The sequence below is a fragment of the Sciurus carolinensis genome, chromosome 3, assembly GCF_902686445.1.
Source record: "Sciurus carolinensis chromosome 3, mSciCar1.2, whole genome shotgun sequence".
NCBI classification, from domain to species: Eukaryota; Metazoa; Chordata; class Mammalia; order Rodentia; family Sciuridae; genus Sciurus; species Sciurus carolinensis.
This window is the reverse complement of record NC_062215.1, coordinates 22,206,908-22,486,287: the sequence shown is the minus strand read 5'-3', so window position 1 is coordinate 22,486,287 and position 279,380 is coordinate 22,206,908. Positions and strand designations below refer to the sequence as shown.

General features: G+C 46.2%; 12 protein-coding genes, 1 long non-coding RNA gene and 1 other non-coding gene across 29 annotated transcripts; 10 read left to right on the top strand and 4 right to left on the bottom strand.

The window, feature by feature from the left end:
* Positions 1-7,067: 7,067 nt before the first annotated feature.
* Ormdl3 (ORMDL sphingolipid biosynthesis regulator 3) lies at positions 7,068-20,702 on the bottom strand. Of its 3 annotated transcripts, none has more exons than XM_047547831.1 (5): positions 20,533-20,702; positions 13,548-13,810; positions 9,958-10,151; positions 9,075-9,226; positions 7,068-8,687 (listed from the first exon to the last, which is right to left on the bottom strand). In XM_047547831.1, the coding sequence occupies exons 3-5, from the start codon at positions 10,129-10,131 to the stop codon at positions 8,552-8,554; spliced, it is 462 nt and encodes a 153-aa protein (XP_047403787.1). In that variant the 5' UTR covers positions 10,132-10,151; positions 13,548-13,810; positions 20,533-20,702; the 3' UTR covers positions 7,068-8,551. The 3 variants fall into 3 exon arrangements, with proteins under 3 accessions (XP_047403787.1, XP_047403786.1, XP_047403788.1); XM_047547830.1 differs by having other exon boundaries at positions 9,958-10,156; positions 20,533-20,701; XM_047547832.1 differs by lacking the exons at positions 13,548-13,810; positions 20,533-20,702 and adding an exon at positions 13,040-13,173 and having other exon boundaries at positions 9,958-10,156.
* Lrrc3c (leucine rich repeat containing 3C) lies at positions 11,500-27,144 on the top strand. Its single transcript, XM_047543791.1, has 4 exons — positions 11,500-11,545; positions 13,499-13,725; positions 23,577-23,599; positions 26,343-27,144. The coding sequence occupies exons 1-4, from the start codon at positions 11,500-11,502 to the stop codon at positions 27,142-27,144; spliced, it is 1,098 nt and encodes a 365-aa protein (XP_047399747.1).
* Positions 27,145-40,368: 13,224 nt separating this feature from the next.
* On the top strand, positions 40,369-51,499 carry Gsdma (gasdermin A). Its single transcript, XM_047545806.1, has 12 exons — positions 40,369-40,465; positions 41,819-42,037; positions 42,240-42,420; positions 45,067-45,232; positions 46,083-46,179; positions 46,651-46,698; positions 47,059-47,085; positions 47,612-47,632; positions 48,269-48,423; positions 49,020-49,134; positions 50,249-50,322; positions 50,893-51,499. The coding sequence occupies exons 2-12, from the start codon at positions 41,824-41,826 to the stop codon at positions 51,133-51,135; spliced, it is 1,341 nt and encodes a 446-aa protein (XP_047401762.1). The 5' UTR covers positions 40,369-40,465; positions 41,819-41,823; the 3' UTR covers positions 51,136-51,499.
* A 2,909-nt stretch (positions 51,500-54,408) lies between these two features.
* Positions 54,409-70,775, top strand: Psmd3 (proteasome 26S subunit, non-ATPase 3). Its single transcript, XM_047547131.1, has 12 exons — positions 54,409-54,799; positions 57,648-57,838; positions 59,708-59,845; positions 61,490-61,626; positions 62,881-63,071; positions 63,204-63,307; positions 67,969-68,083; positions 68,188-68,307; positions 68,398-68,501; positions 68,771-68,926; positions 70,085-70,135; positions 70,304-70,775. The coding sequence occupies exons 1-12, from the start codon at positions 54,580-54,582 to the stop codon at positions 70,379-70,381; spliced, it is 1,605 nt and encodes a 534-aa protein (XP_047403087.1). The 5' UTR covers positions 54,409-54,579; the 3' UTR covers positions 70,382-70,775.
* A 7,734-nt stretch (positions 70,776-78,509) lies between these two features.
* Positions 78,510-80,908, top strand: Csf3 (colony stimulating factor 3). Its single transcript, XM_047546525.1, has 5 exons — positions 78,510-78,569; positions 78,735-78,895; positions 79,318-79,425; positions 79,554-79,700; positions 80,029-80,908. Exons 1-5 carry the CDS (start codon positions 78,530-78,532, stop codon positions 80,191-80,193), a joined length of 621 nt encoding a protein of 206 aa, XP_047402481.1. The 5' UTR covers positions 78,510-78,529; the 3' UTR covers positions 80,194-80,908.
* A 1,286-nt stretch (positions 80,909-82,194) lies between these two features.
* On the bottom strand, positions 82,195-118,609 carry Med24 (mediator complex subunit 24). Of its 7 annotated transcripts, XM_047547802.1 has the most exons (28): positions 118,484-118,591; positions 112,016-112,187; positions 108,167-108,374; positions 108,000-108,082; positions 96,793-96,831; positions 96,401-96,474; positions 95,822-96,054; positions 95,629-95,685; positions 94,195-94,306; positions 93,906-94,056; positions 93,505-93,618; positions 92,809-92,856; positions 92,295-92,377; positions 91,926-92,012; positions 91,246-91,357; positions 90,451-90,593; positions 89,978-90,015; positions 89,373-89,455; positions 88,508-88,686; positions 88,290-88,389; positions 87,821-87,996; positions 85,510-85,774; positions 85,059-85,240; positions 84,763-84,853; positions 84,353-84,452; positions 83,324-83,404; positions 82,828-82,976; positions 82,195-82,675 (listed from the first exon to the last, which is right to left on the bottom strand). In XM_047547802.1, the coding sequence occupies exons 2-28, from the start codon at positions 112,091-112,093 to the stop codon at positions 82,559-82,561; spliced, it is 3,183 nt and encodes a 1,060-aa protein (XP_047403758.1). In that variant the 5' UTR covers positions 112,094-112,187; positions 118,484-118,591; the 3' UTR covers positions 82,195-82,558. The 7 variants fall into 7 exon arrangements, with proteins under 7 accessions (XP_047403758.1, XP_047403761.1, XP_047403759.1 ...); XM_047547805.1 differs by lacking the exon at positions 112,016-112,187 and having other exon boundaries at positions 118,484-118,609; XM_047547803.1 differs by lacking the exon at positions 95,629-95,685 and having other exon boundaries at positions 118,484-118,589.
* On the bottom strand, positions 89,646-89,749 carry LOC124981585 (small nucleolar RNA SNORD124). The gene has a single exon (XR_007108087.1). It is a non-coding gene; the product is annotated as a small nucleolar RNA SNORD124 (small nucleolar RNA).
* Thra (thyroid hormone receptor alpha) lies at positions 118,085-139,332 on the top strand. Its single transcript, XM_047547811.1, has 9 exons — positions 118,085-118,301; positions 129,414-129,766; positions 132,149-132,216; positions 132,970-133,070; positions 135,040-135,187; positions 135,795-136,000; positions 136,987-137,133; positions 137,590-137,848; positions 138,598-139,332. The coding sequence occupies exons 2-9, from the start codon at positions 129,714-129,716 to the stop codon at positions 138,846-138,848; spliced, it is 1,233 nt and encodes a 410-aa protein (XP_047403767.1). The 5' UTR covers positions 118,085-118,301; positions 129,414-129,713; the 3' UTR covers positions 138,849-139,332.
* Positions 139,333-142,278: 2,946 nt separating this feature from the next.
* On the bottom strand, positions 142,279-149,579 carry Nr1d1 (nuclear receptor subfamily 1 group D member 1). The gene is made up of 8 exons (XM_047547810.1): positions 148,962-149,579; positions 145,924-146,259; positions 145,549-145,637; positions 145,300-145,444; positions 144,332-144,972; positions 143,859-144,044; positions 143,237-143,447; positions 142,279-142,609 (listed from the first exon to the last, which is right to left on the bottom strand). Exons 1-8 carry the CDS (start codon positions 148,990-148,992, stop codon positions 142,410-142,412), a joined length of 1,839 nt encoding a protein of 612 aa, XP_047403766.1. The 5' UTR covers positions 148,993-149,579; the 3' UTR covers positions 142,279-142,409.
* Positions 149,580-150,112: 533 nt separating this feature from the next.
* On the top strand, positions 150,113-167,938 carry LOC124980229 (uncharacterized). Of its 2 annotated transcripts, none has more exons than XR_007107758.1 (4): positions 150,113-150,216; positions 152,926-152,983; positions 166,749-166,879; positions 167,189-167,938. It is a non-coding gene; the product is annotated as an uncharacterized LOC124980229 (long non-coding RNA). The 2 variants fall into 2 exon arrangements; XR_007107759.1 differs by having other exon boundaries at positions 166,749-167,085.
* Positions 167,939-167,981: 43 nt separating this feature from the next.
* On the top strand, positions 167,982-178,822 carry Msl1 (MSL complex subunit 1). Of its 3 annotated transcripts, XM_047543260.1 has the most exons (10): positions 168,343-168,476; positions 169,001-169,096; positions 171,824-172,047; positions 173,495-173,877; positions 175,796-175,843; positions 176,303-176,367; positions 177,312-177,379; positions 177,793-177,917; positions 178,079-178,151; positions 178,546-178,822. In XM_047543260.1, exons 3-10 carry the CDS (start codon positions 171,845-171,847, stop codon positions 178,634-178,636), a joined length of 1,056 nt encoding a protein of 351 aa, XP_047399216.1. In that variant the 5' UTR covers positions 168,343-168,476; positions 169,001-169,096; positions 171,824-171,844; the 3' UTR covers positions 178,637-178,822. The 3 variants fall into 3 exon arrangements, with proteins under 3 accessions (XP_047399214.1, XP_047399215.1, XP_047399216.1); XM_047543258.1 differs by having other exon boundaries at positions 167,982-169,096; XM_047543259.1 differs by lacking the exon at positions 175,796-175,843 and having other exon boundaries at positions 167,982-169,096.
* A 4,128-nt stretch (positions 178,823-182,950) lies between these two features.
* Positions 182,951-204,923, top strand: Casc3 (CASC3 exon junction complex subunit). The gene is made up of 14 exons (XM_047543257.1): positions 182,951-183,234; positions 183,610-183,637; positions 184,030-184,067; positions 195,763-195,921; positions 196,008-196,159; positions 196,669-196,845; positions 197,007-197,692; positions 200,289-200,353; positions 200,663-200,777; positions 200,998-201,096; positions 201,333-201,547; positions 202,320-202,442; positions 202,586-202,650; positions 203,202-204,923. The coding sequence occupies exons 1-13, from the start codon at positions 183,004-183,006 to the stop codon at positions 202,607-202,609; spliced, it is 2,112 nt and encodes a 703-aa protein (XP_047399213.1). The 5' UTR covers positions 182,951-183,003; the 3' UTR covers positions 202,610-202,650; positions 203,202-204,923.
* Positions 204,924-207,869: 2,946 nt separating this feature from the next.
* On the top strand, positions 207,870-221,421 carry Rapgefl1 (Rap guanine nucleotide exchange factor like 1). The gene is made up of 15 exons (XM_047547150.1): positions 207,870-208,753; positions 211,468-211,546; positions 212,405-212,540; positions 212,772-212,869; positions 214,899-215,011; positions 215,229-215,396; positions 216,212-216,309; positions 216,413-216,535; positions 217,057-217,235; positions 217,331-217,421; positions 217,941-217,991; positions 218,318-218,405; positions 218,604-218,668; positions 219,032-219,086; positions 219,312-221,421. The coding sequence occupies exons 1-15, from the start codon at positions 208,234-208,236 to the stop codon at positions 219,434-219,436; spliced, it is 1,989 nt and encodes a 662-aa protein (XP_047403106.1). The 5' UTR covers positions 207,870-208,233; the 3' UTR covers positions 219,437-221,421.
* A 10,220-nt stretch (positions 221,422-231,641) lies between these two features.
* Positions 231,642-278,135, top strand: Wipf2 (WAS/WASL interacting protein family member 2). Of its 5 annotated transcripts, XM_047545940.1 has the most exons (10): positions 231,642-231,819; positions 239,776-239,858; positions 240,376-240,473; positions 255,776-255,907; positions 263,736-263,868; positions 264,557-264,673; positions 265,635-266,291; positions 274,058-274,267; positions 275,820-275,921; positions 276,270-278,135. In XM_047545940.1, exons 4-10 carry the CDS (start codon positions 255,845-255,847, stop codon positions 276,308-276,310), a joined length of 1,323 nt encoding a protein of 440 aa, XP_047401896.1. In that variant the 5' UTR covers positions 231,642-231,819; positions 239,776-239,858; positions 240,376-240,473; positions 255,776-255,844; the 3' UTR covers positions 276,311-278,135. The 5 variants fall into 5 exon arrangements, with proteins under 5 accessions (XP_047401896.1, XP_047401897.1, XP_047401895.1 ...); XM_047545941.1 differs by lacking the exon at positions 239,776-239,858; XM_047545939.1 differs by lacking the exons at positions 239,776-239,858; positions 240,376-240,473.
* Positions 278,136-279,380: the final 1,245 nt, after the last annotated feature.

The window sequence follows — 279,380 nt, the reverse complement described above, 5'->3', positions numbered from 1 at the left end:
GTCTTCAAAAAAAATCCTGTGAGGTAGACATTTTTGTCACCATTTTACATATGAGAGGACTGAGGCTCTGAGAGACAAGTATGTGAGCCAGTGTCATGGCTAAAAAGAGTGGCAGAGGCTGAAGTTGACCCTGCATTTAACACCAAACTTATGCTGTTTCTTCTGTCCATTCAACAAATGCTTTGTTCTGGGGACTGTGGCTCTTGCCCTCCTGCCTCCTGGAAAGGAAGAAAGACAAGGAGCAAGAAACAAAACACCTGTGTAATTAAGAACTGTGGAGAATGCTATGGAAAAAGAAAAGAGGCCATCTCTAGTGAGGAGAGAGTATTTGACCCCTTTCTTGAGGCAAGAAGGTCAAAGAGCACCTAGAATGCTCAGGGAGATCTGAAGCAAGAACTGAGAACCAGCGTCCCCTTGACCTGCAGTGGGTGGGCCACAGCTGGCTCTTTCACCCCCTCTTCCAGGACCCTAGCCTTGTTTTCATAGCTGAAAAAGAATTTCCAGAGCTGACTCCAAATGTTATACAGCTGTTCTTCTTTGAAGGTTTCCCTTCTCTTCCGTCTCGAGTTCCTGTCTTCAGAAATGCGTCTTTTCTGTTAATTTTTTGGAACAAGAGACATAGTTTCTCCTTCAGCTTCCTGGAGGGAGTAGTGGGGAGAGCTCGTGATCTCAGGCCCCACCTCCCACTGACACCTCTCCCCAACCATCAGCTACTTCCTATTTGAGAGGAGGTGCTTCTGAAGCTGGAAAACTGGAACATAGATAGCTGGCTTAGCCACTGGGAGTGGGGAGTGGGAATGCAAAGTGGGAAGAGAACACACTAGTGTTGACAGTGGGTGTGGCACATCACTGAAGGTGAGAAATTCCAGGAAGCACATTTAACCCTCACTACACCCCTATGGTGTGGGCAGAATCACATGCATTTTTCATATGAAGAAACTGAGGCTTAGTGACAGGTTATGGATTGTTCAGGGTCACACACAGTAAGTGTAGAGCTGGGATTCAAACCCAGGTCTTTGTGAGTTCAAAGCACATGCCTTTCCCATGACACTGAGATGGGTGTCTGGTAAGTCTGGCACCCCCTTCTCTGAGAAGGGCTTCCAGCTCCTTCCATTGGTGCTGGAGCCCACTGGTTGCACTGGCTGTCCTTGGGCTGGTGAGGCATCTGTGATTTCATAAGGAAATTCACACGGTGACTTAAAATAGCCTGATGGAGCTTCTGTTATTTGCAACCAAAAGACCCTCAAAGGAAGCCATGCATTGCTGCCTCTGAACACCCCTATCTACTGTCCCCATGTATAAAGACCACACACCCTCACCCTAAAAACAACAGATATTCCAGAAAAAAAAAACTGAGCTCCCTTAGAAAAACCCTGGAGCCTGCTCCCAGCATTGTTATGGTAAGCAGGGGGAGTTCAATGGACCAATAAAAACCTCACTGAGATTCCTAAAAAAAAAAGGCAGAAAAGCACCTACTTGCTCAGGGAGAGCTATCCTAGAGAACTGTGGGGCTCCTTCCCCTGAGTTACTCCTCTACCTTTAGCAATTCCAGCGGGGAAAGAAAAGACCAACACCAGCAGCAGGGGCGAAGCTGGTGATGTCCCCTTAAGTTAGAAATATATGCCCTTCAGATAGCAGAACCTCCAGGGCATTTGACTGGTGCCACCTAGTGGGTAGGGTGGTGGTACTTTCTGTGCAAGAAATGTTCTGCAAGGGGTGTTTCAATTTCACTATCTGCTTCACTTTGGCTCCTTTGTTGAGCACCTACTGTGTGCTGGGGGTCAACACCAAGAGGTGAGTAAAGTCAGTCCTTTGTCCTGAGTTGCTCCCGGTGCAGTGGGGAAGAAGGACATGGAACCATGGGCTTGCTCAAAAGACAGAGCAAATCAAGCACACAATGCTGGCTCTGCCACTCAGTACAAGAGAGCAAGGAGTGACCTCTTGATATCAGCTGGTGTGTCGGAGCCAGAGGAATTTATCACCCCTGAGGGTAGCAGAGATGGGAGAGAATTGGGGGCGCCAGAAAAAGATTGCCTAGAGATTGCTACTGGAGAAATGAGCAGAGAGGAGGAAGTGGGTTTGAGTGAGGAGTGGGTTGATAAGTGCTAGGATGGGGTGTGACAGGCTGCATCAGGCAGGGTACTACCATGGTTGCCCGTGATGCCTAGGCTGGGCTTCTCCCTTTTCCCTCCCCATTGCTGTCCAACTCCAGCCTCACTTGTTCTCAAGAGACTCCAGTGATTTCTGGTGTATACACTTCTTCACCATCTTGGTTTTCTGATTGTGAGGCCCCCAGAAGCCACCTGCAATTATTTCTTCTTTGGATAATTTCACTGTCAACTTCAAGTCCTTGTTGTCCATTATTTGTAACTCAACCTTTTGACCTGGAAAGACAAGGGCAAAGGTCATACTGAAGCTGATCCCAAAAAAACTTTCTCTAAAACACCCTCACACAGTGCCGGATTTGGCCCAACTTCTTACCAAATGATCTTGAGTAAATTACCTGACCTTTTCAAATTTGCTTCCTCATCTATAGATGAATATTAACAGTACATACTTCCTCTGCTTGGGGAAATTAAATAATGCAGATAGCCCTTAACAAAGTGGCTGGCACACATTCCAGTGCTCAATAAGTGGGAACTTGTCTTATTTGAGAGGCTAAAATGAGACAAGGAAAAGTAGAGCTAAAGCAGTAGGAGCCCCTACCAATTGGAAAACAAAAATTAAGCAGAATTAAATTCCAGGTGCTTCTATGAACCATGCAGATGGAAAGTGAAGCAACTCTGGAAAGTTGCCCACCTGCATTGATTCCGCCCCAACTGATCAGTGCTAATCAGGGCCCTAAGCTGAGTCAGCAGCCCTGTCAGGGTTAGTGAAGGAGCCAAAGGCCATTTTCTCAGGCCTCCCAAGTACAAACCTGCATAGGAGGAAGAGCCCTAGCTGATGCGATTGGAGGAAAGGGCTAGATTTCCAGAAGAAAATGCATTTGGAACTGGGGAAAACACACAGAAACAGTGCCTGAAATCAACCCTACACATGTGACACAATAATGTCTCAGGGCCCATTTGTTTCTTGAATGATATAAAAATTTGCATGTACTTTGTCAGAGAAAAAAAGTAATAAAATTTTATGTGCCCAAAGAATACAGTATGGAGAAGTGGAGCAGGGAAGAGTAAAAACCTGACCAACACTACTTCTGCCAGGGAATCAAGGTCAACATTAACATTGATAAGGCCTGTTGATACTGTGTACCCTTGATATAATGTGATAAAAACAGTACTTTACCACGGTCTTCCTCCTCAAACCCATACCTACAGTCGAACATGAAGAAAAAATGAGAAAAATTCCAGTAAAGGGACACCCTACAATACATCCAACCAGTACTACTCAAAACTACTACCAGTACTACTCAAAACAAGGAAAATTTGAGAAACTGTCAGAGTCAAGAGGAGTCAAAGTGCTGCTCACAAAGTGCACACCTGTAAATCCCAGTGACAGACTGAGGTAGGAGGATGGCAAGTTCAAGACCAGTCTTGGCAACCTTTTTTTTTTTTTTTTTTTATTGTATACAAATGGGATACATGTTGTTTCTCTATTTGTACATGGAGTCAAGGCATACCATTTGTGTAATCATAAATTTACATAGGGCGATGATGTTTGATTCATTATTTTTTCCCTTCCCCCCACCCCTCCCACCCCTCTTTTCCCTCTATACAGTCCTTCTTCTTTCCTCCATTCTTACCACCCTCCTTATCCCTAACCCTAAACCTAACCCTAACCCTAACACTAACCCCTCCCACCCACCCCCCATTATGTGTCATCATCCGTTTATCAGCGAGATCATTCGTCCTTTGGTTTTTTGAGATTGGCTTATCTCACTTAGCATGATATTCTCCAATTTCATCCATTTGCCTGCAAATGCCATAATTTTATCATTCTTCATTGTGGAGTAATATTCCATTGTATATATATGCCACAGTTTCAGTCTTGGCAACTTATTGAAGGCCCTAAGTAACTGAGCAAGATCCTGCCTCAAAATTTTTTTAAAAATATAAAAATCTTTTTGAAAAGAGAGCAAACCAAGTTGCTGGAAATAAATTCATATTACCAATTCACTTCATTGCAAGGATTTTTTCGGTTTGGTTTCACCTCTGCCCCTGAATTTTGTATGCAAACAGATAGGCTTTTCCTTTTTTTGTTCTTATTTTGTTTTTTGTTTTTGTTTTGTTTTCAGAGACCAAAGATTTATTTAGGAGAGCAGAGATATTCAAGGGAGAATGCAAGCCATCTCCAGAGAAAGCACACCAAATAGACTCAGTCTCAAAATAAAAAGAGATGGAATGTAGTTCAGTGGTAATGTGCATCTGGGTTCCATCCCAGTACCAAAACAAAACAAAAAGCATGAGGAGAGCTCAGCTAATTTAAAAGAAATCTCTACTTCCCCTTCTCCCCTCCCCTGTGCAGCTCTTTGGTGAATTTCGTAAATTGTGGTGTGCAGACATGATGTACAAATCAGTTGGCTGGCTTGACTGATGGCAGTAGGGAATTGAGTATAGAATTGAGTAGGGCAGGGGAGTCCTCTGTGCCTCATTCACCTCCTACTGACCTGGAAGCCCAGTGTCCAGCTCGTCACACTTCACCCTCCTGCAGTATGTCCTGCAAGATGAGGTCTATTCTGTAGCAGCACCATCCCCAGGGGTCTCCTCTTCCCCATCACCAGAGAAGCAGTGGATTGCTTCTGACAGCAATCATATCCTCTCCAGCATCCACTTCATCCAGTCACATTTCTTGTGACTTCCTCAACCATACTAAGCATTGTGTCTGGACTAACTGGCTAAAGGAAGCTAATTTCAGTTTGGGGGAGGAGGGTACGGTTCAGGTATTTAAATCTACCTTTGGCAGATTAGGATCAAGGAAGAGCCAAAGATTCCAGGACAACTAGAACCTGGAATGGTTTACCTTCCTCATTTTTAAAAAGTGAGGCATGATAAATAGGAGTAAACACTACAGATTCCAGATTCTCCTCTGCCCTTCATGGAACCCATATGAAGGAAGGATGGAGTAGGGATTACCCCAAACAAGCAAAGTGAGACCTGTTTTCTGCATCACTCATAGTAGAGCTGCCCCCTGTTCCAAGGGCATGAAGCAGGCCCCTTCATCCCCCAGTCAGACTGTCACCAATGTGACACAGGAACCAGGAAGAGGTGAGGCACAGCATCTAGACTTCACATGACCAGCCCCAACTGGCTATTTCTTCCCTTGGCTCTGATTCCTGGGCCTCTCTCCCTTGCTGCATTCTACAAGGCAGTTGGATGGGTACCTCCTTACCATTTCCAACTGGGTGGTAGTGATGAAGTTGACCTCAGAAGGAAACAAAGCTTCCCGAGATCTGCTTCCCATCCTACCTCTGGCCACCTTCTCCTCAGTCTCTGCTCCTGACCCAGGCACTTGCTCACCCACTGCTCCTTTTCTGCCCCTGCCCCCATTGTGGCAGCCAACTCTCAACTTTCTCCCAAGCTGGGAATTCTTCTAGGTGTTTGGAAAGAGTGACCAGGACCACAGACCTTTCTCAAAGACTACCTACCTTCTCTCTCGTCCTCAGCTGCTCACCAAAAATGGAAATTATCAGAATCCCCTGTCAGATCTCTGCACAATTCCTGGCCTCTGAGTCTCAGGAAGATATAAAGTATTTCAAAGTTCCCAGGTGGAGCACTTCTGGGAAGGGTGGGTAGGGCTATGTGCCCCACCTCCCAGATCTTTAGATAAGCTTTCGTAGCTGGGCTGGAGGCAAATTAGACCAGAACCCCTTCCTTTCTTTTGGACCCAAGAAATAGATGGAAGATCCTGATAGATATCCCAGGTGAGTTTGAGCCAGAGAATGGTACAGAACAGGGCAGCCTGGGTTGTGCTATCCTGTGAGTTAGAGAAATGGAATATGGGTGGGTATCAACCAAGTGTCAGCAAGCAATACATGGCTGTCAGGGACAGGACAGTGACCTCAGAGCCAGCTACCCAAATGCTACACTATGATGGGCAGCAATGAAGACTCCAAACAATTGCAGTCAATGCCTGCAAAGAACAGGCTGAGCCAGTAGGACTCAGCCTCCCTGCCCATCACATACCCCTGTGGACCTTCTCAGGGAGATGCATGTCCTCCTTTCTGGATGATACCTACCCTCTTCATCAACTTCCTTCTCCAGGGAGAGGTCTCTGGCCCTGCCCCTGTGTCCTCTCTCAGAGGTAACCACCTATATGAGCCCAGACTGTATTCTGGTCTCTGCATCCCTCATTTCTAACCTTATGGCTGTAAGGCCATACAGCTAGCAAGTGACAGCATGGGGACTGGAACAGAGATCACTGTTGATGTGCCCTGAACCTTGCCCTAATTGCACTCCTACCAGCCATGGAAGCAACCTGGGCAGTCCCACTCCCAGGACTGGACCCAGGGGCAGCATTTCTCCTCTCACTGCTCTGTGGCCCCACTTGGGGAGTCGGGGGCGGGGGGGTGGACTTCAGCAAAGATCTTGCACTCTTCCAGACCCCACTTCAAGGATGCCATGAAGCTGGACCAAGCTTGGAGGAGCGAGGCTGCCAAGGGGAGGTTCTCCCTCCTGTCTGGGACTTTGCACCTGTCCCAGGAGTAGGAGATTAAATACTGTACAGACACCCTGAAAAGCCATGTCCTCAGGAGATAAGAACTCCTCCCTCTCTAGGCTGTGTGAGACTCAAGAAGTCCTGGGGTTACCTCTTCCCTTCCCACTATGCTCCATGGAAGGAGGAGGAAGCATGGAAATTCCTTAGCGACTAGGAACAACCTTGGGAGAATGAGAAAAGGTGAGTTTCAGAGGGAAGGACTGCCCTCCCACCCCCACCACTCCGTTTGTAAAACCATGGCTAGACAGACCCTCTCCCTGGCCACTGAAGGGCCCCCTGCCTATGAAGCCAGAGGTGCATGGCCTAATGGGGCCTGAGGAGCCAGCAGTCCCAGAGTCCCCACCACTGCATGGGCAGGAGCTGCTGCCCCCTCCCCCAGGGCCCTCCAGGAAACAGAGGCCAGACACAGGGGAAACAGGAACACATTGCCCTTTATTTGCGTTTCTCAGAATACTGTACAAAGGGAGTAAAAATCCTATTCACACTTTGCTTAGAAAGATTTAAGGTGAAAGTTCCCTGTGATACATGGGGTGGGGGTGGGGATAGGAGGCAGAAAATAGGATGAGTGACCTCCTCTCCTCCCTCAGGCCCCCCAGGAGAGGGTTCAGGCACCCACACCTTGTCAGTGTAACACGCTCCCAGCAGGACTAGGGGGGAAGAAAGCACCTCCTCTCCAGCCCCACCTGTCTCCCTCCTTGGGCTGAGACAGTGCCTACTGCCACTCCTCGCTCCTTCCACCACAACTCCCCCCACCCCCGCCACAATCCTACAGGACCCTTCAGTCCACCAAACTCTTGGGGAGGTGGTTTCAGAGCCCCACGTGTACATGTCCCTCAAGAGGCTCTGCCTGGCACCAGTCTGAAGAGGGAGGTCACAAGGTGAGGGGCTACGGAAGGGCCCCATTGTTTACCGTTTCTGTTGCAGCTTCCCCACACCCTCGCACCACACAGAGGACAGTGTCAAACTGTACCTGTGCTTACAATGACATGGCCTCCTCCACCCATGTCCACCCCTCATGCCAACCCAGGAATTTCAAATCCACAGCCACTTCCCTTACCTCTCCCCAAGACCATTCTGTGGGTGAGGAAACCCTGAAAGCTGGCATCCCAGGAGGAGGTGGGTCTAGCTTCCGCCCACCCCTTACAATATACTTCCGCTACTGCTAAGGCCCACTCTTCTAAGACTCAGCTCACTACCCCACCCTTACCCAGCACTGTCCTCTCCCAACCTCTACCAGGACCAGGATGGCAGAGCCCTGGCCCTTTACCTCTGGAACCAGGCCATGTATGCCCCCCACCACCTCCCCTCTCCTCACCCTCCCCACTCCCACCCAGCACCCAGAGTAGGGTGCAGGGGAGCCACCAAAAGCCTGGGACCTACAATCAGACGGCTCTCCACCCAGAGGGGTGAGGTACTGTCACACACTTGCTTCCATAGGTACAAAAAAACACTGTTGCCCTATAGCCTGGAGAGCCAAAAGGAAACAATCCAGAAGCCGTACCTTTCTCTGCTCCCTCACAGGGGTTAAAGTGCTTTGGCTGCCTGAGGGTAAACAAGCAAGCAGGGCTTTCTCCCTCACCTCCTGTCCTGACCCTGGAGATCCAGGTCCATGTTCAGCCCAGGAGCCCAGCCCCTTCTATGACCACCCCCATGGAGTCAATTCAAAAGGCAAAAGGAAAAGATCAAAAAAATCAGAATGGGTTAGAGCCCAGGGGCCCACCCCAACCCCACTACAAGCTACTCCAAGTCGGCTACTGGGGAAGCAAGGGGGACCTAAGCCGAGGCATGATCCCCATCTCCATCTCCGGCAGTGTCCAGAGGCTCCTTGTCTTCAGCATCACAGCAAACGCCTTCCACCCCTCCCCTGCCACCCCAGGCTGGGGAAGGGGCTGCACCCTCAGTACTTATTGATGCCAAAAATGCGGACTCCATGGAGCTGGGGCAGCTTAGGGATGAGAACGCTCATCAGAGACACAGTGTTGAGGATGAAATGAATCTGGTCGTACTTGGTGTAGAAGCTGGTTAGGAAGTACCTAGAGGGAAAGGTTGGGGAGAGAGATGAAAGACCAGAGGTCCCCTCCTCCCTCAGAATTCTGACCACTAAGGAATTATAGGAGATGTCTCCACACCAGAAGCGGAATGACAAGATCTCCCAGGGTACCAAGGGCCCTCTTAGCTCAGCCCCCTCCTGCACTCCAGGCCTGTGGGCCTATGTCAGTCAGTGTCTTTCCAACTGAGAAAAGACAGGGTCAGGGAGGCCCTAGGCCTGAGCACGGTGTAAGACCCAGGGATCTTTCACCTTCCCTTCTGTTCATTCCATCCCCAAGGGCCAGAGTTGGAGAGGGGTTAGGTCTGGTTGGCCCCAGGCTCCCCCAGGCCTTGTCCTGCCTACTGGTATCCTCATTAGCAAAGGCACTCACAGCACAATGGGCGTGATGGTCAAGAACTTCCGAGAAGCGGTGAACTGGACCCCGTAGTCCATCTGCTCCCAGTGGGTCAGCAATCTCGCTTTGCCCTGGTCTGGGGTCTCGAAGGGTGTCCCTTTCACTGTGTGCAGGAAGATGTACATGCCCTGGAGAGGGGTGCCTTAGTTAGAGGATACAAAAGGCAAAAGGGCCCCCAGCTTAGCTCCTCAACCCAGTCACAGAAGTAGTTCCAGGTGATCTGCAGCCTCCCCCTGTTGGGCAGGGGGGATATGGGCTGGAGGCCAAGATGGAGCAGCTGGGAGATTGGCAGGAGAACAAGAGGACTCCAGGGAGAGAGGGCAGACCTGGCATGAGGAGACTGAAAGGAAGAAGAGTTAGCTGCAGAAAAGGAACAGAGATGCTGTCCTCTAACCCAGTTTGTGCCTCCATGAGCCAGCAAGAAGGGGCAAGCTGAGGGGGACTAGACTCCTGCCTGCCCACCAAAGGAGTAAGAGGCAATGGGTGCTAAGGAGGAAAGGATGACCAGAGTGAAGGATGGCATGAGATCCTAACTTGGGAAAAGAGCCTTTCTGCTCCAGGCTAGGCACTAGGATTCCTGGGTCCTGGGGATACTTCAGAGCCCTTGGTTTCCAAATCCGCAAGCCACCCCATCCTGAAGATGTAGACAACTCTGCAGATTTGACTCTTCTTATAGGTGTTCACAGGGCTAGAACCCAGGAGGAGGAGTGGGATGGAAAGGTAAGAGGTAGGCCTGGGTTCTGGCAGCATAAGTCAGGTTGTCTCCCTGCTACCTGGCCCACATTTGGCAGGTTCCTCCCATTTCTCAGCCCCATCGAAGAGCAGCGCATGTTGTCAGATGTAGTGGGCAGGCTCTCACCATGTTGTGGATGAGGTTGGTGAGGGTCCAGACGACAGGGACACTCACGAAGGGGATGCTCAGCAGCACGACATGGAGAAGCCCGATGGCGAGCACATAGGAGAGCCAGATGCCGCGGCTATTCATCACCCGCGTATTGGGGTTCACTTCGCTGTGTGCTGTGCCCACATTCATCCTGCCACCCCTCTCCGCTGCTGCTCTGCAAACAAGCAGCACAGATGAGACAGGCCACACCACTTCCCCTGCCCCCTCACACCCTCTGGATCCAGCAGAATGGCAGGATCTTCCTTCCCTGAGAATTCCATATAGTCTCACTGCTTTTTTTTTCACAAGAATGGAGGCTGGAGAAAAGTCCATATGGACTTGTCTCTAGTCATTTCCTACTGCTGGGGTGGAATTAACACTTGGCTGTCCTATGCATCATCCCATCAGGACAGTGCCCTGTAAGTGCCTAGGAGGACAGATCATCAAAAGGTATCCAGGTCCAGAGCAGAGAAATCAATGTCCATCCCTCAAGGTCACCTGCTATTGCATTTCTATGAAGGCCCCCTTCCTACTGGGGGGAGAAAAGAGGTCTGACTCCTAGTCTCCCTCAGTATAATTCTCACTGACTCTGTCTCACTGAGGGCCTGAGGAGACCTCTCCTACCCTAAGCTCTTCCTACAGTAGTAAAAGGAGGCAAGGCCTGTGGGTACAGGCAGCAGTGGATGAAGTTCTTTGGGATCACTCTTCCTACCCATCCTAGATCTCCCCAAAGCTTAGCCCAGGAAGACTAAAGGAGGAGAAAGAGGGTGGGAAGAGAAAACTCATTAGAGAGACAAGCTTTGCTCAGATCTGGAAGGTGACACAAAACCACCCACCCAGACATTGTATCCATTTGGCAGACACTCAGACTAACCCTTGGGATGCCAGTCATTCTGCTGTCAAATCTCCAGGGCCTTTACCCCTCCACAATTCTCCCTCAGCATAATTCCTGCTGGCTCTGAGGGCCTGAGGAGACCTCTCCTACCCTAAACCTTTCCCACAGGAGTAAAAGGAGGTGAGCCCTGTGGGCACAGGCAGCAGTGGATGAAGTACTTTGGAGTCACTCTTTCTATCCACCCCTAATTCTCCAAACCTGGATCCAAACTTTAGCCCAGGAGGATTGGCAGAGGAGAAAGAGGGGAGGGGAAGATACAGAGCATGACCAACATCTATAGTTCCCAAAGGCAGCTGAAAGCCACCCTCCCAAGGACACAAAATTATACCTGTGACCTCCCTTTTCTCTCCTTCCTTCTCTGCCCCATCCATCCTCACCTCAGCCTCCCCTCCCAGCACCTGTTTCCAGGTGTTAACACGATCCCTTCCCCTCCCCAATTCCAGTGGTAGAAGCCCTGTCAGCAGGAGGAACCAGAAGGCCGCCTTTGATGCCCAGGAAATAGCAATCCCTCAACATATCTAGAGTGGGCAGAGGGGAGCAGAGAAGGCAGGAAGGGAAAGATCTGCCCCTTGTCCAGAACTTGGCTGTCCCCAGACCCCTGAGGGTCCTGTGACCAGTAGAAGATGGGAGCAGATGACACCTGTGTGCTGGCTCACCTCCATACCCGAGGTAGGGTCCTGTCTGCTAAAGACCCCAAAGTCATCACCATGGTAACAACCCCATCTTTCCTGGAATTGTAGAAAGGAATCCCAGACAGAGATACCCTGGAAGTGCCCGGAAGACCACCTCCATCAACCCATTGGGCCAATCCCCTTAGACTCAGATACTAACTCTCCTGGCAGGATCCTAGCCAAGTCTGCATAGGACCCAGAATCCTCATGGGTCAGTTCCTTACTTACAGAACAATGGAAGCAAATTTCCTCTTCTTAGAAACTCAAACCTTACAGGCCTCAGGGAAATGAGACCCACAACAAAGTTTCCCAACAAGCAAACATACATGAGCTGGCCTGGGGTGCACCCTGGTGGAAGTGATGCTCCTGGGGCCCATTGGCCCAGCCCATTAAGCAGGATAATTGAGCATAACAGAAACAAAAGGAACTAGAAAATCAGTTGTTTACCTTCCCAGAGCCTTGGGACTTCAGTTACCTTAACACAGCCCTGGGGACACCTACTACACAAAAGGCTCCACCTGGGACAGAGGCTGTGTCTGTCTGAGAGGTGAGGGCTCTTAAGAACTTACCACTAAGGAGAGGGGCAGAGTTCCCCAAGTCTCACCAGAAACTGTTGCCCCTCCCTTCGTAAGTCAGACCTCCAGGGCTGCAGATGCAGAAAGACTTCTAGCCCTCCCTAGCATTTTGTCCAGGAGTGAGAAAAGCCTTGCTGAATCCCAGATCATAAGACTCTACACCCCCTTCTGTCTAACAGGGAATCCAACAAAGCCTGATGAGTCTAAGAAGAGCCTGGATCTAGGCCCTAGATAACACTCTGGGAAGCTTCTTCCTGAAGCCTTAAGACTAGAGCAGGAAGCCCTAGGAGACCACTGCCCTACCCCACCCCCCAAAAAAAGACCTTAGAGACTCATAAACTAAGAAAGAAAAAAACACTGGCAGATAGAAAGCACTCTTGGGACTTTGGTAACTGCGGTACATGTCGCTTCCATTAGTAATCAACTGACCCTTCTCCCAGTAGTGGAGAAATAGGGAGAAGAGGCTGGCAAATGCAGATAGGTCCCCAGAAGCTCACACTGCAAAGTTTCGCTGCCATAGCTGGCAGGTGGCTGCCAGAACTAGCCCCTGATTCGGTTTCATAACCTACCTCAAACCAGAGCCTGCAGCAACTCTGTTCTGTTAACCACTTTTTTGCTGGTAGCTCTTTTCCCCTCCCCCTTGGCTCCACACACGAACATCCCGGCCCAACCAGTCTGTCAGACACTCACGTCAAGGCCAGAGTGCGCCCCAGGGCAGCCACTAGATAGATGAGTGTTTCCCATTCCCTCCCCCAGGTAAAAGCAAACCTTTAAACAGTAAGCCTCCTGCCTTGTGGATGACGAGCCCAAACATCCAGGACTGTACCCCGAAGACCCCAAAGGGGAGCCCGTGGCAGCACGCCACAATGACACTACCGCTCCGCCCACCCCCAACATGCAGGACCAAAGTGGCTCACCTCTTGGCTGTGGCCCAGCCTCCCCAACTCTGGAGGTCGGTGGGAGTAGAAAGAAAGGGAACCTTCTCTAACCCGGGGGCAGGGAGGAGCGAGGAGGCGGAATCCTAACTATTGTTGGGGTTTTCTGAGTGGGACTTCTGGCCCGAGGGCCTCCCGCTTTGCTTTCCAGCTTGGGACCTGACACTCGAGCCAGGCAGGGTCCGGGGCCCCACCCCCATTTCCACGCGTTCACCCAGCCAAAACCTTTATCCCCTAAGTCCAGCCTCTCCCCGCCCCCCACCCCAGCCGAAACACTCCTCCCCGAAGTCCTACCCCTGGTCTCCTACTCCCACTTTCCTCTACGGGCCCCTCCCAGGGTGATGCAGCAGCCCCCTTCATTCCCAATCACCCTGCCCAGGTCTCCCCAGGTCTGCGGCGCCCCTCCAACAACCCCCACTTTCTTTCCCGCCCCTCCTCTAGCCCCGGGCCTCCGGGTTCCGCTACTCCAAAGTTACCGGTTCGGACTCACCGTGCGGAGCCGGAGGTCGAGGGCCCGGGAGGGGTGCCCGGGAGCAGGGGCCGTAGCTGCTTCAGCAGCTGTAACAACCAGCGGCGGCAGCACCCCGCTGGCAGCTCCGGCCGAAGCAGCGCCTCGCGCCGGCCTCCGCGACGTCACCGCCGCGCGCCGGTCGCCCGGTGCCTCCTGGGTATTGTAGTTTTTCTCCGACTCCCGTTCCTGTTCCCGCTCCGGTCTTGCTAGGGCCGCACAGCCCCGAATGTTTCCCGGTGACGCTACAGTGACATCAGATGGTATTAGTTTGGTGCGTAACGATCACAGCTTTTGCGCTTGCGCCCTTCAAGCGTGATTTACCCTTGTCTTGTTTTTTCGTTTTGACAAAACTGGAAATTGAACTCAGGGGCGCCCTACCACTAAGCTACATCCCCAGCCATTTTTTTTTTTTTTTTTTTTTTTTTTGTGTGTGTGTTGCTGGGGATTGAACCCAGGGCCTTGTGTATACAAAGCAAGCACTCTACCAACTGAGCTATATCCCCAGCCCCCCCCAGCCATTTTTATTATTATTATTATTATTTTATTTACTTATTTATTTTTGAAACAGGGTCTTCCCAAGTTGCCCAGACTGGTCTTAAACTTACTGTCCTCCAGCCTCAGGCTCGCGAGTAACTGGGATTGCAGTCGTTCGTCAACACGTCCAGCTCCCTACCCCAATTTTTCTGACGAAGAAACTTGGAGCTTTAAGTAACTTGCAGTAGATCCCCGTTGGGATATTCTGACCCACGTGCAAGTTTTCCCACTACACCTCATTGCCTGTGCCCTGGCCCCAGAATGGCCCCTCCAGAAACTGACTAGCCCAGCCCTTTGCCCTGCTGGATCCTCCTGGGATAGGATTTTCACGACGTTTCCTGGGTTAAGGATCTGTGGGGCAGAAAACAGAGTCTGTCCAAACTCTGCCAACTTCTCAGTTACACTTGATCCAGGCTGGCCTGGGCCCTGCTGCATCCTGGGTCACTTCAGGCATCAGAATAAGCCACGTGTCATAGAAAGATTTCTTGATGAATAGTTAGGAGCCTGAGTTATTGTCTCAGGTCAGCATGTGTGGCTTTGGGTGGGAAGCTCTGGTCTGCAATTTTCATGTCTGCATGCATGCTCTAAAGGCAAGGGCTCAGATTTTCAGATTTTACAGCTAGGTAGACACGGTGTAGGCATTCCTTTATCAGCAGTGTGACCCTGGGCAAATTACTTAACTTGTCTTCAACTCCATTTCCACACTTATGAAACCTTAACTCCAACATTGTTGTGTGAATTCAAAAGAATGTATGTAAAGCACCTATCACATTGTAGGAAGCTGAACTAAAAGGCTCTTAAGGTAACCTGGGTCACTCCCATTCTCCATGCAACAAGAGGACCTTGTCTGGGTAGTTTCCACTCCCCCACCCAGCTCCTCTCTAAGTTCACCCTGCTCACCAGGGCTGGAAGAGCAGGATCAGATGATGTCATGGCATGCCAACCTGGCTGGCTAGAAATGCACCCTGAACTGAATGTGTGGGGACAGGAAGAGGGTTGGCCCAGGAAAGCTGGGTAGCACTTTCTTCAGATCCACCAACCCCTTCTCAGAGGACTGCTAGGAAGCAATTGTCACAAAGCTGGAGTGGGATCCCCAGAGGCACCAAAGCTGGTATCAGGCAGGTAGGTATCTGAACCACCCAGAGCCGCAGATCTGGCAGTTTCCAAATGTTTCCCGGGTCAAAGTCGCAAGAGTGCTCATCCCAGGATCTAAATAATCAACCCAGAGCCTGAAAAACCCTGTTTTGTGTCCCCAGACATGCCTCCTGGTTGGTGGAGGCCCTTTCCTTACATTCAACCCTCTGCTGACAGTTGTCCTCACAGAAACCTGCCTGGCACTGAGGCAAGATCAATGTCTCTGTTCTGTCCATAGTGAGCCTGCTTGACTCTTGACTTTTTTCTGGTTTCGTCCACCCTCCATTAAGTCTATCCAGCTGTGGATCTTTGCTAGTTTCCTCACATCTCTGTGAAGTTCAATGACCATCCAGGGTCCCTATCTCCAGTAAGACTCTGACTAATGCAGAGTCAACGAAAAGATCACTGCACATGTCATAGCCTATTAATAACTTCTGTTATCAAGGGTGTTTTTTTTTTTTTTTTTCACAACAGGAATGAGGAGAATTCTGACTCACTCTGGGTTTGTGGTATATTGTGGATCACTTTCTGCTTTATTTAGCCAGAGTCCTGTCATCATCTTTCTCCTCTAACTCTTTGCCCTTGTAATTACTGTGTCTTCACCAAACATCCCGAGCACCATTCAAGAATGAGTGCCAGTATGTAGTGCCAGGGAACACACAAATCCTTGGACAAACAATTAGCTCTTCATGCCAAGAAACTGAAAAATTGTTCGTGCCTCAGAAAAAGCGTTCACACTTCTGATAGCACATTCTAAGGAAGCCATCGCATGTACAGGAAAAGCTGCAATGTGTGAAGATGTCCATTCCAGAAATATTTATAGTAGTGGGAGACTGGAAGCAGCCTAAGGGCCCAGGAAAAAGTTATGGTCAGGCTGGAGATATAACTAGGTGGTGGAGTGCTCACCTGGCAAGTGCAAGTTATGAGTTCAATCCCCAGCACTGAAAAAAAAAAAAAAAAAGACATGGTATATCTACTATATGGATATATGAAGCTATTTAGTAAACGATTGTGAAAACTCTGGCAGTATGAGAAAATGTTTGCTAGATTAAAGATAAGGGCCAGGTGTGGTGGTTGGGCACGCCTGTAATCCCAGCAGCTTGGGAGGCTGAAGAAGGATCGTGAGTTCAAAGCCATCCTCAGCAATTTAGTGAGGCGCTAAGCCACTCAGTGAGGCCCTGTCTCCAAATAAAATACAAAAAAGGGCTGGGGATGTGGCTTAGTGGTAGAGTGCCCATGAAATCAATCCCCATTACCCATCCCCCGCAAAAAAAAAGATAAGGATACAGAATATCGTAAGCATTTCCCAGGGATGTAATCAGGGAAGGAAAATAAAGACAAATGCTCAACTCTCTTAAATAAGATTGGAAGTAAAAAAAAAAAAGGGGGGGGGGGGAGGCTTATAGATTAAAATAAATTAAACAGTATATAAACCAAAAGCCTTATTTGGATCCTGATTCAAACAAAAGAACTTTTAAAAAAGATTTTATTAAATTATCAGGGAAATTTAAATGCTGACTAGGTATTTGATGAGGAATTATACATTTTAGGGCATGATATGGTACTGCAGCAAGGTGTTTTTTACTTTAAAAAATCCATGTTATATTTTAGAGATACACACTAAATTATTTGTGGTTGAAATGATGCAATAACTGGATTTGCTCCAGAATAATCTGGACTAGGGTAATAAACAAACAGATCATAAGGTGATAATTACTGAAGCTAGGTGATGGATACATGAGGTTCCTTATATTATTTTCTCTATTTTTTATTTTCTAAACATACATATACATTAATGATTAAGATAAGCAAAAATGGGACTGGGGTTGTGGCTCAGTGGTAGAGTGCGTGCCTAGCACATGTGAGGCACTGGGTTTGATCCTCAGCACCACATAAAAATAAATAAAGTTATAAAAAATATAAAAACCATAATCTTTTTTTTTTAAATAATCAAAGCTAGAGTGGTAAGATCCTGGCACCAAGATCAACTCCCAGCTCCTCTAGTTAACAGTTGTGTGATCTGAGGCAACTTACTAAACCTGTCTGGGCTTTGGTTACCTCATTTCTAAATGGAGATGGTGACAATCATAATACCCACTTCATGTTGTAAAGATTAAAAGGATCAATAAATATGAAACGCTTAGAACAATTCCTGGCACATAGTTAAATGCTTGATAAGTGTTGCCTTTTATCAATTCATTCCACATTTGAATGATTTTGCAGCCTCTACTAGGCTATGGAAATTCAACAAAATAAAAACAGACCTTGTATTAGGATGAAGGGATTTGGAGCGATCTTTTTCATTCTCTAGTTTCAAACTTTGTGTAATGTGATATTACTTTTAAATTTTTTATAAAATGCGTTTTTAAAACAGAGCCAGCTGCAGTTACAGGCTCTCCCGGCCCTCTGGGAGCTGCTTAGTGTGCAGAGGTAAACACATTACCCAGCCTTCAGGGTGTTTCCATCTGAGCGAGTAGGGGTGGCAAGACAACCCCCAATGAGTAGGGGTGGCTCTTGCAGGCAGACAGCATGATAAACAGGGAGTACATTCTCTGAAAGACAGCAGTGGCAGAAGCCAGGAGGCAGGACATCAAGAAGAGGCGTGTCTTGCCCCAGCCCCTGGGGGAGAGAATACCACCCCTCCCCTCCTACCACCTACTGCTTCTCAACCTCCTCTCCACTGCTTCCTGAAGGGGAGGTGTTGAGGTCCACCCAGAGCAAGTGCAAAGCAGGAAAGAGTTGTTGGTTTCACTGACAGTTGTGTTGTATTTGGGGCAGGGGCACCCCCAAACATATGGGAGGATGGGAGGATGGATGCCAAGGATAACAGGAAGGATTGAGTGACCCTCCTGAGGACTACCAAGCAGGGGAGAAACCAGAAGAGGTGCAAGCACAGGTCTCGGGCATTCCATCCTGCCTCCGTCACCCAGCCCTTTGGCTGTTTGGAGGCATAAGAGGAAAAGGACTGAGCCAACACTTGGGAACCAGAACCTCCCCTCTCTGTGAACCAAGTGTGGGGAGGTTCTTCAGAAACTCTTCAATCTGCATATACCTTGATAGGGAGAATTGATGTTTTCTTTCAGGAATAAAAATAGTTCAGAAAACTGGAAATATGCCAAGTATGGTAGCACAAACCTATAATCCCAGCTACTAGGGAGGCTGAGGCAAGAGGACTGCAAGTTTGAGGCCAGGCTTTGAAACTTAGTGAGACCCTGTCTCAAAATAAAATAAAAAGGACTGGGGATATAGTTCACTGGTAGAGCTCTTGGCTAGTATGTGCAAGATCCTGTCATTGCAATCCAGTATTGCAATAAAAAAAAAAAAAAAAAGAAAAGAAAAAGAAAACAAACTATTACAGAGCAAAAGTACAATGCAATGCCGGGCCTGGTACCGCACTCCTGTGATCCCTGCGACCAGGAGGCTGAGGCAGGAGGGTCACAAGTTCAAAGCCAGCCTCAGCAACATAGCAAGGTCCTAAGCAACTTAGCGAGACCCCCGTCTCTAAATAAAATATAAAAAGGGCTGGGTATGTGGCACAGTGGTTGAATGCCACTGGCTTCAATTCCCGATACCAAAAAAAAAAAAAAAAAAAATACAATGGATATAAAGTCAATAGATTTAAGACAAGACCCTCTAGTGCTCTTTCAATTGAGTTTCTACTCCTAGTAGGTCTCACCTATCTGGAAATTCAGACCACCTTCTTCCCCTGACGAAAACCAGCTCATCCTACAGAAATAATCATAACTAATATTATTAAGTGTTTGATGTGCTCCTGGCACAGGGTAAAGGACTTTATATGTACAAACTCTGTTACAGACCAACTTCCCCTCTAGCTGCTCCATCTGTGTCTTCCTCACATTTGCATTTCCTGCACTGAGCAGATCTTTAGCCAATGTTAGCTGAAGTGTGTTTCTGAACGTACACCCCAGACTGTAGCCACTTGGAGCTACTCACCTTGCTCTCTCTCGGAGTTGCCTCAACCTGTAATGTTTTCCTCTTGCCCTTTCCAGCTAGTAGCCCCCTATTCATCCTTCAAAGCCTAGCTTAGCTGTTACCTTCTCCAATGCCCAGGCAGAGCCCACTGCTTCCTCTCTGGGCTCCTGGGACACTTGCAAACACGCCAGCTGGACCTCACCTATCAGGTATTTGTACACACACTAGTCCATCCCTATTGTATGGAGGATATTTAATTCTCTCTGCATCCCAGTGCCTGCGAGACCCTAGTGCTCAGATATGTGTTGAGTGAATGAGAAAGTACACTGAAGGATGGGAGCTTGAGATGTCTACACTTTGTCCTTTTCCACAGGGAACAAGAATAGCAGAGACCTTACTGCCCATCTCCCTGAAACTGACCAGTAGCCTGGCATTAGATGGGTCATGTTAGGGAAAGTAACTACCCTCCTCCTTCCCTTTCAATTACCCCTTCCATGCACCCTGGACCTGAAGGTCTCCAACATCAGTGGAACAGAAGACTGAGAGGATTACTTTCCTGGGTCCTGAACTTGGGAGCTATAGCCCTGCCGTGCCTCAGCCACTCCTCTCCCCACCATCGTGGACGCCTTGAGTATCAGGCTAGAAGGGATCTCAGAGTATGTGAGATCCAGAGAACTGAAGGCCCAAGGGGACTGGAGAAGGTTGTGCCCACTAGTATAAATATCAGGTGGTCTTTGCCTTCCCAAGGGTGTTCCCTTACATGCCACAGGCCACTACCAGGTATAGAATGCCACACTAATGGCTCCTCCAGTCCCATGCCATGGCTTCCACTCCTCTTCTACCTGGACTGTTACTGTCTCTGTTCTTCCTTCCACCAACATGTCCTGCACACAACCAGCAAAGTGACCCAAATATCAAATCTAATTCAAAACCCATCCTTCTATCAGGTTGGGCCAATGTCCCAATTCTTACTTGGTACACAAGCCCACAAAGATCTGGTCCATTTCCACTTCTTTAACCATAGCCTTTGCCACCAGCTGCTCCAACCACTCTACAGTCTGGAAGTTAAGCTGTTTCTGTGCTTCCCCACTTCATGAACCTGGCCTTGAAGACCAGCTTGAAGGTCACTCTTTTTGGAGTTTTGCCTTATACCCTGGAAAAGCTAGTGTACCAATGAGGAAAACCCAAGCAAAGCAATGATTCTTCCCCCAGGTTAAATCTAATGAGCTACCTAAAGAGTTTCTTAAAATTCCTGTCACCAGGCACATGCCAGACCTCACATGCATCCCTGTGGATGGACCCAGGCATCACTTTCAAAGCCTCCTGTATTCTAATGCGCAGCCAAGTTGAAGTAGGGACTTACCTTTCTCACATAATGAATCGAAAGGTAGGCCATGGTGGGTGTCTTTCAGTGATGTTCAGGCCAACATTTCAGTAATATTCTTGACTCTTCCTTCCTGTTTTATTGTCTCGTGATCATGAGATGGCTAGAATTGACCTTCTGTGTTAAAGCAGGGAGAAAGTAGGGAGAAGAGCAGGTTCTAGCAGGTTCTCTCGTATGAGTAAATCAAAGAGAACCCTTCAACCAAACTCCTACTTACAAGCATTGACCAGAATTGGGTCACCTCCAGCTGTCAATGAAGCTAGAAAAGTGGGCTGTAACAGGATCCATGATACCTGAAGAACCAATCAGTTTCAATCATCAGGGACTGAATACGTAGCTCCTCCCAAATCATGTGTGTTACCACAGAAGAAGGTAAAGAATTGATACCACGTGGGCATCCAGCAGGTTCTGCCACATTATTCTCTCTCTATGCTTCAAAGTTCCTTGTATGCACGTCAGTTCTGGCCATGCGTCAATGCATGGAGACATGTGTTGGCATGTCTACATTTCCTCTAGACCAACAGTTCTCAACTCAGACTACATTAGAAATACTTGGGGAGCTGTGGAAAGAGACTAGTGCCCAGACCACCCATGGAGATTGTGATTTAATTGGCCCAGATGAATCCCCAGCATTACTGAGTGATTCTAGGGTGCAGGATGAGTTTTGAGAACCTCTGCTACAGATCCAGCACCTTGAGAACACGTCTGTACCCTTTTTGACTAGCAAAGTACTTGGAACACAGGACTCCCAGGAACTCCTCCCTGAAGGAGTGAATGAAAGAATGAATGGCAGAGAAAAATTTCTGCCAAGCCCCAGCTTTCAGTGTATACCAGATCTCCCCTGTTTATTGAGCCCTGCACTCAGCCTCCCTTAATGTACCATATCCACAGGCCCACGTAGCCCCTCCCACGTGCATGGACTGCCTGCCTCTCCCACAGCTGCTGTGCAGGGTAGCCCAGTCCCACTCTTGCCTGGCAGCTCTCCTAGTCTGAGAAGGAAATAACTCTCCACGAATGACCAGGGTCTGTTGTTATGCCTTAGCTAACCCCTCTGCCCAGTATGAGAGAGCAGCAGGAGGAGGAGGGTTTCACAGCTTCCTATTCCACATTAGGCACAATCCCAAAATGGACACCCAAGTATTCAGTGGCAGGATGCTCAGCTTAACTAACAAGAAGACTTACAGAGAAAATGTTTGCTTCTCCTGCCCAAAAGTAGAAAATGTATTTTTATCTGATTCCTTGGATGAGTGTGACCCTGAGAGATGCCTCCATTGATTCCACAACAATGAGTGAGGGGTGAGTGTATCCCCAAAGGTGACATCATGTGGTAGCCCACCGTCTGATTCTGATTCTGACCCCATCATGCTTCTGAAACTGGTCGTCCAAAGTTAACCCACGGGGGTCTCTCTCCACTGCCTGGTTGTCATGTCTTGAACTGCTTTCCTCCACCACACCTTTTACCCATAATGTTCTGCCCTGGGCCCAGAGTAGACCAGGTAAAAGATGAAGAGAGCTCTGACTAGCATGGAAGAAGCAACGAACAGGGAAGTTGTTCCAAATTCTTGGAATACTGATACATATTTAGAAGCTTTCCTCTGCCACACCATTTGCCATGATATTCTGCCTCACCTCAGACCCAAAGCAATGGAGTGGATCAACGATGGACGGAACCTCTGAAACCATGTTGTGTCCAGATAAGAGGGGACCTCCTGACAATAGAACAGGACAGAGTTCATGCAGGGGATTCCCTAATGAAAGAGAATCCTAGCCTGAGACAGATGGGATGGTAGGTCCTACTCACAAACAGCTACAGAACTCAGGAGAAGCTGGATACTACTCATGACGGGATAAGTAGAAATCATTGAAAAATAACTGTTTCTTTAAGGATATGTCATTCCACTTGAAGAAATGAACCAGACAGAATCAAGTGGATTGCTGAATCCCTAACAGTGCCCTGATAACATGTGCAAAATAAAGTACTACTCTGGAATGGAAGTCATTTCACAAACAAAACAGCTATTACCTTTCAGAGAGTTATTGACTTTTCAACCTTTCTACTGAGAACTCATCAGAATAAAACTAAATTATTTTATCTGTTACTTTCAAATGGATTTGGGACTGCTAAGGAGAAATGAATCTCCTTAATGTTAAAATCCCCTAAATTACAGCTGTTTTTTCTTTTACCTTTACTCTCTCATATGACATATATGTTTATATGTATAAATGTCATATACATATTAGTTGACATATACAACTAATGTATATATCATACATTTTATATTCTTTGATATATTTGGGGGGTACCAGGATTGAAACCAGAGGGGATTAGCAACAGAGCCACATCTCCAATCCTTTTTGGCTATTTTTTGTTTTGCTTTGTTTTGTTTTTAGAGATAGGGTCTCACTAAGTTGTCGAGGTTGACTTTAAACTTGCCATCCTCCTGCCTCAGCCTCCTGAGCCACTGGGATTACAGGCATGCATCATCACACCTGGCCTTTGATATATTTTTAATTGTGTGATTAAAAATGTAAAACATTTACTGATATTTTAGTTAGAAATATAATTCCTGTGAAGCAGTATTCAAAATATTAGCATATTAATATACTTCTGTGTTAGAAAAATGAAGCACAAAAGGGATGTTTATAAAGAATTTTTAATAAGGTGGGAAATGCTGAAAGTACAATGTTAAATTTTAAGATAGCAAAACAAAATGGTGAATATGCAGTTTGATCTCAATGTGTAATTTGATGTATGGTAAAATTAAAAGACACACACACAAAAAAAAAGGTTAACCCACAGGGTTAACTTCATTCATGAGCAGGCAACCTATGAAGTGGCAGGAGGCCCTGTCCTGTGCTCAGAAGGCCCCACACTTGGTTTGACACTCTGCTCTCACTTTCTTGAAATTCTTAAGTTATTGAACAAAGGGTCCCATATTTTCATTTTGCACAGTGCATGGCCCTGGTCACCCACAATCTCTTAGAAAATCCAACAAAGTTTTCCTCCTCAAAGGTCTGCATAGCATCTGACTTCATCCTCCTTTGTGCAAGACCCCCCTTCCTAGCCTTTGTGACACCCCACTCTACTGTTCTCTTCCACCTTTCAGACCTAGTGGGAGAACCAGGGTTCCATATGATCCTCCAGGTATCATCAGAGATCAAAAGTCAAAGGCACAGGGTGTTGGCAAGTGCAGCACAGAGGTAAGAGAGGTGCCAGTGGAATGGGAAGTGGTTGGAAAATGAATCAGGAAAGTTGACTGTGGTCTTTGTAAGGCCACCGACCTACTGTGAGACTCTGGTCACATTCTGGGTTTCAGTTAACTCATCTGCAATCTAAGGGGGTTCAACTGAATGGACCCTTCCTTTGAGCTCTGTGAAGCTCTAAATCCAGCACCAAACTGGAGATGGCATGGATAGAATGGTACCACTACGGAGTACCCAGGACAGCTGATGCCGTTAGACCTGAGGGTCAAGGGAATACAGAAGAAATACAGAAGAAAAACCACCATGAGCTAAGGTATTAGATGGATCATTCACATGCACATTCATCTCCATGACCTCTTGTCACTTTTGCCCCTACAGAATACAAGAGATGAGGTAGAGAGGGGAAATTTGTCCTGGGTGCTAAAATCATGAAGGAAGGCCATAGTGTGTTCTGGAGAACAGTGATCATAACAACTAGCATTTGCACAGTGCTTCCTAGAGTTCCCTCATGTCCACTCCACCCTGGTGGATCCTCTCGCCCTGCAGCAGTATTCTCACTTGCAAAGGCAGATATGAGGACTTGGAGAGATGCTGTGCCCAACACACACACAAAATATGTCTTCTGGTTTCGAATCCTTCCTTCCCAGCATCCAGTGGACATTAGGAGGGGATAGAGAAATGGGGTCAGGTGGGCTGCATGAGATGGGATCAAGTGGCCAAGAGGAATAAGTTGTCCAAACTGTCTTTGGTTCTCAGGCAGGAAGAAGAGTGCCAACCAGGGAGCCCAGGACCCAGCACATGGAGAAAAACTTGAGTCTGTTCCAATCTAGAACATAAAGTCTGCAGAAAAACTCTTGGACCACCCTATCAGACTTCAGGCACCTTTTAAGAACCCCTTCCAGCCAGGCATGGTGGCTCATGCCTGAAATTCTAGCAACTCCAGAGGCTGGGGCACGAGGATTTCGAGTTCAAAGCCAGCCTCAGCAAAAGTGAGGCGCTTAGCAACTCAAAGAGACCCTGCCTCTCAATAAAATACATAAAATGGCTGGGGATATGACTCAGTGGTCAAGTGTCCCCAAGTTCAATCCCCAGTACCACAAAAACAAAAACAAAAACCTTCCAGCTGACATGGTGATGCCTGCCTCTAATCTCAGATACTCTGGAGGCTGGAGCAGGAGGATTTCAAGTTGGATGACAGGCTGAACAACTTAGTGAGGCCCTGGGTTCAATTCGCAGTACCACCAAAAAAAAAAAAAAAAAAAAAAAAAAAAGAATTCCCTCCAACTCCCAGAGGGATCAGACCACCACCCACAGCAAGAACAAACTAAAATTGAACCACAGCGCCCCCTGGCAGGCAAGAGGGTTAGCAGTGTGAGAAGCCAGTTAAGGTCCTCTACAGAGGTGCTTTCCAAAGAAAAGGTATAGGAAGGTTTGTTTACCATTAAAGTCTGTGGAAGAATGTCCACAAGGTATGGAGGAAAGCAGAAAAGAGCAGTGACAGAGATGGAGTTGGAGGATACAGGTTGCTGGAGGCAATGAATGTGAGATGGGGCCCACCCACTTCTGGACTGCCAAGCAAGCAGTCCTTCTGCCTGGCCAGGCTCAGGTCAAGGAAAGAACGTTCTGGAAGGCAGTCTTAGCACTGCCTGGGAGAGCAGTGACGGAAGATGGCAATGATAGGGCCTTGGGAAGGGGGCCCAAGGCAGGGAGTGAACTTGAAGCCTGGTCTCCCACAGCTGAGTTCACCAGGGTTCAGGATCTGCTCTCTCTTGGCATCGCCTGACCAGGTCATGGCTCAGGTATCCGACACCTGTGGCCCAGAGTCACATGCAAGGAAACCCAATACACTTGGGGCCCCAGGCCCCAGAATTCAGCTGCTATGAGCAAACAGGTCTTCTGAAGGAGGAAGCAGGTCTCCAGAGCCCAGCAGCAGGGAGGCTACTTCCGGGAAGAAGAAAGCACAGGAAGGACTCTGCCATCAACAAGGGTGAGAGGCAGGGAGTAGGAGGGTGAGGTGGAGGGAGGACAAACAGCAGCAAGCACAGAGCTGAGGCCAGTAGAGGGGTGGATGCTTCTGGAAAAGGGTTTGATGGGCATAGAAGGTGGGGCCAGAGTAGTCATCAAGCCTAGCTTACCTAGTCATCGGGTCTAGCTGCATGCCCTGAAGTCCTATCATTCATCTGTCCTCCTTGCTTCCTTAACATGGATGCCAACCAGACCCTCTGATGCCTACCTGGCCCACCTAGGGGAAAAGTCATTATTCCAACACGAAAGTCAATACCCAGGCAGAGGAAGAAACTTAGAAACCCCCAGACTCACATCAACAGGACCTTGGATCAAAAGACCTCAGAGATTAACCCTTCCAGAATCAACAAACCCTAAGAGTCTCTATCCAAAGAGCCCTATTAAGATGCCCTAGATCAAGAGAGACCCTAAGGAAGAAGTGAGAAAGTCACCCAGGCTGAGAGAGCTCCCAAGAGTGACCCCAGTGCAAAGACATTCCACAGAGGGACACCAGGGAGAAAGAGCTGGCAGTGGGGATGGAATTTTCTTTGCTTTCCTTCATGTGATCTTTTCTTCCCCAGATCCTACTCTACTCCAGGACTATGCCAATCTGTGGCCATGCTCCCACCAGCTGCTCTACTCCTGCCCCTCCTACTGGTGATAGGCATAGGGGGGCCTGTGCCCAGCCCCCGGGCACCTCCCCAGGGCTGCTACGTGGCAGAGGAAGCCGGTGAGAGGACATTCCGCTGCAGCCAGGCAGGCTTGAGTGCTGTGCCCACCGGCATCCCCAATGACACCCGCAAGCTCTTCCTGGATGCCAACCAGCTGGCATCGTTGCCAGCCGGTGCCTTCCAGCACCTGCCCATCCTGGAAGAGTTGGATCTGTCCCATAATGCCCTTGCCCACCTCTCAGGGGCAGCTTTCCAGGGTCTGGCAGGCACTCTACGCCACCTTGACCTCTCTGCCAACCAGCTGGCCTCGGTGCCCGTGGAGGCCTTTGTGGGGCTGCAGATCCAAGTGAACCTGTCTGCCAACCCATGGCGCTGTGACTGTGCCCTCCAGGAAGTGCTCAGGCAGGTGAGGCTGGTGCCAGGCACTGGGACAGGCATTGTGTGTGGCCCAGGAGCCCGACCAGACCTTGTGGGGCAGGAGTTCCTGCTGTTGGCTGGGGAAGAAGAGCTGTGTGGGACAGGGCGGGGTGGGGCTCGGAGGAGCACTGATGTGGCCCTGCTGGTCACCATGGGGGGCTGGCTAACACTGGTGGTGGCTTATCTGATCCACTATGTGTGGCAGAACCGGGATGAGACCCGGCGTCCCCTCAAGCGAGTCCCTGTGCTGCAAGTGCGCTCTGAGGACTCCTCCACCCTCAGCACAGTGGTCTGATAACCAGAAGCACCCACAATCTCAGTCCCATGCTCTCTATTTTCCTTTCTGCTTCACGCTTCACTCCATCCCTCCTTCCTGTCTCCCCGCAATACCTGATCTCTCTCTCTCTCTCTCTCTCCTGTCTCTCTCTCTCTCTCTCTCTCTCTCTCTCTCTCTCTCTCTCTCTCCTCCTCCTCCTCCCTCCTTCCCTCCCTACCACTGCCATACTTGGTGTGCCTGGATTGTGCTAGACTGTGAGAACCCAAAGCTCCCAAGTCTATGTTGGAGATTGGGGCTGACAGAACAGAGCATGACCCCAGGTGGTCTCTGCTAACTCAGGAGTAGGAGCAGGCACCAGTGGGAGCATAGAAGAGGGAACCTGGGCCTGGCTCTGGGTCACCTCAGAGGTGTCACTATAGAGATGTGTGAACTGATACTTAGAGAATGAGGAGGAGTTTGGGCAAAAAGAGGGAGGGGCCTTGGTAAAAGGTCATGTACAAAGGCAAGGAAGATGTGAAACAACTGGAATATCCAGGCAGCAACAACCCCTACCTGGGGCTGGGAGAGAGGGTACAAAGAGGAGTGAGTGGACAGTGGGACCAAACTGGAGGTGAGAACAGAAAGAAGGGGTGCAACCGATTTATGGACCCTCCCTATAGGCTCCTCCTCTCTGCTCCCTCTGCCTCTACTGAGAAACCGCCTCTTGCTTCTTGCCTTTCTTGTTTCTGGTTTCCTTTCCCCACACACTCTATTGGGGACGTCACGACTCAAGAGTCCCCTACTTCCTTTTCCAGAGACTCCCATCGCCCTGCCCCTTCCTCTATATTTATACACTGATGTATTCCCTAAGCCCTTACCCTCATGGGGAAATGTGGTCTCCTCTAGGTGAGGGTGGGTGACTGGAGAGCTGGGAGCAAGGAGGAGATCCCAGAACATCACTGGGCACCTCAATAAAGTCCCTTTTATGAATGTCCCAATCTCTTTCTTATTGTTTTTATTTGTTTATATAATTACTTATTTTCATGGTACTGGGAACTGAGCCCAGGGGCACTCTACCACCGAGCTACACCCCATCCCTTTATTTTTTTATATTGAGACAGGGTCTGGCTAAGTTACCCAGACTGGCCTCTAAATCGCAATCCTCCCGCCTCGGCCTCCTGAGTAGCTGGAATTACAAGCATGTGCCATTGTGCCTGGTTCTTTATTGTTCATTTTATTGAAATGTGTGACCTAGCAGTGAGGCATGAGGAAGAGGAGGGGTGTTGAGCTTTTCTTCACCCCCTCTACCTCCCCTGTGGGGGGGTGCTCTGGTCGTGCTGAATGCCAGCTTCCTTTCTCCCCTCCTGCCTCCCTCCCAGCTCCTGACACTGGAGTCTAACTGCTAGGGAAGCCAGGGCATATGAATGAATGATGATGGAACTAGAAGAGTGGTGGATGAGAGAGAGCCTCCAAGGAGGACCAGTAGGGAGGAGGGAGAGAGGGCAGGGCCCAGGCACCAGTTATCAATGGGCAGTCTCTGACTTGCTGGCCCAACCAGCTTCCCTAGGACCAGGAGGGGTTCAGGGGGGCTGTTACCTTCTTAGTAATCTGTCTTTTCTCTCAGTCGGAGTGTGACCAGAATGCAGAGAGAAACCTGGTATGTGCAAAGTCCATGGATCTCTCCTTGGTGAGATGCAGGGGGCAGGGGGCAACCTGTTGGGAAAAGGAAGGAGCAAATAATATATCCCTAATACCAAGAAACCCAAGAGGGTCGACACACTGTCTCCTGCCTCCCTTCAGGATTATCTGCCCATGTGGACTCCGTGGAAGAGAGCTATTTTGGAAGCTCATGGGAGTATAAATAGAAAGTGAAGATTAGAATCACTGAACAGGATTCCCCAGACACTGTGGCAGTGGGTAGTCACTCAAAGAGTGGCAGAGAGAAATCCATCACCTCCACTGATCCCACTGCCCCATCCTGACTTCTCTGTCTCCTTTCTAACCCTTTCCAATTTATATTTTACTTATTTGTTTATTTTTACTTCATATGATTGAACCCAGATGGAGCCACATTTCCAGTCTTCTTCAATTTTATTTGAGACAGGGTCTTGCTAAGTTGCCCAGGCTGGCCTCAAAATTTCCATCCTATACAAATCCTTCACATTTTGTTTAATTCCTCTATAATTATTTTGTTTCTATTTTTAAGCTACTGCAAATAGTACTTTCCTCTTTAATTATCTAATTGTTTCTTGTTGGTGAAAAGAAATATATTTGATTTTTGAAAACAAACAAACAAAAAGAACTAAGAAGTGAAGTCAGACCATAGGAAACCATTGGTGATCTTAGCCGGTGGAAATTCAGCAGAATGGTGGAGCCACAATCCAAATGGGAGTGAACCAAAACATGAAAGGAAACTTAGGAAATGAGGAACATTAGCTTTTGAGAAGAATGGTGGAAATGAAAGTGTGAAATATTATAGGAAATAGGGTCGAGATGGGCCATAGCCAGAGAGAGAAGAAAGGTTAAAGTTATTTTTTTTTTCCTGAAAGAGGTGGAAAAAGAGATGCAAAGGTTTAGAAGCTGAGAAAGAAAACACCAAACAGTAAATCCTCATTATTAAAACATATTTCGTTTCCATGTATGTATGACTTTGTCAGGATAGACCCAACTACTATGTATAACCATAAAGCGCTAATAAAAAAAAAAATTCCATCCTCTTACCTCAATCTTCCAAGTAACTGGGATTGCAGGCACATGCCACTGTGCTAGCCCTCCCCTTCCTTTCTATCCCTCCTCTCTAGACCACTGAGACTCCCCCCATCGCAACCACTCCAAGGCTGAACTCCTTGATTTCATTTAGGAAACCCCAACTTAATTCATCCCAGAAAAACCTGGGATCCGCCCCCATCATCTTTTCTTAGGCAACCTAGGCCTCCTGACGTCCAGGGATGCTCAGGGATGCCTAGTTCTTTGCATCATGAGGTAAGGGAATTTTCATGCTACAGCTCTGTTTATCCACCCTGGCCACACACTGGCCTGGGCCCTGGAATCCTGGCCCCATCCCTAGCAAAACCACCATCAGTCCCTCCCCTGCCACTCTCATAGAATGTCCCATTCTGCTCACCCAACCCCCACTGGAATCAAGTCGGGGCTTGGCTCACTGGGTTCTGGAAAATAGGTTGCATAGGCAAGAGGGTGGGGAACGGTGGAACCCCAAGTGTCTATCAGTGGTGCCCATTCCTGGAGCCGCATTTGACTCTTTCATTCTGAGCAGTGAGGCTGCATCATTAAGTCTGCAGAGAGCCAGCTTGGGCTCCCCTACCCTGACACCTAGCCCCTGTTATCAGGGTAGGAAAGGATTCAGGGAAGGGGGCTTGACCTACAGCCCAGCTCAAGAGGGATCTTAGAGCCAGGCACCCTGAGCCCTGGATAAGTGTTCCGCCAATCCCCCCAACATACACCTCTCCCTCCAGTTTCAGCTCCTTTCCTTCTCTAGAGTTAGGGCAGCAGGAATGGCAAAGGGAGTATAGGGAAGCAGAGATGGGGGCTAGGGAGGTGGAGAGAGAGATGCTTCCTTGGCTCCCCTCCCCAGGAGAAGACCCTTTCACCCAGCCAGTTGGGAACCATGAGTCAAAACTTTGAAGGAAGAAGATGCCAGAAACTGTAACTTCAGCTCAACCTATCACTGGAGACTGGGTAGAGAGGCACTTGACTGGAACAACAGTAACTGAGCCCCAGGGCCCCTCCCTCAACTCCTGGTCTCTGACTGGTCAGGCAGGAAGGCGTGGCATAACTGGCTTTACCCCCATCCTCCTGTCTAACAGGACTCTGAGACGCCACTGGGCCTCAGTGAGCCTGGATGGCCTCATTGATGTTGTTCAATTCTGGCCCTTCTGCCTGGTAGAGTGTGCTCTGTCAAGACTAACCTCTCCCACAGGGAGGTACTGAATCCCAGAACAAAGCTACCAGGTACCAAGAACTCAGCCAGCTGCCCAAACCCTGCTGTGAAATAAGAATGAGGCAGCTTGGAACAAGCATGAACAAGCAGCATCCTGGAGCCAGTGGGCAGTGGACAGGGTTGGAAGGAGAGGAGAGGGCCCTCCCTGGCAGGCCTCTGATGCCAGCTTCTTTATGCCCTATGCAGCTGAAGCATGCAGCCCACCCCACCCTCAGAAACTCCCCCCACCAGGGTCTGAGGGGGAGTGAAATCAATCCTGAACTTGAGGAGATCAAGATATTCCTCAGACTTGAGACTGAATAAGCACTTATAAAGCCTTGTTAGCTATGAAGGGAAATGGTAGAGAGTAAGCCCAGTACCCTTGGGCTGAGGCTCTGCAGCCAAGAACATGCAGGGCATCAGAAAGAACCAAGACTAGAACTCCCAAAGCCCCTGATCCTCTGGAGCACACTCGTGCTCTCTGCAAGGCACTGTGATGAGAAAGATGGTAGGGAGAGACAAGGGTGTGGCCTGGGGTGCAGCTGAGATGAGAGGAGGGCCCTACCCACTCCAAATCTCTTAGTCCAGCCCTTTGCCTCCCACCACAGGAAGCTCAAGAGGCTGGGGCAACACCTTGCAGCCTGGCAGTGGTGACCGAGGCTGTGGGGATACTGAAGGAAGCCAGGTTGGAGAAGAGGGCAAGGCTGGAAGGGGCTTCTCTGCCCACCCCACCTGTGTGCCTGCCCCACTCCTTCCCTCACACCCCACACCCTCTCCTGCATTCCTCCATAATAGCACTTTTCTTTTCTAAGGGATTTTCCATCTATTGTTTCACATGAACCCTGTGAGGAAGGTTAAGTTGCTATGCAATCCTCATTTCAGAGTGTTTAGGAAACTATACTTGGAAAGGTCCAACTGCTCAGTCAAGGTCCCCAGTCGCTGGTTGAGGAGTCTGTGAGCCATACTGGACCATGCTGGGTTTCTAGACTCCTAGCTGGCACTCTCTCCTTGCAGCTCTGCTGCCACCAGAGTTCCCCGCTGCTCCCCCCGGGTTCTCTCCTCCATCTCTACCTTCCTCTCCCTGTTCATTTGGTTGGCTGCTGCCTTCCTCCGGAGCTCTGTTTCACCACCAGCAACCTGCCTTCGGAGCCCTTTTGGCCTTTCCTCCCTAGCTGCAATCACTGGGGAGAACAAGGTGCTAGAATAAGGAAGTTTATGGCCTTCCATTCCATTTTGAATTCTGCCCCCAAAACCAGCTGGTGACTCTCCCGTCCCCTCCTGGGTCCCTGGCACCGGCTACTCCACAACCCCTGCTGTGTCATTAGAGGACAAGAAGCTGAAAACGTTCCCTTCAGAAGAAGAGAAGCTGAAGGGCTCTTCTCCCCTCCCCCATGTCATAGTGTGATGGGGACGGGAAAGAATAGACCAACGCTTAGAATGTTAGAGGGACACAAAGATCCCCTTCCTAAGCAAACCTGTCAAATCAGGATCTGAAGTTCAGAGCCCTTTCTTTTTTGTACTGGGGATCGAACCCAGGGCCTTGTGCTTACAAGGCAAGCACTCTACCAACTGAGCTATCTCCCCAGCCCCAGAACCCTTTCTCAAGACCTTGGGGTGATGGTGGGTGGGATGCAGAAGGTCCCTCAGACTGGCAGGGCCATGATGATGACTGGAATCCTAGCCACAAGTTTCCTGAGCCCTTTTTGATGCAGCCTGTTCCCCCCACCCCCTCCCCACCCACAACTCTGCTCTAGGAAAATTGAAAGCTAAACACAGGCTGCACTGGGTACAGGAGTATGCCTCTTTCCTGCGGCTCTCAGAGCTTGTGCGTCTGTCCATCTATCCATGGCAGTGACTCCTGGCAGGGTGTGCTTCTCTCCCTCTACAGAATCCTCAATGCCCACCAGAAAACCTTATAAGGAGTTGAGTACTGCACCCCACGCCAGACCCTGCTCTAGCCAGGGGAGTTGAGGAAGGAAGCAGGACGTCAAACCCCCAAAAGGGGTCTCCGTGCCTAGGAGCGAGGGAACTGCAGGGTAAAGACATATTGAGGCAATGGAGAGCGGGTAGAGTCCCGATCAACACTGTCTTGTATCCAAAGTTCAGTCTTTCAAGCGCTGCAGGTTGAAGTCGAGGACCAGCTGCTAGGCAGAAAGCGTAGACCCCGGCGGTGGACCGCCTGATGAGGGAAGGACTTACTGCTGCTCCTGGCACCCGGCTGCAGGAGCTGGAGAGAGCGGTGAGCAAAAGGTGTGGATGAGTAGGAGGGTTGCGGTTAGCAGGGCCAGGGTGTTGACTGTAGTGGGGGGGTGGGGGGGGAGGTGACTGCGGAGCTGAGGAGACGGGAGACGGGGTTTAAGACTTCTGAGGGGCCCGACAGAGTGGAGAAGGCAGGACTAGGGGAGCCCGAAGCGGGGCGTAAAACGACTGGAGGAGGGGCTCGACGGTGCCGACAAGACTACGGGAGCGCGAGGAGGGGCATAAGAAGGCTGGGGACGGGGCTAGGTTGTGGAGACAGGGCTAAGAAGACGGGAGGCGGAGCTTAAGAGACTAGGGGCGGGGCTTAAGAGGCTGGGGGCGGCGCTGCCTTGCCCCCGGCAAAACTGGTAAACTGAGAGCAGAGCTGAACTGTACTCCAGCATCCAGGACTGCGAGGTGAAGCTTTCGGGAGGCGGAGCTGAGGACTGACGGCCGGACTACCGGGGGCGCAAGGCGGGGCTTACCATAGTGGGGGAGGGGCTGATCTCCAGAGGCGGGGTCAGTGGTGGACTGAATGGGCCGGCCTCGCTCACCTTGGTTATCTCAGCCCACTCACACACCAGAGGAGGCTTGTTTAACCTGAGGAAAATACTGGGCCCTTACCCTGAAGGAATGCCCATTTCCCTCCCTTAGGAAGCTCCCTGTCTCTAACTGCACGAGTATCTTACATAACTCATCACATACTATCTCTTTGCCAGGTGATCGGGCCCTGGGTCTTAAGGAGACAGTGGCTCTGGGTGTGGGAAGCCGAAACAGAACTCAAACTGCTGCAGACTTGTAGCAAACTCAACTCCATGCTGATGAGGAACAGCCTTCACCTGCTGGGGCACAGCGTGGTGAGGATCCAGTGAGAGCAGTTTCTGATGTGTCTGGTTTACCATTAGACAGGATGGTACCAAGCAGAACTTATCACATAATGTATGGGTCCCAGGACAAAATAAAAATGGAGAGCTCGTTGTTAAACAATCATTAAGAATTATTCAACCTGGTGCAGGCCTTTAATCCAAGCAACTCCGGAGGCTGAAGCAGGAGGATCACAAGTTCAAAGTCAGCCTTAGCAACTTGGTGAGGCCCTAAGCAATTTAGCAAGAATTAAAAAAAAAAAAAAAAAAAAAAAAAAAAGGGCTCAGCAGTGGAGCACTTGCCTCACACATGTGAAGCACTGGGTTCGATCCTCAGCACCACATAAAAATTTAAAAATAAAAGTATTTTTAAAAAGAGTGCCTGTAATATGGATAGTAGTTAAAAAAAAAAAAAAAGTCTGGGGATGTAACTCAGTGGGTTCAATCCCCAGCACCACCCCCCAAATAGTCAAGATGGCAGCAGCAGAGTATTAAAGCCAGCATGAGGTCCTGTGCCACTGCTTAAGTTGCTAGCCCATGAAGTGGGCCCTGGTACCAAGTGACAGGATTATCCTCTTCTCCAAGGGAAAGGTGAAAGGTGCAAACCCACATGTCTCCCCTTCATCCCCCTCATTTTTCACAAGATACCTCTTCAGGATTCTCTTCTCTATCATCCTTTGCTGGAGGATAAAGGGTGAATCAGCTCCCTACTGTCACCTACATACAGGTACATAGGGCCCAGCTCCCTAAACCACCTTACAATCCCCTGCCTCCTGGAGAGAGAGCATGCACCTGTCCTCACACCAGCAGCTGTTGGCCATGTCTGTGAACAAAGAGACCATTCCCCAACAGGCAGCTGGTGTGACAACTGGGGTTGCAAGGATGGACCTGGGGATGGCAACTTGACAAAATTGAGTTTGATTTCATCTAGCTTCACCCCCACACTCATGGATGAGCACTCTGAGGCTTAAGAGCATGAAGGACTTCACGGTCACACTGCAGGCTCCTAGCAGAGTTCTCTACAGAACAAAGGTACCCAGATTCTTAATCCTTGTCCATTTCTGCTCAACTCCAGCCCTAACAGGCTGGGGGCAAGGGGGAAAGTGGCAGGCATGGAGATAGAGGCTGAAATTTAAACTTTTACTGCAGACTTCCTCTGCTCCCCCAGTGCAAAGCATCTTGTGATATTTTTCCCTATAACGAAGATGAAAGCCATCCTGTTCCAGTATTTCTTCCAAAGGAAGGAAGGTCCCTTCTATCTTCACTTTAAGCTGCTCATGGTCTTCTGGAGTGAGGACCAAGCCCTGATGGGAACTGGTGCTGGTCAACAACTCCTAGCTCTCCAAACATTTTTTCCACCAAGGATCCCCAACACTGGCCCAGCCTGGCTAGGAAAAATAGAATGGGGCTCAAGACAGGCCTGGGGAGTGGGTAAAAATAGAGAAGAACTTTGACTCCAAACTTGCCTTAACTTTGAAGTCTCCATCTACGACCCAGTCTCTTTTTAGCAAGGGTCAGGAGTTGATTCCCATCAGGAGGGCTACAAGACAGATGAGAGCTCAAACACCTACCCTTGCCACATCATCAGAGGCTCAGGAAGAGTTGGGGCGCTGGATGATCAGCTGACAGAGGAAGCTTCTCTGGGTTTAGGCTGCTGCTGGCAATGTGATCCTTGGCTGAATGAGCCAAATGGGCAGGGGAATTGGCTGTGGGAGGCTGCAGATAGGGCTGACACCTTGAAGTTTAACACTGAATTTGGTGCATATCAAACTGAACATTAGTGTCTACTCAACCAGGAGTTTGGGGGTGTCTTGAGCTCCAAAGTTGGTTTAGTGATTTGGGAAGAAACCTCAACATTTTTAGGGGATGAGGAAAGAATGTGAGGAGCTGGGTTTGCAGCTCAGTGATCCTGTGCTTGCACGAGGCCCAGGCTTAATCCCCAGTGCTGCAAAAAGAAGAACAAAGAAAACAGTGTGGGAGTTTTGCTCTGTTCAGATTGGAACATTTGTGGAAATATAGCTCACAATCTGTGATCTGCACACCAAAAGTTCCAGCCTCCCGTGTGAGACAGAAAACACAACACCCTGGGAGCATTCTTCCTACCCCTCCACCAGATGGTCACATCCCCATCCTAACCCATCTTCATCTCCAACTTTCCCACTTCAGAGAAGGTCAGGAAATAGATACATATGAGGAGTCACTGCTCTAACTTCTCCAGGCATTCCATTTCATACAAGGGGGTTCCATATCCTACAAGTGTGTTCCTGATTCTACTCTCCCCCTAATCCCCAGTGTTGCAGCTTCTTCCCATTCTTGCCCGTGTCAGTGGCTTCCACCATTCTATCACAGTCTATCCTTCTCTCTTTCCTCTTTGGCCCCTTCTGTAAGAAAAAAATCAACCACAATAAAAAGAAAAATGAGTTAGGAAATAATGTCCTGTCCCAAGGTCTGTCTGCAGAGCACACTGTGGGTCAAGAGAGACATTAAGTTTCCCAAAGAGTAGGTGACTGGGGCTTCCTCCTTTAAGGCAATTATTTTCTTTCAGAGTCCCATCTCCAGCAACCCCACACAAATCATAAACTGAGTCCTCTGATTAGGGGTGATTCTCTCCTATCATTTACTTTGATTGACCACCAGAGGGAGATAAAGAGCAAAGCCAAGCCTGCCACCTGCATCAGCACCATTCATTTCCGCCCCCGCCAACCAACTGCCAGTTTGAGCGTTAGTCACTTTTAATTGATCTAAAGAGTTCTTATAGATTTGTCATTTTTTTATACTGGGGATTGAACCTAGGACCTTGCATCTCCAGTCATAGGTTCATCAAACTTAAATCTCTTCCAATAAAATTTAAACTATAAGCACTGGGAATGTATTTTAGTGGTAGAACATTTGCCTAGTCTGCATGAGGCCCTGGGTTCGATCTCCAGGAGAGAGAGAGAAGGAGGGAGAGAGAAAGAAAGGTATCGTAGGTCGGAGAAAGAAACAATGCAGGAACAGGCCCCAACATGGATATTTTCATTTCATTCAGGTCGGCTGACCCTATAAGCCTTTATATCTTCTCTCTTCCTTGAACCTTCTAAACCTATGCTTAGAACCCCATCAGGCAGTTTCAGGAAATGGTGCAATGGGGTGGAGTTGAGGTGGAGGTGGGACAAGGAGAATTCGAACAGGTTGGAGAGATCAGAGTGGACAAAGAAGGCAAGAGATACGAAAGGAGCAAGACTTGCAGGTCCAAGGAGAAAAAGTCAGCTAGATGCACTTTTTGAGTCCTCAAAGCAGAAACACACATGACTTTCCCGAGCCAGTGTTCTCCAAATCTTTAGAGGATGTGCTAGACCTCGACCTTCAGTCACTGGGAGGGGGATAGACACTAGGAAGAAAATGCCAAAAGTCTGGCAGAGGCAATAATGGGTTGTGAGAGGGCAGGGAGTAGAGCCTCCTTCCCTAGGGCTGATTACAGGACAGAAGACTGCACAGCCCCAGGGCTTTATGCTGGATTGCAGGTGTCTTATGGATGCAGTGATTCAAAGAGACAGGAAGAGACAGAAGTCCAGGAAGAACCAGGTTAATAGAGAAACAGATGGAAAGAATATAACACATATGTGGAGAGCGGGCTGTGCTCTGCTCTGAGTTAATCCATGATGTACAGAACAGCAGTTTTCAGGCTGTACCTAAACCTTTGTTACTCCATTGTGTAAAGCAGTAGTTTGCCATAAGCTACTCCATTTTGAGTTTAAGTGCTGAGGTGAAATGTCTCTATATCTTGTCTGTACAAATAAACAAACCACCATCTGCCTGGCACAACCAGAAGGCATAAATAGATAAATAAATTAATCATGCTAATAAGAATGACCACCTGTGAGCTTATCGAATTAATCAAAAGCACGTGGATGCATGGGTGTATCAAACTCATATCAGAGAAACTAGGTCCATGAGTTTATTGAAACTCATGACCAAATGAAACAACTGCCTCGTTCAAGGCCCATAAAAGGAGAAGCACCCCAAGAGTAGATACAGTGGCAACTTAACCCCATTCTCTGGTCACCAGCCTTCTCCAGGAAAATTGTCAAAGTGACAAACATCCAAATCTCTGTCCTCAGGCCTTAGCAGAGTGCAGTTTCTCCTGCTCATGACGACCACACAAGTCCCACTCCATGCTGACATCTCAAACTGACACTCTAAGTTGACACTGTGAAACTGCCGCCCCTCTGAACCTTGGCCTAAAATAAGTTCCTGTGTTTTAACAACTCTGAGCCCTGAACAAGTTCTTTGGCTGACCATCTACAGTGATGTTACATTCAGATACTGTCTTTACTCTCAGTTCAGCCTTCTAAACCCCTGTGGCTGCCTTAACCGTTTCCTAACCTTTCAGTAACACCACACACACACACACACACACACACACACACACACACATAACGTGGAATTTGTGACTTGAGTATTATAGACATTAAAAATTAAGATCAAAATTTTTAAGAAATCTGTGATTGCCGAACTTATGCCTACCAGAGGATCCACAAGTGTTCAATAAACTGCCACTGCTAAAACTGGTATTGCCTGTGAACTTATTGTTATTCAATAAATTCTGACATTGTGGCAAGACACAAAGGTGTTTCATCTATGTTAATGACATAGCACACTCAGGACAACATACAACACATTTCTTTTTTTAACTTAAAAAAATTCTTTTAGTTGTATATGGACACAATAACTTTATTTTATTTATTTATTTTTTATGTGGTGCTGAGGATCGAACCCAGTGCCTCGAATGTGCTAGGCAAGTGCTGTACCACTGAGCCACACCCTGACCACCATACAACACATTTCTATGTACATGCACACTTGTGTCAGGGACCAAAGACCGATGACAACCTTCCCACACACCCACCTTCCCAGGTTTGCCTCTCCTAAGGAGGAGGGACATTTGATGACATATGTAATGGTTAAAGCTGTCAAAGGAGGAAGTGTTTGATGGATACACAAAGAGGGCATGGGATGGATGGGAAGGGAAGCAAGCAACACAATAAGGGGCGGGGGAGCAGAGAGGCAAGGGCAAGGTGTTCTTTGTTTTGTTTTAAAACATAGGGAAGAGCCATATGGGAGCATCTGCAAAGTTGAATGAGACCTTGAGGACCAAAGTAGAGTAATGAAATTTTTCGGGAGTTTTACTGAGTCTGGGGTAGTCTAATCTTCCCATTCACCACCAACTCCTCAAGAAAATCTCCAGGAAAGATCGTATGTGCTCTCTACATCCTTCAAGGTTGCATTACTTTTCCCATGAGCAATGCTGAGGAACGCCTCACAGGGAACACAACAACTCAGGGTGTTCAGAATCCACGTGCACACATACATGACCACGTATCCCCATACTACAAGGCCTTGCTTATAAATCCCTTCACTTGTCATCTACAGCCCTACTCAGGGGTGTCAAGTCCCCTTTAAAATTCCTTCTAGGCAGATACAGAAGACAAGAGCAGGACCTGAGTGACCTACAGTGAGACATCTGACTCCACACAACAGGCATCTTGGGCTTTTCCCCTAATGATGCTGCTATGCCTCTGCCTCTGTTGATAGACATGTGTACCTTCAGTATTCCATGAGAGGGAGAGATGCGGAACACTGGGCAACAGAAAACCTCTGGTCTAGCTCCGTCTCTGCCTACTCAGACCTGGTACCAGAGATATGTATATGTGGCTAAAACAAATGCAGTGCCATAGGGATTGGCTGGCTGACCTACAGAAAGATGAAGAACGACTTCTCAGCGACTCTGCTGTCTCCTGGAATCTCTGCACACCCCGGATTTCTTATCCCCTTATCATACTTGCAAGGCCTGCCAGATGCTTGCTGATAGACCATGTTCACATCACAACAGAGATGCTATCCCTTTTTGTTCACACACACACACACACACACACACACACACACACACACACACTCCCACTGCCTCTCTGTAGCCCCCAAAGATGTCCACAAACTAACCTTCACCTGCCACCTCCCTCTCGGCCAGGCTGCCCCTACCTATACTAGCACCTGCCTGGCAGTGCCTCATCCACCCCCTCAGCCCTTTGGAGGCCAGGGCCTGGGGGCCTGGGGCAAGGCACACCTGGAACAGGTTGATGCTGTTCTCCCGGAAGTGGAGCAGGAGGGGGCGGGGTCACTGGGGCAGGCGGGGTCCCTTGAAGCCTATATCCCTGCCCCCACAGAGGCATAAAGCAGCCTCTCCTGGCAAAGGACAGTCATTCTCTCAACCTACAGGCAGAGCAAACCCTGGGCCCTCACTCCACACCAGGATTCCTGACAGGACCCAGAGCATCATTTCTTGGTAAGAATTTGGTGACAGGAGAGGAGGCAGGGGCAATCGGGTGATCTAAGCAGCTGAGTGGGTCCAGAGGGCAGTGGAGTAGATATTCTGGTAGATCTTAGGGACAGAAGGGGAGGCAGCCCAGTGAGTCCCTCTCTGGTGAGGAGCCCTTCCCAGGTACCTCCAGTGGACAACCCAAGAGGTTGTCCTGCCCTATCATGGCGGTCCCAGGAATAAGGGGTGAAAAACCACATTGGAGCAGGAAGAATGGCCCCACACATCTGTGACTGTGCCTCCACTTCCCTGCCTCTGTGAAGTACCACAAGAAAGTGAGGCACTTCCAGGCCAGCTGGTAGGTCCTCTTCCACCCACAGGGATAATCTGGGTGTGCCTCCAGCTGCCCAGCCAAGCACCTGGATTTGAACATCAAAGAGAGAGAGCTAAGATGGCGAACCTCAGGCTCTCGTAGGCCCCACATTCTCCGAGGCCCTCTTACCTCAGCCTGTGTGTCCCAGGGCTGCTTTCATTCATTCGTTCATTCTTTTTTTCTTTTCCACACACATTTGCCAAGCTCCAACTCTGTACCAGGCACTGCCTTGGTGCTGATGCTACAGAGGTGACTAAGACCCATTTCCAGCCATCTGGGAAGTAGCAGTAGAATAGGTGAGTCAGGTGAACAGATCATAACAACATGAAGTGGCAGGTGTTTCAGAAGATGTACACAGCACTTTGCTGTGGAGTCACCAGATGCCTGAAGGAGTGAGGGGAGGTGTCACCAGGGAGTGACCTAAATTGAGTCTTAAAGAATGAATAGGAATTCTTTAGATTGGGAAGAGGGCATTAAAAGCAGAGAGAACAAAGGTAAAGAACAGCAACATGCCTGGAGCTGTGGGGCAGCCCCATGGGTCTACTCATGGCAGCGGTGAGGTAAACACAAAGGAAGTACAGGGTGGAGGGAAGCGAGCCCCCACCAAGAAAGGGCAGCTGGTGCAGTGCCCAGCTCTGCCTGCCCAGGCCCTTGGCCCCAGGGGTGACTGCTTCCTTGCTCCCTGGTGTGAGAAAAAGCTTCGCTTCTACTGCTGATGAAATGCTTCATCCAGGCTCTGTGACTGTAGAAAAAAATGAATGTGGACTGAGGAAAGAGCCCTTTGACAGGGAAGGGGAGGCCTGGCTTCTCTGGCCTGCCATGTAAGCTCTGGAAATTGAGTTTCCTCACCATAAAATGAAACTTCTTGGGTTCTTTCCAGCTCTAACATTTGAGAATCCAGCCATCTTTAAGAGCTCCCCTTGTTCCAGAGCAGGTTGGTGCCCTGCTGCAGGGGCCTTACCAGGTCCTTGGCTGCCATCTTGACCGTCTCATCTCTCTCCTCACAGGGACAATGACCATGTTTGAAAATGTCACCAGGGCCTTGGCCAGACAGCTAAACCCTCGAGGGGACCTAACACCCCTGGACAGCCTCATTGATTTCAAGCGCTTCCACCCCTTCTGCCTGGTGCTGAGGAAAAGAAAGAGCACTCTGTTCTGGGGGGCCCGCTACGTCCACACCGACTACACCCTCCTGGATGTGCTTGAGCCGGGCAACTCACCCTCAGGTGAGCTCAGCTGTGGGGCTGGATTCTGAGGGATGCTGCTGGGTAGGAGTCAGGCACCTGCCCCACGAGGAGGACTCAGAAGCTCCTTTCTGACCTGACATGGTTCGGTGTCATCTAGCTCCACATACTCATTGGGAGCTGAAGTGGCCAGGGGATGGAGAATGCCTCTCACACAGACCCTTCTATCTCTTCCTTCCTGCAGATCCAACAGACTCTGGGAACTTTGGCTTTAAGAATATGCTGGACGCCCGAGTAGAGGGAGAGGTGGATGTGCCAAAGACAGTGAAGGTGAGGGGGACCGCAGGGCTCTCCCGAAACAGCACGCTGGAGGTCCAGACACTCAGTGTGGCTCCCAAGGTCCTGGAGTCCTTGCACGAGGAGAGGTGAGCATGGACAGGGCTGACAGGCTACAGGGGGCGGGCAGTGCATGGGAAGGGTGCATTGGGCCCCGAGTGAAAGGGTGAGACCTTCACACTGACCTTCACCAGTGTGGTCACCACAGGGAGTGTCTTCAGGCCATTTCCTAAGCACTCCTTCCTGTCCTTCACTGCCCTCCGTGTGATGCGCATCCACATTCACGTGACCTTGGAAAACTCTCCTCTCTCAAAACTTCAGTTTTCTGAATGATGGAATTAGATGATCATCTCTAAGGCTCCTTCCAACTCTAAGACTATTAAATGTGCTAAAATGGGGAGAGTTCGATCTTAACTGCTCCCTACTGAAGAGAGAGCACAGTGTTCCGCTCCCATAAATGAAGCTTTCTGCCTGGCCCCATACACACACCGAGCACACCTTTGGGAATGCTGCCCCAGCAGCACAAGGGGTGTGGCAGATGCCTAGTTGATGCTAGGCTCCGGGCATGTTTGGCTTGATGAGGGAACTGACTTTCAAGTAGTTAAGTAGTGGTTGGAAAAAGAGGTAAGGACTGGGGAGTCCAGCTGGAAGGGCTGCAGTGTTGGGAAGTTATGCAGGAAACATTTACGTGGCTCTGGTTGAATGCAAAGCATCCTGTTATGTGCTGGGGTATGCCTAGAACATCTTTGTCCAAGAACCTTGTGACCCAGGAAGGTGAAAACCAGCATGTAACAGTAAAATGCAAGGCAAGAAGTGGTCAGTGCTAGGGGAATGGTTTGGCTGAGACTTGTGGAGGGTCAGAGGAACTTTTGACTGGGGAAGGGAGGTAAGACCCAACAGAGGTGGTGGCCCATAATCTAGGGCTTGAAAGATGAAGAGAAATTACACACACAGGGCTGGGAGAAGGCACACATAGTAAGACCTCTCAAAACCAATAAAGGGTCACAAATAGCCCATCTAGCAGGTGCAGAAGAGGTACCAGTGAAACAACAGGAAGACATAGGGCGAACCCAGCTCAGGAAGGAGCAGAGCCAGGGAAAGGAGGTGGATGTATAGGCTCTGATGTGAGACCCTGGCAATGGTCTGATGTGTCTCAATGCAAGACAGATAGAGGAAAAGGGACAGGGGTTTGAGGACCAGGAAAGATGCTGTTCCACTATTCATCAGAGGTGTAAAATGAGAACAAGAACTGGGCAAGAGCAGTTGGAATGAAGAGGGAGGAACAGATGTAGAGCCTATTCTATGCAAAGGGCAATAGAATGGCCAGGTACAGTGGTACATGTCTGTAATCCCAGCAACTTGGGAGGCCGAGACAGGAGGATGCAAGTTCAAGGCCAGCCTCAGCAACTTAGCGAGGCTTTAAGTAACTTAGCAAGACCCTGTCTCAAAATAAAATACAGAAAGGGCCAGGGATGTGACTCGGTGGCTAAGTGCCCTAGGGTTCAATCTCTGGTTCTACTATTACTACTACTAATAATAATAATAAAGGCAATAGAACGGACTCGGCAGGTGATTGCAGGGAGAGGGCAAAGGTTTTGTCAATGATGTCCCTGAGTTTTGACCCAGATTGTGACATTATAAGACATTAAAGGTGACATTACAGGTAATAGGAAGACGAAGGTGAGAAGGGAATCTGTATAGAAAGATTGTGAGTTTCTCTTAGACATTTTGAATTTGTGGTTCTGCTTTGGCATCTGCTGAGAATGTTTAACAGGTGGTTGGAATTAGGGGCCTGGAGCTCAGGAGAGGAAGGGTGCTTTGGGCCCCTGAGTAAAGGTACATATGTATTCAACAGCAAAATAGTACTGTAGAAACTGGGGGGAAAGTTGGAAGGAGTTCAAAGAGCAGAAGAGTAAGAACAGAATCTCAGAGAATATAGCATCTTAGGGAGCCAAACAAACTGGAAAAGGGGATACAGACAGAATGAACAAGATTTAGGAGCCAGAAAGACGGGCAGAACAAGCATGGTACAGGGTGCTCAGAAGCCAAGAGAAAACAGAGTTGCCATGGACAGCAGGTGCGATGTCATTGATTTTGACAGACAAGAGGTCATTGCGATTTCAGCTGAGTAGTGGAAATAGTAGCTAAGTTATAGAGAACTCAGAATTCAGGGCGGTGAGGAAGTAGAAAGTGAACTGGTATGGTTATATCTTTTGAGATATTTGCCAATAAGGTGAAGGAAAGAAAGGATGGTTATTTGAGGGAGTAACAGGATCAAAGAAAGTGAATTTTTAGGATCAGGAACATGTTAATATCTGGAAGTATACAGAATAGAGAGGAGGGACTGGTGTTAATGGCAAACGAGATGACAAGAGATGGAGGGAAAGAATTCAGAAGAAATGAAGTGGGAGGCAAGGAAAGAGAATCATGGCTGGGCAGAAGGAGAAGGGAAAGGAGGTAACCTTGAGTCCCTTCTGGGCCAGGTTCTGTGCCAAATAATGACCTGGTTTATCTCCACACTGGAGGAAAGTATCTTTGTCCTCCTTTTATAAATGAGCAACTAAACATCAGAGAAGCTGTGGGTGATCTGGGTTTCTACCTCAGACTGATCCCAGAGTCCTCACTCCTTCCCTGACACCACGATGTCCAGTTCTACAAATGACTGTAGAAAAGAGAAGGGCATGGTCCAGGCCAGGAGAACTCTGAAAGGTCCCCTTATGCTTCTCTTGCCACAGGAAGCTGGCAGCAGATCACCCGTTCCTGAAGGAGATGCGAGATCGAGATGAGAACCTGTACGTGGTAATGGAGGTGGTGGAGACAGTGCAGGAGGTCACTCTGGAGAGAGCTGGCAAGGCAGAGGGCTGCTTCTCCCTCCCATTCTTTGCCCCACTGGGGCTACAGGTTTGGTTCAAATACACACACACGTACACGCACACGCACAGGCACTTACGTACAGCCCCTTCCCAGAGGTTTTATTAACTTTGCTGGACAGGTGCCCACTCAGAATACTGAAGAGGACTTATCCCTTCTCCCTGGTCCTCAAGATCCAAACTCTAGTTGGCCAGACACAACCCCCTTCTCCAGTTAATGGTGCCCAGTGTGAGCAGATCCCTGTGCCAGATGCTACAGAAAATATCAGGAAGGGGAAACATGCTCATGAGTTTTCCCTTATGGTGCTCCCAAGCTACAGAACAGAGCTCCTTGCTCACAGCAAGTTCTTAGGCTCTAAGACAAGATGTGTTGGTTAAAGCCCAGAGAACACAGTCTTGGAAAATTCAGGGGCAATAAGCAAGGATCTCATAGCTATACCTAGGGAGTATAAATATTCAAGGGATGACTTGGTACTTGGGGCCAGGAGGAGAGATTAGTCATGAAAGGCCTCTGAATTAGGTGAGCAAGGGACAAATGGTGAAAAGAAAGAAGGACCCAGGGCCTGGATGGAAGCGTGGAGCGGGGATAGGGTGGTGCACAGGCACGTGATGGAGCAGGTCTGCCCAGTTCCTTTCACATGTCTGAACCAGGAAGAAACCTAGACGGTCAGAGGATGATCACTGGAAATGAGTGGGAGAGTTTCAAAGCCCATTCCACGAGTTCAACCTGGGTAAAAAGATGACCTAGGACACCACTGAAGGGCCCCCAACTTCCTATCTCCCCAAAGACCCTCAGGCTTTCCACCTGCCCCTACCCCGATTCCCAATATTTCAAACTTAGGATTTCTGCAGATTCACAAATCCTCATTGTCTAACCCTAGGGATCTGTAAACCACAAGGAGGCTGTAACCATACCCAAGGGCTGTGTCCTGGCCTTTCGAGTGAGACAGCTGATGGTCAATGGCAAAGATGAATGGGGTGAGCAGAGACATGCAAGATCCTTCCCTAAGATGAGAATTACTCTATGGAGGCATCCTGGTCCCCTCTTGTGGTGATGTCAGGGTATGGCAGAAGGAGTGTAGTGTATCATCCAAGGCTGGGGACCAAGCCACAGGGGCTGCTCTAGAGGGAGGGGGAAGGGGCTCCTGGGTTCTGAGCATCTCCTGGGTGCTAGGCATCATGGAAGCTGGGCCCAGGGACATAAAGTGAACAAATCAGACTCCACTCAAGAAACCAAAGGAGGAAACACACTAATGCCAATACTAGAATGTCAGGTGGAAACAGGGCTTTCTAGGAGAGAACTTAAAACTTCCTGTAGTAGAGGTCAAATGGAGAATTCAATGAGGCATTTGAGGGATAGGATCTAGCTCTGAGCAGGGGGCCCTTGGGTTTGAGACTGGAGAAAGAAGGGTAAGTGTCCTCCTGGTCTCCTTCTCTTGCTCCTTACAGATATTCCCCACATCTACAACGACAGCATGCAAACCTTCCCTCCAGGAGGTAAGTGAACTAGCTCTCCACAGCTCCCACCCAACCCTCTAATAGCAGATTCTGTAATCCCTCTGGGATCCCCTGCTTTTGTTTCCTGTGTCCCTAGAATATCCTCAACTTCAGGAAAGACAGAAAGAGGCATATAAATAAGGGACAGAGAGACAGAAGGACAGAGACCAGAGGCACAATCGGAAGCAGAAAGAGGACTTGGAGTCAGTGTGTGTTGCCAAATTGTGGGGGTGGATGAGCGAACAGGATTGCCACGTGTTTTTATAATCATCGCCCATGAAGATACCTTGACAAATGCTTTAGACAAAAGAAGCAGAAATGAGTTTTATACTGACAGATGTGCATTGTTTCTATCTTCAGAAAAGCCAGGAGAGGGGAAATGCGCACGTAAGTGATCCTGTCACTGCAACTTTCTTGACTCAAGTTTAAAACACTGATCCTTTCCCCTCCTGTGTGGGACTGACGGGGAAGATGGCAGAGCAGGTCTCAGTAAGCAACTGTCCCTGACATGCGGCAGAAATTCCACTAGCTTACGTAAAACAGTGGAAGGGGGAGACCTTTGGACAAGATGCCCTGGTGGTCTGACACCTGAGACCTTTATCCCCAAAGTCCTTGGTAGCTACAACCTGTTCCATACATGTGCCACTCTGCCACCCAGCAACTGGGACAGAAACTGAGTCACAGTGATGCCAACTCCATCCAGGTGCCCCTTTTCACATTGCATCAGCTCTTCTCCTGACCTGGCCCTGATTCCCAGGAATGGTGCAAGAGTTTCTTTAAGACAGTTGGGATCTCCCAGGAGACAGACGGGACCTGTTACCTCACCCTGATTAGTGTCTCACCCGCTGGGGGCGGCTGCCAATCTGAAGGACTGCATTCTTATCCATTTTGTTTGTTTTTCTTTTGTTCTCAGTTATCCAGGCATCTGATGTTGGTAAGGAATTTTTTGAGTTTCTTCCAAGATTTTACCATGAAGGTGGCGGGAGAAGCATCAGGGTGGAGGGACGGCCAGGCAAGGGTTGAGTGCCAAGTTCTAGGCGCACCTTCCAGGGATCCACTCTTTCTAGTGCAGAATCAGTATATTCTCAGGATGCCAGGTCCCTCGAGGGCCAGGTTCTGGTTCTTGCTCTCTCTGGATACAGACCCACAGCTCTCAGGAGGAGCCCCATCTTGGCCTTTACCAGGTCGCCAAAGTCATTCTTCCTTGTCCACTAGACTCTTGAGAAGGGGCATTAGACCTTCCCTCTCAACTTTTAGCTGGCCTCTCTGAGAACAGGAAGTCATTTGTGTACTGACACAGGATGAGGCCTGGGGTCTCAAGGATGATTAACTGTTGGGTTAGATGATAATATGGTGCTTTGCCCACCGCCTTGCCCCACCCCTCTGTCAGGGCTGGAGAATAACTTCATAACCATGTTCCTTGGTAAAGAAAAAAAAGGCTGTCTCAAGCTGGAAGCAGGGCACAGGCCCCTGAGGAGGGCGAGTGAAGAGGCCTACCAGGAGAACAACTTCTGAACAGAAGGAGAGGCTGCAGGTGGAGGACTGGTTCTTATATTTACTGTCCCCATAGGGGAGGTACATGAGGATTTCAGGACACTAAAAGAAGAGGTTCAAAGAGAGACCCAAGAAGTGGAGAAGCTGAGTCGAGTGGGGCAAAGGTCCCTGCTCAGCTCCCTTAGCAAACTTCTAGGGAAGAAAAAAGAACTCCAAGACCTTGAGCTCGCAGTAAGTCCCCAGCGGGAGAATGGGAGGTGTGGGACAAGGAGGGGTTTCTGTGGCAGTTGGGGCACTGCTCTTGGTGGGGATATCTGACAGAGGCAAAAAGTGGCCAGTGGCCAGGGAAATAACTTCCCCAAGGCTGGCCAAGTGCTCCCAGGCTACCAGGTTACCACTACCCTTTCTGTCCCCTGAAAAAGGCCAAACTACACAAATTTCCCTGAGACACATGCTCTCTTTGATGGACGGAGGGTAGACAGTAAACCAAAAGTGTCACTACTGGAAAGGAGGCAGAATCTTTCAGAGTCCAAAACCCAGTAACCAAGGAACCCAGGAGTCTAACACTTTCCAATCTTTTTGTTTGTTTGTTTTGGTACCTGAGAATGAACCCAGGGACACTTAGCCACCAAGTCACATCCCCAGCCCTTTTTTTATGTTTTATATAAAGACAGGGTCTCCATGAGTTGCTTAGGGCCTCGCTGCTGAGGCCGGCTTTGAACTCATTATCCTCCTGCTTCAGCCTCCCAAGCCCCCAGGATTATAAGCGTGCGCCACCACACTCAGCTTTCCTGTGCAATCTTAAATGCCACCTACCTTTCCCACAGCTTGAAGGGGCTCTAGATAAGGGACATAAAGTAACCCTGGAGGCACTCCCAAAAGATGTCCTACTATCAAAGGAGGCTACAGGTGCTGTCCTCTATTTCCTTGGAGCCCTAACCGGTAAGTAGGGAATAAGGTCTTCACTTTTTCAGTGATAAAAATGAATCACCTGTGGGGTTGGGGATATAGCTCAGTTGGTAGAGTGCTTGCCTCACAAGCACAAGGCCCTGGGTTCAATCCCCAGTAACCACCCCCCACAAAAATGAATAACCTGAGTGAATTTCAAAATGAATGAATAAGTGAATACCAGGAAATTATACTACATTTATGTAGTTTATATCTACATTTTTAAAAAGTGGTTCTATTCCTAGGGATTCACTTGATCTTGTTGTTGTTGTTGTTTGTGTTTTGTTGTTGTTATTTTTGGTATCAGAGATTGAATCCAGGGGCATTTAACCACTGAACCACATCACCAGCCCTTTTTTATATTTTATTGAGAGACAGGGTCTCACTGAGTTCCTTAGGGCTTCATTAAATTGCTGAGGCTGGCTTTGAACTCAAGGTCCTCCTGCCTCAGCCTCCTGAGCCACCACGCCCAGCTCATGGTCTCTTTGGGTAACCTGAGAAGGCAGTCTTTCTTTCTTACAGAGTTGGAAAACAACCCTACTTTTTTCAATCACATATGTAAACTTTCTGCACATAGCTAAGCTCACACACTTCTATATTGATACCTACCTATTAGCTTTCATTTCAGAGGGTAATGCCATATAATCTTGTCTCTACATTCTCTCCTTCCCTCTACGTGAAACATTCTCCCACTTAGAAAACTCTGGTGGTTGGAGTCAGGTGGTGGGTGGCAAAGGAGGGGAGGAAACAAGAAAAAAGAAAAATTATCTGACCCTATAGGTATAAGCTGAGATGTTTGTTCCCTTAACCTGCTATCAAAAGCCAGGACCAAAGTAGACCCCTCAGCCATGGCTCCCTTAACACCCCAAACTGTAATTCTATGTTCCTTTGTCTTCTCTACAAGACTGCAAGTTCCTTGAATGAAAGGAATACGATTTTTATATAACACCTGGCAAAGGTGCCTGGCATAGTGCAGGCATTCAACCATGAACGAATAAATGACTGAATCAATCAATGCATGCTGGAGTTCCGGAAGTACACTATTTGGAGTCTGCAGTCCTCTCTGCACCAGCAATACGTATCTCTTTCTCTGCTTTTTTTTCTCCAGTGTTGAGTGAAGCCCAACAGAAGCTTTTGGTAAAATCTATGGAGAAAAAGATCTTGCCAGTGCAACTAAAACTGGTAAAAATATATATGCGCGCGCACACACACGCACGCACCATGCACGCACGCGGGGGAGTGGGGAGCGAGCGAGAGAGAGCACAGAGGGTCAGGTGGAGTTCAGGATGAAGTAGCTAGAACCAATGGAAAGGTATAGATTTAGCCTCATGACAGAAGAGTCTGGAAGGCCTCTCCCTTATTCCAAGAGCTCATGCCCACTTTTCTTTCCATTTTTCTTCCTTTTTGTTATTTCAAAACAAGGGGTAGAAGAGTGAATTTCTGGCCATACTCTGGGTTTATCAGCCTGTTCTTGGGAGAAGAGACAGAAAACTCTGGCATTGCTTATTCCTGAGTGATGTAAGCTAGTCTTTTAATATCTCTGAGTCAGTCTCAATGTATTACTCTGTAAAATGGGACCAAAAATAAATGTACTGCCCATTGTATAGGGCTGTTAAAAGACCCACATGGAGCTGTAATATGAAAGATAAGGAGTTATGATAAGGGGAATAAAACTTTAGGATTTTTACAAAGTAGGGAAGAGGAAGAGAGCCTGCTAGGTCTTCCTTTCCATGCTATTTTGGTTCCTTGCAGGTGGAGAGCACGATGGAACAGAATTTCCTTCAGGATAAAGAAGGCATTTTCCCCCTGCAACCTGAGCTGCTCTCCTCCCTTGGGGAAGAGGAACTGACCCTCACGGAAGCTCTGGTGGGGCTGAGTGGCCTGGAAGTGCAGCGATCAGGCCCCCAGTACACGTGGGACCCAGACACCCTCCCCCACCTCTGTGCCCTTTACGCTGGCCTCTCCCTCCTTCACCTGCTGACCAAGGCTTCCTAATGAGACTTCTGTCTACTCCCTGCATCCCTAATGCCTGCCCAGCCTCACAGTGCTGTGTCCTTAATACCCAAGGGCATTTCAGAGCTACCAGGTCAAGGATGACTGAAATCCTAGCTGATCACCCATGATAACCAATTTCCACCTGCCCCACTTTGTATCTCCCCATGCCCTCTCCTTCCACAACCCACTAAGCTGGTCTGCCAATACTTAAATCCTGTGGAAACACAAGCACTCAACCTTTAAACTGTGAGCCATTTCAGCACAACTGAAAAAAAAAAAAGAGACAGATTAATTCCCTATTCTAATCTCTCCTACTGTGCTTATTAAAAAAAGAAAAAAGGAAAAAACAAAAACAAAACCAAGCTTTACATGAATTAGAGAAAATTAGGATAATGTGTCTTTTGGTGTTTTTCTTTCAAGAATTTGTCCTGGGATGAACGAAACAGCTATGTATAACCATAAAGCTCTAATAAAAATTAACAAACAAATAATAAAGAATTTGTCAAGGAAATTCTTTACTTTGTGCCAAAAAAAGAAATAAACATTATCCTACTACCTGTGAATCATATGTACAAGATACTACTCTACTGTCCTCAGGCCAGTTGGAAAATGCTCAGAGAACATTATAAGGGTATAGAAAGTAGAATCTAGAGTGACAAGATCATCAAGGCACCATGTCTTCAAATAAAAACATTTGGAGTCCTCTAGCCCCAGGTTGAGGGATTAGGGGAGGGAAAAAATTTAGAGATAGACAGTACAAGTCCACAAGAAAAAGAAGACAACTTTCAAGTTCGTTGAATAAAATATGCAAATGGATCTTTAAAAAAATGGAACCCAAAAATAAGATTGACCCCCCCAAATTTTTTTTTAATTGTGTTATTTTTGCCAGGTGTGGTGGTGCACACCTGTAATCCCAGCAACTCGGGAGGCCAAGATAGAGGAACACAAGTTCAAGGACAGCTTCAGCAACTTAGTGAGACTCTAAACATGGACATCTCCAGCTCTTTTTTATTTTGAGGCAGGTTCTTGCTAAATTGTTTAGGGCCTTGCTAATTTGCTGAGGCTAGCTTTGAACTTGTGATCCTCCTGCCTCAGCGTCCTGAGTCACTGTGCACCACAGGGTCTGGCTCCACCAATTCCTCTTTTCCAAAGTTTTTTTTTTTTTTAGTTGTCAATAGATCTTTAATTGTATGTGGTGCTGAGAATCAAACCCAGTGCCTCACACGTGCTAGGCAAGCACTCTACCACTGAGCCACAACCCCGCTCTTTTTTTTTTTTTTAATTTTTTAGGTGTATATGGGCACAATGCCTTTATTTATTTTTACATGGTGCTGAGGATCAAACCCATTGCCTCACATGTGCAAAGCGGGTGCATTACCACTGAGTCACAAAACCAACCCCGCCAATCTCTTTCGAAGTAGTTTTATGGGTGGGATAATCTCTCCAAGGTTTTTGACCCTAGGAATCAAAAATCCTTCCTCTTTTAGCCACGCCCGACATGCCCCAGCTAATTCCTCACTCACTAAGAATTTGTGACCAAGTGCCAAAAGCTTTGTGTTAAGCCACCTCCCACTTCTGGACATCTTCCAAAGCCTCACTAATTGCTCATGGATATCCTGAGTTGCTATCTGACTTGGTTTTTTTGCCCATGATGTAAACTTAATAGAGAGGTGAGTTAATATCCTGACTATCCAGCAGGGTAACTTGGATTGTAAGAATGAACAACACAGCAAGTCTGTGTTCTTCCTTTACCATTCTCACCCACCTTGGTTACAGAGATGGTGTTGCAAAGAAGACACTTTAATGTGTTTACTCCAGTGATGATTCAAAAGAATGTTATCTCAACTCTAGCCCTGGGAGGTGAGAGGACAGTTAGGAAGAACTTGGTCAAAGCATGTTCTCTAAAACTGGAGCACACATTTTTTTTTTCATTTAGCAAAGTAGTTGTTTAATGCAGACAATTATTTGTAGCAATACTATGAAAGGAGAAATATAAAAGATATGTTATCACATACTTTCATATGAATGTGCACTAGAATATAGTCAAAACATATTCTCTGCCTCTAGGTTCTTACAACAGGGCTAGATTTGTGTGAAGGGTCCATCCAAGGTCTAAAACTCTGAACTTTCATTTATGGAAGAAATCAAAGATCCAAGATAGAAAGTTACTGCTTTGTATTTTAAGAAACTGGGACCAGTATCCCCCTGGTTTCACTACTCCACAGAACCACTGGGGGAATTCTTTGAAATATAAGTGGGCAGGGTTTCTGGTCCAATTTAGGTCCCCTGAACCGGCTCTCTTAAGCCTCTGCTAGTGGAGACTTTTCACCCTCACAAATCTGCAGGCCAGGGCAGAATGTCCACTGTCTCGCCGTCGGACACCTCCCCCCACCTACTGTACTACATTCTTGAGCAATTTTCCACATCCCCACCCGACCATACATACAGTGGACCCCTATCTTTTATTAAACTGCAGTGATTCTACACAAACGCACTCTCCCCCATTCACACTCCCAGGCTAGCTTTGGCGGTGCGGGTGGGAGTACTGGCGATTGATTGAACCCAGGAGCACTTTACTACTAAGTTATACCCCCAGCCTTTTGTTTTTAAGTTTTGGGACAGGGTCTCGCTAAATTACCCAAATTGGCCTTGAATGTGAGCTCCTCCTGCCTCAGCCTCCTGAGTCCCTGGGATAACAGGTATGTACATGCCTGCCACCGCCAGGCTAGGCTGCAGATATCTTATGCCTTATTTTCAGCAGTAAACTAAATCTGACAAGGAAGTCCGGATGCCATGGGTTTCTTCCTACTCCCCAATTCCGTTTATTTAAAACCCAACAGCCTAGCCCTCCTCTGCAGACTTCTTTTCTTGCCTCGCGCTGGACGCACCGGGTAGCCGTTGAGCACGAGCCTGGCGGGTCTCAAAGGGGAGTCGGGACCCGGCAAATTCCGAGAGCTTGGGCGCAAATCCGGCCCGGCAACTCCTGACGTCATCTCTCCCTACGCTCGATAGGCCCTACCCACTCCACTCTAGTTGGTGTACTCTTCGAGTCCGTTGTAGCCCAGCTTGGAGTCTGGGGGGACCTCTCGTGGACATCCGCAGAAATGCACTCGAGAGGAAGTTAAAGTCAACACATGTGAGCACTTCAAAGAAAACCCCACAGACTCACACAGGCTCCTCCCGTCCTTCCTCCAAGATCCGCCTCCATCCTGCACTTCGGCTGTTGATTTCTTTCCCCTTAGTTGATTCGGCCATCAACCCACGGGGCCTGACGTTTCCCAGAAGACCTAGCGCCGGGAAGGGGTTTGCAGCTGCTCCGTCATCGTGCGGCCCAACGCGAGCCCGCGCTTGTGTGCAGGCCCGGCTGGGTTCCTGGTTCCTGGTACCAGGATTCACGGGAAGCCCCAGCCTCGGTCCCCGGACTAGGCCGCGACCCCGGGCGCCATGAAGCAGGAGGGCTCGGCGCGGCGCCGCGGCGCGGACAAGGCGAAGCCGCCGCCGGGCGGAGGGGAACAAGAACCACCACCGCCCCCGGCCCCCCAGGATGTGGAGATGAAAGAGGAGGCGGCGGCGGGTAGCGGGTCAGCCGCGGAGGCCGACGGCAAGACCGCGGCGGCAGCGGCTGAACACTCCCAGCGAGAGCTGGACACCGTCACCTTGGAGGGTACGCGAGCCCGGGTCGGGGAAATACCAAATCAAGGGTGACAGCGACCCCAGTGATGAGGATTCTCCCTGGAACACCAGCTCAGCCTCCAGCACCCTCGATTCCTTGGGTTCTGTCATTGGAGCTGGGGTCGGAAGTGCTTGCCCCCACTACCCTGACACTCTCTTCTGACCTACTCCGTTTTCATCCCACCCAAATGATTCTAGCACCCCCCCAACGTATGATTGATCTCTCTAGAATCAGTTGTGTGTGCGTGTGTAAAGGGTGCATGGATAATACAGATTATTATATTTGTCACCTTAGTTTAAAGAGTGTACAAAGGATTTCTGTTGTCCTACCTGCCCTTAGTAAACTGCCCTAACAGCGCCATTTAAACCTATTTTATTGCTTACTTATGTCTATTAGTTGAAGCGCCCAAACGATCCTATTGCCTCTTCTTTCAGGTCCTTACTCTCACTTGATTGGTATTCTAAGTGTTTAAACACATACACACTTTCAACTTTGTTTGAACTTTTGGCATTTTTTGAGTTCCTAATTCTTACTTTGAACTCAACTCCTATATACCAGTACCATTTCTGCCCAGTACCCATTTCTTTTCTCCTAGGTGCCATTTCTCATGGTGTTGTTTCTCTAAGCATCTGTTTTTAAACTTACCATTTAGAGCATCCTGTGCACATTTGGAGTGGTTACAATGAAAGCTTTCCATGTGACCCTGATGCTGTTTTCTGGGTTCTGGATCAAGTGGTACTAGACTACTGAATGGGTTTTATTTTTACTTAACTGCATGAGAAACTATCATAAAGCATTAAGATAAGTAAAGCTATGCTTCTGGGTGATGCGTTTGAGGACGTAATAGTATTGATTGTATCAGCTCCTGCTCTGCAGTTGGGCAAGAAGATCATACAAAGGTCCTTTTATGTAAAATAAAAATAGCTAGTGGCAAAGGTGCCACTCAGCATTACCTGTGGGGTAGTTGGGTCTATACATGTATTTATTATAGGCACTTTCATTTTCTTTTTTTAAAGTAGCTTGTGTTCCTTATGGAAATATTGGAAAATATAAGAAGTCTAAAGTAACAGGGAAAACATCCAGCCACAGTTAACATTTTTTCTTCCTATGAATTTTTGGTGTAGTCTCCCATAATTGAAATATATAGTTTGGGTCATGGTGTAACTAAGTACAAATAATTTCCTGTTTTTTCTTTTTCTCATTTCCAGAAGCATGTATCAGATACCTGGTATATTGGTATATTGGTTAAGAGTACAAGCTTTGGAATTAGTTTCCTTATCTGTATAGGTGAGAGGGATAGGACCTATTAACTGTTAGTGTATCATTAATGTGTCCCAGACACCTTGTGCTAATTACTGAATATTCAGAGGTGTCTAAAAACTGCCAATGGATTGTATTCCTATTGCTGCACATCTAAAGTATTATAGGGGTTAAAGTATAGCTTAGTGATAAAGTGCTTGCTTATCCTGCACAGGACCTTAGGTTCAGTCCCCAATTCCAAAAACAATTATTTTTGGTTTCATTCTTTTATAAATAGCTTTATATTGATCCTCTTTGTGACCAGTTTGTTGTGTTGTGTTTTGTTTTAGTTCCAGGAATTGGCCCCAGGGGTACTTAACCACTGAGCCACATCCTCAGCCCTTTTTATTTTTTATTTTGAGACAGGGTCTTGCTAATTTGCTGGTGCTAACTTTGAACTTGCAGTCCTCTTGCCTCAGCCTCCCAAGCTGCTGGGATTTCAGTTGTGCACCACCATACCTGGTGTGCCCAAGTTTTTAAATCTTTTTATAATTATTTCTTGTGCTGGGTATGTGGCTCAGTGGTCGGACACTTGCCTAACATGAGCAAAGCCCTGGGTCTGATCTCCAGTACTGCAAAAAAAAAAATTTTTTTTTAAATTTCTTTAAGAATAGGTTCCCAAGTGCAGGCCATATAGCGCGCCTCATAGAGTGCCTGCCTCTCATGCTGGAGGCTCGGGTTCGAGTCCCCAGCACTGTGGGATTGTGGGAATCACAAAAAAAAATAGGTTCCCAGAATTTATAGTCCCATGTAAAAAAGGGTAGGCATTTCTAAAGTTGATAGATACTGTCTAGAAAAACTGCTGATTTACATTATACCAGCAGAAATATACTTTATGCTACAATGTGGTTATGTTTTTAATATTGCTAATTTGGTAGTATAAACATGTTAACATTTGCAATTATTCACATATTAGCAAAACATTTTTTGTGTGTCTCTTTGCTAATTGCCTCTTCTGGTTCATGACCATTTTTATTTTGAAATTCTGGCAATGGAGTTTCTCAAAACCATTTATACAAACTTTTTATAGAAAAAAGTACGAATCTTTGGTCACATTTTTTTAAAATATATTTCTTGGGGCTGGGGGCCTAGCTCAATTGGTAGAGTGCCTGCCTTGCAAGCACAAGGCCCTGGGTTCAATCCCCAGCACCCAAAAAAAAAAAAAAATTTTTTTTTTCTTTTGCAAAGTCAGGTTCTTCCATTGTATGTACACACATGTATTTGCTCCTTTGTGCATGGTTAGAAAGTTTCCTATTTTGAAATCTGATAAATTTCCTTTTTTTTTTTGCTTTGTTTCTGTGTTTTTCCTTTCTTCTCTTTCTGTCATCCTCTACTCATCTGTATTTTTCCTTTTCTCTTGGTTATGTCTGAAAATGAGTCTATGGAATCTATAAGTATTGCTTAACCATATTAGGGCAAAAGAGATGATTGCATATTCTGCCCTTTATCAAGAGGTTCCCTAGAACTACTTGCCCAGAGTGATGAGGGAGGGAATAAGAGGAGTTGCAAGTAACAACTTTTTTGTCTCTGTCCTTTACAGACATCAAAGAGCACGTGAAACAGCTGGAGAAGGCTGTTTCAGGCAAGGAGCCAAGATTTGTGCTGAGGGCCCTGAGGATGCTGCCTTCCACGTCACGCCGGCTCAACCACTATGTTCTGTATAAGGCTGTACATGGCTTCTTCACCTCTAATAATGCCACTCGAGACTTCTTACTATCCTTCCTAGAAGAGGTAAGTGGGTCAGGCCAACTTAAAGGGTGTGGACTTGGCCTCAGACCCCCAGGATAGAATTGAAGACCTGTCTTATAATCTTTTAGGGCATGAGGAGTGAAACCAGAGCAGCACATTTAACACTCTGCCCAACAGCAAGGGACCCATCCTTCTCTCCTATAGTGTCGTTCTTCCAAATCAGGGAATCCAGCCCCTCCCAGTTAAACTCATCTGCCACTACCCCACAATACATACCTTCTCAGATTGTGTGACATCTCTGTTGTCCTAGGATAAGGTGTCTCTCTGCCTTCAAAACTTCACCATGGAGGAAATAAGAACATCGATTAAGAACACAGGTTTTGGAGGCAGAATTGAATTGAAATCCAGACTACCATTTAGTACCTATGGAACTTGGACAGTGACTTAACCTCCCTGTGCCTTATTTTCTGCATTTGTTAGATATGATGAGTAGATTGGGGGTCAGGAGTTGCTAGTAGAGAAAACTCTTAAACCAGAGCCAGGCATGTCATGGATGCTAATGCAGACTTTAATGGGTGGCTGTGTTCCCTATGCCAAGAGAGACCTCTCTTTTGTAGTTATGAAATTCCTTCATTATTCATGATATAGTCCAGTCTTAGCCTTCCCAAACCTCCCAGACTTTCCAGCCACTGGCATCTCCCTAAGATCCTGTGCACTCAACAGTCCGTAGAGGTGAAAAGCCAGAAAATCCCTGGAGGCAGAACAATGAAGAATTTATTACCTGGTAAAGAGGGAAAATACACCCTCCCTAACCCCACCTTAGATGGTTTTTAACCTTCACATCTCTAAAGTCACGACGTGATTATTTTGGAGACTGACTTATGCATTATGTCTTCATGACTGGATCAGATGTCAATGACTAGATCAAAAATGTCAGTGACTAGATCAAAAATAAGGACTACATATATGTCAACTTTGTTTCCTTTGTTCTCACCCAAAACAAAAAACAAAACAAAACAACTTAGTCTCATTTTTCCTTTTTTTTCCTCCCTTGCCATAACTAGGAAGTGAACCCAAGGGCCCTCTACCACTGAGCTATACCCCAACCCTTTTTGAAATCTGATTTTTTTTTTCTTGCTGTTTTTTCCTTCCTTCTCTTTCTGTCATCCTCTACTCATCTGTATTTTTCCTTTTCTCTTGGTTATGTCTAAAAATGAGTATATGGGAATCTATAAATATTGCTTAACCATATTAGGGCAAAAGAGGTGATTGCAACCGGGCTGGGGATATAGTTCAGTTGGTTGAGTGCTTGCCTTGCAAGCACAAAAAAAGAGGTGACTGCATATTCTGCCCTTTAATAAGAGGCTCCTAGAATGACTTGCCAACCCTTTTTATTTTTTTGAATCAGGGTCTCCCTGAGTTTCCCAGGTTGGCTTTGATCTTGCATTCTCCTGCCTCAGCCTCCTGAGTAGCTGGAATTACAGGAGTGTTCCACTGTTCTCCACTTATGTCATTATTCTTGATTTCATCTTTAGAATTATATCACTCATTAAACCCTGTTTGGTAGGATTTACAGTGGTTCCAGGTAGAGCACTTTAATCTCTACTTAGGTTATAGGCTCTTTGAGAATTCCTCACATTGTTCTTTATGGTCCCATTGTATTCCATAAAGAAGACTATGATACTTCTTTATCCCTTTTTTGTATTTATCATATAGCCAGTCTCCTTGACTCCCTCAGGAAAAACTATATTTATTTATTTTTCTTTCTTTTTTTGGTCTCTTAACACCTAGCAAAATCTTGGAACATAATAGGTATTCAGGAAACATGTTGAAACACAATGTGGATGCTCAGTAAATTCTTGGTTGATTGATCTGACTGAGCTTTTCCATGGTAACTTTCTCCTTTCCCAGCCCATGGACACAGAAGCTGATTTACAGTTCCGTCCCCGCACAGGAAAAGCTGCATCAGCCCCTCTCCTGCCTGAAGTGGAAGCCTATCTCCAGCTCCTCATGGTCATCTTCCTGATGAACAGCAAGCGCTACAAAGAGGTATCCAGGACGCAGTGAGAGTGTAATGAGCCCCAAGCAGTAAGAGGGGTTTGTGGGGGAGATTGTCATTGCTTTTTAAGAACCATCTTCCTGGGCTGGGGAGATAGCTCAGCTGGTAGAGTGCTTGCCTCACAAGCACAAGGCCCTGAGTTTGATCCCCAGTACCGCAAAAAAAAAAAGAACCATCTTCCAGACTCTTCTTCATGTGGGTATGTGTTTGACCCCATAACTCCATAACTGGGGAGACTCCCTTCACTCATGTTCTGGGCACCACAGGGAAGGGCTGACCATAGTCATTCTGTCTCTGTCTTTGGTATAATACCACATAATATAATGGATTCTTTTGGAAAAAGTAGGAGACTTGAAGACAGAAAGACCTGGGTTCCAATCCTAGCTGTACCTTAGACAAATTAATTTCTCCTAGTTATATGTAAAAATGGGAATAACTGTGTACCTTACAAAATTGTTATTATCAGAATTACATAAAATAACATTTAAAAATGCTTACCACCACAATCTGCACAAAGTAAACTTTCACGGTGTTTTAATAAATGGCAACTATTTTTATGAAACTAAAGAACTCCATTTTGGATACAGGTTGAATATCCTTAATCCAAATACTCTAAAATCTGAAATTTTTGGAGCATCAACATGGTGCCACTAGAGGAAAATATCACACCTGACCTCATATGACAGATCTTAGTCAACAGACATGTGCACAAAACGTAATGTGTAAAATACCACAGGCTATGGTGTGTAAGGTAACTAGGAAACAAGTAAATTCCATGTTTAGATTTGGGTCCCATCCCTAAGTTGTCTCTTTATGTATATGCAGATATTCCAGAATCCAAAAAAAATCCTAAATTCAACATAGTTCTGGTTCCAAGCATTTCTAGTAAAGAATATTCAACCTCTTTCAGTCACACTTCTACCACCACCACCCCCAGCTAGGGCCAGCTTCCTTGTAAATCATAACCACTATCATAGGAGGATGCTCAAGAAATGACAGGTGTTACTCTTCAACTCCTTATTTTGTTTTTTCCTTTCCTCATCACTGTTTTGTTTGCTTATTTTTGAGATAAAATTCACCCCTTTGATGTGTACAGTTCAGTGGTTTTTACTATACTCGCAAGGTGGCACAGTTGTCACCCCTAGTTCCAGGATAGTTCATCACCTCAGAAACACCAGACCTACTGCAGGTACTCCCCATCCTCCCCTCACCCTAGCCGCCAGCAACCACTAATCTGCTTTCTGTATCTATGGAAAATGTACCTATTCTCAAAACATTTAATATAAGTGAAATCACAATATACGGACTTTGCATCCTGCTTCTTTCACTTAACATAAGGTTTTAAAGATTTATCCATATCTAGTGTATATCAATCAGTTCTTCATCCCTTCATATGACTGAATAATATTCCATTATATGAACATACCACATTTTGTTTATCCCTTCTTCACCAAAGAACTTCTGTTTTTATTATGAATAATGTGATTATGAACATTTCTGTACAGTCTGTTGAGTGAACATGCTTCCAATTCTCTTTGGTATATGCTTAGGAGGGGAATCAGCTGGCTCATATAGTAGCTCTGCATTTAACCTATTGAAGAACTGCCACTTGATTCTTTTGACTTCTTCCTCAGGCACAGAAAATCTCTGATGACCTCATGCAGAAAATCAGTACTCAGAACCGCCGGGCCCTGGACCTTGTGGCTGCAAAGTGTTACTATTATCACGCCCGGGTCTATGAGTTCCTGGACAAGCTGGACGTGGTGCGCAGGTACAGGTGGCCAAGGTCTCCCTTGGTGGCCCTTGGTCATCACTACTATGGAACTATGGGCGTGCAGAGAGCAATGAGCTGGTGGGTGTAAGGTACCCAGCAGGTAGTGGGAAGAGTAGTTTACATGCCCTGAGCTATGTGAGCGGTGATCTTGGACAAAGGAATGGAGATAATCACTAGGTTGTTAAGAACTATCCTGGGCGTGGTGGCTTGTGTCTGTAATCCCAGTGACTCAAGAGACTGAGGTAGAAGGATCACAAGTTTAAGGCTAGCCTCAGCAATTCAGTGAGGCCCTAAGCAACTTAGTGAAACCCTGTCTCAAAATAAAAAGTAGCCCAGTGGTAAAGTGCCCCTGGGTTCAGTTCTGAGTATAAAAAAAAAAAAAAAAGGAGCTGTCCTCTAGCTCTTTTTTCCACTCCACATCAAGGGAGGACTGAGTAGTGGGTCAGGGCTGAAAGGAAAAACTGGAAAATGTTTTCCTCTTCTGCTCAAAACCTGCAGTGGCTTCCCATTTCTCTCAAAGAGAAACCAGAATCCTCACAATAACTCATAAGGTTGACATGTCCTGCCCTTTACCACCTCCATTCACCTCTTTCTGCCCAGCACACTCAGTTCCCTCAGCCCCATTAGCCTCCTGCTCTTCCTTGGGCAGGCCAGGCACACTCGTCCTCGGAGCCTTTGCACTGGCTCTCCCTTCTTCTCCCTGTCTTCTTCAAGGCTTCACTTAATTGTAACATTCATAGTGAGTCCTGCAGTGATCAAGCTATTTGAAATCACAGTTACATCCTCACCTCCTGCAGTCCCCATTGCACTTACCCTGATTTCCTCTCAGCCCCTACCACCACCACCACCACCACCATCTGTCATGCTACGTACCAACATGAGCATCGGCTGTCTGGCCACTGGGTTCACTAAGAGCAGGGTTTTAATCCTTTTTGTGTAGCTATCATGGCACTTCACACAACTGCCAGTCTATAGTTGAATATTCACTGAATAGCCAGAAAAGCAGTTTGTATCATTTTTTTATATATCTATATATTTTAGTTGTTGATGGACCTTTATTTTATTTATTTGTATGGGTGCTGAGAATTGAACCCAGTACCTCACACATGCTAGGCAAGCGCTCTACCTCTGAGCTACAACCCCAGCCCCAGTTTACATCACTTTTTTAGGAATTGAGAGAGAATGTAGAATCAGAGGCAGTTCAGAGTTGTGGCTTAAGACCTTTGACATCCTTTACTTTTTTTCTTGAAGTTTCTTGCATGCCCGGCTCCGGACAGCCACCCTCCGGCACGATGCAGATGGGCAGGCCACCCTGCTGAACCTCCTGCTGCGGAATTACCTACACTACAGCTTGTACGACCAGGCTGAAAAGCTGGTGTCCAAGTCCGTATTCCCTGAGCAGGCCAACAACAATGAGTGGGCCAGGTACCTCTACTACACAGGTGAGTAGAGGGGCCTGACCACAAGTCAGAAGAGATCTCGGGCTCACTTAGTGCAGACTTTCTAAGGTTTGGTCCATGTGGCTCTCTGGTGATGGCACCACTCTCTTGACCCATTCTTTCCTCCACCCCTAGGGCGAATCAAAGCCATTCAGCTGGAGTACTCAGAGGCCCGGAGAACAATGACCAATGCCCTTCGCAAGGCCCCTCAGCACACAGCTGTCGGCTTCAAACAGACGGTGAGCAGTAGTTGCCATCATCCCTTCACCTTAACTTATCTGATACCACTTCAGTTCTGCTTTGCTGTACAGGGTGCCAGGGATGGCTTTCCGGCCTTGGGCTTATGCATGCAAGGCAAGCACTCTACCAACCGAGCTATATCCCCAGCCTGGCTTCCTTAATCTTTATTATCCCAGAGGTTGCTTCAGCTGTCTTATTTATGGGCGTTATTTATCAAAGTCTTATTTGTGGGTATTATTTATCAAAGCACATTAAACCTATGCCTCTAGCAGCTCGTGTTCAGGATATTCTCCTTAGGAGATAGGTTTTAGAATATTCTTGATTCCCAAGCACTCCTGTCAGTTATTCTAGATGTGAGCATGGATTGTGTTGATAAGCCCCAGGCTCTATTTTATCTGGTCCCTCAATGCCCATCTGAGATCAACATTGTTTGTGGCCAGGGAACCCCAAAATCTTGAAGCTGATGGGCTCAGGTAGAGATAAACCTTGGCCCCTTTAAAGCTGTAAGTCACTAAGGAGGTTTTGAGCTTTGACTTGGTATTAGACACAGTGAGGGACAGGAAATGGCATTCATAGGGATAACATTTTGAAGAGATAAAGGATGTTAACTTGGGCCTGCAGGCCTGTGTAAGGTTGCAGAGCCCAGTAGCTGGGATTTGAACCCTTTTTTCCCCACTAAAGACCTCTGCTTTTGCCTTAACCATGACATTTACCTCCTCAATGTCCTTGACAGAGAGCAGGGTGGACATGCTTAATGACTGGGTCAGTGTAGAGGAAATTCCTTTTGTTTCTCTTCATAAAGTCAGAGGAAGACAAATTTATTTTTGGTCTAATAATTAAAGAGGTCATAAAGTTTAAATTTGAACTGATTTTTGGAAGATGAATAGGATTTTCATAGAGAGAACTTATTTTCCAGACACATTAGCATATGAGCGAATGATTAGATTACTTAAAACATAAATCACACTGAGATGTCTTTTTAAAAACTGGGTGCATGCTTGTACTCCCAGTAGCTTGGGAAACTTTGGCAGGAGGATTGCATGTTCAAGGCCAGCCTTAACAAATTATTGAAACACTTGGTTAAAATTAAAAATAAAATGTAGCTCAGTGATAGAGTGCTTGCCTAACTTAAGACCCTGGGTTCCATCCCTAGTACTTAAAAAAAAAAAAAAAAAGGCAGAGGGATCTATGAAAATACAGATAATTGGGCTGGGGATGTAGTTCAGTGGTACAGTACTTGCCAAGCATGCACAAGGCCCTGGGTTCAATCCCCAGCACTGAAAACAAACAAACAAAATACAGATAATAAACTCACAGAATGTCTTGTACTAGAGGAGAGGCTTTATGGGCAAAGCAGTATTTTCAAATAAGGCATAGGTTTCCATTTGTCCTGTGGTGGAGCCAAGTGGCAGGAAGGAGCAGAGAGCTGGCCAGTGTGTACAGTTAGTGAGGAAGCCTGGGAATATGAAAGGGAGTGCATGCATGTTTGTGAAAAAGCCTGCCTCCCTGTGCTCTTCCCTTCACCCCTAGCACCCCAGCTTATTGAATGCGAGTCTCCTGGGGTTCATATTGAAGGGCTACATTTCTTAACAGCCTCCCAAGTGATGCCAGTGCTGCTGGTACATGAGCCACACTGAGTAGGAAGGCCATTTAGCATTTGTTAACACGGCTACCTTCTATCCAAACCTGATGTCTCACCTTACTGGTTTGTTTTTGTTTTGTTTTGTTTTGTTTTTAAAACACCAAATTTATTTTCTTAGCTGGGCATGGTGACTCATGCCTGTAATCCCAGCTACTCGGGAGGCAGGAGTATCACAAGTTGAGGCCAGCCTCAGCAGCTTATCCAGGCCCTAAGCACCTTAGTGAGACCCTGTCAGATAAAAGACTGGGAATAGAGCTTAGTAGTAAAGTACACCTGGGTTCAATTTCCAGTACCAAAAAAAAAAAAATTTAGAGCTCTCACATGAGAAGACTGACAAGGGTCTCACTGTACTGACATCAAGATATGGGCAGGGCTGTGCTGCTTTGTGGAGGCTCTCAGGGAGAATTTTTTTTTTTTTTTCTTTTCAGCTTCTGGAGACCACTGGCTTATCTTGGCACGTGGTTTCTGATGAACTGAGTCCTCGTCACATTGCATTGCTCCAACCTCTGCTTCCTTCTTGGACTCTGACTGCACTTCTGCCTCCTTTTCCACTTTTAGAGACCTTTGCCTTGGGTTCCCTCTGTGTCTTCATCCACCCGGGCTACTCAAACAAAGGACCAGAGTCAGGGTACATAAAAAAATAGAAGTTCATTTCTCACAGTTTTGGAGACTGAAAGTCTGAGATCACAGTACTCACACAACTGGGCTCTGGTGAGGGCCCTTTTCCAAGTTGCACACTGCTCGCTTCTCATCGTGTCCTCACTTGATAGTGTCCTTACTTTACTCATTCTTTTCCCTCCTGTTTTTACTTAAAGGTAGCTTTACTACCTGTATTCTTGATCCTGTTCCTTCCTGTTTTCTAAGGTCTTGGCCTGTCACCTATTTGCTTAAAGTCTCTCCAGGAAAGAAGTTCCTGCTGCTTCCCCTTCAGGCAGCCACACCAGCACTTTATTGGCCCCTCACCAGCGATCCACTGGCCACGCACCTCATCAGTCATGTCTTTCCCTCTACTTCTTCTTACCTCCCCAGTCCCCAATAGAACACTTTAAAAGCTTACCTAGTCATAGTAACATCCACATTCTCTCCTCCCGTAATCTTGTGCATTCATAACTTCAACCCTCACCTTCGCTGAATTTCACTCTAGTCCATTACTAACTGAGTTTGCTAGGGCTGCCCAGAACAAGGCACCACAGCCTTGGAGCTTAAACAAATTCATTTTGTCCTAATTCTAGAGACCAGAAATGCAAGATCAGGGTGTCAGCACGGTTACCTTTTCCTGAGGGCCTCCTGTTTGTAGATAGCCATCTTTTTCCCATATTTTCACATGATTTTCCTTCTGTGCAGGTGTGTACCCTGTTCTCTTAGAAGGATGCTAGTCATACTGGATTACACCTTATCCATGTGACTTCATTTTATCTTAAGTATCTCTTTAAAGTCCTTTTCTCCAAATACAGTCACATTCTGAAGTCCTGGGGGTAGTCTTCATTCAGCATCTAATTTTGAAGAAGGTCATAAATCAACCCATAACATTAACTCTGACCCCTCTTGTGAATACCAGACCCAGAAATACAACCCCCTCATCTCTTTAAACACCCGCAACTCCTCAAATGTACCCTTTCCCTAACTAACTCCTCTTGATGCTTTCAGTCTTTCCTTCTGCTCTGCAAATCCAAGTAGGAACCTCAGGGTCATCTCTGACCTCCCCCTCCTTTTCCCTGTCACTAAGTCGATTGCTGAGTTGTCTCATGACTTTGGTATTTGCCTGCTTTTTCATGTCGCCAACCCCTTATTTGAGCCACTAACATTCTGGACACTTAGGGCTGGTCATCATCTTCCCCTCTGCCAACTCAGCCTCCAGGCAGTTGCTAAGTAAGCAGAGCTTATGCCTGCCTTTCCTTTGCTCAGGAAACCCCCTTTGCTCCCCATCATCCACCCACTGGAATGTTGTAACACTCTCATGAGGCAGGCAGGCAAGGTGATATTATTTTTATGTTCTTTTGAGGGGTGAGGAAGCTAAGGACCTAGTATCTCCATGCTTCCTGGCTAGTGATTAGAGACTGGACCTCCCACATCCAGGTGCACGTTTCAAACTGCTCAGCCTCTTATTCAAAGTGGCACATTTCTCCTGATGGCTTCCACACACTTTCCTGCCTCTTTAACTTGCTTCCTTGACTCAAACAGCCTCCCTCCTTTTTCTCTTTGTCAGAATCCTTAAGGCACTTACTAAATTCTTCCATTGCCATGGATTTCCCCTCACACATAGATTATTCCAAACAACAGGGCAACTTCATGGATGTATGTGGGGGCTGAAGAATCTTTGCCCGACTGTAAGCATAATCACACACTACCATTTTCACCCTTACCTCTCCTGACTGCAAGGACACTGTCTGTCTATGTCCCTGTGCCTCCTGCTTGGTAGGCAACTCCTTAATTGTTGGAGGTCATCCCTCCACCATAGTTTTCCTTCCACAGTGCTAAACCCACAACAGGCACCATTCAGAAACACTTCACAGTCCTGTGGAGAAGGAAAGGCCCATTTTCCAGCCAGCCTTCTGTGTCCATACCCTGCTCACTCACTGAGGTCTGCCAGGCCCTCCCTGTGCTTCTGCCTCTAGCTAGATAAGTAGCTCTACACGTTGTCCCCCTCCTCTCCTCCAGTAACAAACAGTCCACCCCATCAGCCTCTCCAGAGGATACGCTCTTTCCCCAGGCTGCTGAGCCATCTGGCCTGTGCTTCAGAGTGTTGCCTTTGCGGAGCAGTGTATGTTCTGATTGCCCAGATAAAACTAAGCTGAGGACGCTGTGTGGTCCAAGGGTCAGCTGTTCTCAGTACCTGGCTGTGAAGGTGGGGTTTTGATTCCCTACCCAGCATGGTTCCTCAGGGATTTTTCCTTCCTTGGGAGCCTCATCAAAAGGCTTCCCCCCTTGTATGTCTGACCAATTGAAGCCCCATTTCATTTTCTTCTTCCACTGGTGGGACTCCCTGCCCACTGTGCTCCTGTGTCATGCCTTGTCCAGGTGCACAAGCTTCTGATTGTGGTGGAACTGTTGCTAGGGGAGATCCCGGACCGGCTGCAGTTCCGTCAGCCCTCCCTCAAGCGCTCACTCATGCCCTACTTCCTTCTCACCCAAGGTAAGGCTGGTCCCCTCCCAGAGCCTGCCAGAGCCCTTCTTCTTTGGCCTCTCTGATGCACGTGCCCTTTTGCATTATCTAACCCATTCCTGTTCCCCCTGCAGCTGTCAGGACAGGAAATCTAGCCAAGTTCAACCAGGTCCTGGATCAGTTTGGGGAGAAGTTTCAAGCAGATGGGACCTACACCCTAATCATCCGACTGCGACACAATGTGATTAAGACAGGTATGGGTCTGGGTCTTGGTCTCAGGCAGGGTTTCTCCAAGGGACAGGGCCCACACCCACCCTGCTCACCCCAGTGTGCCTTCTTCCCAGGTGTGCGCATGATCAGCCTCTCCTACTCCCGCATCTCCCTGGCCGACATCGCCCAGAAGCTGCAGCTGGATAGCCCAGAAGACGCAGAGTTCATTGTTGCCAAGGTGGGACTGGGTCAGGAGCTGTTACCCCAGGCTCCTGCCTTCCTGCTTGTTTCAGGGTCAGAGTGGGAGGAGATTGGCCAGAGGGGAACAAGTAAAGCAGTGGCTCAGTCTCTTCAGGAATGCCAGTCATTTGCAGAGAAGCCAGGAAGTTGCCAGAAAGAGTATGGGTGTGAGTTTTTGAGAGTGTAATGATGACAGGACAGTAGGATGGGACAAAAGCTTCTCAGGTAGGCTTTCTGGTGACCTTTCCTTCTTTGCGGGGTTTGCAGGCCATCCGGGATGGTGTCATTGAGGCCAGCATCAACCATGAGAAGGGCTACGTCCAGTCAAAGGAAATGACTGATATCTACTCCACCCGGGAACCCCAACTGGCCTTCCACCAGCGCATCTCCTTCTGCCTGGACATCCACAACATGTCCGTCAAGGTGCGAAGCCCTTGACTGTGGCCTCAGACTGGGCAGCCATGTGCCCATGCCTGCGTATCCCTAGATTCCTCATGGCTGTGGCTCAGTCTTCACCCACCTCTGAAACCACTGAAGTAGGCAAGCAGAGGGGGGAAGGACTCTACCAAGGTTCCATGACCACTTGCCTGCGGGACTGTGCTGCCTTCTGCTGCTCCATAGGGATGTGGGTGCTGGCAGGGACCATACAGGGATACTGGGTACAAGTCTCTTGGTCCATGTTCTGTGAGACTCTACCTCCATCTGTGAGGCTGATGATGAGGTACTACCTGCCCTGCCTGCTTTGCAGGGTTGCTGAGTAAATGACATCACTGTGTAAATTCAGGCACATGGCCAAATCTAAACCATTTGAAATGTAGGACTGGGGTCTGATTCCACAGGGACAATAAGCCCTTATCCTCTGTCAGGCATTGAGTTTGATGTTGTTATTTTGTGTCTCCCATGTTTTTTTCCCCAGTCTTCTCCCAGGAAACCAGGGATATTGCTGCCTTGCTTAAGATATGCCAAAGCCATAGTCAGTGAGACATGCAGGATCCTTTGTGATCTAATTCCTTCTCACCTCACCTTCCCTCCTACCACTCCTTCTACCCCCAACTAGGCTACACCTCAGGCCAGGCTTTTTCACTCGTGAGCCCTCCACCTAGAAGGCTTCACCCCTATCTCAATAACCAGTGCCACCTTCTTCCCTTTCCTTCTCCCCACCCAATCAGCAGGTCAGCGATCCTTCCCTTCAGATCATTCCAGTTCCCCTTTTTAAGCATTTACCATCCAGTATTATAAAAATTTATTTCTCTTCTGGGCACTACCACCCCCACCTTTAACCCCAGAAATTCAGGAGACTGAGGCAGGAGAATGCCAAGTTCAAGGTTAGCCCGGGTAACTTAGACCCTGCATCAAAAGTTTTTCAAAAAGGACCAAGGGTGCAGCTCAGTTGTAGAGCACCCCTGGGTTCAGTCCCCAGTACTACAAAAAATAATAATTCATTGCATCCAGCTCCCACTCAGCTAAAGGAGAGAGTGGTCCTTGGTGTTCACATCTTGGCATGGGGACCTTGGCGGGGTTGTGTTAAGTGACCGCCTCCCTTGCTGTTCCTTCATCCTGCTGTTCTTTCTACTCTACCAGGCCATGCGGTTTCCTCCCAAATCATACAACAAGGATTTGGAGTCTGCAGAGGTGAGCTTCCTTCTCTTTTGGCTAGATTGTAAGGTCAGCTCTCCATTCAGAAAGGGAGGAGGGAAGTGTCTGGAGAGCCAGGAGCTGCTCTGCAGCTTGGGCAGTCCCTGGCCTCCAGTGAAGCACCTGGGGAAAGAGCCCAACCAGCCCTCACCCATCTCTCCCCAGGAGCGGCGTGAGCGAGAGCAGCAGGACTTGGAGTTTGCCAAAGAGATGGCAGAAGATGATGATGACAGTTTCCCTTGAGTGGGGGACAGGGTGGGGGGGCAAGTGGGGACTGGCTCTTTATCTTTCCCCCTAGGGGGTCCCCTGCCCAGGGAACTGGCCCTCTTTTCCCATACACAGCTCACAGGCTGCATATGCAGGGGGTGAGGGGTGCTGGGAGCCAGCCACCCCTGCCTCACCCCAGGCCCCTCTCCAGTGGTGACTTAGCACACAGTGGGGAGGAGGGCAGGCAAGCAGTCTCCCCAGGGCAGGGTCCTGGCTAGTGGTGTGGGCAACAGGAGGGGAGGGACAGCCCCATGCTCTTTTCTAGGCAGTTAGGCCTGGAGTTGGAACATGTGTTGGGTTGTATGTTTTTTGAAACTTCAATTATGATTTTTAAAACAATAAAAAGTTCTCCAAAAGTCTTTGTACATCCCATTAGTAACTGCTTTACTCTTGCTGCAATATTGATCAGCCTGTTTTTTTTTTTGGTTTTTTTTTCCCCCCTTGGTCTTGGAGTCCTAGCCATAGATCTTAGGACCCAGTATATCTGTAGAATGGGAAGCAGAGGAGGGTAAAAAGGCTGGGCTGGGGTCAGGAGGGCTGGGGTTTACTCTAACCTGACTCCAATATAGGACAAATCACAAAACCTCTGTTTCTTTTCCCACATTTGTCAAAGAATCAGACTGAATGGGCTCTTGGCTCTTAATGTCAGAAACCTAGACATGGAGATGTTCAATAAAGGTCAAGCATCTGACCCTCCGGTAGGGTGCACAGGAGAGCAGAATATGGGTGGGTTGTAACAGGCCAACTTTGGCCCTAAGGAGTGTGGGTGAGCTGCACCTTAAGCAGAGTTGGGGTCAGCAGGGGCTGCTGGGCTGTCACCCAGGCAATTCCAGATGCAATAGTGAGGAAAACATCTGCCTGTGTCCAACTCTTCCAGCCACTCAGGACCAAGCTTCCTATAACAGTCAATAGGATTATTCCTATCCCCTTGCTGTGCATGTCCTTTTGTTCCTGCCAGGCTCTCTAGAAAACTGTGGGCTTCTACTTCCGCCTTCACTGCCTCTCTCGCTACCTTGCTGAATTCTACAGACCCTCCAGGCTGCCTCTCTCCAGGATGCATAGGTTAGGGGCCACTCAGTCACCTTTTTTTAGGAGGTGGTTGCTGGGAAAACTTTTGTCTTCCCAGTCTGTTGGTGAGCTCTTCTAGAGCTGGGCTCTTGTCCTCCCTGGCCTCAGGTGTTCATGAACCATGTGTTCCTCTCCAGGTACAGGTTGATTACACATGTTTTGACCCAACCTTGCTTTTGTTCCCAATCCCTACCCTGGTCAGTGATCTGGCATGGCCACATCCTTTAAGCTAATGCCACCTTCGTGTCATGAAGTTGGCTGTGTTGAAATGGCACTACCTCCTGTTTCCCAAATTCACCCTGTAATGGGTCCACTTCTTGCTTTTTTTTTCCCCCCCAAGAACTTACTGAATCAGAATTTTACAGATCTCTAGAACCCTGTATTTCTAACAAGACTTCGATTAAAAGTGTGATTTGGGGAAGCAATTTTAACCTTCATTTCATGTCAGATCACAATATAATAAAATTAAGTCATTCAATTAAACAAAAAAAATCTTTATACAAATTATACCTAAACAATTTGGTTTGGAAAATGAAATCATGTATATAGCATCATAAGTTAAGTGTGCTAATAGTGAGAAACATTAAAGGGTTAAATCCAAGTACAAAGGAAGACACTGAATTCCCAGGTTTCATCAAGTGACTGGGATTGTGGCTCAGTGGTAGAGCACTTGACTATCATGTGTGAGGCACAGGGTTCGATTCTCAGCTCCACATACAAATTAAAGGTTCATCAACAACTAATAAATTTTTTTTTTTAAAAAAACACCAATCTTTTGGTTCTTTTCTTGTACATTATTCTTTATCCCACATTTTCTGCATCTGTGCATCTGATTGAATCCCTGGATTTTATTTCATTTTCTGTGTGACATTCTCCACAGATATATATCATTGGCTTCTGCTTTGGGTGTTGAATGTTCTGGATGTCCATTCCTAGTACCTTTACAGCACGGAGACTTCCCCACATTTCCAGACCCCCACTTCTGGCTTTGAATATAAGGCTTGCAGCTTATTTTAAAATGGCACTGGGACTGGCAGCTCATTTTAAAACTGATGTGTAAGAATTTTCTATTCCTTTTCTTCCTCTCCCCCTCCCTCACCATGGGGGAAGCAAGATTAACCTTCCCATCTTAGGTTGAGTTTCATTCTTCTGCTTACCTACGGCAGGAATGAAGGAATCCAGACTTTGGAGTTGGCACCTGCAGATCTAAAAAATGCCACTCTCGAGGCTACAAATGAATTATGACTCCTCAAAGGGCACACCTAGAGTTTTACCCTTTTAAAAGACCTCTGTTCCAGCTAGGCAGGGCACATACCTGTAATTGCACTGACTCAGGAGGCTGAGGCAAAAGGATCAAAAGGTTGAAGCCAGGCTCAGCAATTCATTGAGACCCTAACTCAACATTAAAAATTGGAAGAAAAAGAAAAGAGGGGCTGGGGTTGTGGCTCAGTGGTAGAGTGCTTGCCTCCCATGTGTGAGGCACTGGGTTTGATTCTCAGCACCGCATAAAAATAAATAAGTAAAGATATTGTGTCCATCTGCAACTAAAACAAATATGTTTTAAAAAAAAAAAAAAAGAAAAGAACTTGGAATGTAACTCAGTGGAAAAGACCCCCTGGGTTCAACCTCCAGTACCAAAAAAAAGGAAAAAGGGGCTGGAGTTGTGACTCTGGTAGAGCACTTGCCTGCCGCGTGTGAGGCCCTGGGTTTGATTCTCAGCACCACATATAAATAAATAAAATGAAAGCTCCATTGACAACTAAAATATATATTTAAAATTTTTTAAAAAGGAAAAGTTTTAGTTTTCTAGCAAAGAACACCACTGAGCTACCTTCTTCCTTATTCTCAAAACCTTGTCTTCATTATTGGATTGACATCAGGACAAGGATGGAGCTTTCTGTATCAGCTTCTCAGTCTGAGGAGGAGGATTTTATCCTAGTGTCCAAATTCTTAATTTTTCGTTGTTGTGGTGCTGGGGGCAGACCCAGGGCCTGAGCATTGCTGGGCAAGCGCTCTCCCACTGAGCTACTTCTCCAGCCCCTTCATTTGTTTTAAGGATTCCAATCCTTTCCCTATTTTGTCCTTTGATTTTGCTGACCAAGGGTGAGGTGGGGCGCTGATGCAGAGCACTTCTGTGTCCTTTAATGATGCTGAGGCAGTTCCTGCATGCCAGATGTGTGGGGGGCAGAGCAGGGAAATGGCCCCAAACTGAAGCCCAGGGCACCACTGTCAGGCTGCACTGCCTCCTTCCAGCCTGTCTGGGGTTCTGTTATCTGGTTGGTTTCTGTCTGGTTCTGGATCTCCATCCTTCTGGCCTTTGACCTCTTCACCTGACCTTAAAAGCTGGCTTTCTGAGCCCGTGGTCAGAAGGTTAGTACACACAGGAAGTAGCAGAGGCCTGCAGCTCTTTCTATTCTGCTTGAGATTTCTAGTTATAAATAATGTTCTTGCCGGCGATGTCCATCTCTATGAGGTTATGAATCTTAAAAGTCAGTGTTGACCCAACTCAGACCCTCTCTTGGTTGGGAAGGGATTGGTGAACTTGTCATGTTAGTCTCTTAGGGGGAGTTGGGTTCATTTGCCATGATTTCCTGGTTCTTGCCCTCTTTTTTTCTCCTTCTACTCATTGTCTAGAAGTTTCCTGTAATTCCTGCCCATTGGCTTGACTTTTTACTCCCTGGAGAAGCTTAGTGTCACTTTCATGCTTGGAGAGTTCACTATATTCTCTACTTCCTAATTTTGTTCTTTAATTTGAAAATTACATAGGAATGCAAACAAAACAAAAAAAATAGCCATACTCTTTCTACCCAAGTTTAATCAATGTTAACATTTCATTCTTGTGTGAAGTGTTTTAATCAACAAAGAAATAAAACAGGTTACATGGCTTTGTTTATTCTTTGGAATGGGGGATTTCACCCAGGGTAAAACCACTGAGGTACATCCCAAGCCCTTTTTATTTTTAATTTTGAGACAGTCTTGCTAAATTGCTTAGGGTTTTGCTAAATTGCTGAGGCTTGCCTCAAACTTGTAATCCTCCTGTCTCAGCCTCCTGAGTTGCTGGGATTATAGGTATATGTCACTGCACCCAGCTGCAGGTAATTTGGAAGTTCATCTTGCTCCTGCCCCAGAGGTAGCCACTCCCATTAATCCTGTGGGTAGCTTTCCAGTATATCCTTTTATATTTTTACTATAAAAAATATCATATTGAGTTTTGAATTTTCTGTAAGTGGTATAGCACAAGGAAGTAACTTGCTCAGTTTTCACGCAATATTGTTTTGATTCCTGGTTATGTGTGGAGGCCTGTGTGTGCTCAGACTGTACAGCCCTGCCCCTTCCCCGTGGAAGTTCCATTTTGGGCGGGCAGGGAGGTTTATATGGTGTGTTTTAGCCACTTCCCTGCTAAGCAGCATTTAAAACATGTTTCCATTTGTTTACTATTACAAACAACGCTGCAAAGAACTCTGTATGTGTCACCTTGTACATATTTACTGTATATAGTCATTCCTCTATATCCGTGGGGTTATTGGTTCTGAGACCCCATGGGCACCAAAATTGGAGTATACTCAAGTCCCTTATATAAAATGCCATAGTATTTTCATAAGACCTCCACACATCCTTTTATATACTTTAAATCATCTTTCGATGCCTTATAATACCTAGTAGTATGTAACTGCTACACAAATAGTTGTTACACTATATTGTTTAGGGAAAAAAGTCCGTACATGTTTGCTTTTTCTGAATATTTTAAATCTAAGGTGGGTTAAATCTACAGATGCAAAGATCAGGATACTGAAAGAACTGTACATAGTTTGCAAATTCAAAGGGACAGATAGCAAATTTTATAGGCTTGCAACCATATGGTCTCTATCACAACTCATCAATTCTGCCTTTCTAGCACAAAAGCAGCTATAAACGATATGTAAATGAATCATTTTGGGGATTTGAATTTCAAATGATTTTTGTGTGTTATAAAATATTCTTTTGATTTTTTTCTCTAACCATTTAAAAATCTATAGGCCATTCCTAACTTAGGATGCACATGCCTCATCAGCCCAAAGGCTTAGTCTACCTATCCTGCTCTAAGACATGCCTAAGAGGTACAACTGCTTGGTCACAGGACATGCACGTTTCCACCTTGACTAGACACGATGAAGGTGCCCTCCAAGGAGGTTTTACAATTATACTCCCCCCAGCAACGAATGAGTGTTACCCCAGAGCCCTTATAAAGATGCTGATCCCAGCACCAGATGAAAACAGAAAGTGTGAGAGGAAGTTGCCAGGGGTTCTGGCCATTAAAAAATACCTGGGGAGCCAGAAGCAGTAGCACATGTCTAATCCCAGCTACTCAAGAGGCCAAGGCAGATAGAAGTTTGAAGCCAGCCTGGGCAACCTAGTGAGACCCTGTATCAAAAATTTTTTTTTAATTTTAAAAGGGGTTGGGGATGTAGTAAAGTGCCTCTGGGTTCCATCCCCAGTACCACACATACAAAAAAAAGAGCCTCGCAAACACAAGACCCTGGGTTCAATCCCCAGACCACTAAAAAAAAAAAAAAAAGAGCGAGAGAGAGAGAGAGAAAAAAAGAAAAGAGAACTACCTGGGAGTGGGAGGAGTGTAGCTCAGTGATAGAGCGCTCACCTGGCATGCACAAGACCCTCAGTTCCATCACTAGCACCACACACACAACACTCAAAGGCAGAAAGAAACGCCTACGAGAAGATAGGAGGATTATTAAAAGGATGAATGGCAGGGGTGTCTAGAGTCAAATCACTTTGGCCTTTGAGCTTCTAATAGAGCTAGTCCCTGTGCATCGTGGCTGGTGGTAACAAGCCCTTGCTCTCTGGTTGTTATCCTCCCCTGGTGGATAACTCCCCTGGGTGGGGCTGAAGTCTGGATTGAGCCATTATCCAAAATGTACACTATCTGGATAGGAAGGCAGCATATGGGGATACGGCAGGGACTTGGGGAAGAGCACCTTCTGCAGACCCTCTCCGACTCTTTCGCGGACTAGCTCTGCGACCTTGGTCAAGGGTTTTCACCTCCCCAGGCCCTTTCTCATCTATAACATGCCAATCAGCTGCCAGAATGAAATGACAAAAGCATAATGAAAGGTTCCTACGTGTAAGAGGTGCCCAGAAGTGCTGGCCAACATATTTAGGAATGCCGCCCTGACCAGGTGTAGTGGCACATGCCTGTGATCCCAGCAACTCTGGAGACCGAGCAGGAGGATCTCAAGTTCAAGGCCAGACTTAGCAACTTAGTGAGGCCATAAGCAATTCAGTGAGAACCTGTCTCAAAATAAAAAATAAAATAAAAAGAAAGGCTGGGGGTATAGCTCAGTGGTTCAGTGTCCCTGGGTTCAATCACCAGTACCAAAAAAAAAAAAGAGAGAGAAAGAAAATAAAAACGCTGCCTTCCTGCCCTCCATAGTTCTGTTGAACCCACCCTTGACTCCTGAGGAGTTGAGCACAGATGGAAATGCCATCCATATGTGAAGGAGAACTACATAGCTAATGAGCAAGGAGCACAGAGGGACAGGAAAGCAAGATATGAACAGATTGTCAGGTGATGTCCCTGCCAGCTATGGCCACCAGAGGGCCCTCCTGCCCCAGAGATGGCCCTGCCCAATCAGACACCAGCTCTCCACATTCTGTATGTTCCTTGACTTGTCAGATGAAGGATAAATTAGTTCAGAAAGTGACAGCCTGGGCGCAGTCAGTCAGACCAGGTAGGTCCCATACCTTGTGGGAAAATCTCAGGACCGAGGCAGAGTCCAGGTTGTAATTCCAGCTCTGCTATCTGTGGGCAAGACACTTCCCTCTCTGGCCCAGTTGGAATGAATCCGAGATCATTTCCCTTGCTAACACTGCAGGGTTCTAGGTACAGAGACAGGCGCTTTCTTCTTTCTCACTCCTTGCCCATGTCCACCTCAGGCCAGCACACTCTGGCTGGCAGCCTCTTCCCTGGGGCAATGGATTATCAGGGAAGTCACATGTCCCAGCCCCCCCAATTCCAAAGCCCAGGAACTCTTCTATCCAAGGGGTAGTGCACCCGGGTAGTGTGCAGGGAGGTAGAAGGGCAAGGTCAGGTGAGCCAAGAGCCCCAAATGGTCTTACTTCATTCAGGATGGGCATCCTGTTTCCTCTGGCCTCTGCCGGGATTCCGGGGGCTTAATGGAATGAGTCATGGGTGGGGGTTATTGGGGAGTTCCCAGCGAAAGCTCGGGACAGGACAGCCTGAAACGAGTGATGGTGCCTATCCAAGTTTCAGGTGGGCACAGGAGGCCAGACCCCAATGTCCTATCTCAGGTCCCTGTCCCTGCAGGAGTTTGGGGATAAGAATGGGGACAAGTAACTGTGCGCAGTGGTGCACGCCTGTAATCCCTGTGGCTCATGAGGCGCTAAACAACTCAGTGAGACCCTGTCTCTAAATAAAATACAAAACAGGGCTGGGGATGTGGCTCAGTGGTCCAGTGCCCCGAGTTCAATCTCCAGTGACCAAAAAAAAAAAAAAAAAAAAAAAAAAAGGGAACAAAAGGAACAACTAGCTCTGCCTTCTCTCTTAGAATTTTTACCTACGGTAAAAGTGTCATGAGAATCCCAAGGAGAGGGGCAAGGGAGCTAGCCCAGCACATCTGCCAGAGGGAGGGAGGCAGCGTCCTCAGGTCTGCCTCCTCCCCATCAGTCTGATCAGACTCTTGCCTCCTGGGCTCTGATCTGCGGCTCAGCCTCTGGACGCTGTTCTGTTCAAACACCCTGGGGGCAGTTTAGGCCTGGGTGGGGCTGGAGGGGAGGAAGAGAGTTTGAGGGGGACTCGACGTCAAAGAAGGATCAGAGATTCCATAATTTCACAAAACTTTCGCAAACAGCTTTTTGTCCCAACCCCTCTGCATTGTCCTGGACACCAAATTTGCATAAATCCTGGGAAGTTATTACTAAGCATTATTAGTCGCAACCCCAGGTAATTTCCTCCCAGGCCTCCATGGGGTTATGTATAAAGGCCCTCTGGAGTTGGCTCCTGACAGAGCCCAGAGCCTGCAGCCCAGACCCCACAAAACCATGGCTGAACCTGCTGCCCGGAGCCCTGTGAAGCTGATGGGTGAGTGTCCTGACTACCTATCCACTCTGGGTATGGGAGGGAGTCTGGAGTGGCAGAAGGGCTGGGATTCCCATTCTGGGCATGGGGATTGGAGACACTCAGTGTTGTCCCCGGGAGGGACCCAGGCAGGAGTGGGCAGCGTCTCTTGAGCCGGATCTGCTTCAGCCCTGCAGCTACTGCTGTGGCACAGTGCATGCTGGACGGGACAAGAGGCTGCGCCCCTAGACCCCGCCAGTACCCTGCCCCTGCCCCAGAGCTTTGTGCTCAAGTGCTCAGAGCAAGTGAGGAAGATCCAGGCCGAAGGCTCGGTGCTACAGGAGAAACTGGTGAGCAAGAGACGGTGGAGAGAGGGAAGCAGACAGAGGGTGTGGAGGAAAGAAGACCCAAGGGAGGGCTAGAGGGAGAGGGGAGGGGATGGGAGCCAACAAGAAGGGAACTGGGAAGATGTCATCAGGAAGGGGCCCAGAGAGTGAGACACATGGGGACATGGAAGAAAATTAGAGGAGTGGAGCTGAGGCAGTGCTGGGGGTGCTGGTGCTGGCCAGGACAGACGGGATGAAGATGGAGGCCACGCACTTGGGGGAAGGGGAGGGCCCGGGGCAGTCAGAATTGGGGATCAGAGTGGAATGGGGCTGAGAAACGGGGCACAACGCGGAGGGAAGGGAAGTCCCTAGAGATGGGAGGCTTAGGAAGGAGCAGTCTGCAACCTGGCCCTGGCACGCATTCCTCAACATCCTTCCATTCCCAGTGTGCCACCTACCAGCTGTGCCATCCTGAGGAACTGGCACTGCTCGGCCACTCTCTGGGCATTCCTCAGGCTCCCCTAAGCAGCTGCTCCAGCCAGGCCCTGCAGCTGGTGAGTACCTGGAGGGGATGGGGACAGAGGAGGGGCAGGGGGAGGGGCCACACCCCTATGCCAGGGCGCCTGAGAAGAGGGCATGTCCCACCCCACAAGGCGCCAAACTCTCCTACTTTACCCCCCAGACAGGCTGCCTGAACCAACTCCAGAGTGGCCTCTTCCTCTACCAGGGCCTCTTACAGGCCCTGGCAGGGATATCCCCTGAGTTATCTCCCACCGTGGACATGCTACAGCTGGATGTTGCCAACTTTGCCACCACTGTCTGGCAGCAGGTGAGCCCTGTAGGGAGAGGCACGTGATAGGGGTGGAGACCAGGTCACGCTGGCATGCCCACACTGCATCCCGGAAGCTCGCTAGAGCCAAGGAAGCATTCTCTGGGGCCTTGTGCAGTCAGCCACACCCCCGCTTCCAGGACTCTCCTTCTGGCCTACCTCCAGTCCCTCCAGCTGAGGGCAAGGAGTCAGGTCTCAGGGTCTTGATGGACCTAGACAGTCTCAGTTCCCCCACCGTCCTGTGCGACAGCTCCCAGCCCAGCATTTCCTACCTGTAGTAACTCCTGCTCAGCAAAGCCTGATCCCTGATCTCTTCTTTCCCCTACAGATGGAAGACTTGGAGGTGGCCCCTGCCGTGCAGCCCACCCAGGGCACCATGCCAGCCTTCACCTCTGCCTTCCAGCGCCGGGCAGGAGGTGTCCTGGTTGCTTCCCACCTGCAGAGGTTCCTGGAACTGGTGTACCGTGTTCTGCGCCACCTTGCTGAGCCCTGAGCAGAGCCCTCCCCATCCAGTGTATTTATCTCTATTTAATATTTATGCTTATTTAAGCTTATTTAAGACAGGGAAGAGAGAACAGAGCCCCAGAATTCTGTGTCCTTCCCTTCAATTCTGAGCTTCATTCTCCTGCCTGTAGGAGTGAGGAAAGTCTCCTGTCCTCCTGTACCCTGGAATGGGAGGTAGATAGGTAAATACCAAGTATTTATTCCTGAAGCTGCTTCCTAGCCCTGGCTCTGTGGTGGGCACTAAGAAGAGCCACAGACACCCTGAGGTATCTACCTTGGGGACCTGGGAAGCATCATCTCCTATGTGGGAGACAAGCCATCCCTGTTTAATATTTAAACAGCAGTGGATCCTGTATCCCTTGTTCTGGTCAGCCAGGTCCTGCGTCCCCTCACATCCCCATCCCCATAGGCATTATTAAATCCCTGGAGAAACAGAGGCAGATGGGACTAGAAGTCTTGGCCCTGAAGAGTCTAATTTTTTTCTGTGATTTTTGGGGGCATGTTTTGATTCCCAGCACAGGGAGCTCAGGCATCAGTGTCCTCTTTTCTTGCCCCTGCCCAACCAGGGTGGGATTCCCCTTTAGGGCTGGACTGGGATTAAGAATGTGGAAGGGAGAAGACAAGAGGGGTATGGTGAGGGGAGTGTGGTGTGAAAGGAAGCCCAACTGCTCACCCGCCACCCTGCCCCCACTCTTCATTGTAACCTGAGGATAATAAAGTGTTTGTCTCCAGTAAATGTCCTTCCTCCTTCTTCAATCCAGCTGGTGCCTGGCCAGGGGCTGGTGAATGGTGGGAGAAGCCAGAGGGAGTGGGGAGGAAGCTGGGGAGGAGGCAGGTCCTCTGGCTCACCCAGCACTCTCTCCCTCAGCATGAGCCACCTGGATGCCTACTCTGTGCAGATGCTGTGCTAGGGACAGATCAATAAAAAGGCACTTGTTGCCTGTCCTTGTGGAGCCACAGACTACGGGGAAGACAGAGGCAGATGGACTGATGGGGCCTGGGGCTGGGGGTGGGCTCACCAGGCCAGACACAGGCAGACTGGGCTGCAGCCGGGGTGTCTTGAACATGTGCACAGGGCTGGTTCCTTCACCTGCTGTCATAAACTCGAGCCCATTCACAAAGTTGCCCAAAAGGAGAGATGAGGTGCCTTTTACCAATGAGGAAGCTGAGTGTTTGGTGACCACTTGGGTCAGAACTCAAATTCCAGGTCTGGTTATCTCTTCCTCACAGAGTGCACATCCAGCCGGCCCTTTCCTGCCTGGCTCAGCCTGTGGCTTGAAGGGGTCCCAGGGCGGCTGGGAGGTGGGGTGGGATGTGGCCATTGGAGGCCAGGGTCCTTGCCTTCTTACATGTGTGAGGCACACCTCTAGCTAAAGGGTCCCTGCATGGTTCAAGGGTGCTCCCCCACGCCAAGCGGAGCCACCATCCTCCCAATCCCTTCCAGCTGTGGCTCCTCAGTCACCTCTATTCCCTTCCCCACCTGGTCCTTAGGCAGGGTCAGCGCCCTGCAGGATGGTTAAGGGCCCTCTGCCTCAGGGCTTGGAGAGTGGGCTGTGGACAAAGAAGGGTTAAGAGGTTCCCGCTCTTATCACCTCCTTTGTTAGAGGGGATAGATCAAACTGTGGGTCAATCAGACCTGGTGGGGTATGACAGGAGAGCAGGACACCCTGCCCCAGCATCTTGGGCCTTCTGCCAGAACCCCCCTTCTCATGGAATGGCTCAGGGCTGGGAAGGCCCTGCCTCTCCTTTCCAGCCCAGTGGGGTCTGGGGAAAGCAGCCGTTCTCACCCCCTGCCCTGCCCTGCCCTGCCCTGCCCTGTCCTCCTGAGTGGACAAACGGGAACCAGAGTCCTACCTGCCTCTGCACCTCTTCCTTCTCCTCCCTCTTCACCACAGGATTGAGCTCCTCCCAGTCAAAGCACAGCAGGGGGGAGTGGGAGGAGAAGTCACCACCCTGACCAGGCAGCACCGGCACTTAGAGGCACTTAAAGGACCCATAAGGACTTTTATTTTACAAGTTTGTTTCTCCTCATTTATTACAAAAATATATTTATATACACATACACATCGATGAAGTTTCTCAGGGGTAAGTCTACTTCTGGTATGTGGGTGACCAGCCAGGGCTGGGGATCCAGGATGCTCATGCTCTTCAGGCATTGGCATAAGGGAGAGGAAATTACAAAAGAAACCAGGAGATGTTTAGGAATCAGGAGAGGAACAAAAATCTGGAAACTGGCGAAGGGTTCTCATAGCATGTAGACTTGAGCAACGATGACTCATCTTCCTCACTGTTCCCATCCAAGGCTCTTGGGCTGGGACCATCCCCAGCCACTCACTGTGGCCACTCTAAGTCCCTCAGAGTGCGGCAATGGCTTTGGCAGCCACCTGGCGGCCCAGAGGCAGGCTGAGGTCTGTGATGGCCAGAACCACCTTGGGGCTGGACATGGCTGATACCTTCACCAGTTCTGAAACCTGTAAAGAAACATGGACAAACAGCTGCTCGCTGGTGTAGCTCACGCAGGTGTGACGTCCCAGGAGGAAGAAGGCCCTTCCCTCTCTGAGGGCTGGCCCCTGAACCCTGACCTTTAAGGCCTGCCACCACCTCATCTAGACCCGGTACTCACGGTGGTGAAGGGCATGAACTGCAGGATGCTGCCTCGACTGCCTTGCTCCAGGCAGTCCACACACTCCTCCATGAACCACTGCACGAACTGGGTGTGGGGGCCAGCGGTGCGCGAACCCAGGATGGAGGAAATGAGCAGAAACAGGTTGGCTGTGCGGAGGGGGAGAGCAAGAGAATTCATGAGAGGATCTGAGAACAGGTCAGACTTGGGGAGAAGGTGGGACTGAAAAAGGAAAAAAACAAGTGCTAGAAGTACTCCAAATGGGCATATCAAAGAGAGAAAGTAAAAAAGGAAAACAACAGGAGGAAGAGGGGCAAATGGGAGTTGGGGAGACAAGAGAGCTAGTAACTAGGGGAGATGGAGGGGAGGGACAGGGACATGCGGTGGAGGGCGTGAGGGGCCCTCTTCCAGATGACAAGACCTCCTGGCCTCCCGTGAGGAAAGGGAGCTCTTTTCAGCTCAGCCCCCAGATTCAGGAGCAGTTGGGAAGACTCACCCAGGACTCGGTTCAGAGGGTCCCGCATGTTGACTGTGTGGAGCTGAGAGGCCGAGAGGGAGCTATTCATGGACCGGTCAGCTGTGGGACAGAGCAGAGGGGGCACTGCACTCAAAACTGGCTCTCCTGGGGGCAGCCCTCACCCATCCTCCACCCACAGGAGGGTCTTGTGTGTGCTGTGCTAAGATCTTTAGACCAAGAGTCAAAGTAGAGCCCCAAATACAGGAGACTAGTGAGAAGAACTAACGAGCACCACCAGGGCCAATGCTGGCACTTCACATGGATTACACCTTGAACCCTCTCAATGCCCATCTTACAAATGAAAAACTGAGACTCAGATTTGCAAAGTAACTTGCCACAGGTTTACAGGTGGCAGACCCAGCATCTTTCAAGCCTGTGGTTGGTTCCCCAATCTCTAAAATGTCCCAAAGAAATTTCTAGGTTTAGGAGAAACCTCTGGAAACAGGAGAAATTAAACACCACAGAAGAAGCCACTGGCAGGAAGCCTCACAATGAGGGGAGGACAGTGAGAAGGTAATGACATCCAGGGAAGCGGGCTGGGGAGTGCTGCTCTTCAGGCAGGAGGAGCAGGAAGTAGCCTCAAGTCTCAGCCTGGGCCTGCTCCAGGCCACAGGGCATGTTTCAGGGGGAAGGAAGGAAGGCCAGAGCTGGTGAGTCAATGGCACAGGCTGTGCCGAGGTGATGAACTCACTTGGTGCAGGGACACCCCTTAACCCTGTGCTGAGGTGGGTGGGGGAGGGGCAGCTGTGGAGCCGGGAGGACTTGGGGAAGAGAGCTTCTTCAGTAGCGAACAGCGACCTTGTCTACAGGGGTAAGCAACAGAGCACCCCTAGGGGACAAAATGACAAGCCCCTGCCACACACTGACCAGCCAGCACAGACGCAGGCGATGAGGCTGTAGCTGAGACGTAGCGCTGAGGCCCATGGCAGGGATCAGAGCTGAGCAGCTTTCCCGGGGGAGTGAGTTCCCACACAAGGAAGGGCCCGTGCAGCCCTCCCACACACTCACTGGGACTCGAGAGGATGTTGGCGTCGTCCTCATTGGAGCTCAGCAGTCGCATCAGCTTTGATGGCTGCATGTCGTCCAAGGGAAAGAGGCTGATGTAATCCTGGAGAGCAAAAGAGTCACTAACACATACCTCTGAATCCTCAGTTATCAGCAAAGAGGGCTGGAGCTCAAGTCTGAGCCCACAGCCCTCCGTTGTATCAGCATTGCCAGCATACTGTCCCTTGCCTCACCCCTACCACAGACCCAGTGAGCGTACAGGACCCTGGCCCAGGGCAGTTGGGGCTGAGGCGGAGGCAACGCCCATGTCTGACTCCCCCGCCCCTGCCAACTTCCTAAGAAGGCCTTTCTTACCACCAAACACTCAGAAAATGTGAATAAACAAATTAATAAGTAAGCAGAGAGGCTCCTACCTCAATGTCTTCCCTGTGTCTCTTCTTTTGCCGGGAGGACGCCTGTCCCTTGTGGGAAGAGTAGGAACTCAGGGCACACCATACAGCTAGTCTGACAAAGGGTTCCAGGAAATGGAGGTACAGTTAGAGGGGCCCAGAACAATGTATCTGTGTCCACACTGACCAAGCCCCTCCTGACAGGACTCGCCCACAGCACACAAGCTCCCAAGGGGGTACAGGTTGGGGTGCCTAACTTTTGGTGGGAAGGGCTGGAACCCAGGGTGTGGGAGCCAGGCAGGCTCTGAAGAGAATCCTACTTGGCCAGTGCAGTGCCGGGGGGGTCCATGAGGCTGTGCCACTTAGAGGAGTCGGTGAGCAAGCCAGGCAGAATGTGGCCCAGCAGGACCAGGGTCACTTGCTGCATGTCCAGACAAAAGATGGAGTAGAGGAGCTCCACTGCCCGCAGCGTGTGCTCCTTCCGCGTCTCCTTCAACAGCTCCTGATGGGCAGAGAGCCGGGCTTCTGAGGAGCTGAGGGCCAACTGCCCCTCAGCACCCTGCCGCTCCTGTAGACTCGCAGGGCAGGGGTAGGGTGCCACGGGTGCTACGTCCCCTTACCCCCAGCCATACTCCATATTCCCAGGAGGCTGCCCAGCTCACAGCAGCCTCTTAGAATCCTGGCCAGCCAGGTTGGAGGCTGGGTCCAAGCCTGAGGTCACCTGCCCACCCCAGCTCATGTGTTCAGCCCACAGACACCCAGCCCAAGTACCTTAATCAGGTTGTTGCAGAACCAGTAGACACCTCCCATGTGCAGCAGGGTGTCAAAGATGTGGATAGAGCGGCTGTCCACCCAGCCCTTTTCCAGCACCTTGGCAAAGATGTCTGTCAACACCTCCTTGATAGGCCGCTTGGGGGGCAGCAGGTTCCAGTAGGGCATTGTGTCTACCCCCGTGGATGGGAACTTGATCTGAGTGGCTGTCTGCTGTAGCACATCTGCACACATGTGCTCCAGGATTGAGTTCATAATCACCACCCTGCAGGAGCCAGGGAAGAAACATGCAGGCCAGACTTTCCCTTGGACTTGGGTTATGGGGAATCAACATCACTCTGTGCTGGGGGAGGAGAAAACCCCACAGCCCTAAAATTGGCTGGGCTCTCACCTGCTGGGCCTAGAGCCTAGTAAAGACAGCAGGCAAGTGCTGGATCCATAAGTGGATCTAGCAATGTATTTATATTTTCTCTAACCTCTCCCTCTTCAACATTCCCCATCCCCCAGGACTGGATCTTGCCAACTCTCTGGAATAAATAAATACAATCACTTCCCCCTGGGCTGAGTGCTTCATTGGTGGGGGGGCATCCTCACCCAGCCTTGGCCTCCTCCCAAAGTAAACTGTCACTTCCAGGAGAGGGCCCAAGGGCTGCCCCACAGGAATCTTCCCGGCCCTGAGAGCTGGCAAGTACATGCATATATCTCAGATCCTGTTATGAGAAACTTCAGCTGTGTATACGACAGGGGTCTGAGTTCTAACTGTTCTGGGAATGCTGCGCAGCTTGGGGAAGGTTCTATCACTTTCAGCTTTCAGAGTCACTTTTTTCACCCGCACAATGGAGCCACAGATTCTCACTGTTCCTTGCCCAACAGGTCTTAAGGTGCTTAGGATGGGTGACGTCAGAGCTAATATTCCATGATTTGTTGAGGGAAAATGAGAGAAGAGGGGAAAAAAGAAGGGAGCAAGGGAAAGCAGGAGTGACTTCAGAGTTCCTTGAACCTCACGTCAGCCACGTCTCCACATCTCTCTTATAAAATATCCTCGACAGCTGCCTTGTGAGTTGTCACTAGACACATGTTCACAGCAGCAAGATGCAGAAGTAACCCAAGTGTCTACAGAGGGATGAACGGGTAACTAAGATACAGTATATATGTATAATGGGATATTACTCATTCTTAAAAAGGAAGGAGATCCTGTCACATGCTACAACATGGATGAATTTTGAGGAAATTATGCTGAGTGAAATAAGTTAGTTATGAAAAGGCAAATATTGCCTAACTCCAGTTATGAGGTATCTAAAGTCATCAAGTTCATAGAGACAGAAAGTAGAATGGTGGTTGCCAGGGGCTGGAGGAGGGAAGTTGTTGTTGGGTACAACAGACAACAGTAGGAACAGAGTTTCAGATTTGCAAGATGAAAAACTTCTGTACTCTGTTGCACAACAATGTGCATAGACTTAATACTACTGAATTGTACACTTCTTTAAAAAATATTTTCTTAGTTGTCAATGGACTGTATTTTATTTATTTATATGTGGTGCTGAGAATTGAAGTCAGTGCCTCACACAAGCTAGGCAAGGACTCTACCACTGAGCCACAACCCCAGCCCCTCCAGCCCCTAAACATCGTTAAGATGGTCAATTTTCTGTTATTAGCTTCTTGCCACAGTTCAAAAAAAAAAAAAAAAAAAAACAACCAAATAACTGACTGGTCAAGTACATGGAACCAGTATAACTGATTTCAACACAGCAGAAATCACCAGGGAGGTCTTGCAGGAGTCAGGATATGAAATGGTTGCAAAGATCAGTTGGGGAGGGCTGTCAAATCCACAGATGGCTCATAGTTCCTCGAGAGCGACACAGTCAGATAAACCCTTTGCTTTTCTACTCAGTCAGTTCTCTAGAACTTGAGCCCTCTGAGGGATGAATCGTAGCTGTTTGGGGTCTCCATTTCTGAGGCACAGATGTGCTGGATTAAAACACTCCTGGCATAGAGATACACATTCAATGTTTGCTGAGTCAGCTAAATGAATGTGTGAATAAGAATGGGGGGAGGGATAGGGAAGAACAAAAAAGAATGTGAGCAAGTCTACAGTCATGCTACCCTGAATTTGCCTGATCTCAGAAGCCAAATGGGGTCGGGTTGGCCAGTACTTGGATGGGAGGACGTGAGTGAGAACACAAGCCAGTGAGGGCATGAATGAGCAGCATGTTTGGGAAGATGAGAGAAGAGAAGGAGGTGGGTTACTATAGATGCTGACTTTTCATGACACACCTGCAGGGTTTGAGAAGGGCAGGGACAGGTTACTGACCTCTCATTGTAGAACTGCAGGGTGTTCTCACTATACAATGGTCCTGCCAGCTGGCGGATCATCTGCAGTGACTTCTCACGCTCATCCAGCCCCAGCATCCGGACGTGGGCCACAAGCCAAGCCACAGCACACACAGCCAGACTGCATACCTTTCCCTTGATATTATCAGTGATTTTCTAAGGGGAGGGGAAAAGTGTGACTGGGGCTACTCTCTCCCCTTCCCTGGCCATCATTTCCCCTGGGCAGCTGGGTGCAGCAGGAATAGTATCAGGTCACAATCCACACCTCTCTACCACAAGTTTGATTTTCCCAGAGCTACCTGGGTGAGAGGAAGTGGCTAAGACTACCATTCTAGGGAAGACTGAAACCAAACCATGAGCTCTGAATTAAAGGTCTTCTAGTGCTTAGGAAATACAATAAGCTATCAATGTCTCAGGGAAGAGAAAAGCTCCTGGAAAGGTGGGGCTACCTGGATGGACTCGAAGGCCAGTACCCCATTCTCCCAGGCATTGAGGATTTCCAAGATGGCAGCTGAAATGCTGAGACAGGCTTCATGCCATTTCATCTGCCTATAGAGGGTTGGTGGTAGAAGAAAAATTGCCACAGGAGAATATGGATGAGCTTAGGAGAAAGGGTCTTGGCCCCACCCCCACCACTGCCCTCGGAGCAGGCACCCAAACCACTAACACCAGCTTCATCTCTGAGGAGTTGTTGAGCAGGGCCACCAAGGATTCCACTTTGGTGGAGTCAGGCCGGAAGCAGGGGTGGTCAGGGTTCAGGATCTTGCCCTCCTCAGGCATGCAGGTCTGCATCCAGGTCTCAAAGAAGGGTACCTCTGCTCCTGTGCTCGACTCTGACAGAATCACCTGGGCAAGAGTGAAAGGAGAGGCACTAGCTAAGTGGGAAGGGTGAGCCTGGGATTGAATTTGTTTCCTGCCCTCTGCTATTTCCTTCCCAGCCTGAAGAAGGTGGTGGTCTTGGGAGGTGTCCTGATCTCAAAGGATGCAGACAGGGCCTATGCTGCCACCTAGTGGTTGGTGTGACTGCGGCACTGAAGGATGAGGGGTGTGACTAGGGGGATCTATTGACTTCCCCCACGGGTGGGCACCTGATTTCTGAGTCCAGCAACACCCAACTGGCTTGGTGAGGAACGAACTGACCAAATTATATTGTTAAACTGTATGTATGTGCGAAAACGTAACAAATCCCACTATTATGTGTAATTACAATACACCAATAAAAAATTTAAAAAGAAACTGCAATAAAATCCAGAATAACACTTTCTACCTCACATATAAACTAAAGTGCTAAGAGTTCAAAGAATTTGTCCAACATAATACAAATGTATTTTTCAGGTTTTAACAAAAATAACATTAAAGAAGCTATATTATCAATTAGTTGAATCCGAATAAAAATTCTGATCAATGGCAAATGAACCCTACCCCCCAAAGTGGCTAGAGACTTATGGGGTGGGGGAAGTTACTGACTGGTTGCTTCACCTTTGCCCTACCCACTTGTCATCCCCTAACCCACCTGCTCTCTTCTCACTCACCTCTGAGCCATAGGTCTGGGCCACATGGCACAGCATGAGGAAGGAGATATCAAAGAGCAAGGCACGAACTGAGGCTGTTTTGGCTGTGGAAAGGAGAAGAAGGCCAGCCCCTCAGCCCAGGGCAAAGACCCAAAGCCCGTGTCTGGATCAGGAGAACAGAACTTTTTTGTTGCTGCTTTGCTCTGTTTTAGTGGGGCTAGGCACTGAACCCAGCCAGGGCCCTGTGCATGCTAGGCAAACACTCTCCCACTGAGCCACATCACTAGCCCAGGATTTGTCTTAAGGAAGGTCAGGGACCACATGGTTCCTTCAAAGCTCTGAGGCTCAGAATCCTTTTCTTGAGTCTCAATTAGAACATCATCCCTTCCTTGGAATCCTTGTGTATCCTCCGATACACAAACAAAGCATTAGGGGTGTAGGTGGGAGAAAAGCGAGGGGATGGTATTAGAAGATCTTGTTCCCAGCAACACCTTCACTCAAAGTTCCCCAAAGCTTTAGTCAGTCATGGCTCAGAGGAGGGAACCCAGCCGCCACAGGAGGAGCAAAGGCAGCCCCTCCCTCCACACCCTCCTTACTGCCACTGAGGTCTTGCAAAGTTGACTTACTGCTCTCTCCACTGCCATGAGTGGTGAACTCATTCAAACTGTGGAAGAAATGGCCAGGGTAAGAGCTGAGCAACAGCCAGGCACTGAGGGCTGCATGCTCAGAGAGGCAGTCACTAGAATCGATAGGTTAAGCTTAGAATGAACACAATCATGACACAAAAAAAGAGTTATTTCTATTATTAAAAGATTTTTAAGGTCTAGTATAGCTCACTGAATGAAACAATGTTCAGTATTTCAAGTTCCAGGAAAACTCAAAAAGGCAACAGAACTGTGGAGTTCTTTATTAATAACTGAGCAAGGAAGCTCTTTGAGTCAAGAGAACTGGCTCTTCTGTCGTGGTCTCTGGCTAGAATGCCCTGCTCTGGCCTGTGCATCTCAAGGGAGACCCAGACCCAGACGCCACACTCCTACTCTGCTTCTTCCTCCCTTTAGAATGTCCTCCCCTCCAAGATCAAGGGCTCAATCCTCCTCACTTGATGAATTTCCGGGCAAAGGATTTAAGCTTCCCAGTGGCAGCAGCAGCAGCCAGCAACAAGTCCAGGCTCTTTCCAGACAGCATGTGTCCCAGGACCCCCAGCAGTCCCTCTGGGGACTTGGAATGGTCTGCATCCATCGTCTGGGGACAGGACAGGAAGTCAAGTCCTGAAGAATACTGAAGACCCCCCAGATACACCCAGGCACATTTCCTCTCTTCATATGTCTCCAATAGCTGGCACACCACACTCTGCAATTTAATCTTTCTGCCTCCAACCTAGAAAACATTCCCAGACTCTAACCCTGCTTACAATCCATCCCTCCCAACTATACTCTCATGATGGTGGGGGGACAGGTCAGGTCACTCCTGGGAGCTTGACTATTGTGTGCTTGTCCCCATCCCCACAGTACTATGGATTGAACCCAGAGGTGTTTTACCACTAAGTTACTTCCCAGTTCTTTTATTTTTTTATTTTGAGCAGGGTCCTACTAAGTTGCTGAGACTGGCCTTGAACTTGTAATTCTACTGCCTCAGTCTCCCAAGTCACCGGGATCCCAGGCCTGCACCATTGCATCTGGCTACTATGTTCTTGTGAGATGGCATCTGTGAAACACCTACAGGCGAAGCTTGCAGTGGTAGCTGCCCTTGCCTTCCCCCTTTCTCTACTTCTAAAGTAACTATGACTGGAAGTCAGACAAGAGAGGTTCATGAGACCCGTTTATTTATTTGAAAATAGAGGAAAACTGGAAGGAAGAAAGAGAAGACCCTGGCGGCAAGGGAAGGGTGCACTCACCTTGAGAATGTTTGTGACAGTGGGTTCTGCTCGGAGGATGAGCCCAGGATTCGGTTGGATGTTGGCATTTTCTGATGACTTCTGCTGGGGTGCATGCTCCCGATCTGCTGAGCTATGGCCGTGACCAGTTGGCAAGAGTAGGAGACAGGAAGCAAGAGAAATTCTTGATACACTTCCTAGTCCAACCTCAGAAGCAGAAGCACAGAGGAGATGGGAAACATAGAAATTTTGGGGACCTGGGGTGTAGCTCAGTAGTATATCGTCTGCCTTGTACGTACAAGGTCCTGGGTTCTATCCTCAGCACCGCCAAAAGAAAAGAAAAAAACAACTTTGGGGCTGGGGTGACATTTAAGAAAGGGTATTCGATACTGCAATCACTTCAATTTGTTATGAGTCGTTACATCTATTTTGAAAGTTCATTTAAGATTTGAATTTGAAAATTTGAAATTTTTCTTTGATCACAAAAGAGGGTGAGTTGAAGAACAGCAATTAAGAGTATAAAACTCTGGTCTGAAGTCAGCATCTTCTCCGCCCCCCCAGTTCCCTGTGCTACAAGGTATGGTGCCAGTCACCTGCAACCCAGTGTTCAAACAGAAGAGGGAAAGGTACCAGCAGTCAGTCTGGCATGAGAGAGGGATGTCATGGGGCCCCTGAGGCAGCCCAAATGGACTCGCACTTACCGCTTGGCCACAAGGTTGGCGAAATTGGTTTCAGACAGAAGGCCCTGCTTATTGCATTCTTGGAGGAGGAAGTTTGTACAGTCACAGCTGTGAGGGAAAACAGATGAGGGAAATGGGCACAGAGCTGGGGCTTTTGAGGAAGGGGTTCCTGCCCTATCTCTTCCCTCCTTCAGAATGAAGACAATTTGGAGTGACCAAGGAAGGCAGAGGGACTGTGGGTACTTGACAAAAATGGGGCTACAGCCTCCTGCCCCTACCAAGGGTCACCCAACAATGAGACAGAATCCCCTGAAATTTATCTGGCAAGGAGAGCAGGGGAAGGGCCCAGGCATCCTCTAGCAGCACAGAGGTAAACAGAGGAGTTCGTACTTGCAGCGCTGGTCAGCTTTGTCCAACAAGGGAGTGAGCTTCAGCAGGAACTCAAAAGCACAGTTGACATCCTCAGTAAAGTCCTGCAAAGAGTCAGAAACTTCCACTGGATTTCAGGTCCTCCATGTCTCCTGCAGCCTATAGTGCAGGCTCACAAGGACACCATGCTGGGTATGACAGCCTCAAATAGGCTGTGCCCACCACTATCCCCAGTAGCTGTGTGGGGAAATGTTGGAGGTATCACTGTTTCCCATGTGTCCGCTCTGGCCCAACCATTGTGGGCAACCTTGCCGATGCAGGGACCAGACTGACACGCCTCCCGTCTGGAACCTGGGTGTGTGTGCAAGGATGCACACAGATGCTCCAGTACGTCCATGGGATTCTAGGTTTCTCCCCAGCACAAAACACTCTACTGCCCAGTCAGGGTCTAAAGGACCCTCCTCTTGCCCTTATTTCTCTGGGGAAGAAATACTCTTAGCTGCTCCCATCTTCCCATCTCATTTCTCCAACTCACCTTGTCCCCATGACAGTATTTCTTCAACTTCACCAAAACCTGTGGAATCTAGGGAGTGAGATGGGAAGAAAAAAAGGAAAATCAATTTCTTTTCTCTTTCACCCACCACTGAAGGCCCCCCATTCCCTGCCCTGAACACAGTGACAGGAACATTAATGCCCTGGATATAAAAGCGCTCTTAAAGATCAGTCTGGGGCTGGGGATATAGCTCAGTTGGTAAAGTGCTTGCCTCACAAGCACAAAGCCCTGGGTTCACTCCTCAGCACCACAGAAAAAAAAAAGAAAAAGACCCATGTTCAAGTCCATGGGCGCCCAAGTACCTGATTCCCCTCAGCAAAAAAGACCTGGGGATCGCTCACTTCTGCTGACTCAACAAAGAAATGCTATTTGCAACGTGGAACCCAAGTTTCAAGGGGGACCAGGACTGCTTTCTCTGACTCTTTCAGCTGCCCTGCACCGTGACCAATGACGACCTAAACAGCACCTTGTGGCAAGAAAAAAACAGAGTCCTGTCAAGTGGGCTAAAAACAGGCCCAGAACTTTCAGAGAAAATAATCAACTGGAACTTGTGCTGGGGACTTAGCAGCCTGGGTCAGATGCTAGCAGGAGGCACACAGGACAAAGATCCAGCATTTCATTGCTTCTCCTATAGATCTATCCCTAGACTGGCTCCTGTTACTCGGATGTCTCAGGTACCTTGAGGTAGGTGAAAGCTGTCCACTTGAGCTCCTCCGTGCCCTCAGGAGACTCAATAAGTCCCACAAAGCAGGCTTTCCAGATCTCCAGGACAAAAAGTGGGGTGGGAATATGCTGTAGAAGATCCAAGGGTAAAGTATAAGATTGGGTGCCCTGTACCTTTGTTCTTCTGCAGGCTCTGGGGTTGGATCAGTGACTGCACAGAAGGGCCACTCCCCAGTTCTAGTGCTGAGAACAAGGGACCTAAGGTTAAATGACAGGACTGTGCTTGTCTGGCATTCATTTAGCATCAGGAACCAAGAGAAAACCTATTCCTTCCATGAAGAACCAGAAGAATCCTCCCTCCTTCCCCAGAGGGCCAGCTCAGTTTAGGGAAAGGGGAGCTACTCGGCCTCTCCCACCTGCATGCGCTTCACCATCATCAGCTGCTCCACCAGGGGCTGCGTCTCACCAGTCAGGTTCATGGTGCCCTCGAGCAAGACCACCGCATGCACAGTGGGAAAGCCAGTCTTGTGCAGCTGTTCTGAGTGCACAGACAGCATGGTGGGGATGCTGAGGGGAACAGACACACGGTGGTGTTGGGGACTGAAGGTGAGAGCAAGAGGACAGACTGGGTACCACAGCTTCCCATGACACCCCAGGGCACTTCCTCTCTCTCCCTTCACCACCTTCACCCTGGAAGTTGGGTACCTCCTAATGAGTGTGCCACACTGTTCAGCCTGGCTCCGGAGCTGGGGGTTGCTGAGATTGGCCAGGATCTCCCCAAGCTTCAAGAGAGAATGTTCAATGGCAGTCCAGGAGGCTGGCAGAGAAAAAGAAATGCAGAAACATGATGGGAAACAAAGGAGAAGTAGAGCCTGGTCCCAAACTCCTCAATTATGGCACTTCCTGGGCCCACAAAACCACACAGGGAGGCTTTCCCTGAGGATGACATGAAGGTCTGGGCCATGAGGGCAGCATGCACTAGAAGGGAGTGAGCACCAAAGGCCAGAGCCCCTTAAAACCATTCCCAAGTCCTGACTTCCTGGGGCCACACACAACTGACTTTATAGACCAGGAGGCACATGTAGGCAGTGAAAGAGAAAAGTGAGGAGGCACAAAGAGGAGAGTGACCACAAATTGCATCAGAAGCAGCCAATTAGAAAGGTCAGCCTCGTAGTGGCCATCACCTCCACCTTGGGCAAGCTGGGATCCTACACGCTACCCACCCTTCATCTGGGCTAGGCGACTGGGGCTCTCCCCTTCTAAAATGCCTCAGCTATACATCCTTCATGGCTCTGTTCCCTGAACAACTTGCCCAACTGGTCTAACCCACCAGCCTCTCTCCTAAATGCCTGCACTCATGGTCTGTACTGCATACTTATCACTTAGTTATAAGTCACTTATCCTAGTTACAATTCCAGAGAATCAAATGATGAATAATGGCACCAACTAGTCCATTAACTATGGTGTAGCATAGGGGGAAAAGAAGACCTGAGATCCATTAAAAATAAATATTCATTCACTTTCTAGCCAGTAAACATCACATGCTCAAAGTAGGTAAGAAACTGTCAAAGTAGCCTATTTTGACACAGTGATTCTCTTTCCGGACTTTGCATTCCCAGACAATAAAACATATTTAGAGAAGTAATAAATAGACTAAGCTCTCCAACCCAGGACACTGGGTGTCACCCACTCTAGCGCTCTTATCAGGAGTGCTAGATAGCACTTAGGTGGTTCTGAGTCACCACAGTCCAAGCAAGACTGTGGCCTCAAGACCCCTCAGGGATAATTTGTGGGCTTTCCTCCCACAAATCTGCCTATTCTCAGGCTCTGGAAACTTCCAACATTTAGTATCTGAACTTGAATCAAGAGATGGATGGTAAACAGGCCTGACAGGCACTGAGTTTAAAGGGATATTTCAGGTCATACGCAAATTCAAGAGTTATTTGCTTCTAGAAGATGAGTAAAATGGAGACAAACAAGAACAGTCAGTGTAGTTGTCTTGACGTACTAGTCTTGCTCCCCACTAGTGTGTAAGCTTGTTGAGGGCAGGGACCCTGCCACATGCTCCTTTGGGAGCCCCCCTCCCCCCTCCCCCAGCACTGGCATAGTGCTGGGCAGACGACAATGCTCAGTAAATACCTGTTGGTTGATTGGCTCGGATGCCACCCTGCCCAAGTCCCTGGGATGTATGCAATGCTTATGGGGAGAGAAAAAAAGGAAGTGGGATGGTTTCAGATCCTCCTGGAAAGAAGTGGGATGGCATCCTGCCTCTCCCCTCTCAATTAAAAGGAACAGCTACAAGAATAGTGGCACAGGGAATCAGGGGACATACAGGCCTCCTCTAGTTTGGCGATGTGCAGCAGGGCCCGATTCTTGGTGCTGCTGAGAGTATTCTCCAAGCGCTGCAGGCACATGGCAAGCTGCTTCTCCCCAGTGGCTGGAGGACCGGCCTCCACTCCTTCCTGGAGCCGCTCTGCAGAGGCCGCGGTGCAGCGCAGCAGCCAGTGGAGGGCGCTGAGAAGGGCTCGGCACAGCCCGATGCACTCCTCTGCTTTGCCGTGACAGCTACCAGGAAAGGATGCGAAATCTGTCTCTGCTCCAAAGGCTGAAATCTGACCCACACCAATGTTCCCCAGAGCCTCTGGCACTCCCCTACTAGGGAACAGAGTTGGAAAGCTAGCAAAGTCCCAGGGAAGACACCGAACTTGGCTGCCTTCCACCAGACAAGATTTCAAATGAGCTATTCCAAGTAAAGAGGCATTTCGTCCTAAGGGAATAAATAGGAAAGATGGGGATTGGCAGGTGGGGAGAAAAAAAGTGGGAACCCACAGAACTGATCTGACTATGTGCTAGGAGATTCTCCTTTGCATTGAGAGAATACTAGATGAGAATCTTGTCACCCAGACCTTACCTCAGTCGGTCACAAAACATGTCCATGATATCCAGCAAAGCCTGAACACACAGATCTCGGGAAAAGTCATCAAACTGTAGAAAAAACAGAGGCTAAAGAATGCCCGTCAACCCCCGGATCTCATACATAGAGCAGATGGCACAGGGAGGGCCCCTGCTTCTCTTTCCTCCAATCTCAGGTTTCAGATTCAGCAGCCTTCTAATATTAAAAATTGGCTTCTAATTGCTAGCCCCCACTTCCCAGGACTTCCTCCCGATGGTAAGGGCAGCAATGCCAGGCATCAGGGGCTACATGTCCAAGTTCACAGGTCATGTGAGGTGGGCTCTGTCTGTCACTATCATAAATCCCTGACCCCTGGCCCCTACCTGGCTGGTGAGTGGTTATGTTCATACCTTACTGATAGCTGTGAGAACAGAAGAGTAGGACACCATCTAGAGGGAAGGAAGAAAGATAATATTCAGATTACTAGTCAACTACTTGAAAGGAACAATGATGCTTAAAGTTGCTGCAGCTCTGAGACCCTGACACCTTCAAGAGGCTGCCTCAATCCATTAAACAATATGTAATAATGCCATACATGGTCCCTATTCCTGCTTCTATCAGGCTCACTGCAAATGATACCATTAGTGTAAGTCCACTGAGATGAGTTTGGGACCAGGACTGGAGGTGCACACCTAAAATCCCAGGGACTTGGGAGGCTGAGGCAGGAGGATCCTGAATTCAAACCCAGCCTCAATGACTTAGTGAGGCCCTGAGCAACTCAGTGAGACCCTGTTTCCAATAAAATATAAAAAAGGGCTGGGGATGTGGCTTGGTGGTTAAGTGCCCCTGAGTTTAAAAAAAAAAAAGAGAGATGAATTTGGGGGTACTCAAAGGTGCCATGTTTCATGTTCACATGCAACTTATCCGAATAAGCAAGGTTTAATTGGCCACCAGTGAGTAGAAGAACCAGCAAAAGTGGAGGTTATGCTATTTTATTCCTATAACTTTTTTTCTTTCTCTCTCTCTCTCTCTTTTTTTTTTTTTTTTTTTTTGCAGGGGTGGTGCTGGGGATTGAATTCAGGACCTGGTATATATACTAAGCATACATTCTACCAGGCTATACCTCCCCCGCAACCCTAATCCTATAACTTCTTTCATGAAGAATGATTTTGGAATTGGGTGTGGTGGCACACACCTGTAATCCCAGGGACCCAGGAGGCTGAGGCAGGAAGGTAGCAAGTTTGAGGCCAGCCTCAGCAACTTAGTGAGACCCTGCACAAAATAAAATAAAAAGGGCTAAGAGCAAAACTTAACGGTAGAGACTCTTGAGTTCCCAGGTACTGGGAAGAAAAAAAATGTGATCTTGGTTCCAGGTACAGCTCAGTGGTAGAATGCTTGCCTAGCATGCATGAGGCCCTAAATTCAATCTGCAGCAGCACTTGAGTGATCCTGCCAGAAGTTTGGGACCAGTCTAGGCAACACAGTGAAGACCCCCATAAAAAAAAAAAAGAGAGAGAGAGAGAAAGAATAATCTTATTTAGGCAAGAACTAGAGACAAACAAACATCTATGATGAACAGGGGTTACCTGCACTTTGAAATAGGGAGTGAGCTTCCAAATTTGAAATTTTTCCTCTATGTTACAAGTAATTCCCTTACAACCATCATTACACAGTGGGTACATGCTGCTCCTACAATCAAGGAACTCCTTGAAGACAAGGACACTCTTATTCAATGACTACCACCATCTTTTTTTTTTTTTTTTTTTTTTTTTAGTACCAGGGGATTGAATGCAGGGACCCTTAACCACTGACACACATCCCAAGTTTTCCTTCCCTCCCTCCCTTCCTCCCTCCCTTCCTTCCTTTCTTTCTTTAAGTTTTGAGACAGGGTCTCACTGAGTTGCTTAGGGCTTCGCTAAATTAACGAGGCTGGCTTTGAATTTGTGATCCTCATGCCTCAGCCTCCCAAAACTTTGGGATTACAGGCATGCGCCACCGTACCCAGTCAACTGCCACAATCTTGATCTTTACAAAATGAATAAACTAAAACATATCCTTAGGTGGTTACAGTGGCGCACCCCTGTAATCCCAGCAGCTCGGGATTATGTGCCTGTAATCCACAGGCCTACAGTTTGATCCCCACTCTCCACTACCCCTCCCCAAAAAAACCAAATATTACACAAATACACAGCTTTTTTGTGGGGGGGGTACTGGAGATTGGACTCGGGCACTTGACCATTGAGCCACATCCCTAGCCCTATTTTGTGTTTTATTTAGAGACAGGGTCTCACTGAGTTGCTTAGCCCCTAGCCATTGCTGAGGCTGGCTTTGAACTTGAGATCCTCCTGCCTCAGTCTCCGGAGCCACTGGGATTACAGGCATATGCCATCATGCCTGGTTAATATATGGCTTCTAAATGATATAAATTTGGGAATCAGGGATTAAACATATATACATTGAGTTTTCTTTTTTCTTTTTTTAACTTTTCTTTTTTATAATACTGGGCCTTGTACATGCTAAGCATGTGCTATTCCACTGAGCTACGGCACTACCCCTTCATTTTTTATTTTTGAGACAGGGTCTAAATCGCCAAGATTGGCCTCAGACTAGCAATTCTCCTGCCTCAGCCTCCAGAGTTTCGGGCATTAGAGGTGTGTGCCACCATACCCAACTTATATAGAACTTTCTTTATTGTAAGACTTCTCAGAACTATAATATGTTTATATACAATGAGAATCTCTAAGATGACTGAAGATAAAATAAGCAATATTCTTCAGATGTTTTTGACCAAGGGATCTCATTTTACTAATATTTCCAAAATACATTTTGGAATATTCTACCTGAACAGAAAGTTCCCTGAGGACAGAGCGTGTTGAATTTATATTTGTTTCTCTAGCATCTAGGACTGGGCCTATTCCTAGCAAAGTTTTCACTGTTTTAAATAATTGAATTCTATTAATTAATTAGATGCATTCTGTTTTTGTTTTTGTTTTCTTGCGGTGCTGGGGATTTGAACCCTGGGCCTTGTGATTTAGCTATATCCCCAGCCCAATTAGATACACTCTGAAAAAAATTTTACCTTAAAAATTTTTTAGTAAAATCTATTCATCTCTGTAAAATGGAGGATATCCAGTTTATAATATATAATAATTTATCCTTGGGGTTAGGGGTATAATTCAGTTATGGAGTGCTTACCTAGCATACACAAAGCCCTGGGTTTAATCCCCATCTCAAAAAAATTAGAGAGAGGGAGAGACAAAGAATTTATACTGAATAAATTTAATCCATACAGAAAATCTTTCAAGTTGTCATATATTTAAAACATAATTATAATCTGAGGCACACACCTATAATCCCAGAGACACAGGAGGCTGAGGTAGGAGGATCAGAAGTTCGAGATCAGCCTTGGCACAAGTTTGTCTCAAAATAAAAAAAATGGGCTTGGGATGTGGCTCAGTGGTTAAGTGAACTGGGCTCAATCCCTGGCACTAAAAAATAAAAATAAAAAGCAGAATACAATGATAGAAACTACCAGAATAATCACCCACCTCCTGGGCTGTCTATCTCTGCTTAAGGAATAGAAGCCTCCAAAGATTTGAGAAGAAAGCTACATGAGCCTCAATGACCTAAATGTGGTGAATTTTCCCTCCATATAAAAAAATTCTCCATCACTTAGACAGACTGCTCTCTGTTCAGACATCTTTAACTAGAATTCTTGAACAGGAGCAAAACACAGAGGGTTTAAATCAGTGTTCAGAACTACCATCAGCGAGACACATTGTGAAGCCAAAGCTAGTGTCTGACAGTGATCAGGAAGCTGGGAGCCTGCCTGGGCAGAATGACCATAACCTTCCAGGCTAGTGTTTGTTTATTTACAACTGATGTCCCCATAGCAAGAGCTTGGCAAAGAACTGAACATTGTTGGATACCAACCTCTAGGGGGAGCTGGCTGTTTCCACTTAAAATGGACTCCACACTGCAAGGAAAGAAACCCCCATTCTGTATATTTTGAGGAATGCTGTTAGATGAAATGAATTTATGGTCTTCAAATTGTGAATTCTGTATGTTCATCAAATTTTTGCTAAGTATATCAATAAAACACTGCTCCAGAGACCTGAAAATACTTTCCACATGGTAAACTATTTCTTGCAGCAGGATTTAACCTATTCCACTCTTATTAAACTCCCATCAACATGGAAGCTCTAAACGACCACAAACCCCTGAGGCTGGAGGGCAGTGGCATGGCCAGCTGCACACGTGGCTTGCCCAGTCTGACCTTGCAGCTGCTCTCTAATCCTCTCTGCTCTTCTTCATATTCAACACCCCAACTACTCCTAAGTGCCCTCTCCAGGCACAACACTGGACCAAAGAGCCTCTTGACTCTGAAGGAAGAACGAATTACTGATTTTGCATAGCACTTGACAGGTCATGAAGGTCTTTCATGTATATTTATTTCTCTCTTACTCTCTTCAGCTTCTTTCTCCTTCTTGCCTTTCTCATCAGTGTTTACACATCTCAAGATTCTTCTACTTTTGAAAGAGCTTCCCGCAGACCCCACATTTCCACTTAGCCACTCACTGTCTCTACCCGCCCTCTTCTGCATGCTCTTCAACCCACTCCAATCACTTCTGTCCTGACCACTCTGAAACCTCATTGGAGTCATCAACAAACTTATGATATTAAACCCACTGCTCTGTTCTGATCATACCTGGTTTTTCAACTCCCTTGTTTTAAGAACTTCCTTTCCCTTGCCTTTTTTTTTTTTTTTTTTTGGCAGTACTTGGGATTGAACTCAGGACCTCATGTATGATGGTAGCCAAGAGTTCTTCCTCTGAGCTACATCCCCAGCCCCTCCCTTGGTTATTGGCTATTCTTTTTTTTTTTTTTTTTTTGGTGTGAGGGATTGAACTCAGAGACATTTAACCACTGAGTCACATCCCTAGCCTTTTTTTGTATTTTATTTAGAGACAGCGTCTTGCTGAGTTGCTTAGGGCCTCACTAAGTTGCTGACGCTGACTTTAAACTCATGATCCTCCTGCCTCAGCCTCCTGAGCCACTGAGATTACAGGTGTGTACCACTGTATCCACTCCTTAGTTATTCTTGATACCATGTTCTCTCTCTTTATGTCTGTCTATCTATCTGTCTATCTCTCTGTCTCTCCCTCCTGCTTTTCTGCTATTCTCTCTGGCCTCTTCTTTTCAGACACCTATAAGGAATTTATTTTCCTATGCATACACTTTAAATGTGATTGGTCCCTCAGGAATTTGTCCTGGCTCACACTCTTGCTGGTTAATCTCATTCACACCCAAGGCTTTGATAACCATCTGAAACTGATGACTTCTAAACCAGAGCTCCAGTTTAGACCTCTTTTTCTGAGTCCCAGACAATATATTATTTGCCAACTGAGTATCCTTCTCCTTGACAGCCCACACAGGCACAGAATCAAGCATGTCATCCTCACCCACATCCCAACACTAACAGTGCTCCTCTGCCTCTGCTGTTGCCTTATGATCCAATCAGTTATCGAGTGTCCAAGTCACTCCTCTCCTTCACCTCTCTCCAGTTAATCAATAAATCCTCTTCTTTTTCATTACTGGGGACTGAACCCAGGGCCTCACACATTCAAGGCAATAAATGAGCAACATTTAAATGCTTAAACTAATTTTTAAAAAAATAATGCTTTTAAAGAAACTTCACATATTGATTCTAAATTTGTCTAAAAAATGACAAACCTGAAAACTGCAAGAAATTTTTGAAAAATGAAACAATTAAGGGACGACTTGACCAATCATCTATCAAAACAGACCATAAAGTTATAGCAATCAAAACAGTAAAGTACTGGTTAAAAAAAAAATTAAATCAATGAAATATAGTGAAGTGTCAAGAAAGGCCCTGGTCTATAAGAGATTTTAAAATAGGCCAAAGAATGGTCTTTTTAATAAAGATATTTGAGGCAAATGTCCATCTATTTGGAAAAAATAGATAAATTTAAATCCCACTTTATAGCATAATAAATTCTAAATAGGTTAAACAAAATAAATACAAAAAATAAAATCAAGTGTTATCAAAAATTAGAGAATACAGCCAGGAACGGTGGCACACGCCTGTAATCCCAGAGGCTTGGGAGGCTGAAGCAGAAGGATTGCGAGTTCCAAGTCAGTCTCAGCAAAAGCAAGGCGCTAAGACACTCAGTGAGACCCTGTCTCTAACTGAAATACAAAAAATAGGGCTGGGGATGTGAATCAGTGGTTAAGTGCCCCTGAGTTCAATACCCAGTACCAATAAAAAAGAATAAGTCTGACAAGGAAAAGGTTAGAGATGGGATATAACTCAGAGTTAAAGTGCTTGCCTAGCATGTATGAGGCCCTGGGTTCTGTACCCAGCTCTATTAAAAAAAAAAAAATCCACTATGGAGGGTGTGTGAATTGATAGTTCTGTTTAGAGAACAATTTGTGGGATCTTCTTTACTTTTCTTTTCTTTCTTTCTTTCTTTTTTTTTTTTTGTGGTGCTGGGGATTGAACCCAGGGGCTTGTGCCTGCGAGGCAAGCACTCTGCCAACTGAGCTATATCCCCAGCTCTTGTGGGATCTTCTATAACTTAATAGGCGTATATTCTTCAAGCCAGCAATTTCATTCCTGAGTATCTATCCTAGAGAAAATCCCCAGGTAAGCAGACAAGTAGGTATAAGGATGTTCAGGAAACACTTTCTTTATAGTAAGAAATTAGAAATAGCCAGGGACAGTGGTATACACCTGTAATCACAGCAGCTCAGTAAGCTTAGGCAGGAGGATCACAAGTTCAAGACCAGCCTCAGCAACTGAGCAAGGACCCTAGCAAGTTCATGAAACCCTGTCTCTAAGTAAAAACTAAAAAAGCCTGGAGATGTAGCTCAGTGGTAAAGCGCTCCTGGGTTAAATCCCCAGTATCCACCCCCACACACAAAAAAGAAATTAGAAATAATTACAGTACACATGGAACATTATGAAGCAGTTAAAAAGAATAAAGCAAATCAATAAGTGCTAACATGGAAAGCAGACATAATACCAAGAGGAAAAAGGCAGTACTTTTTCAACTGAGGAATACTATTCTCAGTTTAAAAAAAAAAAAAATGAACTACTGAGATATGAAAGATCAACACAGACAAATCTACAGAAAAGAAATAAGTTAAACAAAAGAAGGCAGTGTACAGAGTATATAACTATTTGATTCCATTTTCATGAACTCCAAATATAGGCAATATTTGGCAACAGAAATCATTTAGTAGTTTTGGGAGATGGGATGGAATGGAAAGGAGCAAAAGAGAACTTTCTGAGAGAATGAAAATGTCCCATATCTTTAAAAAAAAAAAAAAAAAATCAGCTGTTTATTAAAGAATAACAAAGTTGAAATTTTTTAAGCCTGGCCTAACAGATTAATAGCTCTCTCTCCCCCATCTCATGCCTACCCCTCATATGCACAGGTGTGCACACACACACCTGATCTCTGAAATACTAGCTGAATCAATAATTAAGAATATGGGCATAGCAGGACATGGTGGCACACTTTTGTAATCCCATCAGTTCCGGAGGCTGAGGCAGGAGGATCACAAGTTCAAAACCAGCCTCCGCAAAAGTGAGGCGCTAAGCAACTCAGTGAGATTCAGTCTCTAAATAAAATACAAAATAGGGTTGGGGATGTGGTTCAGTGGTCTAGTGCCCCCAAATTCAATCCCCAGTAACCTCTCCCCTCAAAAAATAAAAGAACATGGGCATAACAAGGGGCTGGGGTTGTGACTCAGTGGTAAAGCACTTACCTAGTGTGTGAGAGGTGCTGGGTTCAATTCTCAGCACCACATATAAATAAATAAATAAATAAATAAATTTGAGGTGTTATATCTACCTACAACTGAAAAAAAAAAATTTTTTTTAAACAAGAATATGGGTATAAAAATTCCACTTTTACACACTGATAAGATCACAAAGACATGGGCAATGTCATATACTGTAACTTCAATGTTCCAAAGGAAACATTTCAATTCTAAAAACTTTTTTGAGCAATTGAGGCAGTCAGAGCAGACAATAAAGCACTGAGCAAGATGCTGTTATGGTTTATATCTGAGAAAATAGCTCTGTTATTTCTCAAAGCTGTATTTTCTTATTAAAGCCAAAGGAAAACAAGGACTAAGTCTTTTGATTCCTAGCATTATATTCAATAACAAATTGGCTACTCTTTAATTTATCTATACTTTTGGTAGAAAATTGAATTTTTTTTTTTTTTTTTTTTTTAAATACCAGAGATTGAACCCAGAGGTGCTTAACCATTGAGTCTCAATCCCAGTTCTTTTTATTTTTTATTTTGAGACAGGGTCTTGCTAAATTGCTTAGGGTTTCGCTAAGTTGTGGAGGTTGGCTTTGAACTTTCAATCCTACTGCCTCAGCCTCCCAAGTCACGGTCACGGTCACTGAAATCTTTAAAGGAAAAATTCTATGTTGGAAGCAACCAATGCTATATCTTATTTTGGATGCTGGTGTCATAGGTATGTACAATTGCTAAAATTCACTAAATTGATCACAAAATCTGAGCATTTTAGGGTTGGGGATGTAGCTCAGTGGTAGAACACTAGTTCAGCATACACAAGGCCCTGAGTTCAATCCCCATTATCCCCCACACATACACACACATCTGTGTGTTTCATTCTGTTTTGTTTTTTGTTTTGGGAGGAATTTTTTTGTATGGGGATTGACTTAGGAGTACTTCATCACTGAGCTACATCCCTGGCCTTTCTTTTTTTACCTTGAGACAGAATCTCACTAAGTTGCTGAGGCTGGCCTCAAACTTGTGATCCTCCTGCCTCAGTCTCCCAAGTAGCTAGATCTAGTTTATATATGAGTGTGTATGTGTAAACATAAATCTAAAAATGTATGTATGTGTGTGTGTGTGTGTGTGTGGTGTGTGTATATATATATATATATGTGTGTGTGTGTGTGTGTGTGTGTGTGTGGTGTCACACACACACACACACACGCACACACACATATATTTGTTGTTGTAGTTTTTGGCAAATAAATCCTCTCCCATTATCCCTCCAGTTAAAATCCTCAAAGTTAGCCAAGTGCAGTGGTGAAGGCCTATAACCCCAGCAACTTGGGAGGCTGAGGAAGGAGGATCAGGATCACAGGTCTGAGGCCAACCCTGGCAATTCAGCAAGACCCCATGAAAATTTTTCAAAAAATCAAAAGGGCAAACGATATAGGTCAGTGTTAAGAGTGTCCTGGGACTCAATCCCCACCCAGCACCACCAAAAAAAAAAGAAAGAAAGAAAGAAAAGAAAATCCTCTAAGTGATTACTAGTCACCCTAAGGTAAAGTCCAAGTTCTGGGCATTACCCATAGGTCCCATATGATCTGATCTCTGAACTCTTTGAAGTACTAGACTTGCAAATCTCAAGGTATGATTTATAGGGGTCCTTAAGACTTTTTTAGGGGGACTGCAAAGTCAAAACTATTTTTTTTAAAATATCTTTTTAGTTGTAGGTGAACACAATACCTTTATTTTATGTTTATGTGGTGCTGAGTATGGAACCCGGGTCCTCACACATGCTAGACAAATGCTCTACCACTGAGCCACAACCCCAGCTCCTCAAAACAATTTTTAAAATACTACTAAGATATTATTTACCTTTTCACTTTCATTCTTTCACAATGATACAGTAGTGTGTCCCAAAGACTCCATGATGTATAATGATATTGTATAATTAAATGTGTCAACAATTGGAGTATCTATATAAATCAGTCATGGATATTTTCCAAAAGATCAATCTGTGATTTTGCAAAAATCATGCATGGACAAAAGATCTATTTGAAGTGCAAGAGAGAGACAAATAGATTCTTATGTAAAAGCATGTAAAATGTTCACTGATAGGACTTCAAATTACCTGCCAAATTTTATTACAGTATCAAGGAAAAACATGCATTTATCTTTCAACTTATTAATTTTTTTTCTTTACTGATGGGTAAGATCAGATTTTCTTCATATACTTTAAGCAAAACAGCTTATTGTGACAACTGAATGCAGAGCTGGGCATTATGGTGCACACCTGTAATCTTAGCAACTCAGGAGAATGAGGCAGTAGAATGGCAAATTCTAGACTAGCTTCAGCAATTTAGCAAGCTCCTATCTCAAAATAAAATAAAAAATAAAAATGGCTGGGTATGCAACTCAGTGGTAAAGTGTTCTTGGGTTTAATCTGCAGTATCACAAAGAAAAAAAAAAAAAAAAAAGAATGCAAAAGCACAGAAGCAGTTGTGAGAATTCACATGTCTATTTAACCAGACATTAGATTTGCAAAAAAAAAAAAGTAAAACAATAAAACAATACCATTTTCTTTTTCTTTTCTTTTTTTGAACCCAGGGGTGCTCTACCACTGAGCTGTATTTGAAAACCTTTTTTTTTTTATTTTGAGACAGGGGCTCACTAAATTACTGAGGCTGGCCCAAACTTGTGAGCTTCCTGCCTCAACCTTCCAAGACTAGCTGGAATTACACACGGTGTGCGCCACCATGCTGGCAACAATGCCTTTTCCTTATTAATATTTTTCATTTTGAAAAACATCGTTATTTTTCACTATAATTTTATTTATGTTAACGTATAATGGGAGAAAATATATAAAAGGTATTTTTCACTTTTAAGTGACTTCATAAATATTTCTTAAGTTTCTCAATTTCTCAGATAATATGAATAGATATGATACACATAAACAAAAGTTCTGTGTGAGTCTTAATAATTTTTAAGAATGCAAAGGGGGTCCTGAAAGCAAAAATACTGCTCTAGTCATACCAGATTATTTCAGTTCTTAAACAACATCATATGATTTCTGCCTCCCAGACCTTGCATACATTTTTCTCTCTGATTTGCACTTTCATCAATCTGCCTGGCTCTTACTTAACATTCAGGTCTTAAACCTGAATGGTTTAAAACGTCTTAAACATCACTTTTTTTTTTTTTTTAAATAAACATCACTTCTTCTAGAAATCCCTCCCTGATTGCTAAGACTGAAATAGGTAACCTTCCCGTGTATTCCGACAGTACCTAAACTCTGTTCTAACCTTTATCATAAACATATCCTGTAACTGATTAGACACCTGTTATTACCCACTACATTCCTTGTGTACTGGGATCAGCTCTTGTTCACAGTTAGGTCTCCAGGACCTAGCACTGTCTGGCAAATATAAGCATTTGCAAACACTTTTTTTTTTTTTTTTTTTAGTACCAACCAGGATTGAACCACTGAGCCACATCCCCAGTCCTTTCTATTTTGAGCAAGGGTCCCCCTAAATTGCTTAGGGCCTCACTAAATTGTTGAGGCTGGCCTTGAACTCATGATCCTCCTGCCTCAGCCTCCTGAGCTGCTGGGATTACAAGCTTGCACTACCATGCCCAGCAGCATTGGTAAACACTTATTGGTAAATTAAATGAATGTAATATTCAACAAGATAAAGTATTATGTTTACAAGAAAAGTGAAGCTCAGAGAAGTGATCTGTTCAAATAAATTAATCTAAAAAGTGTAAACTGACAACTGCATTCCAAGTGCTTTACCTTTATAACCCTCACTCTTTGGGGGATGGGGGCAGTTTACCTGGGAACTAATGGCATACTTCAGGTAAGACAGGATGAGAGGATTGGGGGAAGGTCCAATCATGGCCTGCTCCAGAAGTGCTTCTGCAAGGGGAATAAAAAAGTAAGACTGAGTGGTTGCTTTTTGAGGTTTATTCCTCCCATCCATCCTTCCCTCTCACTTGAGACCTGCCAGGTTGAGAATGTCCCAGGTGGCCCCTTTGGGAAAGAACTTCTTCATGTTGATTGCCCATTGATAGTCACTCCATCGCTCCTTCCAGGCTTGCAAAATGGCTTGCTTCAGGTTCACCACCTTCATGACTTTAGTCTGAGGAGCCAAGGCCGACGGTAGCCAGCTTTGAGGTGACAGCAATGGACCCAGAGAAGAGATGAGGTGCTGAGGACAAAAACAGGGAAGGCAGAGTTAAACAGAATGGAGATTCGGGAAGATAAAGCAAGGCAGAAGAACTGGACGGAAAAAAAGAAAGGGTGCAAGGCAGAGATCCTGTCAAGATCCCTCCTGAACCATCCTTCCTTAAACTGGGGCTAAAAGAGGGTGTCACATTATGTACAACTATAACCCATCAATAAAAAAAAAAAAAGAAAGAAAAAGAAAAATGAGGGCGTCAAAGGGGCTCATACAAAAACTAAAGAGGGCAGGAAGGGGTTAAGCCAACTCCGGTTGCCTCATTACGCCCTTAGCTCTCGCTGTGTCCCTCAACCACTACCACCCCAAATCCTGACTGTCCCCTTTTCCCCCACCTTCTCCTGAAATTATAATTCCCCATTTCCATTTCGTTCACTACCACCCCGAATTTAAGCCTACCGGACCATCGAGTTCTACATCCTAGGCAGCGCCATTTTAGCACCCACAAAGGAGCTCTTTCTCTATTGGCTGGGAATGCCAGACATGAACCAATGAGAATGTAGCAAGAGACAGGTCCCGCCGCAGTGTCTTCTGGGAATTGTAGTTCATTCGACCCGGGTCGCGTTTGTCTAAGCTAGCGGGGAAACTACGGCGTTAATCTAGTGGGCCCGCCTTGTTTCTCTCCTTTGAGGGAGAACATCAAGGAGCTGAGGCTTTACAGAGATTCAGAGGCTAGGGAAGCGACCAGACGTTGTCCAGTGACGTCATTGTCTACCGGATCTTCAACTGCATTCTGATACTCTTTCGTTATCCTCTAGTTAGTAGGCACAGCAAGCATGTTATGCTCAGTAATACGTTCTTTCCTGGCTTCCCCCAACTCACCCACCCACTCCAAAGCCTCTGGTACCACCAGAGTTCTTCTCATTTCCACATCTGTATTTCAGAAGTGACACTGAGGCGTGGTTAGTTGCACACATTTCACTATCTCAATCCAAAATCTAACAGTTCTTCCAGAATCTCCGGACTGTGCATACTGCTTGCATGCAGGGGGAAGTAAGGAGGAAACTTGAGGTTAAGGTCACCAAAGCAAGTAAAATCTAAGAAACTGCCCTAAAGGATTTAGGTAGACGTGATGAGGGCATGTGGTATTGTGGATGGGATCCTGAAACAGAAAAAGAACATTAGAGTAAAAAAAGTAAGAAAATCTAGCTGGGCACGGAGGCACATGCCTGTAATTCCAGAGATCTGGGAGGCTGAAGCCGGAGGATCAGAAATTTAAGGCGAGGCTGGGCAATCTTAAGCAAGACCCTGGGTCAAAACAAAAATAAAAAGGGCTGGATTGTAACTCAGTGGTAGAGTGCTTGCCTAGCATGTTTGAGGTCCTGGGCTCAATCCCTAGTACTGAAAAAAGAAAAGGAAGTGGGGGGAAAAAAAGAAAAGAAAACCTAAGGAGATCTGAATAAAGCATGGACTTCAGTTAATGTTTATAACTGTAACATACTAATATCAGGATGTTAATAAAAGAAGAAATTGGGAGCTGAAGTGGAGCCCAGTGATAAGAGCTTGCATAAGACCCCAGGTTCCATTCCTAGCACAGAGAGAAAAAGAAAGAGGAAATTGAGAGCCAACTATGTGGAGACCCTCTAATATCTTCAATTTTTCCCCTAAAAATCTAGAACTTTTTAAAGTTCATTTTTTAAACTCTCTTTATTCCTAAGAACCATATTGCAGATTATTTTTTTGGTGGGGGCAGGTACCCAGGATTGAAGTCAGGGGCACTGAGCCACATTCCCAGTTCTATTTTGTATTTTTATTTAGAAACAGGGTCTCACTGAGTTGGTTAGCATCTCACTTTTGCTGAGGTTGGTTTTGAACTCAGGATCCTTCTGCCTTAGCCTCCCCAGCTTCTGGGATTACAGGACGCACCATCACCCCTGGCCATAATGTAGATTTTTTTTTTTTTTTTTTTTTTTTTGCGGTGCTGGGGATTGAACCCAGGACCTTCTGCTTGCAAGGCAAGCACTCTACTGACTGAGCTATTTCCCCAGCCCTATTGTAGATTATTATGTCCACAGTTTTTGCTTGTTTCCCTCCAGTGGAAAGCCCAAAACCAAATGTTATCCACCTCTGAGCTTCCCTTCTCAAAGCCTGACCTGTTCTAAGAACAACCAGGGACAAGAATAAACACGGAGGCCCACAGCCTGTATCCTGCCACTCCTCATTTGTAGCCTCCAATTCCATGTTCTGAGAGGCCTGATATCCCAGTCCATGAGTCTAATATCCATATTTTTCCTTTTTTTTTTTTTTTAAAGACAGAGTTTGGCCATGTTACCAGCCAGCCTCTAACTCACAATCCTTCTATCCCAGCCTTCCAAGTAAATGGAATTACAGGTGTGCACCACCACACCTGGTTCCTTCTAGGTCACCTTTTGAAGGAAAATCATGGTGATTCAAGAAAGCAGCCCACTCAAGCCCTGAAAGTATCTGTGTAGCTATTGGGGTTTTAAAAACAGGATCCTAGTTTTCTGGAGTGTGTCTAAACAGGGAGATAGGAATCCTGTCCAAAGGGAATACTATAACTGCAGGAGGGCCACAGCAAGTCCCTCTAAGATTGGTACTGCCTAAGGACTTCCCCTGTCTCTCCACCCACCCATACTCCCCTCCCTCTGCTTCCTTTGTGCCTGCCCAAGTGATACCATTGGGGAACAGTGTTTATACAAAACAGTTGCCAAATATGTGTAGCGGAAGTTTTCAAAGCATGAAGGAGGGAGAACCCACACTCCTCATGCTTAACCTCCAGGCTCCCCCAGCCCCCCTCACACACACACACCTGACACCACCACAAGCCCTACTTCTCTGCCTTATTCTCCCGGCCCCTCACTCCACCTTTGCCTGCCCTGCCCTACTATTTCTTTCCTGTTGCAGAAGCCTAAGGTCCCCCACCATGTGCCATTTCTGGATCCTGTGCTACTATCCCACCCCTCATAGCCCAAACTGCCCTTCCTGGAGAGAAGCTGTTAACCTGGGGACTGTGCCTCCTTGCCTCACTGAGTTAGTGGGTGTTGACATCAGTCCACCTGGGAGCAGGGAATATTTGGACCCTGAGGATGGTGATACTCTGAGCTCAAACCATGCCCTCTGGCAGGAAGCCTGGAAGATTTCTAAGGAGATGCTTCTTCCCCATTTCATAGTGATGGGAAGGCAACTTTTGCAGTCAAGTCACCTGCCTTCCCTGTCATCCCACCTCTCACAAGCAGTCCTCTCTCTGGGCTTGGCAGTATTTCCCCAAGGACTGGATTTCTATGTGCAAGGACTCCCTTAACACTGGGCAAGGGCCATTTTTAATTTCTCTACTTTGACCTTTGCGCCTCTTTACTACGTAAATATCAGAAACAGGCTTTCCCTACATCACCTCTATCCACACAGCATAATATCTTCCTGGGGACCCTCTTAAGCTCTCTGCCTTGCCCACCATAAAAACAAGACTCCACAATAATCTTCCAAAGGGTGAGAAGAGATGCTGAGGTCCACTTTGGATGTAAAAGGAAATGTCCCCTGACCTCCTTCTCAAAGTTCCCTCCTAACTCTCCACTGTCTTCGGCTGTCTCTCAGCACCAATAAGGCTGGACTCCCACCTCTGCTCTCCCACCCCTGAACCCCAACATTTTCACCTTATTGATTGGTCCAGGTGGGCAAAGGGTCTCGCTGGAGGACAGGGGTAGGCAGAAGCCAACCAGGCAGAGTGACATGGCAACATCAAGAACAGTGGCAGGGGCTAGGGAGATAGCTCAGTCGGTAGAGTGATTGTCTTGCGTGCAGAAGGCCTGGGTTCGATCCCCAGCACTGAAAAAAAAAAAAAAAAATAGTGGCAAGAAAAGCAACTAGGCCAGGGTCAGGTAAGAGGCTGGAAAAAATAGGGTTTGGGGTACTCAAGGGGAAGGGGACATTCTTTAAGCTAGTGAGGAATGAAGGAAAAGTGGCAAGAATCCAGACCCCCAAATCACTAAAATTATCAGTAAGCATATAAAAAACAGAGCTTTTTAGTTTCCTTTCTCTCCAGAGGGAAATTGAGTCATTCCCCTCAATTTCCTTTGGAAGCTTTCCCGGGTCCCCCAACTATGAGCAGCAGGTGAATGGGAAAAGAAAGTTGTTACCACACACTCATACACAACTGGCTCCCAAGCTGGTTCCCTACCAGTTCCCAGATCAAAATCTGATTTTGCTGGGTATGGTGGCACACACCTAGAATCCCAGAACTTGGGAGACTGAGGTGGGAGAATTACAAGTTCAAGGTCAGCCTCAGCAATTTCGTAAGACTCTAAGCACTTTGACTAGACCCTGTCTCAAAATAAAAAATAAAAGAGGCTGGGGATGTTGCTCAATGGTTAAGCACCCTTGGGTTCAATCCCCGCTATTTAAAAAAAGAAAAAAAAAATCCCTACTTTCTGTTTATCTAGAGGAAGGAATCACAGATAAAAGGACTATGGAGTGTCTATACCTCGAGCAAAGGCCTGAGGGCATCCCCTGCATTCTCAGATCCCTATCTCTGTCTTCACACTGTTCCAGGAGGGAAAAAGGCAGAATTTGAACCCACCCTCTCTAATACCCTCTAATACCACCCTCCCTCTCCACACTCCCAGCACAGCGGGGGAGAGAAGTGCAGTGATCCTGCAGCCTGGCGGTATGGGACAGTATCGGGAAGGGAGACCAGCCTGCCATTTCCTTTGTACTGCACCCTGTCCCTCAGGTCCTGAGAGCCATTCTACTTTTCCAGGTGGTCTTTCAGGGTTTCTTCTACCTTTATTTGTTTGACAGTTTTTCCCCCTTGTACTGGGAATTGAACCCTGGGATGCTCTACTTACTACTGAGCCACATTGCCAGCACTTTTATTTTATTTTTTTTTGAGACAAGTTCTCAGTAAATTGCTGAGAATGGTCTCAAATTTGCAATCCTCCTGCCTTGGCTTCCAGAATAGCTGGAATTATAATTGTGCACCATTGCATTTGGAGTCTATTTTATACCTCCACGTAGGATTGTCCCAACCTCTCCTCCAACTGGAAGAGCAGGGCTTCAGAATAGTAAGCCCCAGTTCTGATGGTAAAGGACATTGCCCCCTCTTTTCTCCTCTCCTTTTTTTTTTTTTTTTTTTTTTTTTTTTTTTTTTTTTTTTGTACCAGGGATTGAACCCAGGGATGCTTAACTACTAACCTACATCTCCAGCCCTTTTTATTTTTATATTTTTTATTTTGAGATGGGGCCTCACTAACTTTCTTAGGGCCTTGCTAAATTGCTGAGGCTGGCTTTGAATTTGTGATTCTCCTGCCTCAGCCTCCCAAACCGCTGGATTATAAAGGTGTGCACCACCACACCTGGTTCTCCTGACAAAGAAAGGATGAGGGGGTTCTATGGGAAAATGAAACCGGATACTGGAAACAATTGGGGGATGCAATATCTGATACATAAGAAAGAAAGAAAGAAAGAAAGAAAGAAAGAAAGAAAGAAAGAAAGAAAGAAAGAAAGGGAGGGAAGGAAGGAAGGAAGGAAGGAAGGAAGGAAGGAAGGAAGGAAGGAAGGAAAGAAGGAAGGAAGGGAGGGAGGGAGGGAGGGAAGGGAGGAAGGAAGGACTGGTCACAGTGGTGCACACCTGTAATCCCAGCTACTTGGGAGGCTAAAATAAGAGGATTGCATGAAAGACACTTACTAAGACCATCTTAAAATAAAAAATAAGGGACTGTGGTTGCAGCACAGTTGTAGAGTGCTTGCCTAGCATGCATGAGTCACTGTGTCCGACCCTCAGCACCACATAAAAATAAAAAAAAATAAATAAATTAAAAACCCGAACAAATAAAAAATAAAAAGGATTGAGGTTGTAGTTCAGTAGTAAAGCACTTGCCTAGTATTCTTGAGGCCCTGAGTCAGCTCCCAATACTGGGGGAAAAAAGTGTCAAATTAAAAAATAAAGGTAGGAGAATCCCTGAAAGACAGATGGCAGCTTCTTTTTCCATTTCTTGCTTTTGGCAGCAAAAGACTCCACCAGGCAAGATTCTTCCCCTGACTCTCTTTGGTGATTCATAACCAGGATGCTTAATGAGACAAAGGTGATAGGGGAAGATTAAGTAGCCATTTTTACTCTTTTGTTGTTGTTCTATATTTGTTTTTGGTGCTGGCAAGTGAACCCAGGGTGCTTTACCACTGAGCCATATCACCAACCTTTCTTTATTTTTTATTAATTTTGAGATAGTGTCTTGCAGAGTTACTTAGGGCCTCATTAAGTTGCTGAGACTGGCTTTGAACTTGTGATCCTCCTGCCTCAGGCTCTGCAAATCACTGGGATTACAGGTATGTGCCACCTAGTTGCCCCCAAACTTTTATTTCCTCATTTTCATCTCTCTTTTTTTTTTTTTTCTCAGTGCTGGGCATTGAACCCAGGGCCTTATGCTTGCAAGGCAAGCACTCTACCAACTAAGCTATATCCCCAGCCCTCTTTTTTTTTTTTTTTTCTTTTGATGCACCATTTCTTCTTGTTTGGGAAATCACTAAAGGGGGAAAGCATCCAAGTTTTATGTTCTATTAGCTGGTGGTACCACTAATACCCCTAATAAGTAGAGCTGTGTTTGTAGATTGAAGGGGTATCTGTTGGAAACTCTACTACTTGTTGACATTACCTAAAGCCCAGGAGGTCAAGATGTGACAGGGGGACAGTGGTGTAGTTCAATGGTAGAGCTTATGCTTAGTGTTAGCATGGCCCTGGGTTTCATCCCCAGCACCAAATAAACAAATAAATAATGAGATAGGGAGGGGAAATTATTAAGGTCCAGGCCACAGAGTTAGTTGGTATGGTAGAGGCCTGTCCCGGTTCCCCAAAGTGCCAGAGATGAATGAGGTTTCTTGGCAGAGGTGGAGGATGCTCTTGAGAAAGAGAGGAGGAAGCTCTTCAGAAAGATATCTGGGTCCCCTGGCTCAGAGGGGTTAGATCCTCAAGAAATCTTGGGGTGCTTCCTAGCAACAGCCTGGGAGGAAGGGAGGATTAGAAGAGAAAGAGAGAGGGAGGGGCCTGGGCATGGCTGCTCCAACTAGAGCCCAGAGAACAGGCTGTTCCTGCTGCCTCCTTGGCAACCAAAATCTAAGCTGGAGTGGAGGGGAGGGGGACTGTCAGATTTATCCCCCTTGGAGGGTCTCTAACCATTCACACTCATGCCCCACCCTCTGGCTCTCCCTGTAGGTACTGGGCATGCCCTGAAACAGAGTATTGGGAATGGGAGGGGACAGCCTAGGTGAGGGGTTTCATGGCAAGGAGGGAACAGGAGCTGGGAATGAACTGAATCTGAGAAGAGCTAGAAGCTTCGGGAAACAGGTGGGCAGGGTGACCGGGTGGGAAGAGGAAGATCAAGCAGGGACAGATGCAACTGGGATAGGGGCTGTAAGTCCAGACCTGGGTGGGATTCTGGCATCTGGTGAGATGCCTGCTCTGGAGGCAATGTGCCCTTCATTTTGCCCTTGTCCAGGTCTGTTACCAGACCATATTGGGAACCCGGGGCGCGGGGGGAAGGAGAGGTGAGAAGAAGATGGGAAGGGTTCAAGGTGCCCCACTCTGCCCCTAGCAGAGGCAGAGGGAAATAGATCATGAGGCATTTCATTCTTTAGCCTTGGCCCTAGTATTTAATTGAGGAGGAGGGCATCTATGATTTCAGAAAGTCTCCCCTGCCCAGTATCTTTAGGACACTGCATCGAAGACAGATGTGGTAGAGAGAGACAAAATGGAAGGGAAACAAGAACAATAGCACCTTCATCTTCCCCTTCTGGATTCCATCACCTCTGGGCTGATCTAAATTACCGCTGGGCCTCTCTGTTGCCTCATATTTTTACTTGGTTGAGGCAAAATATAAATGTGTATCTCATGCACCAGGGTTATCTCCCAACTCCCAGGGCAGCATGGATCCAAGGGACTATTTTCATGCAGGGTAGAGCATGGACCCTGAGAGATGCACATGGCAGCCTTGCTCCCCATGGTTTCAGTCAAACCTGATTACTGATGAGGTGGCATCAACTGGCAGGCAGCCACCCTCGATGCAGCTCCACTGCACACTGCACTGACTTCACACTGCAGCCGTCCTCCCCACACTGCAGCTGTTGAATGTTCACTCTATGCCCAGACAGAACACAGGTGCACTTACTGCATGCTGATTCTGCACACTGCAATCTTGATTCCTCTCTGCAGCTGCCACTGCACACTGCAGGCTCCCGTCACCTATTGCATTGCCCTCATCACCACCACTTAACTGCACACCCCGTGGGTGTCAGCTCAGCTGCCCTTCTCATCCTCATAGTCCCAGGGGCTCCAAGAGAGGAATGCTCCCCTCCCCTATGTATTGCAAACTCTAACACCCACTGTAAGAAAAGTGGCTCCATCAGAGGATGTAGGTGGCTAAGACTAAGATGGGCTGTTGGTCAGAACCTCAACTCAAGTGCTTTTGCCCAGTATAAACTGGGCGATTAGCAGAGCAGTCCGCAACCCCCCCTCCCCACCCCATACACACAACACACTCTCTTCCCCAAGAACAGCCTGTGAAGGCAGAGCCCCGCCCTGGGAGCCGTGGGAAGGCTCTGGCCCCCGCTGGTAAAACTGGGCTAATGACAGCGGGGGAACCGGCGGGGCCAGAGGGGGGTGCTAGGGTAATTAGACCTCTGCCTGGCGCTAGGAGATCCCGAGATGAAAGGGGCTCTGGCGTCACTGGCATGGTTTTATGTTCATGAATGCAGGTATATGTGTGTGTGTGTGTGTGTGTGTGTGTGTGTGTGTGTGTGTGTGTGTGTGTGTAGGGGGGCGGGGCTGCAGTGGAGACCTCTCCTTCCGGCAAGGGGAACTATTTGTACGCAGCCCTCCCTCCTGCTTAGGTTGGCCCTGGTATCATTTAGATTTTGGATTTTGGTGGGGCAAACATGGGAGGATAGACCATGTCAGTAAAGCTGGGAGATGCGGGGTTATGGCAAGTCTTGACCCCTTAGAAGCGCAGCAGTGGGAGCAGATTGTTACGGAAATGGCAGGTGGCCGTGAATACAAAGAGCCCCTACTGAGAAGGGTGTAGTTTGAAAGGGAGGCAGTGGATGAGTGTAAATGTTAGAAATGAGGAGAGGCAGTGGATTAGTATTAATGTTAGAAATGAGGGAACATGGTTAAGGGGAATGATCCCCCACAAAGGATTAAAATCGTAGGATGTTTGAAGTTAAGAGGAACTCAGGAGTCACCTGCACAACCCTCTTATTTTAAGCTGGAGGAAACTCTACCCCCGTCGGCAGTGGTGATTTGTTCAAGGTCATACAAGTGAGTTACTGATAGATAAGGGACCCGAACTCCGAAACATACTCTACACCTCTAAACATTTTATATTTGGACTTCTTTCCCAATTTATTAGGTGGAAGCAGCTCTTGGATACTTCCCCACCCCAAGGTGCAAACCCGAAAACCCCGAATTCCCTCAAAAAGCAAAGGCTATTTTTTAAATGATATCTTTTTCAAAACATGTCACCAAGTATCACTCCTGCCGGAGGCGTCGGGGCGGGAAGGCGAGTCCGAGCTCCGCAGGGGCCGGGGCGGCTGAGGGGCAGCCGAGCCGCTGGCTGGGGTCCCGGGGCGCGGCGGGGGGCGGGGGGGCGGGGGCCGGCGGCGGCAAGGCGGCCTGCAGGGAGCAGCCGCGAGCCGGCCTGGCGCGCAGAGCCAGAGCCTGAGCCCCAGCCCGAGCGGGGCGGAGGAGGGAGGAGCCAGAGCGGCCGCCGCCTCTGCCGGAGGAGCCGCGGGGCCGCCACACTCGCCCCCCCGCCCCCCCGCGCTCACTAGCTCTCACACCCGGGCGCTGGAGGCGGGCGGCCCGGGCCCCACCGGCCCCCCATGGACGCCCCCGGCACGGGGCGCTGAGACCCCAGCGTCGTTGCCCAGCCCGGTCCAGCGCGCCACGCCGAGGTAAGGAGGAGGGAGCGAGGGGGCATTAATATGCAAATGTCTCGCGATTGATTATGCAAAGCCGCGGGTCTCTGCGGCCAGCTCGCAGGCGGGCTGGGGGCGCCCAGGGGGTACCCGCTGCCAGCTTCAGCATTTCCAGGTGCCCTGGTGACCCTGTCACAGCCTGGGAGCTTGCAACTTACGCCCTGGGGAAGGGAGGTGCTGCTAGGAGGTCGGTGGGCCCCGGGATTCGCCGAAGGAGATGGCGTCTGGGCCTCCCCCTCGAGGGCCCGCCCGGCCTCTGTCCGGCCGGTCTGCTGCGCATTCCCAGGCCGGGCCCCGCTGCTGGAGCTCCCCCGCCCGCCGCGCCGCGGTTTGTTTACGGTGCGCCGGAGGACTGCCCCCACCAGCCCCCACCCCTAGCCTCGGAGGCCGAGTGGCCTTTGCAAAAGCTGCCTCCAGCTGCGGAGGGCAGTGTGAGTGCGGTGGTGGTGGTGGGGAGGCTTGCATGGATGGGGGGAGAGGGAAGTCTCCCTCCCCTCACCCGCCTCCCCAATTGAGCATGGCTTTCTGGTTGCAACATTCCTAATTGCAAAAAACGAGGCTGGTGGGGTGGTAGGGGGAGTGTGTGCATGTAGTGGTGGGGATGTGCTTGATGGTCCCTAGATGATTAGGAGAGTTGCTGGCTGGCATGGCTGGGGAAGAGAAGAAGGAATAGAGCTGTGTCTTGTGCCCCCTCCTTGTTTCCCTCCCTTTGCAACGTGTCTCTGGTGCCCCTTCTCTGCCTAGGGCCCTCCCTTGTCCAGTGTGAAAGGGAGGCCTGGAGGGATGACAAGCAATGGAGAGAGCATCAATTCCAGGGATTGGAGGGGTGGGCGCACAGAAGGAAAGCCATTGAGATGGGAGCCTGCCTCTCAATACTGGCTCTGGCCCCAGGAGTGGGGGGATGAAGGGGGTTGCAAAGATAAGAAGGGGAGCAAAGGTGCCATGCAGACACAGATATGCCCACACAGACAACTACATGCACACCCAGGGACACCCGGCAGACTCAAGGACAGGAGCTGCTGGACACACCCACATGGGGACAAGGGAAGAGGCTGCCTGCTGATGCACTGTGGAGCTCAGGGTGGGACACACCCACAGGAGACCAAGAGCAGGGAGACCGATCCATGCACATACCCACGCACAGGGTCACACAGAGATGCTGTCACACAGGGGCAAGGAGGAGTCACTGTCGCCCACACAAAAAGTCACTATTGCATGCATGCATCATACATGCACACAGAGCATTTGCACACAGCCACACAATTACAAAAGACCCTGTCACTCACAGGCACACACGTGCTCACATGTGCCCAGTCACGAAGTTATCATCGCCTGCCTGACAGTCATTGTCACTCAGTCCAACACAAACGCAGCTACACATCAGTACATGTGTACACAACTTAGCAACAAGTATTTTCTGGACTCTTACTGTGGAACACTGAGGTTCTGTAGAAGACAAAACCCCTGCTCCTGAAAAAAAAAAAAAAATTGTATGAAAAGACTTTCCTGCATAATGGTGCAAAGCTTGCGTTCTCAATAACCCATTCTCAGTCACTATTGCTTGTCATACCACTGTTACTAGATGGCAAACTCCTTGAGACCTGAAAGAATCACTGGAAGAGTTCTGGATCCCTCTCAGCCTAGCACAGGGTGTACTCTGTAAACACTTGTTAATTGATTGACTGTGGGAACTCCAGACACAGGTGCACTTATTTGTGCACAGTCCTCCGGACTCAGGTGCAGGACACGTGCACAGAGCTTGAGTCTACACAGTCACAGGTCCATGCCAGCAATGTCCAGACAACCCCTGGTGCACACATTGCAACCAGGGCTGCCAGGCATACACCTAGATGCACAGGATCATAGACTTTTTCCTTCATCTTCTTTCTGTCTGCTTCCTTTAGGTTCAGCACTGTTGGCAATGGGCTTTTTTTTTTTTTTTCTTTTGGAGGGACAGAGAAACAAGAGCAAGTGGGCACAGGGGGGTTCCAGAGGGCCGAATCATGGACCTGAAACAGTGTCCAGTGACTTCTAGCAGCTGGGATTGTCCTGGCTGCTTGGGGACAGGGTGTCTTGGGAAAAGCTGGTTCCTAGGGAGCAGATCTCAAAACCCTATCCTAAAAGCCAAAAGGGACCTAGCTGCCCCTGCTAGGTGTTGTTTGCCTGGGCCTTTCCTGAGGACCCTCTGTCGCCCCAAGCTGAGTGCCTGCCTCCCACCAGGAGTCCGCCCCTTTTCCCACCTCAGCTCTCCTGTCCAAACTTGGAAGCTTTCCTTAGGAGGCTGTAGGCTGGCAAGTGTCTGCGTGAGTGATGTGTATTTTTGACTTGGAATTTCTCTCTAATGCTGTCTCTGTTGCTGTGTCTTGGGGTGTCTGATTCTCCTTCTCTTGTTCTTCTGCCAGTCTGTAACTCTCTCACCCTGTCCTTGTCTGTTTCTGCCTCAGCCTCTTTTCTCAAGCTGGGAACTGGCAGCGACTGTTCTTCATACTTTTCCAGTTGTTAATACTCAAACTGTGGCCCTCTGCCCTGCCCGCCCAGCCTCTGGGGTCAGCGGGAGGTTGGGGTGGGGGTGGGGGCTGGGGGGCTCAGCTGGCTGCTCAGGACATCCTGCACTTCCTTAGTGCTGCAGCTGCAGCTTGCCAGCAAGTTTTGGGGGCTGGGAATGGGGGAAGGGTGGGGGTCGTCTACTGTCAGAGGGGTCAGTTACTGTCCATGTGACCCCTTAGGCTGGCAGGTCCAGCCAGGGGACACCAGTTCTGTGGGAACCCTTGCTGTGCAGGCTGAAGCTCCTAAACAAGCCAGTGAGGCCTCCTCACTGACCCAAGCTAGAAAAGAATGGCCCCCTGGGTAGTGGCTGGAGTTGGCAGGACCAGCTCAGTTGGGTCCACATCAGGACTTGCAATGGCCTTTCTCCATATCCCTGGCAGCTGAGACCCACCTCAGAGATGCCCAACAGCTGTCTTCTTTTTGCCTAGCCTCAAGCCTGTTTTGAGGATACAGCTGTTCAGAATCTGTGAAGCTTAGTAAGGCCCTGTCACCCACAAGTGCAGGTTCCAGCCCAGAGAGGGCAGAAAGGGCAGGAGAATTTGAGCAGTGGGCACTAGGGCAGGAGACCCAAAGTCCAGGGGGCACAAAACGTTTTTAGTCATGCTTCCTTCTAGCCTTGGCCTGCTTGGATGAGAATCCTTAGGCTGTTACAGAAGGGAAAACTGAGGCTTGGTCACAGGGGACACATAGCTAGATGAAAGAACAAGGTATCCTTTCCCCAGTAGATCATATGCTATCATGGTTAAGAGCAGATATATATATATGTAATTATTTTATTTATTTATTTTTTTTGAGACTCCCTAGGTTTGAATCCCACCTCTGCCTCTTGCTGGTTGTGTGACCTTGAATAATTAACTTCCCTCTTGCCTTGTCTGTAAATTGGGGATGGTAATCTCGTAACTCATTTAACTTTTTGAACTTTAGAGAAGTTAAAATGTATAAAATGACGTAAAAAGTGCCTAGGTCAAGCCAGGCATGGTGGTACGCTCTTGTATTTCTAGCGACTCTGGAGGCTGAGGCAGGAGGATCTCAAGTTCGAGGCCTGCCTGAGCAACTTAGCAAGACCCTGCCTCAAAAATAAAAAATAAAGTTAAAAAAGGACTGGAGATTTCGTTCAGTAGTAGAGCATTCCTGGTTTCAACCACCCCAGTACCAAAAAAAAAAAAAAAAAAAAAAGTACCTAACTCATACTAACTCATACCAAGTTATATGTGTTAACTGTTATAGTAGATGAAGAAACCTGTGATCCTGGGGTTCCCAAGATTTCTTAGAGAAGTTTGGTAGAAAATTGGGTCTCCTAAACATCACAGGAAAAGGAATGGAACTGGGGTGGGGGACAGTGGGTCTCCAGTTTCTAGTTTCCTCACCCTTCACATCAAGTCTGTTTTTCCTATGCATTTTTTGCAACCCTGAACAAGTATATGGAAAAGAGACCAAGGTAGGCCCCCTTGCCCACCGGCTCTTTTTAGCTTAAAAGAAGTCCTTGACATCTCAACCCGTGGGACACACCTCCTCAGCTAAGGGCACATGCATGAATCTTTGTGCATCACTACATCTCTCTTGGGACAAGTCTGAGTGAAGGGGCAGAGAGATAACAAAGAAAGTCTTCACTTCTCCCCACGTCCTCTCCCTTTTTATGTGTAGATGCAACACAGAGCTCAGGGAGGAGGCAGCACCCTTCCTCTCTCTTAGGGGCCCAGCGCCCCAGCTTCCTACCATTCACCTACCAGAACCCAGTCCTGACTGACAGATGCCAAATTCCTCTTCCTGCACAGAGCAGGCTTTAGTGTGAAGGGTAATGGCAGAGAGAAACTGAGACCCTGATGAAGGACCAGCCTAGTGGGCATGGTACTTGGAGATCCTGGGTCTGTCCTGGGGTGCCTCTTTCCTTTTGTAAGTCTGATAATCAGGATCCCCTCTCCCCCAGGCCCCTTTTATTCAGCCTCTGCCCTTCAAGGTGAAGCAAGGACAATGGTAGATGCCCCATGGTGGGGTGACTGGGAGGCTTTGGAGCAGAAATGCATCTCAATTCCAGTTCTCAAAGCTGCAGAGGTGCTTGGGGAACTTTGGTGCCTCATGGGGTTGGGGTAGGCAGGTGTCACTGTGTGGAAAGAACTCTGCCTGGGAGTTGGGATGCTAGGACTTTGCCATTCACCAGTGGTGGTACTTTGGGCCTGGGTTTTTATCTGGAAACAATGTCTTTCCTACTCAGAGTGAAGATAAAGAACACAAGGTAACAAGTAGCACTCCATTTATGTACAGTCAGTTGAAATGCATTCTGCTGTCATGTATAACTAATTAGAACAAATAATTTTTTTAAAAAAGTAGAACACAAGGTAGTTGAGGCTGGGGTGTAGCTCAGTAGTAGAGTCTTTGCTAGTATGTGCAAGGCTCTGGGTTCCATCCCCAGCACTGAAAAACCAACCAACCAACCAACAAAACCCCCATAAGATGGGATGATTCCTCATTCAATCCATTGCTGCCTGGTGTGGTAAGCAGCGCCTGAGGATCTTCCTCTCTTCCCAGAACTGGCACACACTAGGCTGGGAACGTGCATGCCACTAGGAACAACTAAGACTGTTCTCAGTAGTGGGGACATGTGTTTTCACCTTAGTGTCACCTGGCAGGCTAAAGCTAGGGTTCCAAAGGCAACCTCCCTCCTGGTTGGTATGAGGTAGTCCAGAGGGAGGGTCAGAAGTTCACTAGGTAGACCAGGGGAGCCAGATGGATGCTATTGTGTCTAGGAAATGCTGTCCTTGCTCCTCTGCTTTGAGAAGTGGGCACTCCGTCTGGAGAGCAGGGACTGAGGTTAAAAGTTCGTGCCAAAGGCACAGCCAAACCCCCAGCAGTGGCAAAGAGCTGTGTGATTGGGCCAAGCCCCCAGACATTGCATCCTCCTCCTCCTCCTCTCCTCCACCTCTTCCTCCTCCTCTCTTCCTCCTCCTCCTCCTCCTCAGAAGAGATGGGCTCTTGGCTGTCTGAGTGCTAGCTGCCTGTTTCATTTTCTCTTTTTCCAGGGCTGGGGAGGAGGAGGGGACGGGCTTGGTGGCTATCAGCATTTTCGTACACATCAGTGAGTGGGTGTGTTGTGCACGCATCCATGTGAGAGTGTTTTTGTGCATGTGTGGGCTGGGGAGGGCTCCTGAATATCTCCTGGAACGGTGCTGGAGCCCTGCGGGTCTGCGCATGCGGGGTGAGTGTGTGTGTCTGCACGTGTCTGTGTGTGTGCCGGAGACTCAGCTGCATTTGCTTGTGCACTCTTGCTTTCTCTCTCTCTCTCACTCCTCTCTCTCTCTCTCTCTGTCTCTCTCCCCCTCTCCCTCTCTCTCTCTCTCTCCCTCTCCCTCTTCTCCCCCCTCCCCTCCTTCCCTCCCTTCCTCTCTCCCTTTCTCTCTCCTCTGCCTCTCTCCTCTCACACACACATACATGCACACAAACTTCCCAATCCCCCTCCCCTTTCATCTCCCTCCCTCCTTCCTACTCCCTCCCTCTCTTCCCCTCTGTCTCTCCTCTTCCTCTCCCTCCCTCTGCCTCTGCCAGTTCTCCCTGGGTGGGGGCTAGCTCCTGCCTCCCTGGGGTGCCTGGGAGAACATCTCTGCCTTTCTTTTCCCTTCCACCATTCCCTCCCCCACTAGGCCAGACTCCTGGGGCTGGCAGGCAACTTTTGCCTTAGAAGAGTGCAGAGGGAGTACCCCAAGCCCTGTGCCCATGATGCCATCTGCAGCAAACGCCTTGGCCCTGTGACATTCATGCCTCCAGCATTCAGCTGCCCCAGCTCCCAGCTCCAATTACCCACTGGCTGCTGGGGGGAGGGTGGGGAGAGTGTGCCATGCCCAACTTGGGGGTGCTCCTGATTCTGCCTTCTTGGCCATTTGGATCTCCTGCTTCCGTTCCTGAGGGGAATTAGGGCAGGGGGCCTGAAGTTCTGTGGGCTGGTAAGGAAGGGCTGAACTCTTGAGCCTGGGGATAGGCCCAGTCGTCCATCAGTGGGCATGGGGACTGAACATAACCAGAGGGGTAACCCCCTAGTCCTGGATGCCCACCTTAATACCTGACTGGAGTTGGTCTGGACTGGAGGAGGGGGGGAAAGGAGAAGCAGGTGGGCGAGGTTATGGGGGAGTGGGAGGGGAAGCGCTGTCTTTGATGTTAGTACTGGGCATCTGGCCCAAGACAGGGCTGCTGTTTATGTCTTTCTGTCTCTGACCTGCAGGGGAGAGTTTCCTGTTATATTCTTTGGGGGGTGGGCGGGCAGGGAGAATCCTTTGTTTAATTAACCAGTCCCCCCCTTTATGTACATCCCCCACCCCTATCTCCCATTTTCTAGCCTCTGAGGCCCGATAATAGTTGGGACATGAGTTTCTGTTCTTAAGCTCCAGAATTTCATCTTCTGGGGACCCAATGAGAGCCCATCCAAGGGTGTTGCCTCTCTCCCTCCCTGCCCTCCATGCCTGCTAAGCTGTGCCCAAGTCTCTCTACTTCTCTGCCACATCACACCTGCCAAATTGTACCTGCCTTCCTGCCTTCACTCCCCTTTCCTGGCACTAGGATAACAAAGTTGGGTGGGGCAGCCCTGCCTAATCTATACCTGAAAATAGAAGGAAAGGGGGTCTGGGAAAAGAAACAGGTTTCAGCCCCAGGGAAATGTCTGACCCTTAATGTGGGGCGTGTGTTGCTGCTGCAGCTCTGCAGTGGGTTGGTGGCTGCCTGTGGGAACCCACCTTGACACAGGGGCAGCATCTGCACAAACGTACCTGTCTACCTGTGCATGCCATGTGTGTTTGGACCACAGTGACTGCCCAGGTCCCTTAGCATTGCCCTTGTTGGCCCTGGTGGTGTGGAGTCAGGGCATCCATGCTGAATGATTGGGAGTGGGTGGTGGGGGAGGGATCTCCCCCAACCCTAGCAGCAAGCAGAGGGGAAGGGGAGAGGGAGGTGTGAACCTACCCACAGCACTATTAATAGCCTACATGCCAGGCCACCAAGAACCAGCTGTCACCGTGGAAACCATTCCTACTCCCCCTTCCCCAGCCTCCATGGGGAGGAACTTAGGCGGGGCACAAAGCACCCCCCACCCATCTTTCTTTGTTACCTTTCTCCCTTTGTCTCCCCTCCTTCATCTGTCTCTCCTCCCCTTATCTGTCCTCTTTCCCACCTCACCTCCTCTCCCACCCCCTTCCCATCCTTCCCTTTTCTTCCTTTCCCTTTACTACATTGACATCCCTAGCTCTACCTTCCCATCCCTGCCTGTCTCTTTGTTCTTTCCCCTTCCCATTTTCCTTCCCCTTTCCCTATCACCTCTTTTGCCCTTTTCTTCCACCTCTTTCTCCCTTTTTCTCAGCTACCCCCTGCCCTGCGTGTGTGTCTCTGGGCTTGTCAAGAAGGAGGGCAGGGCTTTCTTCAGAGCATTAAGGGCAAAGTTCAGGGGCCCCAGAAAGGTGGGGCCAAAGCCAAGCTCAGAATAAGAGCTACCAGGTGGCAGCGTGGTGTGCAGTGTTTGAGGCTAGACCCTAGGTGCAGATAGTCCCAGCTGTGAGCCCCAGAAGTCCTCTGGGGGTGTCCCTCAGATCCGCAGGATTGTGGAGTGGGACTGACGGCAGTGGGAACCTGGCATGGTGCCCACGGATGCCGCATTGGCTTCTCATCCCTGTACCCCCATCACAGAAGCACTTAAGCTTAATGAAATGCTTCCCCCTCTGCGGGCACCTTGCCCATACTGCCACTAGGCAGCTCTTATCTGACAAAGAGGGAGTGGGTAGCCAGGGCAGCCGACAGGTGGGTCTTACTGTCCTGCTGTCCAGCAGACAGCAGTCTGAGTCCTGTAGCTCCACCCTCTCCACTTCCTTGAGACTGAGCCTGTGCCTCTGCAAGGGATGTTCCAGGAAGGAGTTTAGGAATATTAAGCTGGACTCCGGGAGAAGGGGAGAGGGTTTGCCCTTCAGGGTGGGTATCCCTGCCCCAGCCCCCTTCCCCACTGACCTCTTCTGCTCCAACTAACACAGGCTCACATGGTTTGTGCCTCCTTACATGCCCCTTACTTTCTGCATGGGCACTGTGTTGCCTCAGAGGCCCAGATATGTCACTGGAGAGATTTCAAGGAGTCCCCCTGGATTCTAGACTCCTGGTAGGTGCCTGGCAAGGGTGCTCTAGGCAATAAGGGCAGTACCTTGATCCTCTGCCCAGTGCCAGGGAGTGTGCTGCACTGAGTGGCACCAAGGTACAGCTCTGCACAGAGGTAGGGCAGAGAAGGACCCTGCCCCTCCCCCCAGTAGGCACGTGCAAGCCCTTGGCAGTGCCCAGATACATTTGGAGTTAAAGCTGGGCTGGGGAGGGGGAAGGGAAAATAAACAGGGTGGCTTAGGTTGGCATTGCCCCAGGTCAACCCTGTAGCAACTGGTAGTGTTGGGGTGTGGGGGAGGGGTCTTCTAGAGCGAAGGCCTGGGGCAGGAGCCGCCTGTGCCCGGTGGCTGTTGCTGGGGTTCCCTGCCCAGCCTGACTGACAGCTGCTAATGCCCATTCCTATAGCCTTGGACCTCTTCGCCTGCCCGGAGGGCCTGCTCCCCAGGGCTACCCCTCTCTTAGCTTGCCCACTCCTGGGCCTGCCTCCTCCCCTCCCTGGGGGCGCTTGGGCCTCCGGCTGGCGAGTGGATTTTTCCAGCTTCTGTAAACAAGTGGTGGCAGTGTGCCAGGCGGGCAGGAGACAGGCGGGGGCAGCACCGCAGCCAGGGTGTGCCAAGCACCGAGGCACAGCCTGGGGGGAGACAGGGAGACACCCAGAGAGAGAGAGAGAGAGAAAGAGAGAGACAGAGACAGAGACATTTAGAGGCAGACAGACCAAATGAAGCCTCTGGGCTCAGATAGAAGTGGGAACAGAATAGCCTCTATTGTCCAACCCAACCCCCACAGCTCTTCTCGCCCCCTACCCCTCTCTGTTCTGGCTGAGAGTAGCAGGCCCCACTGCCCAACCCCTGGGCATCCCCACCCACTCCTCCTTCCCCCAACCTCCACCCCAAGGGCTGGCTACGCCATTATAAATTTATAACAGGAATTTCTCCACAAGCCAAGAAAAACTTGACCTACTTTCTTGACGGCTCCCTGGGCTAAAGCTCCCTGCTTTCCCCCCCACCCCCCAGTCTCCTGTCCAGCCCCCACTGCCCAGTCCTGGCCTGGGGGGGCGGATGTCAGAGGCAGAATGGGCTGATTTTCTGTGCTCCTTCCATGCTCCACACCCAGCGACTGTCTGGGTGCAGAGGCCCTGCTCAGTGCCCTGACTTATCTCTGCCCCCTCCTCTTACCCTGGCGCCTTATCAGTTCCTGGGGGTGGGGCCAGGGGGCCCAGGGCAAGGTATCTGGTACAGCAGCCACGTGATGGAGGTTGTATGTGGGGAGCTGTACCCTTTGTCCCCCTCCCTCCCATATGCCTGCACCTGCCACAAGTCTGCAGCCAGGGCCAGAGGTGCAGTGCAGAAGGATGGTGGACCTGGAATGGCACTACTCTGGCTCCAGGTAGCAGACCAAGGCTAGCATTAGAGCCAGGCTATGAGGCTGTAACTCCTGAGCCACCTGCTTCCTTGCTATGTGGACTTGAGTGAATAGTCAATCTTTCTAAGACTCAGTTTCCTATCTGTAAAATTCGAAAGCCTACTTGGGAAGGCACATATTAGTTTACTCTCCTTTTTCCTTTGCTATCCTTGTGAGTGACAGCTCAGCTAAACCAACTAAGAAGTCTGGTCCTTTCTGGGTACAGTGGCACATGCCTGTAATCCTGGCTATTTGGGAAGCTGAGGCAGGAGGATCCGCTGAGGCTGCAAGTTCCAGGCCAGCATTAACAACTTAGCAATCCCCTGTCTCAAAATAAAAAATAATAAGCGTTGGGGATGTAGTTCAGTGGTAAAGGGCCCCTGGGTTCAGTCCTCAAAACCAATAATAGTAATAGTAATAATAATAATAATGATGTCTGGTCCTCAAATTGGACAGTGGGATTTGGGACCTCATGTAGGAGATCCTGGAACCCTTAAGGGGCCAGAGTTGCAGGGTTTTTTCCAGGCTGACAGCAGGGGAGGTCAGTGCCCCATTTCTTTCAGGGTCTCTGTTAAGGCAGTAAGGTGAGCATTCATGATCCCTGCATGCTGCCCATCCTGCCTCTCTGGGTACCCTCATGCCTATGCTGGAACCTGCTCATCTCTGGTTCCCTCTTACCACTACAATACTAATGGATCTTAGGAAAACTTGGATAGGGGTGGTAGCTAAAGTTTAATAGATAGTCATTAAGGACCAGACATTTGTTCAAACGTAAGGATTAAGATTTGTTACCTACTCCCCAGGATGAGCTCCTTCTTTCCCTCCATACCTTTCCATGTCTGGGTTGGGATATGGCTCTCCAGTCTTCACTGCTGTACTGTGATCCTCTCTCTGTACCTGCCCTCCATGCCCACTGCCATCTTATTTTGAGTCTCAGAAGCCCTGAATATTGCCACCAAAGGACTCCTACCCACCCCCTGCCCGTGGTGCCTTCTTACCCCTGCCTCTCTCTTCTCTCCACAGGGACTCTGGACAGGACAAGACTCCGAAGCTACTCCCCCTGCCCCTAATCCAGGATCCCCCACAAACCCTGCTTGTCCCCCAGCTCTCCTACCTGCCACTCCCTGGCCCCTCCCACCGCCTGCCCCCCTTGGGGTGCAGGGTATGGTGTGAAAGGCCAAGTGCTGAGGCGGGTACCATGGGTGCTGTGCCCTAGGGCCTGGGTGGCAGTGGGTGGGTGGCCTGTGGGTGTACCGGGGGGGCCACTGTGCCCACCCCAGTCTCTTGGCGTGCTGGAGGGCATCCTGGATGGAATTGAAGTGAATGGAACAGAAGCCAAGCAAGGTGGAGTGTGGGTCAGACCCAGAGGAGAACAGGTAATGGGTCCAGCAACCTGGTATTGCCAACTCTTAGGCAGCAGAGCCTTGTCAAAAGAAAACTGAGCTCCCTTTGAAGTGCTACCTTTTAGGCACCTCAGGAGATGGGTGTGAGGCCAGCAGCACTGCTTCTTGCCTTTATCCAGGAGATGAGGGATGTTCAGATGACACAGGGAATTAGAGATTTTGATTGAGAGGTGCCCATTTTGAAGGGGGACGTGATACAGAGCAGAGTAATTATAGGCATCAGGCACATGGTCTCTTCCTGGACTATGCTGAACAATCTCTAATGTCCTCAGTGTTGCTGCCCTCATCTGGGCATGTGTGATCCAAAAGGCATTACCATTATCTTCCTCTCCTTATCAGCCCTTCCACCATCTGACCACAAGGAAATATGTTGTCTGTAAGCCATACTGCATACAACTTGACATTTCAGGACACATGCACCAATAACTATTGGTCATAGCCCACACTTAAATTTGGAATCTATTGGGAGCCCCACAAGCTTTTCCTTGTTCATGGTTAAGGGCAAGCACTGCCATGGGGCTCCTCCCAGGAAGTGAAAGTGCAGGCCAACCATAAAGATTTTGCTTACACGTGGGTGAAGTGTCAGCCCTGCCACACAACTAGGAATGGGTTACCTATGATATGCACTGTCCTTGAGCAACCCAGAGGGTCTTTCTGTCTCCCACCAATTCCAAGTGGCACAGAGCTCTGTCCCAGTTGGCATGTTGTCCCAGGAACTGGGTACAGCTTGTGCCTATGGCCAGGGAAAGAGTTGGGGGTGGGGGTACTCTGGGGAGCAGTGTGGCTGGCTGTTGCCTAGGAGATCAGATCCTGAGCCAGAAGGCTGGAGGCCTGGCCAGGCGAAGCCCTAGGGCTCAAGACTTGTTCCCTGGAGGAGAGGAAAGGATGGGGATTTGCAATCGTTTAGGAAGGGTGCTAGAGTAACCCCTCTCCCTAAAACTCTCAATTCAGGTAAACATATGAGAAGGAAGTCTGTTTTGTTGTTGTATATCTGTCAATTGCAGCCCCTGCCCAGACTTATGTAGGCATGGGAGAATCTGCCCTGAGAGCTTGTACAAAGGCAGGAATGTAAGTTCCCTGTACCCCAGGACTGCAGCCCCTCCCCCATGTTCCTGCGCCACCTTGTGACTGTCGCTGGGACAGCAATTATGAGTCTGGTAATTGCTGAAACTGGTCACTCCACTGGGACCTAGGTGGCCCGAGTTCCTCTGCACTTACTCCTCCGGAAGGCGGGAGGGAGGCCTGACCCTCCAGCCCTGTAGGAACCAGACAGGGGTAATCCCCAGGGGGTGTGGAGCACGGGGCTGTCTGTGACTGTGACCCTGGCCAAGGTCACTATGTCAGTGTGTTGGGAGCTGCATCCGGCTCTAGGAGGAGGGGCCATGCAACGTGCCACATGCAGGGTGGGTGTGGAAGGTTATACAATCCTTGCATGCGTGTAGAGGGCTTATGTAACCTGTGTGCACTGAGGTTATATAACATGTATGTGGAGAACCTAGTAACATATATGTGCAGTGACTGAGTTGCTAATAATACCTTGCATGGAGGGGCTCAGGGTCCTTGACCTGGCTTTGACTCCAGTGCACAGTGTCAACAGGCACAAAAGTGATACCATTTGCTGCTCTGTTAAATGGAGGCTGGGAACAGGGTGACTCTAGTATTTCCAGTCACTATGGCTTATTTAGCATGTGTGCATGACCTGGAAATCAAACAACATGTTCACACTGGGGCGGGGGGTGGTAATATTAGATGCCTGTCCAGAGGCATATCCTAGAAGTCACATAACACACTTGAGAATGCCCTGAAAATTGCACTGATATGTAGATCTTTATTGCCATACTTGGGTTTATACTGAAGTCTGCATTGTTATTCATATGCATGGATGTCCCATTGCATATATAAGTGTATATGTTCTAAAGGTTACATAGCTTTAAGAATATTCTGAGGAATCTTTTTTGCATATTTGTCATTTGTTGAAAGCTTCAATATGTGGATATTCTGTGGATTATGAGCACTTAAAATCTGCAGTGTGTGGTGGGGGTATATATGTATGTATGTAGGTGTGCATTGTGGCATTAGAACAATGCAAGTGTGTGTGTGTGTGTGTGTGTGTGTGTGTGTGTGTGTGTGTGTCGGGGTCCTAGAACATGCTTTTGTCTCAGTCAAGCCCTTTGTCTCTTCCCTGCAGCTACCACATAGCTAGACCCTTCTAAGCTTTGTCAGCTGACATGGGGGGTGGGTAGAATGGGGATTTATATGGAGGAGTTGGTCCTGGGGGGTCGGATGAGCCTCTTGGATAAGAAAGGACTGTCCAAAGACTGCTCTGGTGATTCTACTCACTTTACCCCCATCCAGTGCCAGGTCACCAGATGGAAAGCGAAAAAGAAAGAACGGCCAATGTTCCCTGAAAACCAGCATGTCAGGTGAGCCTGGCTTCATGTACCCCTTCTCTGCACCCCTGACCCCATCAGGGCCACATGGGGCCTTCTGGTGGGGGGCTAGGTTCCCTTATAACACCTCCTATGTCCCTGGGGAGAGCCTTCTACAGGGCTTGGGATGGATTTGCCTGGGCCTGAGAGTGGTGATATGGGACATGCTCCAGCCCTTGAGGAGGGATTAGGACAAGGAGGGCCTTTTCCCTTCTCCCATGATCTCACATTACACCCCACCAGAATCAGGGCTTGAAATAGAGGATGGAAGGTCTGTATCCTCCTGAGATGAGCTGCTCCTGTTCATGTTTCTCTCTCTGCCATCCTTTATGCCTTAGATATACCAAAATGTACCTGTGATACACTCCTGTAGTCCCAGCTACTTGGGAGGCTTAGGCAGGAGGATCACTTGAGCCAAGGAGTTTGAGACCAGCTTGGGCAATGTAGTGAGACCTGATCTCAAAAAAAAAAAAAAAGGAGAAAGGAAAAAGAAAAGAAGGGGGAGGGAACCCTAAATGGGCAGTCAAAAGAACTGGCATCTGGTATATTTGTAGAAAAAGGGATAGACAAAATTAACTCCCATGTATCTCCAGGATTATACCTTTCTACCTGGAGACAAAGATCCCTTCAGCAAGGCTGGGCAAGGAGATGGGCCAGAAAGGATAAGTTGGGACTAGGGAAAGTATAGGAGCTTCTTTGCTGGGCTCCACGCCATGCCTGCTGCCTCCATCCTTTCCTCCCTCCCAGGGTATATCCCTAGTTACCTGGACAAAGACGAGCAGTGTGTCGTGTGTGGGGACAAGGCAACCGGTTATCATTACCGCTGTATCACTTGTGAGGGCTGCAAGGTATGGACCAGCCATCTCCTGCCCCTCCCCCACCACCTGAGCCCCCCCTTATTCCCTTTGAGTCCCTCAGCACCTGGCATGACAGACAAGCTCTGTAAACATCTAACCTAAAACCCATCTACTATATCATCATTTTTCTTCCCTTACACATTAATTTATTCATTCATTTATAATCCCTGTTCTTCCACTCACAGGTAAATGGCCTAACCTTTCTGAGCCTCAGTTTCTTTATGTATAAAATGGGGATAATCATACTACCTGTTTCATAGATTTGTTGGGAGAATTAGATGAGATAATTCACATGAAGTGTGTAAAACAGTGCCAGGCATATATATAAGAAACCCCGAATAAATGTCAGCTGTCATCCATCCATGCAGTTATTAGAGTGAGGAGTACAAAGTATGTCCTGCCCTCAAGCTGCCCACAGCCTACAAGAGAGGAACAGAACTTAAAGCAGACATTGATGTTTTTCAAAATGTGGTTCATGAACCACCTGTAGTACTAGCCAAAATGCAGATTCCTAGGTTACATAGTCCCACCCCTACTTGGTCAGAACCGTTTTGTGCTGGAGCTCAGGATTCTGACTTTAAACAGGCTTCCCAAGTGCTTCCAATGCACCGGAAAGGGTGAGAACCAGTGCTGGGGGGCATGGTGGGTACACACAAGAGATAAGTAAGAACGGCAGGTTCTCCCGAGGCAGAGGGGACAAGGTCATAGACTTGGGGAGGCTTAATTAGATTTTACTTTGGTTGTTTCAACCTGCATGGCTTTTCCAGGATCACCACCTTCTGCAAATGTCAGATTTTCCAAGAAGCAGGTCATTTAAAAATCTGTGAAAACTTGAAGTTTCTTTCTTAGTGTCAACCAAATCTGGTGGTCCAGGGATTTAAGTTCCAAAGCAGTGCTTCTAGAAGCAATGCCAGTAATGTAGCATACAACAAGACATCTGGGTCCCAGGGAACATCCCCCAAAGGCAGAACTGTCTTGGCTCCTTTCCTAGAGAGTTTGATTTTCTAGGTCTAGAATGAGAACCAGGAATCTGTGTCTTTGGTTATTACACTAGATGGTTTTAATGCACCCCAGAATCTGAGATCCCACACCTTAATGTCCTCTACTTGGGGCTGAGTTCTGGCTCTGCTGCCCAGTTAGCCATTTCACTTCGGGCAAATTGCTCAATCTCTCCAAGCCTCAGTTTCCTGGTGTGCAAAATGGAAACAATGACAATTTCTGCCTCATAGAGTTGTCATCAGGGTTAAATGTAATGATGCAGGGAAAAAAAAGGTTAGTATCTTTACTAAGTGCCTGGCACATAGTAAGCATTCAATTCAAGTTCTAGCTATTCTTTTACCTTTATTTTATTTATTTATGTGGTGCTGAGGATCGAACCCAGTGCCTCACACATGCCAGGCAAGCGCTCTACCACTGAGCCACAACCCCAGTCCTTAAGTTCTAGCTATTCTTATTGCCACCTTCTTGGTTCTTGAGATTTTTCCTTTAGAGCAAAGACTAATCCTGATACATGTAATTTTTTTTCAAGCTACTAGAGTTCATACCCAATGCCTTTTCATGACTTTTGATCTTCCTATTTCATGAATTGCACCTGCATGGGCAACAGGCAACATATTGTACATGAGAATGGTATTTGGGTCAGTGTTGGGTTAACAAGATGGAAAATAAGATACCAATTGGGCTTCAAAGCTGCTATTCCTTCAAGTTTCACAGCTTCTCACACCATCCCAGACCCAGTGCTCACCAATGCAGCCATCATTCATACCTTTGCCATTCCCAGATACTCCCCACCTCTCTGCAGCCTGGGGGCTGTATTTCTCAGGTCATTGTGCCTGCAGTGTCAGGAGGATGCCAGGTTCCTTCGCTGACTTGACTTCCTCACCAACCCCCAGTAAACTGTGCGGTTGACCCAGGAAGAGAAAGTCATGATTAGAACCTGCTCCATCTCCCCCTCTCCCAGGGCTTCTTTCGCCGCACAATCCAGAAGAACCTCCATCCCACCTATTCCTGCAAATATGACAGCTGCTGTGTCATCGACAAGATTACCCGCAATCAGTGCCAGTTGTGCCGCTTCAAGAAGTGCATTGCCGTGGGCATGGCCATGGACTGTAAGGGGCACGGGCCGGGGGAGTTGAGACACTCAGCTGGGGTAGGGGTGATTCAGGGATGGCATCTCCGTCGGGGCAGAGTAACAGTTCAATCCAGGTCAGGTTGATGGTGGACCGTTCAGTCTTGGTTCCCGATGCCCTTATTATAAGGGGAAAGGGAACAGGATTCTCTATAGGTCTTGCACATGTGCTGGGGTGTCTACCTGCCTTTCACCACGTATGAGACTTAGAACATTGTTGGGTAAAAAGAACTCCTAAGCACCCTCTAAACCCTGTAATCCTGATTCCCAGGGAAGAAGCCCCCTTTCTGGGTAAGGGGTTATCTTTCATTCGCTGGTGACTGGGAGGCAAGATCATCTAGAAACTATTGTCACCATAACCCATTAGACCAGAACATGATACTCCCCTGGATCCTTCAAGTTGGAGTTGACATTGTCCCCTTTATTGATCATGGTCCAAGTTGTATCACCCAATTACTAGGTGATTTGGGAGGTCACTTAACCTCTCTGATTTGCTCAACCTCTGCACTAGGAAGAGTAGTTTCTGAGAGGACTGTGGATAGAGGAGGGAGGGTGCCCTGCAAGGAGTCTTGTGTCTCTGTTGACAGTGGTTCTAGATGACTCAAAGCGAGTGGCCAAGCGCAAGCTGATCGAGCAGAACCGGGAGCGGAGGCGAAAAGAGGAGATGATCCGATCTCTGCAGCAGCGACCAGAGCCCACTCCTGAAGAGTGGGATCTGATCCATGTTGCCACGGAAGCCCATCGCAGCACCAATGCCCAGGGCAGCCATTGGAAGCAGAGGCGGAAATTCCTGGTAAGGGGCACCAGGAGAGCGGCAACCAATTGGCAGGAGAGGAGAGTGGGCGCTGAGGCTTGCCTCCCTTGGAAAGCCTCCTCAGTGTAATCCAGCCCAGAGCTACACCTTGGTGGTCCTGATTTTGTACTTCTTTGTATGTGTCATTGCTCTCTGGTCCTCTGATGGGGTACTCCATGAGGACAGGGCTTGTTTTTCTCATCAAATTTTCAGTGCAGGGTTGACCCCTTCTCATTTTCCTGCCCACAGTGGCTGGGAGGGGACTATGAAGGCATAGTCACGTAACAGTATTTTTGAGCATTTGCTGGGTTCCAGGCATTGTGTTAGGCCCTGGCAAAACTGAGTGCCAAGTGGAGGATTGTTTTTTCAGGAAATGGACAGGTGTTTGTATGTGGGTGGGGAAGACCAAAAACTGGCTCCTGGTTCCTGATAGAGTGTGCCATGGGGTGGAACTGAGCACTATTAAAAGCATGTGCTCCAGTACTAAGCAGATGTTTGTCAGGATCTTGTCATGTGACTGACCCTAATACGTAACTGTACTAGGCCTCAGTTTCCTGGTCTCTGAAATGGTGATAATTTTATCTTCCTTATAGAATTGTGGGGCTGGGGAGATAACTTAGTTGGTAGAGTGCTTGCCTTGCAAGCACAAGGCCCTGGGTTCGATCCCCAGCACCACAAAAAACAACAAAAAAGGTGAGGATTAAATAAGATATGTAGAACATGTAGCCTAATGCTTGGTCAGGCATTACAACTGGGATTATTATTACATGACTCCTGCTTCCATTCTTACCATCGTTATTATTAGCAGACTTGGAGTGCTCTCTAGGGTTTATCCTCTGCTTTAAAACCTCAGAGATAGGACACAGCTAGTCCTATCTGGCCCCTCTTCCCCAGGCTGCCTTGGAGCTCCCCCTGGTGGGCAGGGAGTCTCAGTGAGAGGTTGAAAGGGGTCTGCAGCTTCAACTGACCCCTATCTCTCCCTCTAGCCGGATGACATTGGCCAGTCACCCATCGTCTCCATGCCAGATGGAGACAAGGTAGACCTAGAGGCCTTCAGCGAGTTTACCAAGATCATCACCCCGGCCATCACTCGTGTGGTGGACTTTGCCAAAAAACTGCCCATGTTCTCCGAGGTGAGTGGCAGATGGGAGGAAAGATGTGGTGCCATGATGGAGGGAACCTGGGGCAGCCCCTAGGGCAACCAGTCCCATTGCATGCTCTTCTAAGGTTCTCTGGACAGGGAGTCACCAACATACAACCATTGCTAGCTCCTCACGCTTACCTCCCCAGCCCCTCTCCCCTCGTCTATGTGCCCACCCACCTCCAAACAGCCTGAGCATTCTCCTCATTGTGGGCAGGAGACAGGTTGCTCTCCTAGCTGCCAGACTTCGCCAACTTACCTAAATGCCCTGTCCCTCTGTTTTTTCATCTGTGTTGGGCTGGGGAGAACAATGGGACCTGCCTCAGAGGTATAACTGTGAGGTTTAAGTAAAATAGGGGAGACATGGTTCAGCACCAGGTCAACTGTAGAAGAGACTGGAGCATGGGGACAGCATGCTGAGTGGTCCCGTGGCCCTGCCGCCCCACAGCTGCCTTGCGAAGACCAGATCATCCTCCTGAAGGGGTGCTGCATGGAGATCATGTCCCTGCGGGCGGCTGTCCGCTATGACCCCGAAAGCGACACCCTGACGCTGAGTGGGGAGATGGCTGTCAAGCGGGAGCAGCTCAAGAATGGCGGCCTGGGAGTGGTCTCCGACGCCATCTTTGAACTGGGCAAGTCACTCTCTGCCTTTAACCTGGATGACACGGAAGTGGCTCTGCTGCAGGCTGTGCTGCTAATGTCAACAGGTACCTGCTGGTTGTCTGGGAGGGCCCAGGAGTTTACAGGGACTTGACTGAACCCTGAGCTTGTTGCTCTCCTTTTTTCCTAAAGACTCTGTTCCCCAAATCTACCTCTCAGGCCTATCCCTTCTTCCACAGGCTGCCTGTCTGTCACCCAGGCTGTCCTCTGTCTCTTCTTCCCTGCTCTCTCACCCACCCCACCTTTGGTCCCCAGGCCTATCACTTGTCCCCCAGTTCTTGTTCTGTTCCTTATCAGGCTTTTGCCCCATTCTTCCTCTCTGCGCCCCCATCCTGTTACTAATATACTCCTTTATTCCTCACCTCCCAACTTTCTTCCCATCTACCTCTATGCACCATCCCTCCTGTCTCTCAGTCCTATCTCTTATCCCCCAAACCCTTCTCTACCCTCATTCCCACCCCACCTCCCTGACCACCAACCCCCTTCTCTCCCCCAGTCTTCCCCTCTCTCCAAACTTTCCTCTTGTGCTGGGCCCACCTCCCTGTTCCCCCATCTTCCTTATATATTGTTCCATTCCCCCAGCCCCCTCCCTGCCCTTCTCTGAGTCTTGGCCATCACCTTCTGCCTAGTGGCTGACCCTACATGTGTCCTTCAATGCAATTTTATTCTCTGGATATCTCCTAACCTCTCTGTCTCAGTCTCCCTTCTGGTCCCTTGCTCATATCCTACCCCATGTTTCACCCACGCCTCTCCCAGGCCCTCACCACTCACCCATCATGCCCTTCCTTCCCTGCAGACCGCTCGGGCCTGCTGTGTGTGGACAAGATCGAGAAGAGTCAGGAGGCATACCTGCTGGCGTTCGAGCACTACGTCAACCACCGCAAACACAACATTCCGCACTTCTGGCCCAAGCTGCTGATGAAGGTGACTGACCTCCGCATGATCGGGGCCTGCCACGCCAGCCGCTTCCTCCACATGAAAGTCGAGTGCCCCACCGAACTCTTTCCCCCACTCTTCCTCGAGGTCTTTGAGGATCAGGAAGTCTAAAGCCTCAGGCGGCCAGAGGGTGTGCGGAGCTGGTGGGGAGGAGCCTGGAGAGAAGGGGCAGAGCTGGGGGCTGAGGGAGACCCCCCAACCTCTTCTCTCCTTCCTCCCATCCTTGGATAGATGCAGCTCCCATACACCCCCGCACTGCCCAGGTCCCCCTCAGAACCTCCAGCCCTGAGACAGGGCAAACAAATGAACTTGCTATGAAAGGACAGTATGGGAGGCTGGGACCGTGTCCTGCAGTTCCCGGGGCCCCATCCTCTAAGAAGGTAGGGGAAGAGAACTAAGAGGGACAAGCCATCTTGACTGTAGGGAAAGGAAGAATGTGGGATGGGGGAAGATGCCCTCACTCCCCCCTACACACACAAGAGATCCCCCACCCAGTTCCTTGGCCTAGGTTTCCCCTCCAGGCTAAGGGCCTCTACTTTCCCAAGATGCCTGGGTGCAAAAAAAAAGACGGCTTGGCTTGGCTCCTCCCCTGGAGGTTAAAAATGATAGTCATCCTAACTGCACTTTGGAAACCAAGCAAGGGGAAAAGTTAAATGAAGAAAAACTAGACAGAGAGAAAAAGACAAAAAAAGAGAGAGAGAGAGCGATAGAGAGAGAGATATTAAGTTATTAACTAAGGCTGGCCAGAGGGGAAGGATCCCCCCCTTTCCCATCCCCATGCACTTTGAGAGCTGCCCTTCCTCCCCCCAGATCAGAGAGAAATGCCCCCCCCCCCCCCCGCAGATCCCCAAGGGTAGGGCTGCCGATCAGAGCTGTGAGTTGACACAACAGGGTCCTGGCCACCCCCTTGCCTTGCCCCTCCCTCTGTGCCCCTTTGGCACCCCCACCCCAGTACTTTTTCTGCTCTGCTCTCTGCCACTCGTGCCCGCTGAGTTCCATCTACCTCTCACGCTGGATGCCAGCTGGCCCCTCACCAGCCTGCCCTACTGCCCACACAGCTCCCCTTTCAAGTGCCCAGCCCCAGGGGCCTCTCCCTGTCCCCCCTCCTTCTGCACCTTGGCACTCACACAGGAAAAACTGTGGCCCAGGCTCCTTCCCTCCTCATATCCTGCAGTATTAGCTACAATCCAGATGCTGCGTGGGGAGGGGCGGGGGACGGGGGTTGTGTGTGAGCGTCTCCCAGAGCCTCCACTCCTGTAGGACTCTCCCTGTTTCCTGTCTGTCTTCTGGGCTCTCTCTGACCTCTGCCCTCCTTCCCCACCCCCACTCAATGCACTGGGGCAGGTGAGCAGGTATAATGGGGGTGTTTCCATTGATGGCACTTGGTTGGGACCCCAGGGGAGGAGGCAATTGGTGCTCCTCCTATTTTCTTTGAAGCTCTTCAGGCTGGCCACCCCTCTGCCCCTAGGTCCCCTTTCCCTTCTTCTTTTCTCTATTCAGGGACTTTGGCTTGAGCCATCTCCCACCCTCCTGGTGAGGAGTGCTCTGTTGGTCTGCACTTGGGTGAGCTGCCCTCCTCTTCCTCCTGCCTTTGGCAATGCCCACTCAGGGGAGAGAGGGAGGGAGGAGGTGGCCCTCCCGTAGGTGGGAAGGAGGAAATGAGGGGGACAGACAGAGCAGACCAGAGAGCCCTGGGCTCAGGGCTGCATGTCGGCAGGGATGGATGGGTGGACATAGATGCCCCCGGAAGCCATGGGGAATAGGGCAGGGGGCGGGGGAGGGGTGCCAGGGCTTCCTGCGCTTTGCACTATTGGGGCACAAATGTCTTAAGCAGTGGGGAACCTGCCACCCCACTCTGACCCTCAGCCTGCCATAGCCCCCTAAACACACACACACACACACACACACACACACACACACACACACACACCTGGCAGTGCTCTGCTGCCTACCAGGGCAGTGTCCTTCCCCACTCTTCAGGTGTTTCCACCTGGGTAGACTGCCTGGAGGAGCACGCTGTCGCCTGAGCGCCTGTCCCAACCCTCTGGGCCCCCATGCTGCCCATGCTGTCTTTGTCTCTATCCTCTCTCTCTCTCCTGGGGTACTGATTCCTGAATTCTTCCAGTCCCGTGGGGAAGCCCTCTCACACCTTCCTCCCACACCTGGGGGCCCAGTGGAGTTCCTGACCTGTCTGCTGTCTCCCCACTTCCTCCAGTCCCACCCCTGCCCTTCCAACCCCTTTCTCAACCATGGACATGGTAGCCTCTTACATGCACATGGGAATCCCCCCACCCTTCTCAATCATGTGAGCTGTGATCCCCCACCCGCTGGCCCTTCCCCCTCCCCTCCGTGATGTGGAGTGTCTGTGTGTGTGAATGTGTGAGTGAGTACACGTGATGGGGGAGGAGCCAGGGAGACTCAGGAGTGCCACGCACCTGCTCTAGAGAGGCAGCTGTCCCAGTCCCTGCTGTGGAAGTCGGGGACAGGGCCCTCTCCTGGGGGCCATTGGTGCTAATGAGGGGGAATGGCCTTGATGTGGGTGCTTAGCATGCCTCCTCCAGTGTTGGCCCGGGGCACTAGGGCAGGCTGGGTGGGGCAGCAGGTGCAGTATTGGTGGGAGGATGGGTTGCTGGGAATAGGCTGAGGGGCCCAGGCCAGGACAAGGGGGTGCCAGAGCCATGACCACTACCCCACCCCCACCACCCGCCTCTCCATCTCAGTATTCCCCTCCCATCACTTATAACACACATACCTCATCCAGCCTCCTCCCTGCTCAGACTTGGGGAGGGTGGGGGAGGAGGAGCCCCTACCCCTATCCCCCGGTGGCAGGTCTGCAGGGCTGGGAGAGGGCAGGGCGGGTGACACAGACACCGTCCATAAGGGGGACAGTACTTCCTGCCCTGGGAACTCCTGGGTGGGAGGAGGGGGACACTGCCTAGAGGCGCTACTGAATGTATGAGAAGCTGGTGCTGGGGTGGGGGGAGGGGGGTTGTGGCCAGAAACAGGGAAGGAGGTAGGTCCCTTCCCCAGGGAGGGGTGGGACCGGTAGGGGTGACTTGAGGGGCTCCTACTCCTGCCCCACGTTGACAATCAGTATGTCTGTTATGTGCGATTTTTCACCCCGTTGTGTTTTGGGTCAGGATTTTAAAGAAAGATATTTTTATGGTAATTGTTGCTCGTCTATTTTACTATATATTTATGTAATAAATATATGATGAAAATAACCCCCTTGGGCACCCCCCTTAGACTTGTGTGCTGTTTCCCTATATCCTCCCATCTGCTGGCAGAGTACCCGCCCCACAAACTGACCAGATGGAGAGGTGTCCCCCCCCAGCCTTGGCAATAGTCCCACCCCAGCCCCCAAACGAGCACACACCACAGAAGCCAGCTCAGCTGTGAACTATTGGATTTGAGACAGGAACAGAACAAATGGGGGGCCAGAGAGGGTGGGAAAGTGAGAGTGGTTTAAATAGGGGGGATGGGAAGCGTGGTGATGGGGGAGGGAGCAGGTATTTACAAGAAGGCTCAGGGGGCCAGAGGCTCATCTTGGAATATTTTATAACAATATAAATAAGATTCTGGTTTGCTTTTCCTTTTCGTCTCGTAAAGGAGAGAGAAGTGCAGAGTTCGATTCTGTACAAGGGGGCAGCGGCAGAAGGCCGGCCGGGCGGGTCACTGGGCGTCCACCCGGAAGGACAGCAGCTTCTCGGAATGCATGTTGTTCAGGGTCCGCAGGTCCGGCAGCTTGAGCAGCAGCTTGGTGAAGCGGGAAGTCTCCGAGGGCCGGTTCTTCAGCACCAGAGCCCGAAGAGCCCGCAGCAGCGTCTCCTGGAGCTGCTCCACCGAAGCGGAATTCTCCATGCCCGAGCGGTCTGTGGGGAAGACGACAGCAGTGAGGCAGGCTCCCTGAGCTCCTCTGACGAGGAACCGGAGGTCTGCGAGGACCTGGCAGGCAAGGCAGCCTCTCCCTGAAGCCCCTCAGAGGGCCAATGGGGAAGAAGGAGCGGCACAACTCCTTCCAGCTCCTTCCAGGCCTGCGCACAAGAGCAGAGGGTGCCTGAATGCCGGGAGCATGGCTGGCAGGCTGGCTACCTCCCCTCCTACAAGACCACTCTCCTCCCCTGAAAAGGCCACGTGTGGCCAGGCTCCCTTGCTTTTTGCTCTGTAGTTCCCTCTGCCTGGGATGCCCTTCCCCTTTTCTCTGCCTGGCAACATCTTACTTGTCCTTTGAGACCCCTCTCAAGTGTCACTCCTTTCCCCAGCTCCCCCAGGCAGAAATAGTTGTCTGTGCTTCCTCGATTCATGCTTTTACTGTGACACTTATCTCACTGTTTTATAATTAGTCGGGCATGAGTCTGTTTCCCAAGCTAGACTGTGTCTGAATCATGTCTGTATCCCCAGTGCCCTGTGCAGGGCCTGGCATAGAGTAGGTACTCCATAAAAGGTGTGTTGAATTGAACTGCGTCTGCCTCCTCCCAGGTCAGGCGAACTTGACCTACCCGCAGAGACAAGCACCACCGCGGTGAAGAGGCCCAGCTCCTCCTCAGTAAGCGCCAAGGAGTTGAGCTTCTCACTAAAGTCGAACATGGCATTGAGCAGGTCTCCCATGCCCATGGCACCAAGCTCCTGCAGGCTGTAGGTGGTACGGCTCAGGAACATCACTGTCTGGTCCTTCACATTGAACAGTGATGCAAAGCGCACCATCAGCACCTGCAGGGAGGACAGTCATCCTGGGTGAGGTGGGAGAAGCAAGTACAAATCACCCCTAAAGTTTGCCAAAGGGTTTAGTGGTGCTGCCGTGTGTGGGGGGGTCATTTCTGAATGGGCAGTTTGGGGAGGAGGGGCAGTTGGAAACACACGGGGCATCCCACTGGCTTTGGAATAGTTAATGTGCTCACATCTAGAACGGGGATAGCATTATTTTCATGTAATGGGTTGCAATTAGATGCCAGCTGGGATGAAAGAAGTCCCAGCATCCAGAGGTGGGGCTGGGAGGGGTTCTGCCCCCTCCATCAGGTACTGGGATCCCAAAGCCTTTCAGAGCCCCTGCTCACCCTAGACACCGATCCATTCTGCTGGGTGTCCCAAGCTCACAAGCAGGGAGCACAAAGAATCACTCACCTCAAAGGTGCCAGCCTTGAGCAGGGTGACCTGGTCATGCTGAGAAAGGTCACGGAAGCCAGGGATGTGCTTGGCAAACTCTACTACCTCCCGCACAGCGGGTGTGAAGCTCATGGAGAAATCCTCCCAGATCTCCTGCACAGTTCGGCCACTGCGTCCGTGGGGGTACATGTTCATGGGACATGCCTGAGGAAGGAAGGGATGTGGGGAAGGGGTTGTCAGCCAGGTTGGCTTAGATGGGTTTCCGAGTAGGGCTGGGCCCCAGATTCTGCCTGGGCTAGAGACTGTGGCCCTGAAGAATGGGTAATGGGTGCCAGGCAGAGATCAGAGATTCCCAGGCAAAACCCAGACTGCAGGGCAGGACACCCTCACCTGGGAAGAGGATATCACCACACTCCAGAAATATCTAGCTACCCTATGTTAAATCTGTTCTTCCAGGCCCCTGCCCTCTGCACTCCCTCCTGTGTCCTCACCAGCAGAACATTCTTGGAGTTGCCTTGCCGCGGACTGTTGGCAGGTGTCTCGCCTTCTGGGGCTGCGTACACATGGGTGGGGCACAGACGGTGCCCATTGCTGTTGGGCTGGTGGCAGCTGTGGTGGGCAGGACCAGGGGGCCAGGCAGGAGGGTAGGAGGAGGGCCCCTGGCGTAGACCATTCAGGGCCTCATTATGCCGCTGCGCAGCCAAAGTGTTGTCATTGGGGGCAGACGGGCAGCCCTGACTCTCCCAACGATGTGGGATGGTGGCTGCAGGGCTACCGGATGTGTGGTTAGCATTGAAGTTGCCAGGTGAAGTGCCCAGCTTGTCATGGGCATAGGTGAAGATCTCTCGATGAGCCCGGGCCACCTGAGATATCACATCCTCCACGGTGGGCTCAGGACTTGGGGATCTGGGTGGTGTCAGCTGTTGTGGGAATTGGGAGAATCCCACCAGGGGTGAGGGGGCTGCAGCAGGAGGTGGTGAGGGTCCCATGGGGCCTGAGGTGGGGTGCTGGGTGGGTGAGGTCTCCAGCGGGCACTGGCTGCTCAACTGGTTGTTGGCCAGGTTCATGGCACTCTGCATCTCAGCAAGCATCCGCTGCTTCTCTCTTTTGGGGATGCGCCCAAAACGCACAGCTGCGACAGGATGAGAGCAGTGTCAGGAAGTTCTCCTACACGCACGCTTGCATTTCTTCCTTCCTTCCTCCCTCAGACCCTAAAGGCCCGAGGTTCCACGAGGAAACCAAACCCAGCAAGGTGATTTTTCCAAGTAGGGATTGATTCCAGAGGGACCAACGGGGAAGAAGTATGTGTTTACCGAAGAGGATAACATATGGGCATCCTCCACACAACTGAGATTCACAGGACCATGTGTCTCAGTTTGGGACTATTTTTCTTAGGGGAGGGATTAAGTCAGAAACTTTGGGTGGAAAGAAAGGGGAGGATATGAAGATGCTGCCTCACCATCTCGAGACATGCCCACGGAGAGACACTTCTTGAAGCGACATTGTTGGCAGCGGTTGCGATTGATGCGGACAATGGAGCAGTTCTCATTTTTCAGACACCGTTTGTACTGGATGTTCTGCTGGATGCTTCGACGGAAAAAGCCCTGGAGGGCGGGGGTGGTTAGTGAGCATCTTCATCTAGGCTGGGCCCGTGTGTTCTGGGAGTTGGGGGTCACCTGCCCCTGCCCTCACCCCCAGTCTGCCTCACCTTGCAGCCCTCACAGGCATGCACGCCATAGTGGAAGCCTGAGGCCACGTCCCCACACACTTTACACAGTAACACCATGCCATTCAGCTCTGTGGGAAGAGATGGGCAATGGATAAGTAGAGGCCAGTCTGTCTGAGTGGCCTGAGATGTGGAGGTTTTCTGGGGTGGAGATTTTGCGAGGGGAAAGTTAAGGAAGCACTCCAATATCTAAGGGCCTCTCAGATGACCAGACTGGGCTGGACAGGGGCTGGTGTATTCTTAGGAGAATCCCTGAGGCCAGGGTATGCCCTGAGAGTAACTTTCACATGAAAACCAACTCCCAACCTAGCGCAGGCTCAACTTCCCTTCCCTCAGATCATCCAGACATTAACTCACTGGTGATATTGCTAGTGCTCTTGCTGGGGGACACTCGGCTGCTGTCCTCCATAGCCACTTGTAGACTCCCTGGGGGGCTCCCATTATAGAAGGAGGAGGATGACGATGATGAGGAAGACGAAGAAGGGGAGCTGTCATCACTCAGGCTGGGTGGAATGCTCCCAAAGGAGCGAGCTGGGTCCTGGGTAAGGGAACCAGTGGGTGATGGTGGGAAGTAGGCAGGGCAGCCTTGGGTCAGGGACTGGAAGCTGCCATTAGAGTTGTCACTGTAGAGAGACTCAGGGCTGGTGCGGCTTGGGGAGGAGCCACTGGAGCCAATGTAGGTGATGACGCCACCTGGCAGGAGAACACAAGGGTAAGGGATGTCAGCTGCCATGTCTTCGGTCCTAGAGCATCACTATGTTCATCCCCAAAACACTGTTCCTCTTATAAGTTGGAATCCCCAAGCTTGGAGTTAATTAGTAACTCCCAACATAGACATGACATTGCCAACCTTGTCACAATACGTAATTCCCCAGCACATGCTAGATATAGCATGGCCAATCAATGTGTACTGTCCTTTCTTTGCAGGATACAATCAACTTCTGCTTTGAGTGTGAAGCATGACTCCTAGACACTTGACTGGGAAATAGCAACTATAGATAATGACTTTAGCGTCAGTGTCAGAACTAGGGATGGGACAAGTAGTAGAGAGCCATTCGTAGTGCTGGGTCTTCCAAAAACAAAAAGCAGCTGCCAATTCTAACTTCTAGCACAAAGACCATTTCAGGGACAGAAGGGGTGGATAGGCAACAGTGAAGAGAGTAGAGGTCTGACAAAAGTAAAATGATCATGCCCCTCACTACCACCAAATAGGGAGACATATTCTCGGAAGGCACTGCAGGGAAAAAACCAGCTCAATCTTGTTCCCCCAGCCTCTTTAAGAGATGAGTCACAGGGGACTCGATATCTCTGAGTCCAGGAAGGACTTAGCGGTGTGAGTTGCAGGAGGTGGAAGTGAAGTACAAATTGTCCAGCCTGGGGCTCTGGAATTCCCCCTTCCAGATCTTAGCCTGGTGACAAATTTGGCTCTCTGGCCACTCTGGGACCTTGGCACTCTGATTATACTGTCAATCAGGTGGCTCTGCTCTCACGGTTTTAGGAGAAAAGGGTGACCTGCCTGCCACACCTCTGCCTAGCACCTAGCCTGGCCTGCCATCGGGAGAGTGGGAGAAGGGAGGATCCCAGGACACGTGTGAGTTGACACATGCCATGCCACCGAGTCTACTGAGGCACATGTCTTGCTCACCCACTGACACACACTAAGCTGGGCAGGGCGGCCTTAAAATAGCTCAAGGTTGGTCAGGGTGAACCCAGCTCCCTGTAAAGTAGTTGCACAACAGATCAGCTCCTACAGTTTCAGGGCTAAGGTGGGGGATGGGATATTTATTTGGTAGTAAATGAACTTGACCTAGTTTATCCATCTCCAAAAGGAGAGCAAGACCTTTATCCAAAGAGACTTTCAACTCTGAAGTGAGGGGCTCGCCAAAAGAGTCTAGTTCTAGACCTAGATCTATCACCAGCCAACTTACTTTGTGACCTAGAGGAAATCCCCCGCCCCCCGCCCCAGTTTTCCATCCTGTGAGAAAAAAAAAAAAGAGGGAAAAGAGAAGAAAAGCAACATCTTTTCAGCTAGGGTTCTGGGTTATAGTTGTTTGGGGCAGTCCTTCGAAGGCCAGCTGCTGCTTGATCTGTGGACTGCAGCTTGATCTGTGGAGGTCGAGGAAGACCATGCTTGGAGGATAAAAGAAAGAGATGCTTGAGGTACTGGAAGGACTGGGAATGTGGAGAAAGAAGCTGGATCTAAACGCAGTACAGTGAAGTACATGCAAACAGAATGGCGTGGGGGGAGCAAGCCTAAGGATGATCAGATGTGAGGTGCCTTTGGAGAGCATAAACACGAGGCCAGGAGAGGTCAGGGGTGGCTCCATCTTACTCTGCCTCCGTGATCTGGGAGGGGGCCGGGCAGGCAGACGAGAAAAGGAGGCAGGCGGGGGCGGTGAGTCAGCCCAGCTTCACCCAGATCTCGGCTGGGCGGGGCGGGAGCCCAGCCCTCAGCCGGCCTCACGTCCCGGCTCCACGTGTGCTCTTCGCACGTGGCTCCCCAACGAGGAACCCCGGAACTCAAGGCCCCGCCCTCTCCGCTTCCCGTCTGTCGCGAGCAGCAGCCCCGCCCTCGCTCCGCCCTTCCCTGCAGTCCTGGGTCGTGGGCTGGGCTCAGAACGCTTGCAGGGCCAGGTCGACGAAGGGGAGGAGAGAAGGGGACACGCGTTGCCAGGGCAACAGGGGCGGAGCTCATTATGTAACGGGGCCGGGAGGCAACAACCAATGGGGTGGCGTCCACGGCCTCTGCTGAATGAAAACAAATGCAGCACGTGGGCCCGGCTCTGCGGCCATGTGAGGCCCTCCCCGAGCCCAAGAGCTGTGGGTGCCCTCCCTGGGGCCGAGAACCACGCTCTGGACTCCTCAAGTGCCGCTCCCTACTGTCACTGAGGATTCCCCTTTGAGATTCCACCCATTCCCCCTGCCATTCCTGCCCCCATCGCCTCTCTGCTTCTGATTCCCTGGAGCAAGAGGGAACTACAGGAAGGAGAAAAGAGGAGACGTGGTTCTCCTTCTGAGGCCAGGCATACCACAGCTGCAGGGCATGACTAATGGGGACATTTCAGGACACTGCTCCAAAGTTCTCAGTCTCCCTAAACTCTTCAGTTCTCTACTCCGTACCCACTCTCCATTTCCTCTTGCCAGGGATATGAGTCCTTCTGGCTCAAGGGAGCTTTGGGACTTTGATGGTTGGCGGTAGTGGTGCGCTTCAGGGTGCATTCCTAGCACAAACAACTCCCTGTGGAAATCCCACTCTATGACCCCTCAGTAAGCTAGCTAATGTCTGAGCAGAGAGATTCCCCAGTCCCTTAGAAAGTTCCTCTTGTTATAAGGCGGAAGATGGAAGTAGGGAGACAGACAAAGCTAGGATGATAGTAGTAAAGGAATCTCAGTACCTGTGTTGTTATTGGAGTCCAGGGTCGTCATGTCTTCACCGGTCGAGAGCGGTCATTCAAACTGAACCTTGACACAGACTGGAGGTTGCGGTTGCTGCTCTTGCCCCCGGGGCACTGGCTGAGGACGGGGAGTGGACCCCGCTGCTCACGTTCAGGATCCGAGGCACCCTGCAGCAATCTCTTAGGGTGGCCGGACTGCAGCCCTGCAGAAGGGTAGGACGCTGAGGCAACGGAGGTCTGCTTTGCATGGGAAAAGCAGAGAAAATGTGTGTGGGGAAATCAGCCTGCAGTAGTTCTGGCTAGAAGGTAGCGAGGAGGGCCGGGTCTCTGCAGTGCACCCGGTGCCACTGCCTGACGGCTCCGCAGCGCTGCAGGGTAGCGAATCTGGAGCTCCCGCTGCAAAAGTCCCAGAGGGAGAGAGGTTGCAACCAGGAAGTAAGTAGGTGATGGGAGAAACGGGGCACCCAGGCGCAAAGAAGAGAGACGTGTGCCCTGCTACGTTCCCTCGGCAGCAATATTTCACTCTGCCAATCTCAGCCGCCTTTTGCCCGAGCCTTTCCCTGGGACAGAAGGCTCTGCGCAGGCGCCAGCAGCCCAGGGTTCCCGGGCCGCACGCGGCACTGGAGCAGGTACCATGTGATCCTAGGGAGCGCCTCGTGCCCCAGTGACACACTTTTCCAACAGCCGGCACGTTGAGCTCCGTGCGCCTGCGCACCGCTAAGCCTATCGGGATTTGTGGTCCACTGACAAAGTGGGCGGACTGCGTGTGTTTCCCTTTTCTGCTTTGCAAAAGTGCTTGCTGGCAGCGGGGAGGAGCTGAAAATGGAGAGGGGTGGGGTGCGCTGAAGAGTCAGGGTGGCGTGTTTGGAAAGTCTGTATGGCAGGGGCATGTGAATTCCCTGGGAGGGACTGGCAAGCTTGGCTGCTCCCTGGGAGATCAAAGCTTAGCAAGCCCTTTCTGCAAACTTTGCAAACGTGAGAGCTTCACGTGATTGCAGGACTGACCTCGCCCTGAGGTTACTGGTGACACGGGGAGAGAGACAAACAGGAGGGAGATTTCCCTGGAGTCCAGAGCTTAAGCTGCCTTTGCTGCTGGACTGAGGCCTGAGATGGAAAGGCAATGTGACCCCTTTCCCCTTCTACTCCTTTTAGGGAGAACACCCCAAGGGAAAAGAGTGTCATGGAGCTGGGATATCCCTAGGGACTCCCTGTTTGCTTGTATGACACCACCCCACCCACTCGAGGTGACTTCGAGGTGAGTCATTTCCCTTTGTCTGGGAAATAAAAAGGACAACCCAGGGAAACTTCATGGTGAAAGTGCTTTGAGGTCCTCAAATAATGGAGCAGAGGTGAGGCCCGGCCCTGGGGGAGGAATAATAGCCCCCACCCTTCACCCACAGCCCTTGAGAGTGGCCTGTGGATTCCACAAAAGGTAACAGGAGAATAGGAAGATCATTTTAATCTTCCTTTCTTTTACTAAAGAGGAAAATGAAGCTTAGAAATTAACCCAAGTTCAGGCATCCATTACTAGCTTCATCTGCCCACCTGGTACATCAGGGAGATGGGTAGATGTGCCAGTGAAACACTGAACAGAGCTCAGAAACTGCCAGTATCTTCCTTCAGAGTAGCAACTACCACAGCAGTTAAAAAAAGTCCCCAGGGTTTGGGGATGTAGCTCAGTGGTAGAGCACTTGCCCAGCATATACAAAACTTTGTGTTCAATCCCTAAAGCTACCCAAAAAAGAAGAAGAAGAAAAAAAGTCTCCAGTTCTCCAGCAGAGCTCTGTCCTCTCTGATGGCTTGGGTAAGGGACAACCAGGAGCTTTCTCAAGCAACCAGGTGAACCTGAGCCCCCTGCTGCTCCTGCCAAATCCTCCACTCTAGTACTTCTAGGAAGGATCTTCTTCATGCAGGAAGCCCTTTTCCATTTGTTCACAGGGTAGCCATGACAGCCACTAAAGAGGCAGAGAAAAGAATAAGGGCTCTGTGTGGTGGTACACATCTGTAGTCCCAGCTACTCAGGAGGCTGAGGCGGAGTATCACTTCAGCCCATGAGTTCAAGACCACCCTGAGCAACATAAAGAGATTCCATCTCAAAAAAAAAAAAAAAAAAAAAAAAAAGAAAGGAAGGGAGAGAGGAAGGGAAAAAGTGGGGCGGGGGTTCACCAAGAAAAAAGCTGGCTAGTGAGACCAGTGAGGTTGGCAGCTGGCTTAACCAATGACCCTCTGACTCCCAGCAGAAGATTGGTTCCCTGGAATAGCCTAGGCTTTCGCTTTGTTCCCCTGCCTTCAACAAAAGCAAAAGAGAAGGCAGTGGACTTTTCTCCGGCCTGCCCTGGCTCTAGGGCCCAGAGCCTGGAAGCTGCTGCTGAGCGTGGGAGGAACTGGGAGGGGCTAGGAGAAATAAGGAAAGAGACTTTTCAGGAAAACTTGGTTCTGAGCTCAGCCTCCACCCCCTCTCCCTCCTCCCAGGGGACTTTGGAGGGAAAACTGGGCTGCCTGCTTTTTGCAACCCTCCTGACTCTACCCCATAGCCAGGGCCAGGGCCCCAACTCAGGTATCTGTCAGGGCTGAACTCAAAATCAGTGTCCCTATGGTGATGTCTAGCTCCCCACTGGTCCTAACACTGCCACTGGCAAACACTCTTGGCCCCTCCCAAGACCCTCTGCTGTTTGTGACTGTGGTGGTCCTGCCCACTCCCTGGCTACTTGCTGAGTATTTGTCTCTAGAGGGGAAGGGCAGGGGTCAAGATTCCCTCCCTGAATTTTCAACCAGTAAGAAGGAGGAGGCTGAGGCAGCAAGAGCTGAAAATTCAGTTGGCCTAACTCTACTCTTGGCAAGAAGTTGGGTTGTTTTGCAGTCTGTGTGAGGTATGAAGGCAGAGGCTGGGAGGGAGGAAACCAAGCAGAGAGGTTACCTCTGCTCCCTCCTTCCTCTGTACTTCATATAGGGCAAAAAAATAAATTTTGGCTGAGCATGGTAGTTCATGCCTATAGTCCCAGCTACTTGGGAGGCTGAGTCAGGAGGATGGCCTAGGGGGTTTAGCAAACCCTGTCTCAAAAAATAAAAAGGCTGGGAATGTGGCTCAGTGGTTAAGCACCCCGGGTCCAATACCTAGTCCCCCTTAAAAAAAGAGTAACTTGGGGTCCTTCTTCTTCTCCTTCTCCTCCTTCTTTTCTTCTTCCTCATCTTTTTTTTTTTTTTTAAACTACAGATGGAATTGAACCCAGGGGACACTTAACCACTGAGCCACATCCCAAGTCATTTTTATTTTTTTTATTTTGAGACAGGGTCTCATTAAATAACTGAGGCTGGCCACAAAAATTATGATCCTCCTGCCTCAGCTCCCCAAGTTGCTGGGATTACAGGTGTGCACTGTGGTGCCTGGCTGAGTCTTCCTTCTGCAATGAGTCAGAAGGATACAGAATGAAAGGCAGGGCTATCCCTTGGCTCCAGAAGCTTTTAGTGTGTCCACCAGACTACTTTTTGTACTAGCAGCTGCTGGGAGAGCAGAGAGTAGGGGACCCAGAGCCAACAAACTGGAGTTTGGAAGACTGGGTTGTCTGGCTTTTGGGAATCTGGAGTAGATTCATAATCTCTCTTTGACCTCAATCTTGGCCTTTAGACAACAGGTATATCTCAACACCATATTCCTCTCCCTACCACCAGCTGGACATTCCAGTGCACTTCTACATTTACACACACACACACACACACACACACACACACATACACGCCCCATGCAAACATCCACAAATACATCATTGCACCCATGGCCCAGTTTAGCCCAAGAAGGGACCACATTCAATGAACAGTGCTCAGCAAGACACAGTCCTGGATCCATATTACATACACTTCCACTCAGATTCCTCAGAATCTGGGATTGCAGAGACTGACCCACCATTTAGGGGCTGCAATGGATCCTTCATGTGTGTGTTTCCAAATATGTCTTTAATTTTCCTAGATTCTGGGAAAGACAAGAGAGATAGAGGAAGAAAAAGGATCTGGAGTTTTAAGTTCTGGTGAGTGTGTCTGCATGTGATTCTATGATTGTGAGTGTGAGACTGCACATTTGAATGTGAGTATGAATGCTGTGAGTGTTTGTGGGTGTGTGTTTGATCCAAGATCTCTCCTCCTTGCCAGTAGATTGTTCTGGGTAACAGGGCAACGCCCCATGCAACTCTTGGGTGGCCTAAATCTTGGATTGACTGCTTGACTGACTGACTGAGGGTGGGTCCTTGCTGAAAACAGGTCAGACTTCAGTAGGTGCCTTCCCATCCCCCTCCTTTCTCACCAAGGAACCATTGCCCAGGGTAAAAACCTGTCTGCCCAGGTGATGCAAACCTGGAACAGAAACCCTGGGGATGCCCCCAAATCAAGGAACCAGCTGTGTACCTGGGAGAGATTCATTCCCTGCCCTCCTAGATCCTTTTCCTGATCTCTAAAAGGCCAGCTTGCTTTCTTTACCCCACCCAAATCTTCAGTGTCTGGGGAGAACTTCAAGACATTCTAGAGGAGGAACAAAATTCGAGCTACCTTGCTCTTTGGGGAGATGGTATGAGAGAAGGTGAGGCATGAATCAAGGGTGGTTTCATGGATGTATTTCACCTCAGACTCTATATCTTTAAAAAAAAAATTTATTATAGTTGTAGATGAACAGCATGCCTTTATTTTATTTATTTTTGTATGCGGTGACTAAGGATCGAACCCAATGCCTCACATGTGCTAGGCAAGTGCTCGCCAAGTGCTCTACTGAGCCAGAGCCTCAGCCCCAGTCCCAACCTCTCTGATTCTATCTTTACCTAACTACTACTCTTTCCAAGGAAAGGAAATAATAAACATGTATTAAGTACCAATTTATTAAGTACCAACTATGCCAGACGCTGTGCTAAATATGCACATTATTTCACTTAATATTCACAACAACCCTATGCTGTAGGTGGTATTCTTATTTTAGAGATGGAAAACTGAGATTTACAGATGTTTACTAACTTGTGCAAGGGGCCAGAGGGGCTAGGTAGTTAGTCTTGAAGCTGTATTTGCCTAGCATTTAAGACTGAGACGATGTCATATGAAAGAATGACTGAGTTAATGGAGATTATTCAAGGGACTAAAACTCCCAGTCCCCCTCCCCCTTTTTTTGGTATGGGGATTGAACCCAAGGGTGCTTTACCACTGAGCCACATCCCCAGCCCTTTTTAATATTTTATTTAGAGGCAGGATCTCATTGAGTTGCTTAGGGCCTCACTAATTTACTAAGGCTGGCTTTGAGCTCACGATCCTCCTGCCTCTGCCTCCCAAGCCACTGGGATTACAGGTGTGCACCACGGCACCCAGATACTCCTCAACCCCTCTTGAACTACCATTATCCACATCATGATGAGCATGGCTGTGCTGGGGATTCAACACCAGGTCTGAAGTCCAAATTCTTTCCACTGGCAACACTGCCCCTCCCAGAGAGACTAGTTACTCCAGGGTGCACTTCTGAGCAGCAAAATGATCCTAGTGTTTCCCCAAGTAATGATGGTGCTTGGAAGTGAAGTGTATCATCAAGAACAGAAGTCTGGCGCATCCCTTGTTCCTGCCCGGACAAGAATCTCAGCTTCCTAGAATCTCTTTTATTTATTTATTTTTGTGATGCTGCGTATGCAACCCAGGGCCTCACTCATGCTAGGCTCTACCACTGAGCTATGCCTAGACTCTCCCCACCTGCTTTTTGAAACAGGGTCTCAGTGTGTTGCCCAGGCTGGCCTTCAACTTGTGATCCTCCTGCCTCCAGAGCTGGTTGACAGGCGTGCATCACACACTGGCTCAGAACCTCCCCCCAACCCTTCTCTCTCTCTCTCTCTCTCTCCCTCTCTCTCTCTCTCTCTCTGGTACTGTGGATTTAACCCAAGAATACTTAACCACTGAGCTACATCCCCAGCCCTTTTTATTTTTATTTTGAGACAGGGTCTCACTAAGTTGCTGAGGGCTCCCTAAATTGCTGAAGCTGGCTTTGAACTTGGAATCCTCCTGCCTCAGCCTCCTGAGCTGCTGGGATAACAGGTGTGGGCCACCATACCCAGCTTAGAACCTTTCTTTTTTTTTTTAACTCCAACATGTCCTCTTTCCTTAAACATTTCCTTTTCTCCCTCCTACATTCATCTTGTCTGGTTATAAAGTTGGGAAGAGGCCACAGTAGAGTGCAAAACCCAAAACAACCAGGCAACCTAAAAATCTCCCACGTAGACTGCTTTAGAGGTGAGTAACAAAGCAAACATCTGAACTTTCTTCCTTACTCCAGCCCCAGACTTTTGGGGTCTGTAGCTGACAGGGGAATAAATGGAAAGGTAGGTCAGGGCCCTTTAGTGTTCCATGGTGCTATCTTCCAGTGCTATATTAAGAACTGATTGGGGCTGGGGTTGTGGCTCAGTGGTAGAATGCTTGTGAGGCACTGGGTTCGATACTCAGCACCAAATAAATAAATAAATGTCATTAAAAAAAATCCGATTGATTGAAAGAATAGAAGACCACCAAGGACAGAAATTGTGTACAAAGCCCTAAGGAGGGAACTTCTGACTTCCCCATTTACTTACTTGAGCAAAGTGCATCTCTACAACTACCATCCTGGACAGATGCTTCTCCAGCAGATTCTTTGGGGAACCCAAAGGAGGGTTCCCCCATCTCAGAGTCAAGGATCCCACAGACATCATAAGATCCTGAAGGTGGCATGGAGTGTCCTTGGCATTGGAGGACTAAGCCCCAGGTGACCCATTTTCTGTCATGGAACGCGTCTTCCTGGTTAGAGGGTAGTGGCATCCAGCACATGCAATGCCAGTCTCCTTCCTGTTCACTCTGCTATGCTGCTACTGGAACCCACTGGTGGTATCATCTTCCAGGTCACTGTGCCTGTCTATTGGCTGTCCTTGAGCCTCTGTGAACTGAGATAGAGGGGAGTGCGTGTGTCTTTGTGTGCATATGTTATGTATACATGTGTGTGATGGTGTACCTGTATGCCTGCCTCTGTCTCCACCTCTTACCCCAAGATGCATTTCAAACCCTCTCCTTGTCCAGCATCTCCCTCTTCTTTGGGCTTCTGCAGATCTCCATGCAGCTGCCTGTGGAGGCCAGAGAGTCATGACAATCCTTGTGATCAGGATGGACCTCAGAGGAGCTGAGGCGAGGGCCGGCATTAGGGGCCATGTGTAGCTTCTGGGAGGCTTATATAAACACTGACTGGGATGAGGGGAGGGGGTGCAATGGGCTGCCCAGGAAAAAAAGCAACCCCCACCCCACCAGCCAGCTCAGCCTGCTTGGAAAGATGGAACAAGGCTCACTTTCCCTCCTCCTGCCCCTCTCCCCTGATCTGCAGCTGTTAGTTGGACTGGAAGGACTGCAATATCTTGGGGGAGGGAGGCAGACGAAGGAGAGGGAGAGGATGCAACTTCATAAATTTGGGATCCTTCTCCCTCTTCTAAATTAGGGGGGGAGGGAGGAAGAAGCAATTTGCCAGAAAGATTTTTCAATGCCGCAGGAAGGAGCTTTGGCTCATTAGAATGCACAGTTTGCACCCTGGAAAAAAAAAAAATCTGTGCTGGTTGCAAAAATGCAGACGTGTGTAGGGGCCCAGCGGAGATTAAAAAAAAAAAAAAGCGCTAGCTCTGCAATGCAGGATCTACGAAGTTTTGGTGCGATGAGGAAATGTGGGTCGTGCTCATTTCATTTGCTTGTTCCTGCTAACCTACTGTCCGCTTGACTCCAGCACAGTCTCCCATCCCAGCAAGAAGCATTGCTGCTCAGAATGAGGGTCACAGGCAGTGGGTGGGAACAGAGGGCTAAAAGTGGGGGTCTGGGGGTTAGAATGCCAGGTGTGTGAGAGAGGGGGCACCTCAGTGAGGGACAGAAATTGAAATTGTCTTTTGCACCTCATTTGTTCTCCAGCTGGACAGGAATCCGTGCAAAAGCCCTTAGTTCTCCCCCTCCTACCCATCCTCTGCCTTTGGGTCCTCCCCACTCCCTTCCTGTCCTCTTAACAGACCACAGCTGCAGAAAGGAACTTTGCTTCAAGTCCCTGATCCCACAAACCCCCAAATTCTCCTTGTTCTAATCCTGGAGTGGGCACTAGCTGCATGCATGTGTGGCATCCTCCTTCCTAGAAAGAGGGGACAGGGTAGCCTGATGTGGGGAGCCCAGGTTGCAGGAAAACCAAGTTTTGGCTCTGGGCTTTTATCAGCACATCAGCAGAAGGGGCTGGGGTGGGAGATTCTGCCCTCTTGGCTTGGGGCAGCCCTTTGTTCTTTTGGGGGTTCAGTTTCTGGGCTATGTAAAATGCCAAAGGACAGCGTGGGAGGAGAATATGCGTGGGGAAACCATGTTTCCTTGCTGGTGTTTGCTCCCTGGTGGCTCAGGAGAGACAAAAGGACAGAAGCAGGATATAGGGCCAGGAGACAAGGGAGCCCAGTGCCCTTTCACTCCTTCCTCTTCTTGCCTCCCGTTTCTCTGGCCGCTGGAGGACAGGACCGTGTGTGTTTGTGCCGGCTGGAGGCTCACGCGGGCTGCCCGGGTCACATGGCCCGGGCATGTGCAGCCTGCTCCATTTCTACCACAACAACTCGCTCATAAACAGCCCGGCTGCTGCGGTGGTGGCGGCGGAGACATGTGCAAGCGAGGGGGTGGGGCACGTGGCCCTGCCCGAGCCAAGGGAAGGCGGTCGATCGCTTAGCACTGCCTCCACCCCTCCCGGCACTGGCGCTGCCTCGCCACAGGAAATTCCTAATGCTCTGCTGCTGCTGCAAAACATGTTTTTGGGAAGTGACTTTCAGTAAAGATGGAGTCAATGGACTATTTAAAAAAGAGATAGCATAGATAATCAGTCTGAGATCAACTTATGCTTGTCCTCACTCTTTCTTAGCACCCTGTGATGGAGGGCTAAGCAGGAGTCACGTGCTCACTATTCTCACCCATTCCCTGAGTTATATAAAGTCGGGACTATCTTGGGTGAACACTGAAGTGAGGGGCTGGAATTCTCTAAGACAATAGTTCTCAGCATCAGTAGCGGGGCCAGCATCACCTGGGAACTTGTAAGAGATGTAAATCCTCAGCCCCATTCCTTCTACTGAATCAGAAACTCCGCGGGGCAGAGCCTAGCAATCTCTTTTAGCAAGCCCTTCCCGTGATTCTGATGCACCCTGAGGTCTGGAAACCTGGGATCTGGGTGTAGTTTCCTTCAGAAGAATGTAGATCAGATCTTGGGGATGTGTCTACCTTTCCCCTTTATATAGCTTCATCTCAAATTTCAGCCAGAAAGCATGATCAGTTTTAGTTTGACTCAGCGTAAAAAGCATTTATTGAATGTCTCCTATGCGCAAGGAATAAATGAGAGCAAATGGCACAACAGTAGTGGGGTAAGGAGTTGCTAAGATCTCAAAGGTGAATGGACCATACTGGGGGAAGAAAGAGGGAAAGAGAAATACTACGTCCTTCTTCCATCTTACCTATTTTTCTTCCTGTCCTGTGTCTCCTTTAGAACAACTAATTGTGTTTTAAATAGCTTTGAGGCTGAAGGTATAAATTGTTTTCTTGTCTATTTTTGCTAGTCATGGGGTTGCTGAGCTAGTTATAGCCATAGACACTTGACTTTCCATGGGTAACTAAAAGGATGAGGGCCATGCACGTATGAATACACAAACACATACTCCTTGGATCTCAGAGGCAATGTTAGGGAGAATCAAGAAAAGGAATGAGGTCCCACAGGGTTGGAAGTTCCATGGGCAAAATGAGTTTAACAGATAATAAGCAGGAAAAGTCCTTCAATAGAAGAGGGTGGGGACAACTCTGGCCTACTCCAGCTTCCTGAGACCCAGAAACTGTGACCAGAGGAAGCAGAGGGTCTCTGAGGCAAGTCACAAAAGCTCCTAAGAATGAAACCCGAGTCTGGAAAGTGACTGGAGAAAGGGGGAATGGACATCAGATTCAAAGGGTCCCCTTACACAGGCAAACAGAGCAGGGGAGAAGGGGGCAAGAGTCAGGGATGGGAGCTACACCCAGCCCCTCTCCTCTGGCCTTCTCTCTGTCACAGACAACACAAGTGCAGAGCTCCTGTTACTGTCTCAGCTCCGACCAGACCAGTTGACTCCTGGTTTCTCCGTCCTTCATTTTCTCAGGAATATCTTTTCTTCTGATTCTCATAGAACTCTTTCTTTTGCTTCTCTGCAAGGTTTTCTCTCTATGCCTGACAGGCTCTGGGCTCAGGGAGCAGACAGCCCTGCAGGCTCAGCTGCAGTGACCTACATTGGTTCTCCCCTAGGCCCTGGGTGTGGGGGCTGAGGTTTCAAGATAGGAACTTGGGAATCTGGCACAGGTCTACAGATGGTGACGTCAGGCAGATAGGCTGCAAAAGTGGCAGTGAGGGACTGTGAGGCAGAGGGCGCCACAGAACTGATTTCTCACTTTGTTATCTAAGGGGCTTTGTGAATAATACCTTAAGAGTCTTCTCCTCCAAGTGAAAAAACATTTCTGAACAGTGACCCTTTAGATAGGAGCTAGAGGACCCCTTCAGGCTTGGTCTCTATTCATGAGATCTGAGAATTTTTTGTCTGCTCCCCATTCTTGCTGAACCCACTCGTTTGCTTAACAGAAAGATTTCCTCAGTCGTGATGAGATCTCAGTTGATTTATTTAATGGAAATGGAGGCTGAGTGGAGGTCAGATTTGCTCACTCTTGGGCTTACCTGTACAGAGACCAGGTACTTCTTTAAACTCAACGCTTCTGAAAAAGGATCCAGAAGGAGCTCCAGGGATGAATCATCATTTATAACCCAGGACTTTGGCAACTGAATCCCTCCTACCAGCTACAGGCCTCCAGAATGGGGAAAGCAGGTTTTGAAATAGGTGCCTTCCCTCCAGCTCACTATAAGCCATGATGTTCAGGATGGCCACTACTGCCAGGTTGTGGATGTTTTGTCCTGGCAAGGAAATCCTATGGTGGTGAGGGGGAAGTAGGTGGTGCTGGTGATGACAGAGTATGACAGATGAGCATTTAGCTTGGTGGGGGTGGGGGGAGTGGGCAGGCTGTGTAGCACTGGGTGACTCTCCTGTTCAAAGGGCTTTCCCTTGGCCAAGCCACTCCCAAAAACCCAGGAAGTTCACGGCTTGGCACCCGGCCTGGGAGAGCATTCCTCAGGACGCTGACAGGCTGGGGGATGGTTCCCACCGTGAGGATGGGAGAAGGAAGGAAACTAGCAGGAGAGGAAATGACCACAAAGCTGAGAGGTGGGGAGTTAGTTCCGAGTGTCATGCGTTCCTTTTAGAGGGGAGGGTTGAGACTGGATGCCTTCCAGTGACCATGCAAAGGGCCTGTAGTCTTACAGCAGGTGACCCCTGGGTCACCTCTCTGCTCAGGGTCATCCCTGACGTCCCAAGTTGTCCTCTAGAGGCTCCGTAGCTTGCTTGCTTTCTCATTTCTTTACTCTGGGGCTCTGGTTGAGCTCGAGAGCCCCCGAGTGGCTAAAATCTGGCACTGCACCTGGGCTAGGGGAGGAACCCATCCAGTCTCCCGTTGCCGCTCCACCTCGCCCCTCCCTTTTCCTCCTCCTAAGATCCAAACTCTGGAAATAGCACCTGGTAATGGGAGCGCTGACAGATGCTGAGTTATAGGAGAGCAAGTGTCCGGGTCAGAGTCCTCAATCTTCTAGCTTGATCGTTTTGGGGCTGGCTCCCATGAAAGTAGGTGCCTTGGGAATCCTCCCATTCCTTCCATGCCTTGCTCCTTAACATGCCCCTGGTTAGTGTGCTGTTTGTCTACCATGAGTTCCCCTTTCTTGGGCTCCAAGGCTTGTAGCTCTTGGGCCATCTGCTATTCATAACCCCTGTGACCTTGGTGGACAAATGGCCCCACGATAATTCTGAGTTTAAATTTGTTCTTCTCTCCCCACACTACTTAGCCCTACCTTTTCCCCTCTGAGCATCGCTTACAACTCCTTCCCCTGTGTTCCATAACCCCCAATTCCCTATACAGCTCTTTAAGGCCACATCTCATTAGGGTGAAAACTGGACAAAGTCTATGTCAGAATTTTTCCCAAGAAAACTCATTCTCTCTTTTTGGCTTCACTTGACCTATTTTCCTGGTTAGCTCCCTTATTCTTTACACTAACACTTCCCTCTGGACTAATTTTTTTTTACTAGGCTGTCCACTCCTTCCTCTAACACTATCTCCTGCAGCCTCTTTCCTTCCAGAGTAAATGTTCCCTAAGTGCTGGAAGAGGGAGAGATTCTGTTTTAGAAGTAATCTGTCATCCACACGGAGAGAACTATTTAGGGAAGGGGGTGGTGGAAGAGGCCAGGACCAGCTTACCCACCCTAGGAGAGGCCCTGTATCACCCAGCCCATAATTAGGGAACTCTTGACCCTTGTCTGGTATGAGAGGATCTGAGCTTTCTCCCAACATCACGAAGAACTCTAGGGGAAATGGAGTTAGAGAAGTAACAAACTTGCAGCTACAGAATTAAAAACTTTCCCCAACTACACCTTTTTGTTGTTGTTATCCCTTCTCTTGAATTTCTCTTTTTTCTGGGGGTTAGGGTGGGGAGGAGGAATTGTGGGGATAGAACCCAGGACTTCGAGCTGCTTACTACCACTGAGAGACATCCATAGTCTGTCCCATCTTTTAGTTGTGAAATTCTTAAAGTGATTGGCCAGGGAACTATAAGGATATGAAATCTTTAAGCAGAGGAAGTTTCGTTCCCCTATTGTACTAGAGCCCTCGACAACCCCCACAGGATGCTGCCCCACAACCATCCTGAAGGGGGCACTTTTGTTCGGTTGTTAGCTGGTGCCAGCTAAAAGGAGGCCCCAGGAAGGAAACATAACAATTGATCACGTGTTGGGGGTGGGGGCTCTCGCAGGGGCTGCTGGGACAGGGAAGGGAGGTCCACGTGGAGTGGGCGGAACGCGCTGAAAGTTTTGGCGGGGCCTGCAGACGGAGAAAAATAACCAAATTTGAGTTGTGATTTTATTTAAAAAAAAAAAAAAGGCAGCAGGGAGGTGTGCTTTCCCCTCGGAGAGGCCCTCAAGGAGGGGAAGGGGAGAAGCACACGAGCATCGTGATTTGCGGAGGCCTGCTGGAACGCAGGGCTGAGTTTCTGCCAGAAAGATCTCTGAGCCCGGCCAGAATTTGGAGCCGGAAGCCAGTGTGGCTCCATACTGGTTTTCCATCCCCCACTCTCCCAGAGAAGGGAAAGGTGGCCTCTCTGGCTGTGGTCTCTTTTCGTGCGTGGCTGGCAGTAGCCCAGCCCCACAACTCCAGTCTTTATTTACCTTTCCGAGAACCTCAGGAAGCCGCCCAGATGAATCCTCTCTCCCTGGGATGAAGCCAAAACAAGTCTCCGCTTTTTAATACCTAGTTCTGCCCCACTGTTAGTAGGAAAATGCCGCTTTATAGTCATAAAGCTGGGAGAGACTTAAAGGTGATCTATTTAAATTTTCTTTTTAGTCTGGGAAAACCAAGGCCCAGGCAGGTAAAAGGGCGCTCTGCATGCTCTTTCCATACCATAGGCATTTTTTTCAAAGAATGGAGTTCATCAAATGGAATCCTGCCATTCTACATAAGCCTAGGAAGGGTGGTTAAAAAGTTGGTTTAACTCTCTCCATACTATTGGCCAGAGGGCAAAACGAGGGGTCATTATCCCATTAGAGATAAAATAGAAGACTATTTAGGGACTTGATTTATGGGTCCTAAACCGTTTTCTTAGGCTAACAGCCACTCCACTTTCTCCCTCTTAGCCTTTACTTTTAGAAACCTCACTTCCTCATTGTCAATAAAGAAGTGGGGAGCAGTGGAGCAGTGGCGCAGGCCTGTAATCCAAACAATTTGGGGGAACAGAAGGATAGTGAATTCAAGGCCAGTCTCGCAATTTAGTGAGGCCCTAAGCAACTCAGTGAGACCCTATCTCTAAATAAAATATATAAAGGGGCGAGGGATATGGCTGTGGTAAAGTGCCACTGGGTTCAATCTCCAGTACAAAAAACAATAAATAAATAAATAAATAGAGCAGAGTGCAGCTCAGTGGTAGAGGTCACCAGGTTCAATCCCCAGTACTGCAAAAAACAAGACTAACAAAAAACTACCACCATCAACTGCTGTTTACTATCATCCTTTCACAAAAGGAAGTACATTTTAACACAAAAAAACAAAGTTTTATCATCTCAATAACAGCTTATTCACCCTACATTGATCCATAATGGGTACTAAATATTGCTCCTCCCCCATTTTGTCAGACTGATTCCTGTTTAGTTGTCTCTTAAATCAGGTGTGGGCAGCCAGAAGGTCACATCTGGCTCAATGCTTTTTTTTGTCCCGCAAGCTAAGAACTTTTTCATGAACATTTTCAGTTTTTTTGTTGTTGTTGTTGTTGTTGGTACTAGGGATTAAACCCAGGCCCTTGCAATGCCAGGCAAATGCTCTACCACTGAGCTTCATCCCCAGTCCTTGTTATCTTATTGAGTCAGGGTCTCTCTGGCTAAATTGCCCAGGGTAGCCTTGAACATGTGATTCTCCTGCCTCAGCTTCCTGAGTAGCCGGGATTACTGATGTGCACCACCATGTTCAGTTTAAGAATTTTTAAGCATTTGAAATTTTTAAAATAATTCATGACATGAAAATTACATCAAATTCAAGTTTTATATAGTAAAGTTTCATTGTAACATGGCCATATTCATATCATTTTCTGAGGCTGCTTTCCAACTACAGTAGCAGAATAGAGGAATGAAAAAAAAGACCCTCTAGCAGTCAAAGCCTAAAATAGTCTGGTCCTTCCAGAATAGGTAGGTAGGAAGCCACATGCCTGTAATCCCAGTGACTCAGGAGGCTGATGCAGGATTGCAAATTCAAGGCCATCCTCAGGATCTCAAAATAAAAAATAAAAAGGGCTGGCGATGTGGCTCAGTGGTTAAGTGCTCCTAGGTTCAATCTCCAGTACCAAAAAAAAAAAAAAAAAAGGATAGGTAGGAGCAGGGTGCAATGACACATGCCTATGATGCCAGTGACTTAGGAGGCCGAGGGATGAGGAACACAAAGTAGAGGCTGGCCTGGGCAATTTAGCAAGACCCTAAAATAAAATAGAATAGACCTGGGCATGATGACACATGCCTATAATCCTAGTAACTCAGGAGGCTAAGACTGGAGAGTTACAAGTTCAAGGCCAGCCTCAGCAATTTAGCAAGACTCTCTCTTAAAGAAAAAAGGATGGGATGTAACTTTGCGGCAAAGTGTCCCTGGATTCAATTCTGAGTACCAAAAGATAAAATAAAAAAGCACTGGGGAGGTAGCTCAAAAGAAGAACCTTCCTGAATTTAATCCCCAGTACCAGAAAAACCAAACAACTATACATATTTCATTTAATTTTCAAAATAACCCTCTAAGGCAAAGTTCTATTATAGTCATTTTACAGATAGGGAAACTAAGGTAGAGAAGTTGAGTAAAACACAGCCAATAAATGTTGGAATTGTGATTGCTTCTTGCGATTTCACACCTTTGCTCTTAACAGCTTAGTCTCCCACCTGCCATTCTATTGCCACTATCTATTGCCACCGGCACCTTACATTAATCACTTGTCATCTCATACCTGGACTAACAGCCTTCAAGTTGGCCTCTGCTTTTCCTGCAGAAACCCAGATATCATGGCTTTCACAAATACAAATCTAATCATTTCATACTTTGCTAAAAGGAAATCTTTCTGTGGTTCACATGGCTGGAAATTATACTTTTTTTTTTTTTGGTACTGGGGATTGAATGTAGGGATGCTTAACCACTGAGCAACATCCCAGCCGTTTTTTATATTTTATTTAGAGACAGGGTCTAAGTTGCTGAGGCGATTCTCCTAAGCCACTGGGATTATAGGCATGTGCCACTATACCCAGCCAAGTTATACATTTCTTAGTTGGGACTTCAGACCTTCTTAATTCACCAACCCAATGTATCTGCCTTCTATATCCAAGCTACATGCCAGTCAACTTCTCTGATATATCCTTTTTTCCCATGCTTTTGCAAAGTTCTTACCTGCCTGAAAATGCCCTCTTGTGATCTAAACCTTCAAGACCCATCTTAATTGTCACCTCCTCAATTCCTTTCAGATAGTATGATGTTTTCATCTGAGCTTTTAGACAACTTTATTCTCCCCTAGGTCCATTTTTAAAAAGACAATAAGGAACACTTAACTCCTGAGCTATATTCCCTTCCTTTTTATTTTTTGAGACAGAGTCTCAATAAGTTGCTGAGGCTGACTTTGAACTTGCAATCCTCCTGCCTCAGCCTCCTGAGTCACTGAGATTACGGGCATGCACCACAATGCCCAGCCCAAAACACAATTAATGTTACATGACTGCCACTCTCACCAATGTAAAGGTCAAGGGCAGATGTCTTCTCTTAATACATGTATCTAAACAGTTCACTCATTCAATGAATATTTATTAAATGCTTACTTTGTGCCAGGTATGATTCTAGGTGTTTAGGACACAGCAGTGAATAATACATGCAGTTCATATTTTAATGGGGGAAGATAATGAACAGGATAAGTTACATATTAGAGGGTAATAAGTACTTAGAAGAAAAATAAAGCAGAAAATAGGGCAAATTTGGAGAGGGTTGTGAGTTTAGAGTGGCCAGAGAAGGTACCACTGAAAACACTTAATAAAGAGCTGAAAAAAGGGAGGAATTATGTGAATATCTGAAGAGTACTGTATGTAGAGGAAACAGCAGGTATAAGGACCTAAACAGATACATGCAGGATGTTTGAGGGACTTCAAGGAGGTAAGTGTGGCAAGAGAGGAATAAATAAGGGGGAGCACAAGCATTGAAGTCAGAGAGGAGTACCAAGGGGTCAGATCCTACAGGCCATTATGATGATTTTGCTTTTAGTCCAAGTGAAATGGGAGGTTATGAGAGTTTTGAGTAGAGCAAGAATATGATGTAAATCGTATCTTTTCAGGATCACTATGGCTGCTGAAAGGAGACCTAATTGGGGGAAGGCAAAGGTTGAAAGGAGAGACCAATTACAAAGTTACTGCAATAGGGGGGGGGGGGAGAAAAGAAGGGAAAGAGGGAGAGGGGAAAAGAGAGAGAGAAAGATAGATATGAGATTGTGACTTAGACCAAGGTGTAAGGTGTAGATGTGCTGAGAAGGTGTAGGGACTTTGGATGTATGTCTTGAAGGGCAAGAGGAATGGCTGATTTATCAAATATGGGTGACAAAGAGGAAGTGTAGGGGAAGCAGGATATGAGTTGGGGATATTCAGAAGCTTGCTTTTAGATGGCTGAGCATGCACAAGGCCCTGGGCTTGATCCCCAGCAAAACACCCACACACACACCCACACCAGACTCTGCTGGACATATAATGTGATTTTGAAGTAAGGAAATGAGTTCAGGAAGAAATAAATTTGGGAGTTGTAAGTATAGAGATGTTATGGAATGTCCTGACACTGAAAGAGATTGTGTTCTGCAAGCTGCCCACCCTCCAGATCCTAGAATCCTTGGGATCCTTAAGGCTAATACTTCCCTTGCACATCTGAGGCCATTCGGTCTGGTGGAAGAGGGCTGAGGCTCCCTTGGCTTCTTAACACATTGATACCCATTTGCTTAAAATTTCCAGGGCTTGATGCCTGGGGCTCTCAAGGCAGAAACAGTTTTAATTAGAGGCTTTCACAATTAGACCTGAGAATGTTTGTCTTCTTCATCTCCATACAGATTTTAAAAGGCACACCTCGGACAGAAAAGAAAAACAACCGGTTAAGACTATTTAAATTTTTCCACAGGGAACTCTATGAGGACTTGTTGGTATAAGTTGTTTGGAAATGAAGGCGCGCACACATACAAAATGAACCTGGAGAGATAGGAAGAAATGCTCCAACAGGAAGACCCTAAAGCACCCCTATTCCCCACACAGGTACAAATCCCTTCAGAGATTTCCTTCCTGAGCCTCCTCCACGAGATGTTAGGAGCGGCTTAAGGCGGCCGGGGAGATGGCCGTTGGGAAACAACTGTTGGTAGTTGGCAGTACTTCATCCCAAAGAGGTTGTGGCAACAACTCCCTCGGGCAGCAGGCATCATGGATTTTCCTGCCTCTGAGACCCAGCGGTTCCTCCGTTTCTGGTCTGAATCCCTTAGAGACAAAGAACTTCATTCTCTCCCATGCCAGTGTGGGACTGCTGGGGAGCGTACGAGGTAGAGGGTTTAGAATTCTACCCCGTGAAAGACCCACAGGTTGCAAGAGGGGCCTGGATCCTGACCGGACCAGGAGGGGCGCGGGGCCGCCCCAGAGTGGGCCAGGCGCGTTGCCAAGGTGCGCGGGGAAGGGCCACCCAGCGCAGGCCGGCTCCGCGGAGACCTCGGTACGCTGCCACGAAGGGCGGGCGACCCGCCTCCCGAAGCCTCCTTCCTTCCTCCCAACTCGGTTCCTTAGCGCCCCGTTTTCCCGGGGAGCCTCGGCATTCCCCAGCTACCCGAGGCCGCGCTCGCCCTTTTTTCCTCCTCCTGACCCTCCCCCGGCCCGCCCCTCCTTCGGCAGCCCACCTTCGCCCGCTCCTCCGCACGCTCCTCGGTCCTCGCCCCTCATCCCCGGCCTCCCCTCGCGGGCCCCCGCGCCAGGGGCCCCCTCCCCACCCCCTTCGCGGCGGCCGCGGTCCCTTTCACAATAGCGCTGCCCGCCTCCCTCCTCTCGGCTCCCGGTTCGCTCCCGCCCGCTGCCCTCCCCGCGCATGCGCCCTCCGTTCGGCGGCGGCTGCGGCTGCGGCGGCTACCAGCGGCTCCGTTTTTTTAAAGGGAAACGCTGAGGCGCCGGGGGTGACTGTGGGGGAGGGGGACCCGGAGCTGCGGAGACCCCCGGGGGAGGCGGCAGACCCCCTCCCGGAGTAGGAGGGCTTTGGGCGGACCCATCCCTCCCACCCCCTCCTGAAGAGGAGGGGGGGGAAAATGGAGGCTCGGGGCGGCTGAGGCGAGCTCTGGGGCGGGGGGCCGGGGCGGGGAAGGGGGGTGTGGGGTGGGGAGACGAGGCGGGCCCGGCCGGGCCAGGGGGGGCCGAAGCGAGCTCCGGGGATGAGCTCGGGGGCGGCTGGGTGCGAGCTCCTGCCTCTGAGGCGAAGGCGGCGGCGGCAGCAGAGGCGGCGGCGAGGCCCCTATGGGCCGGCGGCGGGCCTCAGCTGCGGCCTCCACTTCTCCGCACGCCGGCGGGATGGCGCCCGGGCCCCGGAGGAGCCGCGCTAGCAGGGGCCTGCTGCCGCGCTGCTGAGGCGAGCCCGCCAAACTCCCCTCCCCCTCCTCCGTCCTCGACCCCCCGCACCTCGCCCCTTCCCCACCCCCTCCTCCGTCTTGGTCCCCGGCGCTGCTCCGGACCACTATGACCATGAGATCCGCAGTGTTCAAGGCGGCCGCGGCCCCTGCCGGCGGCAACCCTGAGCAGCGACTGGACTACGAGCGGGCTGCGGCGCTGGGCGGGCCGGAGGACGAGCCCGGGGCGGCCGAAGCCCACTTCCTCCCCCGGCACCGTAAGCTCAAGGAGCCGGGACCCCCGCTGGCCTCCTCCCAGGGCGGGAGCCCCGCGCCCTCCCCGGCCGGCTGCGGCGGCAAGGGCCGGGGCTTGTTACTCCCGGCCGGGGCGGCCCCCGGGCAGCAGGAAGAGAGCTGGGGCGGTTCGGTGCCCTTGCCCTGTCCGCCCCCGGCCACCAAACAAGCCGGCATTGGGGGGGAGCCAGCCGCAGCCGGCGCTGGCTGCAGCCCCCGGCCCAAGTATCAGGCAGTGCTGCCCATTCAGACGGGCTCTCTCGTGGCGGCGGCCAAAGAGCCTACGCCCTGGGCTGGGGACAAGGGTGGGGCGGCTCCCCCAGCTGCCACCGCTTCGGACCCGGCGGGACCCCCACCACTACCTCTGCCCGGGCCGCCACCCCTCGCGCCCACCGCCACCGCCGGGACCCTGGCGGCCAGCGAGGGCAGATGGAAGAGTATGAGGAAGAGCCCTCTCGGGGGTGGCGGCGGCTCGGGAGCCTCCAGTCAGGCCGCCTGCCTCAAACAGATCCTTCTGCTGCAATTGGACCTCATCGAACAGCAGCAGCAGCAGCTGCAGGCCAAGGAAAAGGAGATCGAGGAGCTGAAGTCAGAGAGAGACACGGTACGGGAGGGGTTAATCTGCGTTCGGGACGAGGAGCAACTTGTGCGCATGCTCAGGGGAAGGGGTGCTGTAGGAGGCTAAGGTCCCCTGGGTTAAGGGTAGAGGAGGTTGGCCACCAGCAAAGGAGTATCTTAGGTGCCGGGTCCTTGGGAACCAGGCTTACAGACACGTTGGGTTGGAGAGAAGGGTTAAAGGGCAACCTCCCAGGGGGAGGGGGAGGGAAGGTTTTGGGTGCCAAAGGGTTAATTTAAAATGACAGCCCCAAACTTGTGGGAAAGGCATTTGAAGTGGGAAAACACCTGAATTGTGAGGGGTTAAAAATGAAAGGGTGGGGTGCAAATGTGATGTCTGTATGGAAGGGGTTAAATTAAAGAGCTATTGCGTTGGAAATTGTGGAGGAGAGGGACATAGCAGCTGTTGCTCTAACCACTGCTGCAGCATCTTTAGACAGGAGGGTCAATGGCCTTTCACCGAGCAGAGGGATAGAGGTGATTTACATGGAATCCTATTTTAGCATTCTTAAATGATGTTAGGAGAATCCCTGCCCTTGATTTCAGACAGTTTTTAATAGGAATCTGAGTTATAAAACATGACCCATTGACCAGATCCCTTGTACAAGCATGGTGTTTGAAGCTGGAAGGTTTTAAGACATCAGGGAAAAGTAAGCTTGTTCAGTGTATTAAGTAAACACCCTCTTTCTGCAAAAAATCCCTGTTTTAGAATCTTAAGGTAGTAGGGAAGTCGTTTATTATTTCTTTGTGCTTCTGAGGAGCGTGACTACATAGGCTTGTTTTTACTGCTGCAGTTAGTTAAGGACACCTCGGCAATAAACATACTCCTTCAGATATCAGGGGAGCTGGGGTGGTGGGGTATTACTGTGTTAACATACCTTTAGCTGCCTAAAAATAAACATGGTTTCTACAATTGTGTTCAGGCTGCAGCAGTTTTCTCTCCTCTCTCTCTGGCGTTTTGTGCGCCAAGGGCTGAGCAAGGGAGGAGAGGGCTATTCATTTTGTTTGCTTTTCAAATGAATCGCATCAGGCGGCTGTTTTATTGGAGAATGCATTCTGCAAGGTAGAATGAGAGCTGGGGCAGGTCTCATTAAAATATCTCATGGTGTTGATTTGTGGAAGTTACTCAACATGGAGGTGGCACTGCTCAGCTACTGTACTGCAGTCCAGGGGTGTGATGGTACTGTAATTACAACACATCATATCCTTATGTGGGGAGGGGGTGGAAAGAGAAGGGCCAATGAAGAAGAAATCAAGGAAATGTCACCTACAAACTGTGGTTAAGTAATGCTAAGGCTGTGAATCAAAACAGATCTAAGGAGAAGAAATGAGAGTATGGCTGATAAGGGGGCTCTCTGCAGATTGTTGAGGTCTCTGCTCAGTTCCTGAGGTAATAGCCCCTTTGCAGGCTTTCCTAAGCAGGGGAAGTAGGGGGTGAGTTAAGGATAGTGTCAGTCTGAACTTGGCATTGGCGGTTTCTGTTGTGTATTGCAGTCTGAGCATTGTTTAAGCTTTTTTTCTATTATTTTAGTTGTTTGACCTTTATTGAAATCTATGTAACGGATGTAATGAAGGCAGCATTAATATCACTGTCTAACCCAGACATAATTCTTGTAAGAGGGTGTAAGTAGCACAATGGGCACCTTTTCTTAAAACTGAGTTAATGTGAAGTTTTTAATGACAATAGACTTCCATTTTCTGTGTATGTGGTCCTTCCTTTTACTTAGAATTAAAGGATTCTGATTTTAATAAATATTTAGATAAGTAGGTATAATCTGTTTTCTGTTATTTAAAATGCAAAGCAATATGTATATGTCATGTTTGAATTACTGAGTGGACTGTTCATAGTTTTAGAAGTATCCCCCGGATGCATAAACATACCACTTACAAATAGCATTTCCATCCCTAGTGTCATTGTGTGAGCTCTTAATTCCTTCTCAATGTACTATTTGGACATCACTGGAGTGGAAGTAGAGAAGATAGGGTTTAGACAACCTTAAAACCTCTTAAAAGAACATAGGGCAGGGGGTGTAGCTTAGTGGTAAGAGTGCTTCCTTTTTTTCTTTAAAACTTTTTTTTTTAGTTGTAGATGAACGTAACCCTTTTATTTTATTTATTCATTTTTATGTGAGAATCGAACCCAGTGCCTCATGCATGCCAGGCAAGCACTTTACCACTGAGCCACAACCCCAGCACTAGAGTGCTTCCTTAATGTATGCAAGGCCATGAGTTCAATCCCCAGCACCATAGGGAAAGAAGGTAGAGAACATATATAAAGTTAATTCTGGAAACTCCAAAACTGACCAGGAGCCACAAGGATAGCAGTACAAAGACTGTGCCATTAAAAGTCATTCTGTGGCCTCTCCCAGTGGAAAGAATCTTCTTTCAAATTTCCCCATACTTCTTCCCATCTAGATCAGCCCCTAAAATTAAACAGCATAACTTGTCTTCTTTATTGTATTTAAGGAAAACTATTCAGATTAATGTCTGCCAATTAAAAATAAGTTGAATAGGGCTGGGATGTAGCTTAGTGGTAGAGCACTTGCCTGAGGTGCGCTCAAGGCCTGGGTTCCATCCCCAGCACTGCCAAGAAAGACCCAGTTGAATCCATGGGGTCCATAGAAATGCAGAAGACAATGCTGACTCCCAGTGGGCCAGAGTGCCTGTGTTTAATTTTTTTTGTGTGTTAAGTCTCCATTTTGCCACTCTCTTTTAGCTCCTTGCTCGGATTGAACGTATGGAAAGGCGGATGCAGCTGGTAAAGAAGGATAACGAGAAAGAAAGGCACAAGCTGTTTCAGGGCTATGAAACTGAAGAGAGAGAGGAAACAGAGCTTTCTGAGAAAATTAAACTGGAGTGCCAGCCGGAGCTTTCAGAGACATCCCAGACTCTGCCTCCCAAGCCTTTCTCATGTGGGCGGAGTGGAAAGGGACACAAAAGGTGTGCTGATAACTTTGTTCTACTCTTTGGACCTGATGAGGACACTTGTTACCTTGAGTGACTGAGAGTAAGGGATTGGGATTTATGAATTGGTTTTAGCAACCATAGCCTGAATTATGAAGTCTAATATGTTGAGAAACTGTTTTGAAACATTCTTGTGAAGGCTATAAAGGTCTGTTAGGAACATTTTGGTCACAGTAGTTATTACAGAATGCAGAGTACATCATAAAGAGAATGTGCAACAAATGTGACGACTGAGTTTCTTAAAACTATAGTTGTTCAATTCAAGTTAGGAAATATTAACACCTCCATTGTGTTAGAGACTAGTAGACATAAAATATTAAAGCATAATTATCTTTGGACTTAAAGAAATTAATCAGACTGTAAGGACAGGCAAAAAATTTTGAAAACTCAGAATTTAAATATGATAAAATATGCAGATTTACAACACTGATACAAACTAATTTTTGTAAGATTCAGGGATATTAAAGATTATTCTCACTTAGAATTGTGAAACTTTAAGAAGCAGATGGATCTTAAAAAAGAAGTATAAAATTTAGGTTGGCAAAGAGAAAAAGAGATGGCATTCTGGAGATATGCAGGGAGGGAGAGAGAGGTAGGAGAAAGAAAGCCAGCAGACAGCAAAGAAAAAAATAAGAGATTGTAATCAACATGGTATAGGATTGGGGCATAAAATAATTCTTTATTTTTTGTACAAGAATTGAACCCAGGAGTACTTTACTACTGAGCTACATCCCCAGTTCTTTATTTTATTTTGTGACAAAGTCTCACTAAGTTGTCCAGGCTGGCCTCAGACTTGCCATCCTCCTGCATTAAAGGCATCCTGAGTTGCTAGAATTACAGGCATGTGCCACCACATCCAGCCGGGATTAAAATAGAGACTGGTCTGTGGTTGGTGGGAATGAAATAGGTGGCACAAAGTAGTGGCACCAAACTTTTGCTACAGAACTTTGAATAAAATAGAAATGTGTTTTAATGTAGTAAGCCCTGCCAGGTGCAATGGCACATGCCTATAATCTCAGCAGCTTGGGAGGCTGAGACAGGAAGATCACAAACCAGCCTCAGCAATTTAGTAAGTCCCTGTCTCAAAAGAATAAAATAAAAAGGGCGGGGAATGTAGCTAAGTAGTAGAGTGCCCCTGAGTTTAATTCCCTAGTACCTGGGGGTGAAAATTAGCAGGAAAAAGGGTTCTATTAGATTCTTAAGTATGGAAACTAACTTGTTCAACAAATTTATTAAGGGCCTATTCTCTGTACTGTTTAAGTATGAGACCATTTCTGCTCATGACTTCCAAATGAGCTAGGTACATGATGGTACTTATTCTGGGACAAAAGAAAAAACTAGTTCTCTTGTTCCAAAATGTATTCAGATCAGATTTTATTCAAGAGTCGATAAATTTTATCACATTTTCTTCCCTATCTATTAGGAAAACCCCATTTGGAAGTACAGAAAGAAAGACTCCTGTTAAAAAGCTGGCTCCTGAATTTTCAAAAGTCAAAACAAAAACTCCTAAGCACTCTCCCATTAAAGAGGAACCCTGCGGTTCCTTATCTGAAACTGTTTGTAAACGTGAATTGAGGAGCCAAGAAACCCCAGAAAAGCCCCGGTCTTCAGTGGACACCCCACCAAGACTCTCCACTCCCCAAAAGGGACCCAGCACCCACCCTAAGGAGAAAGCCTTCTCAAGTGAGATAGAAGATTTGCCGTACCTTTCTACCACAGAAATGTATTTGTGTCGTTGGCACCAGCCTCCCCCATCACCGTTACCATTACGGGAATCCTCTCCAAAGAAGGAGGAGACTGTAGCAAGTAAGGCATAGAGAACACTTGCTCTTATACCCTAGTGGTGGCGGTCAAGCTAACAAGTGTGAAAATGCCTTTGGCATTTTTTAAAAAGTGCAATCAATAAAGCAGAGTTCTGTCAAGAATGAGTAAGTTAACAGCCAGAGACAGACACTGTGCAGGCATTGCAAATAGATGGAATTACAGCAAAATGTGCTCAATGTATTTGCCTGCTTACAACACTGGGAGATGTGTTTGCCAGTAAGTTGCTCATCACAAGAGCACCAGACTTGGGGGTGTAATCTCCGGCAACTTGCATGCCCTCTGAAAGAAGGGTTTTCTGTGCTGTGAAATGCATAGAACTTATACTTTGCCATGCACGACTGTTCCTGCAATTGATATTGTGTGAAACCTGGGAGGGTGGTCTTTGGGTGTTCTCAGGGGCCAATGGTAATTTTTGGTTGGGGAGCCAGCTTGGGGTGGGGAATTTCACCTGGGCCTCCGCTCTAACTATATAAGCATTTATCTGTATCTCTATGTCCCGGTCTGGGGGGCAGGAGGAATCTGCCAAAGACCAACAGTCTCACTTTATCTTACTATACTTCACAAAGGTTCTAAAATGTGAAGAGTTTACTTGGATTGCAGTAGCCCATTGGTTGTTCATATATTTAAATAAAATGGTCTACAAACTATTTTTCAAACAATAAGGACTATCTTGGGATATCTGAGCTGCTTGGGGAGGGTGTGGGGTGTGGGACTTTGGTCTTCATTCCCTTTTTTTTTTGTTTTGTATTGTTTTCTTTATGGCTTCCACACAGAGATGCTCCCCTAACTTCTACATCAACCAGTAACTGAAATGTGTCTTCAATCGTGTGATATTAGTCTGACAGTCACTGTGGGTGCTTTGGGGTAAAGGTGGGAAAAGCCTTCTTGGATAGAGCCTCAGCCCTGAGTTTCTACTACTGTGCCTTTCCCTAGCAGAGATGGGGATGGGAATCCATTCCAATAAGTTGAGAGCATTCTCCAGGCTTTGTTTGGCTGCTCTGGTGACAAAATTAAGTGGGGAAGGTAGATTAATTACCTAACATTCATTAGGTCTCACACTTGAGTACCTGAGATAGAGTAGGATCCTGATCTAGATTCAGATTTTTTTTTTTGTTGGTTCAGTCAGTTGAACGGGTTTATCTTTAATGCTAACCTTTTTGCTGCCATGGCAATGCTGTGTAACAACTTAAGAGAAACCATGAAGCAATTTCCCATCCGGAATTGGGAAATGGCTTGGTCCAGAGCTATTCTGTGTGGCTGGCTGTTTTTTGAAAACCTTGTCTGCCCTAGTACAGCAATTTCCAAACACCTCTGAGATTGTGGGCATTAACAATATGAAGGAGTATGATTGAGGAGATCCCAGTTCCTTGAGGACCCTGAGTTATGAGTAAATGTGTGAATCCTTACTCTTGATGCCCCTATCTCAAGAGGAAGTCTCAATGGCTTGTTCTAAGGAAGCCAAAGTCTTTGTACATGTTGTTGAGGCTGGACCAGCAAGGTAGTTTGTTTGGAGGGAGGAGGGAGCTGTTGAAGAAGACTATATATGTAAGTTTTGAGAACACTGATCTTTTATTTGAAAAATAGGGTCAACTTTTACTCACCTGCCATGTTCTGAGTTTAAGGTTTGATATCCTTGGCCATCAACTGTTGCAGGGAAACCACCCTAAATAATGAAGAAAAGAAGTCGTCTCAGTGTAAAAAAAAAAGTGGTGGGCTTATTTTCTTTTCTTTTGTCTGTTGTTCCCTTTTCCCCTCCCCCAGAGAGAAATTCTCAAAAGAGCAACTCAAAAAACAAAATGGCTTCCTAGTGAGAACTTCAGTGATGATCCTTTCCTCCATTTTGGGTATGGGCTTTTTTTCTTTTTACACTGAGATGATTCTTCTTTCCTGCATTATTTAGGGTGTCTGATGCCATCAAGTGTTGCAGGAGAAACTTCAGTCTTGGCTGGTGAGTAGAATAGGAATTGTGCTGGCTGGGCCTGGGGTGGGGGTTGGTGGGATGGTGGATGGTTGGGAGCTGCATTCCCCATCGTTTGGATGTGGGAGAGTGAGATTCCTTGGTGTTTGATTGATTCACTACCATAGACTTCAAAATGACAACAAATTTCAGTTGTTTTTCAGGAACTGCAATAGCATCCATTATATGAATTGTCAGGTATTGGCTTAGGGTTTTTTGTGATCCTGAGTTTGGCAGACTGCAATGGCATTTTAGGTTCTTTTATACCATAGCGAGGACACTGAATATGGCTTCAGGTGAGGCCATAGAATGGATTCCTATCACTTGGTAACCTTGTCTTATCTGGGGAGAGACCTCTTGTCCTAGTGAATAGTTGGAGGGTTGTATGACTTTGGATTTAAGGGTGGTTCCACCCCTCCTCTCTTTCTTTTTCTTTTTCCTTTTTTTCAGTTCCTTCTTGGAGGGACCATTCTGTAGAGCCTCTAAGGGACCCAAATCCTTCAGACCTTCTGGAGGTAAGTACCTAAGAGCTATCAATGGGAGGGAGTAAGACTCAATAGAATGTAGGAGTATTTAGCTGGGCATAGTAGCATGTACCTCTCATCCCAGCTACTCACGAAATTGAGGCAGGAGGATTGCTTAAATCCAGAAGTTTGAGTGTAGCATGAGCGACATAGGAAGACCCTATCTTCAAAAAAAAAAAAAAAAAAAAAGCTGGGCAGCATGCAGCATGCCTATAATCCCAGTGACTCAGAGGCCGAGACTGGGAGGGTCACAAATTCAAGGCTAACCTCAACAATTTAGTGAGACCCTGTCTCAGACTAAAAAATAAAAAGAGCTGGAAATGTAGAGTACCACTGTGTTAAATTTGCAGGTGTCCCCCACTCACCACACACACACAAAGGAAGTGTAACTTGAATATGTCATAATACTATGGATGGATTAAATAGAACTTTAAGGCCAGAAAGAAACTTGAGAGTTTATAAAGTCTAACTCCTTCATTTTATACATGAGAAAACTGAAATCCAGAGTGGTAAAGTGATTATTAAAAAATAAGTAGCTAGGTAATGTTCAAAACAAAGGTAGATTTCATGCTACATAGAAAAGTTAGCATATTCAATATAGCAACAAAATTATATATTCCAAGCTCATTTGACTCTTACAATTTTAGTGTTTTAAACTTAGATTCTTAAAAAGTATGGAGGTTTGTGGAAGTCTCAGGGATGTTTCAGTTTTACCTTGGAAAATTATGGGAATGATTTTTAAGTTTAGAGATTCGGAAAGGGTAGGGGTGGAGAGAAGAGTACATGTTTAATTGATCTGTTACCACGAGATTCGCATGATATCCGTAGAACTCACAGACTCAGAACCTGAAGGTAAAAGCTTTTTACATTCTTGGAAGTTTGTGTAGAAGGGTGACATGGTGATAAATAGTTTATCACTGTTGTTCCTTACACAGAACCTGGACGACAGTGTGTTTTCTAAACGGCATGCAAAACTGGAGCTGGATGAAAAGAGAAGGAAAAGGTAAGGCCAGAAACACACCCTGTGAACAGTCTAGGACACTGACCTCCCACTTCCATGCTATGGAGAGTCCTGGGGCTCTTAACACTATTAAATTACCAGCTTCCCAGATGGTTGAGTATTTTATTTGAAAGTGGTAGCTATAGGCAAACAAGTTTGGCTTCTTTTTCTTCATTTATGCCCTTATTCACGTATGTCCTTACTCAGTTGTGTGGAACACACCACCACATGATCTGGACTCCCAAACCTAAACAGCTCTTCCCTAACCAGGCAGTCAGTTCTCTTTACCTCACCCACAAGAGTCAACAAGGATCCTCCTAGCATCTGGATTGTGTGAGTTGCTTTTCTAGAGCAAATTTTGGGTAAGCAGTAATACTGGGTTTGTTTGTTTCTTTTTTTTGTCTGGTTTTCCCCAGATGGGATATTCAGAGGATCAGGGAACAAAGAATTTTACAGCGACTGCAGCTCAGAATGTATAAAAAGAAAGGAATTCAGGAATCTGAGCCTGAGGTTACCTCATTTTTCCCTGAACCAGATGATGGTAAGTTTTGCCTATCTTAAAAAAGTAGGTTTTTTAAAGAGAAAAAAAGGGTGCTAGGCTCCATGCTATCACTTTCTGTATTATATTTTGGAGCCAAGTATGGTTGCTAGACACTTGGCATCTTTGTCACTAACAAGGTCCCATTTGACTTCTTTCCATAGTTGAAAGTTTGATGATTACCCCCTTCTTGCCTGTTGTAGCATTTGGACGACCATTACCAAAATTAACTCCACAGTAAGTATAAAGATCTTTTCTCCCTCCCCTCTCAGGTAGCCTGCTCCTTTTCAGATACATAGAAACCTAGATAGAAGGTAGAACCAGCTGGCTTAGAGATAGCCATGATTCTTTGATAGAAATAAGGCTACCTGGGCAATTAGCTTTTGCAGGGATAGAATTCCCAAGCCAGGAATAGGAGGATTGCTTTTCGAGTTTTAGAAATAAGATTATTCTGTCACTTTAATGGTATCCTGACTGTTGCTGTGGCTTTGAGGCAAGAAAGACACTCCAAACTTCATACTCAAGTCAGGGCTAGAAGTGTTGAGAGACATGAATTTTTTGGAATTAATATGGTGTCCACATTGAGTCCTTTCTAGTCCTGAAAGTTGATTTCCTTATCCCTTTTTGCCAGGAATTTTGAGCTGCCCTGGTTGGATGAGCGTAGCCGATGCAGGTTGGAGATCCAGAAGAAGCAAACACCTCACCGGACGTGTAGGAAATAGCTGTGCAGACAAGAACCCTCTGTCTTCAGATAGTTGTAGCATGCCATTCCCAGAGAGTGGCAGAGACCTGTATATGTGACCTATGTCCTCATGTATGTTATCATTCTTTGATAATGCCCTTTCATACTCCCTTGATTTTAGTTTTGTTTTCATCACTTCGATTTCATAAAAACTCTCTTTCATTGGGCTAATTGTGAATTATGGAGGGTGATTGGGATTTCTTTTCCCTTTTTGGGGAAATGAGTTCTCAAGCTAAATCTGTAGGATGGGTCTGCTTCTACACATTTGCCTATGTTAAAGGGGTACAAGGGCTCTCTTATTAGACATGTGTAAGATGAAGCAACCCCTGCCTTTTAGGAGCTGTCTGCCTGGCACTCTTCTTGCCCTCGTATACTCTGTATAGCTTGGGTATAGTGGTTTTTACCCTAAAATAAAACAAAAACCTCACCATGAGCTTTAGGACCAGATGAGGAATAACAAGTGAAGTGATGAAGCCAAGTCATCTTCACAGAGTAGGAAAAAAATTGGAGATTTGGTAGGTAAATATCTGAAAAGACAGTTGTTCTCTTAAAACTATTCTGTGATATAGCCATGTGGGAAGGGATATGTGACTGTGATTATTTTCTTAATTAATGGGTAACTGAAGTTCCTCCCCCACCCCTCAAAAAAAATAAAATCTTTGGAAAAGAGTATGGGAATGTTAGTTTCAGACAAGTTGCGGTGCTAAACAAAAGCATTTGTCATTTGAGGATGGCATGCCAGAACCTGTATAGATGTCCTTGTGTCACATCACTTCTCAAGTATTCCTTAGTTGGGCTTTATCCTTTTAGCTGAGCTCTTGATGGTGGGGCAGAGATTTAGGGAGGGTGGGGAAGGGTATGGAAATGTGTGCTTCCTTTGGCTGGCAAATGTCTACATCTTGAAACAAACAGATGTACCTAATGAGCTTCTCCATTCACTTTGTAAAAATACATTTGTATGTGTACCATCTTGGTCCCCTTCCCTGCCTCCATTTTGTTAGAAAAATTTCAGGACAGCACTCCCAGGCCACTTTGGTCTCAGTGTAAGATCCCTGTTAACTATCTGGAAGAAAAATAGAGCCAAGACCTCTAGTCTTAAATATATATAGGAATTGCCTTTCCTTAGTCTTCAGGACTGTTGTGTGAAAGCAGGTAGGGGTCTAATCTCCTAGAAGTTAGGGGCTTTTATCCATGAAAAGAATATGTCCCCAGATTATTAGCACTTTTAGAGGAGAAGCCAAGGTATGTAGAGTGTGTGGCCGGCCCATTAGTGGAGCATGAGAGAGAACGGGATACCATTGTGGGAAGAGAAGAAAAGTTCCTCAGGGGCCTCCCACTGCTAAAGCTTTTTGTGAGATGTTGATCAGTGCTCCCTGGGTTTGACTTTGAAAGGATTATTCCGGCAGCACATGTAGTGTTCTTGGATGATCTTGCTGCTCTTATTTCTCCTTCTGTGTGTGTGTATATGTGTGTGTGTGTGTGTGTGTGTGTGTGTGTGTGTGTGGCGCTATGGGTTTTCATTTGTAACTCCATCTGCTTAGGAGTGTGGGCTCTCTATAAGGGAACCTGCTGCAAACTTCATTGCAGCAAGATGTAGAGAGAAATAGGACTTACTCCACTAGGGGCTCTCATCTCACATCACACCTTAAGGAAAAGATTTCTAGAAAAATTGGGCCAGCTTTTCTTTGTTCTCCATTATTTTAATGTGGCAAGCTGTTTAGTGGTCCTCCTCTGACCTGTTATGTTCCTTTATAATGTGCCCCAAAGGAAAAAAAATACCCCAATCAGTGTCTCTTTACTTTGTTCCTTGATCCCTCTCAGTTTCTTCTTGATTTCAGCATGTCAGATTCCTAATTTGGGGGATGGGTTAGCAGATTTAACCTTTATATTTCTGCCCTCCTCAGATACTGAACTTTTGCTTGACTGAGAGGAATCGATGAGGTGCTATCTGGCCAGACTTAAGTATATTCTATTTCCTTGGTTCTCCCTTTCTCTGAGGACGTCCCCTCTTCTAGATCAATTCTCCTTTGAGTATGTTGAGGTTCCTTGAGAAGGAGGTTGGAGCAAAGTTCCAAGAGTGAAATTACAGTGTGTTAAGAATGTGAGGGGAAAATTTGTCTTATTTTTCCCTACATGGGACACAACACTGTGAAATTCAATCTTCAACCGAAGGCCCTGCAATTCTCCTAAAACATAGTTTTTTGTTTCTTTAACGAGGTTTAAGCTAGCGTTAATAAATTAAAAAGAAATTGCTTGTCTGTCCACTTCAGCTTTATTTTATGCCCATTTCATATTGTTGTCTGTGTTGTAATTCATACTTTTGATACCATTTCTGATGTGTAAAATTGGTTGTCTTGTAAATATCTTATAAAGAGTTCAATTGTAAATAAACTATTGTGGCTGTTAATTTTTGAACTTCTGCTTCAATTTATTAGATTTGCTGGAAAACATCAAACAATTCTGCTTGTATATTTAAAATGTTGGAGAAAGAAATCCATTTCCACAACAAAATAGAATAACAATTTTCCTTTTTACATAACATACTCCCTTCCATTTGTATAGAGTGCTTCCTTACATGTAACTGGCAATTTTAAAAACAAGGTTGCAGGATATTTGGTGCCTGGTGTCTAAATTAATAAATCTCATAATTGGAAAGATTTTAGAGGTAATCTAGTCTGACCCTTGATAACATGCTTTCTCTTGGACAACATTCCAGACAAATGAAGTCCAGCTCTGCATCAACCAAATGTCTTTCCTGGGCAACCCCTATTGGTTCCCCTCTATTCCTGCAGAGTTCTCTTTTCTTCTCACTTGAATAAATCCTACTTTTATTTGCTAAAAACAAAACTATCACCTAACTTCCTGTTACCTGAACCCACTGGTTCTTGCTTTGCCTTTCAGGGTGATTAAAAAGGTTAATCCCTTCTTTTCCTTAGAGTCCACCTAATAGTGAGAATGGCTATGACTATCCTAAGTCTTCTCTTCATGCTAAACATTGAGAGATCTTAAAATTGTTCCTCAAAAAAAAGAATTCTGAATTTTCCTTCTGGATGAGTGAACAATTTACCCATGTTCATCTAAAAGTTAAATTCGGACCAAACAACTAAAGAACAAAATGGCAGACTTCCCTTTCCTTATTTAGACACTAAACTTTGAAGCCTTATTTGCATTAATTTAGCTTATGATCGATAGAATTCTCCAGATTTTTTTTCTGTAACTTTTTAAGTCATACATCCTCCATTTTAAGCTGGGGCAGTTGGGACTTTTAGAGTTGGATTTACAAGTTGTTACATTTGGTCACCTAGACAGGTGGATTAAGATCGTTTTTTGGCCACCAGTTAAGATTGTTTGGATCCTAATTCTCAGAAGACATTCATAATTCCTTCTATTTTCATGCTGTCTATAAGTTTGGTAAGCATCAGGATCCTTAAATATCATTTATAAAAACATTGGCAAAGAATTCTGTGATATATCAGTGACTTTACCTGTTTGATATATATTCTTAATGTGCACTTCCCTAGGTACACCAATAACTTAGCTTCTGCACCTTGTATATCCTTATTGTTCCAAATAAAATATACTAATTTTTTTCACTGCTGATAAATGGCTTGCTAAAATCAAAGATTTCCTGTCTTGTAACCCTTAACTAGAAGGAAATTAGGTCAGGATTTTGAACCAACCCTAGTTTCTACTTATCTCTTTAAATTTGTCGTAAAATCTTGATGAGATTAGCATCACTTTGGGAGAGGTGATGGCTGGGGTAGGAAGTCGCATGAAAAGGAAAGGAGGACAGACAGAACTGAAATCCTCTGACTCCACTGCAGATAATTAGTTTCTCCTTCATCCCTTAGCTTAAACTAGGTTGATGCGGCAAATCTGACGCAATACTACAGCTTTAGAGGTTTACCTTGATTCGTGATTTGACCAAGAAAACGAATGCAGTAAAATGCTCTGCCTCAAACGTAGGCAGAAACGAGAAATGGGGCAAGAAAACCATAAAACAGTCCAAATGAATGCTGCAGTGGAGCTATGACGAATCTACGCCTTCCACTACTAAGAAAGCCCAAGATGGCCGGGTGCAAGACCCGAGAGACAGCGAAGTCCAGCTCCCGGCACCCTGCGCCAGTCCTAGGGAAGTCAGGGGTTGTATCACGCCCACTTACGTCACCGAATACGTAAACCCGTTTGCCCGAAAACGTGCCGCAGGGCGCAGGCCCCGCCCCTCGAAAAGCGGGGCGACCAAACGCTGGACGTGAAGCATGCCGGGATAGCTCGCGAGCTTCCCAGTAGCCTCTGCGACGGGCGTGGTGCGTAAGGAGCTGGCCGGCGGTGGCCGTTCTCCGTAAGATGGCGGACCGGCGGCGGCAGCGCGCTTCGCAGGATACGGAAGACGAAGAATCTGGTGCTTCGGGCTCCGACAGTGGCGGCTCCCTCGCGCGGGGCGGCGGGAGCTGCAGTGGGAGCGCTGGAGGCGGCGGCAGCGGCTCTCTGCCTTCCCAGCGCGGTGGCCGCGGCGGGGCCCTCCATCTGCGGCGGGTGGAGAGCGGGGGCGCCAAGAGCGCTGAGGAGTCTGAGTGTGTGAGTGCGCGCGGGCGGGGCGGCGAGCCGGCCGGGGGCGGGGTGTAGGTGATGCGAGATGCTGGGACATATTTTGTCGAAAAGGAGAGTTATCCCAGCGCGAGTTTGCATCCATCCGGAATCCCAAGGGAAGGAGAGGTTGGGGGGTTCTGGGGGCGGAGAAGAGCCGCTGCAGATGGAAAGCGGATGTGTATTCAGAAATTGGGACAGGATATGAAGAGACCCGCCTCCCTCAGATGCTACTTGTTAAAGATTTACTTTTCTCCCTCTCTTTTCGACCATTTTGTGTTGAGTTTTCAGCTGTCCACCTACATTTCTTTATTGGGCTTCCCACTTTTGGAAATCACAGAGCTAACTCTATCTTCTTCCCCTCAGGAGAGTGAAGATGGCATGGAAGGTGATGGTGAGCACTATTTTTTACCTCATTACGACAGGAGTATTTGTGTACATAAACTCAGGTCACCTATTTCCAACAATGGATATATCCTCTCAGACCGTTGAGGGAGGGTGCTGCAGAGTGGCTTTTTGGAATATAGTGGTTAAGAGCATAGCTTTTGGCCAGGCACAGTGGGGTATGGGAAACAATCCTCAGCATCCCTCTCCCCACCCAAAGGGGAAAAAAGCATAAGTTCTGGGAGTGTGGTCTTGGGTAAATCAGTCTCAGCCAGTTTGCCTTACTTTTATCTACCTCACAAGTTGATGTAAGAATTGTTTTAGCCTAGTTCACAATAAAAAGTTAGGAATGTAATTATAGTTTCTGTTGCTTTTTCTTCACATATTTATGTTTTCTTTCAGCTGTTCTCTCGGACTATGAAAGTGCAGAAGACTCAGAAGTGAGTGTAATAGGTTTTTTCCCTGTGGTGTAAGTCATAAACATTTTGAAAACATCTGCAAAAATACCATGACCCTGCTTCTCTTCTGAATTCTTCATTTATGCTTTTTAAAAACTTAAGGGAGGTACTGTTCAATTAGGGGTAGAAACTTGGGACAATCCTCTTCAAGCTTCAGGTGTCACGTTGTTAGTAGCTGGTTTCTCTATATTTGAAAAAAGTAAGTTTTTGTTTTTGGGATGGGGTCTCCCTATGTTGACTGGGCTTTTTCTACTTTAGCCTCCTGAGGAGCTGGAACTATAGATGCCTACACCAACATGCCCAGTGTGAAAATAGTAGAACTTTCAAGTCCTTCAAAAGATGGTTGACAGTTGTTTTTTTAAAAATAGTTTTATTAAGGTAAAATTGAAGTACAGTATTGACAATTGGTTTTATGCTTAGGTTGAGAAGCTAACCAGTTGGATTTTTTTTTTTTTTTTTTTTTTTCCTCCCATATGTATCTGAAGACTTTGAAAGGACAGGATACTAAGTGGTCTGTGTCAAAAGCATCTTTCATGTTGTAGATAAGACTTTCTGTATGTTGGGGAAAGTTTCTCAGAGAGCTTATTTGTTTTGATTGAAATAAATAATTACAGATGCCCTTTGAATGACTGTTTGCCTTAGAGTTGTTGAATAATCCTGAGTTCTGGATTTAAGGAAGTGATTATGTGCAGGAAGAATCAAAGTGTGAATCAAAGATTTATTCTATAAATTTTATGAAACTGTGACTACATCTTGGATACTGTTAGGCCTGTGGAGATGCAACAGTGAACAGCTAACATAATTTCTGTCTTTGGGATCTTACAACATAAGGAAGTCAGCAAACATTCAGGCAGTCTTACCTAATTGAAAGAGTTGTCCCTTGATGACAGCTCTTGGGATAGGGTTAAGAAGAGTGTTGTTATGACTGGACATTGAATCCCTTTTAGGCATTCAGGAAAGAATAAGTTATAGTTAGCGAGACAAAACATGTACTAGGCAAAGACAGAAACAGGCAAGAAAGCCCAGGGGCAGGAGAGAAGGTGGAACATTTGGGAACTTGAAATAGTTTGGAGTAGTTAGGGCATTGTTGGACAGGATGGGTAATAGAAATATAAGTTGATGAGCAGGGACTGGATCATGAAAGGACTTACTTGATGCCCCCCTGCTTTTTTTGTTGTTGTTGTTGTTGAGTACCTGCTGTGTGCTAGGACTGTATTAGGCACTAGGTAAAAGACATAGTTCTTCCCTTGTGGAGTTTACCTTCTGGATCAAGGCAGGGAGACATTTAAGCAAGAATTATAATGTTTGATAAATGCCATGATATTGGAAGCGTAAGATGTGTTGGGAGCACATTGCAGGGGCAAGTGATTAGTTTTAAGGTATTTGGAAACAGAGAATGGGGTGTTTAGAGTTAGCCAGGCAGAGAGGTTTTTGGGTTTTTTGGCACTGAGGATTGAATCCAGGGGTGCTTTACCCCTGAGCTGCATCACCAGCTCTTTTTTATTTTTCAATTTTGAGACAAGGTCTTGTTCAGTAGCTTAGGGCTTCACTAAATTTCGGGAGGCTGGCCTTGAACTTGGGATTGTCCTGCCTCAGCCTCCTGATTGTATCCATGTTGTAGGCAGAATATTCTTAGCAGAGGGAACACTGAAAAGAAGATCTATAAGGATGAATTGCACAATGAGTTGAAGAATATGAAATATTTAGTATAACTAAAAACAGCAAAGCAAGGACTGAGTTCAGTAGCAAATGCCTGTAATCCCAGCAACTCGGGAGGTTGAGGCAGGAGGCTTACAAGTTCAAGGCCAACCTCAGCAACTTAGCAAGGCCCTGTCTCAAAATAAAAAGTTGGTGCATGCCTGTAATCCCAGCAGCTCAGGAGGCTGAGGCAGGCAGATTAAGTTCAAAGCCAACCTCAACAACTTAGCAAGGCCCTAACTGGCCTCAGCAGGACCATGTCTCTAAATAAAATGTAAAAAAGGACTGGGGATATGGCTAAATGGTTAAGTGCCCCTGGGTTCAAACCCTGGGACTGAAAAAAGAAAAAGTATTTGGATTCTATTCTAAAGAAGGGGGAAAAAATTAAGTAGTGTTTGTCAGATTCAGAGAATATTTCCTTCAGAAAATCCAGTTGGCTAGTCCTTACTGAAACAAAATCTTGGAGGGGCTTGGGACACTCAGATGTTTATGTTTGCAAAATCCCAGGTTGATGCTTTTGCACAGTAAAATTTGAGAAAGAATTGCAACAGGTTTTTTATCTGTAGTGGGGAGAATTGATCTACAGGCAATAAGGTTTGTCAGAGGAACCAGTTAAGAAAGCTATTACAGAAATGTAGGCAAGCAGTGGGTGTGGCATGGAGTAGAATAGTGGCAGTGAATATAGAAGTTTACAGAATTGAAAGTTATGATAGGTTTGGGATGAGGACTATTTTGCAGTAGTCATTAGAGCATGGAAGCATTGGAAAAACTGCTTGGCAGTTGGAATGTTTAGTGAGGTTTGGTGATTCTGAATTTATAATGGCTCACCATTCCATATATAAAGGAGTTTGGATGTTGTCTGTTGGCAAGGAAAGAAATGAAACTGGAGCATGAATTGCCAACAGGGCAAGAGAACTGTTCATTTGTTAGGATAGTCCAAGAATCAGATAGTGGTGCACTAAAGAAGTGTAAAAATGCCAGTGGGACTTAATAATACTTGGACAGATTGGAGAGATTTTGGTTGTACTACTGGAATCCTTCATTAAATGAATTAAGGAGTCAAAGGAATGTCCCAAGTTGATGAATGGTTCTAATTAATTACTAAGAAAGGGAATATGGGATGAAGAGATTTTGTGAAGGACCACGGTGAATTAGGGTTTTGGTACTGGGGGTTGATACAGTATTTTGCTAAGTTGCTGAGGGTCTCACTAAGTTGCTGAGTCTGGCCTTGAACTTGCTATGCTCCTGCCTCAGCCTCCAGAGTTGCTGGGACAACAGGTGTGGGCTACCGCTGCCCAGCCACAGGCTAGGTTTTAGATGTTTTTTGTTTTGCTATGAATTGAACTTATGACCTTGCATATGCTAGACTAGTGTTCTGCTAGTGAGCTACACTCACAACCAAGTTTTAGATGTTTTGAGATTGAGAACCTGTGGGACTTTGAACTTGGCCTCATGCATGCTAAGCAAATGCTGTCCCGTTGGGCTATATCCCTGGCCCTTTTTTGAGACAGGGTCTCACTAGGTTGCCAAGGCAGGTCTTGAATTAGCAATCTTCCTGCCTCAGCCTCCAAGTGGCTAGAATTAAAGGCTTGCACTATCTCATGCCTAGCTAATACATGAGTTCAGTTCGTTCGTTCTTTTTTTTTTTTCCCCTCATCTGAATAAATTTTATTTCTACTTAAAATGGACAACATCAGTTTCTACTGTTTCCAACACAGACACCTGACTAATAGATTTTACTAAGTTCTGATTTTATTTTTCTTAGGTAATTTTTTTTAATATATAAAAGGAATATACATTACTTTCCTAGGACTGCAGTAACAAATTACCATAAAGCATATTGCTTAAAATAACAAATTTGTCTCACAGTTCTGGAGGCTGAAAGTTTAAAACCAAGGTGTTGGCCAGGCTGTCTCTTTCTGGAGGCTGTAAGAAAGTCTTTCTGTGGCTCTCTCTTAGCTTCTGGTGTTTCTGGCAATCCTTTCCATTGATTTGTGGATACATCGTTCCAGTCAGTCTCTGCTTCTATTTTCACACAGTGCTCTTCCTGTAACTGTTCAAATTCCTACCTTTTTTTATTGGTACATTATAGTTACACATAATAGTGATATTTGTTGTTACATATTTATGCATGCATACAATAGAACAACTAATATGTGATTTCTAACTAATTTCTCATACTTTCCTAATCCTGAGTTTTCATTATTTAATCTGTTTTTATTTTATTTTATTTTGGTACTGGAGATTGAACCCAGGGGTACTTTACCATGGGGTCACATCCCTAACCCTCTTCATTTTTTATTTTGAGGCAGAGTCTTACTAATGTTGAGGCTGGCCTTGAACTTGGGATCCTTCTGCCTCAGCCTTTTAGTTGCTGGGATTAGAGGCATGTGCCACCACCCTGCTTCATTATTTTTAAAATTCTGATTAATATTTTTTTCATGCCTTACATAATTTTCTTGATGTCTTTTTAGCTTATTTCAAAGTAGAAATTACAATTTTGATATGCACATATCATATTGGCCTGCTTTATTGTCTACAGGAATGCTATTCTACTTATTTGTGTCCTTATAACAAGTTTATATGGGGTTTAACTTTGGTATTTGTTTTCTCTATTCACTTTAATGGAAATTTAGTTTTCCTAAATCTTTAGAAGAAAGCATGGTTCCAAGGAAACTTTTCCTAACTTCACAGAAGTTGCTCTTTTATTGTTTTTCTGTGGTGTTAAAAAATATGGTCACTTGATTTCTGAGACTTCTTGCTTTTATTCCCCTCTCCAGCTTGTTCTGGATCCTCTCTGTGCTGCTTAGTAGTTTTTTTTTTTTTTTTCTGTTTTTTGTTTTTTGTTTTTTAATTTAAATTTAATTTTTTTTTTTTTAAGTGGTAGATGGACCTTTATTTTATTCATTTATCTATATGTGGTGCTGAGAATCAAACCCGGTTCCTCACACTTGCTAGGCAAGCATTCTACCACTGAGCCACAACCCCAGCTTGCTTAGTAGTTTCTTTTCACTGAGAAACCCTATCCTAGAAGGGAACCCTGGTAACTACATCAGTTTAATCTTACCACGAATTCTTAACATTCACATGGCAAAACCTCTCCTAGTTCCAGCTGTAGTTGTTTGGCCTGCTGTGCTTTTCATTGTCCACCTGTTCATTATGGCAGAGTTCTCCAGTTCTTAGTTCCATTTACTTCTCTCTGCTTTCTCTAACACCAACACCAATACTATGTAGATCTTGTGGCTGTTGATGCTCTCTTATTATGCACTTAATGATTTTGAGTACAGGAGATACCTTATAAATGTTGTCCAGAGGGTTTCAGTTTTGCTCTCCAGAAGTTCTGTCATTCTATGTGGAGATTTGAAGAGAGATCAACCTATATTGCTTCCATTTTCCCAAAATCTTCAAGAAAACTTTTAAAGAAGCTTGACTCTGAAGGGAACCTAGAGAGATGGTAACTGAAGAGAATTCTTTGATGCCAGAAGATAGTTAGGTGGTGTTTTTTAAAAGTTGGGAGGATCTTGAGTTTGGTTAAAGATTGAAGGAACAAGTTCAGAGGGAAAGAAAAGAAAGGGAGTAGATAATATGTGTATTGGTATCCTTGACTGAGTATGTGAACAGTAGGAACTAGATAAGAGAACTATTTTCCATTGTAATTGTAGAGAAGTGAGGAGGAAAAGTATATGCAGAGGAAACTGGTATTTGTTTTTTCTTTGTGAGACAGAAGGAAAGGCATCTGCTTCAAGAAATGAGGTTGAGCCAGATGTGGTGACACTGGCCTGTAATCTCAACTACTCCAGAGACTAAGGCAGAAGGATCACAAGTTCAAGACCAGCCTCAGCAACTTAGTGAGACCCTGTCTCAAATTAAAATAGAAAGTATAGTTCAGTGGTAGAACACTTGTCTACCATGTGCCAAGTCAGGTGTTCAGTTCCTAGCATTACCAAAACAAAAAAGATGATGATGTTGGGTTTGGTGGTAGGACATGGTAGGAATTGTGAGACTGAAGGTTTGAAAGTATAAGTGTAATCTCCTTCATTGATGGGGTAATTTGTTGTGAGTGTGTAACCCCCTTCATGGATGGGGTAGTTTATTGTAGGGCTAGAGAAAGCAAACAGTTGAATTGATGTGCTCCCAGGCATTGGGGACTGGCAAAGGAATAGAAGGTGTTGCTAGTAGTCATAGAAATGAATGAGCCATGGAGTCTTAAGGGGAGAAAAGTAAATGTGAGAAAGGGCTGATTGATAGAAAGTTGAAGGATCAAGGAAGTAGCTACCTTTAAAAAGTTGGAGATGAGAGGGTAAGGGAATAACTAAACAGGAATAAAAAACAGCCCATTCCTCCCCTATACTGGGGATGGATCGGAGGACCTCACAAATGCTAGGCAATTGATCTAGCACTGAGTTACATCTCCAGCCTTTTTTAAATTTTGAAATAGGGCCTTGCTAAGTTGCCCAGGCTGGCCTTGAACATGCAGTTTTTCTGCCTTAGCTCCCCAAGTAGTTGGCATTAGAGGCATGTGCCAAAAAAGTAGGTTTAAAACAAACTGTTACTGATAGATTGCCTACTGTAAATTTTATTCATTTAAAGGGAACAGTTTAATTCTGATAGGTACAACCACTACTGTATCAGTTTCAGAAAACTTTTTATCACTTCAAAAAGAAACATGTAACCTTTAGCTAGCAATCCCACTTCTCTGACTTCTTCCCCAGGCCTAAATAACCACAAATGTACTTTCTGTAGATTTCCCCTTTCTGGCCTTTCATATAATTGGAATCATGTAATATGTAGGCTTTTGTGACAACTTCTTTCATTTAACATAATGTTTTCAAAGTTGTAGTGAATATCAGTACTTTGTTACTTTTTATGACTGAATAATAATCAGTTATATGGAAATATTATAATTTGTTAATCCATTCATCCATCGATGAAAATTCAGGTTGTTTCTGTTTCCCCCCCGGCTCTATTATGGTATATTTGATGAATAAAAATTATATATATGAAAGGTCTGTAATGTGTTTTTTTTTTTTTTTTTTAAACCCCCCTACAGCCAGAAAAATCATTGTGATGTTTTGATACATGTTAATGATTATATCTATCACTTCAAGTAGTTAATTTTATTTTGTGGCATATAGTTAATTTTGTGGTGAAAAAACTTAAGATCTGCCTTAGCAAATTTCACATATGTAGTATATTATTATTAACAATAATTACCATTTTAGCCAGGTGTGGTGGCTCATGCCTGTAATCCCAGTGATGTAGGAGGCTGAGGCAGAAGGATTGCAAGTTCAAAGCCAGCCTCAACAACTTAGCTAGATTCTGTCTCAAAAAAGTTAGGGGGCGGGCCTAGGATTGGGCTCAGTGATAAAGCATCCCTGGGTTCAATCCCCAGTACCAAAAAAAAAAAAAAAAAATGTTGCCATAACTGCAGTTTTATATCATTTGGCTCAGATACCCCCATTTTCTCTACCCTCCAGCCTGGCAACCAGCTTTCTACAGATTCCACTTATAAGTGAGATCACACCATGTTTTGTGTCTGGTTTATGTCAGTTAGCATGATGTCCTCTGGGTTTATGCATGTTGTCTCAGGTGGCAAGATTTCCTCTTTTTTTCTTTTCTTTTTTTTTTAAGGTGTGAACAATACTTTATTATATGTATATACCACATTTTCTTTATCCTTTTATCCATTAGTGAGCACTTGGGTTCTTGGTCTTTTCCCTTTTTTACTTTTCTTTTTTCTCCACCTCCTCCTTCTTCGTGGTTCTGGAGATTGACCCAGCCACCTTGCACATGCTAGGGAAGTGCTTTACCACCTAACTATACCCCCAGCACTTTTCATTTTTTAATATTTTTGTTTCTATTTATTTTTTTCCTCTTCCCTTTTTTAAAGTTTTATTTTGAGACAAGGTCTCACTAAGTTGCCCAGGGATTAGCCTCAAACCTGTGATTTTTCTGCCTCAGCCTCCCAAGTCGTTAGTATTATAGTATTACAGGCAAATGCCACCATGCCTGCCTATTGTCATAGCTTCTTTCATCTTTTTGTTTATTATGAATAATGCTGCCATAAAAATTAGTATACAAGTTTTTGTGTGGACATATGTATCCACTCCCCCCCCATATTTGTTATTGGTATGTTATAATTATATGGTAATTATACAGAATGATGTTTTCACTTTCCTTGAGTATGTACCTAGGAATGGAATTGCTGAGTCATATGATAACTGTTTAATTGTTTGAGAAACTGCCAGATTGTTTTCCAAAGTGTTCACGCCATTTTACATTTCCAACAGCCATGTATATGTTTCCATTTCTCTACTTCCTTGGCAGCAATTGTTATTTCCTGACTTTTTTGTATTAATTCTAGCCATCCTAGTAATGTGAAACCTGTTTGATTTGCATTTCCCTGATTACTCTTGATATTTTGCCTATTTTTAGTTGAGTTGTCTTTTTGTTATTGAGTTATTTTGTAAGTCCTTTATCATCATATGTGATATGTAAGTTTTTTACTCCTCATTCTGTAGATAGATGTCTTTTTTACTTTCTGTAATGGTTTTCTTTCAGGTACAAAGTTTTCATTTATTTTTATATGGAGATTGAACCCAGTGTTCAGTGGCTGCTGAGCTATATTCATGATCCTTTAAAATTTCTTTCTTTCTTTCTTTTTTTTTTTTTTAATTTTTAGTTGCCCAGGCATGAAAATGGGTGACTGGAGTGGAGGGGAAGACTGACCTCTGAGCTAGTCTTCAAGTAAATGACAGGTTGTGGCAGACGCAGAGGTGATAGGAGCTTCAAGCAGGGATTTAAACTGAGGATGAGAAAAGTTGGCCATGTATATTCATAGGTACACAGGAGACTGAGAGAGGAGGATCACTTTAGCCCACTAGTTCAACATCAGCCTAAGCAACACAGCAGTACCCTGCCTCAAAATGTATGAAATAGGTAGATGATACATACATACATACACATATATACACACATAAAATGGATAAGGAGTTGAATCTAGAAGAGGCATTAAGAATGGGGAGGACACCTACCCTACCTCTTAAATCTGAAAGATGTGGGGTGGTGGGTAGAACAAAGAAAACCCTAATAGTAATTCTTTACTGGAAGTAATTGTTTCAGGATTAGTGAGAGCTGAAAAGAGGTCAGTCGGTAGTGAAAGATGTAGAGGAGTTTGTCTCCTTTAGCAAAGGACTTTTTTTTTCAGTTGTAGATGAACACTAAGCTAAAACCCCAGCCCTAGCAAAGGATTTTGATGATCTCCCTTGGCTTGAGTTAGACCAGGCTTTGACTCTCATTTGGAGTCTCAGCAATTTGTTTCCTTCCTTTCTTCCTTGGAAACAAAATTAGCTTCTTGTTCAGAATAAAAGAATTGCCTCATTTGACATTGTTGTACAGTTTAGAGAGGATGGAGCATAAAACAGAGTTCCCTAAGTGATCATGCTTTTATACTATTTTGTTTGGAGTGGGTAGTAATAAAGTCATATATGCACATGGAGCAAGTTATTGCATTTTCACTCCAAAACCTGTGGGGAAATTAGGATCAAGGAAAAAACTGAATGATTAACATCCACCTGCCCTCATATAAAGAGGAGAGATTTCATGTAATTGAAGAATATGAGAAGAATCAAGGGTGTTTGATGATTAAAATTCTGTAGATAAAGGCTTGATTCTCTTAGTAAAGGTATAGTCAAGCTGGGTGTGGTGACTCAGGCCTGTAATCCCAGCAATTTAGAAGGCTGAGTCAGGAGGATCACAAGTTCAAAGCCAGCTTCAGCAACAAGTCCCTAAACAACTTAGTGAGACTCTGTCTCAAAATTTTTAAAAAAGGACCGGCAATGTGGCTTAGTGGTTAAGTGCTACTGGGTTCAATTCCTGGTATCAAATAAATAAAGGTATAGTCAAACAGTGCTCTGTCATTTTTCTGGGAATCCTAGCTCAAGACACTCAGAGGCCATAATACCCAGATGTTGAGCAGGGAACAGTGAGGAAGAGGGATTAATTAGCTTGTCTGGGCCAATCAGACAGACCTAGCTCTATATGAAGAAAGGACAGAATGTATAGCTTGAGAGCTTCTCACTTAATCAGGACTATTAGTTGAGTCGCTTTGACCAGATTCCTGGGGCCAATTTGGGTATAGAGAGAAAATTGTGGTTCAGGTCAAGTGTCAGTTCCTGTAGAACAAAAGACCCATGTACACATATTTGCCAGATGGCAGAGGTGAACCACCAGTGGGGACTAGACCACTTTCCCATGAACCCATTTCTTTTGAGTTATTGTAGCCATTTACCTCCCTAACCTGCCTCCTTAGGTTAAAATCCAGGGAGGACAAGGAAAGGAGAGTAGTAACCCTGTTCTAAAGCCATTCCCCTTCTCATGAGCCTTAGCTGCTGCTTTTCCTACCTACGGTTAACTACACTTCCATTTTCTGACCTATTCTAGTGGCACCTATTTAGGGAGATGGCCTAATAACCCTCCCTTGTGTGGAGAGACTCAATACTTTTTTTGGTGGTGGGGTTGAACTGGGGATTGAACTCAGGGCACTTGACCACTGAGCTACATCCCCAACCCTATTTTGTATTTTATTTAGAGACAGGGTCTCACTGAGTTGCTTGGCACCTCTCTTTTGCTGAAGTTGGCTTTAAAATTGTGATCCACCTACCTAGCCTCCCAAGCTGCTGGGATTATAGACGTGTGCCACTGAACCCAGCTTCAACACTTTTTGTTAGGAGCAGAGTTATTCAATCTTGATGTGGGAAGAGGGAAAAAAAAATATAGGAAAGAGAACACAAGCTTGTCTGTGTGTTGTCTCCTCCCCTTACCCCCCAATATCAAAGACAAGTTGTTCTCTAAGATTTCCAGGTCAGAATTTTTATAATGTGATTCTGGACCGCGTTCTTGGTTCTGGGAATCTCATGCTACAGAAAACTTAGTACCCTTCCCCAAAAAACAAAGAAAGAAAACTTGGCACCCATATTATAGACAGCAAAAATGTTAAGTCATGGGGCTGTGGGTGTGACTCAGGTAAAGTGCATGCATGTGAGGCCTTGGGTTCATTCTGCAGCACCGGAAAAAGAAAAATGTCAGTATTTCCCAATTTGGAGGTAACAGTGCCTTGAGAAGTGTTTGGCGATTTAGCTCATGGAAGGCCCTGAGTTTTATCCTTTTTAAAAAAAAAAAAAAAAAGAAGAAGAAGAAGAAAATAGTACCTTGAGAAATCTTGGAGTCATTACAAGCAGTTTGCAAATTCACTAAGTTCATCTGTTATTATGGACTAAATATATATCCTGCCTTTATATACTATTATTACTATTTATTTAGGTATTAGGAATTAAACTCAGATGCTAATTTGCTTAGGGCCTCAGTTGCTGAGACTGGCCTTGAACTTGCCATCCTCCTGTCTCAGCCTCCTGAGCTGCTGGGATTGTAGGTGTGCACCACCACACCTGACTACACTATTATTTTTGAAGATATGTAAACTAATAAAATGTGAGTTTATTTTAAAATGTTGAATGTGCAGCAGTTGTTTGTAACTGTATTTTTTTTCAATCTAGATGTTTTAGTAAATGTCAGAAAATGTTTTCCTAAAGAATAGAAAATATTGTTATATCGTGTATTGTGTACATGTACAAAATGTGTAATAACAAATCCTATAAGTAGATAAAACTATAATGCACCAATAAAATCATATAGGAAAGCCTGGGCTCAGTGGCCCATGCCTGTAATCCAGCTCAGGAGGCTGAGGCAGGAGGATCATGAATTCAGGCCAGCCTCAGCAGCTTAGTGAGGCCCTATCTCTAAATAAAATACAAAAAAGGATTAGGGATGTGGCTTAGTGGTTAAGCACCCCTGGGTTCAATCCCTGGTACCAAAAAAAATGGGAAAAAAATTAAAATCTTAAAAAAAAAAGGAAAATAAATTGTAAAGTGGCATCATTCAGATCTTATCTCCCCAGCTGACAGGGAAACTGTTTTTCCAGGCTGAAGAAGGGGAATACAGTGAAGAGGAAAACTCCAAAGTGGAACTGAAATCAGAGGGTAATGATGCTGCTAATTCTTCAGCAAAAGAAGAGAAGGGAGAAGAAAAGCCTGACACCAAAGGCACCGTGACTGGTGAGAGGCAGAGTGGGGATGGACAGGTCAGTACACTGCACAGTCCTCTTCGGGGGCTTGAATAGGGAATCGCAATCTTGGAGGAGTAAGGAGCCCTTTATCTTTCTTTCAGGAGAGCACAGAGCCTGTGGAGAACAAAGTGGGTAAAAAGGGCCCTAAGCATTTGGATGATGATGAAGATCGGAAGAATCCAGCATACATACCCCGGAAGGGGCTTTTTTTTGAGCATGATCTTCGAGGTCAAACTCAGGAGGAAGAAATCAGGTGCTGTTGCTTTCTAGCATGTATTTAGTGCTTTCACTGTATGTCAGGACACTTTATCAAGTGCTTTACCTGTATTATCTCATTTACTACTCAAAACTTAAGGTAAGAATTATGGTTCCTAGGGACTGGGGTTGTGACTCGGTGGTAGAGCCCTTGCCTAACGTGTGAGGCACTGGGTTCGATTCTTAGCACCACATATAAATAAATGAATAAAATAAAGGCCCATCAACATCTAAAAAAATATTTTATAAAAAGAATTATGGTTACTATGCCTCTTATACAGATGAGGAAAATAAAGCATAGAATGTTTGGTAATTTTTGGTAGGGGAACTAGGATCTAGACCCAGGGTAGTCAGTTTCCGAAACATCTTCTCTTAGGCATCACAATTCTGCCTTCCTTAATAGGAGGCCTCTGAGATATGACATACTTGCATAGCCTGCCTTTTAAGAAAGAAGAGATGTTTCAAAGTACCAAGTGGCTCAAGACACTTTTCCTTGATTTTGTCCAGACCCAAGGGGCGACAGCGAAAGCTATGGAAGGATGAGGGTCGTTGGGAGCATGACAAGTTCCGCGAAGATGAGCAGGCTCCCAAGTCCCGACAGGAGCTTATTGCTCTTTATGGCTATGATATCCGCTCAGCTCACAATCCTGATGACATCAAACCCCGAAGAATTCGGAAACCCCGGTAAGGAAATTTTGGATTGTTGATATTTTTAGAAAGAACTAAATACCTTTGTAGCCAGTAAGTGAGTGGGTAAGGAATATAGGCTGTCTCCCTGACTCAGTTTATATCTATCATGGCCCCTTTTGTTATTTTTCTTAAGTTTCTCCATTTCATGTTTTTAGATTTGGGAGTCCTCCACAAAGAGATCCAAACTGGATTGGTGAGCGTCTAAACAAGCCCCATCGCCACCAGGGTCCTGGGGGTACCCTACCACCAAGGACATTTATTAACAGGAATGCAGCAGGTACTGGCCGCATGTCTGCACCCAGGAATTACTCTCGATCTGGGGGCTTCAAGGAAGGTCGTACTGGTTTTAGACCTATGGAGGCTGGTGGGCAGCATGGTGGCCGGTCTGGTGAGACTGTTAAGCATGAGACTAGTTACCGGTCACGGCGCCTGGAGCAGACTTCTGTGAGGGATCCATCCCCAGAAGCAGATGTTCCAGTGCTCGGCAGTCCTGAGAAAGAAGAAGCAGTTGTAGAGACACCAGCTGTTGCTCCTGACACTGCACCACCAGCCCCTGACAGGCCTATTGAGAAGAAATCTTACTCCCGGGCGAGAAGAACCCGAACCAAAGTTGGAGATGCAGTCAAAACTGCTGAGGAGGTGCCCCCTCCACCTGAAGGGCTGACCTCAGCACCTCCGGTCTCAGAAACCACCCCTCCTCCATCTACTAAGACTGGGAACTGGGAGGCTTCAGTAGATTCTGCTACAGGTGGACTTGAGCAAGATGTGGCACAACTAAATATAGCAGAACAGAATTGGAGTCCAGGACAACCTTCATTCCTACAACCACGGGAGCTTCGAGGTAGGTATTATAGTGTTGATAACTAGCTCTTTGCTCTCTGTATCACTGGGCTTAGGGACTGGGACTTAGGTCTCTCGTCATTTCATAATTGAGGTAAAAGCAGGGGTTCATTGGTTCATTTGTCCAGTTCTCAGAGCAGTTTTGTCTCTTACCCAAGGCTATCTCACTATCTTTTTTTTTTTTTTCTTTTCTCCTTTTCTTGTACTGGGGATTGAACCCAGGGTCTTGTGCATGGTGGGCAAATGCTTTACTGGGCTACATACCCAGCACTTCTTATTTTATTTTGAGACAGGGCTTCACTAAATTGTCCGGACTTGTGTGGAACTTGTGATCCTCTTGCCTTAGCCTCCCAAATGTTCCACTACTTTATGTACTATTAACTGATCATTGTTGAGCCTCTGAATCAGAATTCTTTTCTATTTTCTGTACAAAAATGTGGAAGAAAGAAAAAAAAAAGGTGGAAAAAGGTGACAGTGTTCTTATTGTTTGAGCTAATGGTTAAATGTTTGAAGGCAGAAACACTTTTTTGACTCAGGATTAGGATCTTCTGTCTTTGAAGGAATCTCTCTCAAATATCCTTAGCCCACAGACTGCCTAGTAGAACTTTTATGTAATTCTGGTGCTTTTGAATACTTGAAATGTGACCAGAGGGAGGAAGTGAACTTTTAATTATTTAAAATTTAAATAGCCACATGTGGCTGGTGAGTATCATATTGGATGACATAGTTCTAGAGAGTAGATCCTATTGTCCCTTTTGTCCATTCTGCTTTGTCTGTCTTCTTAGTTTCTTAGTTTAAGTCTGGTGAGAGGAAGTCCTCCTTTGAACTGGGAGTGCAACACCTCCTCTGGCATATGTGATTTTTAAACACCTCAAATCAGTGTAGTCCACACTGAACCTAGAGTTGATCTCTGAGAGGAGTAGATACTCACTACTGATTTTTTTGCAGGGTGGGGAGATTCTGGAAATTGATCTCAGGGGCACTTGACCACTGAGCTACATTACCCCAGCTCTTTTTATGTTTTGAGACAGGGTCTCTATAAATTTCTTAGAGCCTCACTCAGTTGCTGAGACAGGTCTTGAACTTGTGATCCTCCTGCCTCAGCCCCCCAAATTGCTGGAATTACAGTCATGTCCCACCACACCCAGCTTCTTACTGATATTTTATTATCATTGTAAGACAGTCTCTGGTTCCTTTTTATTCTGAGTTATTTTTAACCAGTGTGGAATCCTCCCAAATGTCCAGACCTATGCCAACAGTATAGTATAATCAGGAAGATTCAACAGAATATCCTACTGCTGGTCAGTTGCTGCTCTGAAACTTCTGGGTTAGATTTTACAATATGTGTGATAATGTGCTAATTAATTAATGTGCTATTCAGGGAAGTGTTTAGTAACGAGGGGTTTTTGTTTATTGGTTGATTGTGTTTATTCATTTGTTTGGTTTTATTTTTTTGGTGCTGGGGGATGTACCCAAGGGTGTTTTACCACTGAGCTACACACATCCCAGTCCTTTTTTCTTTTGAGACAAGGTTCCCCTAAATTGCAGAGGTTGGCCTTGAACTTTTTAGTCCTCCTACTTCATTCCTGAGTTTCTGGATTACAGGTGTGTACTATCTTACCCAGCATGAGTTATTTTACGTTTCTGAGACAGGGTCTCACTAAGTTGCTCAGGTTGGCCTCAAACTTGTGATCCTTCTGCCTCAGCCTCTTAGCTGGGATTACAGGTGTGCGCCACTGCACCCAACTGAACATGTTTCTTCACCAAAGTCATTTTTTTTATATTCAAGGACTTTGTTACTATGTTAAGATGACAGGCAGTAGGGGCAAATTTTCAAATACTAGTGTTGACAATAAGGAGATAGTTTAAAAGAAGAAAGCCAGCAGGTGGTGCTTGCTTGTAATCCCAGTGACTCAGGAGGCTGAGGCAGGAGGATTGCAAGTTCAAAACCATCCTCAGCGGGCTGGGGAGATAGCTTAGCTGGTAGAGCGCTTGCAAGACAAGCCCTGAGTTCGATCCCCAATACCAAAAAAAAAAAAAAAAAAAAACCAGCCTCAGCAATTTAGTGAGGCCCTAAACAACTTAGACCTTATCTAAAAATAAAAAAAGGACCGGGGGTGTTGCTCAGTGGTTAAGTGCCCCTACGTTCAATCTCTGGCAGCCCCCTACCCCAAAAAAGAAGAAGAAATCCAGCTGGCATGGTTCAATCCCCAGTACCATTACTACTACTCCTACTAATAATAATATAAAATAAGAAGAAGCTGGGGTTGTGGCTCAGCAGCAGAGCACTTGCCTAGCACATGTGAAGCATTGGGTTCGATTCTCAGCACCACATATAAATGAATTTTTAAAATGTCCATTGCCAACTAAAAAAAATTTTTTTTAAATAAAAGAAGGGGGACTGGGGATGTAGCTCAGTTGGTAGAGTGCTGGTCTTGCAAGCACAAGGCCATGGGTTCAATCCCCAGCACCACCAAAAAAATAATAATAATAAAAATAAAAATAAAAGAAGAAAACTTTTCCCCATGTTCAATTTGTCATTTCTTGATGACCCTTGAGTCCCACTCACGACAGTCACTTTTTTTGATCTACTACAGGTGTGCCGAACCACATACACATGGGAGCAGGACCTCCACCTCAGTTTAACCGGATGGAAGAAATGGTACAAAAAGGGAAGAGTAGTAGTTGGGGAAGGGTTGCATATTATAACTTGTTTACTGTTTAAACCAATATATGGTCTTAATGCTAATTTTCCCATTGATTACCTGTGCTTCTTTTAATTTAGATCTCAGAAATGTGGGATAGAAGGTTTAGGTTGGAATATTGATTCTTTTCATTGATTTCCCATTTATTTTGCAAATACTAAAACCTGCCATGTACCAAGTGTTTTCTAACCTCTAAAAAATAGGTAGGACTTCATGAGAGAGTCAGCCCACTGGAAGTCTTGTTCAGGTCTCTCTCTCTATCTCAGGGTGTCCAGGGTGGTCGAGCCAAACGCTATTCATCTCAGCGGCAGAGACCTGTGCCAGAGCCTCCTGCCCCTCCTGTGCACATCAGTATCATGGAGGGACATTACTATGATCCACGTGAGTTGTTTGTTACTGTTTGGGTACTTTTCTTGGCAAGATGAAGTGAATTAACAGGCCAGCCTCCCATCTCTTAATTTCCCTTCTTTCCTGTCACACTGTTCTCACATATTGCCTAGTTGCCATTTTTTTCACATCTTTTTGAGTTTGGGAGACAAAAAGACATTTCCTTTTGATATGAAGAGTGAGGGTTTATGAGACCCAATGTGATATTTTACAGTGCAGTTCCAGGGACCAATCTATACCCATGGTGACAGTCCTGCACCACTGCCCCCACAGGGCATGATTGTACAGCCGGAAATGCACCTTCCCCACCCAGGTAAGCTTTTGTACTTCTGTCTGTATGCTTCTAGTATGTGAGGATGTGGTTTGGGGATTCCATAAACCTAAACACACTTGAGCTCTTTGCTGCTAGCCTGTGAAGCTGGCCATCCTGGCTGCTTGGGTCCATTCTGAGGATTTCCATCCTGAGCTACTTTGTGTTGCAATCCAGCCAGACCATCCTGTGAAAATGGTAGTATCTTTTTCAGTTTTTGTTTTCTTCTCCTTATCCAGGTTTACATCCCCACCAGACACCGGCACCTCTGCCCAATCCAGGCCTCTACCCACCACCAGTGTCCATGTCTCCGGGACAGCCACCACCCCAGCAGTTGCTTGCTCCTACTTACTTTTCTGCTCCAGGAGTCATGAACTTTGGTAATCCCAGTTACCCTTATGCTCCAGGAGCACTGCCTCCCCCACCACCTCCTCATCTATATCCTAATACACAGGTGAGATGGCTAATAAGCAGATTTTTGTAGCTACATATCTTTTAAATCAGACAAGACTGTGCTATGAGAAGAATGCTAAAGGAATTTGAGAATTTTCAATGCTACTGATCTTGGTGTGGGGCCAGGATGCCTCCAGGTGGTCAGGTGGTAGAAATGCAGCTTATGTAATGCCAATCAGTTTATTCACTTCAGTTTCTTTAATGGTATTTCATTTAATGTTTTTTGGGTACACCATATCTTCTGCTGTTTACTCAACAGCACAAAGGAACTGCATTCTAGCCAGTTGTGGTGGTGAACACCTATAACCCCCCAGCTGTTAGGAATGCTGAGACCAGAGGACCACAAATTTGCAGACAGCCTAGGGAACTTAATTAGCAAGACTTTATACAAGTCCCTGTAGTCAAACCCCAGTCCCCTGCACACACACACACACACACATGCAAAAGGAAATTCTCCTCAACAACTTACCCTACTTAACTCCCTTGATACCATCTGTATCTAGATTGTCACCATTGAGCTCAGCCTTTGCCATTTGTCAGCATATGGTAGAAACTGGAGAGAGCTGGACAATATTTTGGAGGTAGGAACCAGAACATAATAGTGACATATTAAGGCAGAAATGAATAGTCACATTATTTTAAAGGGAGCAGCTTAAAACTTTTAAACATTATAGAAATTCTCCAGTAATCTTATTTTTTGTGGCTAGATAATGTTTCCTCTTCATTTAAGGCTGGATGAATTAATTCTTAGCTTTTTCTTCTCTTGGTGTCAGGCGCCATCACAGGTATACGGAGGAGTGACCTACTATAACCCTGCCCAGCAGCAGGTGCAGCCAAAGCCCTCCCCACCCCGGAGGACTCCCCAGCCAGTCACCATCAAGCCCCCTCCACCTGAGGTATGAGCTCCTACCCATATTTATGGCATATGCTTACATCAGTGGGCTTTCCATTTTGCAGAGAATCTCTGCTTTTCAGGGTTGTTTCTGTGGAACACAGTCTTTTTTGGTATGACTGATAGGAAATTTGAACTTTATTTCAGGTTGTAAGCAGGGGTTCCAGTTAAAATGACTTTCTGAATATTTTAACTCTTAACATCATAGAGAAGTAAGTGAACAATTTACTGTGACTTCTGTTCTTAAAACTAATGCTTGTACTTGCCTACTTAACAACCAAAATCACCTAATTAAAGCTTTATGTTATAATCATGGGATATCTCTTGAGCTTTAAAGGACTCCCAGAAGTTGCCGGTCCTTTGTTTTGCAAATTCATTGGTCAGGGTTGAAATAGAACCCATTGTTAACTTGACAGTTCCATTTGGGAACTTATAAGGAAAAATACAGGAACATGGTCTTAGAAAGTTCACTAAGGAAAAGGGAAATCAGAATTGAAGGCAGTACAACAGAAGGAGCTAGTTCTAAAGATCATAAAGGAGAAAAAACTGTTGTTTTAAGATCATTAAAACATTTAAGGTCTGGGAGTGTAACTCATAGTGTAGAGCATTGCTTAGCATGTGCAAGGCCTTGGGGTTCATCCTTAGTGCCACAAAACAGAACAAAACCACATTATTTAGAATGTGACTTTATGAGAACAGTTTGTAAGTGTCCAGAGGTCCATTAACACTTTGGTGGTTCTACCTTTTCCCCAACCCTTGTCAGAACAGCGGAGGTGAGATCTCAGGAGAGAAGAGAAATTCAACTGGCTATCTACCACCCTGAGGGCTTCAAAGATATAGGATGACCCTACCAGCAAGCTCCTGAAGGAGGAAGAATCCCCTTCCTCTGAGGACAGGCTCTGCTGGAGAGAGGAGAAACAGGTGACCTCCTCGCACCTCTACTCTTCACTTGAGCTGTCTGTGCTCAGGGGAGCAGAGACCCAGACAGCCCAGGCTTCTGAGGATAGATTCAGAAGCCCAAGTCTTGCTCTTCTTCACTTTCTCCTGGGAAATTTAAGTGTCTTCTCCCAGGGAAGTTCCTGCCTGTTTGTTTTGTTTCCTAAAATGTTTGTTTTTTAAAGCCTGGCTTGCTATTTTTAAATTAATATTCTTAGTTTTTCTGTTTCTTTCTCTCTCTCTCTCTCTCTCTCTCTCTCTCTCTCTCTCTCTCTCTCTCTCTCTCTCTCTCTCTCTGCCTTTAAATGAAATAAGTTCATTCTGGTTTGCTAGCCCCTCTGGGCTCCCTTTTGACTCTTCCCTGCATCCCAGATAATTGAGAATGTATCAACCAAGTGTAAAAAGAGCTGGCCTTTCACTTTTGGTGGGCCTTTGTTATTTTCTTGTATACTTGAATTCTCTTAACTCCTTTAACCCTGTGGAAACAAAGCTGTCTGCACACAGTGTCCCTTTGTGGAGAAAAGCTCAGAGTGGGTGAGTAGGAGCTCTTTTTGATTTAGGGTTTACAAGTCTGAACTTCCAACGGTACTCTGGTGGGCTTCAGTCCTCTACTGAGGGCAGAGTCTACTGTGGGGAGAAATGGCAAACCAGATACTTTTGTGCGGAAAGAGGGTGGAGTGAGAGCCTTTGCACCTTGGGGGAATGTATTCACACAGGCCTCAGGACTCAGGCTTTGAGGTTAGTGGAATTAGAGAACTCTGCTTCTCTTCTTTCCATCCCTACCCCTCTCCCTTCTCAGTTGCTGTGGACCAATGCATCTCTCTAGAAGCAAGTACTATCCAGCAAGCAGTCTACCTTATCCTTTGCAGTCGCTGTTCTCCACAGTTTTCCTGCTACAAGTGTTTTAGGTGTTATTACCTTATTTTCCCCAATTGTTCTGTTCTTGCAAACAGAAGATATGGCACCTGGCCTTAAGGCCTAAGGAAGCCAGTCACCTTCTGGGCAAGGGCTCTCCCTCTGTCCTCCCTGGCCATGGCACCAACTTGCTGCCTCTGCGGGATAGCTTCCTGTTATTGCAGCACTTGTGTCTGCCAGGGGGAACTTTGCCACGATCCCTGTCCTTCTACAGAACCTGAGGGAGAAGGTTCCCCTAGTAATGTCACTGTCTGTTCTTACTCCTTCCCTCCAGCAGCTGGCCTAACCACTGAGTCATGGTGTGGGATAAGGAAGGAGGAGAGGCATTTAAGCTGTAACCCCCAAGGAGGAAATAACTAAGAGGTTCTTCCAGGGGTAGCCGGCGGTTGTGCCTTTGTAGGCTTCCCTTTGCCTTAAACCTGAAGATGTCTCCTCAAGCCTGTGGGCAGCATGCCCAGATTCCCAGACCTTAAGACACTGTGACAGTTGTCTGTCTGTCCACTGTGTTTAGTTGCAAGGATTTCTCCATGTGTGTTGTTGCTGTTTTTTTTTTTTTGTTACTGTTTTAAAGGGTACACATTTGTGATCAACATTATGACTTGGAGATAATAAAATTTAGACTATAAACTTGGCTCCCTTTACAGTGTTTTGCATGAGTCTTGATTTGGGAGGAAAGGAAGAGGACTTCCTAAACCCCCATTACCACATAGGTACCAGGATATCATACAGTCCCTTAGATTAGAAGTATCAGGAACAGTAAAACTTACCAATGTGAACACCTGGTATCCCCTATGCCATCCTTTGTGTTTGGCAAGTAAGTTTCTCCTTGTAATGTACCATCAAATATCAGTATAACTGTACTAGGTCCTGGACAAGAAGGAGGCATATCTTTCTGGAAGGTAGCTATCTTTCTTGAAAAGTAAAGATACTGGCACTCAAGAATTATGGACCACAGTGTAAGGGAGAGGCTCCAGTCAACCTCAGTATAGGTAAAAGAAGGGAAACTCAGAAACACCACAAACTGTGGCTCATGTTGCACTTTACCTAGGCCCTTGATGCACACAGAGTGATTCCCAGCTTTGAATTGACTGTTTCCTCCAGGTCCTGGATGGAGTGGAAGTTTGCTGTTTGGGAGAACAATTGAATTTGCTGTAGAGCTGGCAGCCTCAGTCCTTGAGTTCCAAAAAGGCTTACACTGGGGATATGGATGTATCTTAAAACGACAGATGGAAGTTCCCCCACACCTCTTGGTGCTGCTGCTACAGCCAGATAACCATGAATTTCCTGACCCCATCCCATGTCATTTTGCTTTCTTTCTCCCCCACATGATCATATCTATAGGCCTTGTCCCTGGGGTCATGCAAAGAATGCCAACCAGCCTTGGGGGTGGGTTACTGGTAGGAGGAACAAGAATGTTGAGATGCTTCCCCCTCACCCCTGCCTCTTGCTTCCCCAGTCCTGCAGTTAGATCCCATTGCTCTCTGTTGCCCTGGTAACCAGCTCTGCAAGAAGAAACTCAAGCTCAGCAAAGCCCCCAGGTTCTCTCTGCCCTCCCAGCCTGCCTCTTGGTGGGCAAAAAGAAGTGGAGTACAAGGTGTAGACAGATCAGCCTTAGGTAGCCTGCCCAACCCCCTTCTAGAAACCCAGAGGCTGAACTCTCTGTTAAAGCTTTTTGGCCCCCATCTCACGGTTGTAATTCATACCATCCTACTTTTCTCTTTATTTTTTCCATGATAGATTGCAGATGCCCTGCCAACCCTCCCCCAGTTGGTCAGCACACAGGCCTGCTACCTTGTGGGTGACTCAGAACTGCAAGGATTTGGAATCCCAGAGTCATCTCTCAGCATCTATAGCCCACTTAGACTGGGTTGTACCTGTGGGGCAGTGATTTTCAACCCTGATTATTTCAGTCATCTGGGGAGCTTTTCAAAAATACAAACCTTGGCCCTGCCTCATCTTTTTAATTGATCCGGGGTATGACCTGGACATCCTGTAAAGTTCCCTTTAATTTCAGTGTGCAGTCAGGTTGGAAAGTACTACTGCTCCAGGAGGACCACTTCCTGGTGTTGACTCCTGGATTCAAGATCCTGAACTTAAATCATTACCTGATGTCCTTGAGTAATTGGGGGAGGGAGGTTGGGGTCCTGTCCCCCAACCTTTTAGTTTCCAGAAGTCAATCCCTTTTATTTACAGCTCCCACACCCTCCACATTCCCCAATTCGCCCTTCCTAACCGACAATCCCAAATCCTGCCCAGAGAGGAGGTTACCAAGGCAACCGGCTTAATCTGGTAACTGTGGCATGTGCTGGGAGAGAAGCCCTCTCCTCTTCCTATTTGGATCATAAAATGCTACCTGGGGAGCTCCAAGACACTCCAACCAGTTTCCCCTTTCAACCTGAGAGATACTGGGATGTCCAAAAAATGGAGCCCTAGAAACTGATACTCAGACCTAGCTTCTTAGCCAAAATTGGGTTATTTCTTTTTATTGTTCCCTTTCCAAATCCCCAGATGGGTGTGCAAAGCTTTATTTCTGTGAACACATGCTGTAGCACACATGGAACTAGATATGCACATACAGCAACATGGGTGTAGTACACACCCTGTCAGTTCCACCACCACTCCCAGCTATTAGCATTCCTGTCCTTGCCTGGCTGGTACACAGTAAATGGGTGGAGCATTGTCTAAGGAGTCTCAACTCATCTGGAACAGGGTGCCACTCCCCTGACCTTGAAAACCTTACCTGGATGTGCTCACACTGTCTCCTGGGGGGGGGGGGGGGGTAGGGTGCCCTCAGGGAGAGAAGACTCCTGGCATAAGCCTTAGGAATAAGGATTATTTGGAATGCAATCTGACAACAACATTATTCCCATTCTATGACTATGTACACTCTGGGCTCTGAGTGCTTGATGATGTTAGTTGCCAGTTGGGCTTGTCACCCATTTCTGTGGCCCTCCTACCAGCTAGGCTCAGGTGTCCCCATATTCCTGGCCTCCTCCCTTCTGCCTACTATTTCTTTTCACCCAAACTCGACCTGCCACAACCTGCTGTTCTCTGCCTGGCTTTTACTTGCCTGCCAGTACCTGCCTCACAGGCCAGCCCTGTACCACCTACTATGCCCTACCAGAGAGGGCAGAAGGGCACCGCCCCCGATGCCAATGCCAGTCCACCCAAGAGGCCTTCCCAGCCCCTTTTATTGAAGTTAAAGGCCAGGTATTCCTCTGAATAAGGCAGAGGAGAACAGGGTTCAGCAATCTTTGTAGGTCTCACCTGGTTACAGGTAGGTGAGTCCAGATGCAGACCACAGATCAGGCCTGGCTATTTGAAATGATGCTGAGACCCAGTAATCCCCTGAGCCAGGAATGCTTCTCCGTTATTAAATCACTCCCTCGCTTTTGCCTTTAATTTCTGCGTCTGCTCTGAACCCAAGCCCCCGTTCCCTTCGCGGTCAGCCCCAGCACCCAAGTTCAAGCCTCGCGCGGCCCAGGGGGAAGGACCCAGGGGGAAGGACCCAGGGATGGGAGGGGCGGGGACTGGGCGGGGACTGGAGAAGGGGGCGCGGTCTCTGTTCTGCCACCTTCCCCCCGGCGAGGAGCGCAGCCGCCGCCGCGTCCTCTCAGCCTTGCGCTGGGCACGCTGCCTCTGCCACTGCAGCCCGGCCCAGGCGCGGAACCCGGGGCACTGGCCCCGTAGCCTGCTTACCCTTTGGCTGCAGCCGGCATGGGAGGCCGCTGAGAGCGGACACTCCTTCCCTCTGGCACCTCCCCCGGCCACTGGCCACTGGACTTCGGCCAGCAAGACTCGGCCACCTCGGGTACCCAGTCCGGCGCCTGGCACGGCCCTCCGCTCTGCTCCTCCGGCTCTGAGCATCGTGTCCCCGCCCCCCCCGCCCGCGCCTGGGACACCTGGGTCCCCCGGCGGCCCCTAGGAGAGGGGCGGGGGGGGGCATGAAGCCGCTGGAGAAATTTTTGAAGAAGCAGACGTCGCAGCTGGCGGGACGGACGGTGGCGGGAGGTCCCGGCGGGGGTCCGGGGAGCTGCGGCGGGTCTGGAGGGGGTGGGGGACCTGGCGGGGGCGGCGGTCCAGCCGGGGGACCGCGGCCGCTGCAGCGGCGTCAGAGCGTGTCTCGCCTGCTGCTCCCAGCTTTCCTCCGGGAGCCCCCCGCCGAGCCTGGGCTGGAGCCGCCCCCTGAGGAAGAAGGGGGAGAACCCGCGGGGGTCGCGGAGGAGCCGATTAGTGGGGGTCCTTGTTGGCTGCAGCTAGAGGAGGTGCCAGGGCCAGGGTCGCTCGGGGGCGGGGGGCCCTTGCGCTCCCCTTCCTCATATTCCTCAGATGAGCTGTCCCCAGGCGAGCCCCTCACTTCACCGCCCTGGGCCCCGCTGGGCGCTCCGGAGCTGCCGGAGCATCTTTTAAACCGGGTTCTGGAACGGCTGGCTGGAGGGGCCACCAGGGACAGCGGTGCCTCAGGTAAGAAGTCCACAGGCTCGTCCATCCCAGAGCGGGCGGCGGGTGCCCCGGTTCCTCTTCTTGCCCTTGGAGAGTGGGAATGACCCTCTGAGCCTGGGTGTGGATTGAGGGCTCCCCCTAAACCAGGTTGGGACTGAACTGAGCCTCAGACCCTGTCTCAAGCAGAAGAGGAGCGGCAGTGCCCACCTTCATCCCTGTAGCATCCTCACCCACCAGGGAAGAAGCTGAGCCTCCTCTCCTTCAGCTACCCTTCCTCTCCTCTGGACATTTTAGCCACATTCACCCATGGGTCCCTGCTGTTGACTACCTCCTCCCGTGCCCCTAAATTGGGACCTGAAATACTAAAATGGAAGCCTTTGAGCTCAACCTGTGCCACCCTCCCGACGTGCCCAAGGCCTGAAAAACCTGACAGGAGTCCCTGACTGTGTAGAAGCCCCAGAGTACAGGCTAGTCCACTTGGTAAATCAGCGAGGACAGGGCCCAAGCTGCCTTTGGGGCTCAGGCAAAGGCTGGCCTCTTCCTTAGCAACTTGGTAGGGGCTAGCTTTCTATTTGGGGTTGGACTCAGAAGATGTTTGTGAAGGAAGGGGCCTCAGGCAGGCATCAGGGCCCTGCAGCATCCAGGGGGGTTTGGGCCTTTCTAGCTCTCACCCTTCCGGTGGCAGGCCTTTGCTCTTGGCTGCTTTAAAAAATAATAACCACACCCTCAGAGGCTTATTCCCTAAATGATGATGCTATTTCACCCCTCCCCATCAGAACCCTACTAAGGGGCCTGTAAGAAAACCGAATCCCAAATTACTGGTTAATGTTGACATAGAAGACCTCAGGATCTTAAGTCCAATTCTAGGCATTGCATTAAGCATAGGAGGGTCTGAGGTTTGTAAGCCCAAGTTGAGACCCTAAAGATAGGTGGGGGTTTACACTTTGCTCTTAGCCCTCTGCAAGGAATTCCAAACTAGGTGTGTGGAGTGGGACACCTCCCCTAGATTTTTCTCAAGGTCTGGGTCCTCTCCTTTGGCTCAGACTGTAGTTGCCCTGGGGAGCTGACACCTTTTGGATTTAATTAGAAAAATATCAGACACACACAGCTCTTCTAACCATAACTTCCCGCCTACACCACACACCCTGTGTCTCTATGACACATTCCCTGGGGAGGCTGTGCATTGGACTAGAGCCTGCTTTGGAAGAGACAGATGCCAAACTGTAGCCCCCATATCACCATCTCCCCCACTCTGCCCCATGCTCCTCTTTTGCTGTCTTTGCTTTCCTGTGAGATAAAGAGAACTGCTTAATCCTAGTCACTGTCCCTGAAGCTGGGGTTCAGGGATGGGGGAATCTCTGACTTACTTTCAGAATACAACAGTATAGCTCAGTAAAGAGGAAAAGGGAGAAACTGTCTTTGCCCTTCCACAGGGGGCTGGTGCTACAAGACTCTGCTATCTCCCCTGGGGTAAGGCTCCTGAATTGATTGTTACCCATTTATCTGGCCTGACAGGCTGAATCCCCAGAGTAATTGGTTTGGGAAAGCCCAAACCAGTCCCAGGGTGAATTGAGAATCAGCTTAACCCACCACCCTGATATTTCCAATATAACCCATGTTCTCAAGACATTTTGGTTTCCTCCCAGGGCGTGTAGGAGGAAAGGACTTACAGAAGGTCCTCCACACCTAGTCAGAGCCTCTTGAACGTCTGGGCAGGCCCATCTGACCACTAGGTTCTACCCTCACACTTTGCCCTTCTTCCAACATACTGAGAAAAGAGCAAACATGCAGGAGTTGGGGTTCTTCCTGCTCCAGGCCAGTCCCTTCCAGCACTGGGCCTCAGTTTCTCATTTGTGAAATGAAATAGATGATTTTGTGTTGGTTCTTCTTCATCTTCATGGCTAGAATTAGTGGCCCAAAATGGTGAGCCAAGGTCTGTCAGAAGCCTTGGTTTTGTCCTGGAGCAGTGCCTGAGGACCTGGCCCTAACCTGTCCTGGTGAAGACTCCTGACTCCCTCCCTGTGCCCTGCCTGTCTGTGTGTGCCAGTAGGCTTTGCCCCACCCCAGGGCTGGCTGCGAGTCAGGGCGACCTTGTACCTGGCTGACTGGCTGAGCCAGGCCCAGACAGGGGTGTGGAAGGGAAAAGGGTGGTGAGAGGAGCCCTTCCCCTCCACCCTTCCATCATTAACCCTTCCATCTCTGGGCATCTAGAGTACACAGCTTTCTACTTAAAGGTTCTGAGATCAAAGAGATGGCAGTCCCTCCCTCTCCATTTTAATGGGTCTGGTTCCCACCTGTCTGGGAAGAACTCAAAGCTGTGAGGGGAGGGGAGGAAGGATACATATGCATGCCACTGACCCTAACCTCTGTGTTTGGAAGTTCTCTTTATCCAGAGACCCTTCTGTGGGCTACTTCATTTTTCAGGCAGATCTCAGGCTTGGTGTGCTATCTGACCAACTTTCCACATATACCAAAGAGAAGTACGCATTGCCGTCAAAGGCACACCTCCTTCCCTCCAGCTGCCTTGGCAGCTGCCAGCCCCACCCCCGCAGCAGCTGCCCAGAATCTTCACACATGTGTGTGCACGTGCGCAGAGCATGACAGGGCAGGTGGCCTGGGCTCCAGCCTGCCTAAAGAGAACTTGCCCTCGGGAGGCCAGAGAAAGGGGTGCAGGATTTCCAATCTGGTCCTGAAAGTGCCCTTCTGACATCCGTGGCACCCATTGATCTCTACAGATATCTTGCTTGATGACATCGTCCTCACCCACTCCCTCTTCCTCCCAACGGAGAAATTTCTACAGGAACTACACCAGTAATATCCTTTTGTGGAATTTGTAAAAGGGAGACCAGGAGGGGAGCCCATTCCCTCTAACCAACATGTGACATCAGAGCCCAAACTCTCCTCTAGAAAATATACCCAACTTTACAATTCACCAGTGTGTCACTTTAAGCAGATCACCTCACCTCCTGGGACTTCAGTTTCTTCTGTAAAATGGAGGTAAATAACACCTGGCCTCCCTAGCTATGGCCTGCTGCGAAGATCAATCTGATAGATGTGAGAGTTCTTTGGTGACTGCAAAGACCTGTGTTATTATTCTATTAAGGATGCCTCTCTTCCCACTGAATTATTCCTCTAAATATTTGGTTATCCAGTGTATTATTACAGGGTCTGCTGTCAACTTCAGGTCTTGGCTGTACTTTAGTAGGAGACCTGGCCAGTACAGATGAGCCGCTGGCCAGCCTGTTAGTTGGGTCTCATGTAAGAATACAGCCTCTCACTGAGTTATTTTAGAACCTAATTCTAAATGTCAGGTCACTGAGTAGAATGTCTTAGATTCTCTAGAAACATCAGGCCTTACAGAGCGATAAATTCAGGTTTGTGGGTGCAACTAAGCTCCAGGGCCCTGGACTGACCAGAGAATGGATGGGTCTTGGCAAAGTATTCTCAAGTGAAAAGCTAACATACAGGAGCTGGAAGTGGTCAGGTGGACACTATCACTACCTACTCTAAGTAAAAACCCTGGGCTGACACAGAAGGTCTTGGCTCTGGTGCCCCTAGACCTCCTTTCTCCCTGGCCCCAAACCTATTTGGGGGCAATTTAGCCAGCCGTTGCCTCCCTTCCCAATTTCCTCAGGTTGTCTGTTCACGGCTTTTTCTTGACTTAGGGGTCAGCTTTGTTCAGGCAGGGGTCCTGGAGGGCCCTGAGGGGCTGGGCCGGAAGCAGGCCTGTCTGGCTATGCTACTCCATTTCTTGGACACCTATCAGGGGCTGCTGCAGGAGGAAGAGGGGGCCGGCCACATCATCAAGGTGGGCCTGGGGAAGAAAAGGTGGGTGAGCAAGCTATTAACTCTGGAAGGAGGCCCCTTTGAAGGAGCTATACTCCTCAATCTGGGTACCTGGAAGCAAAAGATGTCAGTGGGCCTTGGATTATGTGGTTCTTCTCTGCTCAAAGGCATGGAGTCCCTGCCCTAGCCATTGTGGAAATTGGTCCCTGGGATGAAACCCCTGCCCTTACCTTCTCTGTCCTCCTTTCCTCAGGATCTGTACCTGCTGATTATGAAGGATGAATCCCTTTACCAAGACCTCCGAGAGGACACACTGAGGCTGCACCAGCTTGTGGAGACAGTGGAGCTAAAGTGAGGGGGAATGGGTTGCTTAAGGGGACAGGAAAGAGGTCCCCTATATTTCTCTATTACAGGGGCTACCTCTAACCTTTTGGCTTTAATATAGTGTTGTGTGTTTTTGTTTTTGTTTTTGTTTTTTGGTACCAGGGATTGAACCCAAGGATACTTAACCACTTGATCACATCCCCAGCCCTTTTTATGTTTTATTTTCAGACAGAGTCTTGCTAAGTTGTGTAGGGCCTTGCTAAGTTACTGAGGCTGGCTGTAAACTTGCCCCATCTTCCCAAGTTGCTGGGATTACAGGTGTGCACCAGTGCACCCAGCCTTATGGTTTTATTTCAGCCTCTTTCTCTTACTGGAGGGTAGCACAGAGCACTGTGTCCAGTCATTTTTATTGTCCATTTTCCCATCCATTTGTCTGTTAATCCAGTGGTGAACTAGTTAATATTTAACAACTAATGCTTCAGGAGAAAGAGCCTTGACTCGTAGCTTTTGCACATTCCCATGGCATAAATTCTGTCATGGTATTTGATTTGAAGCTACTGACATGATGTCACTGAATGTTGAATAGGGAAGAGATGTGTGTGGTAGCTGACTGTTATATAGCATTTCCACAGTGCTGATACACTAGATGTAAAAATCTCAAGAACACAGATAATAATAAACTGGACTAAAACAATTAGGATACTTCCTTTTATGTAATAATTTATTTGATCATGTTTATGAAATGTAAATACATGCATATTTTAATGTCCATATTAAAAGTCAGTTACGGGGCTGTGGTCGTGGCTCAGTGATAGAGCACTTGCCTAGCAAGTGTGAGGCACCGGGTTTTATCCTCAGCACCATATAAAAATAAATGAATAAAATAAAGGTCTGTCAACATCTAAAAAAATATAAAAAAAAAAAAATGTCAGTTGGCAAAATCTCCCAAAATTGAACTCATGGGCAGGCTTCTGGACACCACTGCATCCATTCATCCCTTTTGCCCTTTCAGTTTTCTCCTCTCCATTCCCACCACTATAGCCCTTGTGTAGGCCTCATTATCTCTCACCTGGATTACTGCCACAGTCTCCTACTCAGGGCTTTAGCTCGTGGCCTTGCATCGTTCTCCCTCTCTTTACGTTGACGCCAGAGAGATCTTTCAAACTTGCATAAATGATACCATCAGGACTCCTGTTCCAAAAGCATCCACTCTCCCTCACTGTCTCCAAGACAAATCTAAATATCCCAGGACAGCATTCAACACCCTTCCCTTTCTGTCTTCTGTTGATCATTCCCACCTCATCTCCCATATTTGACCTTTGATACTCCCTCCTCAGCCCCCCATTCTCTCAATTCCTGTGCTTTCCCAGATTCCTGTTGTTGGTTACATCATACATCCAGAATGCCTTCCTCCCACCTGTTTCTCTTCTTGTTGTCCTTCAAGGCCCAGGTCAAATGCCACCTTCTCCATGAAAATGTCCCAGATCCTCCTTTTAGGAATAGCTTTCTTTCTCCCCCATACCATCATCACTCTCCTGTGCCTTTGTCACATCACCAATACCTCCTGCCTGGTGTTAGAAGTAGCTGTGTGCACATCTGTCTCCCTCCCAGACTGTGAAGTCTTTGTCAGCAAAATTCAGGAAACATCTAATGGCCTACTACCTATCATGTGCCAATCAGTGTGCTAGGCCTGCGAGAATGAAAACAAAAATTCAGTAAGAACAAATCCCAGTCCTCAAAATCTCTCAATTTCATAGAAGAGAAGACATGAACATAAGCAATATTTCCCAATGTTTACAGCAGTTGAGCAAGCAAGTGACTTTTCCTGGTAGGTGGGTGGATTAGAGAAGAACCCATGGAAAAAGTGGCACTTGATTTGGGTCACTTGGTCAGTTGTCCCAAGCTGGTCATTGTCTTCTCTTCTGATCTCCTTAACCACCTTCTGAAATGAGCTGGTGCGTCCTTGGCCCAGTTTTAATATCCTTGCTTAACGTTGCCTGCTTGGTGCTCCATATGCCCGGCAGGGCTTGCTGATGCCCAGCTGTGTCTATACCAGGATTCCAGAGGAGAGCCAGCCACCCAGCAAGCAGGTGAAGCCACTCTTCCGCCACTTCCGCCGGATAGATTCCTGTCTCCAGACCCGAGTGGCTTTCCGGGGCTCAGATGAGAGTGAGTGTCATAATTAGAAGGGGCAAGGCTTCCCAAGTGACTCAGGGGGACTTGTGGTGTGTCTGGGTCTTGGGTACCCTCACTGGAGTCTCCTTGTGTAGTTGAAGTACCCTCTTACACTTATCTCCAGAGTCCAGCCTCTGGTATGGAACAGAAGTAACCTGGAGGGGCTGACACTCTACCTCTGTTGAAAAGCTGCTTTCCTGTCTCTGTGCAGTCTTCTGCCGGGTCTACATGCCTGACCACTCTTATGTGACCATACGTAGCCGTCTCTCAGCATCTGTGCAGGACATTCTGGGCTCTGTGACAGAGAAGCTGCAGTATTCAGAGGAGCCCGCTGGACGTGAGGATTCCCTCATCCTGGTAGCTGTGGCCTCCTCGGGAGGTAAGGGTCAGTGCTCTAGGGCAGAGATAAAGACTGAATTCTAGGCCCTTGCTACTCCAAGTATGATCCTGGGACAAGCCTCATGTGTATCTCCTGGGAGCATTCAAAAATCTCAGACCCTACCCAAGACTTGCTGGATCAGAACCTGCATTTGGCTGAATAAGACCTCCAGGGAAGCAATAGCCCAGTACCCTTTGATTTTGATCTGATTGCTGCCTCTCCCTCACCTGGGGATTGGGTTCTGGTCCTTTTATCAGGGTAAAGACAGGATGGGAAGGCATGGTGGCACATAATCCTAGCTAAGAGACTGAGGCAGAGGATCACAAAGTCAAGGCCAGCCTGGGCAACTTAGTCAGACCCTGTCTCAAAATAAAAAATAAAAATGGCTGGTATGTAGCTTGGTGGTAGAGCACTTGCCTATCATGTGCTAGGCCCTGGGTTCAATCCCCTGTACCACAAAAACAACAGCACAAAAAGATGCAAGGTGGCCTCCAATCCCTGTGGGAAGGCAGAAGGTCTGCAGTGTAGACATAGTCTTATTTTCCACTAAGAAAAAAAAAAAAATCCTCCCTTTCCAATGTCATGGGGACAAAAGAATGAGAAAAAAGCTGTGAAAGAATGTTGGGGGTTAAAAAAAAATAATCGTTTGACAATTTTCAGATAAATATGGCATAAACTGGTGATAGCATGAATCCTACTGGTCTAGAATGGGTCAGTGCAGGGTTAGGCATTCTGGATGGGAAAGGAGACAGAGCTCAGGGTGTGGGAGGGAATAAGGGGGCTGGGCTGAGGGTAAGCAGCCTGCTCTCCTGCAGAGAAGGTCCTTCTCCAGCCTACTGAAGACTGTGTTTTCACCACACTGGGCATCAACAGCCACCTGTTTGCCTGTACTCGGGACAGTTATGAGGCCCTGGTAAGACAAGGCTTTGACTGGGAGCAAGGGCTGAGGGGGCACTGTAAACAGTCCTTCACCCTGCCACCAGGAGCCCAGCCCCTCTGTCCCTGCCTGCCACCAGGTGCCCCTCCCCGAAGAGATCCAGGTCTCCCCTGGAGACACAGAGATACACCGAGTGGAGCCAGAGGATGTTGCCAACCACCTTACTGCCTTCCATTGGGAGCTATTCCGATGTGTGCATGAGGTGGGGACTGAGGCTGGTGCTGGGCATGGGGCAGGAGGGAGAAATGAGCCAATGGGAGTCAGTTTTTGTAGCAGACCCTCCTAAGCATGCCCTTGGGCAATGCACAGCCATGACCTCCTCAAGCCTTTGTCCTCCCATCTAAAAAAATGGCAGAGAGACACTCCATACTGGAGTGATTTAGGGCCAAACACAGCTTACCCAGAACCTGTCTTGGTAATTTTAAATATTCACTGTTAAAGCATTTTTTAAAAAGGTAAGCGACAATAATGTCTCTCGGGTGGTTGTCTTGAGGAGAAGTCAGCCCTTAGCAAGTGCCTGGCACCTAGTCAGTGCTCAATAGATGGTGAGATCCTATTAACCTTGCTTCTCTCGCTTCTTGTCCTGTCCCTATCCCCGCCCCCCGCCCCCACCTCGCACTCCGGCTCCTGCCTCCTCCCATCTCCCGCTCCTCCCGCCCTGCGCTGCCATCTTCCCACCCATGCCCTGACACCTTGGTGGCCCCTCTGGAACCGTGGGTGTAGCTGGAGTTTGTGGACTACGTGTTCCATGGGGAACGTGGTCGCCGGGAGACCGCCAACCTGGAGCTGCTGCTGCAGCGCTGCAGCGAGGTCACGCACTGGGTGGCCACCGAGGTGCTGCTCTGCGAGGCCCCAGGCAAGCGGGCGCAGCTGCTCAAGAAGTTCATCAAAATCGCAGCCATGTGAGTGTGGCCAGCCGCGGCAGGGAGAGGGGCACGCAGAGGCCATGCAGCCGCAAGCTGCTGGGTGCCTCCTAACCCTGCCCTGCACTCCTCAGCTGCAAGCAGAACCAGGACCTGCTGTCCTTCTACGCTGTGGTCATGGGGCTGGACAACGCCGCCGTCAGCCGCCTGCGGCTCACCTGGGAGGTGAGGAATCCCCTCCCTTCCTTCTCTTGCCGCCGAGGTGGCCCAGCCATCCCACCTCAGGGATCTTGGCATCCTGGGCTCACCCTAGTTCTGTCTCCTGGGATTACTGATAGTCTTTGTGCTGGTTGGAAGCAGGCGCCCTCTTCTGGCAAGTACAACCCGAGGGCATACAGCTTGTGTCATGTCTCGGTGCAAATTAGTATAAAGCCAAATTCCCAGACTGAGTGGAATTGACCTTAAAAGTGGGGTTGAGTTTCAGCCAACAGTCAGGTGGGCACCTTGCCATAGCACCTGCATAAGCAGAAGTCTCACTTTCCCCAGAATAATTCAGCCCTCTGGGTTCTTTCAACTCCCAGACTTTTCCAAGGGCAGACTTAACTTCCTGACTCACTGACTTCCCAGCGCTGAGCAAGATGTGCTAGCCCCTTCCCCCTCTAATGCTGGGAAATAGTCAGATGTTCCTGTGAAATCCGGGGTGCTCCATTCTAACATCTCTTCTCCTTCCTTCAAACACTGCAGAAGCTGCCAGGGAAATTCAAGAACTTGTTCCGCAAATTTGAGAACCTGACCGTGAGTTTGTTTGGCTCTTTCGACTGCCCTTGGACTTTCACTCCTGTTCCCATAAACCCTCTGCCTTAAGCTTCCTTTTCACGATTTTTAGTACCTGGGACACGGCCGCACTTCTCACCATGCAGGAAGGGGAAGGGTGGAAGCGTTGCTACCCTGTTTTTCCTGGAGGAGAGGGGAGAGCAATCAGCCCCTCCCTGTCACACTCCCAGCTAGACACCCACACACCCCTTTAACTGATTGGGCAGGGAGATGAGGGAGAGAGTGGGAGACATCTTTGGGGTACACTAAGCCCATCTGTCTCTGATCCCTCTTCTATGGAATGCTAGGATCCTTGCAGAAACCACAAAAGCTATCGAGAAGTGATCTCCAAAATGAAGCCCCCTGTGATTCCCTTTGTGCCTCTGATCCTCAAAGGTGAGAGAGTCTCTGCCACAATGTGGTTCTCCTATCCACATTTCCTTTTCCCATGCCCCAGTTCTGACTCTCAGCTCTGTGTGTCCTACAGAGGAGAGACTGAATGGGTTCTGGGGGAGGGAGAGGGTCCTACATGCTATGGCCATTTGGACCTCCTCTCCTCTCTTCGCCTCACATTTGACTCTCCTCTTCCCCTAGATCTGACATTCCTACACGAGGGGAGTAAGACCCTCATAGATGGTTTGGTGAACATCGAGAAGCTGGTGAGTGGCTCTGCCAACCCTCTGTCCCATGAGTGAGGGGCTTTGTCCTCCCCCTCTCTCCTGTCACCTTCCTAAAATAGAAGTCTTCCTCCATGGTGCCCAGCTTGCCTAACAGACTCTCGACTGTCTGCTGGTGGCATCACTGTGGCAACCCACCCATGGGTGGCAAAACTGACAGGCCGCTTGGGGGCAACTCTACCCGCCAACCCACCTGGCACCCACCTACACCCTTTCCTTTGGTCCTTCGGAACTGGGAACTCGAGGGAGTAAAATCAACAGAGTTGGAGAATGGAGGTGGGGGAGCTGTTAGGGGGGAGCATCTTTCTGTGCCCTTTTCAGGGCTTATTTCTTGTCATCTCCCAGCATTCAGTGGCTGAGAAAGTGAGGACAATCCGAAAATACCGGAGCCGGCCCCTCTGTGAGTATCTAGTACCTGGGACTCTAAGAGTGTTTTGGGTGGAGTTCTGGCTAAGTGGGAAGGTTCAGGGGACCTTTCTCCTTAAACGCGTATTTACTTACGTGGGTCAGTTCTCCATTCTCTCCTCGTGCCAACCACCCATCCTGATCCTTATGCTCTGCCTGGTGCATGGAGAGGAAGAAGGGAGGCTGGGAACCTGACTGCTTCTCCTTCCCTGTCCCCCAGGTCTGGACATGGAGGCCTCCCCTCACCACCTGCAGACAAAGGCCTATGTGCGCCAGTTCCAGGTCATCGACAACCAGAACCTCCTCTTCGAGCTCTCCTACAAGCTGGAGGCTAATAGTCAGTGAAAATAGTGAAAATGGAGGGGCTGGGCTGCCCCCACCAGGGTCCTTGGCACCTGGCACTCAAGCACTTTGCATGATGTCCCAACAAACTCACATGGAATATATTTCCCCTGGAGCAACTTCCTGCTCCGTGGGGAAGAGTTGGATGGACTTACCTGGACTCATAAGCTCATAAGCCTATTCATCCTACTGAAATCCCCTTACTGTTACTCTTTCATGCCCCAAACACATTAGGTTTTTTCCTTTTTTTTTTTTTGGTACAGGGAATTGAACTCAGGGGCATTCAGCCACTGAACCACATCCCCAGCCCTGTTTTGTATTATTTTATTTAGAGACAGGGTCTCATTGAGTTGCTTATTATTTTGCTTATTATTCCTGCCTTTTCCAGGAAAAGGGGATAGACAGCTCTTTCCTCTGTCACCTCCCAGTGAGGTCTGTTCCAGAGATGGAATTTCCAGCCTCCTCTTCCCAAGCAGCAACTCACAAGACAGGCATTGTGGGACGCACTGGCAGCTTTCTTTCCCACTGCCTGTCTGGCTTCCTCTTGGTCAGGGTTGGGAGCCCTGGATGTACCCCTGGGACTATTACCCTCCGTGTGTGTGTGTGTGTGTGTGTGTGTGTGTGTGTGTGTGTGTGTGTTTCCCCTCTCAGGGAGCAGGAGTGCATCTGGTAATGGAGGGAGGGTTGTTGTGTGTAGGGGGGTGTTCCCTCTGTTTGGTGCTACCCTTGTCTGATCTGCCCTTGGGACAGTGTGGGGTGCCTGCCCCCCACTCCCTGCTCAGCGCCCCCTGCTGCCCTGCATGCCCAGGCTTGTGAGCCGAGCTGCTCCCCAGGGCAAGGAGCAGCAGCAGGTGGGAGTGTTACCCAACAGCCCTGTGAGTCCCCCACCCTGCCTCCCCAAGATCCCTAGGTGGGCTCTGATGAGAAGGTAAAGATGCTCAGGGAAACACAGGCCTAAGCTGCCTATAGGACCCTTCTTCTGCCTTGCAGAGGGGCATAGCACTCTCAGGAGTTAGGGGTGCCTGCCTCCCATGCTCCTGCTCTTTGGGGTATCTCTTTGCTAAGGAAGGGAATTGTCATCCCCCTTCTGGCTCTTGTATCTGACCCCAACAACATAGTCTCTGTCCCTTTCTCCCTGTCTTGACTCCCCTTGGTCCTCCCTGTAGAACTGGGTGGAGTGGATCTCTGCACTTAGGGCCGGCAGGCCCCTGAAAGTGGGGGGAGAAGGCAGAGACTGTGGAGGTGAAACTGGATTCTGACAAGGCCTTTATTACCTCTGCCTCCCCTCCCTCTCCCATCGCAGGGCTCCAGGGCTGCGGGGTGAAGGAGCTCCTGGCAGCTACTGGGTGAGGTTTCCTGGCACAGCCTTACCCGCCTTCCTGACACCACCTCTTTCCCTTTTGAAGAGGCAGTGGTGGCAGTAGCAGCAGCAAAAGTGGCTGCTGCTCCTGCTCTAGGGTGTATATATTTTTTACCCAAAGCTCTGGAATTGTAAATTTATTTTTTAAAACTCAAAGAGGGAAAGAGACTTGTATAATATGTAAACATTGTATCATAGGTTATGTTGTACAGTCCCTTTTATACAGCAGTCTGGTTCCTGTTGCAAAAACTATCTATGGACATACATAGGCACTATGCCCCACCCACCCGCTGCAGCCCTTCTGGTGACCATGGCCCCCCTGTTCCCCGCAACTGCTGATGCCTGCCTCTATCCCTGCAGCCCCTGGACTTTCCACCCTTCCTCCTGACCCCTCTCAGCAGCCTTCTCACTCCAGCTCCCACCCCTCCTTGAACACAGTAACCCCCTGGCCCAGTCTTGGTTGCTGCTTGCCTCTCACCTTGATGCTGCCCAGCTGCTTCCCAGGGGCTCCTCAGCCCACACCCCACATCCCACAGCTTTAACAGAGTGAAGTGTGTGTATTGTACAGGATCAGTTGTCATTGCAGAATTTGCTGGGTGGAGAGAAAGCCGATAAAGTCTATGAATCAACCGCCTGCTGTTCTCCATTCTGTTTCTCTGAGGCTGGGGAACGGCTGAGGGACGGGAGAGGGAATGGCCTCTCAGGGCTCAAGGCCCCTCAGCAGGACTGTCTGGAGTGACTTGGAAAATGTGGGTGAGAGGAAAAGGAGCCAGCCTCACAAGACCTGTTACCAGTGCCTAGAACTTGGAATAGTGGATGTTTTTCTTCTTACATGTTCTTACACAGCATACATATGTGAGGTTTAGTTCTAACTCGGTAAGGTAGAAGATGGAGACTGAGCAGCCCCAGAAGAAGATCCAAGTTACAGGGCAAAAGATGGGACAGAACTGGTACCCTAACCCAGGCCTATCAATTGCAAGTAGCAAGCACTATTCGTTCAGTCAATGGTTATGAGTTATGAGTTCTGCCAAGGCACATAGAGCCTACTGTTAGTCTCGGGAGATAGCCTAAGCTCCAGTAAACACACGCTCACACAGATGCACAGTAGCCCTTATCTCATCTCTTCAATCTTCTTCATCTCAGAAAATGATCCTCTCCTCCACCCAGGTTTTCAAGGCAACATTCTAGGACCACCCTTGATGCCTATTTTTTCCCCCCATCCTCATTCATCTTATTGACCAGTCCCATCAGCTACAGTTCCAGGACATAGCCTGACTGATCCACTTCTCTACGACTCCCCTGTGACCACCCTAGTCCATTCCACCTTCACCTGGATGACTACCAGCCTCCTGCCTTGTCTCAGCTTCATCTCTCTAGCCCACCCAATCTGCTACCAGTCAGGACTCCACAGGGCAGCCAGATGCTTTGTGGGTATATGTGTGTGTGCATGCATGTGCCTCACATGTATTAGGCAAGCACTCTACCACTTACATCTCCAACCCTGAGTCCCATTAAGAGAAGTTGAAGTAATCTTTTCAGAAGGAGTAAAAATAGTGGTTACTCAATGGGGTGGGAGGATCAACTGGGCAGGGACATGAAGAAGCCCTCTGGTGTGATAGAAATGTTCTATATTGTGAACGTTATGAACACACCATGAGCATTATACAGTGTGTACTCATTGGGTTCATTGGTTTGTTCATGTAAAATCTACATTTTACCATAGTTATGTTATAGCTCAAAGCAATTCAGATTGTTACCTTAAATTCAGACTGTCACCTGTTCAATAATACTTAGATTAAAAATCAAAATCCTCTCCTCCACCCAGGTTTTCAAGGCAACATTCTAGGACCACCCTTGATGCCTATTTTTTCCTCGTCCTCACTCATCTTATTGGCCAGTCCCATCAGCTACAATTCCAGAAACTCCTCATATATGTTTCTTTGTATATTTGCTTAGTGTTTACCTCCCCCACCAGAACGTTAGCTCCATGGGTCTGTCTTGTTTATGATCTAGCACTAGGATCATATCTGGCCTAGAGAAGATGTTCAATACATAGTTGTTGAGTGAATAAATGAGGTTGGTTGAAATGGGAGTCAGAAGAGAGGGACAAGACACAAGATAAGTGCTCTAGGGATTAAGCCAAGGGGATCACTGGTGGCCTGGGGATGAGCAGAAGGAGAGAATAAGAGACTTTTTCTTGGAAGAGATGACCTAGACCTCAAAGGAGGGATAGGGTTTGGTAGTGAAAGCATGGAAGTGGAACGTTAGGGATGAAGCATTGAAAAGCACTTGGGAACTGGGTCTTTTTAGTATGGAGAGCTGCTTCTGCCCTATAGGACTGGTCACTAGGGGAGCTAGAAGTGTGGAGGCTGAGCAGTTTTTGCCCTCCTCAAAGGGTGTTGGCATCTCACTGAAGGACTCTTTGAGCAAGTGGGGACAGAGTCCTTGTTGTCCCTCTTCCCCAGGAGATCAGACAAAGTGATAAGTGTTATTCTCACCCCACCCCATTTCAGCCACTCTCAGACTCATCTGTTACCTACTTCTCAAGGGTGATGACAAAAGTTGCCACTCTCTGTGCTTGGCTTTGTGTGCATTCTCTTATTTAATCTTCCCAGTAACCTTTGAGGTTGGTTCTATTGGCTCCACTTTCCAGATGAAGAATTGAATTCTCAAAATTCTTTTTTTTTTTTTTTTTTTTTTTTAAAGCAGAGGTAGAGGCCAAGTGCCCAGTCCTAGGTTTCACAACTAGCAAGGATTCAAAGCCAGTTCATTCTGACTTTACAGCCTATACAGTTCAAGCTCTGTAAATCCTGGGAGACTGAACAGCTGGAAGTTGTCCACTTTGCTGCAGGTGGCTGTGGCTGAGAGAACTAACTTGTTCTATCCCTTTCTTTACCTAACCTGTGTTCAGAGAGTCGCCTAAGACCCAAGTGGTGGTAGTTAAAGGGCTCTGTGGGCTGAGGCTCGGAGAATAGAGGATATGCTTGTACAGTAGTCTAGCACCTCCTAGGCTGCTCAGCAATGAACGAAGGGTGAAAATGATCTGGAGTGGTCAGAAGAGCAGTGTAATAAGGTATCCTCTTGATGGGGTGCAGCTAGAGAGAAGAGCGAGGAATTTGGGCAGTGCCCTTGTCTTCCTCTAGGTGTCACCACCATAATTACTTTCTCAAGGTACCTCATGGGGATGGGACTAGTTCACCACGTAGAGAAGAGGAATTTATATTTCTTGGAGGCATTTACTTATCTATTTATTTTTGGTGGTACTAGAAATTGAATCCAGGGACCCATAACCAGTGAGCTACACCCAGAGCAATTTTATATTTTATTTTTTTAAATATTTATTTTAGTCGTCGATGGACCTTTATTTTATTTATTTATATGTGGTGTTGAGGATCAAACCCAGTGCCTTATACATGGTAGGCAAGTGCTCTAACACTGAGCTACAACCTCAGCCCCTATATTTTATTTCTATTTATTTATTTTCGTGGTCCTGGGGATTGAGCGCAGTGGTGCTGTACCATAGAGCTACATCCCCAGCTTTTTAATTTTGAAACAGGGTCTCAGTTAAGTTGCTGAGATTGACTCAAACTTGTGATCCTCTTGCCTTAGCCACCCAAGTTGCTGGGATTACAGGTGTGCCTCAGCCTTCTCCCTAACAGGAGTAGTTAGTTCCTTGGCTATCACCTAAGCCCTCTCCTCTTCTCTGTATAATTCCGAGCTGAGATTTTATTATTTTACTTCTGTTCGGGGAGCTCTTCCTGCATAACAAACTATTCCAAACTGAGTGACTTAAAGATAACAACCATTTTATAACTTCCAATGATTCTCTGGACTCTTGAGGGCTCAGTTGCATGATTCTTTCTTTCCTTTTTTTTTTTAATTTATTGGAAACTGAACCCAGGGGCACTTTACAACTGAGCTACATCCCCAGTCCTTTTTATTTTTTATTTTGAGACAGGGTCTCACTAACTTGCTGAGGACCTTGCTAAAGTTGCTGAAGCTGGCCTTAAACTTGCAATCCTCTTGCCTCAGCCTTCTGGAGTTGCTGGGACTACAGGTCCAGCACTTGGCCCAGGAGATGATTCTACTGGTCTTGCTTTACATCTCTCACATGGTGCTGTCAGAAGCTGCCTGGAGCTAGACTTTCTAGGATGGCTGGCTCGCATGTCTCTTGCCCTGTTGGGAAGAGCTGGGCTGCTGGGATGGCTGGACCTTTCTCTCTCTCAATGCCAAGGTCTCTTTTTCCAGGTGGTCTGTATAATAGAATAGCTGATTTATCATAAGGGAGCCTAAAGATCCTGAGAACACAGCAGTTGAAGCTGCCAGGTCTTCTTAAGGCTGAGTTCTGGACCGAGGATGGCCTTGCTTTTGCTGCATCTCAGGGGCTAAAGGGAGTCTCCAGTCAGCCCAAAGTCAATGGGTACCTGGAATTCTGCTTCACTGGAAGCTACATTTTTAGAAAAAATATTTTTACACAATGCCTTTATGTATTTATTTATTTTATGTGGTGCTCAGGATTGAACCTAGTGCCTCACATGTGCTAGGTTAGTGCTCTACAACTGAGCTACAACCCCAGGCTCTGAAAGCCACCTTTGGAGACCAGCTACCAGCTTATGAGTCCCAAATTGCTAGGATTGCTCTTTTAAGTTATAGAATCAGACATCCAGCGGTCTACTAAACCTCTCTTCTTGAGCATCCCACCAGGTTACTCAGGTTCCTTCACCACCCCAACCCCACTTCCTTTAAATTCTTTCCAGCTAAGTTTTAACCTCACCACCACATAGGAATTCAAGCCAGAAGCTTAGCCATCATCTCTGACTGCTCCCTCTCTTCAGTCCCCACATTCCATTTCTTAAATATCTCTAGAGCTTTCCATCTCTACTGCTAATAGCCTATTGATCATGGCTAAGACTACTGCAAGCTTTCCATGTGCACTAACACTTGGGACACATTTCAGTTAGTCTTATCTCCATTTTGTGGATGAGGACCCTGAGACTGGTAGAGATTGAAATAACTTGCCCAAGGTCTCATGCTAGTGAAAGAGAACTAAACAGTGGCAAGAACTAAGTATCCTCTAGCTCAGCAGACAGGCAGCTCTGCCTTTAAAACCTAGCGCCCACTGCTAGTCAGTACAGATTACTGTCATCTCTCCCTTGGACTTCCACAGCTGCCTCAACCCAGCGTTCCTTCCTCCATGTTGGCTCCATCTAATCCATCCTCTGTGCAGTCAGAGGGATTTTTTTAGAGTACAAAGTGGTCTCAGTACTTCTCTGCTTATAGTTCTCAGTGGTTTCCCTCCTGCCCTTTAGGTAAAATCTAAGTCTTCACAATGGATAATAAAGTCTTTCAGAGATTGGTCCTTGTCAACTTGTCAGTACATAGCATGGGCAATGGTTCTCCATGGGGACATTTTGGAAATTTGAGTTTTTATCCTTCTCAATAAAAAGGATATGCTCCTGGAATTTGATCAGGAATTTTAGAGTGTTGCAATACAAAGGACGGTTCCATATAGCCAAGAATTATCTTGGGTTTCACAAGACTTTTGGAAAACCTGCTGGATATACTATGTGAAAAGCCTATTTGTAATTATTGATCCTAGAATCTATCTCCAGTAACCTTATATCAAGGCAGAATAGGACAAGTTTATTTTTGGGTTACCTTTATTATAAGGTGGTAGTCCTTTGAGTCCCACCTTTATGGAGGGAGAAACTCCTGCTAAATTCCCCCTGTTGAGGTGGTTCTGAGGTGTTCCCTTTTCCCCTGAGACATTGACAAAAATCTCAAATTCACCTAGTTAGGCAAGTACCCTCAGAACAAAAGCCTGTTTCAGTGTTCCACTTACATCTTTCTAGGTCCCCTGCCTTCACTTATTCTGTTTTGCCCTGAAAATTCCTTACTTTTTTTTTTTTTTTTTTTTTTGGTACCGGGGATTGAATTCAGGAGCACTTGACCACTGAGCCACATCCCCAGCCCTATTCTGAATTCTATTTAGAGACAGGGTCTCACTGAGTTGCTTAGAACCTCACTTTTACTGAGGCTGGCTTTGAACTCACGATCCTCCTACCTCAGCCTCCCAAGCTGCTGGGATTAGAGGCATGAGCCACTGCACCTGGCAAAATTCCTTACCTTTCTAAGCAGTGCATCAAAGCATTTAAGATTTTTAAAAATATTTGTTCTAGTTGTCAGTGAACCTTTATTTTATTTACATGTGGTGCTGATAATCGAACACAGTGCCTCACACATGCCAGGCAAGCACTATACCACTGAGCCAAACCCCAGCCCTAGCAGTTAAGATTTAAAAGAAAGTTTTATCCAGGATTTTAGTTGTTTTTAGGGATATGGTCTTCTAGATTCTTAGCCTGAAAAGGAAAGCACAAACATGAAATACTTTTTGCACATATTTAATATAACCTGTCTTTTCCAGGAACGCAACCACTATGTAAACTGTTTTGTATTGTTCTGAACTTTACCAAGAGTTGTTTGCCATTTTCAAAAGTCAGACCAATGGCAATGCCGCCTAGTCCAACACTCCTCAGTTGGTCCGTATTTGTCCCTATCACATTCTTAGTGATTCTAGGATTGTGGGTAGTTTCCTGCTTTTCTCTAACTTCCACTGTAGGGGCGCCCAAGCATTTACATGTTGAAATGCCTTCTTCTTGTCTTTTTTTTTTTTTAGTTGTCAATGGACCTTTATTTTATTTATTTATTTTTATGTGGTGCTGAGAATCAAACCCAGTTCCTCACACATGCTCGGTAAGTGCTCTACCGCTGAGCTACAACCCCAGCCCTTGTCTTTTTTTTAATAGCCAGAAAATTATATTGATCTGCTTTAAAATGATTTATCCAGGTAAGTTATATTGCCTGTTAATTTCACTTTGGGTAGTAGAGTTAAGTATTTGTTTTAAAAAAAGGTGTATTGAAGCGAGGTGTGGCAGTGTACCTGTAGTCCCGGCTATTTCCATGAGTTTGAGATCAGCCTGAGCAACACAGTCAGACTATGTCAAAAAAAAAAAAAAAAAAAAAGGAAAGAAAGAAAAGAAAAGACAAAAAGAAGTCATTGAGTCCAGGAGGGTACAGATTCACTGATGTGAGCATTAAGAGTTTGAAATCTGGAGATATTTCTGCTATTTTGTAGGTATGTGACTTGGAGCAAGATGGTTAACTTTTTAAAAAAAAATTAAAAATTTGTTCTAATTAGTTATACATGAGAGTAGAATGCACTTTTATATACCATATGTAAATGGAGTATAATTTCTCATTCTTTTTGTTGTACATGATGTAGAATCCCACTGGTTGGATAGTTATATATGTACATAGGGTAATAATGTCTGATTCACTCTACTATCCTTCTTACCCCCATACACCCTCCCTTTCCTTTACTCCCCTCTACCTAATCTAAAGTAACTCTATTCTTTCCCAGTCCCACCCCTATTGCAAATTAGCATCCACATATCAGAGAAAACATTTGACCTTTTCTTTGGGGGGGACTGGCTTATTTTATTTAGCTGATATTCTCCAGTTCCATCTACTTACCATCAAATGCCGTAATTTCATTCTTCTTTAAGGCTGAGTAATTTTCCATAGTATATACATACCACATTTTTTTTTATCCATTCATCTGTTGAAGGGCACCTAGGTTGGTTCCATAGTTTAGCTATTTTGAGTTGAGCTACTATAAACATCGATATTGCTGCATCACTGTAATATGCTGATCTTAAGTCCTTTGGGTATAAACTGAGGAGTGAGATAACTGGGTCAAATTGTGGTTCCATTCCAAGTTTTCTGAGGAATCTCCATACTGCTTTCCGTAATGGTTGCACCAATTTGCCCACCAGCCATGTATGAGTGTACCTTTTTCCCTACATCCTTGCCAACATTTATTATCGTTTGTATTCTTGATAATTGCCATTTGGATTGGAGTGAGATGAAATCTTAGAGTAGTTTTGATTTACATTTCTCTAATTGCTAAAGATGTTGAAAATTTTTTCATATATTTGTTGGTTGATGTATTTCTTCTTCTGTGAAGTGTCTGTTCAGTTCCTTAGCTTATTTATTGATTGGGTTTTTTTTTTTTTTTTTTGTGTGTGTGTGTGTGTGTTAAGTTTTTTGAGTTCTTTATATATCCTGGAGATTAATGCTCTATCTGAGGTGCATGTGGTAAAGATTTTCTCCCACTCTGTAGGCTCTCTCTTCACATTACTGATTGTTTCCTTTGTTGAGAAGAAGCTTTGCAGTTTGAATCCATTCCATTTATTGAGTCTTGATTTTACTTCTTGTGCTTTAGGAGTCTTGTTAAGGAAATCAGATCCTAAGTCGACATGGTGAAGATTTGAACCTACTTTTTCTTCTATTAGGCTCAGGGTCTCTGTTCTAGTGCCTATGTCTTTGATCTGCTCTGAGTTGAGAAGATGGTTAACTTTTTGACCTTGTGGGTGTAGCTAAGTGGTAGAGCCTGTGCTCAGCATGTGTAAGACCCTAGGTTCAATCCCCTCCCCCATGTCCCTTCATTCCTCAACACCCCCGACTCCGCCAGACAAGGTGGTTAACATTGTTGAGTCTTCGTTTCTTCATCTGTAAAAGGGGGTAATATTATGTACTTCAGAAAGTTTTTTTTTTGTGTGTGTGTGTGTGTGTGTGGTTTTTTTTTTTTTTCCAGAAAGGTTTTATGAGAACTGAAAATTATGACATGTGAAGTTATAACAGTGCCTGGCACATGGTGTTAATGTCTGACCTTGCTAGGCATTGTGGACGTGCCTGTAATCCCAGCAATTTAGGAGGCAGAGGCAGGAAGTTCACAAATTCAAGGTCAGCCTCAGCAATTTAAGTGAGGTCCTAAGCAACTAAGACCCTGTCTTAAAACAAAACAAACAAACAAACAAAAAAGGACTGGGGATGTAGCTTGGTAGTAGAGTACTCCCAGTTTTAATTCCTACTACCACACACACACACACACACACACACACACACACACACATGCACACCCACAAAGTCAGACTACATGATTACAGTCTTTGACCCAATTTCTTGTCTCTCCTTTAAGTTCGAGCTCTCATCACATCAAAATGCTTTTCTTGGAAAAAGGCATGATTCTTCCTCTTTTGCATATACTCTCCCTGGAATGCTTCACCCTCCCTTCCTTGAAACCCTAATTCCTATCAATCCATCAGGTCTCACTCAGAAAAAGGGCAATGGCCTTACTTAGCTCTTTCTTCATGAATCTATTGCTATCTCCCCAAGTGATGTGTCCCTGTTTTCACCACAGTGACTGCCCTTATCATAGAGTGATGTTACAGAGTGCAGCGGCTTACATTAGCTGCAGTGGGCAGGGAATGCCCTCTGGAGAGGGGGCATTTGAGCTAAGGCTTGAAAAATTAAAGAGGATAGACAGAACAAAGGCTCTGGGGTGGAGGTTACCAGCAGGTCCACACAACATAAAAGTGATTGAGGAGGATACAGGTAGAACATGAGGTTGAAGATCTGGGAGGCTCCAGCAGAGTTAGGATCCACTACCACATTACCTAACCTTCAAGCATGCAGAAGTAGATACCTGCACATCTACTTTTGCATCCATCGATCTCTATGACTGGAATGTGTTCCTTGCTTCTCTGAATATTAATAAAATTCTAGTCATCCTTTAAGGTTCAGTTCAAAACCATTTATGAAATCTTCTCTCATTCTTTATCAGGAATTAATTACTCCCTTGTCTGATGTCCCACAGCATATATGTCCCCATGGCACTTAATCACTTGCTGACTTCTATCTCAGCTGGTTGTTTACATGCCAGTCTGCCCACCAACATGGTGAGTTCCTGAGGGCAGAGGCTTAGTCACCTCTGTATCAATCTCCTGGTACCTGGCACATCAGGTACATAATGAGACATTGACTCGACTAGTAGGTGGGGTCCAGAACTACTCATGGTGGAACAGATGGAAAACAAAAATAATAACAACTTATAACGTGTTGTCCTACTCATTACTTGACTTGAGACTTCCAACAACCCTAAGAGACAGAAGGGACAGGCACTATGCATCACTTTTACAGACAGGGCAACTGAAGCCCTTTAAGTGGTAGGGACTAATTCCCAATCCTGTCTCTTACTTCAGATTCAGCCTGGGAATAGAATTGACCCAAGGAGCAGTTTGAGGATATAAATCAGTGGGATTGGCTGCAGTGACAAAATGCTTTTGGGGGTGGGCTCAGGAGAAATCCTCAATCAGTTGCCACGGAGTTAGCAGTTGCGCCAGGAAGGGCAAAGGATTTCTGACACTGATTCAAGCAGCTGAAGGATTCCGCAGCATCACCCCTCATCCCTGAAACTGGGAAACGCTTGGTCCACGAAAGATACTGTTAGGGTCTGGTGGCTTCTTTGTTGCCATGACAACCAGAGCTTGCCTACTGGGCCCTTGCAAGGTTAGCTGAGGCGGTCTCTCAAGATTAGGGAAGGACACTGATGGGGGAGGGAGGGGTGTGTGTGTGTGTATTTTCAAGAAACACGTTAGCTGAGGGGTTCTCCACCTTGGTAATGTGTTAGAATCACGCGCATTGAAAGTACCGATCTAGGCTGTACTCGACCAATTAAATCAGAATCTCTGGGATTAGAACCTTGACATCAGTAGCTAGCTGAAGTTCTCCAGGTGGTTTCAATTGCAGTCAAAGATGCAAATCCCGCTTTTAGCGGCTAGGCGGAGTTCTTGAGACCTTCTCAAAATGGCGACCGATCCAGCCACTTCCGTCTTTACGTGGGCCGGCAGGGGGCAGGCTTTCTACAGGCGCATGCGTTTAGCGTCTCTTCGCTCCCCGCTCCCTCCTCCTTTTTCCCCCGCCTCCATTTTGTTCGCGGACGCTGGGGACGGTGGGAGCAGATCCATTTCCGGGTTGGCAAAAGGGGCGGCGGCGGCGAGAAAGAGAGCTTGCTGGGGGGCGAGCGGGACAAGACGAAACCGGAGCAGAGGTGGCGGAAGATTCGCTCCCGGAGCAGCTGCGACCAGATCGGAAAGAGGCCGGGACGACTGAGTCCATCGCTGAGGTGACCTGCGGACCTGAGTGGGAGGGAGAATCGCGGGAGGGGCTTGAGGAGAGAGGGGGGCACCGGAGGAGGGGCCTGAGGGGGAGAGAGGGGCTCTGGGGGCGGGATCTGGGCACTGGGGGTTGGGTCAGGAGAAGCTAGAGAGGGGGCGTGGGGCATCTAAGGAGGAGTGGTCAGGAATTGGTACTGGGCGAGTGCGAACTGCAAAGATGGGCAAGGTTTTTGAAAGACAGGAAATAAAGGATCTTGAAGGTTTGGGTGAGGTAAGACGGAAACTCGCAGCGAAGAACGAGGTAACCGTGCGCAAAAAGGGAGATGGGAAGGGAGGACCTGTTGGGAACAGGTAATTAGGAGGATGCTTTGGGTGAAGAGGCCAAAGTGACATTTTGAGAATTGATTTAGATGAAAAGTCATAGTTGGGAGGATGGTTCGGGAAACTGCTTACATTGGAGAGAATCTTGAGAATATTAGTTAAGAGGCAATCAGAATTGAGTTAAAGGTTGGATTGAGAAATGTTGAGATATGCTTTGGGGCACCTGGAGTTGAGGGGTTCCTGTTGGAGTGATGAGAAGTGAGGGGATATGGCAGTTTTAACGTGCTCAAGGTGGGCGTTGTGTGTGATCGAGTTGCTGATCAGGAAGGAAAATTCTGAAAAGATGACATTGTAGTTGGAAGAAGCTGGTTTACTGGAATTCATATTTTTAAAGGGACTTGAAAAATACTGTTTTGGGCTCTTCCAGGGCCCATCTCCTTTTTGCCCAGCCTCTGTTATTTTTGACTCAAGTTTTGGTTTCTGAATGACATATTGAATGTTTTCCACAACTTTTTCTCCTTTCATTAACCAGAAGAGAGCTTAGGGGATAAAAGCTGTTCTAGCACCCCTCTGGCTTTACTCATTAACTTTGAGGCAAATCATTAAACTATTTTTTCCCCTTTGTAATATAGTTCTGGTTCTTCACTTTCTCTAAAAGATTGTTGAAGAGATGTTGAAGTAGTTGTAAAGTGATTTCTGGAAACAAGATTGAGATATTGCTATTTGGAAGACAATTTTCTCCGTTTCTTCCTCTTGTGTATGTATATGTGTGTATGAGTATGTGTGTGTGTTTGTATACATATGTATGTATATATATACACACATATAATGTGTGTACATTTATATATATGTACACACATTACATCTAATGTGTAATAATGTGTGTACGTTTTTATATATATATGCACACACATTATTATATGTAATGTGTGGGTGCATATACATATATAAATATATGTATATATGTATAATATATATATTGCCAGGAAAGAGTTTAGATTTGATGCATGTTCAATTTTTAAATCCTTTTTTTTTTTTTTTGGCAGTAGTGTGATTGATCTCAGGGCCTTGACAAGCGCTCTACCACCAATCTACAACCCCAGCCCCAAATGCTTTTTGTTGTTGTTATTTGTTCTAGTTATACATAACAGCAGAATGCATTTTGATTCATTGTAAACAAATGGAGTACAACTTTTCATTTCTCTGGTTGTACATGATGTAGTCACACCATTCGTGTAATCATACATGTACCGAGGGTATGTTTGTCTCATTTCACTGTCCCCCCCCCATCCCCTCCCCAAATGTTTTTATTTTATTTTATTTTATTTTATTTTTTTGCGGTACTGGGGATCGAACTCAGGGCCTTGTGCTTGCGAGGCAAGCACTCTACCAGCTGAGCTATCTCCCCAGCCCCCAAATGTTTTTAATATTCGTATTTTTTTTAGTTGTAGATGGACACAATACCTTTATTTAATTTATATTTTTATGTGGTGCTTCACATGTGCTAGGCGAGTGCTCTACTACTGAGCCACAACCCCAGCCCCAATGGCAACTTTTTTTTTTTTTTTTTTTTGTGGTGCTGGGGATTGAACCCAGGGCCTTGTACATGGCAAGGCAAGCACTCTACCAACTGAGCTATATTCCTAGCCCCCAATGTCCACTATTTATAGTCAAAAATTTCATATTATTTTGTTACATTGTATTGGCTACCATCAAAATGAAGATAAGGACGTTAGAGTTGGGAATGAACGAGGTCAGTTGATGGAGACTAGGAGAATGTAGTATTTTATTCTTGACAGACACTGACTTTTTCCATGAGCTCTTTGAGAATTCACTGAAAAATAGTATTAGGCAATCAAGCCTTATGCCTAAATCTAGTCATTGCCTGTGCCTTTGTTTTCAGTTGGTAGGGATGAGTGTGCTTCTGGACCCTTTTAGCTGCTTTACTGTTTTTTTGTTAGTTTGTTTGCCTTTGTTTTTTATTTTTATAGTACTGGAGATTGAATTCAGGGCCTCATGCATACTAGGCAACCCACTCTACCCCTGAGCTATATCCCTGCTTTATTGTTAATTCTTCAAAATCCTGTGTGTGTTAACTTTTTCTTTAGGCATAATTCTCTCTGCACTTTGCCCATAGGTGAACTTATTTAGCCTAGAAGTGTTGCTGAAAGTCTTGGCATTTCTGAGGTTTGAGGTGGATTTGCTGAAGAGGGGGTAGTTTCTGATTCTATCTCCCACTTGATATCAGAATGGTGTTTACCCTAGTTAGTACTGATTAGCTCTGTGATGTCAGCACAAAGGTGAAATCCTGGGGAGGGTGGAAGGTGTGGAGAACAGTGGGGTTTTCAGGTTTTACTGATGACTTTCAAGAAGGGAAGAGAGGAGTCTTATTGAAGAGAAAATTTTTGAATGCTTTTTCTTGACTTATGCTCTCTGGTTGTTTCTGGTGCACTTTAGTCTTATTTTCCTACTGCTATGAAGTATTTCTGAAATTCAACAGGCTGTTGGTTCAGGCTGTTTTGGTAAACCGTAGCCTCCACACCCACTCTAGGAAGAGCTGCAGGCTGTGGAGTATCTGTACTTTGGGTAAAAACCTGTGTAATATTATGCTGATTTTTCAACCTTCAGTGTAACTTTGTTTTTTAACATCCTGGGGACTGAACCCAAAGTGTCATGCATATTAGGTAAGTATACTGCCTTTGAGCTCTTTATTCTTTTTTTGGTGGGTTCTGGGGATTGAACCCAGGCATGCACTACCACTAAGCTATATCCCCAGCCCTTTTTGTTTTCTATTTTGAGATAGGACATCACTAAGTTGCTGAGGCTGGTCTTGAACTTGTGATTCTCCTGCCTCAGCCTCTAGAGTTGCTGGGATTACAGGTATATGCCACATCTTGGTTCATTTTTAAGAGGGTTTCGAGATAACTTATGGAGGCTCAGAGCTCCTAGGAAGCTTTTGGTATAGCTTGCTTCTTTAATATAGTGTTTTTCAATTTTTCCTGTCCTGTCCCATTTTCCCATTGCTTGAGCTAGTATAAAGTAGAAAATGGCAGATTACATATTTTCCCCCTTCTTTTTAGCCTCTGGTGGACATCTTGTCTGTGTCACAGTTTGATACCACCAAATTGAAAGGATTCTTGACTGCTTCAAATGGGGTGGGTGACAGAAGCTGTGTTGGGTTTCCTGGGCCAGAGAATGGACTCTGTCAAAGTAAAGAATAGTTGCAGATACACAAACCAGGACTTTGAAGCTGTGACTAACATTTTGGCAACATGCATCACTTTGCCAAATAACTTCTTTTCTTCTTGAGTGTGATTGTTGATCTCCTTCTCAAAGTAGGCTCTTGTTGCTACTGTTCTTCACACAGCTCCCAAGCAGAAGTTGGCAGAGTTCCGGTTGACTGACTGTCTCTTGAGCCCGGATTAGAGTGGATGGGGCGTTCCATGTCAAAATGAGGTTCATTGGCAGATCCTGAGAGCTGCTCTGCAAGGAAAGAGAGGCAGCACTCTTTACTGAATGTTCTTGCAATCCTTTATTTTTCTCCTAAATTCAAATCTGTTTCTTATTCTTCTGGTGATTAAATGCAGAATCATTGCCTTTGCCTAGCTTTGCAAGTCTAGGGCATTGAGGAAGAAAGACAATATTTCCAGCCTCCACCCCCAAATCATTCCCAAGCCTTTGAGACAAAGGAACCTTACAGGCTAAGCTTAGGAACATTTATTTTGTGTATTTCTTTTTATTTTTTGCAGTTCTGGGGAATGAACCCAAGGCTTTGTGCATATGAGGCATGTGCTCTACCACTGAGCTACAACTCCAGTTGCCAATGAACTTTTTTTTTTAATACATTTTTTAGTTGTTGATGAACCTTTATTTATATGAGGTGCTGAGAATCGAACCCAGTGCCTCACACATGTTAGGCAAGTGCTTACCACTGAGCCACAACCCCAGTCCTAAACCTTTCTTGATATTTCCTAAGGAGGTATATTAAATTGCTGGGCATGGTAGTGCATACCTGAAATTCCAGCTAATCTGGAGGCTGAGGCAGGAGGATTGCAAGTTTGAGGCCAGCCCAGACAACTTAGCGAGACCCTGTTTCAAAATAAAAAGGGCTGGTGATATAACTCAGTGATAGAGTGCTTGCCTAGCATGTACAAGGCCCTGGGTATGAACCCCAGTATGGCAAAGAAAGACAGGAGGGAGAAAAATGCTAAATAAAACTTTATGATGTTAGTAGAGAAAAAACTGGTGTAGTGTCTTTAATGTCTGTGTCACTTTTAAACCTCTTAAGATTTTTGTCTTAGAAAGCAGAAAAACCATGGAGGTAAGTAAGTTATCAAATGGGGAACCAGGAATTGGCTCCTAAAGTTAATACTATTTGGAATGACTGACTGCCTACTTTGTCAAAACCCTTTTGTTTTTCAGGGGATAATTAGCTAAAGATTACCTTGTTTCTGCTAGATCTTGGGATGGATTTTGAAGATTTTTTCTTGTAATGTATGACAGTGGCCCTACATTGCAGATAACCCCCAAATGAATCCTCTTGTTAGCTTTGGATTCAGATTTTTCCTGCCATCCTTAGTCTAGAGTATTCTTTTCCTGATATGCAGGTTCAAATCTAAAGGTTTTGATATGGTCCAGGGTTTTGATTGTGAATTGGAGTTATGTTTAATGTTTCAAATCTTTCTTTCCTGAAAAGTCTCTTAAAGTTTGGTAGATCTGTATATGTAAGTAATGTGATATACATTATGTAGTATTCTTATAATTGGATTTTAGAACTATTATAGTTGCTTAAACTTGGTGGATTCAAATAAACTTCATTTGGATTTTGAAGTTCCTCAGTGAAAATAATTTGTTTTTAGTCAGTATTTATGATATTTCTTCAGTACCAATTCACTGACCTACTTTCTATGCTTATGAAAACACTGAATCCAATAATCCTTTTTTTAAAACCCCTGCTATTAATCCCTTCTGACTCTGAAAACATTCTCCATATGTATTCATACTGGGACACTTGGTTGTTAAAAAATGGAATTTTCTTCTGAAGTAGTACAATCTTGTATGAGGTAGTATGTCTGAGATTTCAGGATAAGTGAGTTTTTTCTGTTTTCACTTCTGCCCTTCCAGTACTCATCAGGCAGGTAAGATGTTTGTCATCTAAGACTCAGGTATGAGGTATTTAAACTATGTCTATCACTGTCTCAGAAATAAGGACAGGACTATTTTTAGCAAATTTTATTTATTTAATTTTATTGATTGATTGATTGTGCTGGGAATTGAACTCAGGGATGCTCTACCACTGAGCCACAACCCTAGCCTTCCCAGCCCTTTTTATTTTTATTTTGATACAGGGTCTTGAACTTGTGATCTTCCTGCCTCAGCCTCCTGAGTTGCTGTGATTACAGTTGTGTACCACCATGCCCAGCTGCAAATTTTGTATATATTTTTTTAAAGGTTTTAATTATTATTTTTTTTTAGTTGTAGATGGACACAATACCTTTATTTTGTTTATTTTTATGTAGTGTTGAGGATCAAACCCAGTGCCTCACCTGTGCTAGGCAAGTGCTCTACCATTGAGCTGCAACCCCAGCCCAAATTTTATTTTTAAACAGCACAGAATTCAAAAGGTATAATACAAAACCCAGATATACATTCTACCCTTGTCTTCCCATCAATCCAATGCGTTTTCCTGGTGGCAACTAATATCATATTCTTAAAATCCTTTCTGGAGATACCATCTATATGTAAAGCAAATGTATATAGTCCTTGCTTTAAAAAGTAAGACCATGCCAAGCGCAGAGGTGCACACCTGTAATCCCAGTGACTCGGGAAGCTGAGGCAGGAGGTTCATGATTTCAAAGCCAACTTCAGCAAAAGCAAGGCACCAAGCCAGTCAGTGAAACCCTGTGTAAAATAAAATACAAAATAGTGCTGGGGATGTGACTGAGTGGTTGAGTGCCCCTGAGTTCAATCCCCAGTGCCAAAAAAAAAAAAAAGACCAGGCGTAGCACACTGGTAATGCATCTTTTTTTTTTTTTTTTAAGTACCAGGGAACCCAGGGGCACTTAAATATTGAGCCACATCCCCAGCCCCTGTTATTTATTTTGAGACAAAATATTGGTAAGTTGCTTAGGGTCTCACTAAAGTGCTGAGGCTGGCTTCAAACGTACTGTCCTCTTACCCTCAGCCTCCTGAGTTGCTGGGATTATTTACATGAGCCACCATGCCAGGCTCTTTTGGTTTTGAATTTTCTTTGACCATTGTTCCCTACCAACAATAATGAGTTTGACACCTTTCCTGTACTGACAGATCTTCAAATTGTTTCCAGTCTTTTGCTATCACAAACTATGCTCCGGTGAATAACCATATGTATTTGGCCCTATGAGTATTTGAGTGTATCTGTAAGGGTCAAGTCTTATAAGTAGAATTGCTCAGCCAGGTGTGGTGGCTCATGCCTGTAATCCTGGTGATTTAGAAGACTGAGGCAGGAGGATCACAAATTTGAGACCAGCCTCAGCAACTAAGTGAGGTCTTGTCTCACTAAAAGAAAATAAAAAGGGCTGGAAATGTAACACTGGGTTCAATCTCTGGTATGGGGGTATAGGGGGACTAGAATTGTTCAAGCTGATTTTTTTTTGATGTTTCTTTTTTGAAACTGGGCATTGAACCCAGGGATGCACTACTGCTGAGCTACATATCCAGCCTTTAATTTTTTTTTTCCCCAATTTGAGATATTTGCTGAGTTACTGAGGCTGACCTCAGATTTGCTATCTTCCTGCCTCACCTTCTGAGTAACTGCCCCCCCTCCTTTTTTTTTTTTTTTGATGTTTCTTATTCATTTGTTTAACAGAAATTTTTGAGTCCATACTGTGTGCCAAGGACTGTGCTAGGTGCTGAAGATATAGCAGAGAGCAAACTATTTTAAAGGCAGTTATGGTCTAGTGGGGAAGACCTCCACTGAACAAGTAACTAACCAGTGTTGCTGTCAATGCTGTGCAGATAGGTAACAGGAATTCCAGCCCAGGTTGACTGGGTAGGAAGGGCTGTCAAGGAAATTCTTTGAGCAATTGACTTTTTCTTTTTCTTTTTTTTTTTTTTTTTCCCCATATTTTTGTAGTTGTTGATGGACATTTATTTATTTATTTATTTATTTAATTTGTGTTTGGTGTTGAGACTCTAACCCAGTGCTTCACACATGCTAGGCAAGTGCTCTATCACTGAACTACAACCACAGCCCAGCAACTGATTTTTAAGCTGAAGTCTAAGGATAAGGGTAGGGCAAAAGACAATTCTAGGTGGAGGGAATGGTTTAGGTGAAGGTCCTGAAGGGGGGAAAGAATGTGGATATTTTGAGAAATTGAAAGTTTGAGCATGGCTAGTGCTTAGGGAGTGAGAAATGGAGAGGAGGCAAGGTCAGGAAATGTGGGCTTTCCTAAAAAAAGGATCAGTAGCATAGTGAATTTTGAGCCCGACTTCTAAAGATTTTTTTTCTGTTGATTCTTTCCACAAATTTTAGTTTATTAGTGTTCATAGTGAAGCCATTAGTATAATAAAGAAATCTGAAATCTGATGCTTGTGCAGTAGAGCATGCTTTGTATGAGAATTTCTTGGATAAAGCCTATTCTTTTGGTCTTGTTTTCTCTCAGGTCCTGCAAATCCAACTTAGTTGACTGGATTGAGTCTTACAACTTTGGGATCTTGGAAACTGGTCTGGAGACAGGATTGTTGGGTAACAGTTCTTAGATTATGGAGAATGATGGGATTGCCAGTTTGCTAGATTTTGCTATTTAGGAAACAGAAAACCTATTTGTTTCTAGGGAATATTGACTTTTTTGCAATCTTCATGGTACTAGGAAAAGAACACAGATGTTCTTTATTAAAACTGTTGAATATAGTACTCTGATATACCTGTCATCTAGGCTGTATGTCTTAATATGATGCATACATTTTGTTGGACAAGTTAATTCGTAGCCCAGGGTCTATTATAACTGAATATATGAAAACTTTTTTTTATCTGGAACCATTATAACTCTGGATATATAAAAGCATTTTTATCTGCAAGTATATTGACTTTTGTTTGGAAATTACAGTATTCAAAGCCCAGATGGTTCTGTTTGATTTAGTACCTTTCTTATGTAACTGAATCAGCTTATCCTGTTTTCATAACTTAAAAGTAGACTCTTAATTTAGTAACCTATCACTGATGATCAAGGAATGAAAATGTACACATTTTTCTAACTTTTCAGGAAGGAACATCTGTGTTTCTGATGTCTTAAGGGTGTTAGTATGAGAGAGAAGAGACTCTTTGACAGTGAAAGTCACAGCTTTGTTATTAGATTATCTGGTGAGTTGGGACTTTAAATATATTATCTTTGAAATGAGGCATGACACTTCTCTCCACTCGAAGTCTGGATCAACATTTTATGGAGCAGATGCTTATATTTTATTTCAGGTCTTTTTAAAAATACATATATTTTTTAGTTGTAGGTGGACACAATACCTTTATTTTATTTATTCATTTTTTGTGGTGCCTCACTCGTGCTAGGAGAGCATGCTACCACTGAGCCACAACCCCAGCCCCATCAGGCCTTTTTTTTTTTTTTTTTTAATTGTAAACAAATGGGATACATGTTGTTTCTCTGTTTGTACATGGAGTCAAGGCATACCATTTGTGTAATCATAAATTTACATAGGGTAAGGCCTTTTCTTAATGAAGAGTATCATTACTGGATTTTTTTCTTATTTCTGACTTTTTTCTATATGAATTTTTTAAAAAATATATATTTTGTAGTTGTAGATGGACAGCATGCCTTTATTTTGTTTATTTTTATTTGGTGTTAAGGACCGAACCCAGTGTCTCACGTGTGCTAGACAAGAGTTCTGCCACTGAGCTACAGCCCCAGTCCAGCTGATTTTTAACTCTTACTTTTTTTTACATCTTCATTTGCAAAAGAAGGATGTTCTCACAGAGATTAGAGGCTAGTAATGAGACATGGCTAGCGTGGAGGAAGAGAGCCATTATTTTTGTCAGTGATAAGTTTCAGCCTTGTAAGAACATTTTAATCTAAGTTTCTTAGAACTTCTAAAGATGTTTTTAACAACAGATGTTGATTGTGTCTTAGCAGTTAATAGCTTTAAAACAAGACCCCAAAAGGGGTAATTAATTTGGAAGTTCATCCTTCAATTTTTGTGCTTACCTTTGTAGTTAATTTTTGTCATGACTTTATTGTTTTTGTGGGGGGTGGGTACTGGGGATTGAACTCGAGGGGCACTCAACCACTGAGCCACATCCCAGCATCCCAGCCCTATTTTGTGTTTTATTTAGAGACAGGATCTCACTGAGTGGCTTAGTGCCTTTCTCTTGCTGAAGTTGGCTTTGAAATCGTGATCCTCCTGTCTCAGCCTCCTGAGCCACTGGGATTACAAGTGTGAGCCACCACACCTGGCACGACTTTTTTTTGAAGTGAGTCTTACTGTGATGCCTGGGGCTTCCCTGAACCCCTGGGCTCAAGTGATCCTCTGACCTCAGTCTCCCAAGTAGCTAGGGCTACAGGCATATGCCATCATTCCTGGCTTTGTCATGATTTCTTACACTGCGCACATATTTGACCTCTTTTAGAGAGTTAAGCTCTGAGGTTAGTGATCTTTGTGTAGTTACACTCAGGCTGTGGCAAAGATTTAGGTCATTTCAGGCAAACTGTTTCCATAGAGTTAAGACAAGACCCAGGTTCTAAATAGAAGACAATGGACTTTTATTTTGTTGTTGTTATTGTTCTGTTTAAATTTTCTACTTTCCTTATTTTTCACTGTAACAGATTCAGCATTGACTTTTTGAAATTTTGGTCATTCAGCTTATGTGGTGTTTTGTGTATAGTGTTAGGATTTTGAGAGTTTTACTAATTAAATGTTTTTTGTTAAAATAGTAAGAATACATAGGGTTTTTTTTGTTTTGTTTTGTTTTGTTTTTTCGTACCAGGGGTTGAACCCAAGGGCTTGTAACCACTGAGCCACATTCCCAGCCCTTTTTTATGGTTTTCATCTTAAAGCAGGGTCTTGCTAAGTTGCCTAGGGCCTCCTAAATTGCTGAAGCTGACTTTGAACTTGCAGTCCTCCCATCTTAGCCTCTTGAGTCGCTGGGATTATAGGCGTGTGGCACCATGCCTGACTAAGAATACATAGTTGTTTTTTTTTTTTTTTTTTTAAATTTAACATTTATTTCTTTTTATGTGGTGCTGAGAATCAAACCCAGGCTCTCACCTGCGCTAGGCAAGTGCTCTAACACTGAGGTATAACCGCAGCCCCAAGAATACGTAGTTTTAAGAGTCAAATAGTACTAAAGTCTTTTTGAAAAAATATTTTTAGTTGTAGATGCCTTTATTTTATTTTATTTTCGAACCCAGTGCTTCACATGTGCTAGGCAAGTGCTTTACCACTGAGCCACAACCCTAGCCCTATAAGTCTTATCATACAAAAATAAAAACAAAACAACTATTTCATTTCTCCTTGTTCTCAACCACTTTTAATACACTTGTTTTCCCCTGATGTATATTCTCTCTACATTTCTACATGGCATGCTTATACTGTTCTGTTCTTTCTTTCCCAACCAACTCAGGGGTGCACTACCACTAAGTCACACCCCTAGACCTTTTTTATTTTTATTTTGAGACAGGTTCTTATGAAGTTGGCCCAGCTAGCCTCAAATTGTGATCCTCCTGCCTCAGCCATTGAGTGTACACCACTGTGCCTGGCCTTTCCTTGATTTTTCTCTTCGTATGTATTATCTATTCATTTGTACTATAGGAGAAGATTTGCATTGTAATTTTTTTATGTTTATTTTTCCTCAGCCAGTTTTTAAGCTTTATTCTGAGATAGGATCTTGTTAAGTTGGCCAGGCTACCTCAACTTTCCAAGTTGTTGGGATTATAGGTGTGCACCACTGTGCCTAGCTATGATTTTGCATTCTTGCACTGATACCCACCCTCACCCTTCCTGCTGTCCTTCTAATGCAAATATATCATAATCTTGATCAAATCAGTATCTTGGATATTTTTATAGCTGGGTTCAGACAGAAAAATAAGCCATTGTTGGGTATTTCAAAGAGGGTATTAGATGTTTACAAAATCAGCGGGGTACGGTGGTGCACTCATGTAATCTAGTGGCTTGGAGGTTGAGACAGGAGAATCTCAGGTTCAAAACCAGCCTCAGCAAAAACAAGGCACTAAACTTAGTGAGACCCTGTCTCTAAATATAATACAAAATAGGGCTGGGGATGTGGCTCAGTGGTTGAGAACCCCTGAGTTTAATGCCTGGTATCCCCACTCCCACACAAAAAAAGTTGTTTACAAAATCTTGGGAAGGCTAGAAGAACATGTTAGGGAAAGCCATGTTGCAAAGAGTTCAGGAATTAATAATCTTAGCTACTGTAATCACCAAAGCAGACAGTTTATAGGAGAAAGTTGGAAACAATGCAAACCAAACATCTGCATTCTCTCTGAGGCCGCACATTTGCCCATTGCTATTGGAGGTAAGTAATGGCATCTGCCTTCCTTTCTTCCATCATCCATATCTTGGTGGAATTTAAACCACAGCCCACTGACAGAATTCTGGGAAATGTAGTTTCCAGGTCTTAGCCTTTTGTCTTCAAATGAGTCTAGAAGGGAGTAGAGGTGAATGTTATAAAAGAAAGGTGGGGGGAAGAAAAAGAAAATTAGCTCTCAATCTAATGATGATGTGTACCAAGGTTATGTTTAATTTCTTGTACACTTTTCCCCTCGATGTAATAATTGTCATTCATTTTTTCCTTCTCCCCCCCCCCCCCCGCTTGGTTTACTGAACATCAAACTCTAATTCATCTCTAAATTCTGACAGAAGTATAAATCTCTTCTTACTACATTCAAACACATTAGTGGATCCCCCTTTCTAGAGACTTTATGAAAAAGTGTCAAATAAGGGAGGACTTTGCATGTCTGAATTATCTCCTTTCTACCTTCAACAGTTGTTGGTAGTTTGATTAGATATAAAATTTTATGTTGGATGTTACAGTTTTTTAAAATTATAAGCCCTTACTTTGTGGTATTATGAAATTTGATGCTATTCTAATTCTGGGTTTTTTTAATGACATTTTCCCCCCCTCTGGACAATTTTAGGATCTTGTCTTTATCCCTGGAATTGAATATAATGATATTGTGGCTTAGAGTGGATATTTTAAAACTCCTCATGCTCGGTGTTCAGTGGTCCTTTTCAGTCTTTTTTTTTTTTTTTTTTTTTTTTATTTATTTTTATAAAGTCAAACTGATTTATTGCCATTTAGACATAAATCTTTTATTATAACATTTAACATATTATAATGTATATGTATATTATAACATACTGATCAGTTTTAGGGGCAAACAGTTAAGATCTGCCTTGTAGTTATTGCTCACATTCAATCATTTGCTTTTTTTTTTTTTTTTTATATTATTGTGAACAAATGGGATACATGTTGTTTCTCTGCTTGTACATGGCGTATAGGCATACCATTTGTGTAATCATAAATTTACATAGGGTAATGTTTGATTCATTCTGTTATTTTTTTTCCCTTCCCCCCCACCCCTCCCACCCCTCTTTTCCCTCTATACAGTCCTTCCTTCCTCCATTCTTGCCCCCCTCCCTAAACCTAACTCTAACCCTAACACTAACCCCTCCCACCCCCCATTATGTGTCATCATCCACTTATTAGCGATATCATTCTTCCTTTGGTTTTTTGGGATTGGCTTATCTCACTTAGCATGATATTCTCCAGTTTCATCCATTTGCCTGCAAATGCCATAATTTTATCATTCTTTATGGCAGAATAATATTCCATTGTATATATATACCACAGTTTCTTTATCCATTCATCAATTGAAGGACATCTAGGTTGGTTCCACAATCTGGCTATTGTGAACTGAGCAGCTGTGAACATTGATGAGGCTGTATCTGTAATATGCTGATTTTAAGTCCTTTGGGTATAGGCCAAGGAGTGGGATAGCTGGGTCAAATGGTGGTTCCATTCCAAGTTTTCTAAGGAGTCTCCATACTGCTTTCCAGAGTGACTGTACTAATTTGCAGCCCCACCAGCAATGTATGAGTGTACCTTTCTCCCCACATCCTCGCCAACACCTGTTGTTGCTTGTATTCTTGATAATCGCCATTCTGATTGGGGTGAGATGGAATCTTAGGGTGGTTTTGATTTGCATTTCTCTTATTACTAGAGATGTTGAACATTTTTCCATATGTTTGTTGATTGCTTGTAGATCTTCTTCTGTGAAGTGTCTGTTCATTTCCTTAGCCCATTTGTCGATTGGATTATTTGCATTCTTGGTGTAGAGTTTTTTGAGTTCTTTATAGATTCTGGAGATTAGTGCTCTATCTGAAGTATGATTGGCAAAGATTTTCTCCTACTCTGTAGGCTCTTTCTTCGCATTGCTGATAGTTTCCTTTGCTGAGAGAAAGCTTTTTAGTTTGAATCTATCCCAGTTATTAATTCTTGCTTTTATTTCTTGTGCTATGGGAGTCCTGTTGAGGAAGTCTGGTCCTAAGCCGACATGTTGAAGCTCTGGACCTACTTTTTCTTCTATAAGATGCAAAGTCTCTGGTCTGATTCCAAGATCCTTAATCCATTTTGAGTTTAGTTCGTGCATGGTGAGAGATATGGGTTTAGTTTCATTCTGTTGCATATGGATTTCCAATTCTCCCAGCACCATTTGTTGAAGAGGCTATCTTTTCTCCATTGCATATTTTTGGCCCCTTTGTCTAGTATGAGAAAATTGTATTTATTTGGGTTTGTGTCCGTGTCCTCTATTCTGTACCATTGATCCACCTTTCTATTTTGGTACCAATACCATGCCGTTTTTGTTACTGTTGTTTTGTAGTAGAGTTGAAGATCTGGTATTGCGATACCCCCTGCTTCACTCTTTCTGCCAAGGATTGCTTTAGCTATTCTGGGTTTTTTATTCTTCCAGATGAATTTCATAATTGCTTGCTCTATTTCTGTAAGGTACATCATTGGGATTTTAATTGGAATTGCATTGAATCTGTATAGCACTTTTGGTAGTATGGCCATTTTGACAATATTAATTCTTCCTATCCAAGAACATGGGAGATCTTTCCATCTTCTAAGGTTTTCTTGAATTTCTTTCTTTAGTGTTCTGTAGTTCTCATTGTAGAGGTCTTTCACCTCTTTTGTGAGGTTGATTCCCAAGTATTTTATTTTTTTCGAAGCTATTGTGAATGGGGTAGTTTTCCTAATTTCTCTTTCTGAAGATTCATCGCTTATGTATAGAAATGCCTTAGATTTATGCGCATTGATCTTATATCCCGCTACTTTACTGAATTCACTTATGAGATCTAACAGTTTTCTGGTGGAATTTCCTGGTTCCTCTAAGTATACAATCATATCATCAGCAAATAGGGATAGTTTGAGTTCTTCTTTTCCTATTCATGTCCCTTTAATTTCTTTGGTCTGTCTAATTGCTCTGGCTAGAGTTTCAAGGACGATATTGAATAGAAGTGGTGAAAGAGGGCATCCCTGCCTTGTTCCAGTTTTTAGAGGGAATGCTTTCAGTTTTTCACCATTTAGAATAATATTCGCCATGGGCTTAGCGTAGATGGCCTTTACAATGTTAAGGAATGTTCCCACTATCCCTATTTTTTCTAGTGTTTTGAGCATGAAGGGATGCTGTATTTTATCAAATGCTTTTTCTGCATCTATTGAAATAATCATGTGATTCTTGACTTTAAGTCTATTGATATGGTGAATTACATTTATTGATTTCCTGATGTTGAACCAACCTTGCATCCCTGGGATGAAACCCACTTGATCATGGTGCACTATCTTTTTAATATGTTTTTGTATGCGATTTGCTAAAATTTTGTTGAGAATTTTTGCGTCGATGTTCATTAAGGATATTGGTCTGAAATTTTCCTTTTCAGTCTTAAAACTTATTTTCACCTACACAGGGAAATTTTCTTGTATGATTTCTTGTATTGATAATGTATTCCCTGTTTGATAATTATCACTCTTCTCCTTCTGGGAACCCTTATCCAGATGGTGAAACTCCTAGGCTGGTCCTCTTACTTTATTTTATTTTTTTTTCTCACCAATTTTTCACTTTTTTCTTTCATTGGATTTTTAGGAGCTTTTTTTTTTTTTTTTTTTTTTTTTTTTTAGCTTTTTCTTTCAAGTCTCTTTTCTCTCTCTCTCTCTCTCTCTCTTTGGTACTGGGGATTGAACCCAGTGGTGCTCTACCACTAAGCTACAGCTTTAACCCTTTTTTATTTTTTATTTTGAGACAGGGTCTCTTTAAGTTGCTTAGGACATCACTAAGTTGTTGAGGCTGGCCTTGAATTTGTGATCTTCCTTCTTCAGCCTCCGAAGTTGCTGGGATTAGAGGTGTGTACCACTGTGCCCAGCTCCGTAGTTTTATATCTGCTACCAGTTTTTTAAATGTCCAAGTACTCTTTTTATTTTCTGAAAAAAAAAATTTTTTTTTTTTTTGTATTGGGGATTGAACCCAGGGGTGCTTAACCACTGAGCTACATTCCCAACCCCTTTTTATTTTTTATTTTTATTTTTATTTTTTTATTTTTTGGCAGTGCTGGGGATTGAACACAGAACCTTGTACTTGCAAGGCAAGCACTCTACCAACTGAGCTATCTCCACAGCCCCTTATTTTTTATTTTGAGACAGGGTCTCATTGAGTTGCTGAGGCTGGTCTTGAACTTTTGATCCTCTTTTCTCAGCCTCCTGCGTTGCTGGGATTACAGGCATGTGCCACCGTGCCTGGCTTAGTCTCTGAATTTTATGTATAAATATTTTTGCACACCATCAGAAATTGTTTGTTTACTTTGATTCTGTCTTTCCTATCAGAGATTTTCTTCAAATATCTGATAATTTTTGTCTCTATTTTTAAGATTGAGACACTAAAAAAGCTCAGATTACGGGGCCCCTGGCTCATCAAATGGTGGGCACTCCCTTAGGGTGAATTAGCAGACTGCTCAGAGGATTCTTGCCTAGAGAGTATAGGCCTGTGGTAGGTGTTTGAGTGTGTCTGACAACTGCCAATTCTGGAGCCAAGAAGATGAGTTGGGGAGGAAGGAGAGGTCTCACTGTGTGAGTCGTTAGATATTTACTTGATTTTCATTGTGACTTTTCTGTCTTAGCTGTGACCGGTCTCTTGGTTCAGAGGCTCTCTTGTTCAACTTTCTCAATCTTCCAAGTGGTAGCATGGGGAGAAGATAGAGGAATCTGTTCATTTTATAGACTTTCAGCCAATCTTCCTGTATTATTCCCTCCTACATCCTCTCTTCTGCTGTACCAGGCATCTCTAATTTCTGAGCATTTTCTAAATATCTTTTCTTTTTCCTTTTGGTACTAGGAATTGAACGAAGGGCACTTTACCACTGAGCTATATCCCCAGTCATTTTAATTTTTTTTTGTTTTGAAATAGGGTCTTGCTAAATTGACTAAGGCTGGCCTCGAACTTTGATCTACCTGCCTTAGCCTCAGAGTCCCTGGGATTACAGGTGTGTGCCTCTATGCCTGGCTTCTATGAAGTTATTTTTTCCTAGTATATCTACATTCCAACTTTCAAAACTTTTTGACATCTTCTTTTCCATTTTCTTTTTTTTTTGGGTGCTGGGGATCGAACCCAGGGCCTTGTGCTTACAAGGCAAGCACTCTACTGACTGAGCTTTCTCCCCAGTGCCCCCATTTTCTTTGTTGTTGTTTTGTTTTTAATTTTTTTTTGGTTTTGGGTATTGAACCCAAGGCCTCAAAGTGCATGCCAAGTACTACACATTCTGCCACTGAGCTACAGCCTTAGTTCATTGTTTTGCCTTTTTTTTTTTTTTTAGGTTTGTATCTTTCAAAAGAAAAAATCTCTTTGCTATTGCTGTTTTTTTAAATTTCCGTATTGGTGATTGAATCCAGGGGCACCCTAAGCTACATCCCCAGACCTTTTTTAATTTTCTTTTTTGTAACAGGGTCTTGCTAAGTTGCTTAAGACCTCACTGAATTGCTGAGCCTGACCTCAAATTTGTGATCCTCCTGCCTCAGCCTCCCAAGTTGCTGCAATTACAGATGTGCACCAGCATGCCTGACTTTTTGCTGTCATTTTACTGGTGTTTTCATGAGGGAACATTGATAAATGCATTTAGTCTATCATGTTTAACCAACACATTCATCAGCTTTTTCTTGCTGATGTCCATTCAGTCACCACAGTGTCTGCGCAGTTGATTAGTAATACTCCTTTTCTACAGTGTTTTCCAGGTTTTCCTAGCACCAAGCATCACTTAAGGTGCTTCTTTAATATGTAGAATATCAGATCTCTTGAAATTTTCTGATTTTAGTATGTGTGGCTTAGGGCCTACAACTATTTTTGTCTTTATGTTTTAAATAAATCCTCTAAATATGGACTGGGGATATATATAGCTTGCCTCACATGCACAAGGCTTTGTTCAATTCCCAGCACCACAAAACACACACACACACACACACACACACACACACACACAGAAACCCTTTAAGTGTATTTTATCTTCAGGCAAATTCGAAAACCCTGATTTAGAAGAATTCTTTCTCAACCATTAGTGATATCTCACGTCTCCATAGCAAACTCCTTAGGCTTCCCCTAGCATTGCTTTTGTATTCAGACTGTTTTAGTCTGTCTAGCTTTGGTCTGGATTCTAAATTAGGAAGTGTCTTTCATCTGATTAACTCCCCTCTCTTCCCTAGTATTAAATGTTGACTGATGATAATAACTTTGGCCTTGTGTGACTCCATTTTTCTAGCTAAATCCCTAAGCCCCCTGATTCTTAGAATGTGTGGGTGGGGAGGAAATATTAATTATGAGTATTTAGCTACTCTGTATAATTTTGCTATCTAAATCCAGGAATCTTTTAATGCTTTTGGTAAAACAGATAATTGACACAGGCTTTGAAAATAGATGTAATAATCATCTACCTTGGACTTATGCAACATCTTTTTTGAAGACTTTAAAGCACTGTGATTTGAAGTTTGTTTTTAGCTTTGACAATATGAAGGGGCACATTTTCTTTTCCTTTTTGTATTGTAGATTCCTAGGACTGGAAAGGAAAAATATCTAGTGTCTTTTACTGTCTATACGTAAAGCATCTGGAAATGTGTTTGTAGCTGCTGCTCGGTTGCAGAGAATTGCTTGGTGGTCAGGTGCCAAATAGTACTTGATTTTGGTAATGGGTCAGAGGCAAGTGTAGTACTCTAATCTTCAATCTTACAAATCTTGTGGTGGTTATTAGCTAAAATTTAGCCGGAGGAAGCCATAGTGGCTTTGGCATAGAGCTGATTTGCATTCTATGATGAGTAACTCTATAGAAAGAGTTCTTTTTTTTTGGTATTAGGAATTGAACCCAGGGGCACTCAACCACTGAGCTACATTCCCAGCCCTTCTGTGTTATTTTTTTAGATACAGGGTTTCACTGAGTTGCTTAGGGCCTTACTAAGTTGCCGAGGCTGGCAATCCTCCTGCTTTAGCCTCTAGAGATGCTGGGATTACAGGCATGTGCCATTGTGTCCAGCCTAGAAACAGTTCAAATTTATTTTACTTTTTTGGGTGCTGGGGATTGAACCCCAAGGCTGTGTGCATGTTAAGTGCGTGCTCTACCAATGAATTGCATCCCCAGGCCCCTTATACATTTTTACGACTTTCACTGTGACTTTTTTTGTCTTAGAATTTTAAAGTTTCTTTCTGCCAAACATTGGTGTTCCATCTCTGTTAAGAGAGATTTCATTTGATTTGAACTATGGGATCAGAAAAATTCTAGTGAGTGTCTAGAACCTTTTCCTCTTGAAGATACAACTGTCTTTCTTTAGATTAGTTAGAGTAGGTAGAGCTATTGTGATCTTTCAGAGTGGATCTGAAAAGTGATTTAACTCTGTTTCTCTGTATTGGGAAAATATTTAATAATATATTAAATAGTTGGACATGTATATATGAAATAAGATGATTTTCTTGTTGACATCCCAAGTTCCTACTCATGACTGATTCCTGTAAGGTAGTGTGGGTGCCTTTGAGGCTTTATAAGTAAGGGAGGCGGCCTACTATTTTTTTTTTTTTTTTCCGCTCTACAGAGTTTATTGGGTTTATAACTGGATGAAGTCACACTTGTACAAAATGAAGCTCACACTATCCCAAAGCAGAATAGAGACTGAGGATTGGGGATCTGTTACTGGCCTTTGGGGGAACTCTGAGGTGAGGGGCAGCCAACCCTCCCACTCCAGAGGTGTGGCCACAGGGGTGGGGAAGAACAGGGCCCACCTGGCTTTGGTCACATAACTCAGCCTGGCACTAGGCCAGGACAGACAGATGAATTGGGAAGAGCAGGAGTCCCAGAAACCACCCTTCCCAGGGAGCCCAGGGACTGCTCCACCAGTCCCACTTGTGATGCAGTTGGTTCAGACCTAGACTCAGGGGCTAGTGCAAAGGGAAGGCAGCAAAGCAGAAGGGAGGAGACACTGATGTGTGGTGGCTGGGGGCACCTGGACCTTCGGAAGAGGGTGGATAGGGAGGTGGGCTAACTGCCACTGGGCAGCTAGCAGCGGGTTTCATAAATGCCGCTGCGACCAATGTAGCGCACCCATTTGATGACATCGTGGTCGCTGTAGTTCAGCTTCGGTTCAAACACCTTCAGGTAGTGCACCTTGAGGCCAGAGGGCGCAAATGGCACCTCAAAGTTACTATTTTTTAAAAAATATTTTTATTAGTTGTATGATGAACCTTCATTTATTTATTTATTTCTCTGCGGTGCTGAGAATTAAATCCAGTGCCTCACACATACTAGGCAAGTGCTCTACCACTGAGTCACAACCCCAGCCTCAGGTCAGTTTTTAAATTTTCCCTGTGGGGTATTTGGTACTTTGATACAAAAACTATAATTTACTTTGTTATCAGAACTGAGATCAAAGGAAAGTGCTATTACCTAAGATATTAAAGTAAAAGATGGTATTTAGAAATTATTATTATTATTTTTTTTTCTTCTTTTTAAAATAATTTCAGTTGCAACCTGAAGCTGAGGCAGGAGGATTGCAAGTTCAGGCAGCCTGGGCAATTTAGCCAGACCCTGTCACAAAATAAATTATAAAAAAGTGCTGGGGATGTATTTCAGTTACAGTAGAACTTACCTAGCATGCATGAGGCCCTGCGTTCAATCACTATTGCCCACACTCCCCCCCAGTTTTTCCTTTGGGTTGTTATGTACCTTGTAGGATGTAGGTTGAATCACCTACAGATATGGAAAGAACTTGGGATATTCTGAATCTCTTTGTCAAGTCATCATAGGATACCATTTCAGTTGTGGCAATGGCCACAGAAAAGGCAGGTAACTGTAATTAGTTGAAAATGTTTGTTTTTGAACACTACCATTTTTTATATTCTTTTCTGCTAGCTTTCTTTTTTTTTTTTTTTTTTTTGGGTGCTGGGGATCGAACCCAGGGCCTTGTGCTTACAAGGCAAGCAGTCTACCAACTGAGCTATCTCCCCAGCCCCCTTCTGCTAGCTTTCTTAAGAATACTGTGTAGGTTTTGGAGTAGAATGGCCATGGTAAACTCAGGTAATTCAGAGAAGAAAGTTTTTTCCCTACTTCTTCTGTTTTTATTTTAAATTTACTCCCCTTGGTGGTAGATGTTCTGCTTATAAGGATTTACTATTTTGATTAATTTATTTTGAGAAACTGAGCATTTTGTTTTGGAGAGTGGGATGATGTCTCATGTGTTATCCTGGCTGGTCTCAAACTTTTGGGTTCTAGTGAGTAGTAATTGTCCCCAGTAGCTGGGATTTCAGGTGTACACCACAACTCCCAGCACATAGGCATAGGAGGATTGCAAGTTTGAGGCCAGTCTTGGCAACTTAGACCCTGTTTCCAAAACAAACAAACAAACAAACAAAACCAAAACAACCCAGCAACAACAGCAGCAGTTGGGGTGTAACTTAGTGGTGGAGTGCCCAGGGGTTCAATCCCCAGTATCACAATAAAACAAAACAAAACTCTAATGGGAGACCAATATAGTTTATAGTTTTTTTTTTTTTTTTTTTAGGTGCTGGGGATCGAACCCAGGGCCTTGTGCTTGCAAGGCAAATACTCTACCGACTGAGCTATCTCCCCAGCCCCCAATATAGTTTTTGAGTGCTGTTTTGTGACCCGATTGGTGACTGACTTCTCGTGTGGTGGTTATACTCTGATTAGATTCCATGGGTGTGCTTATACCAGGTGTCCATAAACTGTGATTCATATCTGATCCATAGCCTCTTTTTATTTGGTCCACAAACTAAGACTGGTTTTTATTTTTAAAAGATTGTAAAATTCAAGAGAAGGAAAGAGACAGGCCAAAGACGAGGAGAAATTATTTGCAGAAGACATACCTGATAAAGGACATTGCCCAAAACATACAAAGAGCTCTTGAAACTGAACAATAAGGAAACAACAACTCAGTTTTTAAAAATGATAAATAGGGATGGGGTGTAGCTCAGTGGTATAGCTCGGTGATAGAGAATGGGTTTAGTATGTATAAAGCCCTGGGTTTAGTCCCCAGTGTGTGTATACACACACACACACACACACACACACACACACACAAAGTCGAAAGACCTAAACAGGGGCTGAGGTTATAACTCAGTGGTAGAGTGATTGCCTAATGTGAGGACTGAATTTGATTCTCAGCACCACATATAAACAAGTAAAGGTCCATTGATAACTAAGATATGTTTTTTAAAAAGACCTAAACAGACAGCCTCACCAAAAAAGGTATATAGATGGCAAGTAAAGCATACGAAAAGATGTTCAACATCATGTCATTAGGAATTGTACATTAAGACAAGATACCACCACACAGCTTTTACAACTCATACAGCCAAAATTCATGCAGCTCAGTGGTAGAGCACATGCCAAGCATGTGCAAAGCCCTGGGTTCCATCCTCAGTGCTGGCAAAAAACAAACAAGCCCTTTTTTTATGTGGATGCAGTAGCATGTACCTATAATCCCAGAGAATTGGGAGGCTGAGGCAGGAAGATCAAAAGTTCGAGGTCAGCTTGGACAACTTAGCAAGACCTTATCTTAAAAATAAAAAATAAAAAGGGCTGGATATGTAGTTCAGTGGTAGAGTGCTCCTGGGTTCAAACTCTAGTACCGTAGAGCAGCAAACAAAGAAAAAAAGAATGACCAAAATCCAAAACCACCAAATGCTGCAAGGATTTGAATGCAAAATGGTACAGTCACTTTGGGAGAAATTTGACAGTTTCTTACAGAACACAACATACTCTTAGCATATGATCTAGTAGTCACACTGCTTGGTATTTACCCAAAGGAGTTGAAAAACCTGCACACGAATGTTTTAGCACTTTTATTCAGAATTGCCAAAATGTAGAAGCAACCAAGATGTCCCTTAGTAGGAATAGGTGAACAGACTGTAGTATATCTAAACAGTGGAATATTGGTCAACACTAAAAAGAAAGAGAGCTATAAACTGGATGTTGTATCATGTGACTATTGTCCCAGCTACTTTGGAGGCTGAAGCAGGACAATCACTTGAGCACAGGAATTAGAGATCAGCCTGGGCAATATAATGAGACCCCATCTCAAAAGAAAATAAGAGATATCAAGATATGGAGGACTCTTAAATGCCTATTACCAAATGAAAAGACAATCTGAAAATGCTATGCGGTATATTATTTCAACTATATGACATTCTGGAATCATAAAAACTATGAAGATAGTAAAAAGATCAGTGGTTGCTTAAGGATTGGGGAGAAAACAGGATGAATGGTAGAACACAGGATTTATAAGGCCATGAAATTTCTATATAATATTCTAGGATGGTAGATGTAACTCATTATACATTAGTCAAAACCCACCAAATGTACCACACCAAGAGTGAACCCTATATAAGTTATTGAGTTTGGATGTTAATGATGTGTCAGTACAGAGTCACCACTTGTAACGTATATACCTCTAGTATGAGAGAGTATTCATGTGTGGGGTAGAGGTGTATGAAGATTCTATATAGTTTTTGCTCATTTTGCTGCTGAACCTAAAACTGCTTTAAAAATAAAGTTTAAGCCAGGCACAGTGGTGCACGTTTGTAATCCCAGCAGTTTAGGAGGCTGAGGCAGGAGGATCTCATGTTCAAAGCCAGCCTCAGCAACTTAGTGAGGCCCTAAGTAACTTAGCAAGACCTTGTCTTAAAATAAAAAGGGCTGGGGATATGGCTCAGTTAAGCTCCCCTAGGTTCAATCCCTGGTAATATATAAATAAATAAATAAAATCTTATTCATTAAAAAAAAAGGGAGGATGGGTTGGGGTGTTCCTCAGTGGTAGAGAGAGTACTTGCTCAGCACGCATGAGACCCTGAGTTCAATCCCAGCACCTCAAAAAAAAAAAGAAAGAATCATTAACAAAACAAAGGAAAAATAACATGCAACTGAGACTGTTGCCTAAAATATTTATTATCTGGCTTTTTATCAAGAATATTTACCAAACTGTGGACTGTATTACATCAGTGCCATGCCCAGTCCCTTGTTCCTCTTGGAATGTGTGAGACTCCTCAGTGCCTCTAATGGTAAAATTGTTCTTATGATTATCTCTTTCATTTACAGGTATATGAGTGACCTAAAGCTGCAAATAAACACGGAGAGAGATCAGTGCCAACAGGGAGCAGGGCAAGGATGCCAATTCCTCCTCCCCCTCCACCCCCTCCTGGCCCTCCTCCACCTCCCACTTTTAATCAGGTAGGTAGTCTTTTACCAGTCTATCTCCATACCTTTAAGTTGATTACATCATTTGGTTAAACATTCAAGATTTTCCTAGCCTTCACATACTGTTTGATTATACCATTTGGTTTAAAATTCAAGAATTTCCTGCCCATACCACTGTTATTCTGAGCCTACCCTTTAATTCTGTTTTTAACATCCCAGATTTTTGGTACTAGTATTCATAGATACTTAGGAGTTCCTTGTATAGACATAGTATACTCATAACATTTGGTATGGGAAGATGGAAAACCAACATGTCTGTCCTCATCAGTTAGTTCTGACTTCTGAGCAGTCCTTTTAGCATAGTGGCATGTCTCATTTCCTTGTCCTGCTTCATTCTAAGTGGAGATTTGAACTAGTTGCATTGGATTAGAAACTTGTGTTTCTTCCTGAACTATTTGCTTTTCAAAGGTCATTGTGTCATTTCTTTGGTATCTTTGAGAAAAGAGACCGGATTCTTGGTGGTTGTTTCTTGCTATCAGTTCATTTCCTCCTCTTCTACTCCCACACAGTTCATTTTAAAGTCAAACACATCATGTCTTACACCCAATCAAGAATGAAAGGAAGCTAGGATTGGTGACTCAGGCGTGTAATCCAAGCTACTCAGGAGGTTGAGGAAGAAGATTGAAAGTTGAAGCCCAGCCTCCATAATTTAGTGAGAGCATATCTCAGAATAAAAATTAAAAAGGGCTGGGAGTTAGCTCAGTAGTAGGACATGTCTCCCTGGGTTCAGTCCCCAGTAATGGGAAAAAAGAAAGGAGCTTACAAAAGGGATTGGTAAGAGGACAAAGTTTTAATAATGGGAGAAGAAACCCAGTGTGGTTTCTGAACCAGGGAGACAGCCACTACCATACCTGGGTTGTGAAAGCTGGTGTCATATAATAAAGAAGGAATCTGTAACTGGGTATAGTGGTGCATCCCTGTAATCTCAGTGACTCGGGAGACTGAGACAGGAGGATCACAAGTTCAAGGCCAACCTCAGCAACTTAGACCCTGAGCAACTTAAGACTCTGTCTCAAAAAAGAGGAAGGGTTGAGGATGTAACTCAGTGGTAAATGGTAAATTCCCTCTGGGTTAAATCCCTAGTTATCCCCTTCTTAAAAAAAAAAAAAAAAAAAAAAAGGAAAATCTGTGCCTTCTCATTTTTGTAAAATTTAGAAGTCAAAGTAACTTTTGAAAAAAATGATCCATAGGTGTGTGCGCATGCCACGTGTGTTTATATACATTAGGGTTTTTTTTTTTTTTTTTGCGGTGCTGGGGATCAAACCCAGGGCCTTGTGCTTGCAAGGCAAGCACTTTACTGACTGAGCTATCTCCCCAGCCCTACATTAGGTATTTAATAGATAAGAAATTGTGTCCTAAAGAGGGAAAAGTGGCTTGCTTAAATTTGAGGGCAGCCTGGGTAACTTAATGAGACTCTGTCTCAAAATAGAAAGGGCTGGGGATGGATATAGTTTAAAAAAAAGAGGGGGTGGGAAGGAGAAAGTGACTTGCTTATTAGATTGGTCTCAGAACTAGGACTAGAGTTTAGATCTGCCAACTTGTGCTTATTTTCCCCATAACCTCTGGTTTTCAGACATATTCTTTCAGACATATTCTTTCCTTTTGAGGCGAAATTTTGTGTGGAACCCATTAAATGAGGTAGATAAAAAAGAGCTGCTGTGGCTATAGTGGGAGGAGGAAGAGGGGGCAAAGGTGCTGAGGAGAGGCGGTGCTTGAACTGAGTCTGAAGTGAGTAGAGTTTAGCCAGAAGACAGAAGAAAGGCACTTAAAGTTGAAGCAGAACGTGAAAGGGTGCTGATTTGTGAGAAAGCGTATAGAGGTTTAGATTATTACTTGAGATGATGTGGTGGAAGATGAAGCTGGAGAGGCTGAGGGTTTGGATTTTTCTTTTGGTAATCATGGAGAGTTGGAGCAACCTGTTTGGTTTGTATTAGAAAGGTCACTCTTAACAGTATGGCAGTGGATTGCTGGTTGGGACTCAAGACTAAATAAACACAGAAGACCGTTGTCGTTGAAATTGAGGGTCTGGGGGCTGTGGTTGTAGCTCAGTGGTAGAGTGCTCGTCCAGCACGTGTGAGGCATTGGGTTTGTTCTTCAGTACCACATAAAAATAAACAAATAAAATAAAGGTATTGTGTCTATTAAAAAAAAAAGAAGAAAATCGAGGGTCTGGACTAAAGCAGTGAGGATGGAGAGTACACATGATTTAGAAAGTAAAATCAAAAAAATTTTTTTTTGATTGTGGGTGGACACAGTACCTTTATTTTATTTATTTGTTTACTTATTTATTTATAGACCTCTTAGTTGTAGGTGGACACAAGACCTTTATTTTTTAATTTTATATGGTGCTGAGGATTGAACTCAGGGCCTCAACACATACTAGGCAAGTGCTCTACCACTGAGCCACAAGCTCAGCCCTTTATTTAGTGCTAAGGATCGAAACTGGTGCCTCACACAGGCTAGGCAAGTACTCAGCCAACTGAGCTACAACCCCAGCCCAGAAAGTAAAATCTTTTTTTTTTTTTTTTTTCATTTTTTAGTTGTAGGTGGCACAATAACTTTATTTTTATGTGCTGAGGATTGAACCCAGGGCCTTACGCATGCCAGGTGAGCTACCACTGAACCACAACCCCAGCCCATAGAAAGTAAAATCTTAAAGAGTTTGGTGACACAGTAAGAAAGAGAAAGGAGATTTGAGTGATTCTGGTTTGGAAGTTAGACTGATGGTTCTATTTACAAAAAAAAAAAAAAAAAAAAAAAAAAAAGTTTTGTAGAGGAACTCAGTTTTGGAAAATTTAATAGTCAAAATAAAAAATAAAAAGGGCTGGGAATGTAGTTCAGTGATAGAGTGCCCCTGAGTTCAGTCCCTAGAACTGTAGCATATATATTTTTGATCATATGTATATGACATATATAATATGATCAAAAATTTAGAAATTGTGTATAAGAAAAAAGGGATAGTCCCTTATAATCCAATCTTCATAACAGTTTTATGTATATCTTCCCCATCTTAACAAAAAAAGAGATTGTGCATACTATACACACTGATTTCTAATCTGCTTTTCTTTTTCATGACTATGTCCTCGATGGTATGAATGGCTTATCATGTCCTTAAATGTTTGGTAGTATCATTTTTTTTGGTACAGAGTAGTAGTATTTTCAAAACTTTTATTGTAATAGGATTGTGAAGCTGGGTACAGTGGCACTACTCTGGAGTCTGAGACAGGATTGCAAATACAAATTCAAGCCCAACTGGGGCATCTTAGTAGAACTTTATCTCAAAATATAAAGGGTCAAGAATGTACTCTGTACATGAATCCCTGAGTTCAGTCCCCGTTACTTCTTCCCAAAAAGAGTTTGTGTAAAAATTAGGAAATGCTAATAAAAGTAGAAAATGTTGAAATATTATTAACCTTTGTTAATGTTGTATTTTATATACATAGTAGAAAAATTAGAAAATACAAATAAGCCAAGAATTATTACATGATATGAATCTTCAGTAGTATTTCCTTGTACAGTATATACTTTCAGAGATTTTCTGTGTATACCTTTTTTCCTCCTAAAGTATATACTGTTTGTTGAGCTCTTACTATGTTCCCTAGACACTGTGCTAATAAGCTCTTTAAAAGTGTAATCTTGTAGCTCAGAAGATTGAGGCAGGAGAATCAGAAGTTCAAAGCCAGCCTCAGCAACTTAGTGAGGCCCTAAGCAACTTAGCAAGACTCTGTCTCAAAATAAAGAAGAAAAATAAAAAAGTGCTGGGGATGTGGTTCACTGGTTAAGCTTGCATGGGTTCAATCCATGGTACCCTCCAAAAAAATAATAAAAGTGTGACCTCACTGGGAAATGTAGCTAATGGGTAGAGAACAGTTGCCTAATGATATGCAAGGCCTTGTGTTCAATCTCCAGGACCACAAGGAAAAAAAGAAAAGAAAAAAAGTATTACCTCATTTAATTTCCAAAAATACCTGTGCAACAGGTTCTATTGTTGTTTCTGTTGTATAGAAGAGAAAACTGGAATAGCATTATATGTATTGTTCTGTAATTTTTTAATTGTTTTAAAAAAGTATTTTAGTTATAGGTAGACACAATACCTTTATTTCTTTTTTATGTGGTACTGAGGATCAAAATCCAGTGCCTCACATGTGCTAGGCAAGCGCTCTACCACTCAGCCACAACTCCAGCCCTTGTTTAGTAATATTTTTATGATTGTATCAAAATGTTGACTGCTGAGAGATTTAGTTCTACATCTTTAAGAGTTTAACTGGTACTCCATTGTATGGTTATATTATCATTGTTCCTTTTTGTTGAACTTTTATTTTTAGTTATGAACTGTTATAGTTTATTGCTATTAGTATCTTTGTGCACTTGTCATTTTTTTTTTTTTCTCAAAACTAATTCCTGTAGTCAGGCATAGTTTATACTTGTGGTCGCAGCTACTCAGGAGGTTCAGGTAGAAGGATCACTTAAGCCCAGGATTTTGTGGTCAACCTGGACAATATAACAAAAACCTGTTTCAAAAAATTAAAGTTAGGCCAAACACCTGTAATCCCAGCAGTTTAAGAGACTGAGGTTGGAGGATTGCAAGTTCACAGATAGCTTTAGCAACTTAGTGAGTCCCTAAGAAACTCAGTGAGACCCTGTCTCTAAATAAAATATGAAAAAGGGCTGGGGATGTGGTTCAGTGGTTAAATGCTCCCAGGTTTAATAAAAAAAAAAGTTTATCTAAATAAATAAATTTAAAAAATAAAAATTTACATCAATGGTGAACCTGCTTTAAAATAAAAAGTAAAATTATTATTATTGTTATTTTTGAACTGGCACTTGAACTCAGGAGCACTTAACCACTGAGCCTGTTTTGTTTTGTTTTGAGACAGAGTCTTGCTAAATTGCTTACAGGTCTTGCTGGGTTAGGAGGCTGGCCTTACACTTTTTGTTGTTGTTGTAGGTGGACACATATTTATCTTTATGCAGAATTGCACCCAGTGCCTCACACATGCTAGGCAAGGGTTCTACCATTGAGTTACAATGTTAGCCCTGGCCTCAAACTTTTAATCTTCCTATTTCAGCCTCTTTTGCTTCCTGAAACTCTGGGATTACAGTTATGTGACACTGTGCCTGACTGTAAAGTTAATTTTGAGAAGTAGAATTCTTGTTCCAGACTTTCTTAAGGCTTTGGATATATATCATGAAATTACTTTTTAGAAATATTATACCAATCATCTTGACCCATGTGGTATGAGTGCCTGTTTCTCTGAATACTTATGACCATTGTATGGTACTTATTCATTATACACATTTTTTGAACTCTTCAGTGTACCAGGCATTGTATAACAATGAGCATTGGTCCCTGCTTTTATGAAAATTATAGTCTTTTTAGTTACAATTTTAATATTTACCAGTTTAATAGGCAGATGATGGTACTCTGTTTTAGCATGCTTTCTTTTTTAATACTAGTATATACATTTTGTTCATATTTGCTGGCTATTTGATTTCTTTTGTGCAGTATTGTCTATGTTCTTTGCTTATTTTCCTGCTGATTTTTTTTGTGGGGGAGGATGGGTACCAGGGTTTGAACTCAGGGGCACTCAACCACTGAGCCACATCCCCAGCCCTATTTTGTATTTTATTTAGAGACAGGATCTCACTGAGTTGTTCAGGGTCTCGATAAGTTGCTGAGGCTGGCTTTGAACTCAGGATCCTCCTGTCTCAGCCTCCTGAGCCACTGAAATTGCAGGTGTGACATCACCAGGCCCAGCTTCCTGTTGACTTTTAAGTCATCTTTATATGTTAAAACTTCATAGATGTTATCTAAAAGATAACTTTTAAGTTATCTTTATATGTTAAAACTTCACATTACCTTTGTGTTTACCATATAGTACAACTTTTCCTCCCAGTTTGTCATCTGCGTATCCACTTATATTCCTAAGTAAATAATTTGTAGTAAGTATGTCAGTCTTTTCCTATATTTTAGTTTTCATGTTTAGAAAGTCCTTTCCCTTACCTATTTTTTTCATACAGTACATCTGTGATTTTGTTTTTTTACACTTAAATTTTATAATTCAACTAGAATTTGTTTCAGAATAAGCCACGAAGTAGGGTTTTAACTTTACACTAGTTGTTATTAACACTTTGTATTTAGTAATCTATTATGCACTGATGAAATACACTTTTATTCTCTAAGTACTGGGGATTGAACCAAGAACCTCATGTAGCAAGCTCTCTATCACAGAGCTATATCCCCAGACTTTATTATCACCATTTTATTTTATTTTATTTTAGCAGTACTGGGATTGAAACCCAGCAGTACATTTTTTGCTACTTAGCTACATCCCTAGTCCTTTTTGAGACAGGGTCTTGTTAAGTTACCCAGACTGGCCTTGTTAAGTTACCCAGATAATATGCTTAGCACAATTTGAACTGGTGATCCTCCTGTCTTCTGTCTTTCTCTGTCTTAGCTGCAATTATGGGCATGCACCATTTTCTTGTTTCTTATATAGACCTGGGTCTGCTTATAGACTTTTTTATTGCATTTAGTTATTTATTTATATATTTATTTATTTATTTTTGTGTTGGAGATTGAACCCAGGGCCTTGTTCATGTGAGGTAAGCACTATACCAACTGAGTTATATCCCCAGCCCTTTTATTGCATTTATTAGCTCTGTCCCTGTGCTCCTGTTACTCTTGGCTTTTGGTGGTACAAGTCCTAGTTTCTTAAAAATTCCATTGGTGTTTAGTTTAAAAAGCTCTTTGTTTATAAACTGTGTAAGATTTAACACATGTATAATATTGGGTCTTCCTATTCAGGAATATCATTATTGATGTGTTATATTTTAGGTACAAGTAGGATATTCATTTGGAGATGTCCTGTAGGCATTGGCATATATGGATATGAAACTCAGGTCATAGGCATGGGGGAAAAGATAAAATGATTTGAGATTCTTGGGCTTATATGTGGTATGCAAACCATTAGATGAGCTTGCTCAGAAACATTTATATGGAGACTGAACATAGATCTCTGGTAATTGACATTTAAGAGGAAAATAAATTACCTGAAAAAATACATAATGTTGAAAGAGGAATTTGGGAGAATAGAAAAGGCAAGGACCTTTAACGTCCTGTTTCTGTTTACTAATCATATGACATTACTTTTCTAAACCTTTATTTCCTCTTCTTTGGAATGGGAATAATAATTTCTATTCTGAATATTATTTAGAGTGTAAATTGAAATAAGATGGAGATAACAGGATATGTTAGTAGAGCTAACATGAACTTCGTGGTCACTGTTGGGGTTTGGATTTTTGCTAAACCATTTATAAAGTTGTACTATCTTAGGAAGCTATTCAGCTTCTGGTCCATACTTTCTAAATGGGTATAATGATAATAGTGCCTTTCTCATAGGAATTTTTCTAGGTTTCAATGAGATAATACAGATAATATGCTTAGCACAATTTCTGAGACAGAGAATGGACTCAGATGTTTGCCTTGGTGATGGTGATATGTGTAAAGTGGTCAGTGCACAAAACCTAGCACATGGATAGTAATGCAGGCCTCCTGGCAGAAGCTCATGAATAAGTGAAAGCTATACTCTTCACAGAAGTTAGAACAGGAGAAAAAAGACTGGCACATTGATATTGCCATTTGGGGTGGTGTGTGTGTGTGTGTGTGTGTGTGTGTGTGTGTGTAAATGAATGAATGATTGGGTCACACAGACCTCTTATGGAATCCAGTTTCACTTAAGTCCTTTATCCTGATGAAGGAAACTGTTTAGGGTAAACTTTTATTTCACTCTTCCTCCAGGCAAACATAGAGCCTCCCAAGCTGAGTAGAGATGAGCAGCGGGGAAGAGGTGCCCTCTTACAGGACATTTGCAAAGGGACCAAGCTGAAGAAGGTGACCAACATTAATGATCGAAGTGCTCCTGTCCTTGAGAGTGAGTCTAAGTTCATTTACTAGTGAGACATCAGGATCCCAGAATTGTCTTGGAGACTTATCTGTGCTGTCATTTTTATTGTTGAGTATTGAGTGAAAAACTTTTGTCCTGGGACTTCTATTGGCTATCTTCCATTGTTCATTTGAATACTTTAGAAATTTCTTCTTGACCCTTGGCAAGTATTCTCTTAAGTTAAGACTCCCACCTTCTAATGCTTGTTGGGGCACATCTTTCGTTGTTCTTTGTGGAGACTACTACTTTCCTAGAAACCTCTTGACTGGAACTGGAGGTGATTTTATAATTGCTACAAGTGTCCATTCCTGTAGACCTCTGGAGAGTTTCAACATATCTGAGCCCCTGAACCATTAGCTCCCTTACATCCGGGATTTGGAAAGGAGAGCCCAGAAAACTTTATTGAACATTTCTTTTTCCCAGTTGTTATCACTTCACCCTAAGTAAGAGAAGAATGGCTCCTTGTTCCTTTTGTTTTTTTCTCTTTCTTCACAGTAAACAGTTCATCCCCATTTGAAGCTGTGGAGCAGAAAGGCCTATCTTTTTTAAATGGAAAGGCAAAAACAAGTTTGGTTTGTTTGCAAATTAAAGCCCAGATAGAGGAAGGATTTGTCTTGGGGTTGATGGTCATCAGCACAGAACATATGAAATAAAAACTTAATGGTATGCTTTCCAGAGCCCAAAGGAAGTAGTGGTGGTTATGGCTCTGGAGCCGGTGCCCTGCAACCCAAGGGAGGTCTCTTCCAAGGAGGAGTGCCGAAACTCCGCCCTGTGGGAGCCAAGGATGTTTCAGGTATCTGATAAGTACTTTCTTAGGATATTTCTAAAGTACATTTAATTTCTGACTTGTTCCAAGTGGGTCATCTGGAGTTAAGGACTGTGGTTGAGGTGGGAGGAAAAAGGAGTGGGAGCAGAGGAGGAGTTAAAGAGTAGAATCAAGCAAAATTTGAGGGGTTAAATAAAAATATATTCAGCTTAGATAAAGAAAATGTGATTTATACACAAAAGATATTATTTAGTCTTTAAATAGAAGGAAATTCTGTCATTCATGACATGAATAAACTAGGAGGACATTATTTTAAGTGAAATAAGCCAAACAGACACAGAAAGGCAAACACTGTATGATCTCACTTACATTTGGGATCTGAAATAGTTGAACAAGGAAGTAGAGAATGGAATGTTGATTACCTGAAGCTGGGGTGTGGAGGATGAGGAAAGAGATGTTGGTCAAAGGATACAGAATTTCAGTTAGACAGGAATAATACATTTTAGTAATCTTGTTACACAGCATGGTAACTATAGTTAATAATAATGTATATTTCAGAATTGCTGAGTGATTTTAAATGTTATTACTGCAGATAAATAAGTATTTGAGGTGCTGGTTATGTTAATTAGCTTGATTTAATTATTCTACAGTGTATACATCATATTATATACCTGATAAATATGTATAGTTATTATTTGCCAACTAAAAATAAAATAAAATTTAAAAATGTATTCAGCTTATATCAGGAAAAATTTGTAAATGGGCTCTGAGCCTAAAATCAAATTAAAACCCAGAACTAAGTTTGGGGATGTAGCTCAGTGATGGAGGGAGTGCTTTATATGTGGCAAGCCCTGGGTTTGATTCCCAGCACCACAAACAAAATGAATTCCAGAATCGTGCAGGTTGCACCGAGGAGGCTGGTGAAGGAGAGGTACTGTCTGATAAATACCTTGCTCTGTTGACCCAGCGTTGTCTGGTGTATTTGTAGAGAACCTAGCTGGTAAGCCAGCCCTACAAGTCCCCAGTTCTCGAGCTGCTGCCCCAAGGCCTCCAGTATCTACAGCCAGTGGACGTCCTCAAGATGATACAGACAGCGGCCGAGCCTCCCTCCCAGAACTGCCCCGGATGCAGAGACCCTCTTTACCGGACCTCTCTCGTCCCAACACCACCAGCAGTACGGGCATGAAGCACAGCTCCTCTGCCCCTCCCCCACCACCTCCAGGGCGTCGTGCCAATGCACCCCCTACGCCTCTGCCTATGCACAGCAACAAAGCCCCAGCCTACAACAGAGAGAAACCCTTGCCACCGACACCTGGACAGAGGCTCCACCCTGGTCGAGAGGGACCTCCTGCTCCTCCCCCAGTCAAACCACCTCCTTCCCCTGTGAATATCCGAACGGGACCAAGTGGCCAGTCTCTGGCTCCTCCTCCTCCGCCTTACCGCCAACCTCCAGGGGTCCCCAATGGACCCTCCAGTCCCACTAATGAATCAGCCCCTGAGCTGCCACAGAGACACAATTCTTTACATAGGAAGACACCAGGGCCTGTCAGAGGCCTAGCACCTCCTCCACCCACCTCAGCCTCTCCTTCTTTATTGAGTAATAGGCCTCCTCCCCCAGCCCGAGACCCTCCCAGTAGGGGAGCAGGTAAGTGTTTGGAAACCCCTCTATTTCCTTTCATGAGTTTATCTTTTCACCTTTATTTCCCAGAGTGTCTCTTTAGTGATTGAAGAAAAGAATAATTCATACACTTGTTTTATTGAGAGCCATTTTTGTACCTAGGATTGAACCCAGGGGTGCTCAACCACTGAGCCACATCCCCAGCCTGTTTTTTGTTTTTTGGTTTGTTTTTTTGAGACAGGATCTTGGAAAGTTTCTTAGGGCCTCACTAAGTTGCTGAGACTGGCTTTGAACTTGTGATTCTCCTGCCTTAGCCTCCTGAGCGACTGGGATTATAGGTGTGGGGCACTGTGCCCAGCTTTGAGGACATTTTTGTATGTCAGGCTCATTGTTAGGAAACAAGAGTAAATAGAAAAGATAAAAAATTTTTGGTTCTGGAAAAACTAGTAAAATATATAAATATGTAGTATGTGGTCTGCTTTTGAGAAACACAAAGCAGAGAAGAAGATATACTAAGATGGGAATCGGGTGATATTTTGAAGTAGAGGGGTAGGTAGAGTCAGGACAAGCCTTACTGATTGAGTGACAATTTTTTATTTTTAGTTTTTGGTACTGGGGATTGAACCAGAGTGCTTTACCACTGAGCCACGTCTCCAACCTTTTTTATTTTTCATTTTGAGATAAGAGTCTCACTAAGTTGCTGAAGCTGGTCTCAAATTTGTGATCCTCCTGCCTCAGCTTCCTAAGTTGCTGGGAATACAGGTGTGTGCCACTGCACCTGGCTTTTCTTTGTTGTTGTTTTTGTTTGTTTGTTTGTGTTTTTTTGGTACTGGGGATTGAATTCAGGGGTGCTTTACCTCTGAGCCACATCCCATCCCTTTTTATTTTTTAAACAGTGACAATTTGGCAAAGACCTGAAATAAGCAATGGGTAAGCTTAGTAGTTATCTGAGAGTATAGTCACTGCATGCAGTGGGGACAACTTGCTTGACTATTCTTTTTTTTTTTTTTTTTTTAAGAGTATTCTTTACTCATTTTGGGGGCAGTAGGGAGGGTATCCTGTCCTTTTGACAGAGTGAGAAAGTGTAATAGGAAGAGTGGCAAGAGTGAAGATAAGAAAGCTAGATTTCCCTGAGAGAACATTATAGGACTTTATGAAGAGTTTGGGCTGAACTCTGATGGGGAGCTACTGCAGGGTTTTGAACAGAGAAGTAGTATGATTTGATTTACCATCAAATGAGACCACTAGCTTCTGTGTTGAGAACAGACTTCAGGAGGATAGAAGTGGCAAAAAGACCATTCAGGAGGCTGTTGGAGTAAATTGGGCAGGTAGGTAAGACGACAGCAGATTTGGGGGAAGACTGCTATTTGGTTTTTGACATTAAATAAGTTTGAGATGCCTATTAGACATCCAAAAAGAGATAGTGAATTGGTGATTGGCTGCCAGACTCTAAAGTTTAGGGGAGAGGGTGAGCTAGAGAGGTTAATCTGAATGTCATCAAAAACCACATGCTTGATGAGATTACCTAAGGAGGTAGTATAGATTGAAAGAGGTCTGGAGTTGGGGCCTCCTATGTTAGGGATGAAGCAAACACAGCAGAAGGTTTGCTTTGAATGAAGAAAGAAAAAGAAAAACCAAGAGAATGATGGAGAAACCTCAAGGTAAAGTGAGCACCTATGTTCAGTGCTGCAGAAGGGTCTAGAAAGTTGTAGGCTAAGAACTGATATTGGTCTTAGCATCAGGAGACCCTTTTAAGTAGTTTTAGTGAAATAGTGGAAAGTGAAAAGCTTACTTGAGTGGATTCAGGAAAGGATCACAACCACTTGGGAGGCTGAGGCAAGGACATTACTTGAGCCTGGGAGTTTGAGGCTAGCCTGAGCAACTAGTGAGACAAGAGAAGAAAAGAAAGAGGGAAAAAGGGAAAGGGAAGGAAAGGATACAGGAATAGGAGGAGATAAATTGGAGATAATGATATAGAAACCCCTTAAGGAGATTTTGCTATAAAGACTGGTGTGTGTTCATGCTTGCATGCATGGAATAAATGAAATAGTTGTTGGAGGAAGATGTGGGGTTGAGGGTTGGGCAGGTTTTTGTTGTAGTTTTTTGTTTTTTCTTCCATCCAACTGTGGGAATCTCTATTTGCTGATGAATACAGAGCTTGAAACTAGTAGAGTGGGATCAGTTTGCCTGAGTAGTCTTTGAGGAGGCAAGAGGAGGTGGACTCTGATATGTAAGTAAGGGGTCAGCCTTAGATAGAACTGTAGATCTTCCATAGAAACAGGAGGAGAGGCAGAAGATATGGGCACAGAAGCAAGTGTAGTGGTAGGAATTTGTGAAGTTTCTTCTAATTTGCTTGTTTTCACAATGAACATTATTAGCTGTGAGTGATGGAAGGGAAGGAGAAGACAGTTTGATGATAGAGAAGTCATGGAGCATGACAGTTGAATGGACCAAAGAAATGTTCTTGGGTAGCCAAACACATGAAAGGCCCACTTCAGATTAGGGATCATATATTTAAAATAAGAGTAACCAGCATAGTGTGTGTTCAGCTGTGCATTTGCAGGTACAGAATAAGGGCAGAATTGTATTTAACCAGTGTTGGCATTTTGGGGGCATGTATGACTATAAGGGAGAGTGGGGTGTGGTTGTATAAAGGTGTATACAAGGGACTAATTCTAATAACAGACATTGGAGCCTAAACTGGGGGAGGAGGGAATTAAAGAAACCTAGAAAGGGTAGAATGATTATGAGATACCTTTACAAAATAATATGATCAAAATTTGAGAGTAAGGGTGACCATGACAGTTCTCTGGGGCCTAGTGGACCCAGAAATTTTGGCTTCTGTATCCTTGCGTTATTGGACTTTGAATCATCCCTTCCACAAGTGGCTATTAAACTGTATATGTATATATACTAGTCTTTATATGTATAGAACGTTGATAAAGATATTGTCATTGGGCATGGTTTCATATATCTAGAGTCTGAACTACTTTGGAAACTGAGGCAGAAGGATTTCTTGAACCCAGGAGTTTGAGACCAGCCTGGGCAGCATAGTAAAATCCTATTTCAACTAAAGTCTTGTCTTAAAGAACTATGCATTAAAAGCCTATTAAGCCAGGCATGGTGGGCAGCTATAGGCATGTAATCCTAGCTACTTGGGAGACTGAGACAGGAGGATCACAAGTTCAAAAACAGTCTCAACAACTTAGGCCTTAAGCAACTTAGCAAGACCCTGTCTCCAAATAAAACACAGATAGGACTGGGGATGTGGTTAAATGCCCCTGGGTTCAATCCCTGGTACCAAAAAAAAAAAAAAAAAAAAAAATCCCATAAACCTGTGCTGCTGCTTGGTTGGGTACATACGGGTTTGTACTTTAGGAGTTGGCAATCTAACAAAGGGTAAACAGTAGCCCGTATGTTCTTTTCCCCATGTTTCCTTAACTTTTGCCATAAGGATGTAGTCCTAAGGTGGCCCTTGAGTCTATGAAGTTCAGGTTTCATTAATTAATGTGTGTGTGTGTGTGTGTGTGTGTGTGTGAGAGAGAGAGAGAGAGAGAGAGAGAGAGAGAGATACACTGGGGGTTGAACCCAGGGGCACTCTACTACTGAGCTACATCGCTAGCCCTTTTGTAATTTTAAGAGGGGTCTTGCTAAGTTGTCAAGACTGACCAAGAACTTGCAATCCTTCTACCATAACCTCCTGAGTTCTTGAGAGGGTATGTGCCACCATACCTGATCTAAAACTTTTTTAAATTTAACAATTTTTTAAAAGACCCTTTATCTGGGAAAAGCCTGTTTTTTTCCTAACCCCTCCAAGAATAGAAGCAGAGAAAAATACATTATGTGAATGGTTTGAGTAGTTTAAGTTTGTAGATTTCTTGCTTCTCACTTCTCAGTTCTAGGTCTGTGCTTTCTTTGGAAAATGTTGAAATTATGAGCTTTGTTCTTCTGTCCTGTCAGCCATCACCAATGTTGAGGCTTATGTCTTACATCAGTAACCAGAACAGCAATTCTTAAGAGTTATACATTGGGAAAAAACTGAGATATTTTTGTCTGAGGTATTTTGAGTATTGACTCTATTTGTTGTATGACGTGGGCAGATTGCTCTGATTTTCTAAGTTTTTTTTTTTTTTTTTTTTTTTTTTTTTTTTTTTTTTTAATCCATAAACTAAAAGTATATGTGAACCAGGTACTGTGGCACAAGCCTGCCTATAATTCCAGTAACTTGGGAGGTTGAGGCAGGAGGATTGCAAGTTCCAGGCTATTTTCAGTAGCCTAACAAGACCCTGTTTCTTGAAAGAAAAAGTAAAAAGAGCTGAGTATCATAGCATCCCTGTATTCATTCCCCAGTATTGCAAAAATAAATTAATTAATTAAAATAAAAAAATAAAAAATAATAAGTGAAACAAAAGTATATGTGAAAATGTAATGTGCTGATGAATATTATTGGTTTTATGCACAGGACATCTAGGTTGTTCATGGATTTATCTCTGTTAGATAATATTGTGGCATTATTATATGATAACGTCCTTTTGTTTCTATATGAATTATTCATATTTGAAAGGACATGGAATCTTTTACCTTCTCAGAGTGCTCAGCCATCTAAAAACTTGTCATTATTGGTCTACATTGTTTATTTTCTTAAATATTCCTTTGCAGAGTAAAACATGGTCCCTTTTTAAGGGAATTAAAAGAGAGGAAATTGATCCCATCATGTTTTCCTCAAAACTCATGTTATCTTAGATTCCAAAAGGCTATCTCCTACTCAAGGGCTTTTGCAAACTGATTATTTTTTTTAGGGTCTTTGTATTCCTGCTCTGTCATTTGAAACAGTCTCTTTGGATCTGACAAAGAGCTCAGAGGCTTATTGGAGAAAGTGGGACATGGTTAGGATGACCCTCTCTGAGAAAGGAGCTGGAGGAGCCAAACCAGTCACTCTGGGCTTACTCTATTTTGGCCAGTCCTGGTTGGCATTCCTCACTGTTAACTGCCCAGTGTCTAGCTGGTAGCCTTGTGAACCTAGCTAACCCTGTCTACCTTACAAGTAGATAAAAATTATAAGGACCCTAAGAAATCTAGGGTTTAGGGAATAAAAAAGAACTTTGGTATAAAAAACAAGATTTAGAGTTCTGCTAGGTATTTATTGAATCCAGAGGTCCCTGTCCATATCGTAAAACAGATCTTAAAAAGAATGAGAGAGAATTAACATTTTGAGTGTGTCTTACGAGAAGCAAAAACTAATATTTATTGAGTCTGCTCTGCTAGACTGCTTGTGTGCTTGTATGTATCATCCCATTACTGTGATCGCTTAACTGTGATCACCCTACAGTAGTTCTCACAGTGTTTCAGGAGGAATGATAATATCCACTTTTATAACTAAAACAGTGTTAAGACACACTTCCAACTCACCTGTTGCAAAGTCTAGTTAGGAAGAAAAGATCCTTGAGGTAGAGCAATATGAGGTATTACAAAGAGCAGATATAGGGGCTGTTGATGGAGCTCAGTGGTAGAGTGCTTGCCTAGTATGCGCAAGACCCTGGGCTCAATCCCCAGTGTCTGTCTCTCTCTCTGTCTCTGTCTCTCTATCTCACACACACACACAACAAAAAGAAAAAAGACAATAAAGAGCGAATGTGTGCTGAGTCTATTTTTATTAGATCTGCAACCTTAGACAAATAATCTGAGTCCTAGTTGCCTCATTTGTGCAATGGGGGGATAATGTTAAACACTTTGTAGGAGAGGCTGTAAGAGTTTTGAGTTTGTAAAGATTTGATACATAGTGAAACGCCTGGAATGTTTTGTATACCCAGTAAATGGTAGCTCCTCTTATTAATGAAAAGCCTATATATAACCTAAACACTGTTGAACCTATTCCAGTGATATTGCCATTTTTTGGGACATGCTTTTTTTAAAGGTATTTTTAAATTTATTTATTTATTTTTAGTTGTAAATGGATACAATACCTTTATTTTATTCACTTACTTTTATTTGGTACTGAGTATCCAAGCCAGTGCCTCACATGTGCTAGGCAAGCGCTGTACCATTGAGCTACAACCCCAGCCTTTAGGCATACTTTTGATATCAGCTTCTTTTGGCAAAATTTTGGTTTTTAAGGATGAAATTTGATTTTTGTAAATGACCAAGAAGCAGAGTCAGAGCTAGCTACACATTTTTTTCTTTCTTTTTGTGGTACTAAGGATTGAACCAAGGGTCATTCCACCACACCCCCCTAGCCTTTTTTTTAAAGTCATATTGACACTTTTATTTCTGTGGAATTGACCCTCAGAAATGTAGTGACTGATTAAAATGCATGTGTCCCCAATTTTATTTTTATTTTGAGACAGGGTCTTGCTAAGTTGCCCAGGCTGGCCTTGAATTTGGGAACCTCCTGCATCAGACCCCTGAGTTGTTCGGGATTAAGGACACACACCACTATATCCAGCCAAATGTTTTTGTTGTTGATGGTGGTGTGATATCCTCAGAAGTGAAATGTGACTCCCCATGATAGTATTAATGGCTGTGATAAACTGGCTTTGGAGGCAATTCCAGAAGAGGTGTTCCCAAATATTTTGAGCAGTGAGACTTAACACTAGATGTATGTAACTTCCCAAGGTGAATCTACTATGTATATTCTGAAAGTCACTCAATTTAGTCTGTACTGTAAAGTTCTGGAATATATGCCTTGAGAGACCAAAAATGGAGAAGATCAAAATAAAGTAGATTGCTTTAGGAAAGCCTTGAGAAGATGGGACTTCAATTGAAGATAGATAAGACTTGGTATTAAGGGAAGACAGATTTCAGAGTATTGCAGGGAGAGTCACAAGACTCTCCCTTTAATTAGTAATTTAGTTTATTCGGCAGATATTAAATACCTCCCACGTGCTGAACATTTGGACAGGTCAAGGAACTGTTCAGACATTAGGGAGTACCCAGTATACCGAGGAAGAAGCCCATATAGTGAATATGATACAGTACAGTAGGGTGGTGTGGATACACTGTAGTGCAAAAGAGGGGCACCTGACCCAGTGTAGAAATTAAGAAAGAAGATCTGGGCATGGTGGTGCACTCCTATAATCCTGGAGACTTGGGAGACTGAGGCAGGAGAATTCCAAGTTCAAGGCCCCCTCAGCAATTTGGTAAGACCCTCAGCAACTTTGTGAGACCCTGATTCAAAATAAAAAATAAAGAACGGGGGATGTGGCTGGTAGTAAAGCTCACCTGGGTTCAATTCCTAGTACCTAAAGAAAAGAGGAAGGAAGGAAAGAGGGATAGAGGAAGGGAAGGAAGAAAAGAGGAGATCAGGCTGACTGACATAGTTTACTATTTAAGCAAAGGATTTGAGACTTTGTACGAGATGCAAAAGCCTTGAAGAGATTTAAGCAAGTATTTTAGGGAGTTAAATTTGAGGGGTAAGAAATTGGATGCAAGGAGAATACTTGGAAGTATACTTGGAAGGGTTTTGCAGAACAGGCTAAATATGAGACAATCTGAATTAGAATTGTGGAGGAAGGGATAGAAAAGCTGAGGGAAAGATATCAAGAATAGATAGGGTTCTTGACTGACTTGGGGGAAACTAAAAAAGGTCTGAAACTTGATATCTGGAAAAATGGCAGTGTTGTTCAAGAAATAAGTATGAGGGGGAAGGTGAACATGATATTTAACATGCTCCTAGAGGCTCACAGAGCCTGGTTATTTGGGAAGCCACCAAGACACTTTTCAGTCTTGTCTCTCAAACCCCTGTTCCCCTTGCCAGCTCAACACCCAAACCTAACTACTTTGGATTTTAATTGCAGCTCCTCCACCTCCACCCCCCATGATCCGAAATGGTGCCAGGGATGCTCCTCCACCCCCACCACCATATCGAATGCATGGGTCAGAACCCCTGAACAGAGGAAAGCCCCCACCTCCACCCTCAAGGACTCCAGCTGGACCACCCCCTCCTCCTCCACCACCTCTGAGGAATGGCCACAGAGATTCTATCACCACTGTTCGGTCTTTCTTGGGTGAGTATTTAACTATTTTGTCTCAGAGTTCCTGTGGTTACTTCGCTGACTCCAGTGCCTTGGCTGCCAGATGGCCAGTGTGGAATGGAAATGGCCACAAGGTATTCTTTATTTGCAGCAGTTCCTTTCTGACTTTTACCCTCAGACTTTCGAGCTCCACCCATTGTTATCCCTTTCTTTATGTGAATTCTAGGCATGGTTGCTTTGGAATAGATTGAAGTATAATCAGCAGATGTCATGCTAACCTTAAAGCATGACAAGTCCCACAAGGATCATTGTTTATGGTTAGTTTTTATGGCAGAGACTATTCCTCTTTGGGATTATTCAGACAGAAATTATGTATCCTAGGAAGAGCTTTTTGCAGTATAAAAACTAAAGAAGTGAGGTTTGGGGTATAGCTCAGTGATGGTGCTTTCTTAGTGTGTGCACAGCCCCGGGTTTAATCCCTAGTATTGCAAAAATTGAACAAGTATGCCGAGGCCCTGTTTTTATCCCCAGTACTGGGGGAAAAAAAAACAACCAAAAGAACACCACACTTTTTTTTTTTTTTTTTTTTTTAATATTTTTTGAGTTACAGGTGAATACAATACCTTTATTTTATTTTTATGCCCAGAGACGACTGACCGACTAGCTATGTTATTTCGAGGTAGTCACTTCCCTTCTCTGGGCCTCCTTTCTATCATCTGTAAAGCAAGGAGGTTGACTAGATCAGGAAGTCACCAGATTAACTTTTCCAAGTTTATAAATGTTGGAACCCCCACCTAAGAGATTCCAAGTGTGGAGTGGAGCCATAAATAATAAGGTTTCCAGAGAATGTTATTGATCCTCTGTTGAGGACCCCCGGACTAGAGTTTAATAAATTCTGTTGTAGCCCTAATACTCTAGATTCCTTAGTGGTGGTTTTCTTCTCTCCTATCTACATCCCTCACCGTTTCAGTCTGTTTCTATTAAATGCACCAGGGGTTTGCTTTGAACATAAAATCCATAATGAAGAAGTCTTTGGAATGTGATAAAGCTGCACCTATAGGAAATTTGAGTTGCCTTGTGGAGGGGCCATAGAAAGTAGTAGTGGGGACCAGGAGATGGTGTTGTAGAGCTAAATGAGGGTAATGTAGGCTGAAAGAGATCTGTGTGGTCAAATCTCTCACTAGTTGGAGGAAAATATTCCCATTTAAGATTAATTCTACAATTTGTAAATTCAGTTCAGTTTGTTTCCCATGGTGACAGTCTAAAATGCTCATGTTATTGAAGCTCTTGTTTCTTTGTGCTTCCATGCAAACAACTGGAAGCATTTTCCTGTTATGTGCCTGATTTTTGATAGAAAAGTTTGAAGAATCAGCTCTAAGACTTACTCTTTAAGATAAACAACTCTGTGCATGGGAACTACCTTGGGTGCTGCTGTTGCTGTGTTCAAGAATCTTGGTTAACTAGGCAAGGCAGGCCCTCCATACATCAGAGTGCATTAAAGATTAGTAAAGGGAGGATCATGAGTCAGAGGCCTATGGGAGCACAGAGAAGTTCAATATGAGTTAATACTCTGTTCTTTTCACAGATGATTTTGAGTCAAAGTATTCCTTCCACCCAGTAGAAGATTTTCCTGCTCCAGAAGAATATAAACATTTTCAGAGAATATATCCCAGCAAAACAAACAGAGGTGAGAGAAGTAGTAAAGAAAGTTTTTCCATATTTGCGTAGAATATAGAATTTCTGTGTTTTCTCAGGTCAAAATCTTCTCCTCATCTTCATTTTCTTTAAAACAAACAAAGCAAAACAAGAAGACAGCTTAGTCCCCAGATTTAAAAAATTAGCTTAAAGGGTCTTTTTAAAAAATTTTTTAAAAATATTTTTTTAGTTGTAGATGGACATAGTACCTTTATCTTATGTATTTATTTTCATGTGGTGCTGAGGCTCGAACCCAGTGTTTCACATGTGCTAGGCAAGCTCTCTACCACTGAGCCACAACCCCAGCCCCTTAAAGAGCCTTTTTATTTTGTTTTTTCAGCCGCCCGTGGAGCCCCACCTCTGCCACCCATTCTCAGGTGAAGTCCGACTTGGTCCTGTTCCTCAGGAAAAAGGATGGACCTCCTCTTTTTCTCAGATGGTCCTTTCCACTCCCCTGAAACCTGCATGAGAGCTCCTACCATGTTTCTCCTGTGCAAACAACCCTAGACTCCAAGCATCCTTCCAGCTCACCTCCATCTATGCATCTCGTCTCTGGACTTGGTGATTGGACTCTTTATATCGGCAGTAGGGTCCCAAATCCTGTATCCATCCCCCCTCTAACAAACCCTACTAGCCAGAAGAGGAGCAAGCCTCCATGTCTCCTCTGGGGAAAGGTGCCTTGTTGTGGTGAATGAACTCATTTTGGGGCAGGGTGGAAAATGGTACCCTTGTCTGCTCTTATCCACTGTGGGGGAAGCTTGGCAGGGAGATTGTCTTCCATCATTTAGGAGGCTGGCATGGCCAGGACTTTGGTGGGAGGGGAGGGGGCATTTTTAGTGAAGCAGGAAAGGAGTTTGCAAGAATTGATCTGTTTTAAAGGTCAGCTTTGGAGAAAGGACAAGGAAATGGGTCTGCTTTATTTTTAGGGGTATTTCAGTTCTCACCCCCTCCCATCCCAGGGATAAGTTGGATATAAACACTAAATACTAATCAGTTGAACTAAACCTTTAATCAGAGGAGAGGGCAAGATAAACAGAGGATCATTTTAGAGTTATTCAGTTTTTCTGTAGCTAAGGGACCAGGAGCCATTTGAGTCCTCTAGGACTTCCTGCCCCCTTTCCTCAGGGTGCTAGGCTGAAGAGTGTTCTGTTCCATCACCTGAAAAGAGCAGTTCCTTTTTGTCAGGGGCATCATTCATTCCTGATCCACAAACCCCAAAAACTGCTAGTAGGGAATAGGAAGACAGGGTCTGGGCCTTAACCTCAACTTCAAGTCTGCCTCAGTCTTTTCTTACTGACCCTATCCCTTTGAGTCCTTCATGCTCCAGAATGACTTAAGAAGGGAAGGGCAAAGCACTCTGTGGGAGGGGCTGGGCATGTAGGACTGCAAAGGACTTTATGGCCTGTTTATGCTGAAGTTCACAGCCATCTGACTGAGGAAGCTCTTTCCATTCTTTTCTTCACCAACCTCACCTTCCCAAGACTGCAGGGGCTAACGCAGCAGAGTTAAGGGGTGAGGAAGTGAGTAGAAGTTTGTGGGGATACTCTAAATTCCTTTATGCCAAGAAGCACAAAGACTTTGCTGTGAAGTGTGCTTCAGTCTGATAGATCTTCCCTGGTAGCCAGCAATATGTTGTTTCTTTGTCTTCCAGGTCTTAATTAAAGAGCACAGAGAAAATGGAGGGTCCAACTGAGGTTGGACGATGGGACAGTGACTTTCCCTTCTCCAACAACAGGTTGGGGCTCCTGGGCTTCACACACCAGATGGATTGGTTTGCTACAGCTGTTGCCATATACAGAGGCTACTCAGAACTTGGCATGAGAGCAGGGAGACCAGGCTGTTCTTTGAAATGAAGGGGGGAAAACTAGTTAAAAACCTCTTCTGACACATCACAGGCTTGAACTTCCGCAGGGACCTTTCTAATCCATTGGATCACAGGTGGACGCCAGGTGAAACCCAAATCTTCCCAGTGGTGGGTGAAGGAAGGCTCAACTTGGGTCCTCTTTGGAGTCTGTTGTCCTTGCCATCCCTTGGACCACACTGACTCTGAGTACAGACTTTCATGATTAGGTCTGTCACCAGACATTTTTTTTTTTTTTTGTGGGGGGGGGTGTTACTGGGGATTGAACTCGGAGACACTCAACCACTGAGCCACATCCCCAGCCCTATTTTGTATTTTATTTAGACAGGATCTCACTGAGTTGCTTAGCACCTTGACATTGATAAGGCTGGCTTTGAACTCATGATCCTCCTGCCTCAGCCTCCCGAGCCGCTGGAATTACAGGCATGCATCACCACACTTGGCTTGTCACCAGACTTTTTAAATCATTATTTATCATGCTTGTTTTCAAATCTGTTAGCAGTTACCTTCCAGACATTTCCCCAGCATCCTGAAATGACTAGAACTGAGAGAGAGGAGAATACGAGAATTGTTACTGCAGCAGAGTTCCAGCGTAGATGCTGACAGGTTACTGAACTTTGACTGTGAAGTCTTCCCATTTATTTTTGAAATGGGAGTTGATGCCTTTTGTACAATGTTGATCAAAGTGTGTCTTTCTTTTTCTTTTATTCAAACATAGAGCATCAAAATAAGTATCACAAATAAAACCAAACCCCCACTTTTCATTGGGGCTGATAGCTTCCTCCCCATGACCTGCTACCACTCATATTCCCCAGCATTTGGACTGTGTCACATGGGTATTGATTGTACTTTAATTGTCTTGGCCTCATGAAAAACAGAAAGGCCTGGGTATAGATCTAATCAAATGACTTTTCTCCTTCAGAACACATTAATGACAGCACCTATTTAAATGTGTTTGCCTTATACATTATTTCGTCCCACTGTTAATAACAGATTTATTATCATGTATATTTGCTATTGAAGATGGGAATGTGATCCTCATAATTATTGGTCTATTTTGTATGTTGTACAGAGCTTGTAATATAGGTTTAAGGTGGGCCAGCTATAAGAGCACTAAAACTTCTCACCTTTAAAACTGTTCTTTTTATCTGCTTGTGGGGATGTCATCTCTTCAGTGAAAGATTGGGTGGTCTCATGTTGAGGCTATAGCCCGGTCCCATTAACTCCCTTGTCCACTCCTGGAGGGAAGAGACATTGCCCAGCTAAGTATCTGAGAAGCTGTGTTAACAGCCATTGTGTGGGCTTGGTTTTGTAATGTTTTTCCTTAGTGGGAAAAATGTATTAGTTGTTTCTTAACTGCCCTTTCTAGGAAGCAGGGCAGTGACCTCCAGGTTTTTAAATGAGCTAGATGCCCATCTTCCCCTTTTCTGGTCACCAAACCTGGACCAAGGCATATTGATCTTCCAGGTATGGTTTTCTTTGTCATGGGGATTTGATCCAGCTGCATAGCCCCACCATTTTCACAGCCTACACCAGCAGAGTAAGAGCCTAGGACTATATCAGCTGATGGACACGAGGCTGCTGTCTCCA

What these genes read in the sequence shown, in the direction of transcription:
- Ormdl3 (XM_047547831.1), bottom strand. Translation starts at nt 10,131, where the DNA reads ATGAATGTGGGCACAGCACACAGCGAAGTGAACCCCAATACGCGGGTG. An exon ending in CCAACCTCATCCACAACATG is followed by an intron (nt 9,227 to 9,957) that starts GTGAGAGCCTGC and finishes ACCCCTCTCCAG; the next exon opens with GGCATGTACATCTTCCTGCA. An exon ending in ACCATCACGCCCATTGTGCT is followed by an intron (nt 8,688 to 9,074) that starts GTGAGTGCCTTT and finishes CTTTCCCTCTAG; the next exon opens with GTACTTCCTAACCAGCTTCT.
- Lrrc3c (XM_047543791.1), top strand. Translation starts at nt 11,500, where the DNA reads ATGGGAGCAGATGACACCTGTGTGCTGGCTCACCTCCATACCCGAG. An exon ending in GGCTCACCTCCATACCCGAG is followed by an intron (nt 11,546 to 13,498) that starts GTAGGGTCCTGT and finishes CCCCTCCTCTAG; the next exon opens with CCCCGGGCCTCCGGGTTCCG. An exon ending in GGTCGCCCGGTGCCTCCTGG is followed by an intron (nt 13,726 to 23,576) that starts GTATTGTAGTTT and finishes AGGTCTGCATAG; the next exon opens with CATCTGACTTCATCCTCCTT.
- Gsdma (XM_047545806.1), top strand. Translation starts at nt 41,824, where the DNA reads ATGACCATGTTTGAAAATGTCACCAGGGCCTTGGCCAGACAGCTAAAC. An exon ending in TATCCAGGCATCTGATGTTG is followed by an intron (nt 47,633 to 48,268) that starts GTAAGGAATTTT and finishes CTGTCCCCATAG; the next exon opens with GGGAGGTACATGAGGATTTC. An exon ending in TGCCAGTGCAACTAAAACTG is followed by an intron (nt 50,323 to 50,892) that starts GTAAAAATATAT and finishes GGTTCCTTGCAG; the next exon opens with GTGGAGAGCACGATGGAACA.
- Psmd3 (XM_047547131.1), top strand. Translation starts at nt 54,580, where the DNA reads ATGAAGCAGGAGGGCTCGGCGCGGCGCCGCGGCGCGGACAAGGCGAAG. An exon ending in CAGAGTTCATTGTTGCCAAG is followed by an intron (nt 68,502 to 68,770) that starts GTGGGACTGGGT and finishes CGGGGTTTGCAG; the next exon opens with GCCATCCGGGATGGTGTCAT. An exon ending in AGGATTTGGAGTCTGCAGAG is followed by an intron (nt 70,136 to 70,303) that starts GTGAGCTTCCTT and finishes ATCTCTCCCCAG; the next exon opens with GAGCGGCGTGAGCGAGAGCA.
- Csf3 (XM_047546525.1), top strand. Translation starts at nt 78,530, where the DNA reads ATGGCTGAACCTGCTGCCCGGAGCCCTGTGAAGCTGATGG. An exon ending in GAGCCCTGTGAAGCTGATGG is followed by an intron (nt 78,570 to 78,734) that starts GTGAGTGTCCTG and finishes GATCTGCTTCAG; the next exon opens with CCCTGCAGCTACTGCTGTGG. An exon ending in CCAGCCAGGCCCTGCAGCTG is followed by an intron (nt 79,426 to 79,553) that starts GTGAGTACCTGG and finishes TTTACCCCCCAG; the next exon opens with ACAGGCTGCCTGAACCAACT.
- Med24 (XM_047547802.1), bottom strand. Translation starts at nt 112,093, where the DNA reads ATGTCACTCTGCCTGGTTGGCTTCTGCCTACCCCTGTCCTCCAGCGAG. An exon ending in GGACATTCTCAACCTGGCAG is followed by an intron (nt 108,083 to 108,166) that starts GTCTCAAGTGAG and finishes TTCCCCTTGCAG; the next exon opens with AAGCACTTCTGGAGCAGGCC. An exon ending in CGCCAAACTAGAGGAGGCCT is followed by an intron (nt 95,686 to 95,821) that starts GTATGTCCCCTG and finishes TCTCCCCATAAG; the next exon opens with CATTGCATACATCCCAGGGA.
- Thra (XM_047547811.1), top strand. Translation starts at nt 129,714, where the DNA reads ATGGAACAGAAGCCAAGCAAGGTGGAGTGTGGGTCAGACCCAGAGGAG. An exon ending in TCAGACCCAGAGGAGAACAG is followed by an intron (nt 129,767 to 132,148) that starts GTAATGGGTCCA and finishes ACCCCCATCCAG; the next exon opens with TGCCAGGTCACCAGATGGAA. An exon ending in TCACTTGTGAGGGCTGCAAG is followed by an intron (nt 133,071 to 135,039) that starts GTATGGACCAGC and finishes CCCCTCTCCCAG; the next exon opens with GGCTTCTTTCGCCGCACAAT.
- Nr1d1 (XM_047547810.1), bottom strand. Translation starts at nt 148,992, where the DNA reads ATGACGACCCTGGACTCCAATAACAACACAG. An exon ending in CGTGGGCATGTCTCGAGATG is followed by an intron (nt 144,973 to 145,299) that starts GTGAGGCAGCAT and finishes ATCCTGTCGCAG; the next exon opens with CTGTGCGTTTTGGGCGCATC. An exon ending in ACTCCAAGAATGTTCTGCTG is followed by an intron (nt 144,045 to 144,331) that starts GTGAGGACACAG and finishes TTCCTTCCTCAG; the next exon opens with GCATGTCCCATGAACATGTA.
- Msl1 (XM_047543258.1), top strand. Translation starts at nt 168,329, where the DNA reads ATGACCATGAGATCCGCAGTGTTCAAGGCGGCCGCGGCCCCTGCCGGC. An exon ending in GATGAAAAGAGAAGGAAAAG is followed by an intron (nt 177,380 to 177,792) that starts GTAAGGCCAGAA and finishes GGTTTTCCCCAG; the next exon opens with ATGGGATATTCAGAGGATCA. An exon ending in TTACCAAAATTAACTCCACA is followed by an intron (nt 178,152 to 178,545) that starts GTAAGTATAAAG and finishes CCTTTTTGCCAG; the next exon opens with GAATTTTGAGCTGCCCTGGT.
- Casc3 (XM_047543257.1), top strand. Translation starts at nt 183,004, where the DNA reads ATGGCGGACCGGCGGCGGCAGCGCGCTTCGCAGGATACGGAAGACGAA. An exon ending in ACAACCACGGGAGCTTCGAG is followed by an intron (nt 197,693 to 200,288) that starts GTAGGTATTATA and finishes GATCTACTACAG; the next exon opens with GTGTGCCGAACCACATACAC. An exon ending in TCAAGCCCCCTCCACCTGAG is followed by an intron (nt 202,443 to 202,585) that starts GTATGAGCTCCT and finishes ACTTTATTTCAG; the next exon opens with GTTGTAAGCAGGGGTTCCAG.
- Rapgefl1 (XM_047547150.1), top strand. Translation starts at nt 208,234, where the DNA reads ATGAAGCCGCTGGAGAAATTTTTGAAGAAGCAGACGTCGCAGCTGGCG. An exon ending in GCCTGCGGCTCACCTGGGAG is followed by an intron (nt 217,422 to 217,940) that starts GTGAGGAATCCC and finishes CAAACACTGCAG; the next exon opens with AAGCTGCCAGGGAAATTCAA. An exon ending in GCAAATTTGAGAACCTGACC is followed by an intron (nt 217,992 to 218,317) that starts GTGAGTTTGTTT and finishes ATGGAATGCTAG; the next exon opens with GATCCTTGCAGAAACCACAA.
- Wipf2 (XM_047545939.1), top strand. Translation starts at nt 255,845, where the DNA reads ATGCCAATTCCTCCTCCCCCTCCACCCCCTCCTGGCCCTCCTCCACCT. An exon ending in CACCTCCCACTTTTAATCAG is followed by an intron (nt 255,908 to 263,735) that starts GTAGGTAGTCTT and finishes CTCTTCCTCCAG; the next exon opens with GCAAACATAGAGCCTCCCAA. An exon ending in GGGAGCCAAGGATGTTTCAG is followed by an intron (nt 264,674 to 265,634) that starts GTATCTGATAAG and finishes GTGTATTTGTAG; the next exon opens with AGAACCTAGCTGGTAAGCCA.